Source organism: Pseudopipra pipra, chromosome 6, assembly GCF_036250125.1.
Source record: "Pseudopipra pipra isolate bDixPip1 chromosome 6, bDixPip1.hap1, whole genome shotgun sequence".
NCBI lineage: Eukaryota > Metazoa > Chordata > Aves > Passeriformes > Pipridae > Pseudopipra > Pseudopipra pipra.
Window position 1 is genome coordinate 39,093,863 of NC_087554.1, and position 215,360 is coordinate 39,309,222.

Here is a 215,360-nt window from a genome sequence, read left to right on the forward strand (position 1 = left end):
AATAGAGCCTTTCCCAAATCTTTGTTTGCGAAGCCTAGCCATGATGATGATGACGACGACCAGAGGTCAGGCCTAAATTAAAACTTCCCCTAAATTTAGAGAGAGTAAAAGCTCAAGTTCTAAATTAGGTCCATCTTTGGCTGGAGTCAAGATTAACTCACGAGCTCAAGGGTCTGCAAAGTGGGTTTACAAATAATTTTAATGGCACCTAGACTACAAGTATACATTGCCAATGAGATCAGTGAGGAGGCCTGATGACGTTACGGAGCCCTTCCAACCCTTGCAGTCAACATGCTGGAATGCAGAAGGGATTTAAGTGCATAGCAGGACCTAAGTCCAGCATCCACCTGCAATGTAAATTCAAAGGTGCCACCAGTCATATGTTAATACTAATTAACTGATCCCAGGGAACCTTAAGTTGGACAGCTTACCTTTCACTATCTTTGCAGCTTTGTAGTTACTCATGTCTTTCTAGTCCAAGAGCTCTGCTACACTGCTGGAGTACTCAGGCTACCACCTCTGCCGGGTTCTTCTCACTGAAGAGGTGGCTCCAAGCTGTCTTTGCAATGGTCTTGTGACCACATCTCCTTTCTCAGACACAAACATACCTTTATGACACATACACCAACAGCCACAAGCACCATCTAAACACTTCATTTTCTCCCTCCCTCAGACACAGCCTCATAGCGCCTACCAAGATGCTCCAGCATTTACCCCACCACTAGGAAAAGCAGCAACAGCAGTTTGCAAATGATCTGGAAGCATCTACCTCCTGTCCACTTATACTGGGAGAGGTGGCAGATCAAGCTCTAGCCTGGGTGTGTGCCAGAGGAGGAGTCTGGCTTTTTGGGCAGTTTGAGCAACAGAACAGGCAGAAGTGTGTGTGGGCCCCATGCAGTCTGCAGGCTGGTGCTCAGACCACACCATCAGGCATCATTCAGAGAGAAGACACGGCATGCTTCTATGTAACAAGGCCCATGATGAGGAAAGTACATATTTACTACGCAGGTAGTAAATAACTCAAGGGTTTGACATCCCCTATTTTGAGGAAGTTTTTGTGTTGCGACAGTATTTGCTTTTTTTTTAATCACTGCTTTTTTTTTTAATCGCAATGCTTGTCAAAGTACTAGCACTGCAGTGACATAAACAAACTCCATATAAACTTGTAAGCAGATTCCTACAAACAGGTCTTCAGCCCAGCCTGAAATACACCTGCTGATCCTACGCAAAACCTGCCTGCTGTTGATGTGACCTTTTAAAGATGTCGAGTTGAAGTGAACTACAGAAGAGTTCAGTATGCCTCAAACAGGCACCGGGATGAAAGTACAGTTGTGTGTGTTGTTCAGGAAAGAGGAAAGCACTATTTTGTAGGTGCCTTGCTGGAAACCAGCCCTTCATTTCTCTCTAACAACAGGGTCTCCCATTTCTGCAAGGAGTGCACATTGGTTGGTTTAATAACCTCAGTGTAAGTAACATACGAAACAAGGAAACTTTCACTCCTTTTTGGTTTTGCCCTCAACCCCCAGCCTGGCACGTATATGAGATTTGCTTTTCCCCCTTGTATTGCTTTAAATTGGTTTTAGCACTATGCCTCTTACACAAAGAGATGCTGAGGCTGATGGGGACCCTTTGCAGGTTATCTAGTCCACCCCCTGCTTTTCTGTAGATTTTTAATCTCTGTGTTACAAGCATACAAGAGCAGAACATGGGCAGGAGGTATTCATCCACGTACTTTTCAAAGGACTCAAAAGCCTTCTAGCCTATTAATTTATCCATACATCATCCTTTTTTATTTATTTCTTCTGTCAGAGAAAAAAAAAAGGTCCCTCATGCGAAACAGGGCCATTGCAGCAAATTCCCATAAACACATAGTGGGGATTGTCCCTTGACAGTGCACATGCAGAGGCAGATGCAAATGAAGCATTTGTAAATTCAAGTATCTATTAGCACAGTCTCTTGTCAATGGTAAAAGTATTGAGAAGGTCGTACTGCCACTAGGTGTCATCTGCCAGAAACTGCAACAATTGAAGTAACTTTATCTGTAAATGGAAATATACCATTTGCAGCTCCAATTCTTTCCCCAGAGAGGTACTTTGATAGAGCCTGTAAAAACAGTCCCCTATGTAAGAGGTGTCCTTTACCTGTGCTCATGCAAGCATGGGCTCAGGCTCTCCTTGTGGAGGTTCTTCATGGGATGAAGTAAGGACAATGTTTATCTGTGAAATTTTAGAGAGAATTGATGGGGGTTTTTTTCAAGCCAAGCAAAACATAGCATTGAGCTGATATTCAAACAGTATATACCAGCCTGAGGTTAAGAAAAAAACGTAGGTGGGCAACATCAGTACGAACTGTGTCTTAAAATCGGGCTCATGCAGATCGACTGAGGTCAGGCTTCCCACTTGCTCACAGCAGAGGGCTGTCTTGGGCTGAGCAGAGCCGGGACTGACAGCCAGGAGACTTAGCTGCAGAAAAAAAACAAGTCTTAAGCAGAAGCAAACCCCTGGGTCACTCACTGTAGTATGGAGAAGAATCAGGAAGGACCAGTATAACCTCCTCTTACCTTCCTCCCTCAGAGCACTGGAGGTCCTGCCATCACTTCTGCTTCATTCCAGTAACTTGCAGTACAATGTTAACTTCAGGCCACGCAACCCATCCTCCCCTGAAACAAGCTTCCTTCTCCTGTGGTCTTGCCCAATTTCAATTACAAATATTAATTTATTTTTTTACACACATTTATTCCAGGAGAAAGTGGCTCCTCTGCTGCCATTGTATAAATCAATTGTTCACACTTTGCCATAGAAGCACACACAGTTCTGACCACTCCATTACAAAAGGGATGTGTCACACTGGGAGTGTTTCTGGGAAAAACGTTATGGATGATTAGAAACCCAGGAAGTATAGAGTAAGTGCAGGGAAATGGAGCTGTTATCTAAGAAAGGAGATGGGTGCTGCAATATATCCTTTAAAACACCACAAGGCATCATCATAATGGCTAGGCTTCACGAACGAAGATTTGGGAAGGGCTCTACCCACATTTGTTACAAGCGCGCTGGTGGCTAATAAGACCAATATGAGATAGACATGTCCGGTTGCAGAAGGCACAGCAGAAAGACTCCTTAGGTGGTGTATTCTGCAAGACACGATTCTTTCTGCATTGTCTTTTCTCCTCGAGAGTGATCCTGCGTGCGTTCTCAAAGGAAGCAGCAGCGTTATAGATGGTGTGTCTCCAGACCTCCTGATTGGAGGCCAGAGTAGACCAGTTATGTTGATCAATATGGCCAAAACTGAGATGTTGTTTCAGGGAGTCCTTGTATCTTCTCTTCGGGGCTCCTCTCTTGCGGCAGCCAGGGGCAAGTTCACCATAGAGCATGATCTTAGGGAGGCGGTGGTCCTTCATCCTGGAGACATGTCCTGCCCAGCACAGCTTTGTTCTCAGCAACATGGCCTCAATACTTGTGACTGCTGCTTGTTCTAGAACAGATGTATTAGTCACATAATCTGACCAGTGGACATTTAGGATTCTACGGACACAGCATTGATGGAAGTGTTCTAGGAGACGCAGGTGGTGGCAGTAGATGACCTATGATTCGGATCCATATAAAAGAGTAGACAGCACAATGGCTCTGTAAACACTGATCTTTGTACTTTTCTTCAGGTGTTTATTACGTCAAACTCTTTTATGGAGTTTTCCAAAAGCACTATATGCCTTTGCTAACCTGTTGTCTATCTCTCCATCAATCTTACCATTCGAGGAGATGAGGCTACCTAGGTAATTAAACTGCTGGACTGATTTGAGCTCTGATTGGTCAATGGTGATATGGGGATGATGGAAAACTTCCTGAGGTGCAGGTTGATAGAGGACTTCTGTCTTCCTTAAGCTGACTTCCAGCCCAAAGAGCTCAGCAGTGTCTGCAAAGCAGGATGTTAAACGCTGCAGAGCTGCTTCTGTGTGGGCGACAAGGGCGGCGTCATCAGTATAAAGCAGCTCCTGGACAAGATGGTTTAAGGTCTTAGTGTGGGCCTTCAGTCACCTTAGGTTGAAAAGGCTTCCATCAGTATGATATCAAATGTAGATACCATCCTGATGATCGAGGTCTGCCATGGCCCTTTGGAGCATCATGCTGAAAAAGACTGTGAATAGGGTTGGTGCAAGAATGCAGCCTTGTTTCACGCTATTTGTTATTTGAAAGGGCTCAGAAAGTGCATCACCATATCTGACTTGGCTGCGCTGATCCTCATGAAGTAAGATGATCATTTTAAGGAACTTGGGGGGACATCCTAAACATTCCAAAATCTGCCAGAGACCTTTTCTGCTCACAGTATCAAAAGCCTTGGTGAGATCAACAAAGGTTGACCTTTGTTCTGTTCCCTACACTTCTCTTGCATTGTCTGACAACAAATACCATGTCTGTGGTACTCTTGTTGGCTCTGAAACCATATTGGCTTTCAAGTAGGAGAGCAGAGTAATACCACAGTAATTTGAACAGTCTGATTTATCTCCCTTCTTCTTGTACAAAGTGATGATGACTGCATCACGAAGGTCTGATGGTAGTTCGCCGAGTTCCCAACAGCGCACCACAAACTCGTGAAATTTAGCATGGAGTGCTTGGCCCCCATGCTTCCAGACTTCAGGTGGAATTCCATCAACCCAAGCTGCCTTGTCAGTTTTCACCTGCTGTATGGCCTTAAGAGTTTCTCCCATAGTAGGGGCAATGTCCAATTCATTCTTCACCGGTTGCTGTGTAATGCACTGAATTGCTGAGTCTTGAACTACATGGCTAGTACTGAAAAGAGTGCAAGTATTCAGACCATCAATTCAGAATGGAGTTTTTATCTGTCAGAAGCATTTGACCATCTGCACTGAGTAGAGGCCTTTGGACCTGGTATGCTGTTTTCAAGGCCTCATAGAATCCTCTGTAATCACCCGTATCTGTGCATAATTGAGCTTTTTCTGCTAGATTGATCCACCACTTGTTCTGGATGTCACGAAGTTTCTGTTGGAGCTTGCTGTATGCAAGACAAAAGGCTGCTTTTCTTACATGACAAGATGGCCGTGCAAGGTGTGCTTGGTGAGCAGTTCTCTTCTTCCTCAACAATTCATGGATCTCTTGATTGTTTTCATCAAACCAGTCCTTGTTCTTCTTGAAGGAGAACCCTAAAGATTCTTCAGAGGACTGCAGGATGCTATTTTTAATATGTTGCCAAAATTTGTGTTTGATTCTTCCCTCGTAAGGGTTGTCATGACTTACCCAAAACTAATATCCTAGCTTGACACCACATATACTGTGTACATAATAGGACACAAAATATTTTATTTCAGTGGTATAAGGGAGGCTATTTTGAGATATACAGAATAACTGTTACAATAACAATATGCCAAGAGTGCTATCCCCATAGCATTAAAGCTGCAGATACTTGTGATGGAGCTTGATTCATAAGCAAAAACACAGAAGCGTAGAAGTCTGTAATAAGGAGAAGCCTGAGGTCAGAGGAAATACTTTTACTTTCTTGGGAAGAGGAGGAAATAAAGAACTAAAGGATTTGAATGATGGAAAAACAGCATTAGGTGGTTGCAATGACCACTCAGCCTGAACAACTGCCTAGCACCAATGCTACGTCACCACAACAGGTTCAGTTTTGCTGTAACTACAAGAAGTGACCCATGTGAACACAAGGAAGAGCTCTTTTTCACCTTTCATATGACTATGCACATGAGACTGACCTCTTATACAAGAGGTGCTCATTTAAGGACAAGCTCTTCTGTTCCTGGCATATCTTTGGAAGGATGAGTTGTTCTCATTTTGCTCACTGTAGTGTGTTGATACTCTGGAGAAATTACAAGTTTTGCAGATGATACAAATCTATTGACAAGCAGCTGCCTCTCATGTATTTTTGAGAAGTTTTGGTGTCTCCTGAGGTTTTATCAAGGGAGTTCCTTTCTAGCAATAACATGAGGCAGAACATCAACAGAGAGACATTCAGTCTTTATGGCACTTACTGTTGAATAGACTTGGTACCCCATTGCTATTTTCATTTTTTGAGTCACCCAAGCACCAAGGCATTTCTCACAGGAACAATTTGTATAGGAACCTATTTTGAGGAGGATAAGGTTCACTCTCAGAGGTACAGTGACTGCACAACAGGCAACTCAGCCTGTCTTCAAATGAGTCACAAAAATCTCCTCATGAGGGTAAGTGGCAAGATAGACTGGCCATGAGTCACAGCTATCGTCCTCTGTTTTAAAAGGTTTGAATCCTTATGAACTGTCAGTGAGACTGAAACAGAAGCATAATGCTGCTAACCTTGAAACACTGGAATTAAGCATTTCCACCATCATTTAGATGGGTCTGTCCTGTAAGACTATTTCAGGTGACTAAATTAGCATCTGGACCAGAAAGGAGACAATTTATATAAATAGGAAGGAGCAAGAACTGTCAGAAACTTGGCATTTCACCTGGGCAGTATATTTCATATCTCAAGTGTTATATGAGATAAATCTCATTTAAAAGTTGTGGATTTCTGTCTCCCTTTTTGTTTTCCTGTACATCCAGTACAACCTAGGGATGGGGATTAGTCTGAATATAAACAATCTTACCAAAATAAAAATTAGGCAGTGAGCAGTGTATGAGAAATTGCCAAGAAAGTTATACATATTTTTCAACCATCCTGAAAAAATGGTGAGTCTTGTTCAAGAGATATAAATCAACAACCAAAGACAAATTTAGGAAAGTGCTGCTTGTTTTTCAGACAAAACTGGTTCATTCATGCCCGTCTAATAAACACAGTGAGGTACTAATGCAAAAAAACTAATCCCACTGTCACGTAGTTTTGCAGTTTTGAATCATTGCAGCTAGATTCATTGTCACTTTACAATGAAGCTTAATTGGCTGTAGATTATTGCATTGTATTTTATACACCTGGCTTTGTTGCAATTTCAATTAACATTTGCTGACATTGTAACCCCATTACTGTTATCAAGCCGACAAGGTGACAAGTCTGCACATGTTGTCTATCTGCCTCCAGAATATAAGCTTTATGATAATCTGCAAGTTTCATCATTACTGAGCTATACTATCCCTCAATATTAAGATCAGAAAGCAGTAAACATCTAAAATCATGAGCCATTGCAGATTCAACCTACTCTTTTCAGTGCTAAGAGCTAACTCCACATGCAGCATCAGCACCATCCCTGGGGATTGCAGGAGGTACTTACGAGAGGTAAGCACTGCCCAGGCACAGCACTACACACATCTGCTTCCCTTCTCCACGTCCATCACAAAATCCAAGAGAAGGTGACAGTGGAGTCACTAAGATTATTAATTAATAACGACTTATTAATTTAACATTATGCCATTCCCCTAAGCAGGGGTACTCTGTAGAATGGGCAGGGATGTTAGGACATCACCAGCACTGCTAGTCTCTCAGGTTAGACAGGCATCAGTCTAGCTCAACAAAGCAGATGCTGCTGATCTGCACTTGGGTAGGACATGAGCAAGGCAATGTCCAGTGTAGGTTTTTCAGTTGATTCTTAGATTTTGCTATTCCTAACATTGTCTTCACTTTTTTTTTTGTCTATTCATCAAAATAAACATCTTATTTACTTAAAAACCCACAAACACAGAGGAGTGAGGGTTGCCTTCCTCTTACACCAGACTAACTGGTTTTGATCATTCGTAAGCTGATCTTTACACTGTCTGAAGAAATGTAAGTAAAGGGGACTGCACCAGTCAGCCTGCTCAAGATCACCTCACCACTGAAAGCACCCACCACAGGGTGGAACAGTATCACATACCGGTCCCGTCTGCAATAAATAACATAGATGGATTGCCCAAGAGCAGCTGAAACACTTAAGATCAAGTAGTCAGGTAAAATACCTTCTAGATTAGACATAAAACCACAGTGCAATTAGAGGTGTGGTAGAAGCGTACCCAAGGCAGACCTGCACTGCTGGAGCAAGCTCAGGGAAAAGAAAGAAAACAGATACCTTACCTGGCCTTACCTGAGCACTGCCATCATCATACTCTGCATGGAATGGGATGTCTCAGCTGTAAAAGTCATTTGCTCTTTGTATTTTAAAAATGAGTGCTGTTGGTGGCCAACAAATGCATCTGACACAGTAAAACCACATATTTCTGCCAGGTTTCACCACGGAGCTAAGATTCATGCAGACTTTTCAAAACTACAAAAGCAGGTATTTGTTCCTGTCCCACACCAAACACTCCTGATAAAAATAGTCAGCAATCTGGTTGTACAAGCCTTTCCTGACAATGAGGGGAAATCTCTATTAATATCCAAAAGCTGTGGTCTGGAGTAGGCAGTAAGTACTAATCAGGAGTACTTTTATGGAAGACCAAGCCAGAACAACATCTGGAGTCTGGTTTACCAGCAGACCTCCTAGTTAATCTGTAACTAGCACTCCATACTTCTTTCCTAACCAAAATATCTACAGCTATTGTATGAAAACAGCTTCAGCAAAAAAATACAACACAAGTATAAATCTAGATACTAAGATAAAAGAGGCCTGGGTAAGCAGACAGAAAAAGTTATTCTATAGGATATGCTAAAAATCAGACCAAATAAAACCAGAACAGTAAGGTATAAATATGGAGAAGATATAATTCATAACCTAAAGTATGAATGCCCTTGCCTCAGTAGCCTTAAAACAAGGAAAAGGATAACCAACCAAAGACTTAAGAAATGGGATCAACCAAGAAACAGACTTTCAGTACAATCAGAAAGAGGACAGATTTAAAACATTATAGAAACTGAAAGAGAAAAGAGTGAGAAAAGAGGAAAAAGAGGGCCAACAGCGGAACAAAAGCAGGACAACAGAAAAGAGCAGTCTTGTCAACTTCCATCTTCATAAAAATAAGGATTCTGGCTTCAAAACATCATTAAATTAAAAACAAAGCAAACAAAAAAAGAAATAAAAAAACTGCAGGATTTCAAGAGTGAAAGGACTTCCCTCCCTTCTTTTTCTTTTTTTTTTTTTAATAAAGAATGTGCTTAACCTCATTTTGTTTATTAGAGATTTTGACTGTGTGCAGAGCCTGCACTTGGGTGTGCCTTGTTTGGCACTAAGTTGCAATATAAACAAACTCCAGCTGTTATGCATGAAAAACCTAGGAGCAGCAGAGAATTTAATGTCTCTAATTAATGTCTCTTTGGACCTAAAATGAGGCATCGGAGACTCCAGATAAACTTTGGCATGTAACACATTTCAAAGGGGAATTAGGAACCGAATAAATAAGAATTTGTCACTGCTGTGCTCTGGATATAGAATCATAGAATCATAGAATCATAGAATCGATTGGGTTGGAAAAGACCTCCAAGATCATCGAGTCCAACCCTTGGTCCAAATCCAGTCCATTTACTAGATCATGGCACTCAGTGCCACGTCCAATCTGCATTTAAAAATCCCCAGGGATGGCGAATCCACCACCTCTCTGGGCAGCCCATTCCAATGCCTGATTACTCTCTCTGTATATTTGCAAAACAGAGATGGTGATGAGAGCAGAGTATTTTCTTCTGTGCTGTGCCCAGGCATAGCCATCCTTGTATGTCCCTTTTACTGCATGGCAGGTCAAGAAGAGGAGAGAGATATAAAAGAATACCATGTTCAACTTACCTTCAGATCTACCCTTTAAGCACTGCAGCTATGTCCAGATTTAAACTGAAACATAAACCACCATATGGGTTCGTGCCTCTGTAACATAGATTTTTCAACGGAGATACTCTTTTCAAACCAAAAATGACTGAAAGTCAGGTTTAAATAGGGATAAACAAGACCAGGTTTATCAAAGCTATCATTAAACCCACAAGTCATAAAATAATCATAACTCTTCTGCTCTCTGTGCATCACAGGAAGAAAACACAGAGAATGCACTCCTGCAACTGCTCAAAAGCTGAGTGCATTTATGGGCACTAGCCATCCCCACTCAGCTCCACTGTCCTCAGAGCACAGAGCTTTCCTTGGCTCCATATTCTCCTGCTGAGGTTTCACTGGCTGTGATGAAAGCACAATTAAAGACAGTGTACAAATACCATATGCCTGAACTCACAGGCCAGAAGCCAGGATATTTACACTTCACCTTGGTACTCCTTACCAGCCAATGTTATGTACTTCCATGCTGTTGTATCGTTACCTAGGCTCTCTTTAGCACCCACTTGCCCAGGCTTGACCACAAATACTTAGATCCATAATAAAGACATCTAACTTGCCATCCCATTATGCAGCATACCTGCCACCCTTCACAAGTGCCAGGAAAATATCAAACAGGTCTCCCTCTGAGGCCACCAGCTCAGAGCTGCACTGTTGGCACAGACACCAACCCCACACTTCTGAGTCCCCAAAGATCCTCTGAAGCCAGTTCCAGACAACAAAACAGGAGTTGAGGCTGACCAGGGACAGCAAGGTGGTGGAGGCTAACTAAGAAGTAAGGTCCTATAGAAAAAGGATTATTTCAGTTTCTTGTACATGAGAAGAGAGCTAAGACACCCAGAATATGGCAGTAAATGTGTGTATGGTAGGATATATCACCGAAATAGTATACTCACAGAGTACAAAAATTAATTAACATAGTACAAAATAGCAATAAAAGAGACATACAGACTCTGTGATAAGTCAGTATAGAACAGAAAGTCGGGAAAACATAAACATTTGATACCAGGCAATCCCATCTTTCAGGTTATCACCAGCTTTTCAATGCTGTACCATATAAAATGGCCCATACTTCAAGTCAGGATTGAATCATCCTATCATCCTATAAAAAGTAAGGAAAATCATGTATGGATGTTTACCACCAACAACCAGTCGCCAAGTATAATTCTGAAAATTTTGCTTCTATCTTGAACATATAAGGCATTAGGAACATGCACTTCCGTTTTTAAGAAGTTCCTGGGTTTTTATAGGCCAGTAAAAAAAAGGCCAAGAAGTCCATATAAAAGATATGTTCTCACAAAGTATCAAAAATTTAATCCATCCTTTAGAAATGCCTTTGCTTATTGGAGGAAAGTTTTGAATTCAAAGTTCTACTTCAACACAACCTGGAATCAATTAATATCAGCAGAAGTAAAAAAAGATATAAAACTAATTTGATCAGATTACCCAATTTTTGGCCCTTTATTATGCCAAAAGAGATTGTGTTTAGCACTGCTATAGGTATAGAGGGATTAAAAAATACGATCATTTTCCTTCTCAGTTATCCCTGGTTACCTTCCACTTCCTCAGCTGTTGCCCAGCTCCGTGATAAAACTAGTGGAAACCAAACTGCAGAAGATGAGCAGTGCGACACTTTGTCCCTAATTTTCTAGGGCACGCTCCAGTCTCACTCACCACATTCGAGTTGCACTGCATGGTGGTGATGAGGGAGCACCATCAGCAAGGGTGTAGCATGGAGGTGGCAGTGCAATAAATGCCCAAGTTGAGTACGGATGAGGTATTAAGGATAAAGTGGAATTTCATATGGCTTTGAGAGATTGGAAACAGTATCATAAAGCTTATGGAAGTAAGTCCCACTTGAACAACTGAGCCCGCAGCCAAGGAACAGGACCTGCTACAACAGTGCACCAAGCAGAGAGACAAAGGAGCAGAGGGGAGGCAACGGGCTCCACCCTTTCTTAGAAGCACCCAAAGTGATAGGCTGTACCACTACTGGCTTCAGCAAAGTTTCAAAACAAGCTTTTGTCCAAACAAGGACACCTTTTCCCCAGCAAGAATATGAACAAAATCTGACAAAAAAGAAGTGCCACAAAATTATTGTCTGCTGATATGATCTGTATATCCTACACTACTGTTTCTCTGTCCCTACTCAGTTTCCCGCAAATCACCAAAAGGGGGATTTTCACCAGTAAGCATCAGAAATCCACCCAGGGTTTCTGTGGAATTTGTTGGCTTTTGAAGTTCTCATGACAATCTGACAATTTTTCCAGCCTCAGTATGCAAAGCTGTGCTCTCCACTTCAGAGACTAGCTCTATCAACATTCTGTGCCCCTTATCTCCTTTCAGCTTCATTACCTGTATCAGGCAGCCTTGGATAGATGTGCTTGCATTAAGTAACACTAAACTGCCTCATTTACTCAGGTCAAGATGAGCGCTAGAGAGAATGTGTTTAGCTCAGGATTTCTCACCAGCACTCACCTCTCACCTCCTTATCTTCCTCCCACTACTTTGGACCTCCAGTTTTCCCCTGCTCCACAAAGAACACATCCAGCCTCTGGAGATCTCAGCCTTGGCTCACCAGCTGGCTTCACCAGCTCAAAGTTAATGTTGCACACTTCTTACAGCTGCCAGGGAGGGCAACATTTTGGGGAAGAAAAGGGGAGCATTTTCCTTGGGGGGGAGGATGGGTTCTGTTTATTTTCTCTTCTCAAACATACTTCGTAGTCACTCAAACTTCCATTTTGAAAAATGCTGGCTTAATTCAGGGCTCCTGTCATTCTTTCTTTCATGACTGCCATATTGCATCTCCCTTTGAAAGGAGAGTGAAGTGGCACAGGAAGCATCATACCTCTGAAGATCTCCCTTTCTGTAACAATGCAGACACTTTACTAACTCTGTATGCAATCTGCAAAAATTTTTAAAGTTGCATTATTTTTCCTCAGAATTTAATACAAGGTGTTTGCTAAGATGCTTAAGCAGCATCCCAGGGTGGGAAAAAGGGTGCTAGTCAATATTTGAAACCTCAGTGGCTGCAGTGCTGAGTGCCAGAAATGATCAAGCTTTGTAATTGACTACGTCACATGATCTACTTGCTGCATATTCAGTGGCCTGGCAACACATATCCTCCCCTCCTTAACAACTGATATGCATCTCTTCCCTATCTAGTACTCCTCTCATCATCCAGTATGGGCCAACATTGCCTGCAAGAGCTGTACATGGCTCCACAGGAGCACAGAGTGGACTGCATGGCATCTAGGGAGAGGTCCTGGTCCATGGGCCATATGGCTTGCTCTATCACATACATGTGAATGGGCGGTTTCTTCTGGAAGGACAGGTAAGCTAAAAAGAAAAGCTGTTGTCTTTTGAGAATGCCATGAGGTCTGGACTACATCAGGTGTCAAATCTGCCCTGTGGTAACAGTGGTGACTGAAGACAAAAAGAAACATGAAGATGTCATACCAAGGACTGAGGAAAGGGACGTGGACAAGGTGTCCCATGAACACACCCCCCCCTTACTCAGCAACGTCACACAGAAAGCAGTAATAGCAGGGAACTACCTCCCCAGGCTGCTTTTGGGAGGGGAGCACAGCGGGACGTAGCCCTGTGGATGGTGATAACAGAAATTCTTTTTGACACAAAAGGTACAGCAACATGAGGAAGTTTTGCTAGATTTGGTACTAAATATAAGGAGGGATCAACTGGAAAAGCAAAGATGACAGCAACCAAGTTATGATAGACTCAGTGATCCTTTGGAAGGCTGAGTAAAAGGTGTTAAGAAAATTACCTTCAATACAAGGTAAATTAAAAAAAAATGCCTGTTACAAACTCTTATTCTGTGTTAAGGAAATTTAAAAAAAGGGAGGAATTAGGGTGCCAGTTCCTCAAAGAAATTACACAAAAGCTCTTTATTGACCTCAGATAAAAACAGGGAAGTATACAGAAATCAATCTAGGTCTTACTACTAAAGTGAGTATAAAAAAATAGCAGGAGCGCCTAGGGACAAAAACAACTAGAAGAATAGAAAATTCAGAATAGGAATTCAGAAAAGAAGAAAAATATAAAAAAAGGCTACAAGTCCGCAATATTTAATGTCATCACGCAGGAGTCTTTACTTAAAAAGTCAGCAGTATGCAGATGGTTAATACAATTAATATCAACAACAAAAATTAATGAATTTGGAGCAGGAAATGATTGGCAAGATAACAGCTCTTAAGAGGATGGGAAGGCAACAGATACAAAGCAAAAGGTAAGTCAATATAATGCCACTATGAAAAGGGAAACATCAGAAAGGGATGTATAAACAGGATTATTTCATGTCTTTCAGGATACAATTTTTCTACTTTAGTTGGCACTGATAAGGCCTTGGAGGGGAAAACATCCAGTTTCAGAAAAGACTTCAGGCAATTTAACTTATAGAAGATCGTTAATTTCTCGTGTTGTCCCTCCAGCCTCGAAGTATAAAGAAACTTGTTGCAAAGGAACAATCATTCATCTTTGCACATGGCAGACAGGACAGGTAGCAATAGGTTTAGATGGAAGTAGGATTATGGTTAGAAATAAGGAAAATCTTTATAATCAGAAGGGTAGCAGCCTCACCCCACAACAGATTACCTGATTTGTTCCTTTATTTTTACAAGCATATGATCCACATAAAAAGCATCCTAAAAAGACACATAAGGACAAGAACAATCAGACAACCTTCTGGCTCCCAAAACTGCAGATGACCACGCTGATCATGAAAATAGACTCCCTTCTCTTCAAAACCATGCACTGCTTTTCGCTGTACTAGCAGTCCTCCCCAAAATTAATCCCTAAGTGGAACAGAGCTCTGCAAAAGCACAGAGCTGGGAACAGCTGGGGAATCAGCCACTTGGAGACAGACACGTGCCATTTCCTTTTCACCAGTGTAAACTTCCCCGCTCACTGACAGCATCCTTGTTAAAGGGTAATTCTTAGGGGCTTGTCATTTACTGAGGCTTTGGGAGGTTGGTTTGACCAGAGACCTTAAATTTACAGCTCATTTAGAAGCATAGCAGCTGTTAGATGATTGTAATCCACTTGACGTCCTGGCTTGTTATACCAGCACATCAAGCTGGTATGACAAACAGGCTAATTAAATGGAGAGCAGGGACTATTTTCACAAGCTTCACTCACATGGTAGAGGTGAGCTTTAATTCCTTGATTCCTGTCATTCAAAACAAGTCACTGCATTTAGAGTTGTTTCCAGGGAAATTGCAGGGATCAGGTGTAGGTGCCCTGACATTATCTATTGAGTTGTCAATGAAAAATCTATCTCGTTCTGAGTGAAATTCTCAATCAGGTGTAAAGAAAAGCTGGAAGCTAATGTACTTGAGGCCAAACACACTGTGGTCAAGGGATATCTAGCCTGGACACATGCTAAGAAGGATGCTATCATACCCCTGATACTCTCCTAAATTTATCTGGATGTGAAAGCAAGGACTGAAAGCTGGGTTCCCCCCAGGTGAGTGACCATACTACTGCATTTTAGGTACATAAGTAAAGCTGGCATTAACTTCAGCTAGAAAGGGTAACCACATCCTATACCCATTAAACTGGACATAGTGACAAGAGGAATTCAAGTTACATGGATCCTTGATTTTGCCAATATCTCAGAGACCTTATAGTCCAAAGAAACTAAAAATCAGCTTAACAAGAGAAGTTCCTTTCCTTTTCAACTACTGCAAAAAGATACAAAATAAAGGTCTGGTCTCTGACTGAAGGCACCTAAGTGGCATTTTTTAAATGTTCTGACCCCTACAAAAAAAAGTTCTTTACAAAGTACTTTTTTTCTTATTGTTGAAGATCCAGCGCTGGGAAACAAGACAGCATTCCTTTTTAACAATTCTTCTTAACCACATATCGGTCAGGAATTCACAAAAGAACATCAACAGCAGTTCTATAATAACCAAAAAAGAAAAAAAATTACCCCATAAATACTGACTGAAGAAACAGGGTTGTCTTCTCTGGTTTATGGTTTTGGGCCTTTCATGAAAAGAACCAGCTCCCATAAATAAGCTATTTTCAAGTTCCAAACTGAATCAGTGGAAATTAGATTCCTCTTTTCGTTCTCTTCATTACAGAAAATGGAGAGGAGATATTTTGATTTTTTAACAGCAGAGTCATTCAAGGCTGTGACATGTGAAGTCTCAAGCACAAAAGTCCCCAAATCTGAATAAGAATGAATCAATGTGAAAGCCCAGAAGACAATTCAGGACACGTATTCCAAGTGAAAAACAACAACAAAGTACAGGGCAAGTCCATGAGACATCTATTCTGAAAACAGAGCTAATGAGAAGGTAAATAACTGTGCTCAGCTTGCAAGCTGTTCAGTTTTATAGGAAACATACTTGCAAATTATTGCAGTAGATGCCTCTCTTGATTCTTTTTCTCATTTCAAGCTCAGAAAATAGTGCTTTCCGTTCTGTTGGTTTCAGTGTTATTAATGAAAACGTTTTATTGACTTAATAATAGCATTGAGGGAAATGCAATGTTGCTGTAAAGATCATATTGGGACCACTGTCATCTCAGCACCTTCCCTCTACTTTCACTCTGTCACCCTATGCATTTCTAGCACTTTGGATTCTGTGTCATTCTTCTAATGCCTACTGCTTCAGTTGCTATTATGATCCATGTAAATTTTTTTGTATTGCTCCTTCACCTGACTTCTTCCTTGGTCTATAAAGAACAACAGAAAAGCTGTTTCAAAGGTACATGTAGAGATCACCTAGTCCAACCTCCCACTAAAACCAGGACAAATGCCAGCACTAGTTCCAATCAGGTTAGTCATAGCTTTGTCCAGAGGAGTCTTGAAAACCTTCAAGGACAGGGGTTTCGCAACCTCCCTAGGAAACATGTTCTTAACTGCCAACCATCTTTACAGCCTCTTCTGGATAGTTTCTCTCCATCCTTCTGGAAGCAAGGAGCCCAAAACCAGACACACTATTGCAGCAGCTGCCTCAGCAGCAGGATGAGGATAATGATTTCTCTTGACTTGGTGGCCACATTCTCCTACTGTAGCCTCGCATGTATGCTGCCATATTTATGTTGTGAACTCACTGTTGGCTCATGTTCAGCATACACCATTAATTCTCAGGATCTCTCTCAGCAAAGCTGAGAATTCTGCACTTCTTCTTGTCAAACAGGCTTCTGTCAGCCAAATTCTGAGCCCAGGCTCTATCATATTAACTCCCTCCCCCACAGAGGAACATTGGTTGAATAATCAGGGTCTTCTATGAAGATACTGAACATCAGCCCCAGTATCACCTTACAGAACACTCCACTTTTAGCCACCTTATAAATCAACATTGAGCAACTAATTTGAGTACAGTGATCCAGCCAGTTAAAACCACCAAACAGTCCCCTCACTTTACTCAAACTTCCTCTGGCCCAGCTGCAAACACTGTGGGAGATCATGTCAAAAGCCATTCTAAATGAGAATATCTGCCACTGCTCTCATCCACATAACAAGTCATTTGATCATATAAAGTCATCTGATTGTCTAAGCAATGCTTTTACACATCTCCTTTATAGCCTGTCCTTACTTATTTCCACTTCTTTTTTGGCCTTCTAGTTTACTAACAAGTACCTTGCTTATATAAATAAGCCTTTTCAAAAAAAAAAAAAAATCACCTTCTTCACCCTCACAGGCTAGAGGTCTGAGCAGACCCTTACCACAGCATCATCAGTGTTACTTTCCATGCCTTGTTTGTCTTTGTTATTGTAATTCAGTGCTTTATCCTTGGTAATTCCAATCTCCAACTGTTAAAACACAACTGGTAACTCAGCAGGTGAAATAAAATAGACATGAATCGATTTCTGTTTCTCCTACCCATGTTTCCTCTTATATCTACTGTCCTGTCTAGGTCTGACACTATTTGAGAAAGCATACAGTGGTTGAAACCAGTATAACGCACAATACAAGGGTTTATCAGTAGTTTATGGAGAGTCCCAGTGTTGCTGAACATCATACAAAAGGGGGTTTTCCAGCAAGACTGCTTCTTGCAGCAGGTGAAGACATCCATAACACTGGTATATCATGGGACGCATATATGTTGGCTTTAAAAGGAATGAATACTACCATCATCAATCAAATTAGAGATTACCAATCAATGTAGTATCCATTCCCCAGGTTGCAGTCACCAGCCAGAGGAGGAACAAAAGACTTGAACTACTCTTGCCACTCCTCTGAACCAACCCTAAGATTTTTCAAAAGGCACAAGACAGAACATTTGTGCTCACATATGCACAAGACATTGAGCAGAAGCAGTACTGAAACCCCAGATGTCATGCGGATACCTAGAGACTGTCCGGTTCACACCACACAGCACAAAACAGAGACCAGAAGTGGTGTCTCTGTGTGCTCTATTTCAGCTTGTTCAAACACTTGCAATCTTTTCAATGGCTTAATATAACTCTTTCTCCAAGGAAATGCAGAGAAGTGACACAAGTCTTTCGGCAGGGTACTTCTGATCTCAGCATTAGGCAGCATCACATTGTGCAAGCAGACTGTGCAGCTGTGTCCTGACCCAGAAAGCCTCTGCAGAAGTTGTCTCCTATTCTCTGGATACAGATAACCCCTTGATTCCTTTCCAGTGGAGCCCACCTGTCCATTTGATCAGACATCAGTTCAGAAGTCCCTGTTTGTCTAAGACAGAGTGCACATTTTATCCTCAGTCCCTCCGAGCTGAGCACTACTTTTTTGTCCAGCTTACTGAAATACTGTAAAACAACACAGAAGGTGTTTTGAAAATATTTTTTTAATGCATACTCCAGTTCATATAATCACCCACTAATTCAATCCTGAGTTTGGGAACTATGTGCTTATTCTGATTAAAAGTCAAAGTACTACCCAAGCATATAAACTTCTTGAGCCCTGGGATGCATCACAGGAGGCTTTCTCTCAAAAATGTTTGTTTTGAGCTGCTAACATAACATAAGCAAAATAAGCTGTCAGTAGTCTAGCACATGGAACTAGATACTCAAATTCAGACCATGCATGCCTTTGGATTGCCCCATGGATGATCTGACAGCACAATCCTGTTATGCCAGAAAGACTATTTTATTCAAAGACATCTTCCAGACTTTCATAACCTTACCAGTGTGTATTAAATAGCATCACTAAAAATATGTTCTGAGGCATTCATTTCTTTCTTTTTGCAGTATATGAAGCAAGAACATCTCAAAGAAAAAACAATCCAAAAGGAAGAGAGGACAACAACCGATCATTACAAAAGCAGGAAAGGAAGATAAACCTTGGATAGAAGATTTTTGGTTTAAATTCTTACATGATCATAAAAACTCAGCTTTTCTGCCTCAGTAGACACAAACAAATTTCACAGAAAAGACAAAAAATATCAATCATTGCCAATATAATTTTTTTCCCAAAAAAGTTCTTTTGGGGGCTATGTAGTGTGTTGTCTTGCCATTGTGAAACACAGGCCAGAAATACGCTGTCCATCTCAAACTGCAGAGAACACAAAATGCAAAATATGCCAAGAGAATTCCACCTGCAGACATGGGCATGAATAAAAACCAGATATGTCAGACATGATGCTTGTAACTGTGTGAATATTAGCAAAGTGTTGATTACCTGTTATTTCCAACTATGAGATAGGTCAAGGAGCTTGTATAGGAACATTCGGGCTTAGGAAGTCATATCCAAGAACTATCAGTTTCAATAAAAAAGCAACCAGCTATGACTATAAATTGAATCTCAGGCTTCTTCCTCAAACATCTCATTATCTGGATAACTTCTTTAAAAGGTAAAAGAAACAGTATGATTCTTTTTTTTTCTTTTTTTGTGGGATGATAGTAGTAATCAGTTTATCAATCATATGCTTCATTTTCCAAACCTCAAGCAGTAAAGCCTAAAAGAGACACCTGCAAAAATCACTCACCTTTTCACCATTAAAACACCCACAACATAAATCCAGGCTAATGAAACTTATTGCAGTGACAAGATTCATATCGTATACAGAACACACCCTTCAAGGTTAAGAAAGAGCAACAGAAGATCAACGAAAGAGTCTCCTCTTAACCTGTAAAAGCACATTTCAGCCAGTAATAGGCTGTGACAGAAAATCACCACCATGATCACCAACACAGAGGATAGCTGCTTCCTGCATAGATACACAGCCTATTCCAAGATTTTTAATGTTTGGGTTGTACCTAGAAATGGCACATCCTATATCCAATTTAGTGATTACTGCTCCATGATTATCTGTCTGCAACTGGCATGTCCTATATCCAATTTAGTGATTACTGCTCCACAATTATCTATCTAGCTTATGACAGGTGTCGAGGTTTTCCCATTAATTTATTATTCCTGGTTTTCCCATTAATTTATTTAATCAAAACTTCTGTTTCTGAACCACGAGATCTAACAGTAAAGCCTTTAGAATGATTATTTAGTCTTTAATACCAAACGCCATCACTACAAACCTCTAAATGAATAAATCAGTCACATCCTACTGGTACTAGCGGTTGCCTTTATGACACGAAGGATCTCTAACCCAGGTGAATCCATAGGTCCACACATTACAACCACACAGTCTAACCATGAGGTACTATCACCCCTTATACCAACTCTTCTGTAATGTAAGGTAGCTCCTAGCTTGGTAACTGCTATATTTACAAAAAATATTTACTGTTAGTAGTTTGGGGGTTTAGCGCAGGTATCAGCTTCAGATTTCAAAACAAGGCTACACTTTCTATTTAAGGAAATAACTCCTACTTTTTTCAAAATATCAGGAAAAAATATTTCATATAGGTTTAAGTTTCACAAAAACCAGAGGTTTTGTAAAAGAATTTTCATCCCTCAGTTCATCCTTTCACTGTCCAAAGTCACAATTTTCATTTTCAGACTCTCATCTTTGGTATCAATATTTCACTGTATGAACCTTCCCTTTGATTTCACATAATGAAGCAATTTTAGATTAGAATAAAAAAATTCCTGCTGAATTAAGAATGCTATTAACAGAGGGTCTTCTCCACACAGGAAAGTAGAATCTCTTCATTAGGCTCCAAAATGTCAAGGAGTTACATGTTTCTGGGGCCATAAACCTTTGCAACAGCAAAACATAGGGAACTGTTCTAAGTGTAAATTAAGAGTCTCCAATACTTAATAGGGCTCTTTCCAAGATAAAGCATGCCTCAATTCATATTATAAAGTCTAACTATTTGATCCATAAACAGATGCAGCTTATAAATTATACATATATAGTATCATTTTTTCACTAATAAAATAAGCAGTACTACCAACAAAACAAAGTGCTAGACAGTGTCTTAAAGGTAGTTTGGTTTTGCAGGTTTTTGGTTTTTTTTTTTAAACAATAGGAAGTCCACTCATGAATAAGGTGTATTTTGTTAAGCATATGTGGCGGATAGCTCAGAGACACCACAAGAGCACCACAAAAGGTGCAGCAGCAGAGTCTGACTTTCAGCCAAGGCCGCCTCCCAGCTACTGAACATTGCGTTAAACGTTTAGTGATAAGGTGTTGCATAATGCAATTCTCCCTTTTATTTAATTGTAAGTACTTGTAGTGTTTGAGATAAGACACTGGCTGCCATTGCAAAATTATTGTGAAGAAACAGTTCAACTTTTACTTTACTTAAGAAATCGGTATTTACTTAAGAAATTGAATCAGGTTTTCTCAAGGCCTATTCAACTCTTATCCAGTTAAACTCTCAGAGAGAGTGGATAATCATAACTTCTTATTATTCCATCATGCAATGCTAGTTGGGATGGATTGAGGATCTTGTGATGATTTACTGATTTATGAAAAGCAGAGAGGTTTCTGCCAAAATTCCATGCTGAAATCTAGAATAGATCTAGAGTTTCATCTCTCCCCATTACAAGAAGAGGAGGGTGGATCCAGGTCTGGACTATGATGCCAGATTTTCTTCTTAAACCATCACTACACAAACAAAAGGCAGAAAAGACAGCAGCTTTTGTGCTCAGTGATGACTGCTGTTTAGGGAGGGCCTAACAGATCAAACAGAGAAACCATGCATTAAATTTTCGGTTTGCTTTTGTCCGTAAAAAAAAAAAACCAACAAAAGCACTACACTGGTATCAGGATAACATGTCAACAAGAGGGGAAGCAACTGTCTTCCTACAACAGCAGTTGCAGAAAACATGGGCAAATAAGCAGGTGAAAGGAACTTCTGGCACTGAAAACCTTTACTGGGGTCCCAATTCCAGAGTATGCTCCTCTGGTATTTTAGAGGATGGCTGCTGTCTCCACAGCTTTGTGCACAGCCCACTCATCCCATGGTACCCAATCTCTTCAAGTTGTGTCTCTTCACCTCAATATAACCTTTATTTGTTGTTAGCCAAAAGCAGGTACCTCTTCTTCAGCATTTACAACGCACACTTCATTACTGCACCTGAATGGAACTGGGCAACACTTCACAACATACAGTTGCACCAATTTGCAGTAACGTAATGCCCATCTATCACACAAGATTCACCTTTACAGCTCCTATGCTCTTTTCACATCTATTTATTTTTAATACTGATGGATATACAAATGGATTTCTTGTTGAATTTTCTCAAGAAAGTCTCACTTTAGGATTCTCTGGTGTTTTCCTTCCCAGAGTAAAGAAATGAGAAAAGAAACCCGACAGCCTCTGTCTCCAAACTAATTGTTATGTAATAATTTTTGATAAGAAATAAACAGTTTATGTATATATATAAAAGGAAAAAACAGTGTCTGTGCATATATTTATTTTAAAAGATATAACTGTTTCAAGCCATACATACCCACAGGTCCTGGATCTCTTTCTGGCTCCACCCTGACTTCCTGCAATACTATGCCTGTTTTGGTTACGGCAGCTCCTTCTGCAAAGGTTTTTAACGAGTAATTCTACAGTACCCAGCCCTGGAGGCAGCCAAGGAGCCTCCGCAGAGCCAGCTCTGGGAGACCCAGGGCTGCCAGCACAGCAAGTCACCCTGCGCGGGCAGGGTGCCCTGGCACAGAGTCTGCCTGCCGCAGGGGGGCTGGCCCACGTAGCTGGAATTATCAGTTATGATAACTGTGTCTGTTATGACACACTTAATGCATTTTTAAATGCTTATTTCTAATTACTTGGTCTGAACCACGAGAGCTATTACTATTAAAAGACTAACATAAACTTGCAGGTTTCTCAGGTGATTTTTTTTCTCCTTTCTCACAATTGTTTTTTTCCAACTTTATCTAAATTACTAATGGTTTAATTGTTATCAAAAAACAAAAGCAAAATCGACCAGCTGCCTCCAAAAGGTATTTTAACTGCCTTTGACCTCCAGCTCGCACAGAAAAAGCTTATGGTTCTATCACAGAAGACATGATCCCCCAGCTAATATGACAATAAAACAGACTGGGGAAAACAATTTGTTAGTCGTATGATTCATTTATTATTCAAATGTAATGATTAATTAAATCCCTACCGATACCCTTACTTTAAAAAAAGAAAACTTACTCAGCTTCATAATTATCACCACTTGAACCATCTCTTCACTACATCAACCTTAAGAAAAGGAGACACTGCAGAAACATTCTTCTAGAAATTCAAACTCCAATAACACTTTGTATTTTATTAATTAAATTATTCCATCTTCAACGAAGTATCCAGAATCTAAAAAGAACAGTCCAGGACTATGAGATTCTTGATTTATACTAAAAGAAATGCTGAAAAAGACTGTACTCAAATTAGCAAATTGAATTCAAGTATATTGCCCAAGCCAACATAACGCAAATGATTGGAAAGTGATTCTCAACAAAAAGCAGACAGCCAACAAAAGTCCGTATATCAATGCTTTTTTATAAAACCTTTAACAATTAAAAATCATGCTTAACATTTCTAATGCCATCACACAGAAAGGTTTTTTCCCCTCATACAAATAATACATCTACTGCTGAGAAAGGGGCTATCAATCATGGTAGTAGTTTGCAAAGAAATATCACAGTATCAATTTAGTCCTCAGAGAGATCAGATTTATGCTATGTTAACTTATCATTAACTCCATATATGCTTAAAACACTCACAACTCTGAATACAGTTAAATAAAACCACAAAAAAGCACCACAAACAATAACAAAAAACACCACCCCAAAAACCTACCCAAGTTTTGATAGCCAGTTACTAATAAGTGAAAGCACTAATTTAGAGGGAGACTCCTACCAACCTAGGAAAGCTCAGGTTCACCTAAGAAGTTTAAGGCTCACTGTTTATAGCTTCCAAAACAACAGGGTTTTTAATCAAATACACATGAAGTTTTTAAATAAAGGAGAAAAACGCTCTTTTCTCATAAGAAAAATTTTGAGAAAATTAAAGAAACCTAAAAGGCAGTATTTCTTTAGGTACATCTATAATTTCTGATTTCAACAGAAGTTGCATAAAAGATATAGCAGTACATATTATTACTGGGCCATTAAAATCACAGTACTTTGGTCAAGTATCACTGTTCCCCTTTTGGAAAGTTCTGAGAAAAGCAAGCAGCATTCAGAAACATATTAACTTCGCTAAGAAAGTTTTGCATCAAAATTCTGCTTTTAAACCTTTATTTTTTAAACAACAACAACAAAAAAATTGTCCACTTAAGAAAGTTGTCACCATCTTACATTTCAGAATACAAAACTGAAAAAAATCCCTATTAAAAAAAAAGACAGGACTTCAGCCAAGTATTCAGCTACTTATTGCTGTAGTTGTAACTCAAGTCCATTGAAACCCTTGTGTTTTGGTCGTTTGTAGCGAAAACATGTTTGGAATACTAGCAGCAATAGAAAACCCCTTTAAAACCTAGACACAGTTACACTGTTGAGTGAAAATTAGCAGAAACCATAATCATTGGAACATAATAAAGTATCCTGTAAAATTACAATTGAATTGGCAGCTAGAAAAACAGGGTTGATTTAAAATGCTAACCCAAAGCCTTATGTGGGCCTATGCCAGTAAAGTCCATTTTCCCCCACTAGATAAAGCCGAGAACTACGACACTACTTGAAACATAACAAATGCAGTCTTCACTCCGCTTCAGTGCCTCATCTCCCCCAGCCTTCTCCAACAGGTAGAATACAGAAGATTGAAATAATGGCCAATTCCAAATTTAGGTGATATGCACAAATATACTGTTGAACAAAGTTTGGACAGCAAACAGTACACCTGAGTTCGGTCATACAAACTAACTTCTGTAAATAGCGTTAGACGAATATATCCATGTCTCTAATATGAATCTAGATGTATTTTCTTACAAAACGCATTAATAGAAATCTCCAAGCAAATACATACCATACAATAGCAAAAGCTTTAAGCCCCATTTAATAAGATGACTTTCAGATTAAAAATAGAAGGCAATTAAGATTTACTCAAAATTACAATTAAGAAAAGCATTCACAGTGCAATATCGAAACTGTCACAAAGTTAAGAAAATACTGATATCAAAGTACAATCACAATGTTAAAGTAGACAAAACTAGCATATCTTGTAAAATTAAAAGGAATGAACACAACATAGGGGACATCTCACATCTCATGTCCCTGCTCTACATATCTCATTTCCTAGTCTTCAGAGTCATAAGCGTGTCTTTTGGACATTGGTAGAAATCTTGTTAAAACTAAGAGGTTCATTCTTCTTTGTAGAACAGATTTCAAAGCCCAGTTACTTCTTGAAGATAGGTTCTTCATCACTGCACAATTTCGAAGTAGTGCAATATTGCCATGATGTGCTGAGGCATGAACACATAGCCTGTGTAGAGTGCCATTCCAACAATGGAAACTAGCATGGAATCTGAATTACAGTTGAGGAAAAAAGCATTTGAAATAGGAAGTGCATGAGACATCACAAACTATAGCATTAAAACTTTACCGGTTACTATCTTATAATGTTATCTTTTTCAATCAGACAAGGTCAACTGCATTCAGAAATTACAGCTATAGGAAGAACCTACTGAATACCCAAAACCAGAACACCAGTAGAAGCAATTAGCTGAATTGCAAAGGATGCCTTGCAAGTTATCCACTGCCTTGTCACAGACACAAGAGGACAGGCCAGAGCACAGGAAGCATGATGGAGAACAGAAAACGGGCACTTAGAAGACACAGGTTTTCACATGCATCTTCCTAGGTGTTGAGCAATTCTGCAGAAGCCAGCCCCATCCAGCCAAGCAGAAAAAAGTCAACCATCACAAAAATCCAAAACAAAACAAAACCACAATAATATGATAGCTGTACTGAATACTACCATTCTTATTTGTGGATGACCTCATTTTTAAGCAGACAGCATTAGATGCTGATCTCAACTTCCTGGAATAGAATGACCTAAGAAATTCAATTTACGATGCACAAAACACATCTGGTGTGAAAGTTGTACTGTTAGCATAATAGTCAGGAAACCTCACATCCATTTCTAGCTTCCAGTGTCCTCTAGGGCTCTAAGTCACTACAATATCTGGTCCGTTTCTCCATCAGTAGTACTTTACTATAGCAGATCACACTGCAAAACAAACTTTACGTGAAGCTATTATCTAAAAAATCTTAAGATGATCACTTTATTAGCTGCATGCCTAACAGAAGTGAGACAATAGCTTATAAGTATATGCACAACTGGATTTTTGTTAAGCTCTAGGGCTCTTGAAGCTTTATCTAAAGACATCAGATTACTGAAAGATTACACCACTGAAAGCTTAAGGTTTCAGAAATTCAAAAATAATGGAAATTAATAAAAATCTGTTGATTTCATCCAACTACCTGCAGAGATTCAGTAAACTTAGACCAAAGCACTATAAAAAGCACTGGAGATTAACAAGCGTGATAACCCCAGACAGCAGTACTCAGTTTCCGCAGGTGAAACCAGAGGAGCTGTGCATGCTCTGCATCTTCGTGAAATCAAGTCACCACACACAAGTGTAACAAATGCTCTATGACTGACTTCCCTATGGCAGAGCAGAGGTATTAGCTGTGCTTATTAGAGCATACTAGCTGCTCAGTGTATTTATAGTCCCGGAAGACAGTAAGAGATACTAAAATGAAGGTCAACACATAAATCCACGTTTCCGTATCAGCGCTCTCCTCCGATGCTGGAGCACAAGCAGCAGTGTGACATGCAGCAGAGCCACACACCATTAGCTCCCAAGGCCGTTGTGTCTGCGCTGCAGCCGTACACCACCTGGCAGACATGGCCCACCCACGGCCAAAGAGTCCAGTCTAAGGACAAAAAAAAAATTTTGCTGATCTGAGATCACAAGCGATAGTTGTGCCACTCATTACATTTGTCAGTTATGTGGCAATTACAATATGAGCATCTTATGAAAGTAAATATGCATACACTTTCACTTAAGTTAAAAAGGAAAAAAATATTCATGACTAATATAATTGCAGGGAAAACAAAAATTAAGTTTCCTCATGAAACATAAATGGCATAAAAGGAGAAAGGTTAGTTAGCAAGGAATATATTTTGAAGGTAAGAACCCCTAGCTAAAGAATCGTGCATGGTAAGTCTACTAGAAAAGTAGTAAGTTTTTATAATCTCCATTTCTACTGACTTGACACAGGAAAAAAATAAATGTCTGATCACACCACTGTAACTTGGGCAACCACTCTTACATAACAAAAGTGAGTTTCTTTACAGAACTGAGCAGTATGTCAGTAAAAGCACCTTCTCACTAGGACTTGCACCCTTCTCTTTGTTAATGTTTTCATTCATTTCTCTTTGCCTCAGCGTTAACTGGAGATGGCTCAGGGTCATTCACACTGAAATATCGTTTTAAGTCAAGATCAAAACAGCCACACTTCAGAGAGGAATACTTGCAACGCCATAACAATACTTGAGAAAATATACTACTGCTAAAAAAGGACCAGGTAAAGAAGAAAACCTGCAAATAGTCTTGATACAGATGCCTTTACATGAGCATCTATCAAGTTCTTCCACTCCAAAAGAGACAAACTTAACAGTTCGAGGATTAAATACCTATGTAAGAAAAGCCACAAGACAAAGCACCATGAAAACCTAGGCTTGCAAGGTTTCGCAGCGTGCACATTTACTTTCCTCTAGGCAAAAATACAACAGAAAACACTAAAGACACCTTAACAAAAAAGCTCGGGATTTCAGTACAAAAGCCGGAACTGCCATAACTCTAGAGATATAAACTTGTGCTGGAGGAGAAACGAACTAGGTCGCCAGACGCCCGGACACGGGATGCGAAACAGCTGAATGAGGATTATTCCCAGATCGGGCAAAATATTAGTTTGGGAGGGAGAGGAGCTGAGCCCCTGCCTGCGAGGAGGGGACAAGGCTCGGTTCCGAGCGGAGGCTGCCGCTCCTCTGCCCACTGCGTGCTCCGGCCGCGCTCGGCGCCTCAGGCCGGCTGCCCCCGGCCCCGCGCCGCTCCCCTCCCGGCCCGGCCCGGCCCGACCCGACTCTCCTCCACGCCCAGCAAGCCCCGCCGGGGCAGCGCCCTCAGCACGGCCACGGCCGAGGCGCTCCCCCGGCACCGCGCCCGCCGGCCCGGCGGAGCCGCCACACCCGCCCGGCCGCCTCGGGGCAGCCCCAGAGCCGCCGCCGGGCAGAGCGGGGTCGGCGGGCAGCCCCCAGCGCCGCGCACACACACACACTCCGCCAGAAGGATACTGAAAACGGTGCGTTCCCAGGGCTCCAGCATGTAGAGCGCGGTGACCAGCAGGTACTGGTAGTACAGCCACGACATCTGCTTCAGCGCCGACACCAGCGCCATGGCGCTCCCCGCCGCCAGCGGCACCGCGCCGGGCCCAGGCCGAGCGCAGCCGGGGCGGTGCAGCCGGGACAGCCCTCCCCCGGCCCCGCCCCGCGCCCGCCGACACGGAGAGGCCGCGGCCTGTGGGGCCCGCACGGGGCGGTGCCGGTGATCCCACACCCCGACAGAACGTCTGGGGCACCCCCGGCACACCGGTACCTCGGCCCTCCCCGAGGAACGCCCACATCGGGCCCAGTCTCATTACATTACGCGGCTGGCCCTGAACCTGGTAACCTGCCAGCCCGAGTCGCACCTCCTGTTCAAATTTGATCTGGGAATCGCGGCAGACCCGAAGCCGGTGCTCGGCAAGGCCCACGGGAGGCATGTTAAAAATGCTCTGCACAGGCCTTCGGTTTCGTTGTCAGACGGTAAAGCCCACCCAAAAACATGGCTCGGATAAATGCGACCTTAAGATCGGCCAACTGCGATGACATTGATCCGTATGAATAGAAAAAAGAAAGAGGTGATAGATCAACTGTTTACTGTGACTGTTGCTAACTTTTCACTTCCCTAAGGCACTTGGAACCAGAAACCAGAGGGTGTGGGACGCCCCTGCCCTGACTGCTAATTTGCCTAAGACTCATAAGAAATTCCCAGAGAGCAGTTTGGGACCACATGATTAGGAAGGCTCCTGGCAATTTATACTGCCACTCTAGAAGGCACAAGTTGAAAGCCAGCTGGAAAGGGATGTACACAATCATCAGGCACCTTAACTAAGCAGAGCATGCATTGCAACCACCAGGCAGCAGGTCCAGGTCACCAGCCAGGACCTCATTTGCCAAGTGTGCACACCGTAGCCGCCGATTAGAAACTGAAGTCGACCCACTATACTCACTCTGCTTGGTAAATCAATTTGCAATTATGTCACTGAGCAGTGATTCTGTTCCTGCAGCCACCCCACCGCTACCTTCACCTGTGCTGTTTGTACAATGAAAAACAAGGAAATACAACCACAGGAGGATGCACATATGAGTTATTTACACAGCTGCAAAATAAAACTACAGGACCAGGAGATTACTGTGAAAAAGAAGAGCAGCTGGCAGACAGAACTTAAGACTGTACTATTTCTTGTGGCAGGAATCTGAAAAGGAATTTAATTCACCCAGAAGACATTTAGACACACTTTGCAGGTTTATTAAAAGACAAGTAGAAATGAGAGCACTCACACAGTTAATACCCCCACACAACTGCCTACAGGAGCTGTTGCCCCTACCCAAGACTGCCATTGCTTGTTGCAATTGCTGCTGGAGGAGCCCTGTGTTGGTGTAGCTGCTTGAAAAGGCAGTGGTAATCATGAAAGGCGCCTTTCTGTATAAACATGTCCAAAGTTCAAGGACAAGTGGGGTATTCAGCACAAGTAAAGCATTACTCCCATTCTAAGCTGCAAGAGCATTGTCAACATGGAGCAAACAAGTCCCAGTCCTGTCTGCTCCTATGATTCCTAACAAGGAGCTCTGCAATTCAAGTGGTAAGGCAAACAAACCGCAGCAGCAAGAAAGGACCTGGGATAAGAGGAAAGGTGATATCTGGAGGTGTGCTGTTCTTCAAAATCCCCCACTGCATCTGCCCTAACACCCCAGGTGGGTGGCCCCTTACACTTTTTTGGTGTGGTGCATATTCATGAGAGGTTTTTTTGCTAGTTAGCCCCTTCAGAAAATGGACAATATTCCTATGTGTATAGTTTCCCCTCCTTCACCAGCTCCGTTTTACCCTTGCTTAGGGACTGTCATCACTTAGTAATAATCCTGATACCACCCACATCAGTTCTTGAGCCCTTGAACTACATTCCCACATGCTCATGTTCCCAGCAGGTCAGTGCCAAGACCCTTAACCTAGAGAGCCTTCATGCTTCACCTGGAACATGAAGAGAGCTACATCGAGGCCAGCATTCCTGAAAGCACAGACCATATGCTCTGTATCACATCTGTTCCTCCATACTTCTACCAAGAAGAAACAGTTCTTCATACATTCAAAATTTTCCTTATGCACCTCCTGGCTCATGGCACACAGTAACAATTTCTCTCACTTTAAATGATCCCACAGCTATCTAATACTGCAAGTCGGACACTCCACTAAGGAGTCTGACTAGTAAGTAGCAAAGCTGAGATTGAGATCTTGTTTCAGGCATATCCCAAACCTCAGAACCTGCATGGCTCCATTTTATTTGTAGGTTGCACATGCAGAGGAAGGCACATCATACTGGCCAACCAATTAAGTGTTCAGCAGCTGCATCAACAGTTCTGTACTTCATCAAGCAGAAGATAAGTTTCTACTGACTTGAAAATAGTAATTCAATGTTTTTCTCATGTAATCCTGACAGAAGAACCAACATGTTTATTTCTTCCTAATCTCATTAACAGTGTAGAACGAGAGTGTGTACATTAGTAAAATACTACACCAGGGACTACAAAAGGTAACCAAAGAGTCACAAGATTTTATTATAATCTAAGGCACAAAAGAAGTATGTTCTTCAAGTTCTTGCCTCCTAAGTTCAAATATTTCTGACAATTCCTCAAAGCACATATAACAAATTATTCCTGGTACTATTACAACAAAAAGCACAAAGATGAGATTTTTTTTCAGACCATTGCTCAAAGTAAACTTAAAAACATATCAGGCTATAGAGAGGAGATTTACTATAAAAAACAAGAGTTCACCTCTTAGGCATACACCTGGAAGAAGAGAGGGAAGGATCCATTGTTAACTATGCAGTGGCTTCAAAATATCAAGTAGCAGAAGCTCTTTAGGCTTCCATAAAGAAGATGTAAATGTACTAAAGAAACAGAAAAAGCATGCAAATTAGCTCTATGGTCATAGATCCGATCATAAATTTCTTCTTAAAGTGTGTCATCGTAAGGAAAAAGGACAATAAAGTTCAGTACTTTCTTCGTATACATATTTATATGTAGAACACTCAGCTGTATTATTAGACATTAATATGCTGATTTAAATGATCCATTGCAGAACAATCCATGCCAGCAAACTCCATATAAGCTCATTTTCCACTCTATATAAATGGAAGTTTCAACTTTTTGAGATCTTAATGAATGAAAAATCCAAATATGGTGACAATTCCTTCTTTATCAAAGTGTCCTGGTTTTGGCTGGGACAGAGTTCATAGTCTTCTCAGTAGCTTGGATTTAGTATGAGAAAAATGTTCTCACGAACACTCTGATGTTTTGGTTGTTGCTAAGTGGTACTTATCCTAAGTCAAGGACTTTTCAGTGTTTCATGCTCTGCCATTGAAGAGCTACACAAAAAGCTGGGAGGGAGCATGGCCAGGACAGCTGACCAAACTGGCCAAAGGAATATTCCGTACAATAGAATGTCATGGCTCCGTATATAAACTGGGGGAGTTACATGGAAGGGGGTCGACTGCTGCTCAGGGACAAGCTGGGTATCAGTCAGCAGGTAGAGTTGTGTTGTGGGTGGGCTGACCCTGACTGGATGCCAGGCACCCACCAAAGCCGCTCTATCACTCACCTCTGCAAGTGGACAGGAGAGAAAACATAGGGAAAGATCCATGAGTTAAGGAAAGGATCAGGAGCGATCACTCATCGCTGTCATGGGCAAAACAGACTGAACTTGGGAGATATTAATTGAATTTATTACTAACAAAATCAGAGCAGGATAATGAGAAGTAAAATAGATCTTAAGAAAACCTTCCCCCCACCCCTCCCTCCTTCCTAGGCTCTACCTCCTCCCACCCAGTGGTGCAGAGAGATGGGGAATGGGGGTTACAGTCAGTTCATCACACATTCCTGCCACTGTTCAGGGAGAAGAGTCCTTTCCCTGTTCCAGTGTGGGGTCCCTCCCACAGGAGACAGTCCTTCACAAACTTCTCCGATATGAGTCCATCCCATAAGCAACAGTTCTCTACAGACTTCTGCAACATGGGTCACTGTTCCACAGGGTGCAATCCTTCAGGCACAAGCTGCTCCAGCGTGGGTCTCACAGAGGGTGACAAGTCCTTCCAGGAAACCTGCTCCAGCGCGGGCTCCTCTTTCCATGGGTCCACAGGTCCCTGCCAGGACCCTGCTCCAGCATGGGCCTCCCATGGGATCACAGCCTCCTTTGGGCACCTGCTCTGATGTGGGCTCCTTCACGGGCTGCAGCTGCATCTTTGCACCCCTGTGGACCTCCATGGGCTGCAGGGGGACAGCTGCTTCACCATGGGCTCCAGAACCTCAGCTCCAGCGCCTGGAGACCTCCTCCCCCTCCTCCTCCACTGACCTTGGTGTCTGCAGAGTTGTTCCTCTCACATATTCTCACTCTGCTTTTCTCTGGCCACAACTACTTCTGTGCAGTAACTTTTTTTCTTTCTTAAATATGTTATCACAGAGGCATTACCACCGTTTCTGACTGGCCCAACCTTGACCAGCAGTGGGTCCATCCTGGACAGCTGGCACTGGCTGTCAGATATGGAGGAATTTTCTAGCAGCTTCTCACAGAAGCCATCGCCACTACCAAAAGCTAGCCACGCAGTAGTGCATCACTTACTTTCTCTCTCCCTTCCCTTAGTATTATCATCATCATAATCATATTTGGTTTCAGCTATTAAATTGTTCTTATCTCAACCCATGAGGTTTACCTTTTTTTCCAAATTTTCCTCCCCACTGAGGGAGGGGGGAAGTGATCAAGCAGTTGTGTGGCTTAGTTGCCAGCTGAGGTTAAACCACAACACAAACCTACCTGTGTGCAAATCTACCAAGAACACAAGCCTAAGGACACCCAACATGCTGACTTAGAGTTGTTTATCCCGTGCCATAAACATGATCAGTGCAGCTACAGAGAACCAGTTACTGTACAGTATTTATTCCAAGGAGCAGTTCTAATACATACTCAGATAATGGATAGTATATATACAGGGAATGATCTTCATATACAGATTTTACATATTTACAAAATTTTAAATCCCCAATGATGAAACCCCCTGATGGTAGAAAAGAAACTGCTCTCAAATGCACGCAGTTAACTGTATTCCTTTCATAAAGTTTGCAAAAGTCCAACCATTACAAAGTTCTCTGATGAAAATGCACATTTACAAGACCACAGTTTAAAAAGGCTAACATGCCTGCATTTCTGACACTTCCCACATTCTTAAAACAGTGCAGTAATTTTCCCCCCTGCATTTGCACATTAGGAGTGGCTGGCTAGAACATTGAAGAAGTGAAAAACTTCATCTTTATCCATTACTGCCACTTCAGTTGAGCATTCAGTACATAATACTGGATGATATACTTCCTCCTCTTCTTGATTTGATTGTACAGAGCTAGTTTCTTTGCTGTGCTTCATTTTCTTACTTCTGCTCTTTACCTTCTTTCTGTATTTCAGTATTTCCTCTTTGTTAACAACGCAGTTCATCACAAACATTGCTCTGTACTGTGTTTTGTAAGATTCATGTCTATGGAGAAGGGGAGAAAATCTGTTACCATCACTGAAAATGGGATTAAAGATAGGAAGTACTATGACAAAGAGCTGAAAGCCAAATAAATATGACATTCTATAAACAGAAGTCACAACTACAAAAATAATAAAATCATAGAATTGCAGCCATCTGCTATGTTTTTAAGGCATTTTTTAAAAAAATGCTGGCTGTTGCTGAAATAACCAGCCTGGAGTACAATGGTACTGGTACTGCAGAATTATGCATTGCTACATATAGCTGGCAATAGGCAAAAGATCAGGAGTGCAAATGACTCAGCTACTGGCACTGACATCCTAAAATGTCTTGCAAGTCTGCAATTCCTTATTTATAAATAACAAGCATTAAGACATCACACTAGAAAAAGCATGTCTATAGTAAAACATAAAACGCATTTTCAGCTGTCATCAGTCTTAACAACTATATATCTGGAGTATGTAGCAAAACTCAGGGCTTTTGTTCAATTTAACACAATGTCCCTAGGGTGCAGTTTTACAGCAGCTTAAACCGACATAACAGTGGCTGCAGAAGTCCTACCTTGACTTCTGCTAGCTTTACTGCTTGTATAATGTTGTGCTGAGCTATTTCAGTTGATTAAACCGAGGAAAGACCAGTTTGGCAATAAAAATTGAGAGTTTTCTGTCAGCTTAGCAAACTGAAATACTTAATTATAGAACAGGGTCAGGAAGTACAAGTGCCAGCAAAGCAGACAGAGAAAAATAGCACCCAGTAGATGATTTAAGGCTGCTGTGGAATTTCATCCTCAATCATCAGAAATACTCAGTAAATAATAAATAGCTTATTCCTCATTTCACAAGATTTTTTTCTCCTGTTACTCTCAGTTCAAGAGTCCTCTCCTTAGCATAGGGTAGGCAGCACTAACTAGATTTGCGATGAAGATACTGGAGAGCAGCAAACACAGTATGGATTCTCATGTAAATCCTTTCCTGGCACTTTTAAATGTATCTGAAAACCACAACTGTTAAGACTCAAACCAAGTAAGAATTCACTATCTTGATTTTGCTTAATCCTCCTTTAACAAGGCTCTTTTACACAAAAATAACCTGTAATAGTTTCATGCCTCTGAACATCAAGCAAATAGGTACAGATATATATCTAAAAAAACCCCAATCTGCCTGAACTACCTGCTTAGTCCACAATTATTTTTTTTTTTTTAAAGTTTACCTTGTCCACTTTGGTAAAGTTCTACCTTATTCTTCCACATCTCCCCATTGTAGGTTAAAGTGATCATCATTCTTACAAACCAGCATCCAACTCTAAACCTGATTCACACCTACCTGCCTTCTCTTTATTAGTGACACTTTGCAAGACAGAATTGATAAAATCCGTTGATCAAACTGAATACAATAAAAATACTCCTGACTGAAAAAAGACATTACAAAAAGACCCTTATTGTTCACTAGTTACCTCTGGCAGTCCAGGCATAATGTTGTCATGCAAGCAGGGCAATTCAAAACAGCATCACTATTGGGGACAGGTGCAGGTTTTGCCTGCTGCCGTTGTGGAGCTCTTCTTTGGTTACGGTACCTACCAATGCAAGAAAGGAGGAAGGAGAGACAAAAAATTAATTACAGGCCCTTGCTGTTGGTCATATCAAGTCAACTGTCAAACCTTTTTTACATTAAAATACACCATAAATAAAGCAGGGGGAAAGCACATACCAGTATCTTTTCATTTACTTTGTACAGGTAATTTTCATTTGGGGAGACAAATACATCGGAATGAGAATTTGTGCCTGATAACCCTCTCCTCTGACAAAGGAGATATCTCAAGTGCAATCTCTGCAGGCAACATACATTAATATTATCTTATTCAAAAGATATACATGGAGAATTTTACTTCAGCTGCAACAACCATTTTTCTACTTTACCCTTCAAAAAACCCTCAGTAAAGCAGATTTGTGCTGTTCCTATTTAATCTGAACATTTTGTGGCTTGCTAAATTCAAAGTTTCCAAAAATTTCCAAAAATTTCCAAAACTAGAAACATAGTATTTAGTAGGAATAGATATTAATTAACAACCAAATTATCTTACAACTTTTAACTCACAGCATGATTCTTTAGATGAGATCTACAGATAAAACTGGCTTACAGAAGTCGGAAATCTTGATTTTAAAAATTGCAAGTTTTGTGCAGTTTTACTCAACTTCCATTCCATACACATTAAACATTTTATGGGCTTCTAAATTTCATATGCTGTAAGTTATAAATAAAAAATAGTTTCGCTGGATGGACTTGACAGCATTGGCTTTTTCTCTACATTCACCATTTTCATTTAAAATTCTCAGTTGATATTAAGCAGCCAAGGATCGTCTCTTACCCTCTCCTCTGTGAGTCTACCCACTCTTGGTCTCTACTGTCTTCCTCTGGGTCATACAGCAGTTCATCATTGGAAAGAATCCGACGTTGCTGATGTTTTCTGTTTTCCCGCACATCGTGTGTATCTGGAAAGATTTGTGCAAGAATGTGTTACATCCATCAGGCATATGATAATTCTCTACTTAAATTATCAAAATACTTTTTCAATTTTCCTTTTCCATCCTCCCAATAAATTTAAACTTAAAGGTCTAGCTCATCTCTCCTCCAAATAGATAGCCCCAAAGCATTAACACACCTTACATACACTGGGATACATCATCAAGTTGCAGGAACTACACTGAGATTATATAGGCTGCTAATTCCCCCTAAAAGGCTGCCTTCAGGAACAGCCTCTTGACCCCCCCAAGAGAATTCTACAGGGTCTGAGAGTGAGAAGTACCATAAAGATGCCCTCCTCTCTCCTCTGTCATTTACCTGTTTTATCTTCATCCTCTGAATCAGAATCAAAGTAAATATCATCATAGTATTTTGAAGTGGTGGCAGGTCCAATCTGCCCAGTACTTGACGAAGTACCTGTGGGTGCAATTAGAGAAAGAAATGGTAGGAACACGCCAACAAAAGGACAGCAAGTACACAGCCCAGAACAAACCTTCACTTTCGTTACTCTATCCAGAGTGCTCTGCTCTATCTGGGTGTCTTAAGTAACAGCTCTCCCAATTTGTTCCCATATCCTGATCAGTCACATCACTTGTGTTATTTCACTTACAGGTGAAAGCTGCAAAGCTACTCCTTCCCTCTGAGATGAACCTCAGGAAGGTTTAAAGGAAGGTTTCTCCCAAGGTACACTCCCTTTAGGCACAGAGAGCACCACAACAAATATGCCTATCTCTGCCCTATGTAATACACACAAGACACTCCACAAATCTTTAGTCATGTGAAAGAAATACAGGTGTAGCACATTGTTTCACAAACTTTGATTACAGTAAAATTCACTAAAAAAGTCCCCCAAAATTTTCAGGGCCACAGAAGTTCAAAAAAGACCTAGATGAACTGCCAAACACATGCATCATGGCCTGTCTGCACCAAAACTCCTATCCTGTGCTGTATGGATGTGGTGGTGTAAATATTGCTATATATTCTTAACTGAACAAAATCATATTTGGCCACTAACATAAATAAAACTAATAAATGCGTTGAATGCAGAGTGAAGTCCCCAGACTGATGTGACTACTACACTGATTCACCAGGACATTAAGAACACTTCGCAAGTTGTTTTGTAATAAGTAAAAACATACCCTAGTCAAATGCCAAAGCATCCATCTCTTGCACCCATAATATACAAATTCCAGAACATGGGTATCTTCAATACAGTTTTACTATTTGCTGCAACAATTATGAGCAGGTAAGGCAGGAAGCGATTAATATTTTTCCTGTTTCCCCCAAGCGATTCAATATACCAGATGCTATTCCTTTCTTCAAGAAAGGCCTCCAAAGCTTGACAGCCATCCAGAGCCACTAGATAAAGTACAAGAGACTGCAGCCTGCTCAAGAGACTTCTAAACACGCATGAAAGAACTTAAGAGGTATCTCATGATTTTTATATGCAAGCAGTTGTTAAGCATGATTTACCCATTTCTGGTGATTTCCATTTGCCTTCCATAGTTTTCATGGTGGTGTTCAGTTCTGCTTCCATCTCCTTTTGGAACTCATCATCACTGGAAGACTCGCTCTCCCCAGTCAGGCACTCTCGTATCAGCTTCCGCTTCTGGTCAGGAGTGCCGTGTAGGAGCACATCCACCTCATCCTCTGAGCTACAAACATTTAAGCGTTACACACCTAATTGTTACAACCAGTTTAAAACACGGACACAGTGACTTGGAGAACAAACACCTGAATTGTGTGGGTTCACTAGAAAACATTTACTCATATCTTTATGGAAAACGTACTTATTAAAAGACTTTATTAGATTGGTGATATTAAAACTCTAGTTTAAACGCAAAGGAGCTTCAGCCGACTGTGTCCCTGCAGCTCCCGCTCCGCGCAGGGGCCGTTTTAACACACCGCCATCGGTGCGGTCAGAAACGTGAATACGCCGCTTCCAGGGAAGGAAATCCCGCGGCTGTTACGAGGCCGATCCTCCTGCACCCCGCGAGCGGCCCAGGGCCGGGGGTAGCCCCGGCTCACAAGGCGCGGCCTGGCCCAGCGCCCGGGCCCGGAGACGCCAGGCGACAGCGGGGCCCCTGCCGCCGGCCCGAGCCACCTCGCGGCCCGCAACTCCAGGCGCCCCGGGCTCGCCCGCACCTGCTGAGAGCCCGCTCATCATCGCTGGGCTCCTCCACCACGTACGGATCGTCCTCCTCCCGCAGGCGGCTCATGGCGGCACCCGCCACAGTCCCGCTGCCAGGCCCGGCCCCGCCCCTTCCGCGCGGCCCCGCAGCTTCCGGCGGCCGAGCCCGCCCGGCCCCGCCCCCGCCGCCTCGCCCGGCCCCGCGCATCCCGGGCGGCCCCGCCGGTCTTCTCCCTTTGCTCCTTGGAGTTGCAAGTCTTCGGGTCACGTTTTAAGCACTTTGCTCCGGCGTTACCGAGCCGGGATTAGAGTTTTAAGAGACACACCCAATACCAAGAGGATTGAAAAAAGTTTAATGAGCTAGTAACACTGAACAGCAAAAACTAACCTAAAAACTGTTCCCACATCCTACTTAAAATATTTACAATTTTGGTAACTGTATATACATTGTCATCTTTGTCCCTTATAGTCTATTTATAGATGAGTTCCTTAGGAATTATACCTGTTATATTTGGAAGATGAACAGCACAGTATTAGTGCAATAGGCATTGGTGGGAATACTCTGGACTAGGCGAGTTGCCAAGAGCCATTGGGCAATGGCCATCGAAGCCTGAGGTGATGCGTACACGAATCAACACACAATGCAAACTCCTCTGCAATGTTCTGATGTGCAAGGCAGCAGGGTAAGTATACTACACTGTGCAATTCACCTTATTTGAGAAAAAAACAAAACAAAACAAATCTTTCACCTCTGGTACAGGGCATCTGTAACCACAGAGACATTGACTTACACTGATCTGCACTTCCAAATATACCATTCACCCAAAATTCTGCTGCTCCACTGAAGGCCTACAAACCCATATAAAGCAGCAATCCCACTGTGAAGAGCAATTCATCAAGTAAAGCCTAATTTTACAACATCTTGAAACTACACAACAGAACAGCACCTCTTGGAAAAAATCTGTGGTTCAAGTAAGAGACACAAATCAATACAACTATTAAAACTGGCTTCATAGTTCTAAGTTCAGTTAGCAGAATGAGATCTTTTTCACACATTCCTTCATAGGGGATACCTTCACTTTTTTTTCTGAAGCAAATCTTTTTATCTCTATCACAGTGGGGCAGTATTACCTTTCATAGATATTTTATGCACTTTCTGAACTCCCTTCCACTACTACTTCACTTTTCTGGAAATAAACCCCCAAGAAGTTCTCTATAAAGTATTTCTGCCAAAGAAATTGCAGAGTCAGCCACCAAGCTCAAAACAATTTAAGTACACTGGATAGGAAAGACACAGACAAAGAGATAAAACCTGAGAATGCAAGTGAAAAAGTACCGGGCGAGTAGTGTCAGACCAATCCAGTACTTAGTCAATGGTTTTTACGTGATGAGTAGAGAAAAAAAAAAAAATCTAATTTACTAGAAAATATAAAGCTTACAGATGATACAATGTCTGCATAATTTTAGAAAAATCATTGATTTCATGGTTTATTTTACAATAATTGGATTAGTCTACAAGTTAAGGCAAACATACTAATGCATCTGCTTTTCTTTTTAAATCATAGTTATAAAGGTTACACAAAATTCTCCAAAATTTCTAAGAAATGTTCACAATTGAAAAAAAGATAAGTATTTTGATATCAGTACATGGAAAAAAACTAAGACAGTGTATACAATGTCATTATAGTAACAATATTGAAATATCTAATGGTAATATTTAGGCCATTTGAACAATGTGTTTCGAATGGTGAACTTCAGAAATTACTTACAAAGGTAAATAAGATTGCAGCTGTATCATAGTATTCATAACATGAATATGATTACATTGGCTATTTTCACAAAACCCGAGCATTTGTTTTCTGAACAATGAAAGCATATAATGATTAAATAAACAAGAATATGTATGTATAACAAGTATACTGTTCATATAGTCTGGAGCTACTTTCAGGTGTTTGTTCTAATTCTTTTGAAAGAAGAAGCTTGCTTATGTGCACTTTGTCAAATGTTTTCTCCGGGGAACTGTAAATGCCTATTTAAAGTTATGAAAACAAAATCCAGAGGAGGGCAGCCCTTGTTAGTGGGAGGACGGACGGTAGCTTATGTGTCACCGTTTAACACTGCCAGACAGCTCTGCAGAAGCTGTAAGTTACCCTGTAAAAATAAAGAAAAATATCACCACATTTCTTTCTTTTATGCTTGTGACAGATGTTTTTTAAATAGCAATACCAGCACTAAAGCAGAACAGACAAGTTTTAAGCATATGGAAAAATACTTGTGTAAGAAACTTTTATCCTAAAAGAGTTTTTTGAATGTAGGAACATGGTGTCATGGAACTAAATGGAGCCAACTTGAGATTCAAAAATAAGCACTTAGTACCATTTTCAGGTTTTCTCCTCAAGATCTGGTCTAGTCACAAAAAACTATTAACTGCACAGCACTCTCTCAGGAATGAAGTTCATAGCTGCAAAATTTTAATTTTTTTATATAGCAAGTACCATTAGTCTGTGACTGGAATATGATTCCCAAAGTGTAAGTATGCATATATTACACTCAGAACTGCATTTATCAACAAGTATTAAACAATTCATAGCATTCAGGATTTCCTTGCTTATAGCAGCCATCCCAGCTCACAGCTCTGTTCAAGGACAGCCCTTGTTTGAAAGACAGCAGACTGATTTACCAGTTTAGCCAGGTGATTTAGCCATCAAAGTTGAATTTAGCAATAACATCTGGAGCTACAGAAGTGATTATCAGAACATTACCTCAGCTTAACTCTAAACCAAGCTCTGCCCTTCTTTCCAAACACAGTTTTTAATCTTATTTAAAGCATTCTGATTATACCATAAACAGACTGATTTTCAGGTATCTGAATAAATTTACAGAACTGACACCTTTGTGAATTGAACCAAATATGATTGACAAGCCAGGATTTACTTTGCAGAAAAAAACCACCAAAACAACACGGTATTCACAATATTCACACTGTTTTGTGCATCCATTCACACTTAGATCATTTTAAACTACTAGCTATTCACTATGAAATAGCTGAACTAGATTTGTTCCCAAATCTGAAATCTCTGTGTAAGAAAAAAATGTCAGGCTGTTGACAGTGTTAAGAGTAATTCCTGTCAGATTCAGATAAAATGCAGAACACACAGTTTTCTGAATGCCCAGTTATGAACATGAGAAAAGCTGCTTACTTCTATCAAAAATGTTAGATCCAAAAAGAAACATGTAAAGAAAACTTCAGACAGACAAAAACATGTGAGTAGCTGTGATTTGCATGCCCCTCATAAACAGTCCACAGAAGTACTAAAGAATTTGTAATTACTTTTTCAGTTAAAAGCATTCCAAATAACCTGTGGTAGATAAGCAGAAGGACACATCCTTCATCCCAAAAAGGTAAGAAATCATAATTCTATGCCCCATTAAGGGTTTTATAATTCAGATTAAGCAATTAACTGATTTAAAGGCTTCAAAGCAGAAGATTCCCAGTTATGCCTACTGAATCCTTCTCAGTCTTATCCCAGAAGGCAGCAATTTCAGTTACAGCTTCAACAGTTTTCTTGTCTTTTTATGGCTATATTGGCAAAGGAGCATCACAAGCTATTTCTTAGAAGGCTTGTAATTCTGTGATATGAACAAGTTCTATATAAGCAAGATACATGGGGACTTCGTGGCCCATCTTTGTGGTGTACAGAATTCATAAACTAAGGTCTCTGTTACTGAAAAGCTGATTATTGACTGTAATGAACTAATGAAAGAAAAGGAATACTTCAGTCCAAAGTATACTTGTGAACCGCACATGTTACTGGTAACAAAAGTGTGACAGGAGTCTTTTGGCCATGTTCTTACAGCAGCATGAAGTATATTGGCAATTTACAGGCCATTGTGTAGCAATCTAAATAGACAGTACAAATACATCTGTTGTCGTTTTCACTGGGGGGGTGTTAATTGCCTTCACAGTGGCTAATATGGGGATGTGTTTTGGATTTGTGCTGAAAACAATGTTGATAATATTGAGATGATGATGTTATTGCCAAGCAGCTCTTACTCAGCCTTTTCTGCTTCTCATACAGCCATGCTGGAAAGGTGGCTAGGGGTGCATGGGAGCTGGGAGGAGACAAGTCGGGACAGATGACCCCAAGTGACCAAAGGGATATTCCATAACATATGACACTGTGCTGAGTAGATAAAGTGGGGGAAAGAAGAAGATTGGGGGCATTCAGAGTGTTGTCTTCCCAAGTAATCATTACGCACGATGGAGCCCTGCTCTCCTGGAGATGGCTGAACATCTGCCCGCCCATGCGAAGCACTCAATTAATTTCTTGTTTTCCTTTGCTTGTTTGTGCGGCTTTTGCTTTCCCTCTCAAACTGTCTTTATCTCAACCCACAAGTTTTCTCACTTTTACTCCTCTGATTTCTAGTTGCCAGCCAAGGTGAAACCATGAAAACGTCCTTTACACATCAGTCATTTCCAAAGTCAGTCAGCCAGACTACTAAAATTTTCCAAATAGACATATAATTAATTTTCATTTGATCAAATTTACAAAGTTGAAAAGAACCACCTTATTTAAATTATAATAGATCAAGGGCATTACTCTTTCTGACTGCAATATCTGACACACTTGACCTATATAAGCACAGCTCAAGAAAGTCCTATACATTCAGATAAATTCAGAAAAGTGTTTCTTGTGAGCTCAGACTCCTAAGTTGTAGATATTAAAATTACTGGCAAAACCACAGTGACAGAAACATCCTTTTCAGGAAAGAAAGAATTACTGACAAAACATTTCATCAAATCCCTTAGCACTGCATTTTGCTTACTTCCTTCTGTCAGTTCCAAACAGACTTTTGTTGCTAGTAACAAAAGAAATTATTTTTAAAAAAAACCCAGAGAGGCAAGAGCAGATATATTAAAATTTGTGGGGAAAATACGCTTCTAGTTTTTTATTTGTTTTTATTTGAAGGGAGTGGCTATCTTAGTTACAATTCATATGTCAAAAGACTCTAAAACTACAGCCAAGGCTACAAATGCTCTAAGTATATGATTATAACCTTAACAGTTTCACCAGCTATCAAACCTCCCTTCTTGGACATGAAGTCCAACACAGGAACACTGCAAAATAAACTGTTTAAAATACTGAATAGTACACCAAATGCAGCTTTTGCATTAAAATGGCCAAACGCTTAATCAGATCTCAAATTAGCTTCAGCTGCATGAAGTCATGAAGAAACACAGCACTAGCAAAACAGAAGCACTACCGAGGGGGATAATCAGCTGGAATGGCCGTACAAAAAGAAACATCAATCTGTTTAGTATAGGTCAGAGACCAAGGAGAATCTAAAGCTGCAGCTCAGCAGCTATTCTAAGTAAATCTAGGGTACATGCTGCTGATAAGGCAGCTCTCTTTTATTGCCAGACCCTCCCAGTCGAATCTGTGTATACAAGTGATGCTGTGAAAACAAGACTTAAAGTAAATCTTAGAAAAACCCAGAGCAACGTTAAGCTCCGTCTTACTATGCAGCTGCATATATAATTGTGCCAACACACAAGAAAGAAACAGTCATGCATCATCATACTTCCTGGCAAGAGCCTGCACTTTCATCAACTTAAAGCAATCTCAACCCACAGTCTGATTTTTAGCTTTTTTCAGAAGTCTTGATTTGCAATCAGGAAAGGATCAGAGGATATCAGCAGATTTAAAGTATTTTATAGGGAAGCAGTATAACTGTAACTGGGCAGTGAGGGTTCACTTAGTATTTCTATATATAGTGTCCTTGATTTACTCAAAGTTTATTTCCCTATCACCATCCAGTCTTCTAGAGCTACACAGCCAGATACAGCTCACAAAACGCAAGCCATGTCTCAGAACCTTCTCTCAATACCTTGGTCATTCTGACTTTTTCAGAGCAGCAACCTCTGTGTTGGGATTTGTGTTTTTCATTTCCACACAGAGCAAATAACTTTTAACAGTAAGTCATGCAGCAGCCTTCCTTATGGCTGAATTCCTCCAAAAGACAGCCTCTCAGGCTGAGAGTTCCAGCACCCACGGCTACATCGTATTTCACCTCCTTGTCTTCTGTGCCAGGCAGCTCCAAGTCCAGAAGATACATGGCGAGACTGATTCAGAGACAGACGCATCTGCATGACATCTAGTCTGGACACACGCATTACAGCAAAAGAAAACCCACAGCAGCAGACTTCTAGCAACAGCCTGCAGCAGTGGTGTCTGTTGTTCACAGACCTCCTCCCAATTAACATTTTTGCTGGAAAAAAACACTTAGACCTGAATAACAGGTCATGTTTCAAAGTTTGCAAGTGGTGTGCTCCACGCGCTATTGACCAAGCAATAGCCATTTTGTTGTTGCTAAAACTTCACATGCCTGCCTCCAGTAGGTGCAGAGGCACAAAGAAACTGCTACAGCATCAGGCAAAGTATTTTGTCCAGAACCTAGAAGCAGGAGCTTTCGATCTGACTTAAATAATATATTGCCTACATGAAAAAAGTAGGGGTTTTTTTTGCTTCTACTAATCCTCTTTTGGCTGTACCGCAAGAGGAATTGAATTAGGTGTCTAGAAACAGCTCAGCTTAACCCAGCCAAAAACAGGGCTACCTAGCACCCCCTGAAATGAGAGCCTCAGAATCCATATAAAGAAAATCACAGCAACCAAACTGGTCCATCTGTAGTGGCTTACCTTGTTTTAAATATGAAACACTGGCTTTGAAAAAAAGAGAACTTTCAAACCTCAAGAGAAACAAAATATCCTTTCCTTCAACAGGTCACAATATTTGTTAACATTTTGAGAATTGTCACCCTTAGTCAAAATGGCCTTTTATATTGTAAAGCTTTAAATACTCAAAACTATCTAGTGAATGTTGTGCTCTATGATGAAGTAAGTGAAAAGGGTCACCAGCAATTCACCTTCAGAAACAGAACTACAATTCAAAGCTTCTATTACAGCTTTATATGCTCCTTTTTAGCAAATTAAATCAGAGACTATCTGAAGAACTAAGTCCTAAACACAAGCTGTGGGGACAACAGCTAAAAAACTTCAAGCTCTTCCAGGTAAACTGAGGACACCAAGCACAAATCAAGTAAGTTGAAAGCTACATAAATTAAGCATCTTCCCCCTCCCTTCCACAGTTATTAGATGTCAAAATTCAAGAGAATATTACTATAAGATAGTGACTTTAATAGATAATAGAAATGATTCTTTAAGGATACTTTAGAGGATAGAGACATTGTTTAAACATTCCACTCCAAGGCATGTGGGGTCTTCAGCAAGGGTCAGTTACAAGAGATGATGAAGAGTCAATGACTGAAGCAGGACAGAAGCCTGTGGATTCATTCCCTTATTAAAAGCATGATATGGCAAATCAATAAAAACTATTGCAACTAATGACTGTTAGGAGTATTTAAAGTAAGCACTATTCATCTGAAAAAGGAGTCAAGTTTTCCATATCTTGTTGATTGCTTTACCAGCTAAATATCCCATTAAGCTGAACTTATACCTACAAAGGTTAAAAAAAAAAAAAAAGTCCCCCAAACAACCCTTTTTACAGTACATTAGTTTCATTAGTTTTACAAACAAAGGGTTTAGCAGAATGAAGAATGACACCCTCAACAGTACTGGAAAAACTGTAAAGCAGCAATACACCTTGTAACTAGTCCTTTCAACAGATACCTTTTAAGTTAATTCACAGCTTCATAACCAGTGCAGTTTCAGATTTGTGATAAGAATGAGAAATGCTAAAGAGCTGATTTTTAAAAGAAAGCTGCCTCCTAGGACTGTTGTACTTGTCTATGAAATCAGAGCAGCTAACCATATTTTTATATGGATTAAAAGAATCAAATACATTGTGAAATTTAAGGACATTACAGGCCTCTTAAAGCTTTTTTCCTACAGAAATTAATTTCCCTGAAAAGGCTATCTGCAACATTCCTCTCTTGTTAACACTTTAAAATTTAAAGGCAAAAAGGTTCAAAAAGCATACTAATCATATTGATCTGAGTTCAGGTCTGTGTGATCTCATGCTTAATAGTTAACCTATCCTGTACATCAAGTCCCAACATCTGGATAACAGGAGAAACCACTTCCTGTCCCATGGTAAAATGGTAAGATGAGGTTTTAAAAATAGGCAGGTTTTCAAACTCTGCAGCTATAAATATCAAACAGCTAAAGAAGCATAAAACTGAAGCCAAAAGTGTCTTTGAAGAGATGAGCTTTCCAAAGGCACCTCAAGCATACCAATCTCTCAGAAGTATTTCACCTATATTTTTTTTTCTCTATTATTGAAGAAAGTTCACCTTTCTGGATGATGCTTAAATTCAAATGCCCCTTCCTGAACATGAAGTGTTCACACAACAAATATAGCCATTTTGGTTAATCAAGCATACAGTATTAAAAATGAGTTGAAACATAGGCCAAAAAAGATCACACTTACCTTAGCATGCTTTAATTCCAGTTCTGCTAGTTCCACCAGATTTTTTCTGAATGCTGCAACTCTTCTTGTCTTAAAGTCTATCAGTTCTAAAGAAAATAAAAGTGGACTCATTAACAGTAACCTTGCTAGTGGCCTCAGCTGTTAACAGACTTTCCTTCAGGATGAAAGAGGTAAAGGGTGAGAGAAAGCAAAAGGAAAAAACTCAAGTTTAATCTCAGCACATTCCAGGCTCAAAAATACTGCTACACAGTTGGATGAAAGCAAACAACCGTTGCAGTTCCTCACCTCTAGGTAGCCTTTTGTGGACAAAAAGCTCTTTTGAAAACAGACTGCTTTTAACATTTAATTCTCTTATTCCACCTGCACTGTTCTTTCAAGGATGATATGTGAAAGTCTTTAGGGAATATACTAAGCTAAAACTAGAATGAACTACACCATGCTTTTTTCATATAGCTTTGTGGCTAACAGGATCACTCATTCTCCACTGTCTCATTTACAGGAATCACCAACCAGATTTACTGGCTCAAACAACACTTAAATGATAAAAACAGAAGAACACGTGTTTAAACCTTGAACAAATCTGCCCCAAACGATGAGTTAGATGACTACTAACTCACAAAAGTATTAACCTAAAAAAAAGACAGTAAGTTTCAGTGAAATCTCATTTCATTATTTCTCCCTTCTCTAATGTAGTATCATATATGAGACAGACTAGTGCCTCACAGAATAATGCATAAAACCAAAAGGGGAATTTCAACAACACTTTAAAAGATTTGACTGCCATTACTGCTGGCAGTTACTATTTTGTTTCACTGCTTATGCATATGAAAAACAGAAGTTAACAAGTAGTTTGCACCTAGACTTAGCTCTGCCTAATGGAGCTTTGAGGAACCAAAGAAAAGTATAATTTGAACTTTCTAAAATAAGTAAATACTGAGTAAAAAATAATAGCCTTCCTTAGGAAACATTACAAAAATGTATTCTCATTAATAGCATCCTAAAATCTGTTAATTTTCAAGTAGTAATATAGGATCAAGGACCACCCAAATACCTTGTTTTGCCGATTCAGAAATTTTCTCAAATTTCTGACAACATATTTGTTGAGTAGTTTCAGCTTGCAGCACATCTTTATTTTTTGCTCTTGCTTTATCCAATGCCTTATTAGCATTTTCATAATCCACTAGTGACCTAGATCTTCTGTATAGGAGATCCTATAAAAAAATCCCATAAAGTTTGTTTAGAGTTTACAAGACTCTACCCAAGGATTTTATTATATACCAAGTAATTAAAAAAAATCTAATTAATTTTAGTTCTTCTTGCTGTATTTCAGTTCTTACTAAATAATTTGCATTCACTTAGTTCATCCTGCAAGACCCACAACATAATACTGTTTGGCCTCCATCTTGTTTGACAGAGGCTAGCACCAGATGGCTTAGACAAAACTCCAAAAAGCCTAAAAAGGCAAATTATAGGAAATTCACAGCTTCTTAGATTAGAAACAAACTACATTTAGATTACGTATTTTAAATACACAGAAGGCCCAAGAAACATCAGTAACATTTTGCTGCGCCATAGTTATTGCTGTGATCATCTATCTAGAGATATTTTTCATCCAATGCTTCCTCATTCTGTGATGTTATTTCATCACCTTACATCCAACGACAATAAGAATTAGATTTTCTGTAGCCACAGAGTATCAAATTTGGCCCACGTGTTTTTGTATCAGCACTAGTAGATCATATGGAGTATCCAATTTAATATTTAAAGAAAGGTAGCATTGCTTGCACTTACAAGCACCAAACACATTGCAAACACACAAAGAATTCACAAACAGCTCTTCGACTGTTTTTTTTGTTATACTGCATGATTTGGCCTCGACACAGTTCCACAGTCAGTCCCACAGTCAGCAACTGCATTGTTACTCCTTACATACAAGAGAGATACAGGTTTTACAGTTAAGGGAGAAATTACAGGCTAGAGGTGGCGGCATTTTAACCTGTCTATATTGTGTGTTTCTCAAGATCATCCCTTATCACTTTCTCTCTCTCTTTTTTTTTTATGTCAAAGAAACACAGTGCCACTGAACAAAGACCCATAAATTCACCTTAGCAGCTTGAGATTCCCTAAGGTAATATTTCAGAAGATCAGAAAGTTTAAGATCTTCATCAGCAGATACCCGAGCCTCTATTTTCTGGAAAAACAAAACAAAACAAAACACCACCACCAAACAGAAAAACAGTAAGTAAAAGCATCAAGTTAAAAACATGGGTATTCACTTGTATGATACAAATTCAATGTAAAATATACAGTACATGACAGATTGTCTTTTTCAAAAACTAAGATCAGACATTATTGACAGAAAACATGCAAAAGGAGAAGCAGTATTAGGATTTTGTATTAAAATGTAAGCAATAACCTACTGTGTGAGCAGTAATTGACAACTAGATTTCTATGTTACACACAGCTTTTTTTTACCCCCAATATCAACTATATAGATCATATGCTAGAAAAACCTCAGAGAAACAAAAGCTTGTATTAAGAGTTGCACAAGAAGTTTTATGTTGTTGCTGAGATCAAAGGAAAACCAATTTTTAAGGCACCTTTGCAGACTAGTTTTGTAACTGCTTGTACTAAATGCTCTAAAAAGACCAATAAATTAATTTGCTTGTATTTGAAACAAATATTTCTATGAATTTAGAAACAGAGTTTATAGGTGCATATTTAAAACCCTAATTTAAAAAAAATAATTTCTAAAATGCAACATTTTGAGTCAAAGCAAGTACTTCTGTTAATTTTCTTTGAAGTACATATTTATGCAGATACAATTGTGTATTAGGAAATGCACACATTTTTCATTTGAAAGTTTTCCTGATACATCTGCTTTCTAGGAAGCCAAACAAATAAGGCAAAAGAGAGAAGATATTTGAAAATCTGCTTAGAAGCATCAGCAGTAGTATTTCCAACTCAAGTAACTGCAGAAACAGATCTTGGTCCCAGAAGAAAGCAGCACCATTTTTTGGATTAAGGATTACATTTCTTCATTTCTTTTATCCATAACAAGTCATGTGATACGCAGTAACAGTTATGGAAGATCTTTCTGCATTTTAGAGGAACAGAAGCTTTACTAGCGTATTACAGGAAGACTGCCAAGAAATGTTTAACAGACTGAAGATTCCTAAGGTTCATTTTACAAAATCATTTTACAAAACAGATGAATGAAATCTTATGCTTTCTCATTCCCTACCACACATTGCTTAAATGCTTCATATAGAAGCACCTATAAAACATGCACATATTAATGTCTAATTGACACACAACATTAGTTTCATAGTACATACCCTTGTTTTGTCAAATAACTCTGACACCTTCAGAAAAAACCTGCACAGAGGAAACAGCTTATATTACAACATTAATTTGAACAGTCTAATTACTTTCTAGAACTCACAATACAGTCTGTGTCTGGCAAAAAAGACTGCAAAAGCACAGCTTAGAATTGTAATTCACAGAACTCCGAGAACACACTAGTTTCAAACTGTAGCACTTCAAACATCTAGGAACTGTGCAACTACGAAAAGGCAAAGGACAAACAAAGCATAACAGATGGATGGGTTTTACTGAAGAATAACTGCAGAGCTTCTCAAGGATTCTTTATGCTTCTGTGAATTAAAGCCCAAACACCAGCACCCTGGTTAACTGTCTTACACTTTTATCTGGTGTCCTTTACTTAAGTTGAATGTACTTTTCTTCACACAGTAAACATGGGGCACATCTTCATCACAGGAGACAATACAAGGCTTCAGTCTAACAGCAGACTAAATTACAGTCAAATTATACTATTTTGACAGAAGACAGATGTGATTTCTGACAGACCCTAACAGACTACAACAAATATAAATACTCTTAACAAGGTAACTGATATGTAAGCTATCAACACATTTGAAAGTATATAACTGTAATTCAGGTAAATTAATAAAAATAAGTTAACTTTCATATTCATCTCCTACCTCTCATCACAGTGACACTAATTTCACACTAATGAACTACGCATGCATATTCACAACACTGACATCTTTAAGTTAGTTAACTAAGTTTTACTTGCAGATACACCAAACTCCATCTTCAAGCAAATCAGTAAAAGATTAAAGGACAAACATCTGTACATAAAGACCCTCTTCTATTTTCAAAGTTCTGGGGATCTCTGTAGATTCCTTTATTTGCCTAAATGTGCCAGAACAGCACAACTGTTTTTCAAGACGTTGGTACAGAGAACACTCAAAAAAAATCTATATACTCAGACTGATACTTGTGCTTGCTGCACACGTCAAAGTACTTATTTTAAAAAAATTGTGAAAGCATTGGGTTTCTTTCTTATTCTATGAGGACTTTTCCATCTCAACTATGTAATTTTCTACAAACTGCAGAAAACAGCATTTTTACAAACAAATATTTAAGCAAAAATATTAAAAGCAGCCTGTTACAGAAATGAAATACTAGAGAAAAAATATGTTAATGTGATATAGCTGTAATAAACTGTGGTTTTCTTATAACAAGAGCTAATAATCTCAGCAGGTCACCATTAAGACTGCTACTTATCAAACTACCCTTAAATTATTAACAATATCTTACTTGCATATATCTGTGGAGTCCTGTGTTCCTAATGCATATAATGAAGACCCAATTCTATTGTAGTCATCCGCCACATCTACAAAAACAAACAAGCACTTGTTTTAATACTTCATTCTTCTTCTTTCTGAAAATTTTGAAGTTCCTCTCTTCCTTCGAGAGTAAGAGTTTTTCTAAAAGGACATACTTGTACACAAAAGCAGAAATAAAATTGCAATCACGTCACTTTTTAGGAAGGATAACTTCGCACAATAAAAATGGTGCCCTCACCAAATTGCACAGCCTGTAATTTACCTAGGAATATTTTACATGATTAGAACCTGCTGGCTAAATTTATTGTGAAACTTTGTTAGGTTTCGTTTTGGTGGAAGATGTACAAACTCAATGGTTAAAGTCTGAATTTAAATCTGAGTTTAAAGCTATCAGAAAAAAAATAATAATCACAGTTTAACAACAACAAAAAAATTCTGTGTGCTTGAGAGCACTACAAATTCCAAACTACCACAAATAGAGTGCTATGTGCACAACATACTTCCTAGTACTGTCTAGTTTTCAGGAAACCCTTACCTCATCAACAGTCACTGGTAAAGTAGCATTAGTGTTAAAGCATTTTAAACAATGAAAATAGAGGTGGTATTTGTATGAAGGCTGTATAATTTGACTAGTGAGGTACTGTCATATAGTAATCATAAAAATCAAATTTCTGCACACATGACTTTTATAAAGAGCTTTTAGTATAAACTCAGTGGATGATGAAAACTCTTGCAGATCCAAGCAATGAACAGGAAAAATATATTTGCTTGTTATTTGTGCCTTTAAGCAGAATTTTGTTTTTTTAAATAATATAACCTTGTTTTAACATTATGAGTGGGTCAACTTCCACCCAATTCATTACTCCATACATCATCAGTCCAGTTGGTTACAGTGAAGAACAGTGTTAGGAAGCTATTAACCTCCCCTTCTATTCCTCCCATTTCAACATAAACATAAGATTTTCCTGCTGGAAATAGCAAGTCAGTGTCTTTACAAGCCCTGCAACTCTCTGCCAATCACAAGTTATCCATAAACTACAGACTGCTCATTTCTAAAACAAGCTTCCCAGGTCTTTGCTTTACTCTGCTAGCCAGAATTTCAAAAGCTGCCATTTGTCCCAATTTGCAGTTTGATAAAAGTTGTCAACAAACATCCTATGTGACTTCAGTTTGAAAACCACTGAAGCTCTGTCATGAGTTTAATCAATCCTTTCCTTTCCTCTACAACCTCATTTCAAATGATCTTCCTGGTTCTACAACCAACGTAAAAGGCCTCCTCACTATGTAGATAAATCTTGGCACTTAACTACTATGAATGAAGTTCAGTTTTCACTTTAAGAAAGCAAACAAAAACACCAGAAACCTCTTCAGGTGGGAACTGAATGCAGACACAGGGCCCCTTAGTAGTTCATTAAGCCATAACTCACTCACTCTGTCTCCTAGCAGAGCTACTAAAGCTACAAGACTAAGCCTTCATACAACAATAACAGAAGCATCAAAAGAACTCAATAAATTCTTGGTTTAATGTCTCATTCAATATCCACTTCAGAGGTCTTATCAATGGAGATTAATAAATGATTTTGTGACCTGCTTTTGTGTGAACTATATTACTGTAGATAGCAAAGACAGAATCTGTAAATCAAACACAAACTTCAAGAAAGTAGACAGAATCTAGTAGATCAATTTTGATTTATCTAGGCACAAAAATTTACAGTCAAGGGCAACATAGGTAATTTTTTTCTGAGTTTCTCAAAACACAGTAATCCTAAGCCAAACACAATAGTCCTAACTCAAAGCTTTTTCATTTTCTCAAATAAATGCACTGCACTTGAGAAGACTATCCAGAGCTTTCATAAATCACATTAGCCAGCACTCAGCTCAGGAACAGAAATCAATAGCCAAGTGGAAAAATCTTGTCTCAGTAAAAAAAAAAAGGGGTCCTGCAAACCAGGCTACTGAATGTACACATTCCAGTCTCCACTCTCAATGGATGAAAAATGGAAACCCAGTCTAGAACTCATTTCCTAAGTAGGAGTTTGCTACTAACAAAGGTAACTTTGCTAGCACAGTAATGCAATGCCTAGTGTGCCAAGAAATTGCACTCTGATGAAATCAACCTCATCTAATAAAAAACAACTTCACTAGGTGTAAAATCGTATGGACTGCTATATTACCCACCTCTACACCTTAATGACTAAGAATCAGACTTCAAAAATTAATACATAACATGTTTCTCTTCAAGCAGACAGCATGAAGAGTCAAGGTATCTTCAGTGTCACACTAGGCTGTTTTTACTCCATCTAGTCTACTACAGCAAAGCCTAAACTTTGAAACTCAGATTTAGACTATCTGAAGGCTACGCTTGGAGAAATAAATTCACTTTTTGCATGCAAAAAGAAAAAAAATTACTTCTCCTCATGAACAACTTCTGTCCACTTTAACTAGTACTGTTTTCACCCTGGAAAAAAAAAACCTTACTTTTATGTGATTTTGTCATTTTATCAGATTTGGCAGAGGCATCTTTGACTCGGTTGTGATATTCTACAAGGAATGTTCTTTCATGTTCAAAGAAGTCATCCACATCCTACAAAAAAATAAAAAAACAATTAAAAAAACAGTATTCACTCACTCTCTACAGAGCAATTGCAGAGTAAATTTACACATGGCTGTATGCAAATGCAATCTGTTTTTCTTGTCTAAAACACCCTTTATGTAAACTGACTTCTTTTCCACTTACATCATGAGCTGAAGTTTTACTAAGAATTTAATAAGAATTAAGAGTTTGTAACAAGCATCTTAAAGGTCTATATGACTACACATGAAGGATATAATTTCACTACTAACTACTAAAGGGTCACCAAAGGGTGACAGAAAAACAGAATACATGTCAAGTACTTAATAAAAGGACATCTACCTAGAAAAGAGGGAGAGGGGATGAAAGTCAGCCAGTTGCACAGATGCTGTGGTTACAGCAGAGATGATATGAACTCCTAGCCCAGAGCACTGATCTTAATGACAGACTTTTTTCAGTTTGGTAAATGCAGGTAAATTTTACTATTTTCTGTATTATAGTTTGAGATACTTGGTTTATATTAATTTTTTTAAACCCTCTAAAATAACACAGATGCTCAATACCATGTAATAGCCTACAACATGGCCTTTGAACAATGTTCTTACAAAAAATGCTTATTATTTGGACTTTACATTTTTCTCCAAGTCATAACTAATCCATGGTTATATCCACCTTCCAGCAGCTTCAAAACTCAAGATTTTAAAACTAGAAACTTTAACTCCTGGAAATTGGTAGCAAATGGAAAGTTACCACTAGAAAGAAAGGAGATCAAAAACCATCCTCTGCAGAATTTATGCTTATTATAAAACCAATCTTATAGCTTTTGAAAAAGTCAAAATTAGTTGACTTTTCTTTTTTCTTTTTTTTTTTTTTGTCTGAGTTACATTCTTGCATCTAGTGGGAAACATCATATCACCTCCACTGCTGCTCTTAGCTTTGAAACAGTAGGAGGATTCTACTAGGCTGGTAAAATTCACACTGTGTTATTAACTTCTTAACTGAAGCAGCTGTCAAACCAAGTTCCCCTTCCCACTATATAAAATGGCAGGTTGGAACAAAAAAATCCCCAGATTATCAATTATCTGTGGATTTAAAAAAATCTTAGTTTCATAAAATAGGGGGAAAGGGCACCAAAAGCCCTCTTTCACACAAGCCAACTTTTAGTTATCTTGCACCCATGCCACAACTTCTTTCCCATGGTCGGCCACAAATGCTTAAGTTAGATATCACTATAAAAGTCCCATTTTTGTACCTATGTAAAATTCTGCTTCATAAAAAAAAGGCGACAACAATGTTAATACATTTTCAATCTTGATATGTGAAGCAATAATCACCTTTACTCCTGAAACAATGACACCATCTGCCGATTTAACCATATTTTTGAAGAAGTCTTCAAGTTTCTCTTTCTTATTTTTCCCACGAACACTCAACTGAAAAACAAATTCATTTATCAAGTTCATTCCTTTTCTGGTCGCAATAAAAGCTTTAAAAAAAATTAAATAGACCTGCATACCATAACTCGCTACACCTAAACTGGTTCTCCTGCTCTCTGCTTAGTGTTATACTCTGCACTAATGGGGACAGGGCACCATGCATCCAGAATGACAGACTACCTCATGTACTAGATTGTTCTTTATCACCTAAAATACTGGTCTAGAAATTAAAAAAAGAAAAAGACCAGCAACATTCTAGCACTTACAGGTAATACCAAATGTACAAGATGTACACTTCAGTAATCAATAATACAGTATTTATCACGCACAGAGCTGCTGACTTAATATAACCATGTCTCACTCTTAAGTGTAGAATAACAGATCTTTCACTTACAGAGGCTAACGCCGGTTTCAGCCTCCTCAGACTTCTCCTGTCCATCTAAGTTCGCTCGGTTTAGGTAACTGACTTCCTGAAGCAATAAGCATTTCTACATCAAGCAACAGAGGAACCTCGTAACATATTTTGATTACAGTATGTATGCAGCTGAGCCACTCTCTGTAATGATTTCTTTAACATTCAATGTTGATTCCTGCAATTTTAAGAAGTAACTAAAAACTGTTTGCAGAATATTACCAACCACTAACTCCACCACCAAAGTTATGAATCCAAAAAGTCCTCTCCATTATCTCAACTCAGTAGGCAACATGTGGGTAGCCACACTAGTCCAATACTTAGAAAAAAAATAACCAAATTTTCACTTACATTGTTAACAAAAAGGCTTTACTCATCACAAACATTTAATTAGAAATTCTCTCTAGTTTTGTTGGCAGCAGAATTTATACCACAATTCCAGATCCTAAAAATTAATGTTCCATCTTTCTTGTATCATTCTTCCTCACAACAACAGAAAAAACTTCAGTCAGAGTGGAAAAGTATAATGTCATGTGAAATCACCACCGAAAGCTCATCTTCTTAATTCAAAATATACTAGATTTCCATTAATATTTTTGATGCTGAGGTTAGAGCACAGTGCATTTGGTTCCACAGATGGCAGAAAATGAAATCCTACAGACTAAATGAATTTCTAACTTTTATGATACAAGTATGTCTGGTATGAAGGAACTGATGTAATTTGCTCCAGGAGGTAATGCCCTGTTAATCAATTTTCCATCCTACCATAAAAGTATATCTTGATTTCTGTTGCCAGCAATTCAGTTTTCAATACTCACATCCTGATTATATTCCAAGAATACATGGAAATTTAAATCCTTTCTCAAAATAGGATGTGCTGCCACACGACACAAAAACACTTCATGCATTGCAACTGTCTTCTTGAATATTGCCAAATATTCACTAAAAACAAGAAATAAGACAGACATAAGAACTTCATATGAAGCAATTAAGTTTGAGATAACCCTAGTGAGCAGCTTTAAGAGATCCTCAGTAAGGGTACAAAATTATAAGCAAATGTAATAGAGTTTATCACTCCAATATTTGATATAGACATAAATAAATAGTACAATGATAACACTAGTGAGAAATGTGAAGCCTGAACACATTACAGAGAGACTTTGGATGAAGAGTCAACAAATACACTCTGATTTTTAAAGTTAGCTAACAGACACTGGTTTGCTGAACGTGTAACCTAATGTCATTGTCCTTTCCCCAGCACCCCAAAAAATCAAGAAACTGAAGTACAGACTACAGTCACTAGGCACTATGTACTGATGTGCAAATTCCTTCCTCCCCATCTCCATCCCCATGCCCATTCGCACCCTCCTTACTTATTTAAATGTTCATGTGGCTTTGTTAGCTGTTTAGATAGTCTTTTATTTCACATTAGAGTCCCTAGCCTTTTTGAGCCGAAGCTTACGTTAATGTCTTGCTTCATAGTGATTCTAAAAGTGAAATTAAGTGGTAGGTACAACTGAAAAAAATCGCATTTAACCATAACAATCACGTAGTTGCCCAGTTCAGCCAACTCAACTTCAAAGCAATTACTCACTTGCAATTTAATTAAGAGGAAGGCATTATTATCAATACAAGTTTGCTATAATTCATTTTGCTTTGCAAATTCAGTGAATAAGATGTAACTCATCTAAAAATGAGGAAGGGCTCTTTTTCCCGTTCTGAGGTCAAACAGTGAAATTATAATCAACACTTTTCCTTCCACTATGTGCAAGGAGGTTAAGATTTACATACCAGCAAACCAGCAGGGCCAGTGTTGGGAGATGTTTGATCTCAGTGAGAGTAGTAGTCATTCAGTGAAGACAAAAAAGGAGGATGCAGAGGATGGAGGTGGCAGTAGAAGAAACCCAAAGTTTTCTGTGTTATCCAACCCCTAACCAGACCACAAGAGAATCATGATCAGGGCCGCTGGAAAACCAGATTCTTTAAAATCTATAGTGTTTTGCTAATTTCCAGTTTTCTGCATATGAAGTGTATATCTACTCTGCTGTAAATTATGTTGTACATATCACTAATACAGAGCTTTTTAAGACATTTGCTCACAGCAGCTGAAGTTCGGAGAGAAAGCAGCAGTTCTAAGAGTTCTATGTACTTTTCTTGCCAATTCAGAGCTCTTGATAGAAGCAGTCTAGAAGCAGCGTAAATATACACTTGAAAACTGAAACCAATGACAGGAAAAAGATCAAAGAAGTGAATGCATGATAAGGAAAATGGACGAAGCAAGGAGAAACTTCACTGTGTAACTCAATATGGAACAAGAAGCCTCAGAGCAGATATTTCAATATAAATTAAATTCATAGTAAGGGAAAACACTGTTTTCAGGAAGTATATTCTCCTTGTGCAAAAGCAACAAAAAAAAAAGTGTCAAAAAATATTTTCTAGTAATCTTCGTATTTCTTGGGGAACAGAAGGTTGGCATGTATGTTTCCACTACCAATCACATGCAAAACTCCCTACGTCAATCCCTACATGTATAAACTTAAAGTCTCATTATGCTTTTAAAATGTGGAACACCAAAACTAAGATAGATAGAGGTTATCTCTGCCCTTTGCAGATGTTCTGTGAAGAAAAGTATCTAACTAGGTTCTTTCTTACAGAAGAATGTACAAGAACAAGCCAATTTATTTTTCCTGTTTCAGAAGATCTTCCATGAAATTATTTCTACAATTTTCCTAATGGCACTGATCATGATCACTAAGATTAACCCTGGTTATGTAGCAACTGGATTCTCAAGCCTGTATCTCACAGAGAACCGTTACGCTGAAATCGGAAACATGGGACAGCCAACGGCTTTAAAAGTTTTGGGATATAAATAAATAAAGATATAAAGTAGTAATCAAGTCTACATACGCTTCCAGTTCTTGTTTCATCTTGGTGAATTCTTCTTTAGTCATCGATCCTTCCCCTTCTCCAAGTTTCTGCAATTTCTCCCTGGAGGCATCAAAGTCAGGCCTGGGTGGTGCTGGTGGAATCTGGAATTGAATCCAAATTTTTTTTAATCTCTCATCTTCTCAATCAAACAACAGCCATTCAGTACAGGAACTGTAGGTTGCCTGCAGCCTTTTAATATATGGCTCTCTCTTCCATCATTCATTATAGCATTTCTAGATGAAGTCTCTCATTCATGAGTTATAAGTGCCACATTACTATACCAATTTTGGTCAAGTGTCCTTGAAGATTACTAAAGTATGAACTAATGGCTTCAGTTTAATTACAACAGAAACCAAATAATACCTAGCTTTCCCATGACGATGAATTAAAGCCTGAGATCATTATTTTCTAATGAGTTTTGGTTTAGCTTATTTGGTATTACACAACTGTTTTCACACCATCCATTTATAACTCCCAGAGACTTTAAACCAAGAAAACCATTCCCTGTTGTTTGCAGACACCAGCGCTTTCTTGCAGCACTGTTGACATTAAAGATGCATCTGTTGAAACAACAAAGCACACAGTAAACGCCACAGTCAAACTAATCCTGAATTGCTGTCAGGAAAGGGACACAGAACAAACCTAAACTATGCTTAAATTTTAGTTTACTGATATGGGCCCATTATATTAACACATTACAAAAAACAAAAAATCCAGCATCTAGACAGTCAACTATCTGAAGCTAGTTATTAACACACTGAAGGTCTAGTTACTTCAAACAGCGTTGCTGACTAAGAAAAGACTAGCTCAAGAAGGGTATGATACATCACAGACTATACTCATTATAATGTACCCCCTAATGAATTAGAAATATCTGTTTACCTTCTACATCAGCAGACACCCCCGAAACACAAAATGAATACCTTTCATACCAAGATGACAAATATTCCTATTTGCAATTAATGTATGAACAGCAGTATCCATTTTTAATATGTGCTATCATAAGGTGACTATTTTGAGACCTCTTGTCTCTGGTGGCTTGAAATAAACTTCAAACCTTGAGTTATTGTGTATTGAAGTTCTCTGTAGTTCTACATGATATTTGTATTGGTTTCCCCCACTCTGATTTACGGTAAAAAGATTCTGATCTTTATAATGAAAACTGGCAAAGTCTAATTATTTCACTCTGCAATTCTAGCTAAAACAAAAGCAACATGAAACTTCTAACATTAGCTTGCAAAAACAATACCACAGCTCAGCTATCTCTCACACTTTTAACACAGTAGCCTAACGTGCACTTGGAGAGAGATGAAACTACTCATTCCTTATGAGAAAAAGGGAAGAAAGTATTACAACTACTGTAACTTTTCTCCAAGCTTGCTTCAACCATGAAATTTGTGTAATTGCACGAAGTTAAGTATTAGAGAAGCTGATCTGATTTTAGAAGGAATGAACACCTGCTGTTTCTACGGCATTTAAAAGCAGTCTCAAGTACTTTTGATACAGCCCACAGAAAATGTTGCATATAAACCGAAAGAACACCAGTACTTACGATATAGCCAGCATAGTCCTCATTCTCAACAAAAGAATCGTGAAGCCAAATAAACTCTTCATGTTGCCGGACAACAGAAAATTCATTTTGTTTGAAATTTGGTAAGGAACTCTAGAGGGGGGAAAGGAGGTAGAATTATGGGTGGGGCAAAAAAAACAACAAAAAAATCAGTGTTTTTCATTACTGTATGAGAAGCACCTTGAAGGAACAACAGAAATGTCCCTGTAAAAATAAATGAATCATCCAAGTAAGGATTTGACACAAAAAAAAAGTTCATTCAGCAGTAATTACCCTCATCTTAATTAGTGCAGCAATCAATTGGAATAGGTTGTCCAAAAAGGTTGTGGAGTCTCTGCCCTTGGAGATATGTTTAATATTTTATCCATTTAATCTTGGAATTCTGTTTAGCATCTTTATCTGTGACCTGGATGAGAGGATGGAGTGTATCCTCAGTCAGTTTGCATATGACACCAGGTCAGGTGGAGACAATCTGCTGGAGGGCAGGAAGACTCTACAGAGGGATCTGAACTGGCTGGATCCCTGGACCGAGGCCAGTTCTGTGATGTTCAACAAGGCAAAGTGACAGGTCCTGCCGTTGGGTCCTAAGAACCCCAAGCAGTGCTACAGACTGGGAGCAGAGCAGCTAGAAAGCTTCCTGGTGGAAAAGGACCTGGCAGTGTTGGCTGACAGCAGCTGAACATGAGCCACAGTGTGCCCAGGTGGCCAGAAAGGCCAATGACATTCTGGCTTGTAGCAGAAATCATGTGGCCTACAGGACTAGGGCAGTGATTGTTTCAATAAACAGTTTAAGTAAACTTTCTTTTGTATATAATTAAGAAAGTGTTGAGTTTACAAATTCAAGTTTTTACCTTTGTATGGACAGTGAATTTCACTTTATCCCTCTCACTGAGTGCATCTGAGATATCCACTTGCAGAGCAGCATCAGTCTGGAGATCTACATTTATTGCTCGAAGCTAAAAAAGAAAAATCTATTTAGCTTAATTTAAAAAAAAAGTTAATTATATTTCCTTTATTCTCCTCTAAGAAGAACACTGATCCTGCAATGCTGAAGACAGATTACAAAAAACTCCAACATTAAAAGATTATTCTCAGCAAAAAAAGAAATCCCAGTAGCACTCCTTATAGCACAAATAACTATACAAATAATAATCTCCTTTACAGTACTCTTTGTTAGTGCACTATTTTCATTTCTGTATATTGTTACCTTGCTAGTAATTGAGATAGTCAAAGTACATTTACAGACAGCAGCAAGTTTGGAAGGTTTTTTCCTTCATTATTCTCTTCATTCCCCTCACTCCTCTGAATTGACAACCTGCTCTAAGTAAATGTACTTGTGAAGGTAATTATAAAGATACTAACAGCTGGGAAGGTACTTTTAAGGAGAAATGTGGTCCTATCTTTCAAAGAAAGAGCTGTTAAAGACCTGATTTACTCATATTTTCTTACACTATTTTTCTGTTTAATGTTTCTCATAATATATTTAAAAAGCTTAAAAATAATATCCAGAGTTTTACAGAACTAAGTCTTCTCAGGGATATTTTTCTGAAACCCCCACAACCAAAAAACTCAAACCCAAAATTTCAGTATCTTCAAAATGGCAAAAGTGCAAGGAATACGCATATTTTTTCTACAAGACATGAAACCCAAACTCTCTTACAAAGTAATTCCAAAGTCATATTGAAAAAAATGAGACAGTGATCAAATATAGAAAAACTGGAATATTATCTGAGCACCACAATATTTGGCAGTAACTCGCTTCAACAGTACTTGCTGCAACTAACTGCTTCTAGACTCCAACTGGAAATTCAAGTCCCCTCGCTCTTGCACCCTTGTTATAGAGGAATTTGTTCCATGACAATTTCATCATGACCAACCAACATTCAGAATGTTTTTACAAGTACTAAGGCTAACTCTGAAATCTTCTCTGAAATAAGTGTCAAAAAATATTTCAACGTCATGCTCATGAAGCATACTTTTTACTGAGACACTGTGTCTTCTTTTCATGATGCATTTTTTCTACAAATATCCTGTTCTACAGTATAAAAATGTTTTGCCTTACAAAGATATAGACCTTTTTCCATGCAAATCTTTTCAGGATTGCATTTTGAAGTCCATACTTAAGTACAAAAATGCTTTAAGTATCAACAACACACAGTACAAAGGTTACACGCGAGCAGATTTTGAAGGTAGCTCTGTAAGCCACGGGAGCAGCAGTAGGGGAGAAGCATCAACTGCCACATTTTGCTTTCCATCAGTTATCTTTATCTTAAATCACAATGGCCAGATCCCACTCTAACTACCCTCAATGTGTGGAAAACTGTTGTCTATGGAGCAGCAACCAGACTAATGTATCTTAGAATTAGTGTATTAAAGTAAACCAAAATCATGCAGTCTAGCATATTCTGCTAGGCTAGCAAAATGTAAGAGTTCAATAGCTATTACACAAGTAGTAATAGCTTTTCCTTAAAGCAAAGTTGGAAATCATTAAAATGACCACCCAGTAACATATGCAGACACCTGATTAAGGCATTGCCTTTTGTTTTGTTTTGTTTTCCCAAGGTTTAGAGGGTCACCGCCTCGTACAAAGGCATATTATCACAAAACAGTCCCTTGCAGATCAATTCACAGAGGCAGAATCTCCTAGCTCCTACTGAGTTTACAATGTTCTTAGTATCTAATTTAGGAAAGAAAAATATAATGACATACCAATGTCTCCTGTATGCCATGACACCACATTTTTCAGTGTGTAAAAAAGGTTTTTGTGGTTACACTGTCTGGGGTACTGCTTGTTTTTCTCCAGTCCCCCCAGGATACATTAACAGACATGGTAATCTCAGCAAATAGTCTGGATTATCTAAATGGCATTTTTGTAATCTTTCACAGGTCACAAATATTTCTACCAAAACACTTTTCCACCTCCTTTTTTTTTTTTTTTTACAAAGTAGTACTACACAAAATTCTAAGATTCAGTACAACAGCCAATCAAGTCTGTCACTAGAATGTATGTAGGGCACCCTGGTCATATGCACTATTCACAACTTTAGATACAGAACTCTTATCTGTGCTAAGAAAACTAAGAACAAAACACGACAACTTCACTCACAGCATACAACTGTAAAGGAGTATCTGATTTATACTGAGTTAAGTCTGTAACAGTTTTGAAGAGTTTAATCATATGTTAAATTATGCTATGTAGCCTGACTGCCAAGGGGGAACATTTTTGTATGCAATGGTAATGAAGCATTTATGAAAGGTGTCAAAGACAATCAGAAAATTGAAGGACTTTAAATGTATTCATGTGACACAAGGTTCACTTTGCATTACTGGAAATTGAATTCACCAACAACATCATTGCACAACAAACTTAAGCAAACTCTTCATCACTACAAAAGAAAACTACCACCAATGGATGGTTTTCTAGTTATAAAGGAAGTAGGAAATGAAAAACTAAAAGAAGTCTGATATGGATGAAAACTGAAAGTACCTTAAAGTATGGAAAAGACAGAGGTAAGATACAGTCCCTTTTTATCTTGCCCCTCTCCAAGTCTAATACATACAAATCACATAATAATTTCATGCTTAGATACGTACTCTACATCCATGCTGAACAACTTGCAAAACAAAAACTAATTTGTTCTAGCTACTTTACAGTTTTCTATGCTTTACTAAGAAAGTCCCTGTTTTATTCAAAGGGTCTAGAAAATACCAGAAGCCAAAACTCTGGCTAAATGATGTTACAGTACTAAAAGAGAACACAATGCAAAGAGAGGATTTTAGCATCTAAGCTCTTGCTTAGGAATCAATTATACTTCAAATGATAATGGAAGGAAGCCGATAGAGGCAAGGGAAAAACAACTAAGCCCTACATTCCTAGGTAATGCAACCATTAACACCAACTTTTATGCTCTAAGGTCTTTCAAAAATGTTAGAGAAAAAGGACCCTTTCTTCAGCGAGTTCTTTACAGGCAGATAAAAACACAGAGCAAGGGGACAAACAATACCTTTACAACAAAAGCTTCCTAAGTGTCTTCACAGCATTATGTTTCCAGCAGACCTGTTCTAAGGGATAGCTCATTTCCTCTGCATGAGTAGACAAGAGTGTTAGCCAAGTCAGCTGAAGTTTATATCTATATAAAATACACAAGATGGTACTAGTAGAGCAACACTGTACCGCTTTTCAAAGCACATACTGTTTACATTAGAGAGAGCACAAAAATCCCAACAGGAACTGTGTTACTCCAAGCGAACTCAATAGTATCTTCCTAAGTGAAATTTAGAAAAGCAATTCCCAGAAGTTCATTTTATGCAGAGCATTTACAATAAGCTCCTTCTACAGACCACCCACAGCTACTTCCTCAAAGATGATTCGAAGTGCTCTGTTTTACAGTTCTCTGGAAAAGGCTCCATATGGTATAACACAATTGTTTGAGAATTACTGTTCTATGTGGCATCAGCATAAACTCCAGCCCTCTTTTCATCCCATCACCCCACGGTTAAACTTAACTGTAGCTGATGAACATGATCCTGCAGCATTAAAAGTACAGTTGTCATAGCAATATCTGAATTCCACAGAGGCAAGAGTACTGATTTTCAAAACTAAAAGCTCAACTACTCCAACCAGAAGTTGCCATCCATGCTTTCAAATAAAGGCTTGACCTACTCGTTTTTTAATTGCAAACAGAGGAAATGTAATTGCAAATCAGAACCAGGGAATCACTTTATGAAAAGATGTCTATTTTTACTATTCCACTAAGAAAAAAATTATACTGTTTTGAAGATTAAAGCATAGCAAACCCATTCATGAACAGATTGCCATATTGCTTTTGATTAATTTTCTGTATCACAATCAAAACCATGCAGCTAACAACTTGTGTTTTAACCCTAGGGATTTACACAGCAGTAAAAAATAACCCCAGAGTGACTGATGATTGAAAAAAAGAAACCTAAAAAAAATTAGGGAAACGAGAAGGACACTATTTTGGTTTAATTCTTTAGTGCTGGATGAAGATGGGGGAGGGGAAAAAAAAAGACTGGACTTGGCCAACTGAAATGATGTAAGTTTTACAACAGTACAAACAAGACTGCTAAGGGATTTCTTAAGGTTTTCAAATTACCTTGTGAACTCTGAGAACCCAGCCTTGGAAAACTAATAACCAACCCAACAAACAAGTTTCAAAGGAGGTCAGATCTGCATTGTTGTGTTCTACCTGCACCTTCAGATAAAGACAACTTAACTGTGCATATCAAAGTGTGTTCCTAAGTACCAGGGAGAACCTACGTAAAATACAATTCCACAACTAACAAGTTCTTTGGTCTTTCTTCTGAAGACACTCAAAGGACAAAAACAATTTCCACCTTCTCTCTTTTTTATCCAGTATTCTTACTAAAGTAGCTGCAAAATTAAAGGCAAAAGGTTTTCAGTAGCCAGAATTGGCCCAATACAATATTAGAATGCCGTTTTTAATTTCTGGTCATAAACTGGAACATGAAACACTGAGTTCCTACCGCATGCATACAGTCAAAACTAATTTAGTACTTAAAATTGTATTTGACACCTGAGTGCAACATACATACATGATTAAAGTTTATACCAACACAGCGTTTCTCAGATTTTTGTATTTTTTACTGATAAACTGTATGTAGTCACTTCAATAACCACAACAGCCAAGGCAACCTAAGCAACCCTGAAGCTGCTCTTCTATCTTCCTCAGTTGGTCTTTTTTAAGATAATAAGCAAGAGGGGTAATTGGTGTGAGTGAATTATACTGTATTAGCTGATTTGTTGCTTAAGTGAGGCAGCAAGTTAAGGAAAGATGGATGCGACAGTCAGAAGAGAAACGAAGGCAAGAAACAGAAGGGCAGAGAAAAAGGTTTTCTCAGTAAAAAGCATAACTGTGGCATTCTGTCCCAACAACAGAACTTCTTTTCAATAAAGGGTTTATTATGCAGCATGTGCCTGCTATGTAAATGTCCCATTGTTATCTACGGGAGAGTCCCTAAGGCCTGAAGGGAGAAGAGGGGCAGGACTGCATCACCCAGGCCCTGGCTGACGGCTGGAGATGGAATCTGGTGCTCCCCAGGGCTGGTCAGCCTGGGCAGTACCGGCCTTGCCGGGAGCGTGCGGCGGGAGGGGCCCGCAGGGAGAGAACATCGATCCCCAGGCACACACACAACCCCCTCCCGAGCCGTTCCAACGAGAGCACGAAAGAACTGTCCTTCCAAAACTTGTGTGACAGAACAATGAGCAGCCAAGGCTGCACACAGACGCCGATTTCGGCTGTGCCAGGCGCAGGTCCCGGCGGGCGGACAGGCAGCCGCGACCCCGCCGCCCAGCATCCCGCCTCCCTCCCGGCACCCACGCGGCGGGCTCGGGCCGCCAGCGCCCGGAGGCCCCCGCGGAGGGACCGACCCTGCCCTCCCCCGCCCAGCCCCAGGCGCCGGGGTCTCGACGCCTCCCGCGGCACTTACACCTCGGTCCTCCTCCGAGAGGAAATCTGGGCCGTCGTCCGAGCCTTCCTGCTTGGGGGCGAGGCGAAGGCGGTGGCGCAGGCCGGGGGGCGCGGAGCGGCAAGGCCGGCGACAGGGAGGGTGTGGGGAGACAAAGCGCACAGGTTAATGACCGGCCGCGCCGCCCGCCCGCCCCGGCCCAACCCGCGGCCGCCCCAGACCCACCATCATGGCTGCTCGCGGCGCTCTGCGCCCGCCGGAGCCGCGGCCGGGCGGGGCTGCGGCGCGCGGGGCGGGGCGGGGCGGGGCGGGGCGGCGGCGCCGAGCGGCGCCTCTCGCGAGGGAGCGGCCGCTGAGCGGAGGGGAGGGGAGGGAGAGCGGGGAGGGCAGGGAGAGCGGGGAGAGCGGGGAGGGCGGGGAGGGCAGCGAGGGCAGCGGGCGCGGCGGGAGGGAGGGACGGAGTGCGGCGGCGGCTGCGGGGCGGTGGAGAGGAGCGGGACCGCCCCCGGACGCGGCGATAGCGGCCGCGTGTGTGGCAGCGCCTCGGTTTCCTCCTGCTCGGGTGTCGGGGTTGGGGCTGGTGAGCACCGGCCCGCGGGTGTTGAGGGCGCAGGGCGTTCCCGGAGCGCAGGAGCGCTCGGGAGCGGCTTTGTTCCCTGGGCTGCCCGGAGCACCGGGAGCGCGCACGGCGGGCAGAGCTCTGCTGCTGCTGTGCCTGAGCTCCCCTCACAGCCGAGAGGCATCTGCCTGCCCCGCGCTGCTCACGGCGTTCGTGTGGGAGATAGGCTTGGCTGCGCCGGCCCTGCCCCGCTCCACACGTTTGTACCAGCGTGTGTGAAACTGTGCAATGGCACAGCGCGAGAAATTAAGTGTTTTATAATATGGCTTTGATTTATGGGTAGTTACGTGACTAAGATTGACAACTGCCTATTTCAGACTTCGGAATGGAGCCTTTAAATGCCCTTGTGTCTAATGATAGTGGAAAAGGTCAGCATTCACAGACTAAACCAAGTGGAAGTGTGGAGGGTAGGGAGACCACGCCTGAGACTGCATTTCTGTGTGAATCCGAGCTAGAACGGCCAAGAAACAGCCTCAGGGTGGGGCTTCATGATCAGCATAATCTCATCTCGGCGTTGCCGAGGGATGCGGGCAGATGGACATCAGCACTTCCAGGGGCCTGCGGTCAAGACAGTGGAGGGCACTAGTCCGCCAGCAAATTAATCCTGCAAAAAATTTGCAGTTTCCATCCTAGTTTGCTCCACAACCAAGCCCATAGTTACACAAGCAGTAGTGGGACAGGACTACCACTTGCCACAGTAGCACTGTGGATTTAGATGGAATTAAGCCAATCAGGAAACTACACCTTGAGAAATGGTGCTCATGTAGCCTCAAGATAAGTGAAGATAAAGCATTCTGAGCTCTGTACTGCTTTCTAAGCAGTGTGCTTTGGAATTCAGAAATTGTCTCTTGGAAATTGTTCTTAGTGCTGCAGAAAGAGGTATTTGAATATGCATTTAGTAAATAATTTTAAAAGCTGTTCTTAAAACAATTTTCATGTATGTACTCTGTCTTTATACAGACACATGCAACATCATCCAAAATACTGACTTATTACTGGGGTTGAGAAAAATAAAAATATTTGACAAGGTACTCAGAAAGAGTATGTGACCTGTTTAAACACTGGCCTTGACATTCTGAAGGGGTAAAGACAAAGTCACAGAAGAAATTGATTTCTGGGGGTTCACCTGCATGCGTTAGCATATGCGTATGCATAATCTGGGCTCAGTATCCTACTACCATTCCACAAAAATAAAATTTGGTGACAGATTGAGTTTGCTTTTTCAATGTGTATTATTTATTGTTGATGCATTTCAGTAGGACCAAAGAACCCAGGTCAAAGAGTTGAGAAAAGGCTTCATAAAATAAAAAGACAATTCTTTCTTCTGGGGAGAGCTAAGTAGGTCAGCTGACTGATCTGAATCCAGCAGAATGACCATCTCAGTTGCATCTACCAAAAAATAAGGTTATATGGCTTTCCAGTGTGGCTCTGGGAGCAGTCTGGTCATGTTTTGGATAGCATGGAGCCTCATGATGGTCCTGGTCTAGTGAAAAGTCTCCCTGTCCGTGGTTTGAATTAGATGATCTTTAAGGTACCTTCCAACCCAGGCCATTCTATGATTCTCTGATTCTATGATATTCCAAAGCATCAGCAGTACTGTGGCTCCAAAAGTTGATAACAAAAGTTGATACCAAAACTGCTAAGCAGCAATACTATCCATGATATTAATCTTTTGTCCTGCCCTGATCAACTTATCACAGCTCCATGCCGTGCCCTACTTTTCTCCCCATGCTCCTCCCTGCTGGCAGAGCAATACTTGTTGCATGCTGTTTCTGCTTCAGCAGCTGAGACACGGATCATATATGCCATGGGGACACCCTGGCTAGTAGGTAGGAGAAAAGCACTACCTCTTCTCAGTGTTCTTTTGTCAAGACTCAGCTTAAAAAACCTGCTCAGCAGCTGCAGAATCACAGTTGCCTTTGACAGCTGAGTTCACCCCACCTAAGGAGTTTCCATCCTCGCTATTTGCACGTTCTCCTCTATGTCTACATAACAAAAATAAACCAAGTTAATGAACTAAATATAACCCAGGAAAAATGAAATTACATGTTGTAACTGAGGCAATCTGACAGCCCTTTGGTACCGCCATATTCTTACTCTCCTCCACACACCTGGCTGTCTACACCAACTCTGGTTTTCAGCAGGTCCTGACTCCTGTCAACCTGTCTCGCCAGCAGAAAAATTACATAGGATGAAGAAGGGGAAAACTGTTTTAACAGTGAGTTCCATTGACTCTGATAAACTGTATGGATAGCCCAAAGGAGGATGCAGGACTTTGAGGCCAAAAGAAAGGATAGTCTTGGTGCTTTCAAATGACATATTGAGAAATTATTCCCTTTACTAACAACATCTAACTTTTGCTCCTGGACACATTTTGACTCATTCGGCTACTCATTTTTGGGCTCCTTTTTCCTCTCTTTTTTCCTTATTTTTTCTGTTCAGATACCATGTTTTCTTCAGCTGCTAAACTCTTGAAGCAAGGATCCGCATTCTCCTGAGTTTACAGAGCTGTAAGTAGAAAGAGGAACCGATTCTGTGCCAGTTAGGGGAACTCCGCTACATTATTGTAACCCATAGGTCTTCCGATTTTTTTAAAAACATCCACTTGCAAAGACCCATAATGTCAGTAGGTGGTGCTATGTACATATTTTTAGGAATTCTTTTCGTCCGAGGATTACCCAGCTAGTAATAGTTCCTCTGTGCTTGAGTGTGATATCCCTGAAAAACTAGAAGCCACACAATTTAAGAAATATTTAGCTTTTATCAGAGAATCACTGCAGAGATCTAAAGGCTTTCCACTCCATGGCATCGTGTCATATAGTACTACCTGTACTTTATGACTCATCATGGAGTGATTCAATGGAGGCGGGTGTTGTACACAAGAGCTGTAGTTCTGATATTTCATTAGCTGGTATGTATTTTCTTAAAAGCGTGAGGAACTGTTCTTCATGCACTTTTTTCTTTTTGAGAAGTTTCTCGACTTCCCTCTCTACACTTAATTACTCTCATTTCCTTCAAACAACCTCATGTACTGTTCATGTGAAGCTCAAATACAGCATCTTGCAGACAAACTGTGGTCAGTAGGACTAACTTTTCTGTATGTCACTGGCGGATTGATTCCTCCTTTTGTTTCATCTTTGAGATGAAAATACTTTATTTCCTTACATACTTCATTTAAATTTTCTCTACTGCTGTTAACTGAAACAATATTAAGGAACCAGATCCTTCAAGCTGCCTTTTTTTTTTTTTTTTTTTTTTGGTGGCAGAGCAGATAATTACATTTTTAAAAGGTGAATCAACATTTACCTTTTATTTCTATATAAAGCTAGAACTTTAAAGTGTAATGTTTTCAGAAGATTAAGGCTGAATGAGAAAAAGGCTTCAAAACCATGTTATAAAACCTGTCTAAAAAGCTCAGTTAGCAATAGAGACCTTTTACCTCTTATGGAGAAAGATAATTTTACAGCAAAGGATAACTCTCAAACTGATCATATTTCTTTAGGAACATGAAGAGGATGTGACCTGTAGGATTAAAAGAACAAAGAGGGAAAAATGTATAATATAGAGAAGAGAGAGAAACATAGCTTAGTACAGTGTGTGCCTAGTAACTTCTAGACACTCTGAAGAAAAGTAATTTCCATTAGAAAAGGAAAAAAATACCTGCTTCTCAGTGTGGAATAGACTTCTGTGAATCCTAAAGCATAATGGGGTGATATGCAAATATTAAGGATGTGCGGATTTCTCTTCAGACTGCAGGGATCCTGAAAAGCTTCACTCTATAGTTTTAAAAATCCTGGCCTCTTTGCACCAGATGCTGACTATATGTATGCATATATATTATAATGCAGTTCATCACACTTCTTCCCCTTGGAAAGAATCAGATTCTTTCTTTTTAAATTTAATTTACATGGCATTATAGACACTGTCTTTGTTTGCCATGAATGACTTAATGTCCATATGCAGCCACACTGATTCAGAGAGTGAAACTATCTAAAGCCTCATTTTTCACCAGTGCCATGAAATACTGCCAAGAAGCTGTAAGGGAAAGAATATATTATACATGTACATATATGAAAAATTCACTTATTCTGAGCTCTGAACCTTTTGAAAGTTTTCTTCTCCTTTGGATTGTGTACTGTTATTAACCTAATCATCATATTTCTATAACAGAATGTAGGCAATCACTGCTCTACACAAATTCTTCTTTTAAAAAGGGTGCAAAAGGAGACTGCTTCTCCTACAGTTCCTATAGGATTGTCCAGGAAAGAGCCTATAAAGAAGATTTCTCTTTCCCTGATTCACAGGGATGCATAGAAATATTTCTAAATAAGTCACAGACTAATCAGCATTTCAGCTATCTACTCTGGATTTAAATCAATTGAACTCATCTCTTTTCCTAAACTCCAGTCCCTTCTTCTTTATAAACCAGCTGAAACGTGGAGTACTTCAGAGAATATTCTGAGAGAATCCTTTTTTATCATTTTTCCCAATTGTTAATATGTCTTTTTTTAAGAGAAAGACAGAATTTCCTGCTTCACCTTTGCCCCAGACTAAGGGTTTTACTTGCACAAAATACTGGCATGAAATTCTTTATTGTAACAGAATTTATTATTATAACCAAAAGAGAAAAACCATTTGGTGACATCAAAGCTGAAAACAAGGGAATTCTTTTCTCACGTTGCTTCTCAGGTTTTTAATTTTAATGCTGCCTGGTTTAATTCGTGGGTTGTGGGGGGCAATAGGAATGCTTTGGGATATCAGCCTCACCGTAGTCTTAACTCTGTCAGTCAGTAACTGCAGTGGTAAGAGCATTATGGGAGACTTCTCCAAAACAAATTTATTACTCTTTTCACGTCAGATGTTGATGAATCTGAGATAAAAATACCAGAAGGCCATTTACAGCAGTGATTTCATCAGGACTAGCACTGATGATTCTTGTCAGGGCTAGGGAATAGTAAAATAGAAAAAAACCCTCAGCATAAATAAAGCCTTGTTGATGAAAGTGTGACCAAGGATAAAAAGCAGATTTGCTAACACTGACCTCATACACATCATTCCTCAAAGGCCAGCTCTGCCCCAGCAGGGCAGCACCAGGCAGGGAAGACAAAGCAGCTCTTGTCATGTCTTGTCACTGGTACAATAATGGGTATCAGGAAGGACTGCACAGTGCTGCTTATTTTATCAGAACAGACTGAATGACACTTTCTGCCTTATTCAGTAGATACCTTTTGTTGGGGACTATTAGTCATTATTCTTTGTCTTTTGTTCCCCTGCTATCTTATTTCCTTTTCTTCTAGCACCTTTTTTTTTTTTCGATTATTTTCCCCTCTTTTTTTTTAATATTTGGCATTTTTCCTTCCTAATACTCATTCTCCTTCCAATCTGTCTCTTCCTTTTTGCCTTGTTAGACCACCCCATTCCACGCCCTGGTTTCCTTTGGTCTTGACTGAGGGCAACTGTCTGTTCTCTCCAGCTCATTACAAAATGACTACTCTCCCCTCACTCCCAAATCTTCAGGTCCTTCCTGTAATTAGTCCCAGCTCATTCCATTTTTGTGTCTTGTTACTCTCAGTCGAAGATTCAGTCATCTGTTCTCCTATTCCGCTCCTCACTGGCTTCTTGGTCACTTGAATTTCACTGTTGCTCTCTTTCATGTCTGGTATGTAGCCACAGTGTTCTGAGTTCTCTGAAAATCTTGGATGTCTCCTAGCACGTCCTATGAATGCCATTAGTAGTAGAGCATCACTTGCAGCTTGAGAAAATGTGATTACCACTAACATGCTCTGCTGGAGGCAACATTCACAAGCCTGGCCAAACACTAACCAGGTGTTCTTTGTCTTCCTACACATATCAGGTGAGCCATACTGACCAGCATCCTGAAGATTTTCTGACAAAAGTAGTCTCATTCAAAATGATCAAAGTCAAGAAAAAAACCCAAACACATTATTTCTGACATATGTTTATCAGAGAAAAAGCTGAGTTTGATAGATGCCCTCAATGAGCATTAAACCACCAATCAGCTGAGGCATTACTTAATGGCCAGGAGTAGCTCTTCTAATATGATGTCTGACTCAAAACCAAAGCTGCTTCCATCTCCAAGTAAATCTGTTGTGACATTTATATTACAGCACAGTTACATGGGAGCAGCCACCCTAAGACACATCCTATGTTTCATTTACAGTCTCAAATGCCTGCTTGCTCAGAGGTCGAGCAAAAAAACAATTCTATGCTGCATCCAAATGTGTTCCTTTCTTTGTAGTATCCTCAGAGCCAGAGGTGTTAGGGCTGGCTTGAGGGGTAGTCAGAAAAAAAATAAAAATCAGACATTGGCTGGCCAAGCAAATCACCTTCTTGGTTCTTTTTTCCTGACTTAAAAGCTATGGAGATGCAGATGTTTGTTAATTTTAAATTGTGTTGGACAGCCTGTTGCAATAAGTGGCATGGGTTAAAATGGAGCCACACAAAGCACTCACTGTTAGGCTTCACTGCAGTTTTACTTCCAGCTGTCTGCTTTTGAGTTACCATCTCCTGAGACAGCTTGACTTGACTGATGGTGTTCTCTGCAAACAGCCAAGATGTGCAGGTCGATGGTAATAGCTGCACGGAATAACTGATTCCCACAGTGTGACCACCAGCACTTGAGCTGCAGCCCATGCTTCCAGACAGGCCAGTTTTGTCTGGTTCACCAAACCATCTCTCTGGATCTGGAGATGCTGAACGTGAAACAACCACAGAGTGCAGTTTGGATTAAGCTCATTGTCATCACTGAACTTCAGCTGGCAACTAAGTACCACACAGCTGGTGGGGTGGGGAGGAGAATCAGAAAAAGGTAAAACCACTGGGTTAAGATAAGAGCTGTTTAATAATTGAAATAAAGTAAATTATTATTCTTATAATAATTGTAATTAAAAGGGATATAACAAAAAGAGAGAGAGACATAGAACTCAAAGAAAAAAAACCAGTGATACACAATATAGTCGCTCATCACCCACTGATCAATGCTCAACCCGTCCCCGAGCAGTGCTTGGCGCCCTTCCAGGTAACTGACCCAGTTTATATACTGGGCATGACATTCTATGGTATGGAACATTCCTTTGGCCAGTTTGGTCAGCTGCCCTGGCCATGCTGCCTTTCAGCTTTTTGTGTACCTCCTCACTGATAGAGTATGAAACAATGAAAAGTCCTTGACTTAGGGAAAACACCATTTAGCAACAACATCTGTGTGTTATCAATATTATTCTCATACTGAATCCAAAACACAGCACTGTACCAGCTACTAGGAAGAAGATTAACTCCATCCCAGCTGAAACCAGGACACCCATCAAAGGCTATGCTGCTGCTGGAGGGAAACTCATGTCCCTCCCTTACATGTCCCTACTCTCTCTGCTGTCCCAGTGCTCCCTTGGCACAGCCCGGCAGCAGAGAGATGAGAGAACTGACTCAATTTACCTCCTTTTCTTGCAGGATCAGTTTCCAGGAAGTTCACTTGAGCCAGCATGATAGGGTCATAGGGGGAATATTAAGGGTAGCTCAGTGCTTTCCAGCAGCAGTGCAGTTTTAGGCAGGCTCAAACCAATCAGGAAACCTCTTGTGGCTTTACTAATGAATAATTTCAACCTGCACTTCGGGTACATTACAATAAGGCACCCTGCTGTGAAAATCCAGTGGGCACACCAGGAAAAATTCACGTGGTGTTTTGGAGTAGTGCAGCGGTTTTCACCGATGGACAGGATGTGCCATCAGGCAAACACACTGAGCCCATCTCAGCACAAATTCATCTGGGATAGCTTGCATCACAAGAGAGGTCTGCACAAAGCATGAATGGCTACAGATAACAAAAGCACTTGTCCATCAACCTCTAGCCAGCACAACTTTATGTTGTTGGCCAGGCCAGGCTATAATCTGGAATGAAAGTTAATGAAATAACATTTGGGTCTCCATTAGCACTTTATTGAGTTGCAATATCCTGCGGTCAAGGCAAAGATAATATGATACCATAAGAGGTTACATATTTGTAGGCAGAAACCAGAACTGTAACTCTGTATTTGAGCACAAACAAGCTTGTGTTGCAATGCAGGGAACTGAAGTGTTTGGTACTTGAGACGTTGACCTGTACTGCATGTGGTCAGAAAGAGAGATGCTTGTAATGTTCATGAGCAGGTCCAGGATCAGCTCTTCAGAGAAGACCTGACCACTGTTACAGGATCAGATCTTCAGAGAAGAACCAAGCAGTGTTACAGATGCTTTTTGTCCCGGCTGGTTAATGTGTGGTGGAGGGAAGGAAAGAAAGCACTGATGCTTTGACTTTATTTTGTTCTTTTTCGACATTTATGCTTTTTGACTTAGGGATTTTTGCATCTGAGTGGGTGGATCTGATGGTGAACAGGTGAACCAGCCTCACGGAGAATTTTACATGTGGCCAAAGGCAATGCTGGGCCACATAGGTGGCTCTGTGAACAGAAGTTGAACCAGCCTAGAAGATGCTTCCAGTCCTCCCACTGGGATGAAGGTCTGTCTTTCCCAAGCTACAAAACTAAATCCAGAACAGTAGTTTGGGTTTGGGAAGGTCAGCTGTGTTAGCCTAACTGCTATTTTCAGATCTGTCCACAATTATCACAGCAACTGTGACATGTAGGGCCAAATTTCGCTGATACATGGAATAACATGGACACCAAAAATTCTTGTATCAGGGCAATGTTTGACTCTATGGAAAAGGGAGGGAGTTCAGAGTCCTGTTCATTGCTGCTGAGGTCTCAGATCCCCCTGCTATCCTTCTGCCTTGTGGTAGTCACTGTACAAGTGCACAAAGCAATACATACCAAGAGTGGAGCAAGGAGCTGTGCCCTAGGATTGGTGAGGCATCCTCATCCAGACTAGGGGAAAAAAGGGAATAAATTCAGATGCTCCTCTGGAATGTGTTCCTTGCACTTTTTGTGTTAAGACTGTTAAAGACAGCTTTGGCACTGCGGAATGGAGCTACAACCTTAATAACCTCTATTTTTGATAATTATTTCAGGGATATTACCTACATATACCAGACAGTCAGTAATGCCCCTCCGTCCACTCAACTCTTCCACTAGTGCAAATCAATGTTTTGCCATTAAAGTCAATGGAGCTTTGCTGATTACACAAAGTCAAAATCATTATGTACAGTTTATTGGCTCTAGTCATTTGATGATACTCTACAATGGGAAATCTTTTACATCTGCTTCTTTTATAAAACTCAAAGGACCCATGTGGTTTCAAGTCATTATATTTTGTTCTAGTCTCACCTTTTCAAAAAAAAATCCTTTTGTTATCTCTTACTTGAGGGGACAGCTATGACTAAGTGGCTGAACAAAACCTTCAGATTTACCAAACCTGCAATGTAGCTCATTTCCCAGCATTTAAGGCAATGCTATTCTTGGAATTCACACTTTGAAATCTCCACACTGGGAGAATCAGTGCTTAGGAGAAAGGTAGGCACCAGTGTAAAGCCCAATTGAAAATGCACCTAAAAGTTTTATATTAAATTTTGCCTTTCACTTCTCATAGAAAAAGTTTCTTTGCTGTATTTCTCATTTTACATTTCTATATGATCACCCAGCTGTAGCACTGAAGACTGAGGAGTTCCAGTAATATGTCTTGGCAGTGGATTCCCCCTCCAGTCTGGGCTGATCTTTCTGAACTCTCGACTTCATGCAATCCTGTGTCCCAGGTATACAGTCACAAAATCAGCTCTGAGCCACCAACAGCTATGACTTTTGCTTAATCATAACTACTTTATCTTAGAGCGTACATTAATTTCTTCTCCATAAAACACCCCAGTGTCCTGTAGTTGTACAATACAGTATCAAATCCTGCAAACACAACAGAACTGAGTTACACCAAGTTGGTATGTGTTTGGCAAGTTTATGGGAAAGGACAGCAAAAACTGCCATACTGGTGATACATTAGGTGCAACTCTTCCCTCTGCAATGGCTGTGAACCAATGCTCTAAGGTACATGGGCCTCTGATTTCCACATAAATCATAAAATATTTTGGCTGCTTTTGAGATGTGATTGTGTCTTATGTGTAATCTCTGTGATGAGCTAAATCAAATTACAAGAGCGAGTAAGGTTCAACCAGTTTCAGTAAGGCTCTTTGTTAACTCTACACATTTTCAGCTTAAGTGCCATCCTAACATTCTACCAATTCTTCTAACCCCCTCCTCTTTGGGTCACCTGCAGTTCACATTTGGTTCTGAATCTAAAACACATCAATGCTGAAATTTATTTTAAGGATGTGCAACGTCACAGCTGAGTCTGATTGATTCATACTGGGCAACAAGGCAATCATGTGCGGTCCACAGTGAGACAGCATACTTCATAATGGGAAGTTGGTTAAATAGCATTTATAGAATTTGTGAATGCTACCCACAATAACATTTATAGCTGTTTCATTGTTTTCATATGTCCCCTTTTTGTACATTTGTACATTTCTGAAACACTGTTCAATAATTATTAATAGAATATTATAAAATAGTTTATTATGCTTTAATTCTTAGCATTTTAATTTAGAATGAAGTACCAAATATTTGGGGTTTAATTTATTAACAGTAAAAGCGAGATACCAGTCTCTTATTAATTTTTAGATATAATCAAGAAAGGGAATAAATGAACTAGGCAGCTGCCAAAGCATGTATCTCTGAGCTGAATAATGATCAGGATTTTATGACACATTTGGAAGGGAAACATAATAAAAGATAAAGTGGGATTGGAAGCGGGATAAAAGTACCCACTTATGGATAAGTTGTTCTAGACTTGTTTGATATATTTATTTGATAAAATTATTGCAGGTTCTTTACAGAAATAGACACTAATCTTGCTGGGCTCCTGAATGTATTTTGTATAACAGTAATTAACATGAAAATCAAGACTACCATATGAACTGTAAAGCATATAAGAAACTGACTGAAGAGGAGTCGTCTGTCAAGAGAAAGGGTTTTTATTAATGGAGTTTCCTAGATTCACTCTGGGAACAATTTTATTTAATCTTCTCATTAATGACCTTGGCACAAAAAATATGAAGAAAATGAGAGAGTGAAAACTGCAGACCACACAAAACTGGAAGGTACTACTGATACAGAAGAGGACTGGAGTATCACACAGGAAGACTTTCATGACCTTGAGGACTGCAGTAACAGAAATATGTTGGAATTTTGTAGTGAATAATCCAAAGTGACAATGTTAGGGGCCAAAAGAAATTTCTATGAGAGCAGAAGAGAAGAAAGAATTACATGTACTATCACATGATATAATCAGACTTCTGTGGAAAAAGGCATAGGATCCTGCAATGCAGAGAAAGCAATGCATTAATACCTTCATAACCTGTAGTGATGAGGCCTGGTCAAATATGTTCAGAAAAGATAGATTCAAACTGGACCAGGGACCAAGAGGTGCTGCTAGGAAAATTAAGGGGTTGAAGAAGGCTATCTTACTGGCAACATCTTGGTGTGAGCATATAAAAGAAGGGGATATAACATCAGGGAGTTAAAAAAAAAGGAAAAGGGAAGGTTATTTAAAGTAAAGAACAATACAGGTACAAAACAAAATGCCCACCAATAATTAAAATAAGGCTTCAAAACATCAAAGCAGGATTCTGGAACATCTTCTCCATCGTAGTAGCAGAAAGAAAAAAAAACAAACTAGTTTTAAGTTGCACTTTTTAAATTTGGCAACAGAAAGAGGAACAGGGCTATATGGCTTTATAACAGACAGTGGTTGGAATGAAAGCCCCATTGGGCGGCATCATTCCCTGTCAGCCAGATTTGGATAGAAAAATTATGTGGTGCAAACTTTCACATGCACAGCATGGAGTCCTGACCTGTACCACACCTGCTTACTGCAGGTTTGGAGCTCTGAATCAGACTTGCAGTCATTTTGGGTGCTGTAGAACATCATATGGACAGAATATGGGTACCTTTGTGTACCTGTGTACCTTTGGCTATGGCAGCCCTATGCTTCAGCAGTGCACAAGCCCAGACAATTCCCATGTGAGAAGTGAACGAAGTAGCTTTGACCTGTTCAGAGAGTCCACTCTGCAAGCCCTGGCAACATGGCGAAAGCTGTATTTGCAGCAGGAATTGATTTTTATAGAAGTAGCCTCTCTTGCTTCCCAATCTGTGAGTATGTGGAAATATTTCTTGGCATCTCATCACTAGATCTTAGGCTGAGAAAAACACATTCATTTCTGATCAAAGACAGTGATTGAGGGATAGTTTCTGAAGGAAGTAAATTAAACTCATGGTGATGTTAAGACATCAAAATAAATAAAGGATTATTCTGACAACTGAATCTGATCCTCCATAAAAACCCCACCAGGCTTATTAAAGAGAAGCACTAAACAAACAACAGAAGTAAGGCATGTGTGAGATGTGGAGATGTTCATGTTATGATCTCTAAGAGCTGAATCTACAAAGTGCAGAGTGAGCTGGATATGATGATGTATCATCACCACAATGATACAGACATTACTGTGTCTGATTTCTAGATGTCTGCTCCCTAATCACTAACTAGTGATGAACTGTACAAAACATTTGTACAGTTCTGGAGGCAGAAACCAGGAAAACGAGATCCTGACCAGCAACCAGTGTCCTTCTGCTGCATTCAATATGAGGGTGACTGTGTATTAAAGCACTGATTTGTACTTTGGCAGCATCAAAGGATGAGTCTTGGCCATCAGACCAGGCTGTCACATAGGAACACGAGTGAAACCCTTAACCTACAGTCCAAACAGAGACTGGAGTGAGTCTGGTTAGAGCATTAACAGGTGAATTAGAACCATAACTAGTCACAAGAGAGATGAAGTCAGGCTTCTTCCATAATGAGTGGATTTTCTAATTTTTTTTTTACAGTTTTGTATAAAAAAAAATAAAGGGAACTCACCCAATTATTAACTACTATGGCAATAAGACTGGGCTGTGGAATGTTTGTCCTGAATCCAGTGCTGTCAGTGTATGCTAGTCACATTTAAAGTACCCTTACTACACTGGGCCACTAGGGAGACTTGGTCAGGAGAGCCCAGCTTCTGCCTTATAAATGGGCCTTGATGTCAATGCTGTTTTCTGAACTTAAATTCACAAAAATGAGGTGTGCTTCAGTGTGCATACGGAACACAAAGAGACAGTACATAGGTGCTGATCCAAAAAAGGCCATAATAGATATAAATGTACACATGATAAAACAACAGCGTTTATAATTGCATTTGGTGCATTTAAAAAGAAAGCACTATTAGGTTAAAGTAATAATGCATATTTAAAATAACCTTTTGATTAAAAGAATCATGCCTGCATTTCTTGGACTATACTCAGTCTGGACTATATTATCTTTGTTGTCTAAAGCTGCTAATCTGTGTTGCTCTGAAATATGCATAATGCTAGTAAAATATTTGGCTTTATCTACTGTTCACCCAGAGAATTCCCCTGCTGCCATTAACATCACACCATACTGTTCTAATGATTCCAAACACTAATGAACTTGTACTATGCATTTCTAACTTCTGCTGATTTAATGTAGCTACCCTTAATTATGCCTGGATTACATCAATCCTGACAAAAAAACCCCCACAACTTCATATATACTTAGCATATACGTGCACTGGTGGAATTTCAAATACACATCAGGTTAGCTGTTTTGCCTACTACTTTTGTTTTCTATCTAGCCTACAGTAAACTCATAATTTACTTTTATGCTTAAAACACCACTAGATACAGTTCACTTGGAATGCTAACAGAAAGCTGAAGCTGAGCAAACCAAGATTTCTCACTAATTAAATGAACAAAGCAAAATCCAAATTCTCTAGAAGTGCTGGCCCTTAGATATTCAAAGTTCAGTGACTGTGCTATACATGAAGCATGTTTGCCTACACCCTTCAGAATACTATGGCATGGCAGGATTCCCAGTCTCTGAAAGCTTGTAGTCAGGCCTTCAGAATCTGAGGAATTCAGTTAATTCATATTGTGGATCTTCATGGGGGAAGGGTGGTGAGAACGCTGTTAAAAGGGGTGAAGTGAGGAAGCAAGAGCTGGAGTCAGGCATGCACATGTCTGATGTGTAACTCCAAATTTCACCTTAAGTTAAACACTAAAATGCCTTTACATATCTCGTGTGATATAATCAGCAGCTGAGATTAGAGGGACCAAATTTCACCACTGCTGTACAGGAGTCAGAGTACTGAAAAATACAGATTTTAAAGTATGTGTGTAACAACAAGCTGAGATGCAAGTGATCATTAGCCTTTCCAGATTTTTGCCTGAGGTGTGCCAGCAAAGACACGTATGACTATGTCAGAATCAATCACTACATACCAGAGACCCAAATATCCTATGCTTCTGATCTTTGTTAAATACATCGTGAGTGGAGATATCTGCTGTGTAATATATGGACAGACACCGTCCAATTCTTCTCAGAAGAGCTGGACTTACTGTACCAGATATATGTAATACAATAGCTCGGAGTGACCTGGAAATGCACTAAGCAACGTGCAGGGGCATGTTGGGTGTCATGAATCATAAAATTGTTTAGGTTGGAATAGACCTTTAAAAGCCATTAACCCAGCACTACCAAGTTCACCACTAAACCATGTCCCTAAGTGCCACATCTACACATCTTTCAAATACCTCCAGGGATGGTGACTCTACCACTTACCTGGGCAGTGTGTGCCAAAGCTTGACAACCCTTTTGGTGAAGAAATTTTTCCTAATATTCAATCTCAATCTGTCCGGGTGCAGCTTGAGGCCACTTCCTCTTGTTCTGTCAGTTGTTACCTGGGAGAAGAGACCAATCCCCCCCTCACTACAACCTTCTTTCAGATAGTTGTAGAGAGCAGTAAGGTCCCCCCTCTCAACCTCCTTTTCTCCAGGCCAAAGAACCCCAGCTCCCTCAGCCACTCCTCATAAGACTTGTGCTCCTGACCCTTCACCAGCTTCATTGCCCTTCTCTGGACCTGCTCCAGCACCTCAATGAATGCTAAGTTTAGCTTCTCCACAGATATCCTGCATACCAGATGCTGACCAAGGCAATTCTCAGAAACATCTGAAATATTTCAGGCATTGTACCTCCCTAAACAAGCAAAAAAATTTTTTTCAAAATAAGTGAGAAGTGTAGTTTCCTAAATTCACTGTCTGGTCAGGCAGATATAAGCACCAGTGGAGAAGAGGGGGAGCATTCAGCCCAGCTTCTGCAGGAATCCCCCTCTCATCCCACGTGTCATTAGATTGCCTTCACTGTGTTGTCAAACAGCACCCTCAGATGGCCCTATTTCATATATCATCAGACATTGGGGTTTTTTTATTATTAAGATTAGGAAAAAGAAATAAATCCTCACTGCATTGCTGTCAGTTTCTAGTGCTTGTGACTGTAGAGAAAAGCCCAAGGAGATGAATAAGCATAATGCAAGGTTTCAGAAAAGGAAGCAGATGAAAACTCTTAAAAGTTATTATATTAATATAATTTCTGATTATATAAAAAGTTACTTCAAAATTTATTGAACCTTTTCTTATTTTTGAACATGTAAGGTTGTAATATGGCTTTAATCCTTGTAGCAGTTTTCTATACATTTGATAATGAGTTTTTCTTGATTTTACTATGAAGCGGTGCATTTGATGATGAAACAATGAGCCATACAATTAATTTTCAGGCTTCTATGTTGATACACATTTTATTTCACACTATTCCTACAGCTTCATTTTTCAATATACCATAAATTCATGCATCCGTAGCATCTTCCCATTCTCTAAGTATTTAACCACTTTTGTAGAAGTTAACAGCTGAAATCAGATGCTTTAATGATTGCAAAATACAGCAGTCCAAGCTTCTGGAACCGAGGAGAGCATAAAAGAACCCATTATGGCAATTTCCCATCTAAATTGTGGAGTCTGTATTTCTGAGTTAAACCCCATGGACAGAATGGAACTGTTCAAACATCTCAAGAGATTATTTCAAACTGTTTGCCACTTTGATAAACTGTAGCCAAGTTTACTCCTTGTATAAGTTCTTTATAAGGTTTCATATTTTTAACAAGAGAAACCAGTAAATGGATCAAAAGTGGGGTTTGGGTTTTCTTCTTGTTTGCTTTATGTTTACGACAAAGACTAAAGGCAAAGGTAAGGGAAAGGCTTGGGTTTGTCATTTACCTCTTTAAGGAAACAAAGACACAGCAGGACAATTATACCTGTACAAAGGCAACTAAATGTTACTGTTTATGAAAATGAGAAATTCTGATCTGAGAATATTTTTTATTCCATTTGCATACAGTATGACTTGTAACTTCACTACCATTAAATGCATTTTACATCAGTGACAACAGATACTATGTCACCATGACACCCTTTTTGAGTACTCTTCCACACTGCGCCCAACAGATGGAAAAGCAAGCCTGATAACATTACAGGAATTGCCGAAAAAAAGATTATGTGAAATGATTGCTTCCATAACCTTTACTTTAATTTTCAGCCTCATAAAAGATGTGTTTCTTCAGAAATCCATTTCCGCTAGTTGGGAATCACACACAACATATGTGAGAATATTGAAACATTGATCACAGGTAGAAATATTCTGTATTTATCTGGAGAGCTCCAAGTTTATAACAATAGAAAATGATCTCAGACTAATATCACAAAGTAGCCAGAATATTTAACTCTCTCAAATGCTGGTGCAATGCTGATGAGATGGTCTATGATTATTTCAGGATTAAGCACTACAATAATAATCTCATTCCCATTGAGTGCTCCTAAATACTCTCAGCAAACCCATTTGTCCCTTTTCCTTGACTGTGATCCCATCTCTGTAGAAAGAAATAGCTCCATAAAACTGGGTCAAGCAAACAGTTTACTCTTTCCTACAGAAACTATATATGTTATATACCTCCTTCCTTTGATAACACTTTAATCCAGTCCATATTAGACTGAAACACGATGCAGTGTGGGGAAAGTGAGAATACCAAAAGCAAGTAACTCACAAAAAAGAAAAAATATCTTAATAGGCAACTTTAAGAATAAAAAATAAAGTGTTAGCAGAGAAAAATATAAGCTTTGAAAAGTTACTAATTTTTTCCCCCAAAATATGCCCTTTGGCAATTAGTAGTTTTGATCTCATAGCTCAAAACTATGTGCATGTTCAAACTAATACTGTAAAACATGACTTACAAAAATCCTATGTTCTTGTCCATTAACCACTGAACGTGATCCAACCACTATTTTAAGAAGAAACTGAGAGAATTTGTATTTGCACACAACATAAGATGCTGATGCAAAGAGAAATAACTCTTCTCATCTTCCCACAGTTTGGTATTGCAACAGAAAGACTGGTTATTAACACCATTGCCAGGGAAAAAAAAAAAAAGAAAAATAGGTAAAATATTACCCTTACTATTTTCCACAGAAAACAGCTGTTAAATTAATGTAAGATTCTGAATTACTATCAGTGTTAAAGATATTTTTATGTGTCATTATTACTTTTTACACAGGATAACTGCAGATAATAACAGAGCCACATGCTTCTTGAAACTGGTGTGCATAAAGCTATTACTGGAAGTATCTTGACTTTATATTTTGGTATTTCAGCAACCATAGTCCTAGTGTTTCCAAAGCTGTCTTGAGCTGTCAGACATTCTGACTTCTGAAGCAGGGTAGAGCAGGAATGAAAGAGAAATCTAGAGTAGACATAGCCTCATGATATTATGGAATGAAAGAGAAATCTAGAGTAGACATAGCCTCATGATATTATGGAAGTGTTGCAGGGACAGAGCCGGAGTCCAGATCCTCAGACTTTTGTTTTACCACAGCTCTTTTCTGGAGTTTTCCAAGACAAATGCACAACTCATTTGACAAGATTACGTTTTGTACCTGCTAAAACAGGTAGAATAGCTGGAAACAATCATGATACCTGCATGTAATTGGAGTGCTGTATTTTGGCCTTATGCTGCACAGTGGGATGAGAAGCATTCTTTTCTCCCTTCTGGTAATGAAGAAAAAAATAAAATTAATAGCTGAGATGCTTGACTGTATTACCCTATGAAAAAGCTGTAATTGCAATCTGTCCATTCTATTCAGAATGAAATAGAAAGTGAAATATTTAAAACATTGATACCACAGTGACCTCAACATCTTCCAGGAGAGAAAATTTATCTAGCTATGCAAGAAAGCAAAACAAACTGCTCTGATGTGAATGCTCCAAAACTCCTTCAACCCTATCACAAAGATCTATGGCAGGTGTTCAGTCAGAGCTCCCTGGAAGATCACTTGACTTTTAAGAGAGTTGTCATCCTCTTTGCAAAACTGAGACCAGGCTATAGAAATAAAATTGATTTATATTATTAATAATTTTGATGATGACGACTTTTAAAGGTTGCCCATGCTGTGTTGTGAGAAATTCATTGGCAATGCTGAACTCCAGGCAGTTAAAATTGCAATGGATTTGAAGTGACTGAATTAAAATAATAATGAGATCAAATCAACTGCCAGATTTATCAAAAGGTTATATATCTAAATATAGCTTGTCCTGAAGATACTTCCAACCATTGCACCTGTCAAACTAAACTGATAAAACCAGCTAGAATCGAAGCCAGGTGTTTTGTCAGAACAGGTAAAAAAAAATTAATTAAAAAACATTAAAAAGTGGTTACCGCAGTCAGCTTGTAAAGTCTTTATCTGAGCAATATTAAGACATTTTTTCTGTTTCCACAGATTTTCTGTGTTGGGCTACTGCACACAAACCTCAATGATCTGACCTTCTCATCAGAATAACCCAACAGTCAGAGATGGCATGCAGGGCCAAACATGCTCAGTGGCCAGGCAGACTAATGCCATGCATTTGTTTCCTATGGGTGTTCTACAAGATGCCTTTCTACTTTAGTCACACAGAATAAATATTGTTTAGGAATTCTGGTTACTTGGAAGGAGAGTTCTGGGAACTGATTTTGAAGTGTGGATGCAGAGAAATAATGCAGCACTACAAAAGGAATTCATCAACACAGACAAATAAAAGCCCTCGGGTGACAGATTCTGCATCAGTATATTTGGTGAAGAGCTAAAATTATGCTACTGCTTCCTAAAAGAATGTATGCAGGGAATGAATTCTGTGGACCAGGAAGTGTATCATCTTTTAAGTCCCACTTCAATAACAGGGCTAAGATTCAAAAATATGACCATGACATATTTGTCACTCGCAGTCACCTAATTAAGAACTACACCCGTTCATTCTCACCCCCCATGTAATAGCTTAATTACTGTATTTGGCGTAACCAAAACCCACACATTTTTAAAGGATTGTTCAAATGCAGCTTAGGTGCATATCTCCATATGATATTGCTAACCAAGAGCCCTGCTGTAGCAGGGCTTTTGTAGGAGTAAACCACATTTCATTGACACAGAGCTGTGTTTTCACATTTCATTGCATGAAAGCATTGAGACAGTTGTGACTGTGGAATCAGTATGTTCAGGCAGAGCAAAAGATAACATAAGCTCAGCCTTTACAGCTGCAAGCTCCTGCTGAAATTAAAAGGAAACAAATCCTCTGCTGTAACCCCTTCCCCCCCCACCAGATGTACAGGTCTCTATGGAAAACTGCTGCTTCTAAACCTTCCTCTGCCTTTCTGCACCTTGGTTGCTACATGCACATTCCATTTTCTGTTGAAACAGCCAAAATGGACGAAAAGCTTAGCTCTCACATTAGCCTTAATAGAAGGTCACAGATGAAAGCAGTGCTGCCACTAAGAGGAAGCAGACACAAATAAGGCTCTCTAAACTGGTTCTCAAAATCACATCTCTTTTTTCAAGCCAATGTATACCCTGCAGCTGTGCTCACCAGAGACTAACTGATGCTTTTAACTTTCTGCATAATAGAAAAGCTTTCGAGGAGCTTTTATTACAGTGGTTAGTTTTTCTATATCAAACCCCTACAATCACAAACAAGAGAGGGGAAAAACAGACACTAAAAGGTACAAGTGGAGATTGTCTGTAAAGCTTTACAGAAGATGGCGGGCAGATGGTAGGGATTTGCAGTGACACAGCTGTTTTTAAAAATAAAGAGGTGGAAGAGGAGAGGCATGATTACAGCTACACATACATTCCTAAGCTTGTTCACACAAGAATAAAAATTAAGCTAGCAGCAGGAAATTGAAGTTTGTGTATTATTTTGAATTGACATTTAGAAACTTTTAAAAATAATCAGCAGCACCTTCAAGTTTCTTTTCCAATCATTTTCTGTGTAACTATGATGCAAAGGTGACAGTAGAAACATCAACCTACAATGAGATATTAAAAAGACAATCACAGAATTCTAGGACTGTCAAAATTACTGTGCCTCCAAATTAGCACATATTTTTTTCTGTAAGCTTTACAATATAAAAAGACAATTCTATTAAATCATCAAACAACATAGATTATGTTACCTATTCGACTTTCCTATGAAAGGATTTAATTTTTACTGTAGTATTTATTTTTCAGATGTCATTAGTAGAATGCACAGATAAACAATGCAAGGAAGAGTAAGATGTATGGGGGTTATTGCAGATTTAACAGCATGGGAGGTGGGGCAGGGAAATGTCCAAATTCAATAGGGTATCAAGCACTGGATATTGATTTTGAAAGAATAGAATATTTTTTTAACTAAGCAGTAATTTGTATTAAAAAACTTCAAAATGACACCCTGCATTCTTTTTTAATGCATATTCTCACATATGCCCCCTATAGTCACATAGAAAGTTTATGTCAGGTAAACACTAAAGAGATTGTTAATGTACAGTGTAAAAGTCTGCCTTCTCCAGAGAATCCAGTGAAGCTGTTTCTAGACAGCTTTGTTTACAAAATTAATTCTCTTCCAGATAATCAATTCCTAGATCTCAGAAATTTTACTTTTAACAAGAGAGATACCACTGATACCAAAAGGATAATCTTTTTATCATTCTTCATTGAGTCACCTTTTTCAGACTGCATCAGTTCACTTTCTTCCCAGTATTAAAAAATGACTTGTCAGCATAAACATACTTTTTTGCTACTTTTTTTTAAAAAGCCATCTAATTTTGTGAACGTGTGTGCCAGGATCCAACAAAAGAAAAAGGTTATCCAGCACTAGCGCACTGAAAACTTCTTTATAGCCATCTCCAGAGCCACTGGTGCTGGCTTTTGCTACAGCTGGGTATTGAACTGAAATGTGTGGCAGGTGAAACCTGTTATGAAAAACCAGCTATTCCACCACTTCTCCTTTCAGTGTCTAGGCTGCTCCCAATCCGAAGACAATAGCAAAGAGACTAGTGTAAGTGCTGCCCAGCACACAAACAAACTCAACAACTGAAGACATTTAAATTAACTTTATTTATACCAGGTTTTCAAAATCAGAAATATTTCAAAGAAATTCAATACTCATAGACAGGTGCTACATTGATGATCTTTGATCCACCATTAGTGCCATGTTTTCACTCTACAATCATTAACTCGCCACCACAAACTAAGAGGAACTTACAGAAGTTTATAAAAAATAGGCAGACAATGAAAATTTGGTTTATACTGGAATTGGCATAAAAGAGTAAAGCTTATTATCAAATTGTGGCAACTGCTGTATTCCATCACTCAAGGGAATGCTACAGCAGGAAAACACTCTTCTACTTCGAGAAACACTTTGGGTTTTAACTGAACATACTCAAAATCCACTTCACGATGTGACTAGGAGCGATTCTTACACTCAAGTCCGTGTAAATTTAAGCTTTCCATTTCAAAAATCGCCACAAGCATAAACCTCACCTACACACTCTAGTCTTGGACTGATTTCCCTTTTTGGAGAAATCAAACCCATATGCCTATACCTCTTCCAGGATTTACCAAATCAGACAGAATAACTGCTGGCTTTGAAATACTTTTTTTAGAAGAAAAATGCCATTTCTGCACAAGCTACTCTCATGAAAATTTTATTTAACATTTCTTTATCAATAAAATAACTGAAGCCAAGATACCGAAAGTCACGTCTACACGGAGATACACAGAAGATATTCAACTTGAGAGGATTTTCCTCCACTTCTCGATCACAATGAGGCCCTCACCATTTTGCATAATGACAGAAAACAACAGCTGACAAACCATTTTGGAACAGATGCCAGCTGTCTCTCATTTGCTTTATATAATTCAAACAGTAACAGTTCTGTAGCACTTTATTGGTTTTTGTTTGGTTTGTGTTCATTTTTGTTTGTTTCTTTTAAAGCCAAGCCATCTGAATTGGACCCCTCATCAGTCAGTCAGTAAGTCATTTCAAGAACAAACTGAAGGCAGGCTGATCCTTTTGGATCCAAAACTTTAATTTGGTAGGAATCTTACAGAAATACAATTTGTGCTTCAATTTCATAGCTACTTGGACTGAGTGAATATACACCTAAACTACTTTTAAATAAAAAAAAAGTAACCTTTAATATTCAACTGAGAAGCCACAGACGTTTTTCCAGACTGTTTGCAGCAGAGACAAACAATAAATTTAAACACAGTACTGCTTAAAAAAAGTTTACTGTCTAAAGTGAAAATTCGAATGGTTTATTAAAATTTAACATTTTCCATTTTGGCTTTTTCTAAAGAAGCAATTTATCCATTGTGAAAAATCAGTTAAAAGATAATTGCATTTTACTGTACTGAACTCAAGTCAAACATAAAGCACAAAGATCTTTACATTAAACTGGGCTTTGCACACAACATGAATGATCAGAAATAGACTATTTTGAGAAATAAAAAGTTAGGGTTTTTTTATCTAGACAACATGCATACCATCAGTTACTTCTCACTCTTAAAAGGTACCTGAAAGGAGAGTTTTGTAGAACAAAACCAAGACTCATTAATACACTTAGTAAGTCAGTGGTCATCATGCCTTTTTAGTTAAATTCTAGTAAAGTTTCGTCTACATAGAACAGCTAACACAATGAGGTGTGCAAGTCATAGGGATAGCCAGAAGCCTGAAACAAAGTCTTAAAGTTCTACAGGACAAGAGAGCCTAAACACAGCACCACTAGGTTATTTAAACTATATAAAAAAAAATTTTGGATTATCATCTATTTCCTTGTTGAAAAAGGGTTATGGACTGAACATAAAGGGCCCATATTTAAAAGCTCTGCAGTTCTACTCTACCAACTTTTTAAAATAAGGTAATGATAAAGAGCATTCCTTCTAGCAGCATGTACAGTTCAGCTGCCAGTGGCTGCCTAACAGCACTCCTTTACGCATACCAGGAGAATCATGTCCAGTTTTGCCATTTGTGGATAACGATGACAAGATACAAAAGCATGTGTTTGCCATAAATAGCTCTGGCTAACGGAGGATTGCTCACACAGAGCAGATCAAATTCTCTATAAGGAGAGCATTATTTGGCTCCCAGCCAAAACACGTCCCCAGTGCAAGCCTCAGTAGTGGCAAACACTTTCCAGTTCTATTTACATAGAAGCTAACAAGTAGAACGGTTCATTTAGGCTATTTCTTGTACCAAGTCAGTCTTAACTGCAACACTTGAGAAACAAAAATTCCTTCCTGGCTTCATACTCTGCACATAACTGTCATTACACATCATCTTACCGAAAAAGGCGTCGAGCTCGTGCAAGGTTTTACTCTGGCATGTAGAACTTTAAGAGCATTCAGGTATGAAACACACTGCATGGTTAATTACTTCGTATTTTTACATTTCTGACACAAGTGTTTCATGGAAATAATGGTCTCCAGTAGTGGTAGCTTCTTTACTTGAACGGTAAACTAGGAGCAGGTCCTTTATCGAACGGTCAGAACAGAGACACAAAGATTTGTAAAGCAGTGCCTAAATCAGTATTAAAAACTTGCATTATTTAAGATGAGATTAATGATTGTTTACCTTTACAATACTTTCCACAGAAGTTACTGGAAATATGCTTAAACACTTAAAAACTATATTTTCCAATGAAAACAAGGCAACGTTCTGTAATAAGCCACAAGTTTTATTGCAACGTGGCCAATTTTTGATCTCAAAAAACAATGTTCCATTTAAGGCTCTTTTTAATACAGAAATTGCCACCATGACTGATGTTTTACAAAACTTTAGTGTTTCAAGACTCACATGGTAAACAGATAACTTCTACTCCTGTTCAGTAGTGTACATTCAATGGAAAACAAAAGGCATCGTAACAGCTACTTCATTTATAAAGATATGCATGTAACAGGAATGAAACTGAGGTACTACGATAATCTGATGACACAGTTACAGCAACTTAATTGGCATTCCTTTGGGAGGGGGCGGGTCAAACATATTACAAAAAAGTGCTTTAAATGCATAGTGTTGTGTGCTGCCATGTCACAAAAATAGGCTTGTCAAGGCAGGTGAGGTGTATGAATGCACAAGAGCCTCATGGAACTGCAATCAAGTGCAACTGTAAGTAATACTGTATAGAGTCTACCATCCGACCAGTGGACAATACTTTCAAGGCATTCAATTAGCTTACCCTTTGCTGTCTGCTAGACTATTTACATTAACTATCACATTCATTGTACATGTTGCAAGGAATGCCTGCAACGTCAGTTTTGGCTAAGAGTATGACGTGAAAGCATTCCTTGGATCCTACATAAAACTACCAGGATTAAACAGTCTAATGGCAATCACTGGTAGACTGCTTAACAATGACATCTCCTTCAGGGCAGTAGGGAAGGGACTTATTTTTTGAGGAGGGGAGGGGATTGGGAGACTAATACTATTCCAATTGAACGAGCTGCAGAAATGGAAGCTCCTTAGATCCAGATGGCACTTGTCTGTCTTTTTATAAGGGTTTTCCTTCAAGTGAAACTACCACGTTGCCTCCCAATTTCTCTCCAAGTGTTGAACGGTCCTTAATATCATCCAAACCATTTACTTGCCACTCATGTTTAATACCTGAAAGACAGACGGACAACAACGTACTTGTGAGAACCTCCACATCTAAATGCCATTATAATTAATGAGCAAAACATTTTTAGGTCAGTACCTGTAAATTTCTTTTTAATGGCATCTTTAGAGCTTGCGTAGATCATCTTGCTTTTTAAAGGTGCACTCTCAGGAGCCCTTTAAAAAAAGAAGAAAACCACAACAAAACAGTTATTCAGTCATCCAGTGGTAGCTCCATGATATTCAATTTTAACAGCAAGCTTTGCTTTTACACACCAGAATATAAATACCAGGTCTTCTTTCTTAGATTCCTTTGTCTCATATGTGGCATCATACAAAGCATATCGGCAATCATTCAAAGGTAGCAACTTCACAAAGGCTGTATAGGGGTCCTCCACAGTATCTCCAATGTCACCAACCAATATCTGCTTTGATTCCTCTACAATTATTTGTTTTTTGTCATCACTTAAGCAGAAGAGAACAGCTTTCTTTCTTTTTTTAATCTCTTCCGGGGTTGAAGATTTCCTTACTTTCATGTCATTAAAAACCTTTATGACTTCATCATTCACTGTTACTCCAGAAGCCTGTAAAATGAGATCAAAGGAATAATTCAAACAGCAAAATTAACACTTGCTAGAAGAGGTGATAGCCCACAGTGCTGATAAAGTCTGTCTGCCCTCATAAGAATAAAAATACTATACTCAACCTGAACACACTACAAATTTAAGAGTATTTGCAGGATTGGAGCAGAAGATATAAAGGAGGTATATATTTGGTAGTTTCTTGTTGCAGATCTCAGCATGTTCAGCGGTAATTATGGATAGCAATATCATACAACTAGGCACACAACTGTACTACTCAAGCAGTTTTCCTTTACCTTATCATGCATTTGGCTTATCTGGGGGGAGGGGATGAGTAGGGGTGGGGGTAAGAACTGAACATATGGGAGGAGTTTATAATTTTGGGTTGGGATGAGAGGGGGGTCATTCATTTGGGGGTTTGGTTTTTTGGTTTTTTAGTGGAACAAACGTTACAGCAGCAGCTCACATCCAGCATTATCATGACTCTCATTTTGTTGGGTGAGGTAAGGCCCTACAAGCAACAGAAATGTTTTCTGCATTGTGTCAGCTTCAACACCACGCCTTAAGAACTCCCGAATCTTACTTCAAACTGCTGCGAGATTATTGTTTGACTGCTCTTCCTTCATATAAAAAAACCTGTTAGAATTTTACAATCGTTACAATTGTACAGCTCCCCATAAGGCTCAGAAGCCGTTCAAAACACAAGCCTAGAGCAGGAAGGAAACAAAAAACCAGCAGGGCAAACGGGGAGCTCAAGGCAAAAGGCAAGTAATTTAGCAAACCCCACTGCGAGTGAGCGAGCGAGCGAGCTCAGCCCATCTGCAGCGCCCTTGCTCTCGGTCCAACAATTACATCTGCCGAGGCGGGCGCTGCCAGCGCAGGCTGCCCAGGGAGGGAAGGCAGGTGCGCGGCTCACAGGGAGCCGCCGGCTTTGTCCCCGGGGGCGCCGCCTGCCCCTCTTCCCGCTTTGTTCGCGGGGCTGGCCCCCGCCTGCGGGCACGGACGGGCGTCCCGCCGCCCCGCGCCAACACCCCCGCCCGGCCCCAGCGCTCCCGCCCGACCGCCCCTCGGGCCTGGGCACCGGGCGGCCGCAGCACCGCGGGAGGGGTGCGGGACCCCCTCCCCGGGCCCGCCACCCCGCCCGGCCCGCACCGCGGGGCACTCGCACACCCGGGCGGTGCCGCAGGGAGCGCTGCGCCGCCCGGCCGGCCCGCCAGCCGCTCCCCGGCCCCGCCGCGGCCCGCCCGCCGCCCGCCGCTGCCCCGCGGCCGCTCCCGCCGCCCCTTCCCCCCGCACCCGGCTAAAATTAGACTAAAATGGCCGCCGAAGGCCGCGCCGGGCCCAGCCTGCTCCGCTCAGCCCCGCTGGGCCCCCACTCGGCCCCGCCGGGCCGCCTCCGCCGCCCTCCCCGCCCGCTGGGCCAGGCCGCGCCGCGCCGCCCTTACCATGGCGCCGGGTCCCGGGGCGGCGGCGGCTGCTGCCTGCGGTGCGGGGCTGCTGCACGCAGAGAGCGCTGCGCTGCGCTGGGGGCGAGGCGGGCGGGGACTCGGCCGGGCGGGGGATGAGCCGCGGCGGCCGGGGAGGGCCGGTCACATGGGCCGCGCCGCCACCACGTGCCGCCGCCGGGCCGCGCTGGGCCGGGCCGGGCTGGGCCAGCCCCCGCGCGGCAGGGCAGGGCAGGGCCGGGCCAGCCGGGCTGGGCCCGCCGGCGGTGCGGTCTCGCTCGGCCGTCCGCGCGGCGCGGGCAGTGCTGGTGCTGCACTGTGGGTGCTCCAGCCTGTGCCCCCAGCCCCGGGCGTCCCCCTGGCCGGCCGCGGGCCTGCCCCGGCGGTGCGGCCTGGATGCTGGGAGGGCAGTGCGGCCTCTCCGCCGGACGCGGAGCTCGAGCAGCCGGTGGGCGCGTCAGGCCGGGGCTCGATGGCGGCGCGGCCGCTTTGAGCCGCCGCTGCCCGCCCTGCCCCGCACCGCCCGCCCGGCTCCGCTCCCCGGGCCGAGGTGCTTTCTGCTGCTCTAAAGGCACGGGCTTGGCGCGGCCCCCTGTTCACCGCCGGGGGCTGTCAGGCTGCCCGCACACGCCCCAGAGCCGGCACAGACGGCGTTGTGTCCCCACTCGGAAAGGAGCGGTCCTGCTGCCGCGGTGCCCCCGCGCTCAGCAGGGAAAGGCCAGCCGACTTGGCGCTGGGACTGCTCTTTCTGCGGTCTGGGAAGCGCTGCTCAGACTGTGGGGCGGGACACGGCACGCAGGGCGGAAAGCGCAGCATTAAAAGATGGGAAGATGACTTACGGGAAAACAAGGACAACACTCCTGACGGTGTTTCTCTTGCCCATATTGAGCCGGACAGGACAACAAACACGGAGCATTTTAGCTCATCCAAGTAGACAAGAGGATTGTCAGTCCAATGCAGCTCCCGGCTCCCTGAACTGGTGTGTCTGAAAACTAGGAGATCCTAAAGATGCAGGACCTCAAACATATGTACCTGGGAGCCCCCATCTTGCATTTTGGCCAGTCAGCTGTCTCTCCCCAAAACACTTGAATTGCTACTAGTACTGTGGTGGAAACCAGCAAGCTAGCGTTTCTCAGCATGCATGTATTGATACATATACATATATATATATACATTTATACTGCATTGTGTGAGTGATGTGTGATTTTTTTCCCCCCTTTCTCCACTATTATACACTGCCATATTGACCAGATGAGCCCCTCTGTTTCCAATATCCTTTTTGAGTTACATTTTGCCTTCTCTGAATGCAGAATTCAAGACTGAATTGCATTCCTCAATTTTCAAAATTTGCTCCATCAGCCTTGAAATCACTAATCTGGAACTATATTTATTCCTCAGCTCCTTCCAGCCACACATTCAGGACTCCTTGCTACCACTGAGCTGAAAATGTCCAATCTGTTAGACTCAAGTCTTGACGGCCCCATTCCTGGTCATCTGATGCTCTTGAGCAATGTCATGGGCTGGGGTGGTCTTAGATGGTTTCAAATCCTCATCGTCAGGATGGCTTAATGTCTGCTAAACCAGCCTTCATGGCACTGCAGCGTGTCATAGTAGGCTGTGTGTGACACATGCCCTTCTAGTGTCCCAGACGAAGTTCCTTGCAGCCATACACAATGTCGGGAGGCAAGCAGCAGCTTGGAGTTCCTTAGCAAGCAGTTGTAGCTGTGAATGTGTGCCGTACATGCGCCAGTGCCAGTGACCACAGTCACTGCCATGGCCTCAGCAAACTTCTAACGTGTGCACAAGACCGTGAAACTGCTGTGTGTGAGTGCCATAATCTTGTGCCCTTGCAGTGCACCCTCAGCCACCCACATGGGGTCTCTGCACTGCACATCCCAGGCTTGTAAAATGAAAGGGGAAAGTGGGGACAGAGTTACCAGTTCCATAGCTGTACATCTGGGTAGGTGCTCCAAGGATGACAAATCCAAAACTGTACATGACTCAACCTCTGTCTTTAACACCATGGAAACTGAATAATGAGTCAGAAGTGCTTGCTACTGTCTTTACCTCACAAGGTATATACCTGAGGCACCCAGGCACTAAAGGCTGCTGCTGCTGCACATCACTGACTGTACTTGGCAGTCATCAGAATATAGAGGCAGCACAGTCTGAAGAAGGAGTATTTTATGACTTTACAGAAATCTCTGAGAAAAAAACAAGTTTATCAGAATTGGAGAGCATTTCTCAGGGGTGAAAAACAGGTCACAGGTAAACAGAAAGCTTTGCTTTTCATTTTCAAGGAAAATAACTTTGGACTCCAGGTGACTGCAGTGATCAGAGAAGGAACTTGTGATAAAGCCCAGTGGTGACTTTGGAGGCTAGAGAAATGGCCAGTATCCAGCCAAAAGCAATAATGACCAAGCAAATCTTATTGCTGGAGCACACTCAGACAAAGCTAGTTCCCCACTTTGGCATCTCGCTGCACTCAGGAAGCACCGCATTTCACTACCCTTGTGCCACACAACCTGCATCCCACCAGGCACCACTGAAATAGCCCAATGATTCAGAGAGCCTAGCAGCAGCAGCAGCACTAAAAGCTTGGTGAATGATACCCTCTGCGGAGCACATGCCTCTAAGGAAGACCTCCAAGCCTCCCCTCACCCTCTGTGGATGGAAGGAATGACTCACCATGAAGCAGAAGGCACTGTTTGTTTAGATTCCACTCCTGGATGCTCATTGGTGAGAAATTATAATGGACTAAGTTGCCGCATTGAAGTTCTCTGATATCACAGTCCTTTCCTTCAGTATGCTGTGCATCCTCTTTGCTTCTCTGTCAGCCTTACTGAACTCAACATTACCATTTCAGATTCATTTCCCATGGAAGTAAGGTCTCTGCTTGGCCTCTCTCAGTTGGGATAGTCCTTGTCTCTGTGACTTTTTAACTTAGCTTATTTGAGTTAAATCTGACAGAAAAATAGAGGTCACAAAAGTAATTAAGATCCTTAATTAAGTAATTAAGTTTTATAAAACAATTCATTTGAGATAGAAGAAAGTGGGGCTGTATGTCTACCAGTTCAACTCAGGAACCTGTTGGTAGGTAGGAGACCTCAGGGCTGTTATGGTGTAGTCAGATTATCTTCAGGAAGGGGACTACAAAGAGAAAGGAGAGAAACTTGCATAGGTGTACCCTGAAATAAAAGAAAATCTTAATACCATTCAGTTCAAAAATCAACCTATTGAGAGAGAATTCCATAGGGAAACTGCATTTGATGAGATCTGTTGCTCAGAGCATTTCCTTTTCCCCTTCGCTCTCCTGTGTACTCCTGGAAAATGTCTAGTTTCCCTCCAACAATTCTGTATTTTTAGTGGAAGTGCAAAGAATGCAAGATAAAATCTGTTTGCAACGTAACAGAGTATTAGAGAAAACCTCAGTGAAAGGCAAACACTGAGTTTTTCTGTTTTTCCTTATACTGCAGATACATTCCTTTTAAAAAATTACGCAGTAAATATATTTGACTCCTAAGTGGTGGATCCTGGCACGATTTTGCTGCAAGTTAGCAACATTTGCAGTGCCTCCCTGTGAGCAAACTCAGAAGCCTGCAGCAAGGGGCAGGATGCATGTGCTGGTGTGAGGCACGGATCTCTGGCAAGTCCTGCTGTCGGACCAGGAGGCAGATTCCCCCTAAGGGAAGCTCCATGTTCCACTGTCCCTCCTCCACGGGTCACTTCTGCTGGCTCAAGCAGCCTTATCCACCTCTGTGGTACCAAAATCCCTCTGGGGCTCCAAGCTATCATTCAACTTCTTAATGGCTTGGGCAGGGCTGAGGACGAGCGAGGTGCTGGCGGCTGCTCCCCGAGGAGTCGGGCCGTGCCTGCTGGCCCTGCCGGGATGCGAGCGGGCCGTGCCCGTTGCGTCACCCTCCGGGGCGCCCCGGCTGCCCGTGCCAGGAATTCCTGCGGCTGAGTCACGGTCCCGCCACGCTCACGGCCCCAGCGCGCCAGCTGTCGCCCCGCTGTGGGCGGGCTGCCTGCCTTCCCCACCGCCTTCCAGCCACCACTCAGGGCTCCAGGAGGCTTCCCGGGGGAAGCAGCACGGGGATAACGGGGGAGAGCTGGGCTGCGCTTCCTCAAGCCGCGATGCCGGCTGAGTGCTGGGATAGTTCAGCTGGGTTAAGCAGCACCTTTCCCTGCCAAGTGGAGCTCTGATTTTCAGCCTGTGCAGGGATGTGGCTGAAGAAAAGCCTTTTTTTTTTTTTTTTTTTTCCTCCCCGCTCCCTTGGAAAGCTCGTCAGCCGTTCGCGTTCCCTGGCCGAGCTGTCTATGGCTGTACGCCAGAAGACCAGGCAGAAGGAGGCAGTAGGAAGCAGCAGCAGCGTAAGCCCGGTAGGGCCAGCGTGGATGCTCGAGGAGCAGCAGCCACATGTTTTTCGGGGCAGGGTGGAATTCCCCCTCTCCCGCCGTGACTCTCAGTGCTGGTCACTCACGCGTACCAGTGAATCATAACGCCGGGCAGTCACGGGCTTGTCTTTGGTCAAGGGACAATAAAAGAGAGATTTAATTAAAATGTTATGTCTTGTAATGACATCATTCTAGGGATAGTATTTAAGCATAGCAAAAAAAGGAAATAAAGTTCCTCCTGTGAGAGAAACATGGAAACTAATGGCAGAAAAATGGCTAAACAGAACAAAAAATTCCCCTGAAGTCTAAAATACAGGGAAACTTCACTCAGGCTTATTAATAAAAACAGAACATAAAAATTGGCTGTACATAATTAGCACATATTCAACTTTCACAAAGATTTGCAGATTTGTAGCACTAGAAAAAGTAACTACTATTTACTCTGCTTGCCTTTGTAATCTTTTTATGCCCTGCAAAACTTGTTTTCCCCATGAGCAGTTTCTTCCCAAGTCTCTTGCTGCCTGTTGTTCACAGCTGAGATAAATTTACAGCATAACAGCAGGTAAGGAAGGATTTGTAAGATCATCCAGTGACTGTATCAATTCAATTTAATCACCTTTTTTTCAGACAACTTTCTCTTCCATGGTAAAGACAGTTTTGGGGTTGTTTGGGTTTTTTCTTTCACTTCTACTTGTAGCATTTTTATTCCAAAGTTCCAAAGCTCATTATTAAAATTATTAACGAAGTATCCCTGCCTGATGATGAGTATTATTTGTCCTGTTTGATGGGTTGCCTGGGGTCACCCAGAAAGGCTGTGGTGAGCCCAGGCGCCTGACAGGCAGGTTTGTATCCCCATTCCTTCCTTAAACCCTAGACCGTCCCTCCTCCTAAGGAAGGAAAAGTAGGTCAGACAGAACAATTATTTTCTAGAAACATCTATTTCAAGCAAACAGCAAGGTCAGGCTTTCCTTCTCAATAAGCATCCTCTGACAACACTAGGCTCAAGGAGTTTGATGCTGGCTGTTATCTCCAGCTCTCAGGGAGAGATACGTACCTGTACATATGGTTAGGTAGAACCCTGGCTTTAGGGCAGACGTGGATGCAATATGGTAGATCCTATCTACCACAGGAAATGTAAAAAGCAGCATCATTTTCTGGGAGCACAGTAATTGCTGTATGTCCCAGAATAATGCTTATTACAGTGAAATGGCGAGAAGGGAGCCAAAGTGACTTTTGGAAAACCAGGTGTATGTAGCTGACCTCTAAGCTGTGTAACGGGTTTAGGGGAAGAGCTGCCAGAGGGCTTTGTAAGAATAGGCTGTAACAATAAACAAGATACAGATTTTATTATTTAAATATTCTAATAAGATAAAAGTCCATAAATGTTTTCAAGCAGCTAAAAAGCAAGGGTGTAATTTGCTAGATGTATCGGTCACCTGGAGAAACCTGGATAATCCCTTTATGTCCTTGTTTCATACATGTAACTCTTTCCTATAAAAGGAGCCAATGGCAGAGTCCCCTAAAAGTGAAAATCTCTTATACTAAGAGCATGCCAGCTGTGAAAACAGTATGAAAAAAACTGAAACGTACTGCCAGCTTGTTTTGGGCTGAAGCACATTGCATTTAATTTGAAATATGTTATTTTATCCTCACTGTCTGTGAGTGCAGCAGAGGAGCTGCTGCCCAGAGGAGGATAACCCATGGGAAGTCATGCCTAGGAGCTCCTATTTAAGTGCCTTTCCCCCAGCCCACAGCATCCGCTCACAGCTGCAGACGAATCCAACAGCCTCCAAAGTCCTTCCCGGCACTATTCGAGAACATGCATGAGTAACATAGAGGAGATGCTGCTAACAGTTTTGCTGATTTCTGTCAGGAATTTCTAGCGGAGCTATAAAACTGGGATGCCTAAGGTTAGCTGGGACATTAATCAATGCAATGGTCCCAGGAGGTGCCTCTCCTATAGCAATTTCATCCCTAGCTAACCTTTTCAAGTTTATGGCAAAAATTCACTGCCTTAGTCACCAGAAGAAAGTTATCTCTTACTAAAGTGGGTGTTCAGCACTGTCATACTCCTCACTCAAGCCATGTGTCTCTAACTGCTGTAGTGTTCTTCTGCTATGCACATGCAGCAGCAGCACTCAGCAATTTTTACACTTTCTCCCATGTCTTAGTGATAGTCCCTATGCAGAGAGTCTACAAGTTTGCCCTTCCCCAAGCTTTGGAATTCAAATTCTGCTGCTTCTTATGCTAGAATTTCAATAGACTTGCCATGGCACAGAAGGAGACATTTTTCTTTCTTTTTAAAATCAGAATGGAGATAAAAATATGGCCTGTTTCCTTACTCTGTGCTGTAGCTCAACAGGTGGATCTTCATTTGCTTGCAATATTATATTTAGTATCTAAATATAACAGATCTTACACAAAGAAGGAGTAAGGACAACAGTAGTCTTAACCAAGTCAAGTCCACACCTACAACTCTCCTAGCAGTATTTTCATCTTACTTAGGTTTCTGAAAACTTGTTGAGCCACAGAACAGTGACTCCTCTCAGCAGAGGAGCAGGACAGCTGGAAAGGGTCATTTCTTGAACTGCTTCATCCTGGTTTGAAGGAGGACAACTGCCAAAAGTTAGGATGCGGTCAGACATCTCAGCAGATGATACAATTTAAATTGGCACACCTCCAAGAAAAGGTAGCAATGATTTCCAAAAGCTCTTTCCTTTCAGGATAGATGCTTACAGACCTTGAAGATGCTGGGGTTGGCTGGCACATGAGGAGTATAATGATTCAACTTTGTTATGTTAGTTTTTACAGAAAAGACCCCCAAAAATGGGCCCCAAGTTAGCCAAGGTTCCTGGTGGGACAAGTAATCCTTGTTTTTCTGTGCCTGGACAAGTGCAGAGCAGCATTGTACACAGACTTTGGGCACTAATCCCAAATCTTGCAGCCTTGGCCTGATTCTGCTACTAACCTTCATCACTCCGTGCTTCTCTTCCTGCTGGGGTTATGTCATCGCATTGGAATGAACTCCTTGGAAAATGGACTGTTTCTAATCATGATCAACACTTTTATGACATTGCAGGTCTGATTTAAGGAGACATCTTTGCAATACAAAAAATAATCACCAGCAAATGATCAAATCCTCTCCAGGAGATGGAGGAAGCCATGACAAAAGTGCCAAGACTGGGGAGATTAATTCATATGGCCTGTTTAGATTGCAAGTTGCAAAGGCCAGACAAAAAAGGAGGACACTTTTGGCTCTGGAGTTTTAGTACTCTTAAAATTGCTCTAGACGGACCTCAGAGTCAGTTTGCAGCATTCTGTCTGAATTGAAGGAAATCGTGTTTGATGAAGGTTGAATCCAAGGACTGGTTCTAAGAAATCTCTTAGAAGCAACAACTATGGAAACAAAAAACGCACAAACTAAACCTATTCAAGCATGGCAAAGGCCCCTCACAGAGTGTGGTGCTTAAAAAGTTTATAGTACTTTTAAAAACTGTTAAGTTTTTCTTTTTCAGATAGCAGTCTAAAAATAAAACATTAGCTAAGCCTAACATGCTAAATACACGAGTTGAGATCACTTTCTGGTGCTTGAGGATGGGCTTTGGGATGACTGAGGCACAGGAATATTTATAATCATCGCTGGATTGTGGGACCTGGCGGTCAGTGCAGAAGTGTCTTCTGGTGACAGCAGCTCACAAGTGGTGCCAGGACTGCAGAGCCCAGCATGTGACTGATGGTGGGATCTACACAGGAATGCTCACGAAAGGCAACTATGAAGCCCTGATCCCACAGGCAAATCCCCACACTGCCTAGTGTCAAATGCAGAACTGCCATCCAAAACCCAAACATTTTAGCATCCTGGCTCCCATTTCTGCCATTTCAAACACAGGATTCACAGCAGCCACAGCACTGCCTGTCTCTTCAAAATCCTCTCCAGGTTAATTTCATCAGTAAGGTGCTTGAAGGAGAAAAATTATAGATTATAAGACAGGTTTTTATAGGATTGTTATCTAGAAACTACCTATATAAAGCCTAAATAAATTGGTAAGCTAAGACTAGCAAATTGATAAAGCTCAAGTTGGACTATATGTTATCCTAGCAGAGCAGGGTAATCCTTGTAGAGGATTCCTTCTAACTTTGTTACAAGGGAAATTATGGCACAAGCATGCCATTTGCAGTCCCTTCACGTGGCGTAGTTAAACCAGGCACTACACAGCACCAGAATAGCTCTAGAACACGATGCTAACGCAGCAGCATCCATTAGTCAAATAAAGACCCTTTCTTTCGTAGTTCTTTGAAACCAATCTAAGAAAAGAAAGGCGAACAACAGCAGAGAAGAAAGAAGGGAAAGCTGATCTTCCATGGCTACTGGCCAGCACTTTGGAGAGTATGCTGTCATGTAGCATCCTTGTAGGAAACTTGGCCCAATCAAACATTTCTATCATTAAAAGCAAGTGACCTGAACAGCTGGATAAACCCTGTGAGCAAGCAGGGGGCTGCAGGCGGAGTGCTGGAGATTGTTGCCTTCTACCCCCTCTGGCAAAGGCTGTGGGACCTCACATGGGCCAAGTACCTCCAGCCTGGCCGGCTGCTGGCTGTACCCAGAGTCTCTTGCAGGGCAGCAGCTGATACAGCCCTGTCTTTGGGGACCCAGGAAACACTTTTTTCCCTTCCTTCATACCTAAAAACAATTTAAAGATGGAGTTGCACCTAAAAAAGTTATTTAAAATAATATCAGCAATATTCCAGAAAAGAAGCACTACAAACCCACTCTATTATATGGTAGAGAAACAAACCTAAAGTTGGCCTCAGTGCACTTTTTGGGAAACATATGCAGCCCATGGCTTTCTGCCCCTGAAAACATTTCAGGTTTTGCTTGTATTGATGCCCATTTTAATGCATTCCAAAATGCCTTCCAGTACTGGAGAGCCTGCAAGAAAGATGGAGAGGGACTTTTTACAAGGGCATGTAGTGACAGGACTAGGGGGCATGGCTTCAAACCGAAAGAGGGTAGGTTTAGATTAGATGAGAGAAAGAAATGCTTTACTGTGAGGTTGGGGAGGCACTGGAACAGGTTGCCCAGAGAAGTGGTGGATGCCACATCCCTGGAAGTGTTCAAGGCCAGGTTGGATGGGACTCTGAGCAATCTGGTCTAGTGGACGGTGTCACTGTCCATGGCAGACAGGTTGGAACGAGATGATCTTTAAGGTCCCTTCCAACCCAAACTTATGGCTCTATGATTCATGAATGATATCCATTGTTTTAATAGTCAGTGGCTTAGAGCATTAAAAATTCAAAACTTTGCATATGTATGTACTCATACATCCACAAATACAGACACATTTAGGGATGGTGCTACATTCGCATCCCTATTAAGAAACAGATGGGAAACAAGGTGATCATTTGATTTATCTGTCTTTATAATTGTTTTGATTTGCAGCACAAGTAATTTTACCTTTTGCATCAGATTTAATCCAAATATTGTCTTCAAACCTGAGTGCCCCAAAAATGGGAAGCTTTCTTATTGGTGGTAACTGGAGGTTCTCCAAGGGGTTTTTTTTACACAGGCCTGATACTGGACATATACACAACTGAGCACCTCAAGGCAAAGTTTTAATAGAGCACTGTCTAAGGAAGCAGCGAATCAGGAGAAGTAGGTTGCTGATGAAGGGCAGAAGGAAGAATACATTACTTTGTAGCAGGCTGAGAAATCTCAGAATATCTCCTTGCAGCAGGCTGGGTAAAGCACCAGGAGCCCTTCTGCAGAACTAGACCGAGAAGTCACTGTTGTGAAGATCAAGGTGGCAATTTAGCAGTGCAGGGGAAAAGATCTCCTGGAGTTACAGCCAAATGTCATATGGAAAAGTACCTGCAATCATCTGGACACTGCAATTTTTTTAGAGTGAGAAGGCCTTTGCAGGGTAGAAACAGTCCTTGGTAGCCTCAAGAAGTGTTAGCTGGAATTGCTGCAATCAGTTATGACAGTGATCAACAGTAGGTAACATGACCAGTGTTAGATATTACTTATTTGAATACAGATAAAACTTGGAAGAGACAAGAACGCTGCACAGTAAGGGTTAATTCAGTGGTTACATCAATGATTCGAAAATCATAAATGAGAAGTGTAATCTCCTAAATCATAAAGTACTAGATTATCAGTGCAGCAGCATGTTGGGCAGGACTGCAGTGTGCTCTGGTGTCCCCAGAGACCTGTTCCCTGCACATATCCATAGAAGAATCTTCACTTCTGGACTGTGAGAGTTGCAGGGACGGCCAGTTGTGGAGCACCTGGTGATTGCAGCAAGCGGAGTGAGGCTGTTCGAGGTCTAACAATCTCTGCCTCCCTATAACTATACATGTAAGTTCAGGCTGGTTTTCAGCTGCTTCTTATGGTTCTTATCTTTATGGTTTCTAATGCCCGTATTTGCTAAGATTGCTCTAAGGTTGTCTTTCTTTATTGTTAATACTAACATTAAAGTGCTTTCTCCTACAATACTTTAAATCTCAGCCTCTGCAAAAGAGTCATCCAGCACTGGGTGCAGGGGCAGTGGCCCCAGCCCAAATTCCTCACAAAGAAGATTGCTGGCTCACGTCTGTCACGTGGGCTGCCACCAAAGCAACACAAGCTTTCCAGCATTGTTAAAGGCTTCCAGAAGTTAAATTTCCAGCAGGTGAACCTGACACTGCATATGCCAGTCAAGGTGATCACCTCCCTCCTAATACAGGTGAAGGGACTTGGCACAACAACATCACAGCACTGGTGTTGCTAGCTGACACCTAAACCCAAACAGCCAGTATCAGCTGGACTGCAACCACCACAGAAGGCCACAGCCAGCATTTGAAGAGGCCTTCTCCTTTTGACCTCATCCTCCTTGGGCAGGAAGGGCTGCTTCCAATAACAGCAGTCACTGTAAGGATTGGTTTTCTGCATTTTTGACAGTCTGGGTGACCAGGAGGTGAGCAAGTTGCCTTAAGGAAATGCTGAGATTTCCTGGAAGAAAGTCCTTTGGGTTGGAGTCCAAAGGAACTGACTCCACGGTTATTAAAGAGTTACGTTCAAAAAGCATCAGAAGAAATTGCCTAGGGTAGTTACTCAGCAATTCCTAGCCCTGACACAAATGAAAGGGGCAGAATTCGCACAGCAGGAAAACCAGCTGGTAGAGCAGTATCTGGATCCATGCCAGGGCTAATATCCATTGGAGCTATCAAGAAGGAAAAGACTTTCACTGTTGCATCTTGTTAAAATGCTGCTCGGAGGACAGATGCTGACCCTGGAGCTCGAGGAAGCCTATTTCATATTTTCCTGAAGAGCCTAGTACAGCCTGATTAGTTTGAATCCAAGGTGAAGCTGTTGACCCTATCCATTTCGACACCTTTGTGAAAAACTCCTGCTTGGAGCCCCTGGACAGATACTGTACTGCCCTTACCCTGGTTGTAACAGGGTGATCATGGTAAGACACGGATTTGTTGGGGGAAAAAGGTGGATGAGGAGCATGAATGTTTCAGCCCCTAAGACAAAGAGGGAGATGGGAAGCAATTCCCCTTCTTCCAAAGGCCAGCAAAAAAACCCATCTTGACATAGCTCAGAAAAAGTGTCGCTGAAGTTTGAAAAAGCTTCAGTGAAAGTACCAACTCAAGCAGCCTGCTGCCAGGAACAGAGGGCTTGGTTCATGCCCTGTGAGCACCACTAAAGCCAAGGACAGTCAGATGAGCACTGCACATAATAGCAGACATGAGTATTTTAAGCACAGCTGCTCAAAGGAGAAGTGGGTACTTTCCTGTATTTTGCCCTCAGTGTGTGTAAGCGAGGCCTTCAGCTTGCAAAACTTAATGGCAAATTGATAACTTTGCTCATTGCACAAACACCACTGTCACAAGCAGAGATTTGGGTTAAACTGTTCCCACTTGCTCTACCCAAAATCTCTACTCAAAATTATAGTTGTGTTGCTGAGGGGAAGCCATTTAATGAAATAACCCTGGAGAAAGAGCAATAGGAATGAACAGCTGGGAGTAGGTTTGGGACAGAAATTATTTAAATTCCATCTGCCACAACTGGACTTGTTCAGCTCACCGTGCCCCCTCCCCAAAAGGTACTCACATTTAAGTCAATGGGGACTATTCATATGAACAAGAACTAGCACAACTGTTTATGCAACCTGCTAGTCAGGACATTCACAACCCTTCAGGACAGGACAGATGCAGGGATATCAGGTACCACTTACACCCTGCAAGGAAGGCTTCTGCTGCTCACATTCCTTATGCAATTTAGCATTCTTTGCTGTGGGAACAAGAGAGGTGTCGGCTCTGAACAGGAAAAGCTTCCACAGAAACCGTGAAGTATTAGCACACATTTCTGAACAACATCCCCCACCATTCTCATTCTTAATTTTTTTTTTTTTATTTTAAAAAAACCCCAACCCACAAATGCAACACTTCAAACTGATCAGTCTCCTGTCTATTGCCATCTCTTTCCTAGGGTCAAGGAAATGTCCATTCTTGCCACCTTTATGGCAACGTAAGCACTATAGCAGCCAAAGAAAACCCACAACTTCATTGCAAGTAATTGTTAGGTCTGGAGCATATTCAGGTGTTAAAGCTCCGACATAACCTAGCACAAACACAGGGAGAAAAATTGCTGCAGCAGGAAGCCTCATGTTTCAGCTTTTGCTACCCCTCACTCCTACCCCCAAACTTATCCTCCATACTTTTTTCTCTGTGTGGCATATCTCCAGGTGGGCAGGACTGGTCTAAAGCTATTGACTCAAACTGAGTTTAATTCATTTAAATTAATAAATATTGAAAGTAAAACAATTAAGGATAGTAAGGACAGTTTGAAGAAGCTGCTGGTCAACGAAACAAATATGTGAGGTTTTACACTGTTAAAGATGCAAATTAAAGACCCAAACAACTTATACTACTTACATTAGTCCTTACATGCTGATGGACATTTGCATCTCTCAGAAACCAGGTATCGCAGTGGCTGCAGCTGCCAAAAATGCTGGCTGGGGTACTCACATTGGAACCAGATTCTGCTGTGTGGTCTCCAGCAACTCATCCTTGTAAGGTAATGGGGAAGGTGGTGTAGCAGTACAACTCAAAACGAAGTGCAAGCTCAAAATACTTTGAAAAAATGTCTCATTTTATTTGTACACTTGCAAAGTTGTATGTAGAAACTTAGAGTACAGTCCTGTAAATTTACTCATTGCTAGAAGAACTGTCAGGGACACAAGAAAGGTATTTATTGATTGATCATCAAGTTAGAGGGGAATAAACAAACAAAAAAGAACCCCGGAAAAAATTTAAAAAGTTATGGAACTCTTTCTTTGTTTTTGTTGTTTTTAATCCCCGAGTACAAATTTTATAAATACAAAACAAATTCACAAATTACTTTGAATACTAAATAAATATCTACTTAATAAACTCAGACTGAATACCTCCAGCCAGCACTGGTACAGTACTTAAAAAGATATGCAGTTGTACTCATTCATGTGTAGTGTTGAGAAGATATGCTCACACAAGTTTTAAAAACACACAGTTTCTTCAACTGTGCTACAGCAGAAGATTTTCTCTGAGTTGATAAAGCCCTCAATACCACAGCTCCTACAAAATCTAGAGGATGAAACAAGGTTATTTTGTGCAGGAAAAAACAAAGTACTTCTGGAAGATATCTGGACACATGAATGTATTAAAAATGTACAAAACCTCTGTAAACCAGTACATCTATCAAAATTATTAGACACTGAATAAAACTGTAGCAAAGGTAATCTTTCCTACATTCTCCTGAGTGCTTAATATTACAATGAGAATATAGTGCAGGCCACACTTCAAGGTGGTTAAACAGTTGTTATTGCTTTAAACAGACATGACGACTGCGTAATTTAACAATTCATTTTAATGAACATTATAAATTCCCTCAAAAAATCCTTTGGAAGGCAGAGGTTAGATTCGTGACTTCTTTGCCGCAGGAGCGGTGTGGTCCACATTACCAGATGTGATTGGAAGTCCAAGCTTTTGAGCCTGAATGTGGAAGAAAGCTTGAAGTCTAGTTCCAGCTTTTGCTTCACTTGTGTTACGAGGGTTGTATTCAAAGCAGTTTGAAAACATCAGCTCAATGTCTTCAATGAATTCAGCTAGTAAATAGAAGGAAATAAATTAATTTAGCATGTCTTAAGTCATCAGAGAACAGTATGCTAAAGCAGTATGACACCACTGAATTAATACAGTGATCCTACATAGAATTGCAACACAAAAATGTCTTTACATGTGTGTCGAGTTCCTATCATTGTATCGGTGCAGTGCCATGTAAATGTTCTTAAATTTCACTGATTATCAATACAGGAAATACAAATCAAACAGGAACATTTTCTAATTATTTCATCAGTGACACTCACTGACATCAAAGGCTTGAGAAATTACCAGTTGTTTCACAGCTGCTCATTTCCTATCTATCTTTACATTGTGTATTTTGGTAGTTAAAGAACTATGTTCAACGGATCTTATTTAAAAAAATATTAGTAACTGCTCTTTAAAAAAACCCAAAACAAAACACACCACAACCCCCAAAACCAAGCACAATTTCAGATTTCTAATCATCTGACACACCCTATTTTAGGACAAGAATTTAAAATGAGAGAACATGGTTCAGTATTCCTTTCAATAAACAATACTTACATGCTAACTTATATTCACATTTATTCACTTTTTCACGGATTATATTTAAGGCAATAGGTTTTTTGATGATATCATAGTAGTCTGGTACCTAAAAAAAAACAAACAAAAGGATTCATAGACAAAGAAATGGAAGCTTAAAATTCTACCTATGTTAATCAAATCATGTATTAGCAGAAAGCATGTTTTGTTTTTAAATAAACAGAGGAGTCCTAGGCAACCACCTTCATTTCCTGAATTGAATACTAGTTTTCAGGTATTGCTTTTTCATTTTTTGCTTCATTAAAATAGCAGACCACAACAACCATTAGCCAGCAATTCAATGAATAAATCTAATCCTAAATACCCTGTGAACAACTGTAAGAAAATTGCATGACCAGATAAGCATTATGGTGTTCCAGTTATTCCCATCTGTCAAGCACAAAAATTACTTCCAAGATTTTAAAATTTTTCATTTTCTTGTAACATATTACAATATTAAAAGCTCTTTAATCGTGAATAATGACAAATTTGACTCCACTACTATTCATTGTTTTGAAGAAATGGAATTGAGAAATTCCATTTACTTGTGTTAAAGACAAGGTAGTGAACCCTTCTACAGCAAGCAGGACACTGTACACAAGTGTCAGAGATAAAGAGCCACTAAGAACAATGTTTATGGAGGAAAAGGACTGTCTAACTTTTAAGTGCACTGGTCATTTGGATCACAAATTTTGAATTCCAGTAAGCATCAAGCTTAGGGTGACTCTCACACTCACAAAGCAGGGCAGGGAAGTAAAAGAAAAAGGTATCTGATCCAAGTGTGACTTCCCCCACCCCTCCAAGGAAAGATATCCACATGCACCATCATGTATGTTTTAAAACCAAGTTTTTGGTTATGGCCTGTAACTTTACTATCTATCAAGTGCAACCTGCAAATAAACCTAGAGAAAGAACTAGTAGAGAAACAGAATTAAATTGGCACATTTTTCATTCCTTTCCCTTTAAGAGTGCTGTTTATGTGACTACTAAAAAGAAAGGTAATTTCCTCTTTCTGGCATGCTGTGCACTGACTATTCAATGTATTCTTTACAGTCTTCAAAGCAAAATGAAAATTTCTATCATGATGAAGAAAATTTGGTTCACTCAGGTATGATTTTTCTTTCCAAACTATACAGGCTATCCCTTAGTGATTGACTCAGGGAAACTGGAACACACTGAAATCTAGCAGTTTCTTTTCAGGATCAAAATTGAGTTGAATTCTCCACCTTTTCTTGCATTCACTAGATTCCTGCACTTTCCAGCATAATTCCAGTACTCTGTTAGGCACACACTAATCTCCATTTCACTGAAAATTTCTCTCCTCCTCCACCGCGCTTACATCTTTCATTCATGTTTGTACATCATTCTCTTTGTCCTGACAGATCAATCCTTCCAACTATTTAGAGACTCGATCCTTATGGGTCCCTTCCAACTCAGAATATTCTGTGATACTGAATTCAGAATTTCAAGTCTTCATTTAACAGCTATCACTATTAATTTTAATAGAGCATTTAAGCACCAACTACTAGGTCCTGCAAGAATGTCTGTGCAGAGTTGCCCCACAGGGCTTGGAGAGGACAGGCACTTTGGAGGATCAGATAGTCCCAGTTGCCTTACAACTGACAAGCCAGTGCAGCCTGCAGAAAAGCAGCTTTGGGAACTTCTACTGTATTAAAAACCTCTCAAGCAGCACTTACTTTGGGTACCCACTTTACCATTCAGTACTTTAAAATTTAAACAAGAGGGAAATTAAGAACAAAGCTACGAAATCATCTTCTTACTGCATTATAGTTAACATCAGAGTGAAATTGTTTCTTTCTTGTTATTTCATTGGAGGTTTCTTCTCAGAATATCTTGCATAAATTTAAGATTAATTCAACTAAATTATTAATTAATAACCATAAGCTTACCTTTAGCAATTCTGTGCCCTACTTGATTGGTTGGGGTTTTTTTCAAAGCAAAGCATTTCACATTTTTAAATGCCTGATGGAATGCATATTTAAAATTTTGCCAATAGCATGTCAATCATAGAAGTTATTTCTGGCACCAAATATCTGAGCTGAAATGCAAGAGTTCTCCTGAATCCCATTCCTTAGCTTTATCCCCGTTTGGGCAATGCTATAAATTCACAAGTTTTAGTGGCAGCAAACAGGACTCTCAGCCATTATTATTCCCTCTACAGTTCTTTCAGTTACCTGGATTTTGGAAACCAGTTTCATGAAAGGCCAGCTGTCATCATGTCGTACCAGTTCCACTATGAGTTGTTCAAAAGCTGAGAGTTCATGGACTCCCCCTTGACGTCCTGAACTTCTCCTGTTCAATATCTGAGGAGATGATTCTGGAAAAAAAAAATGACACCCCACCAGATAAAAATAAAAGCCTGACAAGTAAAATTAAAAAAAAAAAAAAAAAAAAAAAAAATAAAAAGAAAAAAGAAAAAAAAAAGAGTGAAACACCATTATTCTTGGGTACTAAAACTGTAGTTTAAGAGCCCAAGGCATGTAGTTTGGCTTCAAGTATTAACTATACTACAGCCTTGTTATTTACTACTAAAATGTCTCTCTTGCCATACAAAATGCTAAGTACCAGGACTTAGCTGGACTGCATTAATTTTGGAAATTATTTTTTTTCACTGATTTTCATCTTAAAACAATTTGTTAAACACTTAAAAAGCTCTATTAGAAAAAAACAGAATAAGCTGCCTACTCATAACTTTTACTTTCACAAAACCTCTATTCAGAGTGGTTTTATCTGCTTTCAAGAATAGTCAGCAGGGTGGTTAAGGATAAGCTCAGAAATTTCCAATGGTGAAGGACAGAAATCATGCAGAATGCAAGGCTGCCACACTGGAGTGCAAGTCTTTTACACTCTTCAGTCTCTCACACTGGGTCCTCTTTGTTTTTAAAAGGTTATTGTATCTTTCCAAGTATTTCCCTACTATCCAAGTATTAGCTTAACAATCGAGGACACCGCTAGCCCTGTAACAGAGAAACAACATTTTTCTTCTGGTAGTAGTTTCTTGTTGTGTGTGTATATTCCCAATTTCACTACCTTGCCTCTATCTGTGTTCTTCACTGTTTAACTTTTAATAAAACAAAAGCATAAAAGCTATAACTAAACACTTGATTTATGTGGGTTAAGGCATAAAATTACTTTCACATTTTCTATCCACTTATTAGCAGTTTCTCCATACTCTGTGCTAATATGGAATTCCAAATATGGACATGATAAATCTCCTTGGCAAATTAAATATTTGTTCTTTAGATGACTGGAAACTTTTTCACTTTCACTGCAAAAGAAAGAAACTGTCTCGGAAGGCAAAACTGCCTTCACCACTTCTAGTCTCCTTGCTTTACCACACAAATATTTTCGCGAGGAACAGAACGTGGGTTTCGTTGTGATAAAAACATTTCTCTAACCTGTGGATTGTCGTTTCCTGCCTCTTCTCTTGGGTTCAGTAACAGGAAGAGAAAGTTTTGAAGCAGAAACTGGATACTTCTTAAGCCGTTCGCTGGGGTCTGCAGTATCAACAATTCTAAATCCAAGAGAGTTGGAAGGGCTGTTTTCCAGTGTGTTATCAGCACTCTTTCTTCCTCTTCGTCTTCTTCGAGGACCGAGTAACTCCACAAATACATCTGCTTGTAATGAACTTTGGCTTTGACGAGTGGTCCGGCTATTAAGTCTTAAAGTAGGCCTTGTCACTGCTGAAGAGGCTGATTTTATGTTTCTTAAACCCCTTCTGGTAATTTTTGGTGAAGATTCAGTTTGCTGACTTCGAGAAGCATATCGTGCCTGACGCTGGCTGTTCTGACTTGAGAATGGATTGTTGAGTTTGGCTGCTCTCATTTTTAATGGAAACTTGACCTGGGATCTTCCTTGCTTTGATGGGCTACAGAAAGTGAACAGTTATATTTATTTGTCCCCAAATTACATTCCTCCCTTTTCTGTCAGTTTTCTAATTCAGCATTTACAAAACCCAACCATTCCAGGTTGGACTGGTAAGCAGCTGGCTTTCAACCTGATGCAGTCAGTCATTCAATTACCATTATCTTAAATATTGCCCTGGGGTCTCTTAATTAAATATTATGTGGGGCACATACTTTAAGGAAATGCTCAGAATACCGATCCCATTTGCAGCTTGTGCAATAATTAGAGCACCAGCTATCAATACTGAATACATCTGGTATATATATATATACTGTATGTATGTATATATATATACTGTATGCAGTTTGTGTGTATATATATATATATGTATATATATATATTCTAGTCCTCTAGAATTCAAAACTGTACAAAAACAACTCCAGGTTTTCTCCAGAAGATCTTTACTGTTTGAAACTCTCCCTACTTTACATTCAAACAGTAGCTATACAGAACTGCAACTCTGATGGCCATCCCTCAACCACACATCCAAAGCTGGCATTTTTATCCTGAAAAGTGAGCCTAAGTCCAGTGGCACTAACTTTTGTTCATATTAAATCTTTCAGTAAGAGCCAAATTCATAAGAAGCTGCCATTAAAAAAAAAACAAACATCTTTGTCAGACTAGACTTCAAAATACATGCTTATGTGAACAGTTACTCCACATAATAATCAAGATATTTTCATTTAACAGACATCTATTTACCTTATCTCTTCCTCCTCTTGAGATTCATCCTCCTCATCTTGCTCTTCTTCGTAATGCTCTTCCTCACTTTGTCCCATCTCATCATAGTTTGCCTCTTCTTCCCCTTCTAGTTGTTCAGCAGTCTCTTCATCACTTTCCACAGAAGGCCTCTGTCTGGAGGAGAGGCGTCTAGAGCGCTGTTTTGGTCGGCACTCTGGGCAAAACCAATCTCCTTCAGGAATGGCCTAGAAACAGAAGAGGAAAAAAAATAAATTAGCATTAGCAATATGCAATTAAGTTATAAAAACTACTCAAGTTCTGTGTGAAAAGGAAGCACTTCTTTTTCCTGAGATACCTTCAGCTTGGGCCTGATGCAGTAAGTGTGGTAGCCTCGATCGCAGCCATCGCACAGCACCATGCTTTCCGCATCGCCTTTCTTTCGACACACCTTACAGCGAGCATTGAGGATGGACTTGGACCAGATGACACTTCGATCCAACGTGGACAGATGAAGGAAGACTTGGGACAAGCTGGTAGAAGACAGAAGCGACTCTCTCCAGCGATCCAGAACTGTTTTATAGGACCGTCCACCATCACTGGCATCTTCCATTAAAGAAGGGGATTTAAAAAAGAAAGAAAAACAACAAAAAACCCAGAATTATCAAACTCCTTTTACAAAGATCCAGGTTATTCTAGACAGTCAAAAGTAAAACTCTGACTGTCAAACAGACAGCAGTAGTAAACTGGGATAATATTACAACCTTTATCTTATCTCTTCAAGACTTCAAGAATATTTTCTCCTTAGCTTCCAAGCTGCTGAAGCCTTTAAGATTTTACTCTTCCATACATATTCAACTTAGAACTTGCACATACATAGGTCATGATTAAAATGTTACAGTCTTACTCAAATGTCAACCTGGAAACCTAACAATTTGATTTATAACGTATAAACAAAGCTTACTTAAGATTACAAAAAAATAATCTCATGTCCAATTTACTTTTCCTTGTATGTAAATTTTGAAATCCCAAAATATTTACATTTAAAGGAAGTACCTGAAACTTCACTGGCAAAAAACAGCTTAAAGAGCACTTCTCACCCACACATGCTCCAGTATAGTCTAGCAGAGAGCCTTTCAGCCCTCTGCCCATGCCTCAGTGCCTTCATTCCTGCCCTGCACTCTGCCTTCAAAGAACCTGTGCATCTGTGTGATTAACCAGGTTGGGTGACTTGGACTGGTTGAAATATAACTGTTTCCTCAATACTTTATAAGCAACGTAGCACATAGGAATCCATGGTACACACTGAGTGTCAAACCAAGTAAGACCTGGGATCCTAATTAAATTACAAATAAATGGAGGGGACACAGCGGTAAGAAATTAGATTGTATTTTCAAACAGGTTTGGTTAGCAATCCAGGCCATGGAAGCAGCCAGACAAACACACACAGAGTAGCATGGGGGGGCAGCACCAAACAGGAATGAGCAGCTGGGAACCACAGAAACAAACGGGCTGTTCAACGACCTAAGGGAAACAAGAAGGTGTAAATGATACCCTGCACTGCTGCTGCTGAGCAGAAAGTGAATTTCTTTATTAATGCTGAAAGCTATTTTTTGCATTTTAAAGACAGAAGGTTTGAGGACAGGAAGAGACAATACAACAGTGCTTTTGATAATGGAAATGTCTGCAGACTTCCCTTCTGAAAGTGATAGTCCAGTTACTACTGCGTGATCTCTAGTGGATTAATGATGCACTCCAGTATATAATGCCTCCCTGCCTGCTGCACTAGTCACAGTGGGCACAGGAATGGCCTATGATGCACCTGTCTGCCAAATGACTTATTGTCAAGAATCGGAAGACAAAATATCTAATAACGAATAAAATGAAAGAACAAAAATGAGACTAATTACTCTCCTGGCAAGGCCCTTCTGCCTTCTCATCAACTGGCTGCCAGGATTTGTCTAATCTTGCATACATTTGCATTAGCAGCAGCACAAGAGAAATGATGGGAGAAGGCAGAGGGTAAACAGGCAATAAAGCTTCATAAATAAAATACAGCCACTTGTGAACTGCAAATATAAAGCTGTATTTCCTAACATTTCCTATTACTTTGTCCTTAGGTTTCCTGTATCAAGTTCACTTTTCTGAGGACAGTGCTTTTCACAGCACTGCAGCATACCTCAATGTATTTCTTTAAAATTCAGTTAAGAAAATTAAACCTGCTTAAAACAGATTTCTACTATAACTCTGGGAAAGACACTATCTTAAGCATACACATAGTTTGACAAGTATTTCTTTTGCTGATAACGGCAGTTTCAGCATTATTACTTTTATTTGGAGGTTACTTTTAGCCTGGATTGGTTCACTGATATAATTCATCACATAACACAAAAAATATACTGCAACGGCAGATTTGCAGGGCAAGTAGAGATGGAAATTAGTGACCACAACCTGCTTCAGCATGTCCTGCCACTGAAAGAAACACACCAAATAACACCCACTGTTTTCAGATCTCAATTTGTAAAATAAGAATAACACCTCTCTCTTCCATCCATCATCTTTCTCATTTATATTGTTAACATGGAGGGAAAAACGGCCTCTTCCTTTGTGTCTTAGCAGCTCTACACTGCGCAGTGGGATACCGCTCCGTCACCTAAGTCCTCCAAGCCTTGCTACAATGCAAATGAAGTTGTTTGACAGATCTGTGCACTCATCTATCAATAGCTAATTGAGTTGAGGGAAGGGGTTTCCATTTTAGTATTTCTAGAAAGGATATGCAGTTGCACAATGCTGTGAAGTTTCAAAAAAATGAGGACATTAAAAGGAAGGGGGGGGGGAAAAATGCGATTACATGAACATGCAAATTTCTGTCCCAAAGTGATAAAAAAAAATACAGTTCTTTATTTCTGGTTGCAGAAACTTCTTTTTTTTTTTTTATCTTTGAGCTGTATTTGTTTCAGTACCCATGTTTAAACCTTTGGCTTCAAATACCACAATTCCTTCAATGTAAGGAACTGGCTACAAAATTATTTAAGAAAAAAAAACAAAAAAGAAAACCTGATAAAATATTCAATGCTTTCTAATTTTTAGCAATACAAGTAACATTTAAAATTTACCATCTCTCTGACTAGTCTTGTCTTTCACTCTCTTCCTCCTTTCATACCCCCAGTGGTTCCTTTCATCATCTTCTGCATTACCTAACATTAAATTCATAGAGTTATTTCAAATACCTTTTTGAAGCATGGCAAATTATTTTTTAATTAATTTTTATAGTCCATACTTGCATAGTCTAAAAACATAACTAAAACAGTAGTTATGAACATGTGCACGTAGAAAAGTGAAGAGTAATGTGCACAGAGGAATTGCATATTCCAGGATTTATTTTGACTCCCACTACAAACAGGAGGCTTGAACTGAAAGCTCTGAAGCCTACCCTGCCTTACCTTTCTGTCCATCTCCGGTACAAATGGCTACAGGAGCAGATACTGACCACAGGTTTCTTTCTTAGCAAACAGCTTATGTGGTCTGTGCTACCATGAACCTCCTCAATTCTCAAAAAATGTAGCCAGTTTATGGGCACACTTCTCAAGGGCCAAGAGAATGAGCTCATCTGTCCATGTGAAACAACATGCTTTGGATATGTTCTGCAGGAGTGTTCTTGAGTGTTAAAATGATTAAATTAACCTCCCAGGAAGGAAGAGCCATGGTAAACCTCATCTGTTTCAATTACAAGGAATACCTTCTTTGACTGTCTTCTCTGAAGAGTAAACAAAAATTCTTCATCATAAAAAAGCTCACTTCCACCTTTGCTGCCTCTGCTCATGAAACTCCGCAGGGAAGTAATGAAAGCATGAGAACAAAGTATGCAGATATACTAATCCCATCCCTGTTCAAAGGAAACAGCTTTGACAGTAGAGAAAACAAAGATAATCAAGATCTAGAAGGAAAGGAATGGAATAAAGACAAGCAAAAAGAAGCAAAAAAGTTGTTTTGGGTTTTTTTTGTCCTGCAAGAAGTAAGTGGCACAAGTTAAAAAGGAGGTAAATTATTCCCTGTATCAGTCACAAATGTCCTCCCATGAATTAGAATCCAACCTTTTGTATGAAAATCTGAAGGATGTTTAATGACTGAAGTCCTGCACTAGTGCAGAAGGCAGTTTTTTTGGGAGGGCTGCCTCACTGAACTCCAGGGAAACCAAAGCACTTCATCATTTCATATCTCAACTTTAACATCTCTGTAATAGGAATGAGGAGACCCTACTTCTGCACTGCAAAGTATTTTGAAATGTAAGGTAAGGAAAAGTAAACTTGTATCAAAAAAGAAATAAAATCTGTAGTAAAAACTGCTTGTATTTCTACCTTCTCAAATGTAATTTTTATCTGAGAAGCAGCACTTCAGAGTTTCCTTCAAACAGCTATTTAAAATAAAAAAAAAAGGCTTTTTTACATCTTAACTCATAAGTTTTTGCAGAAAAACAACGTACTGCAACTGCTCCCCCTCCTTTTCATGCTTCTCCCCATACATTACCTCAGTTTGTATTGAAGGAAGAAAAACCAAATTTTCATAGCTAATGTTTAATGAAAAGACTTCTAAAAGACAGTTCATAATTAAGATATCCATACAATTCAAATCATGTTACATTTAATCACCAGACAACAGAAGATCAGCGACCATATAGCAGCTCTGTGAGGCCAAGGGGGCCATTTCTGGGGTTTCCAGATCTCCTTTTGCATCACTGTCTTCTGTGTCAGTCTTTTCTTGCTCTTCCACTTGAACATTTGGTATGCACCTCAACTCTAAACTTATCAGAATCACCAGTGAGGCTCTTGGCAGCCTGATAGAGCCTCAAACAAAAACAGAGGAGAGAGGAACAGCTGGTCCTTTTATTGCTGAGCCGGGTCCCTTTGTCTGCTCTGCACCCTGGAGGCCACCAAGATAAACCTGCTAGTGACTGCAGGGAATTTCACTGTGCTGGCTTTAGGACTAGAAGCCATAAATGAAAACTAAAAATTGTTAAGTATGGCTCCATTCCCTAATACGAACAGAGCAGAATGAAGGAGGGGGGCAGAGAGGGCAAAGAAACTTCACAGTGAAAGCAACAACTGGAATAATGACAAAGACAAAGCACATTCAGTCTAGTTTAAAGCAGAAAAGCAGGGGCACTCTTTTTTACCACAAGTGTTCCCCTGTACTCCCTACAGAACTCCTATCACTTGCTTGACTTCCAGTGTTTTTACTTCAGTGGTAACTAAATCAGCCTAAAAGTTGAGATTATCGAGTTTAACATTAGAAACAGATATGCAAGGCATTTCGTCTAGGGCAGTTCCCTTAAATAGTTAGAACAACTATTTAAAAAGAAACTCCTGTTAGAGAAAGAAAAAAAAAGAATGTACAGACACAATCATCTATATAAAAACAGTGACACAAAACCAAAATTCCACAAACCAAAACCCAGTGGTTACAAACTTAGACCTAATTTCTATTATCAGAATACTGTTGAACACTTTCTAAAGGGGTTAGAGAAAAATTGCATCACAGCTCTGAGCACAAGACAGTCCAAAACAAGAAGCAGTGTCCACTTTTCCCTAAGAGGTTTAATAGTATTACAAACACTTCCTTGTCAAGCTAAGTAGAGAACTTTTCTTTGCCTGTTACACATATGCAATCTTGCTTTCATTCAGACTTGACTCTTGCTAAAAGTGGCCCATTACGCAACCGAAAACATGAGACATTTGGCACCAAAGGTAAAGCAAGAAAAGGGAACCTGACACTGTTGCTTAACGGTTCAGGCAGTGAGCCAGAGCAGAGGACACCTGGGATCCTTCCTGCTCCTCAGCGATGTAGATTATTCTATACATTACAGTAATCTTAGAGCATTAGCATTTTTCAGAGCAGAAGAGATGCACGGGCACACTATGGAAAACGAACATCAGGGATTTTAATTGTACGTGCAAATCACGCTCAATTGCTTTCCCTATACAGTTTCTTTGTTGCCCCATATAAAGCACCTAAAAGGGAAAAAGATTCCCAAGTTAAAAAAGAAATCCCACCATCATTGAAAAGATCAGGCAAAAAAATGAACCATCGTTAGATTACAGCAGTTGGAACCACTGAAAAAAAAAGACACAGGAGGACTGTTAAAAAACTTTCCCTCCAATACTTCAGGGACATTTTTCTTCTTTTAGTCCTTTTCCTCTATTTCAGGGTGTATGATCAGTGGCCATAACTTGCTAATAACCATGTTTTTCCCCTTCAGGGAATGGTAAACTTAGAATTGTCAGCAAGATGCTGTTGGCAAGTTTGTAAGCCAGTTTAGAAATGGAGGCATATAATTCACAACGTATTTACAACTTGTATATGAAGAGTAAGTAGGACAAATGATAGATGTACTGTCAATTACTGTTGTGCAAGTTGCAAATAGAGTCATGTAGTAGGAAATAAGCCACATCATGCCTGGCTTGGAAAGAGGAGACATATTTGAGTTGACCAAACACTAAGCCAAGTAAAGCTTTCAAACAGCTGCGATTCAAACTACTCTCATGCTCTCCCCTTTCATCTCAATCATTTGTTGCACTTCCCTCTTCTAGAGGTTATCACACCGATAATAAAAGCTTGTGGAAGGGAACCCATGTCTGCATATCAGTCTCTGGCACAAATCTAGCTCAAACTCATCTTCAGTGGCAACTGATACCCAGACAGCAAACTCCACGTAGGAGCAGCCAAGATGCAGAAACAGCTTCGGATCAACTGTGCCATAGGGCATTAACAGCTAGTGTTAACACACCAAAACCTGCATTTTCATCTTAAACTACTACAGAAACATCTGCCAGAGCATAAGAGTTTTGTACACAGTGGTTATCAGAGGAAAGTATCGTCTAATAGGGTATGTGGCAGTTGTTGCTCTGGAAGACCCTGGTATGTGCTGTGCTGGTAACCCATACTGCACTCTCACAGGTGAAAAGCAAAGCAGTCCTGCAAGCACAGAGCATGGCTCATCCCCAGTGTGCCATCCAGACAGGACAGCCTTGGGAAGGATGAAGCATCTTTACATACTTCTCCAAGACAAAACTCCAGCTCTGAATTGCAAAAGGATCCTAAGGAATCCAGACCTGAGGTATCGCTGGAAAACAAAATGACTTTATGCACTTTGGATCTTCTCTCTCACCCCTAGAGCACCATCAGAGGCAGTCAAGGAAGGAGTGTGTATCCAAGTCAAGCTAAAATCCCGCTTTGGTTTAAATTTTTCTTGCAACCTTTTATTTCCAAGTTTTACAGCACAAATGCAAAACCTGAGAATCCGGAAGTCTGCAATGTAAATGTTTCCCACATTTTACAGTCAATATTCTGATCAAGGTGATCCACATAAATAAGGCTTACATTGCTTTCGCAGAAACAGTATAAAAAGCAATATTTTTACAACCTAAATAACACTCAGAAGAAACTCACTGTAGAGCAACATAATATATTGGCCTCAACAGTAATTCTGATTTAGAGTATTCCCCCAGAAAGATTACTCATTCCTGCCTAAGGGTACAATTTATCTCCTAGTGCATCAGTATAATTGTAGGGCCACACAAACAAGGTGACTGAAACAATCCATGTTAAATAAGCATGAACTTAAGGGTAAAATTTGCTGTTAATTAATATATATAGTTCAGGACAAGTAGAATAGTAAGAAAAATAGTAATATTTCCTCATGATCGATTGCCTTGTAAACTAACAATCTAACTTTTTTCAGTTTTACAGTGTTACACGGCAATAGGTTAATTATTTGGTTTTTTTCCCCAACATGCTGCTCTAAAGCATCCAGTCCTTCAGAAGAAGCAAGTGGGTTTGGCATGCGGGGTCTTTGTGTGGTGTTGGGGCAGGTGGGGTTTGTTCGTTTGTTACAAAAGCTTACACAACATCACAGACATACAGTTTAAATTTTGAGACTTACCAAGAGGTGCTTTGAGAAACCTGCGCTCAATTCCTTGTTCTATCTGAAGCAGTGCAGATGCCAAGCAGTGGACCACATTATTGACTGGCTGAGGAGTACTTGTGCTTGTCGATGCAGCACTTGGAGCTTCAGTTTTTAATCCAATAAGTCTAGAACAGAAAGACATAAATTATCTTTGAATATTTTGAATTTAATACCAGAGATATTCATACATGTCTGTATCCACAGTAGATTCTTTTATTTTAACTTTCTTTATATGCATGGACTGTGGACATGAACAGATAATGCACAGGTGTGATTAGTTATCCTAGTTCTTATGTTTGCTTAATTAGCTTAGTTAATCTAGATAAATCATCTTTAGGTAAGTTATTTAAATTTCAAGAAATGTGGATGACAAATTTCAATACAATTATTAAGATTTCAAAAACATTTGATGCAACATCTATCAGCTGGTTTACGAGAGATTTCTGTGAAGAGTATAGTCCCAATAATTTTTCAGTGAAAACACTTCCAGTGGTGAGGTGTTGCCTTTTAGAGTATTTCCATCTGCACAAGTTCAACTACGCAGATCCTTACAATTCATAAGATTTTTGAAAATAAAATAAATTTAATAAAAACAGAATGTAACTTTAGAATGTAAATCAAGAATTGATAACTTATATGTTCTCATCCTTGGAGGATCTTTCTAAAACACTAACTCTTCGTATAAGGGTGATAAAAAAAGAAATAAGAAAAAAGAACAACAAAACAAAATTCAACCAAACAAAAAACCAAAACCAAACAAACAAAACACCAAAAAAGTAGTTTTCCAATAAAATGGGATTAAAAGACTAAGCAATCATTTCAAAGTGTAGTTAATCTTTCTGAACCAAAACATTAAGTATAGTGCAGGAGAGCAACTCGCACTAATGAAAATAAAATTCAATTTATATTTGGGGTTTATAGAGAAACAACTAATTAAGATTCTCTGGATTCTGCTTTATTCTGATGCATAAGGAATGCTTTTGGTCGTCCCTGTTCTTTTTTCACACTTAAAAGCTGTTCATTATATTTTGCAGTCACACACATTTTGAGAGCCTGAAAGCAAACAGAAAGAAAGCTGCATAGTTATTTACATTTCACTAGTCAAACTCCAAGGTCTTAATGAGATGTCACTCGCTCTGAGGTGGATAAAAAGCCCAGCATCAAAAGCAATCTGTCACATGATTTCAGAATCCCATAGTGTGTTTTAATATGCAAGTCTTTATTAGAGTAGACTTTATTCAGAAACTCTGATTGAGTTGGTAGTCGGTATCAAATGGAAAAAAAATGAAGCAACAAGCTTCTGTAGAATTGAGAGCTGGTAGTGGAGCCAAAGTAAGTGGAGACAGATAAATTTTAGCTGCTTAATTAAAACAGTGGAATATTTCTATGTTGTGGTTTTCAGGAACCAAACATCTGTAAATTGTGTCATTAATATAAAGGATGAGCCTATCCATTTTGCATGTAACTAGAAAACTCTGATTTGAAGGGCAGTCTTATATGAAAATACTAATTCAGAAAGCTGAAATAAAAAGGGAAAAAAAAACTTAGAGAACTTTAAATTCCTAACATCCAATACAACATTCAAGAGTCCACTCAGAAATTCAATTTTTATTAAAGTCCAACAGCAGATAATCTCCAGAATACCTAAGCAAACAGTATGTTGGCACAATGATTGTTTCCAATAAATCTTTTCCTGAAGTATTTCAACATTTATATCCTATCAAGACATTTAATTTTATATTTATTAAGTCAATTAAGGTAGATCTTTATTTCCAAGAAGTATGTTACTTCTGATAACTAAAAATTTAGAAATCTTCACCATTTCTGTAGTTTCTGAAATTGGATTTACAACAAAAACTTATATCAGAGTCCCACGTGTATTTCAAATCTTTGTTTAAAAACCAAACGAAGCCCCTCAAAACAATTCTACAGCTGCAACACTACATGATTTGAGGTTTCCTCTCTCTTACTATGTTGCAGCTTGCTCAACTGAAGTATTATAATCTTACAACTTCATGAATGATATCTCCTTTTTGCTGCAGAGCTAAAAAGTAATTCAGACCATGGCCTGTTGCCTTGATGGGTCTTCCTGTGACTCATGAAGAGGTACACTGGCCAGTTCAACAAGCAATTTGTTACTATTACCATCTTTCCTTTTTAACACTCTTACTCTTTCCACAAATTTAAGTAATTTTTTGTTTTGTTTTGGTTTTTTTCCTTCTGGAAAAGAAAACATCAATTACCAGATTAATTTTTCTCTGCATTTTAAATTATTTTAAAATTAATCCACGTTACTTCTTTGATAATTAATGTTCACTTGGAGTAGCGTAATATCTGAATTCCTAAAGTTGGTGCCTTAATCTTATATGGTAATAGAACAGCATCATTTAGAGACTATAAACCAATGCAAAAATCTCACGTTTTACAACTCAAATCTTAAAAAACACCATTTCAAGGAATTTGAGGGTAAAAACAACTTGAAGATCCAAGTCCTCCCCCAAAAACTCAAACCAGAGCACTGCTATAAAACTCATAGCAAAGAGCCATTATTTAAACTATAGCTCTTACCTGTCTTTCACAATAAACTTATCTTGATCATCAGTTTCCATTACTTCAGATTCTTCATTCACAGTTTTAATAATACCATTTTCTTTGTTTTCATCACTCAGAAACTCATATCGCCCATGTTCTAAGGCTGCTCTCCAAGCCTGTCTGTCTGTAACCTGAAGCAAACATACAACTTTGAGGTTTCTAAAGAATCAAAGGCCACAAACTTTTAGTGCCAATTACTCCCTACATTTAATTTAATTATGCCTTTAGTAAAACCACAGCATTCAAGAGTTCCCATTTAAGTTACAGACTCGATGGCATCACTGTGTTCCTAGGCACTCTACAAGTCACAAATACCTTAATAGCCCCCAACGTTCCTTGGTAGATCCTGTCTTCAATGTCCAAAAGAAAGTCTCTAAGTCTCAGTTCAAGCTGCTTCTCTGCAGATAGGTGAGAGCCATCGTGAGCATTCTGCATCCTTCCCCGTCCTGAAGGAGGTCTGATGTCACTTTGAGGTTTGTCTGCAAGAACAGCAAGTAATTTGGTGTTAGTGGACCTTATTCCTTAAAGCAGCCATTGGTGAAGGGAACAAAAGTAGTACAGGGCAGAACCAAGTAAACATGGGTTCAAAATTCCCTTCCTGTAGCAAGATGTTGCCAACACCAACATCTCCATGCCAGCTAAGGCATCTGAACCAACCAAGTAGAGTATTCTTTAGAGGGATGACCTCTAGATTGGCATCCACCCATCCCAACACATAGAATGGGAAATCCTTGTAATTTAAAAGTAGTTCTTCTGCCTTAAAATGCTTTCTAAAGTAGTAGATAAGCAAACAACAACTCTGCTATAAGTGCAAGGAGAAAAAAAAAAAGATAATAAAGTCACATTTCTAGTATTTGATGGCTCTTACTTTACAAGAGAACCCTTCAGTTTTCTTTCCTGCAAGGATCTTTATCACAGAAACACTTAAAACAAACATGTGCTGAGAATCACAAAACCTATCAAAACAAATATAAGCCCTTTTAAAAACTTAACTTTTAAACAAAACAAACAGACCAGACTTATTGTGTCCTCTAATTAAAGGCAGGGAATAAAAGAACAAGACAGCACGATAATTTATGAAACCTAGGAAAGAGCTGATGATGGGCTGTCAAGTAAAACCTCTTATAAGAGAACTCAAAGTTCATGCAAAAGCTCTAAAGCCACAGGAAAGTTTGCCCAAATCCTAAAGTAGTGCTCGCAAATCTGCATAAGTGGTGAACACTTCTGTTCACAGGATTTACCTTAAAACCTTTGAGTGCAGTGATGAGATGTTACATGCAAAAACTTAGAGGTATTTAATAAAAAAAATACAATAAAGCTGTTGTTAAGAAAGCACAAGGTGAATTTCTAAGGTGCTCTCAATTGCTGAAACAATTCCCTGTAACTGAAAATATTCTGAAAATGTAGACTAGCAACTCTGATGCCTGGATGCGGGAAATGTCCTTTTGCGTTTAAAAGCAAAGAAGAAATGCAATGAGCAGAACTGAAAAGCAGCAACTGCTTTGCAAATAAGTGATGAGGAGAGTTAATGGATACTGGAATTAAATCAAGTAATAGCACATATCAATTTTATTTCCATGCTCTGTTGAGTGGGAACTGGAAAAGGCAGAAGGGCAGTCTACAGTGCAAGAGAATTACGAAGTTGTTCTCATTTGTCTTGCAAGTCATTTGAGTGAAGGCAATAGGGCAGCAGCTGGAGTCCACAGCAGAAAAGCTCCCAACAAAGCTACACATGGCCACTTATCCCTGCCTATCACACAGTGGTGACAGCATTGGCATTGGACCACTGCATTTGAATTTTTTTCATCTCTATTAAAGTGAAGTTCAAAGCTGCCTTGGCTATGAAAATCAGGTTGCTTCAGGGCAGAAAGCAACACACAAAATACAGATAAAGGCGCAGCAATTAGGAAAATATGCATAAACTCAAATATATCAGAAGACAATAGAGATTTTCTAACCAAAAACCTACAAATATAGACATAAGGCCTCCAAATAGAGCTTAATTACTACACAGAAACTCTGTCCTGTGCTGGTTTCCACCAAAAGAAATGGTAGATCAGTTATAAATTTAGCAGTACCTGATGTGCTCACAGCACGTCCTAGCATACACACTCCAGGAAAACAGAATTTGTCTCTGCTGTGAATAATTCTCCCTTGTTCCAATATAGATAACTCAAAATCCTCACACTGATTTTCATAATTGAAAACAAAATGCAATTTATTAAACATTACCCTTGGGAGTTTCATTTTGGTAACATCCTTCACCTGCCAACATGCCATAAGCAATCCAGCTGCAAGCTTGTATATAAAGAATTTTAGTGGTGTTTGGAGCTAACGGCTTGCCAATAAATTGCTAAGTACTGGGCTAGCAGAAAAGGGAAAAAACCCCTAAATACTAGGTCTAGGATGGTTTTTCAGTACACTCCTACATTTAGAAACCCATAAAAATATCTGTTATACTGTTGTTTCTCCTCTATTGAGCGCCTGCCAAAGGAAGAAAAAAGGAAAAAAAAATAGAAGAGTAATATCACAGAATCCCAATGCACTGATGTTAATCCACATACCAACCAACATAGCTACACTATTTTTTAGTGCATAATAATCTTCACTCCTCAGTTAATCTTTTCCCAAAGGTCAAATTACTTCCTAAGGGTGTTTGCTTAAAAGCCAATCCCAGTTTTCTAAGCAGTAAGATAACAGAAAAATTATTACTTTTTTTTTTAGCATGAAACACCAGAAATACCACAAAGGTATATAAAAGGGGAAATAAAAAAAAGGAAGGAAAGAAAAAACCAGTGTGTTTTTCCATCAAATGAAACAAAGCTTCAGAATAATTCTTATTTTTCAGAAATTACAATTAAATGAAAACTAGAGGTTTCTAGAATATTATATAGAAATTGTATCTGTGGAAGCAAATTAACACCAAAAATCTTTCATTTACCTGGAATATGGAATTTTTCCACAGGAAAACTGCTTAGTTGTTCATATATTCTAGTTTTCTCTTGTAAAAGAGTTTCTTTTAAGGCACTCTCCCTATGTCCTCGGGAATTGAGAGCCTCTAAGAGTTGGTCCAGTTGTTCCCGAGAACTGTAAAAGCACCAACGGTTTGGTTTATATACTGGCCTTGGCACCTCTACAACAACACTGGTGTGTGAATCTTGGTCATTATTGGAGGTAGATTCAGAGGATTTCAAAGACTCTCCAGTTTTACTGAATACCTGAGGTTCATTTGTGCAAGACTGTCCACTATTCTGAAAGGAAGAGGTTCGAGGCAACAACATGTCTTCTGTGAGACCAGAATAGTCCTCCTCTATAAACAATCCAGGAAGAGAAGGGAAAATCCAGTAGCGTCGGTACAGACGGTCACGACCTAACGGGGTGATATTTGTGCAGGCTGTTGCATTCTGAATCTTTTCTAACAGTTCCTTCTCTTTCTTTTGTTGCTCCTGTTTTAAAGCTTCTTCATCTTCAGCAGCAAGAGGTTCACTCTTTTCACAAGTGGTCTCTTCTCGTCTTGTAAATTCTTTATATCCATTTTGCCCTCTCCTTCCTAAAGTTAAAGGAAGAAGTTTGGTAGAAATACACTTGTAATTTTTTTTTTTTAACCAAAAGCTCAAGTAAAGGGCTTGGTTTAGTTCTATCACTTTCCAATTATCTAAACTTACACTGTCAAAGACCATCAAGCTCAGTCAAGAGACAATACCAGTTTTATTAAAAAAAACTCAAATGATTAACTGTGCTTCCCTTGATGAAGGGGTAGCCATTTTGAATACACTTTCACTCTGCAGAAACTAGACCAAGTCTCACTTACTGACACTTATTTTTAGTACCATAAAAAGGAACCAAACTTTTAAGAACTGAAAAGCATGTTACAGAAGCATCTTGTAATGTAATATTCTAGCAATTCCATTACTGAATACAAACTATAATTTGGACTTAATTTATCATCCTCAAAATGATCAATTTAACTTCCCAAAGGTCTCAAGCAAGACTAGAATCCCTATACACGAGCTTCTTTGGCAAAGTCAGGTACCTTACTTTATAACTTTTCTTTTTAAATATATATCCTACTGTTTTCTCCCCGTCAACTTGTACCAGATGAAAATATTTCCGTTCACGTCTTAGTTTACCAAAGTATAAGGTTCTGGTAGTCATCTAGAAAAGTATGTCTCCTAACTGATGCATGCAACCTTCAAGATGCTGTCAACACTCAACTTCTACTGGTTTCCAGTTAGACCTTCAGTCCCCCAGTTGCAGGAATGAAATAATACTTGTTCGTCATCCATTCACAATGTCTCAAACATGGGTATTTGAGAAACCTGAAATTCTGTTTAGGATCTCATTGTTTCGCCATCATAAAGCTGTAGTAAACACGCAAATTTGCATTACTGAGTGACTCAATTTCCATCCCAGGTACTGCTAGGAACTGTACAAGTTTGCAACTTAAGTCCACAATGATCCAGGACTTTCACTGGCACAGACACTAGCACAAAGCCTTCCCAGCAGAAAGGCACAGATGAGCTAGATGCCCAAAGCCATCAACAATTCATCCCTCCTGTGGTGACACCTCTGTTTAGTTATGAATAGCAGGCTGCACCATTTACTGCACTGCAGCTCCTACTAGTACACTGCTGAGAAAATGAAATCTGGCAGTAAGACTGGTTGTATTTTCATATAGAACACATGCTGCTTCATTAACAAAGGCAAACTAAACCCAAATGCTCAATCTAACTTTAAAAAAAACCAAACTTGTTGATTTGTAGCTTACTAAAAAAATAGAATCAAACCCACACCATCCTCTGTTAGATGGGACTCCTACAACTCTCTCGCTAAGGGCACTACTTACAACAGTATGGTTTGTTAGGCAACAGCCTGAGACTTTTCAGACAAAAGAGGAATCCAGACAGCTGACCACAAGAACTACATCAGGCTGGCTCAATGTACTTAGTAGCCCATTATCATCATGTTTGGGTGTGGGTTTTTAACTTTTCCTTTAAAATATCACATGAAAGACTGATACTTTTATATAAAACACAAGAACTTCCCAGGGGCACGCGTGCATGTACACAAGTACACAAACAAATACATTATAGCATTACCTCTTCGTCTTTTTTTGTTTGGTCCCAGCTCTTCTTCATCCTCTGTCACTGTGTCCATGTCTTGCTCTTTACGCTCAATCTCTTTGCTCTCTGTACTAGTATCTAGGTCTTCTCGTTCCTCTTCCCTGACACAGTAAAAAAATCAAAAGGTGACTAACCAACAAACCACACATAAGCTGAATGATAAAAAATATACAAGAAAATATGCCATCTTTGACACAAAAAATATTTTTCTCTTGAAAGTACTTAAGCTAGTAAAATATCTATAATGCTTTTAAAAAATAAACTTAATATATTAAAGCCCAGAAAAAAAACATTGAACTGTAAATGGAAGTTCCATATTAAAGACTAAAGCATGCTCTTTGGTATCCACACTTTCATTTGAAGAGTATTATTATAATCAGATCCTTTTTGGCGACATTCTAGCGTAGTTCTATTGACATGGATTTTCTTCATGTCTAAAAAACGTTTCCTCCTCAAAATATGCTTATTTCACATTTTTGCCTCATCTAACAATTATAATTAAAAACTTACAGAACCACATGCAATTATTACATTTATTTTATTATTTTCTCTCAATTATAATTTCCAAAACATAGCACAAATCTATCTTTGGCCCATGCTCACCTTTTACAAGCATATTTATTTAACTAACTACCTTCCTCAAGCAGGTAAAGACATAGTATTGTATGCACACTTTGGGTTTTTTTCCTCGAATCATATACAGCTGCATGTGCCTGAATCTTACCACCTGAAAACATGCAGTTTTATTAACAGAACAAAAAAATTTTGGTTTTATGGAAATCACCTGGCATAACACAGCATTTAAAAGAAAAAAATATGCTATGAAATTTGATTAATGAATTCTTATGTGAGGTCAGTATTTTCTAGCTCAGATCAATTTCTCAAAAGATAATGAACTACAATGGTCTGTATGAAGATACTCATAGAGATTAAATCAATGCAAGAAAGAGCAATGCAAAAGACAAATTAGAATTTGTAAGTTTCTCTTGACAAGCTTCCAAAATAATTATGAGTATAGTAAAAATCACTTTCATAAACCAATTATAGAACACTAGGAAGAAAATAAAATCATACTTAAAATATACTTTTGCATATGATCAAGTCAACAAACACCATATAGGTTAGGTCTGGCCATGTCACTGAAAAGTGCTGTATCATATATACCACAGTAATACTATGTATCATACCCAACAGATATTTCTACAGCAGGAATTCTTTGCTCCTCTTCCTTCAGTTTTTCTTGTTTTTCTTTCATTTTTAACTCTTGTTCTTTCAACCTTTCTTCTCTTTTCTTACGTATCCTAGTAGTAGGAAGGATATAGAAAACCAGTTGCAATTAATCTACTATCTGATCTGTCCACATCTTTTTCCTTTTATACTAAAGCACAATCCAAAAATAGCACTAGTGTGAGAAAGCACAACATTTAGCACAACGAAGTTTCATTCCTGTCTACGGTCTCAAGAAACCAGCATAAAACAGAAACATTACTATTGTTTCTCGCATGCCTTCTGCAACCAAGGAATTAATCTCGTTTGTAGCAACAAAATTTAGTTTTCCATATCCTAGTTTTACCTTGCTGCTGCTGCCTCTCGTTCTTTGCGATGCTGTTCTGCCTTTAATTCTCGGAACTCCTGTTTCGCTTGTCGTAGCACATCAACAGAGTCCTCAATGAAATCTCGAGTGGAGACGAGAGTCAGAAGTTTCCCACAGAGAGCATGAAGGATCTTCATCTTTTCTCCTAATAAAATTCAGACCAACGTTTATATTTCATTATATAATTGATAATAAGCCTTACTCTTACACACTCCAGACTGGATTTGTTCTCACTCAAGAACAAGTGAACAGTCAAACATTTGCAGTCTACCAGCTGTACTTGCAAAGAGACATTTCCTGAAATATCTGCCTTTATTTTTAATTTATTAACTTTTATCACCAAAACAAGTAGTAAAATGCAATATTATCTTCAAAACAGAGATAAAGGAACAGTAGATGGTATTTGTTTTCTCCATTTCCAAATAATGAATGAAAGACCCAAACCAGAACAACATAAAAAAGAGGGGCTGAATCAAACACTTCGATGCTTCTCCCAGAGAGATCCCCTCCTGCATGTAAAACTAACATTTTTAAAATGAGATTAAAAAAAGGCAACTCAGAAGTAATAAGACTGTCTAGCTCTGCAATCTCTGATGTGGTGGGACCTGTTTGTGGGGGTGAAGCATAGGAGTGGGTTTTGGTCTAGGTGACCTCTACAGGTCCTTTCCAACCTAAATTATTCTATGATACAGTAAATTCTGACCATTACTGGTCTGAACCCAGTTCTAAAATTGATCACTTAATAAGCAGTCTAGTAATTTCTAACATGTATTGTCTTTTATTACCTGGCAACAAATCATATACTGAGGTACTTGAAAGTTTCTTCAAGAGACCAGGATTACTTAATCTCAACTCCATGCAAGCATCATCAGTAGCATCAAACCCTCCTCGTTTCTGGTAACGGTATTTTGCATTGGCTGATGTTACATCAGCACCTGATGCTAGAATGTGAAGTCTGAGAATCTCAGAAAGAGTGCAGCTATCAAGATCCAAGTTTTTCAAATTGCAGCCTACAGTTGAGAAGAATGTATAGTTATTTTATATAGGCATTTAAATGTATATAAATATAAAAATGTTATTTAAAATACACAGCAAATTAAGAACAGTAACAAAACAAGAAGTGAAACCCACACATACCCTGATGTAACTGGGGCCATGCAGCTGCCAAAGTTGCAACTGCAGACAGTGCAGATTTTGTGGGGTCTGCATCTTCATCCAAAGCCTCTGTTAAATCTTTAAGGAAATAAACACTTTATTCTAGTGCAAATTAAAACTTGTACTGTGGAGGGGAGGAAAGGAAGCTGTGTTTTAAAAGTTGCAGGCAAAGCAAAAAGAGGGCCGATATTTACAAAAGCATCAGTGTATTCAAAACTCAATTCATCGTCCAAATGAAAATTTACATATCTTTAAATGCAACTAAAAAAATCCAACTAAAAGCTAAAGACATGCACCACATGCTACATAAAGGGAGAACAGCATATAAGCTGTTAAAGCAACCACAACACAAAACATGCACAATGGCAACACAAAAGGCAGCAAAAACAAATCCATAAACACATTTGAAAGCACAAACAAGTAACAATGCAAGAAACACCTGTATTTCCTTTCCTCAAATGAACTATTATTTCCCATCATAAGTTTGTTTTTAGGAAACAATCCAAACCATTCACATATTTTGATACTGGCTATCACCATTCACCATATACTTTCTATCTAACTTAGATACAGCCTGTTCTGCACAAACACAATGACTAAGTCATTACTAATAAACCGTATTTCACCAAAACAAGTACCTGCACTTAATGAACATCACACTAAGCAAACTGACCAGGAAAGCAGGGAAGTGAAAGGCAGAAACAGCAAATTCCTGTTTCTTAAACAGAAGTTTCCTCAGCACTTACAGGTATTTCTCCAGAGGGTTGGCAGAATTCTTTCAGCATGTAATGCTGTTTCAACAATTTCACGTCATTCAAATCCAAATCAATAAATAAGCAGTTAAAGTCATCAAGTTAATATAGAGCCACAAATCCAAACTAAGACTACATAAAATGCAAATCCACAACCGTATTCTATGACAATTGATGGTGTTTGAAAACTGTCACCCAGACATTGCAAAATTAACCTCTGCACCTCCTCTCTCACTGTATCTATGTAACACCGTTTGAGAAAGTACTGTACATCCCAAAACCCTACACCCATGGTGTTCTCTGTTGCAGAAACACTGCCTGTACAGAATTTAACTGAGAAAACATGCTGACTACTATGAGTTTGGTTAACCAGATACAAAGCCAAGAACATGTAATTCTTTTATGGTAAAGAAGATGTCTAAACAAGAGTGACAAGAAATGGAAGTTCCAAGGCATGTAAAACATAGTAGATGAAGTGCCTTACCCATTGCTCTGCTAAACTAGAAACAAAACAGCAGATTTTTGCAATTGCCGGCCCCATGAAGTCAAATTAAAATATGAAAGTTACATTACATTTTTTCTGATCTGTCCTATGAATAATAAAGAATCTAATCAACTATTCTATGATACCTGATAAAGGAATCTTTCCTTGTATTGCCAAAGCAATGCTCAGTAGTCAAAAAAATACAGGTTAATTGCTAAATTCAACAGTAATTAAAACACAGTCTGAATTTTTTAACACCATATCAAATCTGTAACTTTATTCAATTACAAAGAGCAGCCTCTATTGCTGAAGATAGTGCTCATGATTTATATAATTTATAGACTGGACATAAATCTTAAGTATGAAAATACAGAGTCTTCAAGAGAGGAATTAAAAGAACTTTCCTGTACCTCACATACCTGTCTTGTGGAGGCACCACAAAATTCACTTGACCTCAAATGGGGACTGCTCTTATGTTCCTACCTATCTCTAATGAAATAAAGACTACCAGGAAGGGCCAAAGCTTCTCCTTTAAACAGCCAGCAAATTTGTCAGTCCATAAACACCAGACCATGTAAATTTGTAACTAAGTCTGCACTTCTGATCAGGGGTTTAGTGATACTGAATACCTCTGAAAATGGGGGCAACTTCAGCCTTAGAGCAAAGACCAAAGGCAGAGTGACTGTGAGGCCCTTTACTGAAAGAAAGAGACATGGTAGTATCTAGGAGCTGTGGATGCATACTTCCCAGTCTTGAAAAACGGTGAATATTGAATTCTCCATTATAGTTGTGCTGGGGAGTTTTAGATTTTTAATCTAGTTAGGCCCAGGTTTTTTCTTAATAGATACACATAAAGACCTTTGAGGAGACTTAGGAAAAGTACTTGTTTCCGGACCCTCAGGAGAAACATCTAACAGTGCTGGAGGAAGAGGAGGAAGGTGAAGACGCTTCCTGCACCTCCAAAACATAAGCAGTGCTGTTAAAAGCTTATTATGCTTTGCTGGATACAATTGTTGTAACAGTGAGCTTCTTTTTTCTCTATTCCCCTCAGCCCTTGCACTCCATGCCCAGTTTAGAGCTTTAATTTCAGACAAAAGAGAAAAACCAAGCCCATTTACATACAATATCCATGCATAATAAGATAAGGTTAAACAAAGGAATGCCATAAATCATGCAGCTTGAAGTTAATTCCAGTACCATTTCAGCTTTTCAGCAGTAAAATTAAGGATCTGACCTTTGGTCTCAGCATCAGCTATTTGATCTTTGGCCACTTCCTCTTCCTCTTCGGCCATTGCCTGAAAGATGGCAGTCAGGAAGAAAAACAGCAATTCACATAGTGGGCCTTCAGTGTCATTTCCTACAAGAGCTTCCTCTAAAACCTCTGTGAATAAAGTTTAAGAAGCGTCACTTTTGCCACAAAGTTGGAAAACAATTATGTACTGAAGAATGAAAACATTATTTTTCCTTTAGGTATGATAATCAAGTTACTTTTCCATAATTTACTGTGTATATTCCTGAGGACATGGTGTCAGAAAGAGTGCTGACAAAATAGCATTATTTTAATATATAACTGTGAGAATAAAGTACAAATAGATATTTTAGTAAGTAGAATAACAACTTGTACATTGAAATTAACTTTGATTTTACAAACACTGCAGAGTTGACTGCGAAGAGAAAACTGGATTGATATGCATCTGTAAGCACTAATATATTAAAGCCACACAGAAAATTTTGTAGCAGTGGTACTTGGGTGCACTTAAGATGTTTGGTTGTTCGGTAGAAGAACAGACACCACAAAACTGGGGCTCCTTGCCACATAAACGACAACTTGCCTAAAGTTACTCCTTCGGGAAATTCATCTTGAAGATCAAAAAGTTCCCCAAAAGCATGTAAAAACTCCAAAACCATCAGAGCATCACCAAAGATCTCGGGAGGAAGTCTTGTCTTCACTGGCATTGGAATGGGAAGTTCCTGCAATCCAAATGGGACAACTTAATATCCTACTTGATTTCTGCAGAGTACACAAGTGATTAAAACCAGTTTATTATTCCAAGGAGTGTATCTGTAGGGTTTCTTTACATTTTACCAAAAAGGGTCCTGCAAGGCACAGTAACATCTATGGCAGTACTAACTTTAGAAACTGAAAAGCATGCAACTCGGATGTAAAACTTTTGAGAAAAAAGTTTATTCGTGTTCATGAAGTTTGTATCTTTAACAAAGGAAGTCAAACTCACTACAAGTTACAACCATTTGCTATCAAGATTTTTCCTGTAAACCTGTATTATTTCACAAGAGTTTTGAATTTCAGTATGCTGTCTAGACAAGCAAAAATAAACATACTCTTAAAAGTTACTCATGATTGCTTGTGAAGACAAGCAAACAAAAACCCAACACATTCACATAAAACACGCCCTTCTAATACTAGGATATGCAAGATCATGTCTGATGACTGCACGTTCTGGTATTGAGCTTTTTGCATTAGTAAGGCACTTACAGCAGCTGAAGGTATTTTAAAGGGAGCTCATGTAACCATGTAACAAGACCACTTAACAGAGACACCACCTCCACATCACAGATGACAGTGTCTAACACTGTTTGACTTTGAAACTACTATCTTGATGTAACTCCTAAAGATTTGTCTTTTCAATGTTTCTTAGCAGACAGAGTTGCACAATTTCCAGAATGACAGCTCCTTTCCACAACTATGGTAGTTCACAAACATTAACAAGAAGAATGCTGAATGCTATGCTTCATAGGAACATAGTAAAGTATTTCACCAATTTCCATAGAAGAGAATTTTTTTAAAAAGCAGCCTCCACCTAAATTCATCTTTATTTATATTCTTGTCCCGAAAAATGCTCATTAAACAAATATATTGCTAGAGTTCCAATCAAAAGAATGCGACAGGAAGCAAGAAGCCAATGTCCTTTATACCTTTTGCAGCCAAAAATTTGGTTTCTTCATTACTTAAATCTTTTAAGTAACTTGGGTTTGTTCTAGGTGAGCTCATCTTGTATATTTAACAGAAAAATCAGGCATACTCAATACCCTCCACTCTAATGTCAGCACTTTAAACATACATTTGCTCCATGTGTAGACTGAGTACAGCCTGCAAAACTTTTCTGGAGGTTGAAAATGCAGACGCAGACGATCCTATTAGCACTGCCACTGGGAAGTATTTACTACATGACTGCAGGTGATTCACAGCCCCTAGCATTCCAATCAGATCTAGATTTGCCTCTGCATTAGGAAATCTAGCCTGGGGTCCTTGCAAAGTATGAGCTTGAGTTATTCCAAATTCAATCATACCTTAAGATCATCACACTCCATATCTTCTCTAGGCTTACTCCACTGTTTCAGGTATTCCACATATTTTCTCTTTTCCTCACGCAGCTTCTCTCTTTCCTGAAAAAACGCCACAATTGTGTATAAAATATTGTCAGATGGCCCTATTGCAGTTTCTAAAACTGCACCATTTACTATGCAATCACACTGAAAAGTAAAGCATCACATTTAATTAAAATGAAGTAATGTATTAATTTTTATTTTGTATAAAATTATACTTGCAAAAATGTTTAAATGTCATGATACTTTGTTGTGATTAGTTGTTGCCTTTGTTTCGGGGTGTTTTGGGTTTTGTTTTGTTTTTAATGGAAGTGTCTGAAGAAAAAAATCTAAAAATTAGAATATTTATGAAAGTTGCCTCAAAAAAGACCATCAAAATATAGTGGATGTGGTTGTGGTGAAATATTGTGGAATATATAATTTCTTCATATTCAAAGTGACAAAAAGTTATTTAGCAAGCAAAGAGAATCCACAAGGAAACCCACAACCATTTGATATGCTGTGAATCTGATGCAGTACAGCATCTTTAACACTCAAACAGAAGATAACCACCAAATCAAATAACTGTATGCATTACCAGCGAGAAGAAAATCCAATCCACCACACTGAAATAGACCTTACTTCTGAAGTAAAGTGAACTTTGGTGAAGTAAAATTATAGACAATGTTAACCAGAAATACAAACCCACAATCAAATCTTATGACTGTCTATTCTTCTGAAGTGCTTTACTAGGAACTGAAAACAGTTAATGGAAAACAACTTGAAACAGATAATAACTAAGAAACAAGAAAACTAGAAACCTGTTATACTGTTTCTATATGAAACACATATACTTCAAATGCATTACTTTTTCCTTTTCTATTTTGAGTCTCTCTTTCTCTTCTTTCTTTTTCATCCTTTCTTCTTCCACAATTTTCTTCAATTCTTCTCTCTTTTTTTCCTTATCTTCTTTCTCCTTTTTCCTAGCTTCTATAGCATTTGCCTTCTCTTGTTTTAATTTAGCTTTTTCAAAAGCTACAAAAGGAAAAAAACAAAGTTATTTTTTCTTTTGTAAAATGTTAGTTTTAACTGCTAAGTAGGCTGAACTTTTTATAATTACCATATGAAAAAGATATTGTTATGAAGACTGAATTGTTTCTATGCCAACCACAAATTCAAACACTTGAAAGTTCTTCAGACAATCAGAGTTTTAAGCCTAAGTATTAGACATCTTCTACAGGTTCTCATCACTGTAATAAAGCTAAATTTATCTGGTTTTATGAGTATACAGAAGTTTATTGCTTGTTTTATTGGTTTCCCTCAAGTGACATATAAAGATGAGAACTGATTCCAACCATGTATAATTACAGCAAGATATTTAGTAATGACTGATTAATAAAAGCATGTCACAACCACGTGTGGCATATAATCATGTAATATCTGGGATAGTAAAAACCTTGAAATAGGTGATTTTTAAGTATTTAGTTATTACTGCATTACTGAAAAGTCAATACACTTGAAACTTACATAGTATTTCAGTACATTTTGTTCAAGTTTTACTTCAGTTACACAGTTTAAGCTGAACTTTAATGTTATTGCCTGAGGAGATGCACATTTCTTTGTAGTCCTCTGCAGAAGAACAGCAGGATACAAATTTCCACTTTCTGTGGACAGACAATGCCTGTCAACCTACACACAGGCTAACAAATAAAAGGGGGTTTTACTGTCTTAATTGAATAAACAGGAAAGTTAGGATCACAAGTGAATGAAATGAAAAGAGATCCACTCTTACCAAGTGGATAATACCGAAAAAAAAGACATTTTCCTATAAAATTTGGAAAATGTGCTACATTGCTTCTACAGATAGCTACTACACGTGCCAGCCGTGTCTCTCAGCCAGCAAACAAATGCAGTGAAGCTGATCCCTCCAGAATCTTCTACATACTGAGAAGGCAAGTCTTTCAAGGTACCTGGTATTTTGCTATCTTTTCACATTGTGAAAATGTGTCTTAACTAGCCTTCACACAAGAGAGGAAGCAGTTTTGATGTTAATCAGCTGTTACCTTGTTCTATACTGTCATTTCCAGCACACAAACAAGTAGATGCTAGTTGTGCAAAAAAGTGGACGCACACAATTTTAATGGATAACACAAAACTCTAGTGTCCTGTCTCCTATGAAGAAAAGGCCTAAAGCAGCATCAGACAACTCTGCAGTTATTTAAACAGATGTTGGACTAGGTAATTTCTAGATGTCCTTGCCATCCTAAAGCATTCCATGTTCATGGAAATGACAGGTTGAAACTGGAAGTTCACTAAAATATTTCCAGAGGTTAAAGCCTTTTCTTCGGAACAACATAAGTTCTTAAAATCCAGAAGAATATCTCCTTGTCTAGACTTCGTCTCTTCAAGAAGACACACCAGTTTACCTAGTTAAACCCATAGGCTTGCAGGTCCCCTTACTTATTTTGAAATCAAGCTTATATTGATCAGGAACAGGTCAAAACTAAGCCAAAATTATTCAGTCAGTCCAAACTAAAAATCTCTTAAGTGATTTGTGATATTTTAATCAGAAAAATTCAGAATGTATTGTAGTTCTTTTAAATTTTGAGATAGTTTTTCCATTTACGCATTTTCCTCATACAACATACTGATTTGTGTTACATGTTCATGTTTTGATACACCTTCAGATGGTAAAATTTTGCATGATTTCATCACTCAGACTTCTGCAAAAATTTTTTAGCTCTTTATTTATCTGAGATAGAAATCAACACAAGTTGGACCACAAGCTTCCTACATTTCCCCAGTTCAGTAAACTAAAACGAAAAAAAGGAAAAAAGATCAGGAAACAACCCTTCTAACCACTAAAAGGAGCAATTTTTGCAATAGTGCTGTGGCAGTAGCGTCTTTTTAAGTTTTCCATTTGAAAGGTACAACCCCAAAAATACTGTAATTATAGCCTGCTCTCAAACCTGCAAAAACTGGTTCTACTGGTCATAGGACTAAACCTCAACTTACCCATGGCTGGCGTATCTTCCTTTTGCTTCTGGAACCTTGTCCTTTCCCTTGATACTTTACTTTTGCTTCCTGGGGTGTTTCGTTTAGCACTAATATTGTCCTCCTGGTTGAAAATTTGGAGGGGCAGAGGAAAAAAAGAAAATAATAACTACAGTGAAATGACCAGCAAAAGATATTCCCAATTTTTCAACTGTTCTCTAGAACAAGATAAAGTAGATTAGAGCACCAGGATTCTCCATATTTAAATACAGGCAAGTGATATATCTGTATCTGAGGGTAAGTGACATAATTGTACCTCAGAGTTCAAATTAAAGCTTTTTAACAAATTATTTATCAATCCCAGAAGGGACAAGTACTCACTCTATGCATCTTCCCAACTGAAAAGCTAGTTTCTTGATGAGATCACAGAAATGAAGATAAAAATAAGAAGATAACATAACAAATATGGTCCCTTTTACCGGCTTAACTATAAAGCAATTACTTTAATAGCAATTATGTAATATATCTCAATTCATCCTCAAAGTAAAGAAGCATGACGTCAACCTTGCATTTCAACTGTTCTAAAAATTCAGGAAATTCCATCCAGAACTTAGAAGACTATGTTGATGTGTCTTCATCTGGGATTAAAAACGTTATTACTTACAAGACTAGTAGATGCCCTCTTTGGAGGTCGCCCTCGCCGTCTGCTTGCAGGACTGAAGATAAATGTGGGTGGGTCATCAGGAAAGAAGTAGGAGAAATTTTGTTCTGCTAGGTTGTATTTTTCAATTGATGTTGCCTTAGTAAGAAAGATGAAAACAGATATTCATTGTGAAATTCTTACCTTTTCATAAATATAAGCTAATTATTGAATCATTAATTAACAGAAGACAGTAAAAGTAACCAGACTGACAACTGGTTAACTTTGGATAAGAAATAAAGCTCTGAAATAGTCTAAGTGTAGAGTTAATCTACAAAGTGGATAATAACGTATACAGCACACATCTGAAAACAGAATTTCACTTCATTTGGTAGGATGCTATTTCTTTAGATGCCTTTTAGCAAATACAGCTGGGCACAGTCATCCTAGCAAGTTATTGAAAAGTGTCAAGAATGCCTTTTGACTGATAAAGTCAGAAAATTAACTTATCGAACAATTACATAATTCTCTACGATACTCATTTCTGGAGGAGGATCATTCAAAATTCTCAAAGTTTCTTTTCAAGTCTCCTTTCTCAACCTGATGCCTTCAGGAAGTCTGCCCTTGTCATGCAATACAAGAGGAGACATTCCAAATGTGACATGTTTGCATAACTGAAATGCAAGGCAATCAGCAAGGGGACAAGGCACTCCACAGAAAGCTCAAACAAAGACAAGATGACAAATGCAAACATATACAGAATATAACAAGTTTCCTGAAGCTCCAGAAAGTGTCACTAACAGATCACTAGTCCTTAATGCGTTACAGTGAGCTAGGTCAACGCGATCACTAACAAGCCCAAGGAAGGGAGTGTTTTATCCCTTTCAGCTCTATTTTCTCTTATTTCCATTTCTTTAAAAGAGGCAGACTCTAAAGTTACAAACTTATTCAGAAATTGATTGCTGTTGCTATTTTCCACAACTTTTAGAGGCAAGACTCTCACTGATGCTCTCATCTCTTCAACCCTTCCTGTCCAGAATGAGCAGTTACATGGCTGTACAACAAAGTACCAGACAAATAAAAAAAACCATGCTTCTTTCTAAAAACAAGAAGATAACATGGATTTCAGGGTCAAGTCTGCAATACATAGTGAAAGAGTCCAGGATCTCCTGTGGCACAACAGGCAAGGCAAGGGGAATTGCTGCCTACTTGGTAAGTGTGGGAAAAGCTGCTCAATTCCTTGAGCACAAGGAAACAAATTCTCAGTCATCCTCCACTAAGATGTGAACTTCAGTCTGAACTTGTACTGAATATCATATCTCATCTCATAAGATGTCTCACTGAAGACTGAATTCAACCTACCATAAAACATTTTCCAATCAAAAGCATTACAACACAATAGTATTGGCATACTGTACCAAAACAAAAACAGTTTGTTTTTATTTGCATTAGAAGTATCAGGCATATCTTGAAGAATGAAAACAACTCATGTGTTAGACTAAGCAAAAGTATATTATGCTTCAATAAACAAAATTTTTCTAGGTAAATGCTCCCTTTTTTATTTTGAGGACTTTTCTAAACTGGTATCTAAAAAAAACAATTAGAGAATTCTACTTCATGTACAGAAAAATTACCATCTTATTTACAAGTAGAAGTTAACAAAAACCTGTTTTTACGCAGAAAGTTCAAGTACCATCATCTTTTATTTTGGAAAAGTCAAATACTAACTTGGTATATTATAATTACAAAAAGCTAAATTTGAGGTAGTTTAAAAAAGAAGCTTGAGCAGCTTGTAGAGAAGAGCAAAAAAATATTAAATAGGGTCAATATTCTATCCCATAAATTATTCCTTCTTACTTACCTTAGTTTTAATTACTCCATCATGTGGTTCACAGTGTTGTTTCAGAAAAAGTTTAAGTCTATCTCGAGAAAAGAGATGTTTCCTCCGGCTGTAGTAGGAAAGAAAGGTAGTATTATCAACTAACATCTTTAATTATTGTTTAAGTACAGCTGAAAATATGTGCAAGAGTCATGTAACAGACCATACCATTTACCTTTTTCTTATTTTCTTCATTATAAATAACATCCTTAATATTGTAACTAACAGCCATTCTTTGCAACTCCAGTTGAATTAAAAAGTTCCTTACGAATAAAATAAAACCCAAGTAATACTTAAACAGTTGGTTTATGCATCTGCAATTTTCATTTTGAAGATCCTGATATATCCTCTTTTATAAACACATACAAACTCCACGACCTATTCATCCATGGTAGATCAGCCAAATATTTCTTAAAATTCCCAAATAAACTGAAGTCTGATTCATAGAATCACAGAATCAACCAGGTTGGAAAGGACCTCCAAGATCATTAAGTCCAACCCTGATCCACTACCACTGCGGTTACTAGACCATGGCACTAAGTGCCACATCCAGTCTCATCTTAAAAACTTTCAGGGATGGTGAATCCACTACGTCTCTGGGCAGCCCATTCCAATGCCTGATTACTCTCTCTGTAAAAAATTTCCTCCATACTCTCTAGGAATCTCCTAGACTGCCTCTTCTCTGCTGTGTTGAGTTTCCAGCAGACATCCAGCAGGTTAAAGTCACTCACAAGAACAAGGGCTGGTGATTTTGAGATATCTGCCAGCTGCTTGTAGAATAATTCATCACCCTCATCATCCTGATTGGGTGGTCTATAACAGACTTCCACCAGGATGTCAGCCTTGTTGGCCTTCCCCTGATTCTGATCCACAGGCACCCAACCTTATCGCCACTGACCTCAAGTTCTACAGTGTCAAGAGACTCTCTAACATACAGAGCCACCCCTCCATCTCTCCTACCTTGCCCAACCCTTCTGAAGAGCTTTTAGCCATCCATGGCAGCACTCCAGCCATGCGAGTCATCTCACCACGTTTCTGTGATGGAGACTACTACATCATAGCTTTCCTGCTGCATGATGGCTTCCAGCTCCTCTTGTTTGTTACCCGTGCTGCATACACTGGTGTATGTGCACTTCAGCTGGGCTGCTGATTTCACTTCTAACTCAGGCTTTCCACCCTTAGGCTCATTTTTTGGAGAGCCTGGTTTTAACCCCTTCCCCCTTCAAACCTAGTTTAAAGCCCTCTTGATCAGCCCCGACAACTAACAATCTAGAGATCTTTTGCCCTGGCTAGATAGATGAAGCCCATCTGACTCGAGCAGGCTAGGTACCATAGAATTTGTCCCATGGTTGAAAAAACCAAAATTCTGCTGGCAGTACCAATGCTTTAGCCACCTATTGATGAGTTTTCCTACTCCTCATTTATCCCTGCTACTGCAGGAACTGAGGTGAACACCACCTGTGCTCCTGTCCCAAAGACAGGACTGTTTCAGGAGAGAGGGAAAACAAACAAGAAAACAAGGACAGCACAAAAGCAGCATCACATCTCTCAAATGGGAAGACAAGCCAACAAGGGGGAGGTGAATTCACACATTGCTTGGTCACGCTGTGGCACTCCTTACAGAGGACAGTGGGCACTCTAATGGTTCCTGGCACTCCAGGGAACCCACACTACTTCATGAGAACAAAAAAACTAACTATACAGGAGAAAAAAATCAAATCCTGATTCCTGCTGGAACTAAATGACTTGCAATCACCTAAGTTTTTTTACAGGATCCAGTTTATAAAGTTTTGATGCACAATCTATTATAAACACATATTTTAACTTAATTCAAGACAAAATTGTTATTTAAGAAGCAAAAACTCTGCAGCTTTCTATTTTAATCAGTCTGATTGCCAGTTGGTTTGCTCCAGCATTTCAAACCAGCAACGCTACCATAGAAAGCACTCACAATGCCAATAGTTTATTAATATTATAGAACAGGATTCCCAAACTTTTTTCCACCTACTCCATCAATCACAACAGTAGCCACAGGTATCAGAAGTCACAGCATGTCTCATCTGTGCGTCAATGAAAGCAGAGATTTGCAAGGAGTTGGTAACTGTGTTAATGCTAGTAAAGCTTCAAACCCTTGTTACAGAAAGCCTGTAGCAAAGTATTTTGTTCCAGTGCTTTTAATTAATAGCTCTAACATTGTTTTAAAATGCTATTTTATATCAAAAACAGCTTACACAACTCACAAGTATAAAGTACAATTTTAACTTTAACATACTAATTTTTACCTTAGTTGAGATGCTTTAACGATAACAGGTTCATACAAATGTTTTTTAATAGGCTGGACTTTGTATTTGAACAAAGAAGGTTCAATTATGGCTTTCTTCTGCCTAAAAAAAATTAAAAAAAAAAGTTTATATTCACACAATATCAGCCTTTTATTGCACACATTTAATATATTCATATGCCTACACAATGGATCTCTTGAAAATACCAATCTATATTTAATACAGGCTGTAACTTCCAGTGGTACCAAAGAGGACCTATTAACTTGTGCCAACTTTGCTGCTACAATATTTAAATCTGCATCAAAACCAGTTCCTGGAAGAAATAGGAAAAGTGATCAGGGATGTTGGTTTTCTTAGCAGGGAGATAGGAGATAAGAAGGGAAGGAAGAACAAAGAAATAAAGACAAGTAATGATACATCCTTATCCCTCAGAAAGTCATCTCCTTAATATTCTCAGTACTCATGATGGCAACGGGAGGACAGAAAAAAGAAGAAAAAGATGATGAGGAAGGAGTCCAAAAGACAGAATTAAATAAAATGAATAAAAATACTAGCCCTAGAGCTACCAATCACATCGCAAAACATATAAAGCATCTAAAATATTTTTCAAAAATACCAATTCAGAAACAACTTCACCAACAACATTCTGAAAATAACAGAGATCATAAGGCAAAGCATCAACACTTTAAAATAAATGCTTATCAGGTTATGTATTTTATTGTGCATTTCCTTTTTCCAGCCAGCATTACAGAGAACTAGGTTTTTTCCTCTGCATGCAATATATTTCTTCAGTTTTAATGTAAGAGTAAAGTGTTTTTACACCTCTTCCTAGGAGAATAACACCCAGGTCTGGTGTGCTACCAAAATAAGATTCATTCCTTTAAAAGATGAAGAGAGGTGGTTTGCCATAGACAATATACTTTAAAAGTATGGTACATTTATGGACAGACTTCATGAACAGAGTTAAACTAATGAGACTTTCTTTAAATAATGTTGCATTTTGCTATTAAACAACAGAACTAACTTTTCTTAGGTGGCAATTTGTAATCCAGTTGTACTGTTTTATCAGGAATTCAATCATCATCTTATTTCATCAGTAAGGAAAGTTGAAGTAGTTGTTATGTGGATGAACTAGGAGATTTAGAACTATGCATTTCATCATAGTCAGTCCTTCTGGCATTTACAAAATGCTTTAAGGTGGAGTCTGTACCAAAATTAACCAATATACCACTTGCTATTCTTTAGCCCTGTGAACAACATACACGAGATGCAGAGAAAGGTACTCAGCAAGGAAAGAAATATAATAGAAGAAACCCACCCAGCTAGTCATATTAGCAAAACAGAGATAAACTGTTTATATAAAGTAGTACAGTATATCCACCGGCAAGATTTTAATGTCTCTACATAAGCTTGGTGAAAGAGTCTTCGTATTTTGGTCATACCATGACTTGGTCTTCCATGATTAGCTTTCCTATCTTGAGACTGAAGATGAAGTTATGAAGGCTGTTACTAGGGATTTCTGGATAGTATAAAATACAAACTTGTTCTTTACCATACATCCCTGTGTTTCCAGCCCTTTCATCTAATAAACTGAAGAATGACACAAATAGATAATGTTCAGATAAAAAATAAAAGGCAGAGTACCAGTGTTAAACCAAAAGTAAATTAGCTTATTTATACCTTTTGAATACATTCTAAGCTCTGATACTGTCTGCAGTCAAATGCAGGGCCCAAAGTATAATCAAATGTTCCATTCTTGTATCATTAATCTTTACTTTTTAGTTTGAGTAAATCCTTCTCTCAACTTCAGTGAATCATATGCAATAGCCCAAACCTAATTTCCAAGACACTACATTTTTTCTGCTTAGTGTCTGAGTTTCCAATTATTATCCCAAGAAGTGAACATATTCCTGAAATCCTCCTCCATAAATCCAAATTTAAAGTCAAAATTTTGCTTAGTACAGAAGAGGAAGAAAAAGATCATTCGGTACACATAGAAAGTTTTTAAAATTATACAGATTATCTAGCTGCTTTGGCATAAAAGTAATATTATGTTTGGTTATATTTTACTTTATAAAGTATTATAGAAAACACACAAGAGTTAGCAAGGGTTAGACCCATTTCACAGCACAGAGCCCACATGGCAAATCTTCACAGCACAGCTCTGACAGACAACCAGATCCAGAGGAAAAAAATAGAGTATTTTGTAATTTAGTAGGTAAAAACTGGAACTGACTCACTCATATTACACTAGTTTCTAATGCACTCAAGTAAATGTGGTTAGTACCTGTGGCAATGCCCTGCATTTTTGGATGGGTTTATAGTGAACCACTGACAGGTAAGAATCTCATCAGGCCTTCAATTACTTTGGCATGGTGACCACATGATCTGGACACAGATTTCTTCTTACAGTACTGCTATGCTGTATTCTGACAGCGTGGTATTAAGGTAGCTTTACCAAGAAACTTCTGAGACCTTAGAATCACAGAATTGTTAAGGCTGGAAAAGACCTCTTAGACTGAGCCCAACTATTACCCTGGCACCACCATGTTCACCACTAAACCATAGACCCAACTGCCACATGCACATGCCTTCTGAATATTTCCAGAGATGGCAATTTCACCACTGCCCTGGGCAGTGTATTCCAACATTTGACAACCCTTGGTGAAGAAATTTTTCCTAATATCCAACCTAAACCTCCCCTAGTGTAACTTGAGGCCATTTCCTCTCATCCTGTCACTTATTAATTGGGGGAAGAGACTAACACTCGCCTTGGAACAATCTCATTTCAGGTAGTTGTAGAGAGAGGTTAAGTCCCCCTCGAGCCTCCTTTTCTCCAAGCTAAAGAACCCCAGCTCCTTCAATCTTGTCCTTCTCAAGTACCTTGCCCAGGGCACAACTGCCTATACTATGTGGTCTGAGTCTTGCTGGAGCTACCTATACCTTATGGTATTAAGGGAAGTAGAAAAATTGCACAGAAAAATACTTAGAGTTAGAAGATCAGAAAGGCATCTAAAAATGAATGCTGTCCCACTTTTCCAAAAGAGGCAGTGACTTTTCTCTTTCTCTCTAAGTCTAGGAACAGAAAAAGCTCCCTTGAACAATGCTAGCTAAATAACACAATCATTTTATGGTCTCCTTATGCTCCAGGGTAAGCCTCACACAGAGGTAACCTGTCAGTATATTGATCCTGATAGCAAAGCTGACCTCAGCACACCTTTGAAGGTTGCCACTGACAAGCAACTTCTACTGACCAGTAACAACTGCCCATTTGGAATTGCAAATATTTTCTGTAATCTGACTAAAACTTCAATGACAAAACAGCAATCTGAAGACCGTTAACAACACGCTAGTTATACTGCTCTAGGTACAAGACTACAGCACGTTGCAACAAAATCCTGACTTTGAACCTCTGATGAAGATTTTAAGCTGCCTTTAATCCAGTACTTTGGTCTTTCCTTCCAATATAAAGTGGACTAAGACCTACCATCATTATTATTTGATTCAAGGGATGGAGGGATGAGAGAGGAAGAATGGAAAGACTTAAAGAAAGATTTTTGTACTGAAGATATTGTATACGTTTAGTGACAAGCTATGCCCACACTTTTTGACATATCCAGTAAATAATTTCTTCTCCAAATAAAGTCAGAAAACTAGGCTGAAGATGGTAAGAAGCCTGGATAGTAAGGTTCCACTGACATAATTTTCAAAAACTTTGTTACCTCTTATATCCCAAAATTTGCAGAAACCATTAACCCTTCCCCAAAATTGTTCTTCATTTCAAATTGAACAAACACCCAAATTTACTTCTATGAACCAGCAAACCAGAAGATTTTTTTCCGTAGTATTTCTGATGGTTGATGATGATTCACCTTACTCAGAGGCCCTGGCAGAAGGAATCCCATGAATTATTAAGTTGCAGCTGAACTGTACACCTTTGTCAGTAAAAGCCCCTCTACCTCCAGTCTGCTGCCAAGTGCTAAAAGCAAACACAAGAGTTCAACCTTACCCCTAAAAGTCTAGCAGTTCAAGGTATGAACACTGCTATTCTATGTGACCACTATCCTATGGTAACAGAAGGTCCCAGGGCATGGTATAAGCGGTTTAAGAACTCAGAAGACTGCTAGCTTTTGCTTCATAATCCAGGCCTTAGAAGGCAGCCTATTTTTCTGCAGGACTGAAGGAGTGAGCGCATCCTGGCCTCTTTCTCCCTGTACCACCCCAACTTTTACTGCAGAATACAATAAAAATGGTCAGCAGGAACACTTGTACAGACTGCATTGCTATTTCTGCTTCACACAGACAGGAGTAGGGTCACAGAAAGGCTGGGATCTCTAATGACATCTATTTTCAGTTAAGATTCTCTAGCCTTACAGATTCTTTGGGAAAAATATTTGCAGATGGCCCATCAATCTGTGCTGTGCTCCCCTCCCCCTTTTTCACAAACACCCCAAGCATCTGCTGTACCATTGTTTGCCTGCACACAAGTCTTCGGGTTTTGAGACCCAGTCTTTGTGCGAAGCTGCAGTGCTGTTAAAGGCAGAACTATCATTCTGCACATATCAACTGTGGTTGATATACACTATTGGTTGGATATATACTATTGGTCTCAACATGACTAACATCCATACTCTCCCAAAGAAAAGTCTCTCCATAAACAGCAAAATATAGTCCCTGAAAGATCAGGGCTGCAAAATGATGTCATTCAGTTCAGTGGGATTTCTTATTTTTATGAGTAATGGTATAAAGAATCTTAAATGCCATACAAAAATTGACAACAATGCTTTACTTTCAGATGGGTTTTGCAGGTACAGCAAACAATACTTTTCAAGTTTGCATATATCCAGAATATATCTAGAGAACAACTGATGTGTTATTACACTCTCTCATTTTTTATAAACACTCACTTAAAACTTCAAGTAAGCATTTTAAAGCCATAAGAGGGTTGCAATTTAAACTTGTAGCACAAATGTTAGTTAGGTATGTCATAGAACAGTGCTTCAAAAGTTAGTATATTCTCACAAGATTTCCTTTTCTCCCGTCTCTGCACTGTCAAAATAACTAATCAGCTGGGGAGAACCACAGACTGCCCGGGAGAGCAAGACTTAGTCTTACTGCCAGCTCTGCATGCATGGAAATGACAGCACTATAACGGGATCAATCCTACAGTCAGCACTGTGCACACTTGCATAATTCAAACAATAACCTCCTTTCAAATGCCATATGCCTTTTGGAACACTGAAAATGCATTTATTTTCTAAAATATGTAGGACATCTTCATGCACAACTTGGACACTGCCTTCAAGAGACAGCAGAAAAATTTCAAAATTATTTACCCCATGTTATTTTCTTAGCCAACTGAGGAGCTCCATCCTAGTTATTCAAGGCATGTCAGGACATGATTTCATCATGCAGCAATCAATGAGATTAATTTCTGTATCAATGTGACATCAAAGTCAATAACAGTTCATGCAAAGGCTGTTGTTGCTATATGCTAGATACTAGATTGGGGCCCAATTCAAACCCTCTTCTTTCATCATCGTGTCTGTGAAGCACAAAAATCTTCTCATAATGCTAGGATAAGATGCACAGAGAGGCTCAATTGCTGCTCAGTAAAGGGATACTCCAAACTAAACACCACAGTTACAGCCAAGAAGCTCTAATATTCAATGTTATTAAGCGATTCCAGCCTATAGAAAATTCCTGAAGACAAGACACACATTGTTTCACTGCACCTAAAATCATAATCAAATCCATTAAATACAATGGTATATATTTATATGGACCCATGCACAATGAAGAAAGCTTTGTATGCTTTTGGTTTCTTGGACACAAACATGTGAAGTCTCTGGGAAGACTTTTCACAGAGTTTTAGTCCTTCTCTTATGAGGCAATCTCAATTCTGAGCCCCATAATGGAAGTGAAATAATACCCAACTGCAGAAATGCAGAACGTGACTCCATTTTCCAAGCTAGAGCAGCACAGGTTCTGCAGCACAAAGAACTACTGACAGGCACACACAGCTCTTCCACCATCTCTCAGCAAAAACACTGCCATTGCAAACAGATTAGCTATGATTATTCTGTAGGTACTCCATTTCTCACAATGCAAAGTTTTCTGGTGGATTAGCATAACTGGCACCTGTGAATGTTCAGCTTGTCACCTTCAGCTGTCTGAACACTCGCAACCCATACAGATCAAGTAATTTGTTTCAGTCAGACTCTGCCACATCTGCTTTAGTCTCATTTCCACCCAATCAGAACCATTTATACTGTAAAAGTATCACGTACCCATTTTGTGCAGAGCTATTGTGCGTTTCTGAGTCATCACTGTCGCTGATGACAATTGTGTCTCCATCAGCACTGCTGGTGTGGCCATTTGCCATTCCATTGTGATGGGCTGGAGGTATGACTTCCAAAATCTTACACTGCAACCTGAAATAGAACACAGATATTTATTAATGTCAAAGTCTTTCACTAGTGCAAGGAGTCTAAAGTTGTAGATGTTATTTTAAGAATACATATATACCTGAACATTGCATTGTCTACTAAATAACTAAGAGCCTTGCACTGAAAAACTAGGTAAAATATTAATTTCATTAGTACCATCTAATAAATGAACAAACTCATCTGCTTACACAGCTATCAGCTTTGCTACTCGGGACAACAAATCAGGTTACTTGTGGTTGTAATTGGTTTTTTCTCATTTAAGTAAACTAGAAAGTTAACTCAATGTGTTACTTAAAAACTAGACAACAAAAGTTCTACATCTATTTCAACAGCAGTCTAAGAAAAAGATTTTCAGATCTCAAAGTATTTTTTCTTATAAGACATCATCTTCTACTGCTGTCGATGACCTAAATAAACAAGGCTGAAATGATCATTATGCATCTAATCTTAATAATGGCCCATTTATCTGCTGACACATATTAAGGCTCCATCTGGCATGCACACAATTGACAAAACAAGTCTATTCCTTTGCCATCCTGAATGCTAGTCATAAAAGGCAGAATTAACTACATATCAAAAAGTATAATTAATCAACACTTCATGCTGGGTAACTATATTATAGCTGGTACTTAAACACTAACCTTTCTAGAATTCACCCCTTTCTAGAATTCCATGGTTTATATTTTTTAGCTTAAAATCCAAAAGCTTTGTCTGATTCATGAAAATTAACTATTGTAGTCAATGGACATCGTCACACGCTACCACTAAAAGCTCAAAGCGGGGGAAGAAAGAACACATAATAATTCTCTTCTCTGGGCACCAAACACTCCCACCTGAAATTAATAAAATGTAGAATACATGAAGTACTGGGCTTGAATTAATGTGGCGTCACGCTTAAGTTAAAAACAAACAAACCCCAACAAATCCATGACAGACAAATTCTAAGTGTTCTTCTATATGAACTCAACACTGGCAAAAAGGAAGCAATGTCACAACACTTCTTGAACATGTCTTTCTGCAAGCAGACAGTACTATCCAAAACCTGTACACAGAGGGAGAAAAGTTGAAAACATTAAAATATCCTAGGTAGTATTCACTTGTGAATTTATCAAGGATCAGTAATGTAGTTAGAGTCTGTAGCTGCTCTCTCTAACAAGACGAGAGCTCCAGAATGCTCCAGCAGGTTATTTAAAAAAATATGGTAATAATTTAAAAAAACCCAAACCAACAAAAATATTAACATCTTTGTCTACTCCTAAAGACAATAATATGACCAATGCTTAAATTATCCATGGGGACACCAGAGTTGCTTGCACAGAGCAGAGAGGCAGCTTGGACTCGCTGGCCACAGGCATGCTGCCATTCCAATGCATCCTGCCTCGTTTCCAAAGCTGGCTAGTCTGGAGCGGGAAGACATGTTTTGCCAGCCAGTGGAGCCCAACCTAATTAACTGTGAAAACCTAAATAGGCTCTGTGTAAGGAACCAAGAGCACCCAAATATAATGGAGACAGAACCCGGTGGCTGTTCATAAGGTAACTCCAAGTCCAGCAAGGCTTATTAAGGTCTGGCCCAGCACCAGACTCAGTCTGAGTCCTACTAGAAAAGTCTATCATTAGTAACTTGGTTTTCCACTATCTGGAACATCACAGCTTCCCCTCTGTACTAAGTAATATGGAGCTGACTGCGTAGCAGGATGTATATTATTGGGCTGGTTTTTTAAAATCCAACAAAGATCACCTGCTAAAATAAAGACTTCTTAGTAGAACTACTTCTGTTTCAGATTATAAAATATATTTCCTGGGGAGTCCAAATTAAAACGCACACTTAACCGCTAATGGACAAGCCAAGGCACCGCGGCCCGCACGCCGCTCATCCCCCGCACGCCGCTGGAGGGAGCGCGCAGCCGCCGCCGCGCGCCCCGCGCTACCCAGGGCCGCCCAGGGACAAAGAGGCTTCATCCTCCCAGACAAAAAGACTTGAATATTGGAGTCACCGAGTAGTTCTCCAACACTTAATTTACCTGTTTATCCATCAGGCTGACCTGTAATTTACAGGGTATCACATCTCCTTCTCTAAGGATGGAAATTATATATTCTATACGCTTGATTCGGTAAGCAGCAAAAGCCCAAATACAGTTTACAGCTGCCTTTTTTTTTTTCCCCTCTCTTTATTTTTAAACAGGGAGAATGACTAACAGATTAAGCTATCCCAGAAAGGAAGTGATACTCAGTCTTCTACGCCATTCAAATCATTGCCAGAAACCTCTGGGGAACGAATCGAATTAATGACACACATTACCTGGCTCAATAAAAGCACAATCCAATGCAATTTAATGCTTACTGATAGACAGGAGATTAAAGAAACTGATGCAACCATTCCTTCTGGCATTAAAGAAATAATCTACAAATGATTTTCTAAGCCTTGCTACAATCAAGTCATGACTAGTAACACCCAATTCCGGGGACTAAGAGAGGTAAAGACACTCTGCTTCTAGTGCAAATGGTCTGCTCTTTTCAATAATAATTCCCTGAGTTCACTAATTACAACTCTTATTAAAAAAGATACTTTAAAATCATTACAGAACTTAGGTCAAAGTCAAACCATGCTCACTCACTATTTCCCATAAAATAAGAATTGGGGGCAACTCCACCTAAAAAACCAGCAACATTAAAATACATAAACATGTACCCCAAATATCCCCCTCAGTCAGGAACCACTTTCTTCAAATTACAATAAAGATTGTGAAAATCCTTACAGCCATACTAAGTGAATCCCAGAAGTGTTCAGAGAAAGATCCAATATAGAGCCATCTCCACCACAGCCCCAGCAACTCTAGCTCAGACATTGGCACCTATACTAAAAACAGTTTTGCTTACCTCTTTCTGCACTACAGGCTGTTATCAACAGCGGGGCACAAGTCCTCTGGTCTGTCCCAAGGATGGCCTTTAAGCTTACAGCTCTATTCTTTGTTAAGCTCAGTAACTAAGCTCTTTGAGGTCTCTTACATTACAGGAAGGGCTCCAATAAGTGCTTGGCCTTATGATTAAATCTGTGGGGTTTTTTTGTTTGTTTGTTTGTTTGTTTTAAGAAAGAACAGAACAACACAGGAGCCCAAATTTTTTTCAACACAAAGCCAGAGGTGGTATCACTGATGTAATTTTTTTTTAATATCAGTTTATCTTCTCTCTCAAATGAAAAAGAAACCTGAGAACTCCCATCAATTTCCATGAATTTTGTGTAGGGCTGGTCAGCTGCACAGATGAAAGAACATAAGTCACTCCAGCAGTCTAAGGGCAAGAGACAAGAGACTGTGGCAGCTTAGCGCAATTAGCAGAAAACTTTAAGGTCTGACCAAACCTTATCACTCCCAGAATGGTCAGGAAGAGGCAGGCTGAAGGTGTACAAAAACAAACTGCACCTGTCACCTCAGGCTGCTGCTCTACAAGATGCAGAGATCACCTAACAGTTCCCACCAAAGGGGGAAATCTTCCCTTGCCATTCCTTCTTCCAGCCACATAGCTAGCATGGTGCTTGCTTTTTGTAGCTCTGGCACTCAGTATAATTTACTGATTGCCATTAAATTGAATTCAACTACCTGACAAAAAAAAAAAAACTAAACAAAAGAAGATATAAAAAAAACCAAAACAACCAAACAAAAATTCATAACCCAATGTGAAGAGCTGATAAGTGAAGCCAGGTAACACCTGAAAAGCGAATTTAAGCAATATAAAGAGTTAAGCACAAAATGTAGAAACAAGCTTTAGCAAGGCACATAGGATTCAGCATTAGGAAAGCGGAGACAATAAATTCACTGAAGCACAGGTCACTCTGACACAAGAGAACATAAACATGAACAGAAAATGCTAGTACACACAAAAAGAGACATATGGAGAGGAAGCCAAAGAGATAAAGAGAGGGACATGCCAAGAAATTAGGTATTGGTGCCAAATACCGAAACTCTCTGCCAAATTCATAAGGAAGCTACCCAAATTAGGGAAGGTTCAAAAGTTTAGGAGGATGATGATGAAAAGGACACGAGGTTCATGATGAAGGAAGACCGGAACTCCCACCGAAGTTCTCCCCAAATTAAGGACCACGCCTCTAACTCCGCCTCAACTCCACCTGTTATGAATATTAAAAGTAGATGTTGCAATGTAATGAATATTCATAATGTATGATGTAATTGCTTAGCAAAAATTGTATAAAAGTTGGATTGTGTGTTTCTCGAGTTGGAGCAGTTTGTCCAGGGCGACCTGGCTGCTCCCCGGCCGTGAAATAAATACCTCCTGCTTATAGACTGAAATTCTGTCTCTGAGCAGTTTCTCCGCGCCTTGTTTTGGGGCATAAAATTGGCATCAATTTGGCGAGCCAGGCAGGAGCGGGGGTCTTCCTGAGCCAGGACCCAAGGGGCCGGGACGCTCTCAGGGCCCCCCGACTGAATTTTTGTCGGCAGAGTCTCCCAGACCCCTTGGATCTGCGCAACGGTGGACAAGAACCTCCTGCTTCAAATTAAGAGGTATTTATGTTTTGAACTGCAGTTTATAAAAGAAGGTAATTAAGTTGGTGGGGATAGGACGCTATCGCCCAAAAGGGAGCTGGGGGACGCCTCAGCATTAGCCCTAAAGCTGGGTTAGAGTCCCAGGTATTGAAAGTTGCAGGTTAGAGTCCTGCCAAGAAAGGGTTAGAGTCCCTAAACGGGTTAGAGTCCCGGCACTGCAGTGTAAACAGAGAGCAGGTTAGAGTCCTGCCAAGAAAGGGTTAGAGTCCCTAAACGGGTTAGAGTCCCGGCACTGCAGTGTAAACAAGAGAGCAGGTTAGAGTCCTGCCAAGAAAGGGTTAGAGTCCCTAAACGGGTTAGAGTCCCGGCACTGCAGTGTAAATGTCTTTTCTTTGTAATGCTGTGTTCACCCTTTATGTTTCTGTGTCTTGTTTGCAAATGTTCTTGCTCTAATTTACCCTGATCATTCTTTGTTTGTTTGTTTGTTTTGTGTAAGATATTGTCTGGTAATGCATTGGAAACTGTGCTCGATTCAGAAAATTAACCATTTTTAATTCTTCCGAGGCTGTTTGAGAGTTTCTAGGAGCTTTAGGACCCAGAAAGCTCCTTGTACTAGCAAAGAATTCTTGGAATGCGGTTTCTCTTGCTAAATGTTTTGGTTTTTGTCAACGAGTAAAACGAAACTAAAATAAGCTGTTTCATTGCTTGCAGCAGTTTGTTTGTCTGTTGTAAAAAAAAATTAGATGTTGTGTTTTTCATATATGGTATAGTTCTTAAGACGTCTTTTTAACTCTATATGGGAAATGATTGCAATCTCAGTTCTATAAAAGTGAATAAGCTCTTGCCGGCACGTATAAATCCTAGGATTAAAATCTGTCCTTTCTGTTATTGTTCACTGTATGTTAGAGCTTTGTGTAACAATTGTGGTAAATATATTCTGGGTCCAAGAGGAACACAAGAAATAGCGCTCAATCGTACCCTTACCTTCTACTGTATACGCTGTTGGTCAAATCAGGATTTGGCAGAAACTAAGTGGGTGAGATTTTATTGTTGCCACACTCATAGACAGATATTTGTAACATCTTGGTTGCATTTTCTGTAAGAAGTGTGTTTTATAGTTTGCAGCAACATCCTGTGAGTTTGTGGTAACATAAATCGGACAGCCGACAGCAAAGCCATATCTCTCGGTCTGCGGCGCCATCTCGCGACCTTGCTCGGTAACGCAGATTGCTCAGATAGAAACCAGAAGGTAGGAAAGTTCTCCTATATCAAGTGTGCAAGTGTGAATGTGAGTGTGATTGAGACGCGGCTCTGCTGCGGGGCGAGTGGGAGTCCCGCTCTGCGGTTCCTGTTCTCCGCGAGGAGCCAGGCCAGAAACGGACGAAGCGATTGGAGATTGCGTACATGAAGTATTGGGGCAGAATCAGAAATACTCTAAGACGGTGGAATAGGATAAGGAAAGTATTGCGATTTAAAGTAGAATTTACTGACATACCGAAAGCTACACAGTGTGAACACATTGGTGGAAGCCTAGCCCGATTGGACATAGAAGCACGAATTCAGAGACAAGAATTGCTTGACATAATAGAATATCACGTAAAGGAATTCATAAGAAAAATAGAAAAGGAGAGTGGGAGGTTGGGATACGATCCTTTAGTATTGGAAGAGTTCCTTGGTTGGATACCCGTTTGGGAACACGATCCCCAGATTAGCTGGTATATTACTGACGCACAGATAGTAGAAAAATCTGGAAGAGCACCCTATAAGTTTGTCTGGTAAGCCCCTACCTCTCACAAACCTTATCCATCACTACATCACCAGGCCCTACGATAATAATGGGAAGCCAGCAAAGTAAGGACATAAATATGAAAACCCCCCTGGGGTGTATCCTAAAGCATTGGAGAGATCTAGGGGGAGCCCCAGGAGGAAACATAAGCAAGAAAACACTCTTAAAGTACTGCACGCAATGGTGGCCTCTGTATAAACTAGATGATGATGAGAAATGGCCACCTGAAGGGACAACAAATTACAACACTATTTTACAACTTATGTTGTTCCTCCGTCGACTGGGCAAGTGGGATGAAGTGATGTATTGCGACATGTTTTTCACGCTCAGGAATAAGCCTGAGTGGCAGAGAGAATGCGGAGTAAATGTTGCACCGCAGGACCCCTTGGTTTTAGCTTTGGAAAAGGATAAGAAAAATTTGAAACCAAAGGGACGTTGTTGTGATGCTTGTAGTATCGGACAACAGTGTCTTAAATTAAAAAGAAGGGACAGTGAAGAAGAAAGTAGAATAAGTTTATGGGAGTACCAACCATATGCTCCAGGATACGGGATACCACGACCAAAGCGGAGAGAAGGTGAAGGAGACACTAGCCTATTAGGGGATATTTCACTAGAGCTAGGAAGATCTAGGACCGGATCTAGTCCTCAAAAATCGAAAGACAGTTGGGAAGAAAGTAGCCCATCAAAATCGGAGAGCCCCCAAGGAGAAAGCAGCTCGCAGGGACTGAGTAGTCCACAGGGGTCAGAAAGTTACAGAGAAGAAAGTTACAGAGAGGAAGAGGTCGATAAGGAAAAAAGTAGCCTGATGAGACCGGAGGGTCACGGGGAAGAGAGTAGTCCGCCTAAACCAAAAGAAGACAGGAATAGAGATACCAGTACACCGAGAAAAGAAGACAGTGTCTACAGAGTGGAAACTAGCACACCAAAAGATGCTAGTCATGAGAATGAAAGTAGCCCACCAAGACTAAGAGGTAACGAAAAAGAGGGCGATTCCCCCAAGGGAGGATGTAGTGGTATTATTATTCAAGGGGAAAAGGAAGACAACACCCAAAGGTTAAACATAGTGATTCAAATAGATGATAAGAGAGATACCAGAGGGACAGAAGAAGGGGAAGAGAGCAGCCCCGGGCAGGCTGAGCGCCGACAGCGTCTCCTCCAAACCCAGAGAGAGAAGCGACTGGACTGTGTGAATCATGCTAGAGGGTTGGCAGAAGATGACTGGGCAGGAACGGGAAGTGAGGACGAAGAACCGAAACGAGGGAAAAGAAAAGAAAAGAGAAAGAATAGAACAGACACTAGAACCCAAGAAGAAGACGACCCTGGAGAAGGAACTAGCCACCCACACTACACCAGGTCTATAGCTCGAAAGGAAGCAAAAGAAAGAATCGAGAGAAGTTATACAGTAGCTCCCCTTCGACAGATAATGCCCATTGCAGGAGACCGGGGGCGGGTAAAGGTACCATTCACAGCAAGTGATTTGAATAGTTGGAGAGAAGAAGCCCGGAATTTTAGGAAGAACCCAGAGGGGGTGGCTAAGAGGTTCGAGTTGATTGCAAAGAACCTAGATATCGACTGGAGTGATATAGAAGTAATGCTGTCAGAATTAACAGAAACGGAAAAAGAGCTGGTATTGAAAACAGGAAGAGATAGTGCCGCCGTATTGCCTGAAGAGTTAGAAGTTGTATTTCCAAGTAGGGATCCGGAGTGGGATCCAAACGACCCCGATTCTTATGGGAAACTGGTGCAATATAGGAAGCTAATAGCATTAGGTCTGCGGAAAGCAATACCTAAAGCCATTAACTGGGCAGCTTTGTATGATGTTAGACAGGGAAAGGATGAAAGTCCCTCAGAATTTCTAGATAGACTTAGGACTGCCATGAGACAATACACACCCTTAGACCCAGCATCAGAAGAAGGGAGACAACAGCTACTAGGATTGGTAATGGGGCAGTGTACTCCCGACATTAGAAAGAAATTACAAAAACTTAAACATCCAGCAAATAGAGATCTAGAGACATTGATGAATGAGGCCTGGGAAGTATACAACAACAGAGAAAAAGAAGAGAAAAAGAGGGAAGATAAAAGAGTTGCTCGGATCGTAGCAGTAGCAGTGGCAGCCCAAAATACAAAATTCCAAGACACAAGTGCCAGGGGTAGAGGTCGTGGTTACCCTATGAGAGGGAGGGGAGGATTCAGACCCCAACCCATCAGAGTAGGACCGGATCAATGTTCCAATTGCTTTCAGTTAGGCCATTGGAGACGAGACTGCCCCCAGCTCGGAGAAAGGCTTGCAAACACTGCTGTTGCACAACGGAGCAGTGACTGAAGGGGACCAGTGAGTCGTTCCCTAGCAGACCCACTGGTTAAAATGGAGCTAGAGGAAGGTGAAAAAGAATTGGATTTTCTGATAGACACAGGGGCAACATTTTCGGTTTTAAATCAAGAGTTGGTACCCGAGAGCGATGAATTTGTACAAGTTGTGGGAGCAACAGGCCAACCAGAAAAAGCTTATTTCCCAAAACCTATTAAATACAAAATTGGAAAACAAATGGGGATCCATCAGTTTCTGTACTTACCAAATTTTCCAAAACCTCTACTGGGTAGAGATTTATTGGAAAATTTGGAAGCCGTAATAAAATTCAACAAAGACCCAATTAACCTGGACAGTGTTACCTCAAGGCTACAAAAACAGTCCAACAATCTTTGGGAATCAATTAGCCAGAGAATTGGAACAATGGGAAAAGCCACAGGGGGATGGTACTCTTCTGCAATACGTAGCTGATCTGCTGATAGCAACTGAATCAGAAGAAGAGTGTGTTAAATGGACTATTTCTTTGTTAAATTTCTTGGGACTAAGTGGATATCGAGTCTCTCAACAGAAAGCGCAACTGGTGCAAGAAAAGGTAGTATACCTGGGATATGAGATCTCCAGAGGACAACGATCCCTAGGAACAGCGAGGAAAGAAGCCATTTGCCAGATGCCCAGACCAGAAACGGTGAGAGATCTACGAGCCTTTCTGGGAATGACAGGTTGGTGTCGCTTATGGATCTACCAATATGGGGTACTCGCCAAGCCATTGTATGATTTATTAAAGGAAGCTAAGAGTATCCTAGTTTGGACTCCCGAAGCAGAGGGAGCTTTTAAGAGACTGAAACAAGAACTCATGAGAGCCCCGGCTTTGGGCCTCCCTGATGTAACAAAACCATTCTGGCTGTTCTCTCATGAACGGCAAGGGATGGCTTTAGGAATCTTGGCGCAACAGTTGGGACCACACAAAAGAGTTGTGGCCTATTTCTTCAAACAGCTGGATGAAGTAAGCAAAGGATGGCCCAGCTGTTTGAAAGCGGTGGCCGCAGTGATCATAAATATAGAAGAGGCCAGAAAACTCACGATGGGCCAGAAAATGACTGTGTTAGTGTCCCACACTGTGTCTGCTGTACTAGAACAGAAAGGTGGCCATTGGTTGTCACCTTCCAGATTCCTAAAGTACCAAGTAATCCTAGCTGAATCAGATGACGTAACCATTCAAGTAACTAACATTGTGAATCCAGCCTCATTTCTAGAAGGAAGAATGTCAGCAGAACCAATAGAGCATGACTGCCTAGAAACCATCGAAGCAGTCTACTCCAGTCGCCCGGATCTCAAAGAAGAGCCATTTGAAGATGCAGACAACTGGTTCTCGGACGGCAGCAGCTTCGTGAAGCAAGGAGTAAGAATGGCAGGCTATGCAGTAACCACAACGGAAGAGGTAATCGAATCAAATCCTTTACCTGCAGGGACCTCAGCCCAAAAGGCAGAATTAATAGCTCTTACCCGAGCCCTGGAATTGGCAGAAGGCATACGAATTAATATTTGGACAGACTCTAAGTATGCCTTCTCCGTCGTACATGCTCATGGAGCAATTTGGAAAGAAAGGGGACTGCTAACCGCCCAAGGGAAAACAGTCAAACACGCAGAAGAAATTCTACGATTGTTAGAAGCAGTCCAACTCCCAGCACAAGTGGCCATAATGCATTGCAAAGGACACCTAAAAGGTAACACTGTTCCAGAGATAGGAAATAGGAAAGCTGATGCAGAAGCTAAATTAGCTGCTGCAAGAACCAAGGAAGTGGTTATAACAGCTCTAATACCAGAAGAGCTAAATACCGACTTCCAACCAGATTATCAGGACTCAGATCATAGATGGATTCAAAAGAACAAGGGCAAATTATTAGACAATGGATGGGGTCAATTAGAAACAGGACAATTAATAATACCAGAGAAGTTAATGTGGCAATTTGTGAAAACAGAACATGAGAAAACACATTGGAGTTTAGATCCACTTTATCAGTATTTACAAACTAGAATAGCAGGACCAAAATTATTCACTACTGTAAAACAAGTTACAACCCAATGCGAACGATGCTTGAAGAATAACCCAAATACAGGGACCAAGATACATCAGGGAGCAATACATCGAGGTAAATTCCCAGGTGAAGTATGGCAGATTGATTTCTCTGAACTCCCAAGAAAAGGGGGGTATAGGTACCTATTGGTACTAACTGATACATTTTCTGGGTGGCCTGAAGCATTTCCCTGCAGAACAAACAAGGAGAGGGAGGTAACTAAAGTTTTGCTAAACGAAATTATACCACGATTTGGAATACCAAGGAGTATATCCTCAGACAGAGGTACACATTTCTGTGCAAAAGTTGTGAGAGCAATAAGCAAAGCATTGCAAATTAAATGGCAATTGCATACGCCCTACAGGCCACAAGCCAGTGGGCAAGTGGAAAAGATGAATCATCTTATTAAACAACAAATTGCTAAAATATGTCAAGAAACTAACTTACAATGGTATCAAGCTCTGCCTATTGCTCTGATTAGATTGAGGGTCAAACCTCGATCGAAAGAAAAGTTGAGCCCGTTTGAAATTCTGTACGGTAGACCTTATGCTATGCAAGTTGTAAATAGTGATGCTGTAGACCAAATAGGCAATCAATATATATATGATTATGTAATTGCTGTTGGAAAACATTTTGATAAAAATGCTGCAGTAGTAATAGAACACCAGCCCAAGCAACCTGACTGTAAATTGCATCCATTTAACCCCGGTGATTGGGTGTATGTTAAGAATCTTTTAGGAAAACCCCTACAAGAAAAGTGGGAGGGACCTTTCCAAGTGCTGCTGACCACCTTCACCGCGGTCAAGATCAAGGAACGACCTACATGGATTCACTACTCTCGAGTCAAGAAAGCTCCAGAAGATAAGCAAGAAGACCTGGCATCATGAATCCGGCTCTTTCAACATTGATCATTGGACTTCTGATAAGTATAGTTTTATCTCAAAACTCTACCTCTGAAGGACCGTGGTCTAATGCTTACATAGAACTACCTTTCGAAGGTGATTTCCCGGAAATGGAGATTTATATTTTACATAACAAACAACCTTACACGCCAGACCCAGGCTATCTCATAGCACAAAAGGGAGACCAATTTCAAATAGGGTGTCGAGAAGTTGAGGGACTAATAGGAAAAACAGATAAACTAACACTGATGATTAAATTCTGGCCAGATGAATCTAAACAGGATTTAATCACTTATAGCCAAATAAAAAAGGTCAGCCCATTGTTTGGATTCAACGGCCAGGACCAATCTCATGTCAGTGGGATAGTTTTGAAGGAGGCAGAGCACAATGTGAAATTCTATTCGAGTTAAATCATTCAGTGACATTCACCTGTAATAGGGAAGGAAACCCTCCAGGTGTTGACACCGTTAGAAAAAGAATTTCACTAGCTAAAGACCCATCTCGTGAAATCACTCCACAAGTAGAATGTAGAAGAATACATAATTTCACTTTGATAGGACCTCAAGTAATAAGACAGTCAAACGAGTTGAAGTTACTACTAGATCCTACATATTCTCTAAAGAAGGTACAGATGAACATTCAAACAGACATTACACACTTACAAGAAGATTGCCAGCCGTTCGTAAAGCAAAGTCTCAAAGGCTGGAATGCCTGGTTAGCGACTAGGTCACTTCACAAACGAACACAAAGAGATATAAGTGGATGGATTGGCACAGGGTTTGGTATAATGAACACCATAGACCAAGAGGTAATACTAAATAAGTTGAGTACCGTCACTTCCAATCTAGGTAAGCTTAAAGTACCTTTAAGCTCATCTATGCTAACTTTAGCAGAAACACAATCCTTAGTAGTTAAATTGATGGCTCTAATAGCTGACCACACCGCTGAAGATTTTGTCAAGATTGCTGATTACGCTGGAGATATTAGCAAAGAAGTTGCACTTGCTATCCAGTGCGTTCAAACACAACAATGGATACAGTCAGTAGCAGCGGGAATATTAAGAGAAGGAATGTCAGGCATACTGCCTCAAGAAATAAGAGAAACAATATTAAGAGATAGCTCCACTACACGATTTGAAATAGACCACCAGGCTTGGTGGCAATTAGTTAATTTTACCTATGATCCACAACAAGAACATGTTGAGGCCTATGTCCTCACCATCAGCGCTGCAGAAGAGAGAGCTATCTTCCCTATTCTAACATTAGGAACTATACATCAAGATGTCATTGTCAGACCTGTAGATCATAATGTCTGGGCAAACTATGACAACACTAAGAATAAGTGGCAATCAATTAGCACAGAAGCATGTATTCCTAAAGGACAATTAGGTTATATTTGCGAAAATGCCATAGTAGAAGCTGAAGACTTATGCTTAGATGCTGAAGACGGTATATGCACTTTTGAAATGCTTCCGCACAATAAAACCCGATCACAAGTATTCTATATAGGAAATGGATGCGCTTGTATTAGAACCCCTTGTGTTGATGTAGTAATAGATAATTGTCTTGAAGTGACTAATGATACTAACTTTTGTATATGTAACTTCACCAAAATTGTAGGTTGTGACTTTAGCTATACTGCACCCATAACCACCCAGCAGTTAATCGAAGCTGAGTACACTTTGTATCATGAAGTACCCAAACTACAGATAGGCATGGATACTAAGCTTCTCAAAGAAATGCTTATGCATCCTGAAGTAAGAAAGTTAGCTCAAAAGGTGAATCAAACGACCCAACGCATGGTGTGGCAAGTAGAGCATAATTCAGAAGGTATAAAAAATATCTTGACGAAAGTTGCACAAGTAGGTCAACATCACTGGTGGGACATTTTCACAGGGTACTCTCCAACAGCAACTCAAGTCTTTCACTACCTAGTACACCCCATATTGATTATAGCTATAGGCATGCTCTTGTTAACCCTCATGAACATATGCCTGTGGTGTAAGTTAAGGTCCATGGTCAAGAGAACCCAAATGATCTGGGCAATGATAAAAGCATATCAGCGACCTTTAGGATTAGAACTTGACGAAGGAATTCGTAAGTTCTAAGAAAAGGGGGGAAATGAAGCCAGGTAACACCTGAAAAGCGAATTTAAGCAATATAAAGAGTTAAGCACAAAATGTAGAAACAAGCTTTAGCAAGGCACATAGGATTCAGCATTAGGAAAGCGGAGACAATAAATTCACTGAAGCACAGGTCACTCTGACACAAGAGAACATAAACATGAACAGAAAATGCTAGTACACACAAAAAGAGACATATGGAGAGGAAGCCAAAGAGATAAAGAGAGGGACATGCCAAGAAATTAGGTATTGGTGCCAAATACCGAAACTCTCTGCCAAATTCATAAGGAAGCTACCCAAATTAGGGAAGGTTCAAAAGTTTAGGAGGATGATGATGAAAAGGACACGAGGTTCATGATGAAGGAAGACCGGAACTCCCACCGAAGTTCTCCCCAAATTAAGGACCACGCCTCTAACTCCGCCTCAACTCCACCTGTTATGAATATTAAAAGTAGATGTTGCAATGTAATGAATATTCATAATGTATGATGTAATTGCTTAGCAAAAATTGTATAAAAGTTGGATTGTGTGTTTCTCGAGTTGGAGCAGTTTGTCCAGGGCGACCTGGCTGCTCCCCGGCCGTGAAATAAATACCTCCTGCTTATAGACTGAAATTCTGTCTCTGAGCAGTTTCTCCGCGCCTTGTTTTGGGGCATAAAATTGGCATCATAAGCTTGTGTCATATCAGCTACTTCAAGCAGCTAACTGCTTGAACGAGGATCTGATGAAACTAGAGTATGTGCAAGAGGCAAATACTGACCACAGAAAAAAGAGGAGGCAGAAGGAGAGCTGTCCATCCACTTGAGAAGTGTGGGAAGAGAGGTTGCCACAGAAGACTGAGGCAGAAAAGTTTGAGTATCTCAGCGTTCTCATCCATTTTTACCAGTTTTTCAGCACAGTTTATGAGGGGTTTACACCTTCTTTGACCTTCCTTTTCTGGTTAACACACCTGTAGAAGCCCTTGTTATTCTTTGCATCCCTTGCCAGGTTCCATTCCACCTTTGCCTTGCCCTTCCCTCACCCCATCCCTACACAACCAAACTTCATCTCTATACTCTTCCCAGGTCACCTCTCCTAGCTTCAACTGTCTACACATTTGCTTCTTTCCCTATAGTTTGACCAGCAGTTCCCTACTCAGCCATGCCAGTCTCTTGCCTTCCTTGCCTGATTTCTTGTTCCTGTGGATGGCTAGCTCTTGTGCTTGATGGAAGAATTCCTTCAAGATCTGCCAGCTCTGTTCCAATCCCTTGTCTTGGAGGGCAGCCTCCCAGGGGATCCCACTGACTAACTCCCTGAAGAGCTGGCAGTTTGCTTTCCTAAAGTTCAGGGGCCTAATTTTACTCCTTACCTCACCCACATTCCTCAGGTCTACAAACTCCACCAATGCATGATCACTGCAGCCCAGGCTGCCTCCAATCTTGATGTCCTCAATTAGCTCTCTTATGTTGATGACTGTCAGATCCAGTATTGCATCGCCTCAGTTAGGGCTGTCTACTACCTGAAGTTAAGAAGCTATCCTCCATGCATTCCAGGAGTCTCCTGGATTGCCTACAGCTCGCTGTACTACTTTTCCACCACATGTTGGGGTGTTTGAAGACCCCCGGTAGGACGAGATCCTGCAAGTGCAATGCCTCCCGTAGCTGGAGCAAGAAGGCTTCATCAGTAGGCTCCCCCTGATCAGGGGCCTGTAGTAGACACCAACCACTCACCTCCCTTCGTTGCCCTGGTCTCTGATTCTTACCCGCTGGCTTTTGATCTGCTCAGGGCTGTTCTTCAAAGATAGCTTTTCACACTCAATCCACCTCTTGCTGTAGAAGGCAACCTCAGCCTCTCCTTCCTCCCCTGTCTCTTCTGAACAGCCTGTAGCCACCAAAAGCCGCATTCCAGTCATGGGATTTGTCCCACTACGTTTCAGTAATGGCAACAAGGTTGTAGCTTTCCAGCAGTACAGTGCCTTCCAACTCCTCCTCTTTGTTGTCCATGCTGCATACTTTGGCATAAAGGCACATCAGCAGGGCTGTCAGCCATGTCACCTTCCTGGAGGATCACCCTTAATTCCTTTGAGATAATTCTCTAGTGTTTCCCTGTTGGCTTCTAATACCTTAGCAGTCCCTGGCAGTCCCATAAGACTGTGTTCCAGTGTGGCTCACACATTCCAGAGTCAGCAGAGTGTAGATGCACTTCAGCTGGGCTATTGATTTCACTCCCAACACCAGCATGTAGCCCACAGGCTCATCTCTAGACAGCCTGGTCTTATCCCCCCCCCCTTAAAACCCAGTTTAAAGCCTTCTCAATCAGCCCCACCAACTCATGGGCTAGAATCCTCTTTCCCCTTTTGGACAGGCAAACCCCATCTGCCTCCAGCAGGTCTGGTGCTGTATAAACCACCCCATGATCAAAAATGCCAAAATTCCACCGACGGCACCAGCCTGTAAGCCACAAGTCGATCAGATGCATTCTTCTGTTCCTTTCAGCATTATTCCCTGTTACCAAAAGGACTGAGGAAAACACCACCTCTCCTCCTGTCTCTTCAACCAGTCAACCCCAGTGCTCTGAAGTCCTTTTTGATTGCCCTAGGACTTCTCATCAACCTCATCACTGCCAACCTGGACAACCCAATAATCTAAGGGCTGAATTAATCCAGGGAGTCTCCTGATGACATCTGTTACCCAGGCCCCAGGGAGGCAGCAGACTTCCCTGTGGGATGGGTCTGGTAGGCATACAAGACCCTCAGTTCCCCTCAGAAGAGAGTCACCTACAACAATAACCCTTCCTTCTTTCTTAACACTCAAAGTTGTGATCCGTCTGGTTGACTAACTTTTTCCAGGCAAGCCCCTTCATCTCCATAATCTGCCTGCTCCTTGAGAGCCTCATACCTACTCTGTAAGGGCACTTGAGAAGGCAAGGGAGGCTGGGAGGAGATTCTTCTATCTCCCCAAACAGGGACTTATTTCCCGTCACCCTTATCTTTGATGTCCCCTCCTTCTGTCTAATGGTGAGAGGGCTGGGGTTCCTTGACGCTTGCTGAGCTTCCACTCACTGTGTTTCTCTCAGAAATGGATTGGTGTAACTCCACCAGTCTATTTCTGTCTCATACTCCCTGATACTCCTCAGCCTCTCCACTTCTTCTGAAAGAGGAGAGTAATCCAAGAAAAGGGTAAGTATAACTTACTTGCCAAATTTTCTTTCATTCAGCTCAGCAACTCAAAGACACGTACACAAGCTATTATTATGAGCTGCAGGAAAAGCAGGTATCTCCATCTACCACTACTGGAGCAGCAGAAGAACACAATTTAAAGAGGAGGAAGACAAGCTACATTCCTCTACATAACAGGCCAAAACCAGCCATCACTTGCTATCAGAGGATATCAAGTGAAAACTTCAGCCCTGCAATTACTGGCGCACTTTCACTTCTCAGGAAAGTTCTTCCCAAATGCCGAGTAGGCCTCTACATCCAACCAAGGCTAGCATTAGAAGCTGTGAGAAGTGGTCTCTTCTCACAGCTCATCGAGTGTTCTGCACACCAGCTTTTGATATAGCTAGTGCTAATTACCCTGATAGAAGTAATAGTCTGGTACTCTGTTATGTCCCCATATCAAGTCAAAAAAACAAGATACCCTAAAGGCCCAGATAAGTTATAAATGTGTCTCTGTATGCTTTACAATAAGCAGACAAGAAACATCTCTTGGATGCAGACAGCTGTGGGCAGTGGGGGAATATTGCAATGCTTTGAGGCCAAGTTTTAAAATAAAAACCACAATGATCAGTGAGTCAGAAGCAAAAGAAAATTCACTTATTAAGACACACAAATGAAAGTGAAGTTTTTCAAATGCCAAAATTAAAAAGTACACCTTTTCTAATAGTATGTAAAGTTAGTTGAATACAGACAAGCCCAATAGAGTAATACAAGAAGTATAGTAACAAGTACCAAAAAGTACCAAAAAGCTATAGCCTCATTCTGTTTTGTCAGCTTTTAGTTGGTTTTTAAGAAGTAAATGTCAGATAAGTGCAGTAACTCATATCCTTGTCCTAACAGTCCTCATATGCTTGCAAGTAATTAGAGAGATAAAAGTGAGACAAGATCTGAGTGAATAAGTGATATCTTTTTTACTAAGCTAAATGGTACAGTTTAATGCACACATAAAACAAAAGCACAACAAAGAGACAGGTTTTACGCACAACGGCTTCCTCAGCTGTTGCTTTTGAGTTTTAGTAACTTAATTTGTCTGCCAAGTTATAGGCAAGACTGTATGCTTCAAAGAAACTAATAGGAAGCATGGTTTTGCTTAGGACAAGAGAGTCCTAGTTACAGACTAGCTGCATCAGCTGTCTCCTGTGGAATTAGGACAGTGCTGCACCAGTATATGCATCATTTTGACTGCCCAGACTTTAGTTCTTATCATTGTACAGATTAAAACCAAATAAACTGTTAAAAGAAACAAACCAAAACCTGTACCTTTAAATTTACAGTTATAAAAGTAGAGAGTGTGCACAGAAATGACAGCTAACAGAGACCGGCAGTGCCAATTGTCGTAACAGCTGTTCAACAATCTATAAGAAAGGAGTTGCAGGTTCTTCTGCACATATTATCATCTCATAGCTTCCACCAGTCAAATACAAATATATTTATTAGTCAACAAAACAAACATATTTATATCATAAAGGACTTAAGGGCAGTGTAAAGTGAATTCCTTAAGCATGATTTTGCAGGCTAAGAGTTCACTGATCCTTAAACAGCTGTGCTGGGAGAACACAAACTGTACTCGCTCTACGAATAGGTAAGCTGCTCTCCAGAACTGTCAAAGATGCTGTTTCACAGGCACCACACTGTTTCTGCTACTGGAATTCAAATTCACCTCTCAAATAAAGTAGGAAACTTTCTTTTTATGCAGGAACTTATGCTTAAGCCTTACCACCAGAAAAACACACTACAATTAAGTTTACTGTAACTCAGAGTCTAAACATAGAAGACACTTTGTCACTTACTACCTAGTGATCTTACATTAACTGATCTTAATGCTCAAAAGACAACTACATATATATGAGATTAATACCTTATTGCCAGTTTGAATAAAAAAGTTGGAAAATTATCTATAACCTTATCTCTTACGAGGATTATCTTCTACCATCTTAACTCCCTATCAGCTATATATACATATATATATATAAAAATATATATATATATATCAGCCATGACCAGCAACATGCTTCCTGTGCCCCAGTTAAGACTTACAGAGATGAAAACAGTATGCAAATCTTTTAATTGGCCTAATGCAGTGGTTAATCCACTATGAACAGTCCTAAAGCACTGGGATACCAGCCAAACAATTGATGAGTTAAAAAAAGAAGTTTAACTTGCAGGCAAGGTTCTCTGTGATTATCTGTTTCCTGCAGCTTGGCAATGGTCAAAATCAGATCAGTCAAAGCAGAGAAAGGATGTTAACCTATAATAAGTATACAATCAGATGCAGCAATCTTCCTAACAGGGAGCTTTGTCTACTACTTCTGCAAGTAGGTTCATTTTTAAAAGCATCCTGGTGTTGCTTGCTCACAGACACTAGGCAAGTATTCTTCTGCAGTGGTGTCATCTAGTGGTCAAATTCAATGAAAAAAATATTTCTTTTTGTATCTGACATGTTCTGTATGAAATCTGTATGATTTCTTCCTTCTCATACACTGACCTTTAAGCAACTTATTTCAGTCTCTAAGTGGCTGACTTTTTAGTTAAGTGCCATACTGACTGATGGGCAACAATTGGTTGTGCCCCAACCTCTATGGGGAAGGGAAGACATCATCACATAAGCTATTTTTAAGAGCGGGAAAGGGGGAACTGAAGAGCTAGCAGAGTTGTCCAACGTAAAACCTCAGATCTCCTCACTGCTCAAGTCATATCAAAAGTTTATAGTTTAATTAACTAATTATCACACTGCTCACTTTTATATCCTAATAAAGATGGCCATTATTTCTTGTGATAGCACCCAGACTCAGAACACTGATGTTAAATAACAACTGGTTGTTCATACATGCTTTAAATCTAGTTTTTCCTCCAAGAAATTAAAATAATTATAAAAACAAAAAAGCACGCTGCTGACCTCAAGCAGAAAAGAACAGGTCCTACTGCTGAGTGAGTTAGCCTGTTGAAGATTTTGTTTGGTGTGTCTGAGGCATTAGCTGAGGTTATTACTCCAGGTGGGCCTTCCATACCACATAGTTCCAGCTTTCAGGTAACTGACTTCAGATGTCAAGATGTTGAAAATCAATTTAACAAGTTTTATGTACCAATAACAAATACAGTACTAAGTCAGCAACAAATGGACAGTTTACTGCAAGAGATGCCATTCCTTGTGGAAAATCAAAAGACCAACAAGTACATGGGTCTTAAACTTTCAGTTCTGAAGCACAAATATAGGAAGCAATTCCAATATGATCAACATTTTTCAAATCTGCTTCGATAAAGTATGAACTAAAATATTAGCTGCTTATTTGAGATATTAATTATTAAATATTGCTCTAAATTATGAAATATTGCTCTAATTTTCCACTCAACAAAATCTCAAATAATTTCCATGCCTTTTTCAATAAATTATTTTCCATAAGCTGCAATTTGACATTCTAAATAACAATATTTACAGTGTCAACTGCTTTCAATTATTTAGCAACTCAATTTGAGACTAATTTTTCTACATATATTCTATGATGTTTCTGATCAATGTTTCAAATAGTAATTTTGTCTGTTGTGAAGGTAGAACTAGGAAAACATTGTTACACAACTCCTGCAGTTCTTTAACTGGAAATCCAAGCACTTCATGTTTTAAAGCATAACACAGCTGCCACTTTGAAGAAAAGTCAGAGCCAGTTTGGCCAGAAAGGCTGGACACATACAAAGCAAGAAAGCTGGCCATTTTAATCAATATATCACCTGAAAGGGTTAAAGAGCAAGCAGAATTAACTCTTGCTGCTTCTAACAGGTTACCAAATTGCACGCATCATTTCCAGAGACTGCCTGAACAAGCCACATCATAGGACTGGGGGGCTTTCTCTGCAATTTATTTCTGGTTAATAAGGGCTGTTGAAGATACCACACGTACCAAAACAACAGGAAGTGAGAGTATCTCCCAAACTCTCCTGAGTTCCTCCTACCAGACCTCAGTAACAAGGCAGAAGCAGCCAAATTCAAAACTAAGCAACACAACAAAACACTACAAAAGAGGAGAGCTGAAAGACCAGACAACGTAATGGGGCATCAGACACTGCCACAACCAGAACACACGGGTTTGATACAACTGAATAAAACAACCTCCACCTACATTTTGAACAAACCACTTGCCCTCTCCTCTTTCTCTTTCCAGATCACCTGTTGTTGCTCACAGTACTCTAGACTACTTCATATGCTCAAGATAAAAACATTTATATTAAGTCAAAATGCTAACCCTTCTAATGTTTGGGTTCCCTCCCTTCCCTCCCTCCCTTCAAAATCCAGGAAGCTGCATCAAAGCAATCTATCCTACAAGAATATGAGGCACGCAAAGTTAAGAGTTAAAAAATATCAATACTTAAATTGCTTGAACAGTCGCTGGTTACACATGCGTTACGTTGTAGGCTTTGCATTAAATGACGCACAGAGCTCAGGAAGCAAATGATCCTGACATTAGGCATGCAGAAAACTTCATACATAAAAGCAGTGGAAGAGTTTACACCACCACAAAACAACTGGGTTTTCATGATCTGCCAAATTCTGTTGGTCTCATAGGATGCTATGACACTATAGATGGACTGTGATAATTTTTGCTAGAGGGAAAAAAAAAAAAATCACAAAAACATAGCTGCACATGACAAACACATGCAAACAGGTCTGCTGAAAAGCCATGTTATGTACAAGTAACATGAGCTGGTACACTTAATCCCCAACATAGTACCTCAAAGTACAGGTCAAAGTCAACTGTTAATTGAGGAGATGAAAAACTATGCCTCACCTCCTCCCACTTTATAACCTTTAATTATGTATCTCTAAGCATAAAAATACCTCCCCTCCACATTATCATGCTATCTGCAGTGTTTCCTAGATTTAGTTTTAAAGGTCTGAAATAGGTCTTTGCTACACATTTATCTAGAATATCAGTGGTATACAATCAGCTAAGGTAAGTTTCTCATTCTTCATTTTATCAGGTACCAATTTATACTTATGTAGTTAAAAATATACAATCTCTAGCAGGCTAATTTTTTATTGAAATAAATTTTATTTGAAACTTCTATCTTTTGTATGGTATCCAGCCCACCCCAAAGGCTTAAGAAATTTAGCTTATATACTATTAATATATTGATAAGTGGAAGTAGAACATAAACACAAAATTGTTAGATATGTATCTCAACACGACTTTAAGTAACCAAGAAGATTGAATTGAACACTGGTAAAAAAAAATGATAGCACTATCTTAATGAGAGAATCATATCACAACTTTATCTGAACAGCTTTAAAAAGCTACAATGCATGCATGTAAATATTTTAGCAAATAGTTTAAAATAGAGATAGAAGAGCTATTCTTGGGGGGGGGGAGTTCTAGAAGAACAAACAATTTTTTGCTATTAGTTTGGAAACTAACAGTATCTTTAAAGATAGAAAACTAAAGCATTTCATGGAGCAAATGAAAACCAACACCTGAACCATACTGATAATTTATAATATTCATGTTTCTACATTAAAAACAAACAAACAAACAAAAAACCCAAATCTAACCCAAAAAACAACCAACACCTTATTCTCTAAGCAAAATGACTGTAATACTTGTGGTAATCTCAGTCTAGTCATTTGACAGGTATAAAGATGAGAAAGATAGAAAGAAACTTTGGATGTAGGTTTTCCCTACAGAAAGCAGCAACTCTACTGAAGTTGTTCTTGTCCTGGCTTTGCAGACTGAGACTTCACTGGTTGAAAGGAACAGAGCAGAGAAGAGATGGAAAGCTTTCCTACTAAGCAATGACCTTATGTACATACCCATACAAATTTCCTTACAACTTGTCTCCTGCAGTGCATCAACAGATTTTTCTTCCTGGTGTAGTACAAAATTTGCCATAAATAATATCTGGATCAGCCACTACAAAAACTCACACAGAATAATTGTTCTCCAGCGACCATTTTGAACCAGCCCACTCCTATCACCCAATAAACACCAGATTATGTGCTAAACATCAGGCTATCCACAGAAGTCTCTTCTACTCTGAAATGTAAGCTGTCACCTTCCTCCTGAAAAAATCAAAATGACCCTGACAAACCATTAAACCCACCAGCAACAGCTGAACACACAAAGGCTTTAGCGCCCATTCTGCAGGTATTTCCAGGTTGAACATAAGTTTAAGTTTTTCCCATTTTAAAACCTCAGTTAGGTGAAACTGTAAACTCACTTTAGACAAAGCTGTAAACTCTTTTAGACAAAACATGGACCTTTTCTAGACCTCTCCCAGAAGCTGCTTTAAAGAAAAATTCAAGTTTATTTACTACAGAGCATATGCACCAACGATATGAGAAAGAAAGCATCTGAAGGTCAAAATTCTTCTAAGTTTTTAATCAGTCTAAGATAATAGTAAGAACACTTGCAATATATACACCAGTATAACAGTAAGCATTTTTGCTATTCTCTGAAAAGTAAAAATCCAACTTTTATCAATTATTTTAAGCTTTCAATAGTTTGGCCATTCATTCCAAATGATTCATCAAAACTTTCATGTAATTTTTAATTCCTACCTTCCCTTAGTTTCTCATTAAATGTCATTCTACGAACAGTCCACCTTTCTCACACCAAAAAACTGACATTCCTTTGCAAATCCACCACACAGACCAAAAAACATGCAGGGCAAGATCTGCGAGCGCTGCCCTCTCTCCACAACTGCTTCAAAGCTAAGGACAGAGATATCAAGCACAGCGACACAATACTGCTCTTAATCAACCTAGGGAAGAGCAGTAACAGTATCACTCACCTAAGTATCACACCTCACTCTTGGTATATCTAATGGAGTTTATTACCCGTGTTTTTGGTTTAAAAAAGCACACACAAAACCCACCCACACTAAGCAGAAAGAAATAAGTACTTATTTTTCAATATACTTACCTTGCACCATTATTTCTAACTACTTCCACTGTTTCATCAACAAAATAGCGATCCTTGACATAAGCAAAGATTTCATCACAGATCTCATGAAGTCGGGTGCGATGGGTAAGGGTGGCCAAATACAGAACTGGAATGACAAGTGCCTCTGGAAAACTTTGAAGGTTATGTCTGGCTTTCCTCTCTGATTCCAGTGCTTCCTGATATGTGAGTCCTGGTTTACCTGTGACAGCACAGCTCCACACAAGGCTGTTGCAGAGAATAGTGCGTTCAAAAAAATCACTGAAAAGAAAGAAAGGCAGGAGGGGGAAGAAAAAAAGAAAACAGTTGAGTTCTGACTAACATTTTCAACTTGCTAACAGTTAATACAGCAACAAATTGCAAGTATCTTTTAAAAGTCTGAAATGCAAAAGCATTTGGACAAGTTGTAGATAATTAAGGGTTATCTGCCACTTTTCAGCCATGGCAAATTGGTATTATAAAACCAAAGTCTCCTCTCACTACAGACTGTAGTAACAGCGTCAAGATCTAGAAATGCTGCAAACAAATATTCATGTATAAGAAGCCTTATGCACAATACTAATAATAATCACACTGAGTTTAATAGGTGTCATATCATACTCACATCCCCCTCCATTTCCATAAATATTTGCAAGAGGAGCGTTTAAAACTGTACAAACATGAAATAACTTTAAGATCACAGAAACATGTTGCAACTTGAGTAAGTTTCAGATTTGAGTGCCTTAACTCACAAATGGAAAGATGGGAAAGGTAAAAAATTAATGTCAAGTAGTTCTCTAAATAGTTTTTATTCCTTCAGTGTTTGTATAGCTCTTAGAAAAAGTACTGAACTATTTTTTTCCTACAGATTCTTCTCCTCCCTTGTTCCATTAGTAAACATTGATTCTCATCCTTCCATATATTTCCAACTGATGCTAAAACTACATTGTTGTTATGGCTTGCTTGCTAGCTGTTATATTGGAGTCAAGAAAAAAGAGCTTTCATTAGTTAAAATTTGTCCTTTTTTGACAGGTATCAGAAAAACAGCGGTTTGTTAAAACACTTTCTAGATGAAGACGATGAGGTAGTTATTCACAAAACCACATTAAAACATACGATATACTACTGATCAGTGATTGGACAGCAGAGCAGTCTTTCAATATGCCCCACTTCAGACAATGCTTCTATTTGCCTTACTTTACAAATCTTAATGGACTAGTACTCATAAGTATGCAAAACACAAGACAACAAACTCAGGTTTTCAAATAATTTTTAATAATGGGGTTAGAGAGTTGGACAGTTCACACTGAGTTTTTTCCTGCAAACTCAAGCTGGCAAATGTTCATCAGTGACACTGATGCAGATGACAGTGTTCACTGCAGATGGACAGATGAACCATAACATTTTGTAAATGAAAATGGAAATTCCAAATTGAGGACAATGAAGGGTCTTGGCTCACATAATCCTTTCTGTATGAGCACAGGATTCCTCTGAGTGAGATATGCTTTAGGAATAACATCAGCTGCGAGGAGGAGAAAAGGACAGAAGAGGAAGAGATATATTATCTGAATAATATTTAATAGCTACAAAAATTCAGATTTTTATATCACCAGCATCTACTTAATATATCTGACAGTAATGGATAATCTGGGCTTGCTTACTCTAAACAAGAAAAGGAGAAGAACAAAGCAAGAAGAATAAGATAAATTATTCTTCAGTATATGAAGAACAGATGGCTGTCAGTCATTCATTGTGCATCTTTATTGTGTATTATCTTATAGCTACTAAAACATTTTAAAGAACGGGTTAGACAAAAATCTGTTTTGTGGGTTTGCTTTGGGGTTCTTTGTGAGGTGATCTAATGCATAAAACATGATCTCTTCAGGTCTCTTCCTGCCCTACATTTCAATACTTCTGTATTAGACTGAAAATAATTTTTACGGATGGATATTCAATGGATAAAGTATCAGTTACACAAATCATCACGCAGTTGTATGTATCTACATATATTTTTGTGTCTCACTTACCAAAGAGGTTCTTGATTATTATCTTTAGCCAGGAAAGAGAAAAACGCCCTAAAGAGAAACTATAAAATTTGCCAGAATATAATTTTCAAAAATTATGAAAGTAAAGGGTAAAAAAAAAAGGCGGAGAGAGAGATCAAAGAAGGAGGGAGAGACAGAGGTTGACACTGACAGTGCCCCTTTAAGAGCTGCTGTTATTCTTTGTGAGGGGACATCAGGCAGTCATGCTATTTAAAGCAACAGCACTGAACTTATGGGAGAGAAAAACCTAAAAAAACCCAAACAAACAAAACAAACAAAAAAACTCCCCAACACCAAACCCCTCTCTAAAAATTTTTAATTCATGATTAGTACAAGCAAAATGCTAAGATTACTTTAACTGAAACATATTTGAAGAAAACATGTTCCATTTGCATACAAGAGTAATTTGTGTATCTAGTTTCATTCTCCTTCATTTCCTCTTTTGTTCTGTGTGGATATTTCCCCTGTGAATTTACAGGGAAGAAAAGAAATAGTGTGAGAAGAAATTATATTTGATTTTGAAAGTATTATTTATCTTTAGCTATCATTACCTATAGCACATCAAAATTAACTTGGTTTGAGAGAGAAGAAAACAAAATCCCAGTAGTATAGATGTTACTGGTAGAACCCTTTCTGTCCCTGTCTCTCTCTAGTGAATGTCAGTCATCACAAAATGATTGACAAAGAGCAGACACAACAGCTACCAAACCAAGAGAATGCTAGCAGCAGCAGTGATACCTTTTCTCTTTACTTCAAGAGTAATAATGCTGTTGATCATATTCTACATTCAACTTAAATTCACAACAGCAAGAGCATCTGCTGCTACTCACATCTGAAGCCTTACTTACATCTTTGTCTAGGGTATTACGGTCTTTGGGGCTTCCTTGCTGGTTCAAGATCTCTGTGACTCTTGACAACATGGAGCAAGAAGTTCATAAAAAACATATCCACAAAGTTCACTTGCATCTGCCTGCAAGGAGTCAAATGTAACTGTGACCACTTTGGTGATATCCACATGAGCTCAACTACTCAAGGAGCATGGACTAAAAGCTAAGTTGTCTTTCTAGTAGTAATTAATGCTGACTTCTCAGACGGATGTCTCTTTTCACTTACATTAGTTAGTTTGCCATGCAAGGTAAGGCAAACTGTAAAATTATCAGCAAATCACTGAGTAGTAGTTTAACACTGCTACTCCGTAGGTATTTGATTGGAGGCAGTTAATTAACAGAAGCTAGAAATAAATTACTTGCAATGTCTGTGCTGACTGCACTTGCAATGGATACAAAAATCCAGCCTAGAAATTACAGATGTCTTTTGCTTGAACTAACCAAGTATTCCCATTAGGTCCAAGATTTACTGTACTTTTAGTGTGCTTCAAGAACGTTTGTTTCAAACCACTTACTTTCATTCATTTTCTTAGCATATATTAAGAACAATTCATTTAGGGTATCATAGGAGGGTAATAACAGAAGACCAACTTTGCCATTCTGGACCACAGTGTTATTCTTATACTCTTCATCTCCAGAAGTAGTCAAGAATACATATTACAAACAACGCACAAAACAAACAAGCAAAAAACCATGATAAATAGATTTATTCCTTAATATTTACAGGTTAATTATGCATTAAGGAATATATTTGAAGTTATGAGTTTCTCCTCAAGAAAACAAAAAATCCACCTAATTTAACTAATGACTCTTAGCCTTTTAAACAGATCTCTTTTGACTGTAACCAAGAACTCCACAGGCCAATCTGTAAAGAAGTTTCAGTAAGTTTTGAAGATGCAAAACTGCTCTTCCTCTCCCTCCCATGTTCTAGAATGAGGAACATTCCTACCACTGTATCTATACTACTCATCATTTTCTTTTTCAAACTGTCTTACAAGCAAGACTTCCTACACATCTATATCCACACATCTATATCAGCTATTAACTTTCACAGACAAGGTGTCAAAGGCTGGTGGTAACATCCCACTGGTTTAATGTGTTTCTCATGCATCCCATATATCTCATGTAGCACTGTACTTGCTTTTCCTATTATGGCTCCAGACACTCATTGCTGGTCTGTCCTTCTGACCAGGAATACAACATCAGTTGCCTCAGTTCCCGTTACTCATGATAAATACAACTGAACACTGCCCCTTCACTGCCCTCCTGCTTAGAAAGGGTTACAAAAATACGCAATTGTATTTCAGATTAAAAAGGAAATACATTCTTAACGGGAAAGTCACTTTACAAAATACTAGTCTTGCCAAATTCTTCTCACGTTAGCATAATCATTTCTTATATACAGAAGAGTAATACTAATGTATGATTTCTATTCATCTCTACTGAAGATGACACGGGCATGAAAGCAGCTTTTCAACAGTAAGTTTGTATTCTGTTGAAAACCCCCCAACAACCCAACAAAAAAAACAAACAAGAAAACAACTTGAGTCTTAACTGTTTGTACTAATTAAAAGCATTCATACAGTTGATCAAAGGGGTGAATTCAGGTTACCACATGTATCTATACCACCCACCTGATCTAGTCAGACTGTAATTTTTAAATTTTCCTCTCAAAAAGTAGATTCAGAGAAGCCCAATTTAGACAATGGTTTTCTTTCATGAAACAGCTAATACAATTTTTAAGAAGTGGATTCTCCCTATCCTTATTAATCTAATTGCCCTTGCTTAAGCAACGAAATAGGAAATGCAGTTTTCAGAAGACATTAGCTATGAGCTATCTGCAACCAGCAGAGATGAGGATTAGCATCTTTAAAACTTTCTGAAACACGACCCTATGTTCTCCAGCAGATTATGCCACAAACAACTAACATGAACCTAAACTTTCTGCCCATCTGCGCTGGAACACTTTGCTAAGTAAAAAATACCACACTTTTCAATCCAAAGCACAAATTTTACCCAACCTAACAAAAAAGCCATAAAAGAATTAAAAAGAAAAAAAAAATCAAGAAACATACCACCAAAAAAACCCCCCACCAACCCACCCCACCCCACATACACAAAACACAAGCATAGCAGTTTTCTGCAGTTTTCCCAAATACTATATTCAAAGGCTTGACCTCTAAGCTAACCACCTACTGATATTTCTAGAGATCGCCTGTGACCATGTCTAAATTTACCCCTTAACTCATGAACTTTGGTTAAATAACAAATTTGGTCTTTCATACTTCTTAGTGACAACACCTCTGCAGTATAAATAAGCCTGTCAGAGTACTTAAAATACCAAACCCTTTAAGAACAGAAAAACATTTTAAAAGGGTATTTTTAATGTTGAAATTTTAGTACAACGACATATACGTGAAACATATTTCAGCACAGTGTCAAACAACACATGAGAGTCACCTAATTATGTGATAATAGTAATTGTAACCAGAAAAACAGCTTTCAAAATATCAGAAGCTGGGGGAGGGGAACTTAATTCCTACAGAAACAGGAGCCTGTCAGCTCTTCCTTCTTAGGTTCTTATATGCCCTATAATGAAAATACTCCTTACAAAACTCCCAACAGCATATTCAACATCCCTCTTCTCCCTTAGAGTATATAGGCCAGGAAACAGTAAGGCATCACCCTTCAAAGTTACCTAATCCAGCTTCGTTAAAATTTTATTAAGCAGAGTGTATTTGAGTAAGAAAAACAAGTCTAAACATGAAAAAGATTTAGGTGTGCTTTAATTTCATAAGCTGCAAATGAAAAGCATTTCAGATTTAATCTCGTTAGTCTGCACATCTTTAAAAAAAACAGAGTTTGGATGCGGGGGCCTTTTTGTAGGTGGGGATGGTGCTGCACGATACCGGAGGTGAAAACATGTAATTTATCGGCTTTGAAAAACGTCTCTCTAAACACTTTCGGTCCATTGTTCTTACAAGCGGTGAAGTGAGCGGCAGCAAGTTCGGGACTACCCGTGCCATCCGCCTTCAACCGTTAACGGGAATTTCACCATTTCCATTGGGCTTTTTTCACACGGAGGGAAAAAAAAAAAAAGGAAGGGCGGAAAAAAAAAAAAAAAAGAAGGGACGGGAAGAGCGATAAAAGCCTCGCTAGAAAGAGAGCTCCTAAAGGGACAGGTGTGCCCGCTTTAGGCCGGGTTTAACTCCCGGCAGTGCCACTCGTCCGCCCGACCAGGGCAGAGGGCTCCGGCTGCGGAACCCCCGGACAGGTGCAGCGACCCCGCGCCCGGGCCGCGCTCCCCGCCGGCCGAGCCCGCCGGCCATTTCCAACCGCGTCAGCCGGCGGCTACCCGCGGAGGCGGGGCGAGCGCGGCCCTAAGCTGCGCGGCGGGGCCGACAGCAAGGGGTTAATCGCAGCGGGAGCCGGCCGGGAAGCCCAGCGGGCCGGGCAGTCGGCGCCCCCCGCCCGGCCGTCACCACAACAATAGGGCGACCGGCACATGCCAGGTGGGCGGGCAGCCCCGTTGCGCCGCCTGGACGCGGGCCCGGCGCGGCCCCTTCCGCGGGGCGGCCTAGAGCCGTCCGCCGCCGACACGCGGCTGCTGGCGGGGGCGGACGGGAGGGAGAGCCCAGGCCCGGCAGACGCTCGGTACCGCCCGCCGCCTCCCACACGCGCAACTTTCACTTCCCCGGCGGGGGCTAGGGCGACACCGAGGAAGGAGCGGCAGGAAGGGAGGGAAGGAGCCGGTTGCCTTCCTTCCCCGTAGGCGAAGGGGGCTGCGCGGTACCCCCGCCGAGGAGGGACAGGGATTCCCCCTACCCCGGGCGAGAGATCCGCCCTCTCTCCCCCACCCGCCTCGGGAGGGCACAGGCTCGGCGCCAGCCGCGGTCCCCCTCACACCCCCCGGCAGGGCTCCCCGCGGCGTTCCGGGGAATCCCCTTCCCTCTCTCCCCGCCTGCCCAGGTGTCAGAGTCGATGGGGGCTCGAATAGCTCCCTGCCCGCCGCCGCAGCGCGGGGGGTGCGCAGGACGGACACAGCGACGCGGACACCGACACGGGGCTATCGCTTACTCGTAGTTCCTGAAGATCTCGTTAGTGACCCTGCAGTAGAAAACGCGCTCGTCCGGCCGGAGGTCCGCGGGGGGCTTCACCCTCACGAAGGGCTTTCGGTGCAGCAGCGGCATCGCCCCGCTCCCGGCTCTCTTCCTGCCCCAGGATCAGCTTCCGTGGATCGGGGGGGAAATAAAGAAAAGAAAAAACAAAACGCAGAGTGGGAGAGTAAGCGAGGCAACGGCGCCCACCGGCCCGGGGAGGAGGGAGGGGGCCCGGCGTGTCCCTCCTCCCAGGGGAGCCGGGTCAGGAGGGAACCGGAGCGGCGGCGGCGGAGCCTTTTGTGTGCCCGACACGCCGTTGCCTGCCTGGGACTGCGCGCGGACCAACGGCGGCACCTTCCTCCGCCTCCGCCCGCCTCACAATGGGGCCATGACGCCGAGCGGCGGGCGGAGGCGGCAACCCCCGCCCCAGCCGCGCAACGTGCTCGGCTCGGGGATACCCCGGCCGCGCTTTGTCTGCCGCGGCTCCCCTGCCCCCGGGTCACCTCCTTCCCCCCGCCTCTGACCCACACACGCCGGGCCGGACACCAACTTCCACTCCCCCGCCGCCTCCGCCTCCTCCTCCTCGCAAAGCAAACACCCAGGAGGGGCAGCGCCGACCACTTATCTCCCTCCTTCCTTTCCTGCCGGGTCGCTGCCTGACGGGGGTCCTCGCCCTTCCCCCCCCGCTCCTCGCCTCGCCCCGGCCCAGCGGCCGCCGAGCTCCGCCGCCGCAGGACAGCGCGGCCGCGGCGCGGGGGCAGCCCGGCCTCCGGCCTGTCCAGCGGGGGCTGCGCGGCTCCCTCGCCTCCTGCCCACCTGGTGCGGCCGCAGACTGCGCTCGCTGCTCGGCCGGTGCGGAACGCGGTCCCCTTCGTCGCGTTTCTCCCCTTTCCTCAGCCCCCCTTCGGGTCCCGGGAAGTTTTTTATCTACTTCTTCAAGCCCTCAATCAGGAAGAGCTGCGGGGAGGAGCCTTCCCCTGCTCTCCCCTACATCTTTATTGGCCGCTCGGTGCCTTCCAGCGTGTGTCACACAGGAAGACAGTGAGCTACATTATTAATTAATGGCTGAGAGGGCGCATCCTCCATTTTTGAATTATCAGCCGGAGACCTCCGGTGCGGGGGGTGGGCCCAGCCCGGCTGCCCGCGGGGGGGAAGGCGGCTCTTTGGGCGCGGCGCTGCCAGGCCGGGCCGGGCTGCGGGCGACACAAGTACGGCGATCCCGGCTCATCGGTCACGGCTCAGCGGGGCGGCCGAGCCTGCGGCGCTGCCACCGGCGTTCCCAGCCAGCGCCGAGGAGCCGCCGAGCAGCTGTGAGACCACCAGCCCCGGGGAGACCGCCCGCCTCTCGGCCCCGGGGCGATCCCTCCCTGCCCTCGGTACCTGCCCTGCGAGCAGTGGTCCCGGCGCGTCTCCTGCAGGGAGTGTCGGCGTTTGACAGGGCAGTGCCGGGGACATGCCTGTCGCGGTTACAGCCCCCGAACCACAGTGCTGTCAGCACGTACGGGGGTATTTTGCAGAAAGTGAGATTGTATGTAATTAAGATGAGCGCAAGGGTTGTATGTGGGCCCCTTAGCATTGCTTCATTTTTTTCCAGTTCACCGAAAATGTCACTAAATGGTTTTACTAGTGTATTAATTTTTCACCTCTTTCATTTTTTTTAACACTAATGCATTTACAGTGCCACTGGTAATTAAAACTGGAGTATTAATTTAATTGTGTTCTGAAGAGTGCTAGCTAGCTTGAAGACATAATAACCACAGAGAGTCCACATCTATTCTAGTTCATCATTACAAAATCCAGTGCTTATATGAAAAATCTACAGAATAACTGTAGAAAGTCTATAGAACTATTGAGGTGAATAATATCTGAAGATTGATATTTAAATAATTTAACAACTTAAAATGCCATTCCTGCAAATAAAGATTCCGTGTTGTTTCCTCCACCTATACATGGTTTCTTTTCTTCTACAAGTAAAGGTGGCGATAGGCACTGCTGTAGTATGTATGACTAAAACCTAAAAAAAACGTTTACGTACAATCCATTAATTACTTTGTTTAAAAAGTGATCAGGTTTTAATCAAAAGCACTGAGAAATGTTAATGTTCGCTTCCTCTAGTTAAGTTTACAAAGCCTGAACTACAAAACAGGTTAACCCCTGAGTTCTACCAGTTTGTTTTCATTTACCAGCTGGCTTCACTTTCAGTTTTTAATTTCTTTCTAGCAAAGGGCAAAACACTACTTGAATTAATGCACTTGTATCGAACATCTGGTAATTTTTAGTCCAGTTTGCATCAAAACAGTACAGTATGCCATGGTTATGTCATTTAGTGTTGCCAGCTCTTATGATTACAGTGAGATTTTGCAACACTTAGCTTTGGTTTAAGCTCTAGCTCTTCAGCAGATGTGATTAAATTGGAACCTCAGGTCTCATTAAAAATAATTACATTCCTAAATCTTAAGTTTGAGAAAAATGCTGGAATACACAAACCTAAAAGGCTTAAAAATTAGAGGAGAAGAAAAGCTTTAATTTTCAAATTTTTGTAAATCTCATTATTTTTAAGCCAGTATCATGATGTTTGGGAACTTGGCTGCTTTTTTTCATGCTCGGATTGTCAGCACAGCATTATTTTAGCACTAGTTGGTATCCATGAAAAATGCATGAGTTGATAGAACTGTGACATCAAAAGCAAATTCCCTTTTCCTCCTTTGCTCTCTCTTGCCCTCTTTCTCTTCTCACCTTTTCCTCCTCCTCTTGTTCTTCCCCCCTCATTATTCCCTCAGTGATTTTCCAGTGAACAGATCCTCACTGAGTAATAGGGTCGCACTGTGTTTTCATGTTCTTAGGACACAGAGGAGCAGTTCATTTAGTTTTCACCTTTGTTCTTTAAAATCCACAAGTCTAAGCTCTGATTCTGTTCCCAATAAGGTCAGCAGGACCTAGAACAAGATTTTATGACACCAGCTAATGTCTACTAAGTGGGTATTGAGAAATCAATGTAAATGAATTCTGAGACATCAGAAAACTCTTACTTTCCTTCCATGAGAATATTTATTGTATTTTAGCACTGTGTTTAAATTTTGCAATCATTTGGGACTTTTTAACACATCACTGAAAGTATAGTTTTGATTCAAGATGCTAGAATGGGATTACTGATGACATTCAGTGGGGTTGTTGATGTGGATTTTGCCACAAAGCAGCAAAAATGAAGCTGTTTTCTTTTTAAAACTTGACTTACACTCTAACACCCATACTAAATGTAGTTCCCTAGCCAGGGAAACTGCAGTTCTCGTTCACAGAACTTTAAAACTAGTTGTATTGGGAACATAAAATCTTATAAAACACTTGGTCTCCATGCTTTACAAGGGTAGAACAATTTCCTAGGGACAGTGTTGGCCCAGGATGGGGCAGCCCCCACCCCAGCTGCTCCTCTAAAGCTCCCCACAATTTGAAAATTTTGTCTTTCTTCTCACTGGCTCCCTCCAGTATTGGGGATTTCTTTCTTTATCCTATTTCTTCCTGTCTTTAAACCACCAAGAACTGCTTTACAAAAAGATGCTCCAAAATATCTATTCAGATATTCCAAAATATCTATTCAACTATATCCATTACCAAATAATTCCACATGTGACTATTGTTATTCTGGAACAAGTAGAGCTTATGCAATAATGTACTAGAGCATTGTCACTTTAAACTCACACTTTAAATTTTATTGGAATAACTAAAGTTTATCAAAATCATATAATTGGAACAGTGAAAAAGCAAAAGTTTTACTCAGTTCTACCAGTATTATCATGCAGCTGGGAGAGTACTTTTGTAGAGTGTGTTTTGCCACATGCTCTCTTGCTTTTTTGTTTATTTTTTCTCCAGAGTTGCCGCTTTGTTCTCTCAGGGTTTGACTGAAGTCTGAGAAAAAATTCATTGGATTTCTTCATAAAGAACATCCTTGGACCTTGAATGGCATGCTAGGTTCTCAACTCTAATTTTTGTAAAAAACATATGGTTGAAAAGATAAATGTGAAAGTATGTAAATGATAGCTTGCGAGTTGTTCTGTCAAATGACATGATATTAATAATCTCTACCTTTTTCCCAGTTGACTGGAGCATATAAAAAAGAAGAAGTATAACATATATGTGAGCATTGACTCATTTTAGTGCACTGAGTAGATTTTTGGGGAATAGTATCATCCCTTTTCTTTCCAAACACTGTTTGGAAAATCCTTCATTTCCCTAATGCAAACAAACCAGAGTACACTTTCGTAAAGCTTAGGGCACCCAGCAAAATATTTTTTCAATTATGCATTTTACCAATATAGCTTTTTTCACCTTTTGCCCTTTCTCTGTCACTTTGCTAAGTCAATTTGCTCTTTTGATCATATATCTTTATTTAGACTTTAAACTATGTGAGCAAAGACACTGTGCTGGTTTTATCAATCCACTCCAGCTGTGGATAACAGTAACATTTGGTCTATTGTCTTTTACTGGCTGTAAAGTGCTATGTTCAGTGTTTAATAACATACTCACTTATAAATAACATACTTCAGTCAAAAAAAAAAAACATGGAAGAGATACGCAGATGATTTTTCACAAGCATTTAATCTTTCTTTCATTCTATGTATGTAACATGCTTTTAAAGCAGTTCTGTAATCACAAGGATAGGACATTCCTTATTCTGCCACTGCTGGATGTGTTCATCACTTGATGCTTTCACGAGTCCCAGAGAAAGGTAAAGAATCAATCCCTGTGGTCAGTGAATTTTTTGTATGGTCACATGTTTAGGTAGTTTCTTAAAAGAATTAACCCAGGCATTCCACACACCCAGGCGTAATGGTTGGGTCTGTTGCTGTCATAGAGGGCAGTAAGTCATGACTGAAGTCTGCTTTGGCTCTTGTTGAGGTTAAAGAACACCGAGTACAGCAGGGCCCATCCCTCAACAATGCCCTTGGGGAGTACAGAGATGTTTGTTATATCACTGGAGTTATTCTATGGAAAGACATTCCATGTCTTTCTTTTTTTTTCACAGTTTAATAGGATTTAGACATACAGTTCTCACTGCTTTTAATGGATATTGCATGTTTAATTTCTGTGCAACTCCAGGAATTAAGAGATATGTTCCTTTAAAGTTTACTTTAATCATGTCCTATTTTTTCCCCTCTCAGAAAATACTATTAAAGGTATTTAAGCTGATAACCTTATACTAGTGGGGAGGAACTCTGACCTTATCTACTTTGTGGCAATGACCATGTGTGATTGGCCTCTAACCTGGTTACAAAATTATAAAATGATGTTGTGAAACCACTATTCATTTCCTAATAGTGTCTCTGAAACCAGCTTAAATTCTGAGAGGCTTGGTACTGCATTTTCTTTCTCACAGTTGTAGTGCACAGTATATAGAGTATTGATCCTACTGTAATTTTCTGACACTAAAATATGCTGAATTTCTCATTGCTAACCAATATTTGGAATGAATGATGACTGGTGAAGGATTTAGAATGAATGAATGAATGAATAATGAGTGGATTTGCTATTTTTTGTTACATATGCACATTGTCATTATTGGAGCGATGTATGGCATTTTACAATAGATTTAAATATCCTGCATCGGCCTGCTTGAAACCTGGATCTGGATCATTAAGATATTCTTTATGCAGTCAAATTTAAGATTGAGGACTTTCAAACTGTATAATACTAACCTAAGTTTGCATTCATCTTATTTGAATTACTTAGATTGAACACCTCTCTGTCCAGTTGATGAGTACAACAAATAATTTCAAGGATGTTACTTTATGATTTTGTTATATGACTATACAGTCCCACCTTTTTTTTTGGTCACTAATTCTGAGATCAGACAAACCTGCTTGCATATTGAAATGATCCCATGCAGTGCAGTTTCTGTTGAGGAATACATGAAGAGAAGTTGGCCCAGTAGCTGACCTGGGTTATTTAGTCAAAGATTACAGTGCTGAGTCAATCTGAAGCATATACATCTGCTCAAATAGAGACCATGTTGGATTTTCATAGAGTCATTCATTCAACAAATGTGATGACTCACAACTGTGACTAGTATTCTGACTTACTTATGCATTTAATATGAGACTCATTGGCCTCCACCTTATTTTCTTCTGTCCTGCTACTCATCTTGCATAGAAGGCTTTAAGAGATAAGGCAAAGAGATTAACTATCCAGGCACCCTTCTGATGGTAGATGCCAAATAAGAGCAGAGTTGAAAGAAGACAATAGCTGGCTCGACAGGGACTCTGGAGTCTCCCCACTTAACAACACATGGGTGAGTCATGGTGTGTACAGGTAAAACAGCCCCACCACAATCCTTCTGCACATGCTTAGACCCTGGCCACCACTTCAGCCAAGGTAGATGAGGGCTGGAGTAAAGTGGTAGTTTGCTCTGGTTATGAAGTGAGCTGCAGTTTTGATTTCATGCTTTTGCAGGACAGTGCTTTTCCATAACTGTATTAACAGGGTGCTGGCAGAGTGATCCAAGCCTGGGGTGCTGAGTCCTACAGCTGGAGGGGAGCCACCCATACTACATCATGGCCACAGAATATAATCCTTACGGGAACGCTATACTCAAGGGAGGTCCTCCAAAACGAGAGCTCCCAAGGCACAAGCCCACACAATCATTCTCCCTGCTCCCCCAAATCCAGGGCCAGGATGTTTTATGTGGACATTGCTGTCCACAATGCCACTGTTGGGGCCTCATACCCAAGAGAAAGTGAGATACTGACAGAATTTCTACATTTCTTAAAAGTCAGGCACTTGTAAATGTGTTTGGTTTATATAAAGCACACATGTAGAGCAGAACTAAAGGGAAAAAAAACTTAAAAGGTGATAAATCCAGTATTTCTGGCTTTGGAAGACTTAGGACAGCTGGAAAATTATTAGGATATTAGGATTGTTACCATACAGTTGCTAAGCAGTCATAGCAAGGAAGAAAATGTAAACCTTTTTGTTACCAGTACCAATTCAGCACAGCAATTGATAGAATGAAATTGTTAAAGTTTCCATAACTTGTAAATTAAGAACCAACAAGTGTTTCAGTTGTAATTTCCAGTCATCCAATGTTCCTAGACAAAAAGCAAAGGCAAGAGTTTACGATTCTAAGACTGCCTTCAAACATGGAAGTTATACACCATGGTGTGGACGTAAAGTTGCAAAAATGCATATATCCACACAGTTTATTGTTCTGTAGGAACACTTTCTAGTGATTCAATGTATCATTATGCATCTCTAAATGTACCCATGTTTAAGGTTGAATTGGTATAAATATCTCCATCTAAAATACATTTTAGAAGTTTGCATCCGTGTTATCATAATTACAGAAAGTTGTAAAAAATTGCATGTGAACCCACATTTATAGAGACAGGAACACTTGAATCAGCATACCAGTCACTGCGTCGTCCCCCAGAAATCAGACAGTTACTTTTAACTGCAAGCCTCCTTTAGGGCAAAAAAACCGGTGACTTACAGCTTTGCCTAGTCCCTATTGGATGCAATGGGTAAGACCCCGCCTTTAAAAATGCTTTCAGTTACGCTCACTACCACTGACTCATATAAGGTCCAGTGAAAGAAATGAAGCTGATAATGAGAACAAGGAGAAAGTGTGCAAGAAATTTCCTTTATACCTTACCTCGGTAAGTACCCCCACTAAAGTCAGTACCAAGAAGAAAGGTTTAAAAGGTCAGATCAGGTTTAAAAATGCCCCTGCCTTCCCATCACTGCCCTGAACTGCCTTGATATTTGTTTTCTAATGTCTGTGAGTGGGTGTGTTTTGCCTCTGTGACAAAACTGAAATTCAATGAGAGAATTTCCTGCTTCATAGGTACGTTTTTGACATGCAAGGCATATGCATGACCTCAATTCTCCATTTCTTGCCTATTGTGCAAATGAGAGTTTAGCAGCAAAAGGAATTACCACCTCAGCATTATCTAATACTTGTGCATATTGCATGCACACATACTTGGATAAAAATGTTTAACAGCTGACACAAGTTGAAATAAAACACTTCCCCTCCACCCCAGTAATGCTTCTTTCACAGTCTTAAAGAATCTCCTGGCAGGAGGACAATCTGATGAAAAATCAGGAGGAGAAAAGGGAAAGGTATGCCAGGAAACACAGCTCAGGTCTGTGCTGATGGTTGGATTCTCGATGAGTTCTGCAAAGAATCCTTCTTAAGGTTCACATAAAACCTGGTTACAGAGAGTGGTGACTTTCCAAATGGCTTTGCAGAAGCAAGTAGAAGCAGTGCTCCTCACCTAGTGAAGCTCAGTCCGACTATATGAATGAGGAAATGGTGCCAGAGGAGTTTTATTCACCGCCGTTAATTTATATCGGAGTGTTAGGCTGACATTGCCACCTCGGTGGGCACCAGCTCCGCGGGCTGGCCTGCCAGTGGGAACTGCATGGTGTTTGGCGCTAACTGTGGGATCTGGGAAAAAAACACTTTTTGGAACTACGTCTTTTGTGCCTAAAACATGAGCGGTGTCTGTGCGGGACGGGGAGGCACGGCGTGTCCAGGCATCAGGGAGCGGCCCGGGATGGCGGGTGGGAGCCGGCCTGGAACCGCCTGCCCGCGCCCCCTGGCGGCCGCGGGGGCGGGCGGGGCTCTCGTGGGCCATGGCAGCGGTGCGGGCGTGTTTCGTGGGCAATGGCAGCGGAACGAGGGAAGCCCCTCACAGCCGCCCATTAGGGGTGGTCTGGTGGCGGGCGGAGCGTCCGCCCGCTCACCTGTGGAGAAGGCGGCTGGTTAAAGCTTAACCCGAGCGGGCTGAGCAGGCGTTTTAGGACAGTCGTCGCATCTCGCCTGACTCGTCTTGCAGGGAGTGCTCAGGGTCTGGAAGCGGCCGCTGCCCGAGGAGGCAGGCTCGGTGCTGCGGCTGCTGGAGAGTCCTCGGCCTCCTCCCCGTGTCCGGCGTGTCTCCAAACGGGTCAGCAGCCTGGGCAGCGCCGGGGCTGGCAGCGGCCCCTGCACAGCAGCCGTGCCCCAGCGGCCCACCACGCAACAGGTCACCACCTGCTCGAGAGAGGCCCACAGCCCTCCCTGCCTTGTTGGCCTTTGCTGAAATTGAAGTGTCTCTTGGCTCCAAGCCATGTGAAAGCTTTGAAGCATGTGGGTTATGGGCACCGGGTTTGGCCACCCCGTTAGTCGACAGTGTAAGAAACAGCACTCGGTTCAGCACCGCAAGCTGTTCCTCCTACACCAGTCAGATCACGTCCAGTGCTCACACCGGTGTGTGGTGTATATAAAACCTCACGGAAATTAAGAGGTCCTTCTACTGAGAGTCGTAAAAGGTAATCAGTTCCAGTGGGGGTCAAACAACAAAATGCTCCTGGGAATAATTTGGACTTTGTTTCTTCAGTTAAACCAGAATGAATCTACTAGTGATTCATATTTCCATGGTGTAGAGACCTTGTGCATGTGACTATCCTTTGTTCTAAAATTAAGTCTGCCCCTTCTGTCCCTTTATTTTGTAAACCACCAATTCATAAGGATTTAGGGAAGGATAAAAGCTCCTGTAAATTATTATGGTTTCATAGTGTTAAGGAATGAAGGAGGGAACTTTCCTGAGATTTTTTTTAACACAGTCTACTCCTAAATTGTACTCTCAGATTTATCATGAGCTTTGCATGCAGACCAGACCATGAACTAGTTTAACTAGAGTTATTTTGGCATCAGTTTAGCTGCAGCTCTCTGAACTGTCAGGTGGACACACTGAGAAACAAGGTATAAACGCTACATTAGCACATTAACACAGGGTTTTAAAAGTATTTAGTTAACTAAGAGTAGAAAGGGGTCTAGATGAGACAGCACAAGATTTGTGCATAGACTAATTTTTCCTTTTGTCTGGATTTTGCTGCATAGGAACTCTGCTTAATTCTGGATCAGATGACTAATGTAAGTATTTGCTTGTCCCACCAAAGGGAGATTTACCTTTAAATATCTGAAATATCTGTCATAGTATGCTTTCCTCCTATAGTAATAGTAAAGATAAAAATCCATCTCTATCAGCTGAATTACGTGCTTTTTCCTTCTACACTTAACTGCAGTATATTAATTCCTTTGACAGTCAATAACTATGTGTTTCAAGAGATAATTATTTCCCCTTATATGAATATGTTCCAAAGCCTTTGCAAAAGGTCTGTGAGAGGAAAAGCTCATTAGTGTGTTTAAACTTCTAAAGAAATTAAGTGTAGAGTGTATAGTAAGATGAAAAAGTATCCAGAAGGAGGGAATGTTACCCATGTAAGTTCAATCATACTAAAATTACTCTTTCATTTATTATAAAACCTGATTATTTTTTCCTAATAGAAAAATACAAATGAGTAAGATCTGCAATTTTTCTAAAGGAATATGGACAGAACCTTTAAAGATTCAGTGGCGCTCAGTCTGTCAAAACACTTGAGCAGCTGTAAGATCAGAACTCAAAGGCCGAGCAAGGATGCAGCCACCTAGGAGGCTGATTAAGGTAAAATTAAAAGTGCTTATAGGGGTTCTGTTGTAGTTGTTGTTTAAATAATCCTATCTGAACTTAACCATTGTACTAAAAAAATAATCAAGTCTTGCAGGTTACTTGTGCTTATGCAACTGAAAACAAAATCTATCGGTTGAGCCAGGTCCTTGGCTCCACTCCAGTAGTTCAAAACAGGTCTAGAGCCAGCTTAACTGCCCCAGCCATAACTATTTTCACTTTTCCAGAAACAGTTCTGCCAGTCATAGACCTGCTGAGACAGCTTACACTTCCGTACTTCTGAACTTTGACTCCCAGAACATAGGCAAAGAAACAAAAGGCATGGGAAGTAGGGACCTGCTCTGCAGTGCCTCTCTGCCTCTGGAATGCTCCCCCTGGACTAGGAGCAGCTGATTAATTCTTTAAACAACAAAACAAACTCCAAGATAATTAAACAAAATGTTCACCATACCTTTTGGGTTCCCTCCCCACACTTTTTAAAAAATTTTTCATCTTTGGAGATAGGACAGAATAAGCATTGAAAAACTATTTAACTGATAGGGTTTGCTTTTCCTTGGTCTTTAGCGAATCATCCAGGGTATCATTTTAGAGTTCCTGTTGCTTGTTTTACACAAACATGCTCTCAAGCTTGTGTCTGGTGAGGAAGTAATGACAATTTGTGGAGTAATAAAAAAGGGCCAACATTTTATAATGTTGAAAACTGTTAATAATCAACATCAAAAGGTTATAATCTGTTGACAGTCATCTCCTGGATTTATACAGCTGGCTGCCCTACTGGCTCTTCTTTCAGGCTAACTGGAAGGTGCTCTGACATATGTGTCTTTATAGAGTGGTAACTCTGAAAACATACAGGCAGCAGCTATTCAAAACAATGGGTTGAACCTGAAGGCCTGAGCAAGAAGTACTCCAGGCAGTACATGCAATTTTCCCAGGTGAATGAATTAAGAGCAAAGGCCTCCAGGAGCAAAAATACCCACCAACCCCAAAACAAAACAGAACAAAAAGACCAACACTGTCTAGCAGTTGCCTAGAGCAAGGGGACAGAAATTTTGGTTTTGTGTTCCTGTTGCCTAGAGTAATGTAAAACCTTTACCCTTTTATAACTAGCAACAAATCCTGGGGGTGACTGGGTATTACACTGTGTGAGATGGAAGAAGAAAGAAAATAAAGAAAGAGCCCTTGGGGGCATTGAACGGGCCTGAGGGCCAAGCACAGGGTTTGGGAACAAGAAATTGCTTACTACATGTTTATTTACAAAGACTTTAAAGGAAGGGAGAGAGTTGATACTGCTCCTTTGTCCTCCTGATAGACATACTAATTCAAACTTTCCAATAATAACTTCTAAAGCCAGGAAGAAAATGGTATTTTTCCCTTTTATGACAATCAGATGTTTAATGGGAGGAACACTCAATGTGCATCTAAGAGATAGGTGATGGCAGTTATGAGGAGAACTTCACACCCTCAAACTAAACCTGTTTGGTTACCAGTATAGTAAGCAGCCTGAACAGTACAGGGATAAGTTTATAGTAATTTAAAGTGTAGTAGGTAACACATAAAAAACCTTTTCTAGAGATACCATAAAGTTGTACAGCTTGCTTAGCAAAATAACATGACGGCTAATGTTCTCCAAACACAGGCTTTCTAGGTTTGACTGAGAAGGGAACAGAACAAGGACACCTGAGAAAGATGCTGATTTCAGCCTGTTTAAACTGTTTCATTGATGTAAGTCCTCTGTTTCTGCAAGTACATGAAACACTGGTCCAAAGAAAGATTTTCATCCATACCCTATTTTGAAAGGTCAAGTAGCAACAGCAATGAACACATGACAGCCAAAAAAATTAAAAGGCAACACAGGTACCTGTTCGAAAGTCCTCTTTTCATCATTTCAACACTCACCTTCTCCTAATTTTCTCCATCTCCTTATGACATTGGGTGAACTTTGTCTCACAAAAAGATAAGAAAAAGATTATGCACCAAATTACTCAGCTGACTCCCAATTCTGACACTCTGCAAGGAAAGTGGTATGTAGATGCTATCTTTACAGGGTGAACTTTACCTTACCTTTCACAACCCAATTTCAAATAAAATATATTTATAACATTTCTCTTAATGTTGCCCTTTTCAGCTTGTTGCATTTTTTTATATCTTTGAACTTGTTACAGTTTCCTAGAATTTATAGTTCCAGAATAATTTAGATAATTAGGAAAACTAAATTGTTAGTGTTACTTTAAGTGCATCCTTATCAATGAGAAACACAGCTCAGCGCTGAACTGTCATATCCAGCTTAACAGCAGTAGTGTACATCAAAAGTTAGCCTGCTCTATGTTATTAAAAGTTTTTTGGGGAGTAAGAAGTCAGAGTTCCTTGGGATATTTATAGTATTTAAGAATGCTTTTAAGTGACTTGTAATGGCAGATGCCATAGGGTACTCCGTCGTAAGTGGTTTTCCTATTCATAACAAGTAATGCATATTATGGCACGTTTCAAGCCAGGCCCACAGTAAACTTTGTAGAAAAAATAAATTCCATTTGGATCTTGTTAATGCCATGTTGTGTTTTGATTTTTGTTTTGAATACAGCTCTTAAGTGGAATTTTTAGCCCTGAATTTGATAGTATGTACTTCATGATGGACTTCATTGGATTACATTTAAAGCTCCAACACAAGTATCAATGGCACAAGCTGAATGGTGTTACCGTGGGGTAAAAAATTGACTTGTTACGACAGAACTAACCTCTGAATGGCTTGGGTGAGAGGCCTGCGTAGTGAGAGTCCTGCTCTTCCAAATGCTGGCTCCTTTCTCCCTTCCACAAACTATCTCGTCCTACCTCTACTACACAGCCTCTCACCAGGAGTGCATTCTCTTCACCCAGGGTATGTAGTTGTGGATTGCTGCCCCTGCAAACATCAAGATGGCTACAGCACATCCTGGCTTGGATTAGAGGAGCAAAAGGGACTTGGAGGGCCATTGGGAACTCAGAAGGACTGGGATACCAGTTCTGGAATCTAAACAAGCTCCAGTCACTGCTCCAGAAAGGTCCCAGACATGGAGCTAACAGTTGTCAATGTGCTGGAAAGACTGAGTTAGAAATTATTGACCTGTAAGTGGTAGGATCAATTCACAACACCACAAATCCTCCTAGAACAGGACCAGGCCACATTCTAACAGAAATTGCCAAATTTGATCAGATTTGATGTTTCATTCAGGCTTCTCCAGACTAGAAAGCCCCACTCCCTTGGAAATGACACAGGTTCTCATATTCCATGTGTGAGCCTATTAGCACCACTACAAGAGTTTTTATCTTCTTTCAAACCGCACATTTCTGTCCTGTATGCACCAGTCCCACTTGCTGCCTCTGGCCTTACCTTTGCTTCTAGCCCTGATCCCTTCCAACTGCTGCTCTTTGTCATCCAGTCATAAACAACCCTTTTAACACGTATGCTCAGCTGCCAGCTTGCTTCTCTTCTAGGATGGCTGTGGTTGCTGATTATTCAAAGTTACACTGTAATTGGCAAGTAACAACTGATTTCACAGCTGTTTCAGAACTACCAAAAAAATAAATTTGGAACTTCAGGGGCATAGATAAAACTATTCACAGTTGCTGTTAAATAGATTAAAAAATAGGTCAGTCATCTTTCACTTCTACTCTTTCCTCAGCCATGTAACATCACCTGTGAGGATTTTCCTTTTGTAAGTTACACAGCTCCCTTAATCAGCACTTCTTGCCTGTTTAATAAAAATCAAAGAATCTGGACTGGGAGCTTCTCATGTGTTCTCAGTTGAGGCTTCTAGTCCAAACTCCATCTTAAGCACTGTTAGCATGTTCCTCAGTGGGAAGATGTAGCTCTGCTGATTTCTGAGTGGTTTTTTTCCTTGTTTTTTTTTTTTTTTTTTTTTTTTCATTTTAATACATTTATGTAGAACTAAGCAGATAAGACTCTGTGTAGTGTGCCTCAGCACATTACTTGAGTCACTCTGGCTTTGTCAAAGGACTGAATTGACACCCATCTTGGTTTACAGCTCTGCTTGTAGCTGCTGAGTCCTGCCATAGTTCCACAGCCTCTTAACTCAACAACCTGTCTTTTTTCCTGTCAACACAGCTTTTCTCTAAAGAATGCTATTGACCAAACAAATACCTTCAGAGGGGATGAGACTGCTATTGCATGCGTAACTTTTTTAAAAAGTCAGTCATCTCCTGAGTTGATGAGAATTGGGGGAATTCCGTGTTATAAATACACAGATGTTATTAGTACATATACGGCTTGCTTGAAGACAAAGCCATCACTCAGGAGACTTTGGCATATAGAGAGAAATATAAGCAGGAGACGTTTAGTTGTGTCCTAGTGAATTATATACCAGATGCAGAGATTGGGGATTATGAGGATTATTTTTGAACAGTTGGGCATTTAAGTCTTCCACCATTTCTAAATGCTCTAGGTGAAGCAGGGGCTGGAAGAAGAAAAGGCAGATTCTAGTGGCAAGAGAAATCTTTATATTGCTACTAGCCTACAGTTTCAGTTATTGCCTTTAATTATTCTTGAATTGTATCATATTAGGCATGGCTTATTCAGGTGTTTCTCAGGGGCAATGAGTGTTTTGTTTCAGCAAAGCGTAATTGTTACCAAAAGAGTGACTCCTAGCAAGTAACAATTCAGTACAGAAATGTAGATTTCTCATTTAGAGAAAACTGTTTTTAAGATGTGTGGTCACTGAGAGAACAGACTTGGGTTGGTATAAACTAGTTATTAAATAGCTTTCTGATATGAGGCATGGTATAGGTCTGAATGTGATTAAGTTAGCAGGAATTCTGCCACTCTTTGGTGACAATGACATTGAGTCCTGAACTGAAAAATAGGAACATCTTAGCAAGAGAGTAGCTATTCTGAATAATTGAAGTAAAGTATTAGAAAATTTCAGGGTAAATCAAAAGAGCAGACCTCAGCATGAGTACTTAAAAAGAACTACAGTGGTTGAGATCCAATTATTAGGCAAAGACTGAGAAGCTTAAAAAATCCCTCATGTTGCAGTTTACCATTATCGGTCTTTATTTCGTGGTGATGGCGTGATTAACATCTGACTATGAAGGCAGCTCAACTCCCTTCTAATACTGCTTTAGCTGTTGGTAATACTACCAGCTCTAGCAGAATCTCTAAACCTACTTTTCAGCCTATTAGTACAGGAATAATTTGTTTCTCAACTGTTACTTTGAAACATATTGATTTTTCAGCCTACACGTTTTTACTTGTTTGTGATCTTATCTTACTCAAATTTCAGAACCACACAATTCACTGCTAAGATAAAGAATGCAAAATTATTCACACAGTTTGGCTTCAGACAAACAAATGCAACTCGACACAAACAAAGAGAGTTGTATCCAAGCATTATTTGCCTGTGTTCTTAATATTTCAATACTTTGTGGAAAAAGCAAGTTGGGTAACAAGCTGTTTTGACTTCACTTCCAGTACACTTTCAGGTTTCTCTAGTCTCCAAAGCCAAGAATCCAGTCTAAAGATGCCACAAAGCTTCAGCATGCTTTAGGCAAGGCAGTGCTGTGCTTTTTTTTCAATCTTTGTTGCTGTGCTTTGGAATAAAATTAGAGTTTTGCTGTAGGTAAAAAGAAAAGCAGTCTAAGATGTTACCTAAATCTTCCATACTTATTCCATATATGATTTATGCTTAGAGAAAAGAACCTTGGGTTGGAGCTGGTTAGATTTGCTTTTTCTGCTGAAACAAGCTCTGAGCTTGAAGCATTTCATTGGAAGCACTCTGCTTTGACGAACTTTCAGCAATCAGAGCTGAGGCCAATCTCCCCAGAATGGGGCACCATGCCAGCCAGGTCTCCAGTCTCCAACCTGCTGGCAAATGGTCTGTGCCTAGAGCATCCAAATCATCCATTTGATACCAGCTGACACAACTTCCTCAAAGAATAATTGTGACTTTTCCAGGAAAAGCTCAAGCCTTACAAGTGTCGATGTTGGCATGAGACTGTTTCTCTTGCTATCACGTAGGAAACAGGGCCAGCTTTGTAGAGAGCAACTGCTTGACTGCTCTGGGTTATTAAACTGGCAGCTTGAAAGTCAACCTTCTGCAGTCCCAGAAATCTTCTGAGAGTTTGCAAGCCTGAACTGTGGCCCTGTGAAGGACTGCACTTTCTAGCAAAGTAGAATCTGTTTTGATTCATTTTGTGGCAACTTGTTTGTCCCCATTGGTACCATGGAGGACAGGACCTGACTTTTTGAAAAACCTTTGTTTGTCCCCAGCAGGACTTGACACTCCTTGCCCATGTTATGCAAGGCTGGCCTACCCTACATGTGACAGAATTGTCAGGCAAGATTTACCACCACCTTTATTTACAGACAGGGCTACTCTTTCAATCTCGACCAAATGGAAAGTGTTTGCCAATTTGTGTTTTATTTTAATTTCCTCTGCACAGATCTGGAGAGTGCCTGCCTATAAATACTTGCTTATAGGGTACTTGGGAAACCACTGCTTTCTCCAGGGATTAGATCCTATTTTCAAGTCATATTTTGCCATGGAAACAGAGAGGTAATAAAGGATCTGAATTTAATTTTTCTGCATCAACATCTCAGTCATTCATTCATTCAGCCAGGTGGAAAAGCCTCATTACAAAATAAGAGCTGCAATCCAAAACTATGGTTTCAGTGAAAGTAGGATCCCAAAGCTAAAAGGCTCACAGTTTAATAGAGGTAAGCAATCTTTTCCAAATCAAAGTAAGTAGTGTGGTGGTACCTAACAAATATGATACACAAATTTTCAAGTCTTATTATAAAAGTTTTCCAGTCAGTTCTGAATGTGTTTCAGACTGGCCTATGAATCAAAAAGAAATGTATATTAAAACAGAGACTAGAATGTGTGACTGAATTCTGATTCAGTCTTTGCAACTGAATTCCAGACATCATAGAAAGACTTTCAAGATGTTATTTGAAGTAATAGAATACGTATTTTAAATATGTATTAAAGTTAGGTTAATCTTGATCGCATTTTGCACAAAAACATTTGGAAATTCATGCTAAGGCAATTTTTTATTACATCTTAATCTTTTAAAGTATTCAAAAAAGCTATTGGAAATTAAAGGCTGTGATCCCGCAAATATCACCATTAACTCTAATAAAACTACCAGCATGCTATTAGGGGCTGCTAAATACCAAGAATTTATAAATGTAAATTTTCATTAAAGTCTTTGCTGAACCAGTACAAAACTATGTCAGCATTAACAATGAAATAATTCCAATTTTTCAGGATGCTATTGAAATTTTCATGAATTTCTGAATATACAGATCAATCAAAACAACCAGCCAAAGAAATGAGGGTTTTGGGAAAGACCAGACCTCTCTTTGACAATATACCACACTGAAATGCCTAGAACTCCTGAAATGGACATGAAAGATTTGCTGTGAACAGCTCTCTGTGCTCTTGATCAGAACAAGAGACAAAGAGTATTTCCAAAGAAATCACCATGTGTTTCACAGCCCCTAGTGAAGACCGAAGAAAGACTTTAGAAGTTTGTCCAGGCAGAGCATATAGTTTCTATCAGCTTTAGTAAACCTTGTAATAAGTCTCATTATATTATTTTAAAGATTATTTAAGAAACTTGATCTATAATAGTACTTTACAGTACTGTCATTCCTGGGTAGGAATTACTAATTTCTTGGTGCTGTTAATATATGTTTGTTAATTGGAAAGTGGAGATCAGAGAGAATGTCAGTAGAGAAAGAATTTTCTCATCTTCTGCTTTTCTCAGCCCTTCTTCCTCTTTTGGGTGAAAGAGTAGTGGTAGCATTTCATTTTTTGTCTTCATTACTCCATGAAATTATTATTTTGTGCTTGATCATCTTTCAGTCCAGTTTGTACCTCGCTCATGACACAAGGGTGGTAGGACCATTCTGCCAGAAGGCGGAGGAAAAAAAAGCTATCAAAGGACTGTGTAAGTGAAAATGTTTGAAAGTCAAAGGGAGGGCACATGTTTGACTTCACAAAAGAAAATGCTGGTTTCTGTTGCAATGTTGGTTACACAATCACATAAGGTTTTATTTTTGAAAGCAAGTAAAAAAATTATAGTGCATCAGCTCCTCAACTGGTGTAAATCAAGATGGTTTTATTGACTTTGATGGAACTATGTCGATTTATACCAGATGAGGATTTGGCCTACTGTATGGAGATATTTTTATTTCTCTTCTCACTCTATCAGTTAAGGAAAGGGTAATAATCAGCAAGCTGGAAGCAATTATGTGTGTGTGAGGAGGGGGTAGTTTCATAATAGCTAACTTGATATTATTTCCTGTAAAATGCATCAGGAGAATAAAGCCTGGAGCCTGCTGACCAGTTTGTTTTGTAAAGAAATATTTGTTCAAATCTGTTTATAATAATTTGTCAAATTATGGGCAGACTCAGCTCAAGCACTTGCCTTCCACTGACACCAGAGGCAGAAGTTCTGGTGCTGATCAGGGCACCAAGTGGTAGCTGATGAGGAAAGACCCAGGCAAAATTTGACTTTCACTTGCATCCATGTAAATCTAGAGTAATTTTACCAAAATCAGTGGAAATATTCTCTATTTACAAGTGTGCCCAAAAGCCAAATTTGGCAGAGTCTTCAACTGAGCATTTATAAGCTGTTTCTGGCAACAAATAAGAATGGGGGAGGGGAAGATTATTCATTGCAGATGCTTTGTAAGATTAACAGAGGCTTTCTGGTGACAATAAAGTCTACTAACATAGTCACTTTTGGAAAATGCTTTTGAAAATGTGATTTGAGGGAGTCTTTTGTCATCCTATAATTCTTAGATCATTTCATGGTGGTAAAAAATGCTGAGACCTTAAGTGAAATGATTTAAATTGTTCTCCTTACTCTGGTGAGGCAGATGAGTCCCAACCTGCAACACCAAGTGGGCTAAAGCAATTCATGGGAAGCTATGTTTTCTAAGAAACCATCTTGGATAAATGCATTTCATAGGGTGCAGTTTAATTACTGTTAAGCAGCCACACATTGACAAGGGAGTTGAAGACAAACTAATCACAAGTAAAATAAATTTTTAATTTACAATGCAGATTATTCTAAAGTACCAACATTAGCACTATTAACACTAAAGTATTCCAACCATCTTTTGCAATATAGCTCACTCATCTGTTATCTTTGCTCTCAGGGATGATTTAAGCATATTTTTGTAATGTTTTAATTTACAAATAAAATTACTTCATGCTCCGTTAGAGTGAATACAGTTCTATCAAGCTAATGGTGCTTTTATCACTATAGCTTATACCCATATTATCACCTCTTTCTGAACTGATCTACAGTTCAGTTAATCCCAAAACCAGCACGTAGGTGAACCCTTAAGCATTAGCAGACTGGAAAATATACAGTTCTGAAATTATTTGGAAAGATGCATGAATTAAATTCTTGCCCCAGCTAGGAAGAACCCCATGGAACTGCACAGCCCTCCTTTCCTGTGCTGGCCCTCTCCAGCTCTCCTTGCTGTATCTCCCTGGGAAAGGTCAGGTAGCCAATTAATCATGCTCTTGACTTTGATTTGTGGTATGTATACATCCACCATTTCCTGGATCCTTTTGAAGCAAGGAACAATGAGAAAATTTCCAATGAAAGAGTGGGTTTGCTTATTTTGGGATTCTTTTTTTAATAGCTCAAATATAATCTCCTTAAAACCAAAGTAAGATAAAGCATCATTTCAGCTAGAGCAGGTGACATTGAATTTAGATCCACTTTCCTGTAGTGTATAAAGTGCTAGTTGTTTGTTTTATTCTGTATGTTGCTACAACACATCTTTCACTGGTTTTCTTCCTCAGCTTTCCAGTTACTCATGGAAATCTGTGTGGTGTTTTTTCCCAGTAAGTTTCAAATGTATATGCTGTTCTGCACTGAAAGACAACTGCAGGGTCATTATCATCTTTTCTAGTGAGAATATAGAGTAGAAAAATAAATGCAATAACCAGCAACTACCTCTTGACTGACTGAAGTTCTACAGTTACGTGTGTATATATAGGTGTGTTACATGTATAAAAAAATTATTCTATTTTTTATAAATATATGCACTGAATCTTTTTGTATCATTTAACATATTGCACAAACCGTAACTGCTTACAGATAGTATTCCTAGAATCAATACCGAAAATCAATTCACACTAAGAATAATTTTAAAAGGATGAGAAAACTTTGATTATTTTTAGGCTTAGGTCTCATATCTTTACAGGGGGAAAAAAAAAAGATGAAAAGATCTTCTTCAAATCTGACGTGTGCTGTAAAGATGATGTTCCAGCTAATTTTGATGTAGACAGAGGTTATGACTGAAGTCAGGAATACATAGAAGATTAAATTCTAAACCATGACCTGTTTTTATAGAAATGTATTAAGGAAACAAAAAGGAATTACATACCTAAACCAAAGCATTTCTAAGTAAGGCATCCATCAGATTTTTCCATGAGGTGTAGGCAGTTTAAGATGCGCTGTGACCATATTTGAGATTGTTGCATATTAGTATTACTCAGCTTTCAGGGTAAGAGTGGTCCAAAGCCTGAAGATGAATTTCAGAGAGAACAGTAGCAGAACAGTAGCCAGGAAAAAGGATAATATCACAGTAACTACCAGTTTATACGTCAGCTTATCTTTAACTTGAGAAAACACTAGAAGAAGTCATCGTTAAATCAAGTGAAGTTTGAATGTATGAATGAATTTGGTGTTAAACTGCATAGATGATCAGGTATTACACCAACATACTACTGGAGTTAGTGCTTAGTGCAGCAGAACTTCAGGCTGTAAGCACAAATTCTCATGGGCAATATCTGTGGGATGCAGTGCATCCCTGTTTCGTCTTGATCAAGGACAAAGATAAGCCTGTCACGAGACAGAACTGAAGTCTACTGAGAGACCTCTGAAAGGCACTTCTTGGGGTCCTGCAGGAACCACTGCTAAGCCGTTGCTGTTTTGTTCACTTGTTGTTACCCAGACACAGGAGAGAAGTGACCCAAGTACCAGCTGAACCCTGCAGCCAGGCAGGACTAGGGTAAAAACTGACAAAGTACCAGAAGTTCCCTTCCAAGTGCTCTAACCTGATCTGAGGAGAAATATTAATCACATCTTTACTCTCTAAAATAAAGAAATAGAGCACAGCTATTCTGAGGTACATATTTAAGGTTCTGGAGGCCTCCTAGGGTTTTCTTTGGGTTGTTTTTTGGTTGGTTTTGGTTGATTTTTTTTCTTTTTAACTACACACACATTTAACTTGTTTACCAGTTTGAAATAAATTTTTGGAAGCAAGAGGCACCCACCATTTTTCATAATATCCCACAGGTATTATGAAGAGTGGAACAAAAAGGGCTGGAAGAGGTCTCTGAAGGTCATCTATTCAAACGCAGGTTGAAACAGCATAGATCAAATTGCTGGAATATTTTCACTCATTATCTATTTCTAGAGGGCAGCCTGGATATGACTCCACTACAAGGTTTTACAAAAAGAATTAGTGTGAGACTTAGAGGTCCCTGGGGAAGAAATGCAAACAGGGGTGGAAGTAACAGAATGAATTCTAAAATGCTGTTGCTCAGCTTGGCCTCCAATTGAGTATCAGTTTAGAAGAACTGTTAATTAAAAAAACTTAATTTGATTCCTCTGGTTAGTCCTGAAATTTAAGAAGCTAGTGTCAAGGCCCGCAGAGCCTGAGAACTACAGTCTAATTACCAGGCTGGAATTTTTTAATTACTACAGATAAGAGTACTGGGGAAAACTGTCATGATTCAGAATTCAGAAACCACATCCTCCCTATTTTCTGGCCATCCTACTCAGCCTCTGAGAGGGAGTGTTGAGAGTGTAGTAAGTGGAGGCAGATAACCACATCCCCAATCTGCTGTCATCCTCAGACAGCAGAATTTCCGATGTGCCTTCTGCTTAACAAAGAGAAGTGATGACAACAAAGAGGATGTAAGTAACCTCACTCGTTAACAGGTGCCTCCACAGGAATTACTCATAGTTGGTCTTTGGCAAGAGGCATAATTTCCATTAGCTTTTTAGCAAATTTCTGCCATGTCTCCACTTAGAAAACTCAAGATGAATCAGCTAAAGGCATGAAAATGTGTACAATTTAAGACATCTTAAACACCACATAGATCCCCTCGTTCAGGAGTGAAGAGTATGCAGACCTCTAATGGATCTCCCCTTCCTGAGATATCACAGTCACAAAAAGTTACAGTCTCTTTTGCCAGGTAGCAGAACAGGATTCGAGCATTTGTGAGGGACATCGTCACTTACAGCTTGATGTCTTTGCACAAGCTCACCATTATTACTGGCGTAAGACACAACACTGGGCTGCGAACAGGAAGGGGTGAGGGCTGGGATCCATCTCATTCTGCTCTTCAGGGAAGAGCAGAACAAGATGGCTATGTTAATGCACTAAACTGCCTAGCTAGATTTGGCAGAGGTGCCTGTCCAAGTTTTTCATTAATTTTAGGCAGACTCTACTAAATAGCATCAGACTAAGGCCGCTTGATTTGTACCGGAAACCTCCATCTTGGGGCTGAATGCATTTTAAAGGCCTTGACAGATGGGCTCTGCCAGACTGAACAGCAGCAATCTTTAATGCTTTACCTCCCCTGTGTCTGCTGTAACCCTCTTCCAATGCCGTCTGTCCCAGCAGCAGGGGAAACGAGCAGGTGCTGATAAGGGTAATTTCTCTGCCGAGTCTGGCTTGTGGACTGCACGGGTGGAAGCAGCAAACCCCTGCTTTGGCCACTGCTGGTGCAGAGGCAATAAGCCCTGACTGTGAGGTGTGGGAGACCGGAGGTAGACAATGTGTAGCCATCGCTGCTAAACCTGACAGGGTTCCACCAGGATGTCTCATACTTAGCTGATTTGCCAAACCTTCTGTAGCTGCCTCGTGTTGGCAGCTTCTTCACATGCATAGTAATTTGACCACAGCGAAAGTTTTTGCTTAAAGCAAAGCATAAGAGAGTGCTGGTACAGTGCAGGAGGAGAAGAGAATGCGTTTAAAAGCCCTTTCACAGCTTTGATCTGAACCTTTTTGGGTCCCAGTTAAACCCATTTTTCCCTGCCAGCAGCAATCCCCACAGGAACACAAACATGAGCCCTGTCTCCTCCCTCTTTCAACACTCACCCCCCCTTGCGTCTGGGCATACCTGCCAAGTTTTGTGCATCTCTGTGTCTGGCACCTATGCAAATTAAGCAATCTGTATCTAATGTATATGTGGTCATAAATACGGCTTCTGAAAAAACTGCTGGCTGTAGGGGTGGTTAAAAGTGTTAGGCTAAGCCTAGGCTTCACAGGGAGAGCTCCATCAGAGACGAGGGTCCTGCAGGGGAGATGGCTAGCCTTCTTGCTAGCCAGCTGGAAAGTTTTCCTGTAGAAAATACAGGTAACAGGTGCACTCAATGATCCCTATGGGTCCCTTCCAACTCAAGATCTTCTGTGACCAATGAGCATAGCAGTGGAAGACCAGAACTCGATAGCGAGCTGTTCCACATGGAAGGAGGAGTGCTAGGTGCTAGGTGCTAACCTTCCTCCTGCCAATTGGCTCCTTGGTCCCTCTTTCTCCTAATCCACCTCTTCCCTCTTCATTGGATGCTCAGTGCTTTAAAGTTGTCCTGGGAATGGGGAGCACCCAGAGGGGGGAGGGAAGGCTGTCCATCAGCTATCCTTCACCCCAGTTCCCAGGAACAGATAACAAAGCCCACAGCACCCTCCTTGCCTGGAGCCATTCTTCCCTAATTCTTTCAGAACAAGCCTTGCTGCTCCCAATTTCTCCTGCTTTTCCTTCTCACTTTGTCCCTTTCCCACCACACAGGAAGGCTGGCTGGGAACCAGCACCCAGGTGAACCAGTTTGGGCAGAAAGAGATCCCAGTCTATTGACCTCTGTACTCCAACTTCCCTTACCCTGGTGTGAGGTAATGGGACAGCTCATGTACATTTCTGAAAACATTGCAGGGAGAAGAGACATTATTGGGAGAGGTGGGATTGCTCTGCAAAGCAGGGGAGAGAAAACAGTCTGGGTCACAGAAGAAGCTAAGTGGGAACCTATAGGGAGAAGTCCCGGCTGATTTAGCAAACCCAGTGGCTGCAGGAACAGACAGATGGGCTTGCCAGGGCTCTGAGCAATGGAAAGGGCTCAGCTATGGTGCAGTGCTAAACAAGGCTTATCACTAGGCTCAGGTCATCACTGGGGCTGCAGGCTTTACCTCCTCTCTGAGGCACCAAGAGACTGCTTTCCCCAGCAGACAACCACCAGGCTGCTCTGGAGATGCTGAGAAGTTTGCACCTTGTTTCTGCTGTGATATTAAGCTTTTTCCTGGCTACCATTCTGCTTATGATCACAGCAGTAAGATGAGTTCATTCCCATGGGCTGGAAATACTTGCTTTGGAGCTCAGATGTCTCTGTCGGTTCCTTTAGGCTGTGAGCATGGACATCATCCACACACATGTGATGCTTGTCCGCTCTCCTCTCTGCCAGGGTCCTTCATCACTATCAAGGCCTATATGGGGAGGGGGGGCATTAGTTTCTGACCAGCTGTGTGTCTTCTCCATGCTGTCCATGCCCTTGCAGCCATTGCAGGAAGGACAAAGGAATAATCCCAAGTCTGGATACCATAACACTGTAGTTACAAGACAGCAAAAAGACATAAATCCTTATTACTGAAAGGGCATTAGCTCTGGGTCTTCTAAGTCTCAGTAAAATACCTCTTTCTAGCTACTAATAAAAACTCATCCCTGTTATCTCTGAAAGCTAAACCATATGCACAGTTATGATGAAATGTGGGTGCTGCAACTAACTTCTGTTAATTTAGAGCATGATATCAACTCAAACCAATGAGTGGTAAAAACATCTTTCTGTATCTAGAGAGTTTCAGGGTGGCATCAACTGTTCTGAATGCAAAGTTTGGGTGAAATAGTTGACCAGGAAAAAAAAAAACACAGAAAAAAACCCCAACAAAAAACAAGAGACAAAACCAAGAAGGGCAGAAAAAGGAAACCAATGTTGGATTTTATATCATACATGTACTGTAGAAGAGGATCAGTTCATGGGAAATTTCACAGAAACCATCTTGTTATCTATTTAAGTAAAACCAGATCTAATTTTCAGGCTGTGCTCAGTCATGCTGTTCCCATTAGCAAAGCCCTCTCAGAAACTCAACATAAAACCAAGTCATTTTGAGGTTCCTCTTACCTGCAGGAAAATCTGAGGAGGATAGGAAGGAAAAAATAGTAGCCTTAAGATGTACTTTCAGCCTTCCAAACATTAGCTGGTAGTAGAGACCCTGAGATGACTACTAACCAGCTCATTTTTGGCTATTCTGCAAATTAAAGTATTATTTATTTTAATAAGTAAAATAATACAGATATGGCAGAACTTCAAATGTAGCTTAAATCCATTTTTGTACTTTCTCAGTCCATATATTTGGCTGTAGCTCAGGATCTAAGCATCTGTACATAAATAGGTTTGAAGATCCATCTTCAGAAGTCTCGTTGCCCAGAATTGAAGGTGGAAAGCCAGATACTCAGATGATGAGAACTGGAGAAAATTCAGTGAAGCCTTGCATGCATGGAGTCACAGCAGCAGGCGGACGAACACCTCCAACCACAATTTCCATGCTCAGGATCATCTAGTGGGTCACGGATGCTTTTGTAAAGGGGACACGCTTAAATTGTGTCGACTTTGTACTGCACAGAGACACTTCAACTCACTGTTACCTGATGGGAAGGATGAGGGGCCTGTAGCAACCTCAGACTCCTGGCACCTAAGGTAGCAGGTGTCCCATTCTCACACATGCCTCTGAGGCACCAGTTCCAGGGCAGCAGTGCCGAATGCCTCACTGCGGAGACACACCAGCATCTGAGACGGGGCATGGAGCAGAACACAGGCTAAAAACTTAGGCATGAGCTGAGGCTCCTCTCCAAAGTTATCACCCATCAGGAAGCAGTAAGCAAGAGCCTGGGGAGTTGGAGTTAGGAAACAACTCTGTAGAGAAGCAGAACGTAGCAGAGCTGGCAACGGCCAGGACAGGCCAAGAGGCAGGATCACAGCAGTGGTAAGGAAAAGCTGAAAAGGTAAGAGCCAGGACCACGCAGCAGCAGCACGAAGTGGCCCAAAAGCTGGATCTGGGAGAATATGCTGTACTTGGAGCTTGCATGATGAAAAAAAGCTACAGCTGAAAGGCAGCTCCCCAGATATATCCCACACCTCTGTGTGCATAAGTAATGTGGCAGAGGTAGCACTAAAAGCTGCTATTAACACCACCACAGCTAAATGTCAGCAGTATCCTAAAGAGGGAACTTCACTCTGAGAAATGCATAGCTATGAAATCCATAGACAAAACTGATGTCTGCTTCTATTAGTACCAAAACAGCAGTTTGACCTAAATAGTAATTTCTGTTTGGTGTTGAAAGACAAACAGAAATAAGGTCCAAAATATGAGTAATTAAAGACAAAAAAAGGCCAACAACATGTACTGTACTCCACAATCAGCCCCTTCCCGAAAGGGGGCCAAAAGCTGTACATATTTTTGAGTCTTCTCTTCCACAGCAAATCTTGCTGCAACTTCAGAATTTTTGGCTGACATCTTGATGACACTCAAGTAGAGAGTCACTCTACGACACAGAGATTTGAACTAGACAGTGGAGGTCCACACTAATTCCAGTAAGTGCATTAAAAACACAGACTCACAGTATTGCAAACCACATGTTTTGCTCACACGTGCAGTAGTTTTGATTATAAAATCCTCAAATGTTTACTGTTAACCCCTCTCATTGCCTGGCTCTGGTTTGGATCTTTTTGCCAATCACCTTCTGGCTTGTTGCCTCGGCAAGAGTGGAGTGCTGACAATGACCTACCAGTCACTGGTCCAGTCTTTCTAACACAAAGAGGGAAAGAATTGGTGAGAATGTCTGAGATGCTCCTGTGTAAGTTTCTGAGAGGGACACCCCTAGTACACGTACACAGCATAGTAGTTCAAGATTACTGTAACTTACTGGTTCAAGTAATTGTTTTTCCTAATTGCCGCAGCTCCTAACTGAAATGTACTTACTATTCAAAATGCTTTCAAAACTACCAAGCAAATGGACCCGTTTACTTACATCCTCAGCTTGCGCACCTTACACAGGACTGAAAGAAAACATGTGGGCATCTGTTATCTCTAGTACAGAATACTGATCCTCAGCATCCAACCCTAGTTAGTTGGCAAGCGTTGCCACAACATCATGCTCAGTTTCATTTTCAGACACTAAGCCTCATGTTTTGTTAGCTTTCTGTTTAGCTTGCTACTAAAATTGCTGATTTTTCCTTTGTTAGTTTCTTTGTTTGAGCAGTTGGAAGCAGGCAGCTCCACCCAAATTCTTCATTGCATCAGTGCCCTTACAATGTTTATCTGTGTGTCAGCTTGGTGCTTGTATTCTAGTGTCTTAAATAGTTTTGCCAGGAAGCTGCCAGTGATGTTCCTTTCCTCCCCCCTCCTCCTTTCCCAGTAAATTGTGAACTATTTATCTTCTTAATGTCATTTTTAAAATAGAGAGTATTTAACAGCTATGTATGCATTTTCATATTCCCAATTTTAAGTCCCTGAAAATACTGACCACAATAAGTGCACTCATCAATCCTACAGCTCTCCTCTTTTTGATCCAAAATATGAGTAATTAGCTCTCCTACAGCAGATCATGTGCGTGCAGTTACCTCATTTACACAATCACAATAACCACACAAAATTCAGTGCCCCATCTGGAAGATAGGAAATAGTATTTCCTTTCTTCTACCTTTGTCCATGTACATGAGTGGACTCTTGAGGATAAGGAGAGTCTCATTCCATGGGCGGATATATGTACACACATACACAATACATATGTTCTCACAATACTGAAGACGATTGGGGCCTGACCTCTGTTGGGGCTGCTAGCAACTCTGCTAAATTATTCTGCTTCAAATTTGGCATGAAATCTTTTGCTGACTTTTCCTATCCTTGCTATTTCCAGCCCAGGCTGACAGTTTTGACTGGCTGCCTTCCATGCTTGGGCAAACCTGGGAAAGCACAGCAGAGCAGCATCACAGAGCCTCCCCTCTCCCCCACTTGCCCTGTAGGTGTTTGGTGGGGCTTGGGGCAGGTGGTGGAAAAGTAAGCCCTCACAGCCATTCTCACACAGAGAGGGGCAGATCAGGAAGAACTCAGGACTCTGCTGCACCCTGTGTTGAAGAATGAAAACTGCTTTCCTCTTCCTTCTGTCCCACCAAGTGGAAGGAGTCTCCTGAGAAGCATGAATGCAGAAATCCTCAGATAGGGTCTAGAGATAAAGCAGTACCATAACTGCAAGAGGAGCTGGGACATCACACAGGCCATGCAGGAAAAAAAAAGGGGGGGGGGGGGATGCAAATGCTTAGTAGAAAACACAACTAAGAGTGAACTTCTGGGTTTGGGGTTTTGAGATCTCTTTGTTGGAATTGTGGGGAATGACTCCCACATTCATTTGCATAGGGGACTCCTGCATTACAAGCTACAAGGGACTCTGGAGGTGATCAGCTCTAAGTCTTCAAGCACACCACTACCTTCTTCCTGTCGGAAAAGACTCACCCCTAGGGCTACACAAACATGTCATTTTTTTAAATGATGCAAGCTGCACAGAGTGTCACAAATTTAAAAATATACATATTTAAGCATCATGTTCCATCTCTTTTCCTTCCTCAAAATACTGTGCCACACGAATCTGCTCTCAAATAATGAATAAGTGAAGTACAGACATTTCCAGAAAGAGCATTTAACATGCAGTTGTTGGCCAGGCAGCACTGCCTTCTTCTCCCACTTATTTCTACAAACACTATCCCCTCTACTGCAGAGGGCTTGTGACATCTCAAGGGCATGTGAGAGGCCATTTGTTAAAACGCTGGCAAAGAGCAGTTGCATTGTGTATGCCAACTCCCACTTTTTACTGAGGCAGGGGAGCTGGAGCCTGGGTCTATTGTGAGCTCTCAGTTGAGATGTAACAGGTTCTGCTCATTTCACTGGAGTCCCTACCAAGAATTCCTGGACAGTACAAAGCAGCCCCTTAAAAATGTTTCCATCATTACTCCAGTCTTCCTTGAACCCTAAAAGTTGCTCAACTGAAGTTACCAGTCATGTTCACTATTATTGTCTTCTAGTAACAGAGAAAACATGCAGGCTGCAGCCACGCTCAGCCTCCTGCTGTACCACGGGCCAGTCCTGGCACTGGTAGCAGGGAGAGAGAATATGGCTGAAAAGAGACAAGAGACAGGAGAAATCTAGGAAAGAGAGGAGGCTGATGCCACAGACGGTGAGGAATGAAAGAGCTGGATTTGGTTTTTTTCAAGCTTGCCCCACTGTCAAGTTTTCCCAAGCATATGTCACTAGCTCCTTCCAGTATTGCTTACTGTGAAAACAGACACATGGAAAATTACCTTTGAGAGCCAGGCTGCCTTCACCAGGCATTGGGTGATTTTTTGAAAACACAATCTCAAGCAAAAATATTTGCAAGGTTTCTTGTCTGCAAAGTGAATCTTTCATTCTTCCAGATTGACATTTTTGTGCTACTACAGTGGATCCAGAAAGTCTTCTTTTTTTCTTCTTTTACTACTACAGAAGTAGTTCTCGATCAGTTTGAATTTCAAATAGTTCATTCTGCAGAAGCCAGAGTACTACATGGAAAGTTATGATGCTGGGGAACAGCAGAGCTCTCTTCTGTGTGACAGAAACTCCTAGTGGTTACAAGCACTGCAGATGTGCATCTCCCTCACGTTAATTTGTTCTAACTCAGGCCTACAAATGTGAAATGTTGTGATTTCTGAGTTGTTCATGACCACAGCATTTTGCTGTTGTAGCTGGGGTTAGGACTTCCATCAGGTCATACACAGAGCTGTCTTTCACGTGAGGATGTAGCACACAAGCAGTGCAGCCCCCAGAGCTGTTTGAGGCAGTGAAAAGCTCAGGCTGACAGTTTCCAATAGCCACCATGCCATCTGTAGTAGCTGTCACAGACCTGCCCTGCACACAAACCCAAAAATCTGGAGACCAGTGGGGTTTGTTTCTCCCCTCTCCCCTCATCCCAACATCCATGTCCACCTAACAGCAAGGGCAGTATAAAAACTGAGAGCACTAGGAATTAATTATTTACGCATTTTTAACGCTGTAGTGTGGTTAATCTGTGCTTCCTTTTCAACGCTGTTACATGAAGAAAAGAGCCAGAAAGTATCTCAGAGAGGTACTTCTATTTTCTTTGCCTTTCAGGTCTTTTAAATTAGGTCAGTTTACAAAGAACAACTCAGCTGTTTAGCACTTTTTATATGACAATCTCAAAGCAACTGATAATCAATTAATTCACAGCCTTGCTTTGATTTTGGATTTGTTATTTCTATTTTCACTGTAGACATCAAGGCAGAGAAAAGTTCAATCATCTGCCAAATACCACGCAATTCGGAAGTAGCAGAACCAAGAACAAGGACTCGGCATGCTGGATATACCCTTGGCAGCTTCCTCGAGCTGAACAAGCAAAACCTGAGTCAAGGCAATGCAGCTCACGTCTGAGGCCTTCAGAGAGTGCACAGGGAGGACCGATTTGCCCACTTTCACACAAGGTTTTGCAAACATCATCATACCTTACCTTTGCTACCCTTGTGTGTGGGAATATATAACAGGACTAAAAGCGGTCAGCTGGAAAAGAGACAATTAATACCCTTTTTCACACACTAGTTGTTTCTAGCTCTCCAGTAGATGAGTTAAGCAGCTCATAACATCCTTAAGAATGGCCCTAAAAGCTCTGGCCCTGTGAAGCCAAGTTAGAAAGGGGCTTCTAAAAGGACAGAGGAGTTGTATTTCTGAGCATGAGTTTAACAAACCCAAACTGTATTACCACCACCTCTTCTCTGTGAACATGTTGAGGTGAGGGTTTTAATCAAGAACCCATTAAGGGCAGGAGAGGAAAACACACATTTCAGCAGCTTGAACTCACCTCTTCAGTTTCTCCTGATGTTTAAAAAAGACAGGGGGAGCTTCCCTGTTGCACCCTCTGTTGCATATGAGCTCCAGATGTGTGCATGCTATTTCCAGAGTCAGAGGATACAGATGTCATTAAATATGCTGGTGATCTGCTCCAGTCTATTGAAATTTTTTTTATCTGAAATCAACACTCAAAAAAAGCATTTGAAGACTCAGCAAGAAGAGGGGAAACAACTGCAATGAAAGTTGTAGTTCCCGTATTACCAAAACAAGGTGCAGGGCACAGATCAAACCCAGTATCATGAGCCCTACGTCCTGACAATTGATTCGGGAGATCTTGCAGGACCTCTGCAAAAAGTAAAAAACATTCCGACACGGTGTTTTCTTCTCACATGGTTGTAGGGTTATGAAATGGTTTTTTATGACCCATTCAGTCTTCCTTTTATAGCAGCCTATTTATACACTCCAATTCAGTCACAGCTTCCACTGTACTGATTACTAGAGTGCTCATTTCCTCATTCTGCCTTGCACACACATTTCTTTTCTCAATTTTTATTCTCTTCTTGTTAGATCTATTAGCCTTGCGTTACCTCCACTCTGTTGGTTAGCCTCTCCTAAGTTTCCTTTCTAGAGGCACTTGTCTCATGGACAACTAAGTAATCAACAGTTCAGTTATTGTACTTTAATAAAATAAACATTTTAAGAAAAGCTTTCCATCTTTGTTCATTTTTAAATGCATGAAGTATAGATTCAACATAGTATTTGGGCAGTGGTTCAGTATCACTCAAGTTAAAACATCCTCTTGCACTCCAAACAGACCATGAAAATAAGACTTCTTACCACTCACTATTCTATATACAGTGCCATTTACTTACTATGTCAGTGAGTGCCTAAAGGCCACTGATCTTTTTTGCTTACAGGATATATTATTAAGGTCACTGACATGTAAATAATTTGAAGACTGAAATCCAATTTAATGTTTTCCCATTTACACTAGACAGAAGTTGTGCAGCAAACTTTTTAACAGTGCTTCTAAATTCACAATACACTTAGTCCAAAACCCCTGAAGTTAATATTTTTGCACTTGGATTGTTAATGTTTGCTAAAACCCGAAACATTCTTCAGCTGACTAAAAGCTTCACATCCTTAGAACGTAAAATCTAAATATAAATGTGGTGGGCGTATGTGGATCTTTTCTCTCTGAGGAGGCTCTGTTACGAATTTCCAATGTTTTACGCCATCACCAAGCCTCTGCTAAGCCGTGACACCTGTTCAGAATTTTCAGCTTCTTAACCCCTTATTACACTTCCTACCACCCCCAGCAGAAGTGCAGAAGGTGCAAGAGTTCCATTGTCCCAGACATGCTGTATTAATTCTCAATGGCTCCTTGGTGTCTTTTAGTATTTTATATTAATACCCACCTTAAGGACAACTAACTAAATGGATGAACTTGCTTCTCTCATAACAGATGCCAGTAGACACTCTGGTTACCAAGCAGACCCTGGAAAGAAAACCTACAAATTCCATAGGAGGAACACTAAAGATAATACTGCTGACAGTAAATATTATTACTGATAATAATAAATGGTCTATACCAAAATGAAACAGCACTACAGCTTTTAAGTAACATTATGCTAAATGCATTCTTATCATTCATATTAATAACGATGCACTATTCTTAGGTTTGATATATTTAGCAAA

The 215,360-nt window shown here is 40.1% G+C and overlaps 5 protein-coding genes and 2 long non-coding RNA genes across 12 annotated transcripts; 1 reads left to right on the top strand and 6 right to left on the bottom strand.

Annotated features, from left to right (window-relative positions):
- Window positions 1–24,208: 24,208 nt before the first annotated feature.
- SPTSSA (serine palmitoyltransferase small subunit A) lies at window positions 24,209–28,484 on the bottom strand. The gene is made up of 2 exons (XM_064658587.1): window positions 28,289–28,484; window positions 24,209–25,450 (listed from the first exon to the last, which is right to left on the bottom strand). The coding sequence occupies exons 1-2, from the start codon at window positions 28,389–28,391 to the stop codon at window positions 25,347–25,349; spliced, it is 207 nt and encodes a 68-aa protein (XP_064514657.1). The 5' UTR covers window positions 28,392–28,484; the 3' UTR covers window positions 24,209–25,346.
- Window positions 28,485–33,226: 4,742 nt separating this feature from the next.
- On the bottom strand, window positions 33,227–38,631 carry EAPP (E2F associated phosphoprotein). Its single transcript, XM_064658586.1, has 6 exons — window positions 38,496–38,631; window positions 37,824–38,005; window positions 36,669–36,767; window positions 36,196–36,319; window positions 35,284–35,403; window positions 33,227–33,834 (listed from the first exon to the last, which is right to left on the bottom strand). The coding sequence occupies exons 1-6, from the start codon at window positions 38,567–38,569 to the stop codon at window positions 33,570–33,572; spliced, it is 864 nt and encodes a 287-aa protein (XP_064514656.1). The 5' UTR covers window positions 38,570–38,631; the 3' UTR covers window positions 33,227–33,569.
- Window positions 38,632–38,817: 186 nt separating this feature from the next.
- Window positions 38,818–67,256, bottom strand: SNX6 (sorting nexin 6). Of its 2 annotated transcripts, none has more exons than XM_064658585.1 (14): window positions 67,177–67,256; window positions 66,973–67,020; window positions 61,353–61,457; window positions 60,484–60,594; window positions 58,911–59,032; window positions 56,822–56,945; window positions 55,493–55,588; window positions 54,065–54,170; window positions 51,558–51,633; window positions 50,270–50,309; window positions 49,036–49,122; window positions 47,983–48,142; window positions 46,932–47,017; window positions 38,818–40,632 (listed from the first exon to the last, which is right to left on the bottom strand). In XM_064658585.1, the coding sequence occupies exons 1-14, from the start codon at window positions 67,180–67,182 to the stop codon at window positions 40,579–40,581; spliced, it is 1,221 nt and encodes a 406-aa protein (XP_064514655.1). In that variant the 5' UTR covers window positions 67,183–67,256; the 3' UTR covers window positions 38,818–40,578. The 2 variants fall into 2 exon arrangements, with proteins under 2 accessions (XP_064514655.1, XP_064514654.1); XM_064658584.1 differs by having other exon boundaries at window positions 39,940–40,632; window positions 66,973–67,023; window positions 67,177–67,194.
- A 21,627-nt stretch (window positions 67,257–88,883) lies between these two features.
- CFL2 (cofilin 2) lies at window positions 88,884–94,618 on the bottom strand. The gene is made up of 4 exons (XM_064658594.1): window positions 94,467–94,618; window positions 92,717–93,024; window positions 92,541–92,617; window positions 88,884–92,449 (listed from the first exon to the last, which is right to left on the bottom strand). Exons 1-4 carry the CDS (start codon window positions 94,467–94,469, stop codon window positions 92,337–92,339), a joined length of 501 nt encoding a protein of 166 aa, XP_064514664.1. The 5' UTR covers window positions 94,470–94,618; the 3' UTR covers window positions 88,884–92,336.
- A 14,120-nt stretch (window positions 94,619–108,738) lies between these two features.
- BAZ1A (bromodomain adjacent to zinc finger domain 1A) lies at window positions 108,739–183,309 on the bottom strand. Of its 5 annotated transcripts, XM_064658589.1 has the most exons (28): window positions 183,033–183,309; window positions 182,194–182,343; window positions 175,188–175,466; window positions 151,231–151,374; window positions 144,941–145,042; window positions 142,641–142,728; window positions 140,804–140,938; window positions 140,161–140,263; window positions 138,014–138,180; window positions 137,131–137,226; window positions 135,654–135,792; window positions 135,056–135,202; window positions 132,568–132,663; window positions 132,216–132,440; window positions 131,410–131,575; window positions 131,024–131,137; window positions 129,813–129,937; window positions 127,655–128,263; window positions 125,029–125,192; window positions 124,690–124,844; window positions 122,098–122,246; window positions 117,275–117,355; window positions 114,517–114,764; window positions 114,183–114,406; window positions 112,973–113,442; window positions 111,749–111,891; window positions 109,536–109,623; window positions 108,739–108,994 (listed from the first exon to the last, which is right to left on the bottom strand). In XM_064658589.1, exons 2-28 carry the CDS (start codon window positions 182,304–182,306, stop codon window positions 108,804–108,806), a joined length of 4,761 nt encoding a protein of 1,586 aa, XP_064514659.1. In that variant the 5' UTR covers window positions 182,307–182,343; window positions 183,033–183,309; the 3' UTR covers window positions 108,739–108,803. The 5 variants fall into 5 exon arrangements, with proteins under 5 accessions (XP_064514659.1, XP_064514658.1, XP_064514660.1 ...); XM_064658588.1 differs by lacking the exon at window positions 183,033–183,309 and having other exon boundaries at window positions 182,194–182,593; XM_064658590.1 differs by lacking the exons at window positions 117,275–117,355; window positions 183,033–183,309 and having other exon boundaries at window positions 182,194–182,593.
- Window positions 183,310–190,782: 7,473 nt separating this feature from the next.
- Window positions 190,783–199,799, top strand: LOC135415999 (uncharacterized). Its single transcript, XR_010431384.1, has 4 exons — window positions 190,783–191,519; window positions 192,091–192,123; window positions 192,538–192,694; window positions 194,334–199,799. It is a non-coding gene; the product is annotated as an uncharacterized LOC135415999 (long non-coding RNA).
- A 1,729-nt stretch (window positions 199,800–201,528) lies between these two features.
- Window positions 201,529–207,606, bottom strand: LOC135416000 (uncharacterized). Its single transcript, XR_010431385.1, has 3 exons — window positions 205,304–207,606; window positions 203,103–203,240; window positions 201,529–202,621 (listed from the first exon to the last, which is right to left on the bottom strand). It is a non-coding gene; the product is annotated as an uncharacterized LOC135416000 (long non-coding RNA).
- Window positions 207,607–215,360: the final 7,754 nt, after the last annotated feature.

Bases quoted from the DNA above. Each gene is read 5' to 3' on its own strand.
- SPTSSA (XM_064658587.1), bottom strand. From the start codon at position 28,391: ATGGCGCTGGTGTCGGCGCTGAAGCAGATGTCGTGGCTGTACTACCAG. The intron at 25,451-28,288 runs GTATCCTTCTGG...ACTGTAATTCAG, and splicing joins CTGGGAACGCACCGTTTTCA to ATTCCATGCTAGTTTCCATT.
- EAPP (XM_064658586.1), bottom strand. From the start codon at position 38,569: ATGAGCCGCCTGCGGGAGGAGGACGATCCGTACGTGGTGGAGGAGCCC. The intron at 36,768-37,823 runs GTAAATCATGCT...TTGCACCCACAG, and splicing joins ATGGAAATCACCAGAAATGG to GTACTTCGTCAAGTACTGGG. The intron at 35,404-36,195 runs GTAAGAGACGAT...TTGCATTGGTAG, and splicing joins GTAGACTCACAGAGGAGAGG to GTACCGTAACCAAAGAAGAG.
- SNX6 (XM_064658584.1), bottom strand. The intron at 51,634-54,064 runs GTAAGGTTTTTT...TTGTTTTTGTAG, and splicing joins AATGACAAAATCACATAAAA to ATGTGGCGGATGACTACAAT. The intron at 49,123-50,269 runs GTATGTACTATG...TTGTTTTTCCAG, and splicing joins AGTTATTTGACAAAACAAGG to AAAATAGAGGCTCGGGTATC.
- CFL2 (XM_064658594.1), bottom strand. The intron at 92,618-92,716 runs GTGTGTAAAAGC...CTTTTTTTAAAG, and splicing joins GACCTGGTATTTATATTCTG to GGCTCCTGAGAGTGCACCTT. The intron at 92,450-92,540 runs GTACTGACCTAA...TCTGTCTTTCAG, and splicing joins CATTAAAAAGAAATTTACAG to GTATTAAACATGAGTGGCAA.
- BAZ1A (XM_064658589.1), bottom strand. From the start codon at position 182,306: ATGCCGCTGCTGCACCGAAAGCCCTTCGTGAGGGTGAAGCCCCCCGCG. The intron at 132,441-132,567 runs GTATGTGTGGGT...TCTCAACTGTAG, and splicing joins ATGGCCCCAGTTACATCAGG to GCTGCAATTTGAAAAACTTG. The intron at 131,138-131,409 runs GTAAAACTAGGA...TCCTACTACTAG, and splicing joins CGAGAGGCAGCAGCAGCAAG to GATACGTAAGAAAAGAGAAG.